General features: G+C 41.9%; 1 protein-coding gene across 1 annotated transcript; it reads right to left on the bottom strand.

Annotated features, from left to right (window-relative positions):
* Positions 1-59,677: 59,677 nt before the first annotated feature.
* MAN2A1 (mannosidase alpha class 2A member 1) lies at positions 59,678-274,995 on the bottom strand. Its single transcript, XM_065406341.1, has 22 exons — positions 274,861-274,995; positions 262,696-262,956; positions 244,944-245,088; positions 213,974-214,145; positions 205,731-205,858; positions 204,124-204,297; positions 199,541-199,727; positions 197,108-197,285; positions 186,559-186,761; positions 163,452-163,637; positions 159,256-159,370; positions 153,237-153,304; positions 125,450-125,615; positions 121,788-122,024; positions 121,558-121,680; positions 115,084-115,198; positions 99,665-99,798; positions 97,467-97,608; positions 94,505-94,638; positions 78,977-79,175; positions 61,311-61,417; positions 59,678-59,880 (listed from the first exon to the last, which is right to left on the bottom strand). Exons 1-22 carry the CDS (start codon positions 274,993-274,995, stop codon positions 59,728-59,730), a joined length of 3,462 nt encoding a protein of 1,153 aa, XP_065262413.1. The 3' UTR covers positions 59,678-59,727.
* Positions 274,996-288,358: the final 13,363 nt, after the last annotated feature.

Raw genomic sequence — 288,358 nt, 5'->3', positions numbered from 1 at the left:
CATGATTTATCCTGCCAAAAAGGTAGATGCATGTGTGAAATGTGATTTTTCAAAGACTTATAACTTGGCCGCATTTGGGCAGATTTTCATAGACTGAAAAAGGACATCCCTGACACTAAGGCTACCCCTCGGCCAAATTTCAAGTCCCTGCTTCAAAGCATGAGATCGCTAGAGCCTCTCAGAGAAAAGGTTGCCAGATATATATTTTTTTTTTTTTAAAACACGGATGAACCATTTTGGCTGCAATTAAAAAAAAAATCAGCCTGAGGCAGACATCTGACATGGTTATAAGCAACTTAAAACAAGGTCTTATAATGGGAAGTGTTGGGCAACATTAATAATAGGCAGTGCTACCAGACCCATATATAATGTATTATTTTTTTTAAAAGACATCCATCACCTCAAGCATCTTTTGGTTCTCTCCATTGCAACACACTGCTATTGGACAGCACATTTTAATGCATCTTTTCATTGTGAAGAAGAAGAAGAAGAAGATCTATCTCAACATATCCAAAAAAATCCTTTCTTCTAGCAGGAATGTTCACAGAACCAACCCACCCAGCACAAGGATTCTGATTTCGAGGGGGACTTTTAGGCTGCACTAACTGTCTGTGGGGCCCTGAGAAGAATAGGAGTTATGGGCACCTTTCATGACCACAACACCCTTCCAAGTGGACTTTCAGCTGCTAAAGTTCTGTATTCTGGGTTACACAAGTAGAAGCCATCAAAAACACAGTGTTGAATCCAACCTATCAAATGAGTTAGTAAATTACAGTTTCTTCATATATAAGCAGCACCGGGTGAAATCCCAGGTATTTACAGGGGAATTCAATACATAACTCACTAAAATCCACTTTCTTAAAACTCAAATGACTAATTTAAAATGTACTTTACACATGATCTTTAAACATCTGAAAGGATAAAATAGTCACTGAAATAGCATAGCAGCAGATTGTCAAGTAGTCACCTCTCTCTCCTCCTTACATATCACACACTCAGCACTACCTGTAGCCTAATAAATCTCTCAGTTCACAGAAAAAATGACTTCGAATTCACCTAAACAAATTCACTTCAAACGTTGGTCACAAAAACCACTTTTTTATTGAACTTTCCTCATAACAAAAGATACCTTGACTTCTGCAACAAATTTTGTTGTACTTTTCTAGCATTAATCTCCGTTACAAGCTCTCACAACCAGCAGATCAGCACACCCATAATCATTCAACTCCAGCAAGTTTCTGATCAAGCAGGAAATCCCATCTTTCTGTCAACATAGAGAGAGAGGACTTGAAAATGTCCTACAAAATCACCATGAAGGTTGTTGCTCACTTTGTAGCATTATTTGGGTGGAATCATAAGCAGTATAATAACCCGTACAATATGACGTATTATCACCTTACCAACAGCAGAGTGGAGACTAGGCTTCAGTGCACAAAGAAACAGAGGTCAAGGATCCAAGACATCTGTCTAAAGAATAGTTAGTGTATTGGTGATGTGGTAGCCAATACAGCATAGGGAATAGGGAGCAGTGTTGGAGCCACTCCAGTGGACAGGAGCATTTGAAGAAAGACAGCTATGAAGGGCACAGTAATAGTCAAGATTGTTTATGGTCAATGCATGGCTGAGGGTCAATAGCATTTGACTAGAATATTTATCTTGGCAATAAATCTAAAGTGGTAACATAAAATGTGCTACAGAGGATTACAACTGTCAGTCAAACCTGCAGAACGGAGCAGTGGATAGAACACTGGGATTCAAAAGACGTGGGTTCTATTTCTGGCTCTGCTAATGGCTTTGTGTGCGACTGTGGGCAAGTCACTTCACCTCTCAGCACTTTTGCATACCCTCCCTCCCACCTTTGGTCTGTCTTATCTATTTAACATGTAAACTCTTCAGGGGAGGAGCAGGCCCTTACTATGTATTTGCAGTGCCTGGAACAACAGGACCATGATTTTAGTTGAAGCCTCTAGATTCTACTGCAATATAAACAATATAACAATAATAAATGATTGCTTGCTTGTTTGTTTGAAAAGTGTGAATTGGGAGTGCTTTGTTCCAGGTGGGCCTTGAGTGGGCCTGACTGGTATATAAGGGCAGTCAGCAGCGAACCAGCTGAGCGGCGAACAGCAGAGGCTAACAGAGAGGGAGTTTGCCTGGGAGTTCGCCTGGGGAGAGCTCACTGAGGCTTTCATCTGCAGGTTTCTCTGAGTAGTTCTTGCAACAGCTGAGGAAGCTCTTAAGAGGAAGGTGATATGGAAGGTGAGCGATCAGCTGTTGTAACCTGCACAGGTTGTGCCATGTTTGTCTTTCTTCCACAGGACAGAAGCGACTTTGTCTGTACAAAGTGCAAGCTGGTCTCCATATTGGAAGAGAAGGTTCGAGGTCTGGAGAAACGAGTATCGACTCTGCGTTGCATAAGGGAAAATGAAGATTTCCTGGACAGACGTCAGGAGATGCTTCTACGGCCACAATGTTCTGAAGATTCAGAGCAGGCGCAGCAGGGACAGATGGATGATGAAGAAGTTTGGCAGCATGTGACCTCCAGAAGGAGAAAGAGGAGCGTCCATGTACCAGCAATGGAGATACAGGTGAGCAATCGTTTCCATGTTCTCTCTACAGGTATTAATGCGGAGAGTGGAGTAGATGACCCATCTGAGGGAAGGGAGCAGAAGGAGACTCCACCAATTGGAAGGCAAAAGATGCACTGTCCTAGGGATGGGGGTTCCACGACCACCACTCCCAAGAGGAGGAGGAGGGTGGTGGTGGTCGGGGACTCCCTCCTCAGGGGGACTGAGTCATCTATCTGCCGCCCCGACCGGGAAAACCGAGAGGTCTGCTGCTTGCCAGGAGCTAGGATACACGATGTGATGGAGAGACTGCCGAGACTCATCAAGCCCTCGGATCGCTACCCCTTCCTGCTTCTCCACGTGGGCACCAATGATACTGCCAAGAATGACTTTGAGCGGATCACTGCAGACTACGTGGCTCTGGGAAGAAGGATAAAGGAGTTTGAGGCGCAAGTGGTGTTCTCGTCCATCCTCCCTGTGCAAGGAAAAGGCCTGGGTAGAGACCGTCGAATCGTGGAAGTCAACGAATGGCTACGCAGGTGGTGTCGGAGAGAAGGCTTTGGATTCTCCGACCATGGGATGGTGTTCCAAGAAGGAGGAGTGCTGGGCAGGGACAGGCTCCACCTAACGAAGAGAGGGAAGAGCATCTTCGCCAGCAGGCTGGCTAACCTAGTGAGGAGGGCTTTAAACTAGGTTCACCGGGGGAAGGAGACCAAAGCCCTGAGGTAAGTGGGGAAATGGGATCCTGAGAGGAAGCACGAGCAGGAGAGCGCAAGAGGGGAGGACTCCTGTCTCATACTGAGAAAGAGGGACGATCAATGAGTTATCTTAAGTGCCTATACACAAATGCAAGAAGCCTGGGAAACAAGCAGGGAGAACTGGAAGTCCTGGCACAGTCAGAGAACTATGATGCGATTGGAATAACAGAGACTTGGTGGGATAACTCACATGACTGGAGTACTATCATGGATGGATATAAACTGTTCAGGAAGGACAGGCAGGGCAGAAAAGGTGGGGGAGTTGCGTTGTATGTAAGAGAGGAGTATGACTGCTCAGAGCTCCGGTATGAAACTGCAGAAAAACCTGAGTGTCTCTGGATAAAGTTGAGAAGTGTGAGCAACAAGGGTGATGTCGTGGTCGGAGTCTGCTATAGACCACCAGACCAGGGGGATGAGGTGGACGAGGCTTTCTTCTGGCAACTAGCAGAAGTTGCTAGATCGCAGGCCCTGGTTCTCATGGGAGACTTTAATCACCCTGATATCTGCTGGGAGAGCAATACAGCGGTGCACAGACAATCCAGGAAGTTTTTGGAAAGTGTAGGGGACAATTTCCTGGTGCAAGTGCTGGAGGAACCAACTAGGGGCAGAGCTTTTCTTGACCTGCTGCTCACAAACAGGGAAGAATTAGTAGGGGAGGCAAAAGTGGATGGGAACCTGGGAGGCAGTGACCATGAGATGGTCGAGTTCAGGATCCTGACACAAGGAAGAAAGGAGAGCAGCAGAATACGGACCCTGGACTTCAGAAAAGCAGACTTTGACTCCCTCAGGGAACAGATGGGCAGGATCCCCTGGGAGAATAACATGAAGGGCAAAGGGGTCCAGGAGAGCTGGCTGTATTTTAAAGAATCCTTATTGCGGTTGCAAGAACAAACCATCCCGATGTGTAGAAAGAATAGTAAATAGGGCAGGCGACCAGCTTGGCTAAACAGTGAAATCCTTGCTGATCTTAAACGCAAAAAAGAAGCTTACAAGAAGTGGAAGATTGGACAAATGACCAGGGAGGAGTATAAAAATATTGCTCAGGCATGCAGGAGTGAAATCAGGAAGGCCAAATCACACTTGGAGTTGCAGCTAGCAAGAGATGTTAAGAGTAACAAGAAGGGTTTCTTCAGGTATGTTAGCAACAAGAAGAAAGTCAAGGAAAGTGTGGGCCCCTTACTGAATGAGGGAGGCAACCTAGTGACTGAGGATGTGGAAAAAGCTAATGTACTCAATGATTTTTTTGCCTCTGTCTTCACAAACAAGGTCAGCTCCCAGACTGCTGCACTGGGCAGCACAATATGGGGAGAAGGTGACCAGCCCTCTGTGGAGAAAGAAGTGGTTTGGGACTATTTAGAAAAACTGGACGTGCACAAGTCCATGGGGCCGGATGCGCTGCATCCGAGGGTGCTAAAGGAGTTGGCGGATGAGATTGCAGAGCCATTAGCCATTATTTTTGAAAACTCATGGCGATCGGGGGAGGTCCCGGATGACTGGAAAAAGGCTAATGTAGTGCCCATCTTTAAAAAAGGGAAGAAGGAGGATCCGGGGAACTACAGGCCAGTCAGCCTCACCTCAGTCCCTGGAAAAATCATGGAGCAGGTCCTCAAGGAATCAATTATGAAACACTTAGAGGAGAGGAAAGTGATCAGGAACAGTCAGCATGGATTCACCAAGGGGAAGTCGTGCCTGACTAACCTAATTGCCTTTTATGATGAGATAACTGGCTCTGTGGATGAGGGGAAAGCAGTGGATGTGTTATTCCTTGACTTTAGCAAAGCTTTTGATATGGTCTCCCACAGTATTCTTGCTGCCAAGTTAAAGAAGTATGGGCTGGATGAATAGACTGTAAGGTGGATAGAAAGCTGGCTAGATCGTCGGGCTCAACGGGTAGTGATCAATGGCTCCATGTCTAGTTGGCAGCCAGTTTCAAGCGGAGTGCCCCAAGGGTCGGTCCTGGGGCCGGTTTTGTTTAATATCTTTATTAATGATCTGGAGGATGGAGTGGACTGCACTCTCAGCAAGTTTGCCGATGACACTAAACTAGGAGGCGTGGTAGATACACTAGAGGGTAGGGATCGGATACAGAGGGACCTAGACAAATTAGAGGATTGGGCCAAAAGAAACCTGATGAGGTTCAATAAGGACAAGTGCAGAGTCCTGCACTTAGGACGGAAGAATCCCATGCACAGCTACAGACTAGGGACCGAATGGCTAGGTAGCAGTTCTGCAGAAAAGGACCTAGGGGTCACAGTGGACGAGAAGCTGGATATGAGTCAACAGTGTGCTCTTGTTGCCAAGAAGGCTAACGACATTTTAGGCTGTATAAGTAGGGGCATTGCCAGCAGATCGAGGGACGTGATCGTTCCCCTTTATTCGACATTGGTGAGGCCTCATCTGGAGTACTGTGTCCAGTTTTGGGCCCCACACTACAAGAAGGATGTGGAAAAATTGGAAAGAGTCCAGCGGAGGGCAACAAAAATGATTAGGGGGCTGGAGTGCATGACTTATGAGGAGAGGCTGAGGGAACTGGGATTGTTTAGTCTCCAGAAGAGAAGAATGAGGGGGGATTTGATAGCAGCCTACAACTACCTGAAGGGGGGTTCCAAAGAGGATGGAACTCGGCTGTTCTCAATGGTGGCAGATGACAGAACAAGGAGCAATGGTCTCAAGTTGCAGTGGGGTGGTGAAGCACTGGAATGCGTTACCTAGGGAGGTGGTGGAGTCTCCTTCCTTGGAGGTTTTTAAGGCCCGGCTTGACAAAGCCCTGGCTGGGATGATTTAGTTGGGAATTGGTCCTGCTTTGAGCAGGGGGTTGGACTAGATGACCTCCTGAGGTCCCTTCCAACCCTGATATTCTATGATTCTATGAAAGGTCACTTATAACATTTGTCAAACTGGGGCACTTATCAAAAAAGAAAGAACAATACACCAGCCCTTTAAAACAGCTGTAGCTAACCTGCCAAAATGATAGGGGGGAGGAGGCAGGAACCCTAATTCATGTTTCTGTCCCTTCCCTATGAATGATTGAATTAAGTCAATTAAAACGTCTCTGAGATGCATAAAAAGCTATATTCTGAAATAGTTGTCAATTTTCTTTCCCAAAACAAGATGATGAAAGGGCTGTCTAATGGGTTTTCGGTCTAGAAAATCTAATTTATACAAACAGTACCTATATTTTTTTTTATAAAATACTCCTAATGAGAATTGTCTGAGCCAAGAAGTCTATTTTTATTTGGGAAATCCATGAAGGAAACTGGATAATAAGTGGGGGTGGGGAGGAAGAGTTTCTGATTTGGGTGTTTTGTACTTTTTGTCTGAAGCAAATTAATTCACCTGAAAATTCCTAGATTCAAGTACCCCAAAGCTTCTAGGAATTATTCATTTACTCTTTTGAATACTTATTTTCTAGTCACTCTCTGAACACCAAAGCACAATTCCAGAAAAGCTAGTTATCTGTTAGTAATAAAAATAATAGTACTATATAGCTGAATACATTTACATGGTGATTTACTACAATAACAGAGAAAGCTGTTGTCCCTCCCACAAACAGATTGTAATTAAACAGAAAAGATGTGGAACAATAGGTCAGATAAAGGAAAATGTGGAGAAATTGGCAAGTAAAATAAGATATCCCTGGAACAAGTAGGTCAAAGGAGCGGTTTTTTTGTCCTAGGAAATCAAAGATTCTGAATACCCACCCACCGTGATCCAACACGTAAAGACTTTCATTCCAAACATCAAGAGCACAGGAAGAGACACTATTGACTAGTGCTTTAAGTATTGTATGTGAAAGCTTCTTTATTTCATTTACTGTACTCCAGGATATTGTATTGGTGTTTCATATGTTTTCATTTGTCAGTAGTTTTTTCATCCCTTTGCATAGTGCATCTATTTGTTTATAAAGCACCTAGCACACATTGAGCACTATATAAATAATAATATGTATGTAAATAAGGGGAATGGTGTTATCTGATTTTCAGTTTGAACTTTTCACACTACCAGTTGCAATCTTGGAAATTAATTTGTTCCTTGAATCTTGGAATACCCCATTCACTGTATTAAAATATTATTATGAGGAAAAGAAATTTCTGCCAAGGCACAACTAATTTCTAACCATCCAGGATTCTATTTCCAGCTACCACATTCCAGCACAAAGACAGCTCTCTTTCAGGGTCAGAGGGAAGAAATGTGTAAATCTAGATATTTGTGGCACAGTGACAACATAGATAAAACTGCTTAATAGCAGCTCAGAATGGTGACATATGGATGCTAAATATGGTGAGTTACAAAACAGAGTCCTGAAGGATTACAAATACAATTTGAGCATTAAAAGATTTTCTTTTTCTAAGGGTTACAAATGAGCACCCCTGAAAACAAATTTCACCCCGAACAGCTAACACCATAACAGCAGATCAACAAAATATATTCAAGAATGTTGCAGACAGCTCATGGTAGAGCTCTTAAAAAAAAAGTTTTGGCTCTGTTATTGTAAGTGTCTTAATCAGGCAAAACCCAACTGCCCGGTGTTACACCCTTTTAAGGAGAACGATTTTTTTTCTGTAATAGGATTAGTTTTAGGGAGAATTGTGTCTAGTAGTCAGAGGACAGGAGTGGAAGCCAAAACGCCTGGGTTCTATTGCTGGTCCTGCCGCTGACTCACTTTGAAAAGTCATTTAATCTTCAGATACCCCACTTTGCTATCTGTGAAATGGGTATAATATGTACCTATTTTACAGAGGTGTTGTGAGGTGTAATTATAAGGAAAGGGCTTCGATATCCTCAGATGAAAGATGTTCTAACGGAAAATTATTCAATTTTATTATAGAACTGTATACAGAACTCTCTGGGACACCGGCTGACCTCGCCAAGAATCTGTGTAGATCTGTTCTCTCAGAACTGGAGGATGGGAAATGTTTAGGGGGCATTGTACAAGAGTTTCTTGTGGGTTTATTTTAATAGACATCTTCTAAGCATACATTTTGTGTTTCATTACAACTGAGGCCTGATTACAAGTCAAAAGGCTAACTTTTTTCATTTCCCCACACCTTCATTCTGGAGTTAGTATTAGCCCTTTAGAAAATGCAAACGTGCTAAAAACATTAAGCAATTGAAATCTCTTCCCATTCACACACATCCACCACTGAGGGCGCTTACATACCTCAGGTTGGAATGACAGAATGGTCACTGAGGCCACTCTGCAAATACCTAGGGGAATCATAGAATATCAGGGTTGGTAGGGACCTCAGGAGGTCATCTAGTCCAACCCCCTGCTCAAAGCAGGACCAATCCCCAATCATGTAAAGCTGTGGGTGATACTCTTTCCTCCTACACCTATCACTTTTTCAGATGTATTGGTTTAGGGCTCAATGTAAAAATCACCCTAAATCTGAGTTTCCACCTAGTGGAAAGGTATTTTCAGGTGCCCAATAGTGGGTAAGCATAGCACTATTGTAGGAGAAATATGAAGTTTCATAATACCTTTTTCTTCCCAAATGCTATCTTGTCAGAATGCTACTAAAATCATACACTAACAATAGTTGTTTGTTGGGGTAAAAAGGTGCATGTGAGTACAGATGTACCTGATATGGTCATGCCCTACACCAGTTTCATTTGAGAGTAAAGCATTAGTACACAGGACGCAGTGGGCATACAGTTGCCTGCAGTGCCATGGGGTTTGCCTGCTGCACTTTTTTTTTTTTTTTTTAAACAGGTGTGGGGTTTGGTGCCCTGTCTGCAAAGTTGAGTCATGACAGCTGGGATGCATGTAGAGCTGATATTTTTGAGACATTAACCTGACAGTGTTACACCTAGGGTGCAGGTAGATCAGAGCAAAAATGGACTCATGATGTTATGCTCATACAAAGCACACGAGATCTTTATAGAGGAAGGTAAATACACAGCATTTATTGAGAAATTACCACAATAGTTAGCATATGCTTTAGACACACACACACACACACACACACACACACACACAGTCCTGCAGTGATGTTTATAGTTACCAGTCCAGAGTCTGGATCAATCTAGTGGCCAGCCAGATTGGTCGCAGAAGGGAGCGGGGTTCTATCGGTCGCGATCCGATGCTCCTGGAGTGTGGCAAGACGAACCCAAAGTCCCATGGCCAAGCACCCTGTTCTTATGGATTTTTTCTCTGTTGAAGCCTATGGATTTTGCTGTGTCAGTTTGTGACCAGTTACTTCTTAATTGGTGTAAACATTCCAATACACCTCCGAGAGGGTCATCCTGTCCTTTGTTCCGATTTAATTAATTGTCCTTAGGGGTGCCACCCTTCACCTCAGGGTCGTCAATCTGCCCTTCATTATGGATGCGCATTGATGATTCTTTGATGTTCTTTAAGTCTCTTCACTCCTTCTTCCTTGACTCTGGCTATAACAATGGCCTTCACACCTTATTTTTTCCTGATGCATACATTCCTCATTCACACAAACAGATTGAGAATACAAACCGTAGTATTTTATATCGAGCAAAAAGGCATTGCAAATTAAACCTTGCTAAGTTTTACAATCAATAACCAAGACAATTCACATTGAGACCCAGGCCTTCAATGTTCCTCTAATCTACTTAACATAGACAATAGAGAATCCTGTCTCTTACTAACTAAACCTTAAAACAAAGAAATGTATATTTAACTAAAGTGCCTAATTTGTAATACATATAGGAAACCATAGTAGACATAACTTATCCTAAAACAAAAGGGTGACCATAATCAGTCATAAGGATTGTTCTGGTCTGTCATTTCTTTCTGCTATTCAAAAAGGGTGGCTGACAGGATGAAATCAAATTATATATTAATTCTCATAGTACATTATAAAATCCAGCTCCTACAATGAGAGACGAACAAACTGTAAATTTAAGTTGCTCCAGTGGCTACAAGATGTGGAATTTGCTAACACTCATACATGTGCATGAGTAATTCTGCACTTGCAGCAAGGCTCTTGCCAGAAGATTTATTGTTGCTTATTTCAGTTTAAGAAATACATCAATGAAAACTCATGATACATGGGAAAGCACATTAATTACAGGACACGTTTTATCAGTTAACAACTTGGCCAAACTTACCTGGGAGGGCAATGGAGAAGGCATTTAATAACTACTGAATAGATAATAGAAGACAAAAGATTATAATGTTCCACCAGGCTACCAGTACAGATTTTCCCTTTCAGTGCTTTGAAGATCCACTGGAACCATTAATCATAAATGTAACAGTTTGAACCAAATTTTCCTTTCAGTTATAACTGAGAGGAGAGTTTGATCCTGTGTGCATAGCACCTTTCCACTGTCTTCTTTATACTAGGAGTTGGTCCTCATCTCTTTCTTTTTCCTCTGTTTGGGTTTCTTTTCTCAGTTTTTTTCTCACCATTCCTGCTTCCCACAGCTTGTATTCCCAGATCTTCTTTAATTAGAATTTCAATTTTGTTCCTGTTTATGCAGAAATATCCGTGCTCTGTAGACAATTGTTCTTAGAACTGTGACAAGGAGTTTAGTGCTTTTTGCCCTTATTCATGCACTTCTATTTCTTGCTCTGTCATCCTTTCACATTTCCCCCTTTGTTATGCTATTTTAACTATGGACGTGTCAGTGTTTCCTAGTATGTAATTTGTATTTATGACCCAAATCAATAAAAACTCCTGCCAAAATAGCATGCAGCCCATTCCATCTGGATATTTGATATGCTGATTATAATAACCTCTGCCATAATAGGTTTGATTGAATAATATAGTGCAATGAACACTAAAGACAGGAAGAAATAAACATGAAATGGTTTTAATTTCATATTTTCAGGCTTCCTAGACCACTGAAATATCACAGTTAATGAGCATACTCATTAATATGCTTAAACATTGTTAAGAGGATTGTCACTGCTTATCCACATTCTGGTGTGCACATCAATATGGTGAAGAGGAAAAGACCTCCCAGAATCTCTGAGCACACCTGAAAGATGATGCATCTGGGAGTGAACACTGGGTATAAAGTAGAAAGCGAGTGATAGGGTCATTCCCATTCCTCTTCCTTTGTTTTTGGTCACAGCAAACATCCTGTATTTGATCTGCATTTTGTAAAGCTTCTTTGACATCTTGGATGTGAATACTTGCTGTGACTGTCACAGCTGCACTAAAGACAGAAATGGACACCCTCAAGGTCATGCAGCTGTGAGGAAGGATCACATTTTTCTGTCACCACTAACCTGCCCTGTAGCCCAGCAAAAACTCTATTCTCCACATACTGTATGTAGGCAAGTCATTTTAATTTTCCTTCCTAGCTAGCATTTTGAATGCTCTTTCCTATACAAGATCGCAGCCTAAAAACTGCCTTGATCAGTGAAGGATTTTCAGTCACTCTGGCCATGCTCTGAACCAAGTCCCCAGGCTGAACAGCTGCAGAACTTAATCTAGCTTCCCAATAATGAATTCATTCAGCTCATTCATATGCAAGTCATGTATAAGATCACAACTTTAAAGTAAGACCAATCTTTTTAAATGGAGTGAATGTACAGTAGACCTAGACTGCAGAGGCTTGTATAGAATTCATAAAGTATTTGCTGTGTTAATCAGGGAAGCAGCACACTTTGCTGCTGGATACCTTTCTCTCTGTGGTACCATTTAATTTTTTCTCTTACCTACAAATGATGCCAGCCATTGCTACATCTTAACGCCATCTGAGAGACAGGAACATGAGACCAGCTTGCACCCAAGAGGATGGACGAGCAACGTTACAGACCAAGTACACCTTATCTCTGATGTGCCTGGTGCACACTAGTCTGGGTGTGGAAGCAAACAGGCCAGCTCCTCAGCAGGATTCTCCCAAATGCCAGCTTAGATCATCATTGTCTCATATTTGTTCTAGTTAGTATAAATTCCCCCTGCTTCACCCCAGCCCCCATTTCCGATACAGCATCTGATACAGGTTTCTACTGGAAACCAGGGCTGGATTAAGGCAGTGGCTTTAGGAGCTGCAGCCCAGGGTCCCGGCTCAAGGAGGCCCCCCCAAAATAAATCACAGGCAGCGATCTCCAATTCCAGGCCGCTAAAAGTCCCATGGCGCAGCAGGGTGCTCAGGCAGGCTGCCTGCATGCCGTGGCCCCACGCTGCTCCCGGAAGTGGTCGCCTGCTAGCACATCTCTTTGTTCCCTGGCTGGGGGGTGAGGGGGGGGGAGGTGGCTCCGCACACTGCCCCCACCCCCAGCACTGTCCCCACAGCTCCCATTGGCCAGGAACCGGCCAATGGGAGCTATGGTGGTGTCGCTTGCGGACATGGGCCGCGCACAGAGACACAATGTCCTCCTCCCCTGAGGGGCCGCAGAGACATGCTAGCAGCCAGCCACTTCCGGGAGAAGCCTGGGGCTATGGCAGGCAGGCAGGCAGCCTGTCTGAGCCCTGCTGCATGGCTGGCCGGCTGGGAGCTGCCTGTTGTAAGCACCTCCCAACTGGAGCATGCACCTCGCACCCCCTCCTGCACTCCAACCCCCTCCCCCAGATCAGAATCCCCCTCCTGCACCCAAACTCCCTCCCAAACCCTGCACCCCCAGCCCCTGCCCCAGCCCCCTCCTGCACCAAACTCCCTCCCAGGAAAAGACTTGTATACAGGGGCCCCACAAAATCTAATAGCCCCGGGCCCACAGGAGTTAATCTGGCCCAGCTGGAAACGAAACAATATGACAGTAATATGGTAGTAATACCAGGCCCCAGTCATAACTCCTCAATGTCGCCTATCTATGGCTGTTGCCTCGCAAAGCACTTACATATGAGCTTAATTTTAAACACATGGGTAGTCCCATGGACTTTAAAGGGACGACTCATATGCTTAATAGAAAATGCATACTTAAGTGCTTTGCTGGATCAGGGCATTTATGTCAAGTTGTAATCTGGTCATTTCAGAGCAACTTCCACAGCATGCGATAATTTAAAACTCCCAGTGTTAGTGAGGGAAAGCATGTTATTTGCCACAAGTGAAAACAGAAGTCTTCATGGGAGAGGAGAAAGAAGAGCAGGGAATGGAATATGAAGGAGAAAATTTTGTGTTAGAATTGAAGAGCAGGGAAAAGGATACAGAAAGGCTGCGTTATCTGAAGTAGGCATGGAAGTAGGAGTCAAGAACCCACATTCTAATCCCAGTTCTGACAGTGACACAGTCTGTGGCCTTGGGCTATTTCCTTATCCTCTGTGACTCAATTTCCCCATACACTAAATGCAGATAGTATCATAGTACTTGCCTAACTCACAGGGGTTTTGTGTGGATTAATATTTGTATAGTGCTTTCACGATATTAAGCAGTATTATATAAAATTATGTGCACTAAATTTTGCTTTGCTAGGGATTCCATTTGAATCCTTTCTACGTGGTTATATCTACTTTAGGCTTATCTACACTACAGAGACTACATTGGCACAGCTAGGTGCTGCTGCAGCTGTAGTTCCATAGTGTAGACACTAGCTACAGTGATGGAAGGTTTTTTTCCCCATCACTCTACTAATCCACCCCCTCATGTGGCAGTTGCTAGGTCGATGGAAGAATTCTTCTGTCAATCTAGCAGTGCCTTTACTGGAGCATCCCCAATGGTGTGAATTTTTCGCACACAAGCAACATAGCTTGGTTGACCTAAGTTTTAGGTCTAGACTAGGCTTTAGTACCACTATGATGGGATCCCCAGGGTGCAGCCTGAGTCTGAGACCACTGTGCCCCCTTAACTGTCCAGCCTGGGCTGTCTCTCACAATGCTTTGCTAGCGACAAGCAACAAACCCCTCCAGGTGCTGTTATCACCCAGTACAACACATGTGGAGCCCCACACCCAGCTAGATTGCATGAATGCTCCCAGAGCCACTCATGAATCACACAGAGAAAGGCCAAGCATGGGTCCACTGTGTTCTGTTTTATATCCTTAGTCCATGTGCTTGGAGAACACAAGTCCAGGCATGTCTGGAGGGCATTGCTGAGTCACCAGGCAAAGGTGAGCAATTACCCTGGTGTGGCTTTATGCAAGTGAGTTATTGCATTGTAGCTCCCTTGCTGGACAATGGCTGTTGATGGTTGTTCAACACGCGCCCGGGCATTGGTTAGCTCCCTTGCCCCTGGGGATCTAATATCTGGGTGATTTCCCAACTCACAGCATATTCTCGTGACAACCATACAACATATTCTCATAACTTCATATGCATTAATGATCTACATATTTAGATGGAACAGTGGGTTTCAGTAGATCATAACCTTTCCCACGATACCTCACATAGCATGCTTTATATGAAATATCACAATTATATCCAAATGAGGAATATGGGGCTACAGGGTGCTCCTCCGAGATACAGCATGTCACAAACACATTAGGTCCAAGTATATCTCCAAATGCCCAAGATGAAGAGGTGCTTGTTTCCTAAAAATGCATCTCAGAGGCCCAGCTTTAGCTGTGGTGCTAGATCCTTCTCCCAGGGCAATCAAACCAGGTTGCTGATAGTAAGAAGGAGAAAAGGAGTCCACTGCTAAGGTTTTGGCTACACTAGGAATTGTTTTCTGTCTGCTACTGTGCTATTAGTGCCCCTCCTCTGTGGTAGGAGTGCTAGTGTTGACCCAGCATTGGTGGCCACCAGTATTTTAAGCACCATGTTGTGCTGGAACCCTGTCTACACTAGTGGTCTCACCATTGTGAACTTTGGTGAAGTTGACCCAGTGATAAAGCCTGTGGGAAATTTCAGTGAAACAAGGCTACAGAAAAAAGCCCAATTCCAGTAGTGCTGGCCTTTGTTTCTGCTGCTGGGGTGTATGCTATTATTGCAACATCTTATACTATGAGCATGTGCTAAGCAACCTGTAGATCAATCAAAGATACATTAGTTAGGCTTATTTTAAACATTCCTTTCAAATGCCACTCTTCAAAGGGTACGTCTACACTTACCGGAGGGTCCGGCGGCAGGCAATCGATGTTCTGGGATCGATTTATCGCGTCTGGTTTAGACGCGATAAATCGATCCCGGAAGTGCTCGCCGTCGACGCCGGTACTCCAGCTCGGCGAGAGGAGTACGCAGCATCGACGGGGGAGCCTGCCTGCCGCGTCTGGACCCGCGGTAAGTTCGGACTAAGGTACTTCGAATTCAGCTACGTTATTAACGTAGCTGAATTTGCGTACCTTAGTCCGAAGTGGGGGCTTAGTGGGGACCAGGCCTTAGTCCCAGGGTTACTTCTGTTCCTCACAAACTTGTGTCCTTTCCCTTTTTTTGTTGCAAATTATTTACATCAGAAATAACTGACACTGAAGATATTGCTGTAGCTGTGTTAGTCCAAGGATATTAGAGAGACAAGGTGCGTTAGATAATGTATTTTATTGGATCAACTTCTGCTGGTGAAAGAGAGAAACTTTTGAGCCATAGAGCTCTTCTTCAGGTGCAAGCTGGGAAGCTTGTCTTTTTCACTACCAGAAGTTGGTCCAATAAAAGGTATTAGATATTAAAAGATATGACCTCGTCCACCTTATCTCTGAAACTGAAGAGTTAGTAACTTGCATCCCAGACCATTTTACATTTCCTGCGTGAATAATTTTTGTCCCCCTCAGTTTCAGCCTGTGTTACACTTAGCACCTCACAGTGGGCCAGGCTGAGAGGTATGAGGTTTCAATCTCATTTGCCTGGCCTGTGTAGTAGACTAGGTATAACCATTCTATAATAACATTTAAAACCCATGTTCAAGTCTGAAAAGGGTTCAGCTAACAGGGTTTCATCCCCAGTGTATTACTGAAGAGTGGATTATTTTTCTTTAAATGTCTCTTTTCTGAAAGCTGTACCCTCTTGACCTCATAAGAATCTCATTCTGCAATTAGGATTCTGTGCTTGGCTGAAGCACTTTTTTATCCAATTCTTAACACATGGCCAAAGCTACCCAGTTCAGAGATCCCTGAACTACAGTCACTAACCTGCAATAAGGAAAAACACATTCATCTAGTCCATTAGTCATTTGTAAGTACTGAGCTCTTGTATGTTGCCAATTGCTCAAAATTGACATGGCTAAACACCATCCTTTCATTAGGGTTTGCCCTATTTTCAGCCAAACCTTTAGCATTTCACTTTTTTAAAACAACACTTTACGCAAATTCTTCGACAGAACTGTCATAATTCTGATGGGATTCAGCAGGCAGTGTGCCTGTAGGGATTTGTTTGTCTGAAATACTACTGTTGCCAGGATACTGTGGTGGCAGATGTCAAAAGACGACAAACTGAAAGGACAGACGCTAGAGACTAGCCTGAAATCTGCCCCTCGCATACTGATAAACATAGGGCCTGATCCTGTCCCCATTGACATCAGTGAGAACAAGATCAGGCTGTTAGTTTCACTCAGAGATGTGCTACAGGGGGTCTTGGAAGCTCTCCTGAGCCTTTGTTAAATTTCTAATACCAAATTGAAGAGGGGGGAGTGAGGTGATTTCCCTGCTGCTGATGAAGTTCACCTTCTCTCTGGATACTAAATCATTCCTGCCAGAAAGCTCTTATCCCTGGAGCTCCTAAAACTGCTTCTGGAGAGCAAACTATATGCGTTTGGAGAGAACCACATAGCACAAAGCAAAACAAGACCCTGGGGAAAGTATCTCTTAATAGTTCTTGTAGGTGATCAGATACTATGGTTATGAGCTCAATATAAAAACCGTACACTTTGATCATGTAATCTAACCTGCCTGGGCAGATCCATTGAAGTCAGTGGGGCTCCATACATGTGCAGGAGTCTGCCCAACATCCAGTGGCTGGAAGATGAAGTTAGACAAATTCAGACTGGAAACATGGCTCACTTTTCTAATAGTGAGGGCAATTCACCATTGGAACAACTTACCAAGGGATGTGAAGGATTCTCCATCACTTGAAGTCTTCAGATCAATATTGGAGGCCTCTCTAGAAGATGTGCCCCAGCTCAGCCAGAAGTCACGAGCCTGATGCAGGACTCACTTTCTGAAATTCCATGGCCTGTGTTATGCAGGAGGTCAGATTAGATTATCATATTGTTCCCTTCTATTCTTAAAATCTATGCATCTATGTGGAACAGATAGCAAAATGAGGGAGTCTAGGTTCTTTTCACTGCACTCATCCCCAAGCTTACTGAACCACTTACATGGTCTCCCTCTCTAGACTCGCTTTAATTTATAGGCATGAACACTGTGCTATACTATCAAGATATTCAGAATAGTTTTCAAATATTTATACAAAATACAAAACATTACCAAGTGCATTTAAGATGTGTTTGTTTAGCTGCAAGAGAAAACAGATACATTACCCCGTCCTTCATCCATCTTCATCTTTTATGCAGCACATGCACCCTGGGACACAGAGTTTATCACAGACTGCATGCAAACATTTTTGGGGAGCCCATTGTTAAAATATTTCCAGCACAACTATACTTTCACTTTGTGCTGTTTATAGCCAGTATAATAAACATACTTCATTTAAACTCTCTTCAGGGATCCACAATCAATCATTAAGGAAGGCAATAAATAGTTAACCCTCCCCCTTTATTTTAATATAACACTAACATGCAAAAGGGGATTCATTAATACATGACTCTGATTCATTAAAAAGCACAAATTCTCAGGTCACTAAAATACATTTTGTCACAGAACCACATCCAAACCCCTTTGAAGACAGGGGCAGAATATGGCTTTTTAGATTGCATGATTTAATAAATCTTGCCTTTTTCTTTTGTTTTGCTATTTTATGGACCATCCCTTTTCACCATGAAAGAGAGTATGTATGTTGTACAAGACAGACGGTATTTGCCCCAGGCTCTCTTCACTCTGAAATTCACCGGGGTTTTTTACCAGCTACATTTATGAAAAGTTTGAGTGTTTCAGTTGCTGAACAAGTGGTTGTGATACATGCTTAATGTGATGCAATGTACCGAGGTCTACAGAATGTATTGTGTAGTATGTTTAAAAAGATCCCCCTTCTCATATTTTATTTAGCTTCATAAAAACATGTGCCTATTGCTTAAGTCTGAGTCTATACATAATATATACGACTAAATAATAAATGATACTAAAAATATATTGCCACCAACGCTTATCAAAAATACTGTAGTGATTGCCAAAAATACTGTAGAATCACCAGAATCAAATGCAGCATTTGGGACCAGTACTGTAGTACTTTTTATAAAGGAAATGACATCATCAGACCAGTCCCCAAAATTATTTCAGCTTTGCTATAAAACTTAAAACAACCGCTCTCCTAGATTCCTAAACCAATACATTAAATGATCATTCTTAATATCTACATTGCTTCACGACAATGGCCTGAGCAAACAGATGGACCTTTTGCTGTGGCCTGAATGCAGGTTGAACAAATTTGGGAGCCACCGCTGGAGCCCCAGAGTCGAAGGCCAGTGACTATCTCATTATATGACTGGTACATAGACATCCATTATGTAAATGAAACCATCTGGCTAAAGAGTCACTCTTCTATTTTGTGAGGGCTCTCAATAAGGGTATGACATTACCATACTGTTTAAACTTGCCCATCAGAGCACTGCATGGATTAATCACTGTCCAAAGCCAAAACTATACAGTGAAGTCTGTCTTACATGACCATTCAACAGACGTGGCCTCCTAATGACGGTAGAGGAGAACTGTAGTCAGGACATTTGCAGTTGCCTAATTAGGGTGCTGTCTTGTACAGGTTTCACTGTACTCTTTCACATCTTGTTACATTTGTTACAAGGTTATCTGCCCCTTGCCAAGCTAAATGTCAGCATTTGTGGAAGCAGAAGCTGCAGGAGACAGCACTGTTGTTATAAATGCCAACTTAGGAAGACAACAAAGACAGGAAGAACTTTGAAATCAACAATCTTGAAATGTCTTGAAGAGACTGCAAAAAATAAAATAAAATCATAGTCCAGCCATTGTACTCTGGAAATTATTGTAGTTAGAACTAATGAGTGACAACCTTATTTCCTGCTGTGTTTATAAATGAAAAATGGAAATAAAAGGTTTTTTGTGCTTGTGTTAAGTTTACTAAAAGCAATAATTCCCTTATAGCACCTGAAATGGAAAATATAAAATCTGACTCTTTTGTGAAAATGTTAGTTTATGAAGAGGAGTACTGTGCTAATTCTTGCAAAGCCAGACAACATTATTAGCTTGCTAAATGTACAGCATGTTTATTGTTCAGTGAATTGATGATGATATCCCATGGAAAATGATAAATAGCAGGTGACTGCAACAGAAAAGAACAAGGAAAAATGGGCACAATTAACAGAATGTCTTTTATGCAACTCTATTTCTTTATTTTATTTATTTTTGAAAGTTACAGTGAAATTGTACCTTGTCACATGGAGTGCATCAAACATAAAAGCAAACACCAATTTCTAACTACCTACAATGGGAAGCAATCCTACAGCCATGTCCACCAACCAGAAAAAAAAATCAGAAGAGCAGGAAAACAAAGTATCTTAGTTTAAAGCCTTCCAGCAAAGGCTTGATCTGAAAGCAAATCCCATGCTGGGCTCTGAAGGTTAACGAAATTGGTTTTGGATAGACTGGCAGTAGAAGAATGTTCCAGTGTTTGGCACCCTCCACCAAGATCACCCTTCCCTCAACCTCAAGAGCATACATTAACACTCTACTAAATTCACTATATCCATCCCTGAGTGAGAGATTTCTAAAGAGAGAAAATAAGCAGAGAACAAGAGTGCGATTTTTTGTTTAATTTTTGTTTATCTGTATTTAAAATCCAGACCAGGAGAAAATTCCATGTAGCATGTAAAGGATGGCTAAGTATCATGTTCTGTACTAAATATCAGGAAGACCAAAGGGATTTTTTGGAATATAGTAAAACACCAAGAAAGAATAGATATGATATTTTGAGAAAGAGGATATTTTAAATGGTGTAGAACAGACCATCAGGAAAAAAGCCCACTCACAACTGACATCCACTTCTAATTGTATTTTCTCTTTATGGTGAATTTGATTAATTTTTTTTTAGTTTATGTATTTCCAAAGCATTATATTGTTTCCCCATGTGGGATATAGAATCGTAGGTAAGAGGCAATTAATAAGCTTAGCAGGTATGGATGAAGGATCATTAATAGCTGTTAGGTGATTTGTTGCCAGTTCCAATAGCACCTAAATCTTGAGATAAATATATTCCAAGGCTTAGTTATCTCAAGAGAGAACATGCATCATTTTTCTTTTATTAACAATGGAGCAGCAACATATTTATTTATATGCACATTTCCAGGCCTAAAAGCTTGTCCCTTTAAAATTGCTAGCACTAAATTCTGATCAGCCCTTGATGAAAGGAAGAATTATGAATCAGCAGCAACCCTGCTAACATCTGTGCACAATGCATATTAAAAAGAAACACAAAAATCAAAGAAGGTCCTGTAGAATATATTAGTTTCTACTCCAAGAGGATTATGGAATAAAATGTGCAAAATTACTTACTGTTCTTAATCATACTAATCACAAGTATTAGTAAAGAACTGGACCTAGATCTTAGTAGTGTTGGGATACCAATATATTTAGTAATGTGCAGTTGACCCCTTAATGATGAACACCAGCAAATCAATGCTTCAACATCATGTAACACATTAGCAACCTCCACCTTATATATCTGTAAAGGTAAGCCTAGTTCTGAATGTGTCCATCCCTTATTCAGTACTTCATTTTCAATCTATCGGTCTAGATATTTATTTACAATGTATGGTTTAAAAGTTAATTACTTAATCCTCTAAATTATTGCAGTCCTTGTAGTTGTAGAAACTTAACTTCTTTGAGTACATCAGTGCAGATCTGTAGATGTGCATGCATCACAGACATTGAGCTCAGAATCTGTATAGCCAAGCCCATCGGGGCCACATATTTGCCCTGTGCTTCCTTATGCTCCCCGACAAGGTTGTAGCAGCCTTAACCTTCCCTCAGTTCCCTTTTACCCATCACAATAAAGCAACAGAACCTGGACTGTGTCTGACTCACTTTGGTGTTTTGTCTGAGCCTCAAAACCTACATTGTGTGAAGAGATATTCTTCACCTGCTTAGTTCTAGTTGGGGGGAGGGGGAGAGAGATCGCTCAAGAGGGAGGCCCCAGGGACCATGAAGTGAAATTGCATAACCTTTGGAAATGGTGGAGCCTAAGAGCTGAGGATTTAAACCCCATGCCTGGTGCAATAGTTTGCTGACCCTGATAGACAAGCATAGCAGATGTCTTCTGCCTCAGAGAAAGACACATCTCTGATAAATGCTCTATTTCACACGCCTCCTCCTGCACCTGGACGGATGCAAGGTTCAAACCGCACCTCTTGCAGCAATCCATGAAAGTAGCCTCAAACCCTGGGGAGGAGATGACATCTAAATGAAGCCAAGGAGGCATTCCTCAGCAGGTGCTTCAGCAATCAGCCCCACCACTGCTTCCAGCAGTGAAACAGGGTCAAAAAGAATGCCTACATCAGCACCGGGATCCCCTGCACCACCAGGCATCTCCTCACAACCAAAGACATCAGTACCAATGTTCTTGGTGCTGACTTAATCCAGAATACTCCATGTCAGATGCAGAGCAGCGCACACACAAACACAGATCTGAGTGGGCATCCCATCCATCCTGGAAGGAGGACTCTAAGGACAAGACATTGATGGCCCCAGTTTGAAGGATGGTAGCAAGGCACTGCTGATGAAGGTGGCCAGGGAGGCTATAGTACTAATACCGACATAGACACCAAGAGCCTTACTGGTACCAACCTTGGAAGCAACCTTGGAGCCTCTGGACCAGGGGCCAAGGTTCACATTGAAGATCCACCCTCACCTTCCTTCCAGCATAGATCATGGCACCAGCTCTGACATCAGCACTAGAACCACTCTTGACAATGCCACCGTTCCCAGAGGAATTCTTCTCCTCCACTTCCTCAGATTCCAGCAGGTAGCCAGCCCTCAGCTACGAGGCTGGAACACTAAGTGGTTATCCTAGGAGTACCCAATACCAAGGTCTGCTACAGGAGTGTCAATGGGCAGGTCACCCATACTCCGGCCAATACAATCTCCCACAATCACCCTACTGGAAGCACCATCCTGCCAGTCCTACAGTGATGCCCCATTACATGTCTCCACAAATTGGAGGAGGTCCTGATTGCCTACAGTGTCCTTAGCTAGAGCATTGGAACCAGAAGAGCTTCTGTGTAAGTTGGTGGAACAGGCCGAGAGATGCTCCACCTACCTTCCCCACCTAAGGAATCCTCTTCCTCCCCGACAGGGCTGCACCAGCTGAGGATGACTTTTGTTTTGGCTGAGAAATAGGTGCTTGAAACTGTTGCCACGGCTACTCCATCCAATTCCTTTCCTTACCCCCCACCTGCCCTCTTTCTCCATCCACCTTCAGGGACCCTTCTCACAAGAACCTTTTACAAGAAGTGGCTTTATTGCTCCATTTGGGAGCTACAGACATTCCTCAAGAATTCAGGTGCAAGGGTTTCTACTCCCTTTATCATTCCAAAGCAGAAAGGGGGTCTTTGGCCTATCCTAGAACTGAGGAGGCTGAAGAAATACATATGGCATAACGTTTGCCTTCATCATTCCATAGCTTCAGGCTCAAGACTGCTTTGTGGGATGCATACTTGCAGGATGCATGCTTCCACCCACATTTCCATCCATCCAGGGCACGGGAAGTATATCAGATTTACACTAAGGCCAAACCATTATCAATACAAGATACTTTCCTTTGGACTCCTCACAGCATCAAGAATCTTCACCAATTGCCCAGCCTTTGTAGCTATAGAAAAAAAAGGTTTTCATGTCTACCCTTATCTGGAAGATCGGCTGTTATCAGGTAACTCTGACACACATCAAATGAGCTTGTTCTCTTGCTCAGCTGGACCTCATGGTAAACCAATATAAATCATCTCTGAGTCCAGTGTGGACAATAAGAGTTAAGGAGAGACTCTGTGATGTCCTGAGGTAAATATACCCTTGCCATGTTCCTCTGAGTGCCATCATTGATAAATGGGGCACTCCCAAGCATGACAGTGCAGACTTGCCTCAATGAATTATGAGGCCAGATGTAATTAATATACAGAAATGCCTATCAGTGACTAATTCTAAATCAAAACCTTAAATCCTGAGTACTACTGGCTGCCTAGGCTTTTCAGGAAGCTTTATCAGAAAGTGAGGGTGGAAGTGAAAGATCAGAGCAAACCCAACTTTTCTAGATTGAATTTTTCAATCACCAGTATAACAGAATTACTGGTCTAGCCACTATCCAGTCACTGTGGCCTGGGCATTTATTATGGGAAGACAAGGGTGCCAATAACATTCCAAAGAGACATCCTTATCATCCATGAATGCATGGGCAGGAGCAAGGAAAACAGTTCAAATGGTGAACATGGAAAAAATAAATGATCTGGTTGCATGTCTATAGAGTGGCTGTGACCAATAGCAGCATAAGTTGCTAGTGCAATATTTACATTTTGTTCTTTTGACTGCAAGTATAAAATAACTTTTTTTTGTTCTTTGCTGTGCTCTAAGATACCAGATAAATCAATTTTTCAGAATTAAAGAAAGGTGCACTTAATAAAATGAATATCCCAACAAAGAACAATAAATCATGTTTAAACATAAGGCCTTCTATTCAGGCAAAACTCTCATTGATTTCAGTGGCACTCCATACCCTGAATAACTGTTTGCAGGAACAGGCTCAATCTCCAAATGTAGCTCAAGAGTTAGCAGAGGCAGAAGAAGTCTCTTTGTGCAGCTTGTGACATTCTATCCTTGTAGCTTTAAACGAGTTAAAATTCCTGTTACTTTTCGGAACTCTAATCATAGACTAATTCCTCTGATACAGCCACTCTAGTCTTCCATTCATAGAATCATAGAATATCAGGGTTGGAGCCCAAACACTTGGCACACAGCCCTGGATCTGCTTTAGGAACTTGCTGCCACTGAATCTCCTGTGACTGGAGCTCAGGCAATGACTGCATCACTCTTTGTTGAACCTTTTTAACCTATTTATTAGGACTATTTTAAAAAGCTTGCCAAAACAATTAGGGCTAAAGCTCAACTAGAAACTACAAAGCCATTTAAGTATTAGGCACCGTATAATGACTTTTGACAGAGAGAATCCTAGCAATTCCTTGTCAAATAGACAGGACACTGAATCTAATGAGTGCCTTGTTTTGGAAAGGTAACAACAACAATACAGCCTGCTGGATGTTCTTGCAGCAACATATTTATGAATTTCCATTACATTATTGCCAGCTGAGCCCTCCACTAATCCCTGACAAGTATATTGTTTGATATGTCTAGTTTATTACACATGTAATATGCATTTCAGAAGGTCTTCTGAAACCCTTGTATATTAATCCATTCTTTGCATCTTCCATTTGATTTTCTCAAAATACTTATAAACACAAATTAAGACTCCGTATCCAGTAAGGTAGGGAAAAACTTACAATTGAGGAGACTGATGCAGGGAAAGGTTAAATGACTTCACCAAGGCCACACAGGAAGTCAGTGGCAGAGTCAGGACTAGAATCCATATCTTCTGACTCCCAGTACTGTGCCTTGATAGCTCGATCATCCTTTTTTCAAGGGAAATGTGATTAATGGTAGTTCTGAATCCCCCGAGATTTCAAATTCTGCTCTCTTTCACTGATTAGATCTTACTCTAATTCCATCTGAACAATTTCATTATTGGCAGAATCTCACAGAAAGCAAAGAATATGCAGATATTTTCAAACACTGATTAATTCAGATGAAATTCATTCCTTAAAAATAGGCAGAGAATACTAGGAACAAAGAAGAAGAAAGAAAGAACAAAATGCTAAAAAAACTCTCCTGAGACACCAGAAAGGTCATTGCTATCAGTCTGGAGATACTAGCCGTTACTTTGTTTCATCATCTTCTTGCAAGAAAGAGAGAATCCAGTTTCAAAGAACATTTTGGGCATGGCTACACTTACAGATATAGAGCGCTGGGAGTTAAACCAGCCTTCGGAGACCACAGCAGGGAAAAGACTGCCGAGTGTTTACACTCTCAGCTGGAAGTGCAGTGGTGTGGCCACATTAGCAGCTCTTGCAACGCCACAAAGAGCAGTGCATTGTGGTAGCTATCCCAGATTTCAAGTGGCTGCAACGTGCTTTTCAAATGCGGGGGCTTGGGGTGAAGTGTGACAGGGAGTGTGATGTGTGTATGTGGGGGGAGAGAGTGTGTGTCAGCATGCGGTCTTGTAAATTCAGACCCCCTTCCCCACCGCCTCTCTCTCACACACTCACAGCAAGCAACATTCCACACTAATGGCTTGCTTTTCCCGGAGCAGATAAGCATGCCGACTGTCAGAAACGGAGCTTTGAAAGGGGATAGCCGCATTCCTACAGCCGATTCCAAAACAATGACAAGAGTGGCCATTTAACTTAAGGGGATTATGGGACGTTTCCGGAGGCCAGTTACAGTGCAGTAATGCAACACCTCGTTCACACTGATGCTGGGGCATTTCAGCCGGGGCGCAACAAGCATTATGCTTCTCATGGAGGTGGATTACCAGGAGCGCTCCAGCTGCAGAATCCAGGCGCTCTAAGTGCCTTACTAGTGTGGACGGGTTGGGAGTTAGGGCTCCGGGGGCTGCTTTAATGCGCTCTAACTTGCAAGTGTAGCCAAGCCCTTTGTTTCCCACAATTCTTCTTTCCCTTTGAAATAGCATCATCCCCAACCCAAACGTAATAGGGCAGTTATTTTCACTTTAGAACGATATCCTAACGTAAGACATTTTCAGAGTATCCTGTTCTCTGTGTGCAAATCCATAACTTTGCAATGGTAAGACTATTGCAAGATAAATGCCTGTTATCAGGTTTATGTGAGATCAAATTTGGTCATTATCTTGGAAAAGAATTATCTCATGTTGACAAAAATCCCTTCGAGTTCACCATGGAAAACTTCTAATTTCCACATTGAAATGAGCTTTGAATTTGATCAAGCATCAATTAAATGCTGTGCATTCTGACAATGACCTGAGATTGAGATGATAGGTTTACATAGCACTGCATCACTATGCATGCTCACTTTAGGGGTTTTGTTTCCTTCCAGAATTAGACTCAAAAGTCTTAGGCCTTGGAAAGATGGCCCTGGTTCAGTTAGAATAGCTAATACACCCATGTAACTTAGCTGCAAAGCCTTTTCATAGAGAAGTCAGTCTTGAACACTGGTCCAGTCTGCTTGTTTGCCCAGTTAGTGGCCAACACCAGCTGCTTTAAAAGAAAAGAAAGAAAGAAAATCATCATAATGAGCTTCATCAAGTGTGAAGTGCTCCCCATAAGATAAAGGGAGAAAAATTCCACTACTGTCCCTTGTGATAACCAGCTTACACCCTGAAGCGAGAAGCTTGATTACTTTTACATAATTGTGTTAACTATAGCTACAAATGTAATTAATGGTCATAATATTATCTGGTCCTTAAGAAGAAGTAGTAACATTGTGATTCAATGACTGCCACAGTATATTCTGGATAACACATTTTCTTTTAAATGTACAGCAATGCATCCTTATTCTTATATTGGGGTAAAAAGACCCATCTTGTTTTCATAACCACCTTTATCATTATGTATAGCAAAGAGTATAACTCAATGATAAGCCAGAGCAAGCTTGCCCCTGCCAGCCTCCACAATGGTCTGAGTGCCTAGTAATGTACTGTTGTTCTATTTTGATCCAAGCTGTGATTGTCCCTCTCTCTCCCTCCCAGTTTTTTGTCTGCTCTGCCTTGCCCTTCCCCCCCCCCTCCCATTCACATACACCTGATCACAGTACCCAGTCAAACCCCATGCTAGTTTCTGGGCAGACTCTATTAAGCCTTCTTTTAGAAGTGGCCCCTTAATTATTTCTTACAATTACATTGAGTGAATGATGCATTCACACATCAGTTTTAATAAGGCTTTAATTCAACCCATAACAAGGTTTCACCCAGCTCATAACAATACAAAGGGTTCTCTCTTTTTTTTTTTTTTAACCCTTAGACTAACCCGGTTATTTCCAAGTGAACATATGGATATATCCAAGTGGATGTATAAACCTGGGTGTGTTATAAGAGTTAGAAGGTTGAAATTTGGCTTTTCAGGAAGGGAGTGGTATCAGATGAGTACTTCAGCTGAGAAAGGACGGTTGTCAGGACAGATAACTTGGGGAAAGAGCAGGGCTGCCTGGGGGGGGGGGGCAAGTGGGGCAATTTGCCCCAGGCCCCACAGGGGCCCCCCACGAGAATATAGTATTCGATAGTATTGCAACCTTTTTTTTATGGAAGGGGCCCCCGAAATTGCTTTGCCCCAGGCCCCCTGAATCCTCTGGGTGGCCCTGGGAAAGAGTGTTAAATGAGGATTTGGTCAGATAGGTTGTCTGCAGTAATCGATGTAGAAGGGTTTGACAAATGGGAGGGGACTTTTGTCTAGGAAGGGAGTTAGCTGAAGGTTCCGCATGTGCCAGGGATGGGGTCAACACTAGGCATTTCTGAGAATCAGAATCAGGCACTTATGAGGTAAGTTTGACAGCTTGAAGTGAGTTTGGGATGAGGCATTTATGGCAGTGGGCAGCAGATGGGGGTAAAAGATCAACAAGTAGGAGGGAGGATCTGAGTGGAGAGGTTAGCGATGGAAGGTTTTGCCAGTTAAAAATTAAGAGAAAAGTTTGGAACTGTATGTTTGTCATATGTGGTAAGGGTTAGCGGAAGGACAAGTGTACATATTGGCAAGGACAAGTATACATGTTATCAAAAGCAAGGGGCTGAGAATTAGGAGATCTAAGTTTTGTTCCCAGCTCTGCCATAGACCTTGCAACTATGCATTTGTACCATGCTTATTGTTATGTTCACAGCATACACACTGAAGTTAAATAAGAACATGAATACTTTTGCTGGACTGTTGCAACTAGTTTATTTCTTAGAACTCAGAATGATAACAAATGAGAACCCAAAAAAATCTAGACACACAAATCAGGCTGCTCCCAAAAATAGAGAGGCACAATTCCCCACCCTCCTTACTTTACGCTGTTTTTCTGCAGACTGACTGCTGCTAGGCCCAGATTACATGCTTCCTTACAGAGTCCCCAAGACTGCAAGTGGGAAATAGAAAACTCCCTAAACTGTAAAGTGACAGCCTACAATTTTAACATAGTTTTCAACACACCACCAATTATCACTGTAGTATCTGATTGCTGTGTGACTTTGGATAGCTCAGGCAACCTTGTGTGTCCCTCTTTTATAATACTTCCTTACCTCACAAACATTTTGTAAGGCCTTTGAAAACTTTGGATGGAAGGCACTATAGAAATGAATATTTATCATTACTACTACCCCAGTACAATTTCCAGACAATCAGTATACCAGTTCTTGATGGCCTAAAGGTTCAATGTAAATTTTTGCTATCTTTTTGTAGATATGCAAAGCACATGGCCATATAAAGAAAATTCAGTATAATAAAGATAATAATAATAAATCATACTTAAGTGCTTTGTATCTTCAAAGTACCCTACAAACACCAACTGATTAATCAAATAAACACAATCAGACAAGTATGCTTATTTTCCAGGATAACAACCCTGCTGTTACTGATTTTATAGTTAGCAATTCAAAGAGCCTAAAAAAGCAATTAGATCACATTTGTGTCCTACACCTAGATCTGTCATAGTCAAAAATTAAGATCTGGGGAAAAGCTGCCTGCCCTGGGAATACAGGATAGCATTACAACACTAATTACTGGCAATGGGGGGTGGTGTGGTGTGAGATACAGGAATATACTGTGCACAATTCTAAATATTTATTACATAATATTACCTCTAATGGAATCCCATGTGCTGTGTTTTCAGATTTCTCAAGAGAGGGGCAGTTTGGATGTTGATTCTGTATGCTTAATGTTGTTTTATTCTCAAAATTTTGCTGTGAAGAAGATTCTGAACATGTATTAAACTGAATTAAAAGCAGCAACATTGGTTCTTAACTAGCTTTTAATTTTGTCTTTTTTTCCTGACCTTCAATATCAATGAGAAAAAAGTAACTTGTACAGACATTTCTGAGCACCATTTATGCCTGTTTAGTCTTCACATGTACATTTCAGTTTAAACTATCCCAAGATTTAACAGATCTGGAATGATCTTCTGAAACTTGTATTTTCCATCTTGGTATCTCCACTGCCATTTTTACAGATACATAGCTTACTCATTTCCCCTCTATGCTACCAGCACATAGCTGTGTGTGCGTGCTATTATTCTAAGGTATTTTTCTAATCTCCTCTTTGTTTATTTAGATAGGATATTACTTCATGAATATTTTTAAACTATACAATAACTAGATAAATCATTTGGAATTTCTAGTGTTTGACATGTTTACAGTTTTAGCTCTATTTGTCTAAGATATCAGCAGTGTCTCATGCAGAATGCCCATCTAAACAAATAGGTAGATAGCCAGTGGCCCATGAAATAAAGGGTTAGTTTGCCACCTGTTCCATCAAATGGCAGCTGAGGCAATGTCATGTAGTACAACTCACTGTTGTACGGATATTCATCTCCTGAAATAGTGCCTCAGCGGTGGTATTTTTGGAAATGAGATTGCAGAATGGCAGGTTAGTGGGTAAGTACAAGTACAGTACCTACACGGAGGGGTATCTTACTACCTGTATTGCCCGCCAAGCTCTGTTCCATGTAGGGTAGTAGGTGGGAAAGGGACATCAGAAAACAGCTATGACTCCCTGATCCTGTGACAGACAGGTTGCTGCACCAGTTTGAGCCACCTAGGGAACCAACCAACATCTGAAGGAAGGACCAAGTTCCAGATCTGAGAGATTGGCCACTGAGGGGAGGGAACCAATAACAGCTAAAGAATTGTCAGACCCACAAAGCTTACCTGTTAGGCAGATTTGTCCCTTCCTGTATTAAAACCTTTTGACTGGTGTATAGGGTTATTGACAACTGGGACTGATTAAGTTCTCCTATCAAAAGTTTTAACAAAAGGGGGATGACCTCTCAGGTCATTTTAGAGATAGGATTCACATTAGGATTATTTTTGTTCATTTAACATTAATCTGATTATTTGATAACTGGTTGAATTTATTCTTTTTGATGGCTTTATTTTTGATCAAACAGGAATGAGAGTGGTAGCTAGTGGAAGATATAGTTTGTAATTTTTTTATTTTATTAAATGGTAGGAGGGACTAACAAAGCTCATAAAGTGGGAAAATCATCTCAAATCCATTTCTTTAGTTTAAACAAGGAGATTCCACTCAAACCATCATGTGGAGGTAAAATAGAACCTTGACTATTGAGTATGGCTTTGTCTATTCTACAAATACCTTGCTGGTATAGCTATAATGGTATAGCTATAGTGCCAGGATCCATCTGTATAGATTCAGTGGATACCGATAGAAGGAGTTTTTCCATCAGCATAGTAACACATCTACGCAAACGTTAGCTATGCCGATAGAAGCGGTCTTTTATCAGAATAGTTGTGCCTATGTTGGAGTTTTTGCTGGTATAGCTATGTTGACTGGGGGGTGTAATTTTTCATATAAATGACTGACATAACTATAAGGACACAACTTTGTAATGTAGTCCTGGCCTCTTTTCTCTAACTGTTCTCCCAAAATAAATTACTTGTAAAAACTGAGCTTTGCCCAACTCCTGATGCTTGGCAAAAAAACAAACAAACAAACAAACACCTGTTTAAAAACAAATTATGTGTTAACTCAATAATTGAAAACATTATTCAAAACATATTCTTGAGTTTTAACTTAAACAGTTTACACTACTAGCAAAATAAATTTTTCTGTATGCTGAGGAATTGTAAAACAACTCTCATTTTGAGCTATCTTGAAACAATTGAATAAAACTCACCCTGAAATATGAGAGCAAGCTTAACTCATCTTTAACTACTTGTTTCATTAGCAAAGAGTGAAGCTGAATGCAGGTTAAGTTAGACAAGTGGAACTTTATTAAACCCCATTCACAGCTCTGTCCATGTGACTGTGTTGCTTCCAGTCCAGCTCCTTACATTTATTGTTTTCTGGGGTCCCGTCAATAACAGTCCCTCCAGGGAACATGTTCCCATTGACTCCAGTTCCACTGATCATGATACATTACTGATGTTATTTTACTGCTGCACTTTATCTTTGACAAGGCACCTGAGGTATATGAAACAAAATGAGAAGACTGCTATGTGCTGTAGAAATTTAACATTTTCTCCCCCCCCCCCACCCCCAAACTTCCTCAAGTAAATATCCTTAATATGTAGGAGAAACAACATGTTGAAGTTTAGGTTGCTTGTAGCTTATCAGTATTTAATAGTTTTTTGCTTCACTACCCTGAATTAATTTCTAAAAAGTGCAGGGCTTTACAGATATGGTTAACTGCTTATCCTGGGCAAATTAAATTAAGCCTCTGGCGTATGATGAAAAGTTTGCTTCACCTAATTGAGCATCTAATGGGTATGGATGAATTTGAGCTACACATAGAAATAGTGTTTTTCAAATCTTTTTTGATTAACATCCATTCAAATGGGTTAAGAAACACATCACATTTATTCTTATGTTTTTGCAAGAAAGCTTAAAATAAGTTGTTGAGCTCTCCAGAAGGCTTCACACCACTCTATGTCGCGTCCTGTATCAATATCTGTGATATTCACGTATTACTACAGACATTCCCCATACCCCACTTTTCCTGTTGAATATACAATTGCCTCTTGGTTCTTTCACTGAGCTTTTCCATAGAACAAAGGGCACTATAATTAAAATAGTTTGCTATTCAGAAGCTTTTAATTATCCTGATCAAATTCAGAATCTTAACTTTTTCCTCTATAGATTATGCACCTGGCAACCAGATGCAACTTCCTTGCCTCAATACAAAATAATGGGTAGGTGGGTGAGTGAAGTGCTGGTGATGAATCAACCTGAGGGTTCTTTTGAGATTTCAGAAAGGTTTATACTCTTGAACTTGTAACTCTTCTCTGAATTCATCTTAACAGTATGGAATGTGTACAAAAAATAGAATTGGGCTCTTGATTCCTTTGCTCATCATTGCACATCAGTAAAACTCAAGAATATGTTTGTCTTCGGGTCCTGGATAAACAAATAAACAATCTCTAATTGACAAAAGCCACATTTAGATTTTATCCCAGAAATGTCTTCTCATTTTAAGGAAATCCACATGCTTTTAGTGTGGATTTTAAATGAAGTGTGTGTGAAAAAAGTTCAGTCATTTTTCTGTACAGCTTGGTTACCAGTCCCTTTACTAAGAACTCTCATGGTAAGCTACAATTGTTTTCTTAGGTTTCAGTTTAAAAACCTCCCTTACAAATCATTCCTGATTTGACCACATAGCTTCCCTTTCTGAAGGTTAGCACTAACTTTCCCCCTCATATACATTTTGTTCTAGCTTCACCTCGCTTTCAAATTATTTAATTATTGTGCTCCTGCCTACATCTCTGCCTTAATCTCCTCCTATAACCATTCTGCCCTGCCCCATTTTTTATTTAATCTTCCTTTCTTATTGTGTCCTTCATTTCTTTTTCTTACCCTTGACTAGGTGCCTCCATTCATGCCTTTCCTTGGGCCTGGAACACTTTCTCATTCAATATGTATCATGCATTCTCCTTTTCTTTCTTCAAAAAGCTTCCATAAAAAGAACATAACACTGTGGGCTTGGCTACATGGTGGAATAATGCACACTATGGGTGTGGTTTGTCTAAAGCACATTAAGTTAAAGTGCACTCGGGAACATTTAGTGCACACCAGCAGGGTCTACATGGACCAATTAATTCACAACAGGCTAGTGCACTTTAGAAGTCCCCCTAGGAGCACATTACCTCACCATGTAGACAAGCCCTGTATTTGACTGGCTTGTTACTTTATTTCTCTCTCACATCATTTAACACAGCTGTTCAAATAAGAAAATTGTTAACAATTCTCCCCTGGACATAAAGAGCTTATATTCAAACACGAAAAGAGATCCCAAGAAGATTATCTCCTTAAATTAAATGCTAAGCGATGAAAGTGGGTCTCACTCCCAAAGAACTTTAAAAATGTAAATGAAAAGTCAGTGAAATTTGGCCAAGAATACCACAATTCCTCATTATATATATATATATATACACCTTTTTGGAGTTCTTGATACCTTTCATATAATCTCTGTATGTGACAGAACAGAACTCGATCACAGATGTCCTTAGTAAATCATTTACCTGGTATTAAAAACAATCACCTTTGTGAAATGGGAATGATTTAGATTTTTCAGTAAGTTTATGTGTTGATAATCCATAGAAAAGTTGCCACAGTCTCTAGCCCTTGTTTATACTTACAATTTTCTTGTGCAGTACCTACTCTCCATTTTTTGGTCAAATTATCTGCTTTAATTTTTGCTGCTAGTATGTTAACTATGAAAATAAACAGGCAAAAGCATTATCAAAGTTTTCAATTTTGCCAGCTATCCTGGATACTGCAATCATATTTGCTTTTGAAAAGCAAATTTTAATATAATAGTTGGGCAGAGTCTTTATTTAGACCTAGATCATATGTGATCATTAAATTACAGTGCTTTTCCTCACAAAATAATGGGTAAGACTTTTTTTTAAATGGGTTGACATCAAGATTTTATTGTCTGAATAGGAGCAGAACCTAAAGTGCTTTTGCTATTGAACTCTTGGAAGAACAAATTCAAAAAGCTTTTATAAGTTAGTCCTCTCTCTAGTTGTTGGGCTATGTAAGCTTGTACAAAACTGACATCTTAGATTTGATGAAAAATGTATCAAGGTCATCTGCTATTAAATTCTATCGGCCTCCAGATGAACTGCAGTTTGTCTACCAGGGTAGCCAGTGCTGATTTTTGCTTTCTACGAACTAGATTAAGATTGCATACAATCCATATAGGTTTTAGCATCCTCCAAGACATTCTTTTCACCAGATTTCCAATTCAAGACAACTGCATTTTACACTCTGATGGAATCTATGTCCCCTTCAATCCAATACTGAAAGGTTACCCCACTCCCAAGTTTCACTGCACTACTTTTAGAACAAAAAGTAAAACTGCAGATCTCATTTTAGGTGGCTTTAAAAAGACAATACACAGTAGAGCTATTTTTCAACTATATCTCTATATATTTACAAATATTTATCATTTCATTTTTATTAGAAAACCATTCATTATTACAACTGCATGAATCTTGATTTGCTTCTACTCACTCTTTATTAAACTAATGACAAAAACATGAATGCCAGTGGATAGAAAAGTCAATATAAAGACTAATCAGCTTCCTTTTTTTGTATAACTTCCATTTCAAGATCTTCCTTTCTCCAATTAGTTTCCCCAAATGGATTGTTTAATGCATAACTAATCTTGAACTTGCTCTCTCTCTTGCTGATGGAAAAATTACAGTTCATTTTGTTCAAGCCATGGTGCTTATGTTGCACATTTATCAAATGGTGGTATTTTAAAAAGCTGCATGGCAGCTGTTTTGCTTTTCCTCAATGGAAATATTAGAGTCAATTGCATTGATAAATATGCAAAGCTCTCCTTTGGTATATATAAGAAAAACAAAATTACTTTTTTCTATCAGTTCAGAATCTTCCCTGCATGATCCTGGGAGTTATATGCCCATGTACCGTGTTATTGGAAACATATTATGGCTTGAGGTGGGAAGTGTGGCCAGTTGGCAGAAAGGGATAAACGTTACTTTCTCCAGGCTAGCCAAAAAAGTAGACACGGAAGTTTGTATTACATCTATTATTTCTGCCACACTAGATAGATCTGAACTACAGTGAAACAATACTTATAAGTCATACATTTTCACTGAAAATGAGTCTGAATCAAAGTCCCAACTCCAAAGCCCCTTGGGCCCTTCAGAGCTCATGACCAAATCCAACATCTTTGCATGGGCCCTTTTTAGGTTGTACTGTTCCAAGGTTGTTGTCCCCCCCCCCCCCCCAAGTGGTTGTTTCATATAGTACTGGTAAAGCACTAATATGGTCAGCACATTTTATTCAGAAGGAAATTGCAGCACTTGTTTTCACTCTTTTTTGCCACTGAAGCAAATCATTTTGTAAATTCTCTTTGCAACACAAAGTTCAGAGTGCAGCGTAAGGGTAAGTCTGCTGGAACTGTAAAGTAAAATGCATTACAAAGGAATACAGTGAAGGTAAAATATACATAGGACTAAAGCCTCATTATTGGAAAACCACAGAAGCTAGGAGGTGGAACAGAATCTCTCCCCATCAACATGGATGTAAGGTGTAGGGCACTTGCACAGCCCGATCATGGCTGCTACTACTGTCTGTAGGAAGTAGAATCAGCAATCTACTGAGAGGGAGTAGTTCTGTATTGTGCATGAACCCCACTGTCCAGACCCTTTCATCGTTCCCACAGTCCACCTACAATCATAGGCGCCAACTTCTACTCGCGCCGGTGGGTGCTCGACCCTCCTCTGCCCCCAGCCCCCATTCCAACCCCTTCCCCAAAGTCCCTGCCCCAACTCCGCCCCTCCCTGCGCCTATTCAGGCTCCTTCCCCAAATCCTGGCCCCGCCTCCTCCCCTGAGCGCGCCGCGTCCCCGCTCCTCCCTCCCAGAGCTTGCTACACCACCAAACAGCTGTTTGGCGGCGGCAAGCGCTAGGAGGTAGGTGGAGGAGCGGGGATGCGGCGCGCTCAGGGGAGGAGGCGGAGGAGATGGTGGGGTGGGGTGGCAGGGAAGGGAGCTTGGCTGCCAATGGGTGCAGAGCACCCACCAATTTTTCCCCATGGGTGCTCCAGCCCCAGAGCACCCACGGAGTCCCCGCCTATGCCTACAATCCATCTGACAATACTTCTGCACAGAGAGTGGCTATGGATTTTGGTTTCACAGGCCACAGAAGGGGCTGGAGTCTCTGTTTCATGCCCCTGATGCAGAAGAAATTTTTGCCTTGTGTGCTGGCAGAACAGGCCAGAGGATTTGATCATAAGAGCCCAACTACAAATGTTTACTAAGTCCCTAGAGACTGAAGAAAACTTGTTTCTCTGCACTTGCCAGAATCTCTTTTCCCTCACACTAGGGATGCTGATCTCTTTTCTCTTCTGGAAGCTTCTCTGCCTTCTTTTGCCAGAGGATATTGGATTGATTAATTAGCTTGACCCTGACAATCAAAGCTACACACAGCAGTCATTTACTCCATCGCACTTCTGTTAAACATGAGGAAATAAATGCTTTTGAATCTACTAACATGCAAAATTTCACACAGGAAGAAATCTGACAGCTTTGAGTTCTAGGAATGAGCAATATTTTCTGTTAGGTTTTCATTAAATCTAAAACATCTACTAAAGCCTTTTTAAAGTACTGTTACAAAAAATGAGTGTATGATGTTCACACACTTTTAAGTAAAAAAGTAAAGTGTCACAGACATATTTATTTTTAAATGCATGTAATTGAATCAGGCAAGATCTCTATAGAAACATCACTTCAGAAGTTTCCACATAAAGACACATGTAATGCCCTCTGCATAACTAGATCATGCTTAATTGGGAATTACTCTTACGGTGGATGAAACTGTCCACTGAGGATCACTATTAAGAGGATTCTATTGTTTGTATTGTATATTATTTATATGTACTGTAACACACAGAGTGCTGAATCACCAAAGAAGCTGTGCCGAACAAGTAACAGAGTCCCTACACTGAAGTGTTACAAAGGCAGGGGAATAATATATAAAAAAAATACATACATCACTCAAAACTACTAAAAATAAAGAAACATATCTCTAATTAAGGGTATGGACCCACCCACTAGGGCAGACAGACAGAATACTTTTTAAAAGTATACTACAGTAAGTGCCCAAGTAACTCTTGTTCAACATTTTATTAGAACTTAACTCTAGTAGGGCTGTTGTAAGCTGTACTGTGTCAAACTGTTACTAACTCACATTGACTTCAGTGGGTCCAGGATGTAACAGGATTGTGGTCTTCTATTTCCTACACAAATATTTGTCCCACTGCAGGTATTTCTACAGTAGAATTTTCTATAATGTCTCCTATAGATGTCTGTAGGAAGTAAATAGCAGGTTAATTAACGAGTCTGAATAAAGGCACTGCTGTATCAAATGTTAAATTATTAAGCATTTAAATTTGGAAGACTTCAGAGAACAATGAACTATGAAAATGTTAAAGAGCAGCTCAATCTCTCACAGGAAAAGACAAGTCTGGTGGTGTAGTGCACAGAAACAAGAACTACAGGTAAGATCTCCTCCCCACATTCTTTCCATAGCTTCAGGAGAGTCAGTCCAGAAGGATTTGACCAGCAATCACCAAAAGAACTCGCACCAAACTGGGCAGGTGAGAGAAAGGATATTTTGCAACAGTCACTGATGCCATGTATCAGCCATGAAAAACTAATGAAAAAAACCTACAATGGAAGTAATGAACAAATCCATAAGGCTATTACTCTCTCTCCTCAAAATCCACTTCTGCCAAGATGCTCACCAAAAAAAAAAAAAAAAAAAAAAAAAAAAAGGCCAGCACATGTTGGTTAAATGATGGGACAGTCGAAGACAGCTGATGTTTATTTATAGGTAAAAAGAAAACTTGCCAAGAATTCAGAAATCCTAGGTCATCCCTATGATGGAATGGAGCTACTCTGTAGTAATACTGTAGGCTGTCCTGATTATTGGGATGTTTAGTGTATGAATATATTGGGTTAGTTTGGAGGGTGGGGGATTAAGAAAAACAAGCAAGAAAGAAGGGGATACCTGAAAATAAGCCACTCTGGATAAACACTTAAGGGTTGTTACGAGACAGTGTCATTCACAGGAAAAGACATGGGAACCAGAAGATCAAAAAGACCATGGACATTTCAGACGACACTCTCTCAGGCAAAGAGGGCTGCTGTTCAGGTTGTAGTTCAGGGAGACCAGGATGACAAATAGGCACCTGCTAGGGATATCTGAAGATGGGATGCCTGTCTAAATGGTAAGCCCCTAGGTAAGTTAGATATGAACTTTGACTTATTTTAAATCCCCTTTCCTCTATATCCTTTGTTCCTCATAGACTTTAAAGTCAGAGGGGACCATCACGATCATCTAGTCTCATCTCCTGCACATTGCAGGCCATAGAACCTCATCCACCCACTCCTGTAACAGACCCCTAACCTCTGGCTGAGTTACTGAAGTCCTCAAATCATGGTTTAAAGACTTTAAGTTACAGAGAATTCATCATTTACTCTAGTTTAAACATGCAAGTGACCCATACCCTATGCTGCAGAGGAAGGTGAAAAAACCCCTAGCATCTTTGCCAATCTGACCTGGGGAAAATTCCTTCCTGACCCCAAATATTGGAATGTGGGCAAGACCCACTAGGCAGATACCCGGGAAAGAATTCCCTGTAGTAACTTTGAGCCCTTCCCATTTAGTGTCCCATCACCAGCTGTTGGGGACTTTTGCTATTGGTAATTGCTGATGGGCTCCGTGCAATTGTAGGCAGTCCCATCGTACCATCCCCTCCATAAACTTATCAAACTCAGTCAAGCTTTTCCCCCACTGTTAAAAAAAACAACACATTGGTTTTAAGAAAGCTGTTTGGTCAATACATACACCTCTCCTTTGTCAGACACCTCACAGAAAGAATTGCAGCCTCCAAACCCAGTCAGACCTACTGGGCGAGCACAGTTGATACACAGGGCACCATAGATCATGGCCCGGTCTGTGTGGGGAAAAGGAAAGGAAAAGGACTGAGACCTGTGGGGGAGGGTGCATGTGATGCTTCCCAGCAGTGCCCAGCGTTGTGAGGTACCTTGGTATCACCTGCCTTTAGCATGAGGAAGTCTTGTCTGTGCCTGCTGTGGGTCAGTTTCCTGACTCCACCACTCTGGCAACACAAGCACTGCCTTCCAGGCCTTCACAGACCTCACTTTCTCTTTACAGGTTAGTGATAGGCACACACCAACCCCAGTCCTCCAAGCATCTGTCTGGAGTGCTCAGCTCCTGTTCCAGTGAAAACTCTCAGAGTCACTACTCCCAAAGGAATAGTACACATCAGCTTACAGGGATTCCACTCAGTATCACCACTCCGCTTAACACAGAGCACTGAGAGAGAGAGAAGAAGAAGAAGTTTATTATCAATAACAGAGATTCAAACAGGGCCGGCTCTAGCATTTTTGCTGCCCTAAGCAGCGCCAAAAAAAAAAAAAAAAAAAAGCCGCAATCGCAAGCGGCGGCAGCTCTACCGCCACTTCATTCTACCGCGGCAATTTGGCGGCAGGTCCTTCGCTCCGAGAGGGAGTGATGGCCCCGCCACCGAATTGTCGCCAAAGAGCCGGACATGCCGCCCCCCTCTTCATTGGCCGCCCCAGGCACCTGCTTGCTACGCTGGTGCCTGGAGCTGGCCCTGGATTCAAATGATAGTAAGAAAGACTATTGGAAACAAATGGTTACATACAAAACAAAATCATAACACATTTTCTAGATGCTAAACTTAACTGACAGGACATTCCCCTGTCTTCTACAGGTAGCTTACCTCAAGTCCTTTTCCCCAGTGTTTTCAACCAAAAAGGCTGAGAACCCCTTTCATAAAATGAAGTCCACTGGTAACTTGTATTCTCAGACTGAATGATGCCAGGGTGTCTCTTTGCACCCTCAGTTATACCAGCCCAGGCCTTTGATGCTCACCTGAAAATTGGATCCCCCTCCCCTTGCTGTTTACCTTTTGTTAATTTCCTTCTGAAGTCTCTGCAAGCTCTTCATTAGCATTTGACTAATAGACTTCTATTGTAAGACACTCAATACACAATGGTCCACCAGAAGATAAGTGTCTCCCACCTCCTGACTGGAGAAATTTGTCTGTTTGAGTGACCTGCCTTTACCCACAAGGCCTAGAGAACATATTTTTCAGAATGTGTACGTAACTCCTGACGTGTTTGCTGTACATACATGATTATGATGACCAGTGAGACACAGGCATTCATTAGAGACTTTACATGACATTCTTTTGCTGAACCCTCTGTGCCCTCTGCCAGTTGGCTTCAGGTGGTCCTTGGGTCCCACTGCACTCAGAGAGACTAGGAAGAAAACAGAGGTGCAGCTAGTTCTGCAACTGTGATAATATATATAAGCTGGCCTCCATCACTGTGGGACCTTATTACTGTCACAAATGGCATGGGGGAAGACCCTCACTTGTATGTTGTTTCAAAATACACTGCAAACTTTTTAGAGCAGGGAGTGTGTCTGCACTGGGCTTAGCACAATGGGGTCTGTACGTGCTACCACAACATAAATTATATAATAAACAACAACAACAACAGAAGATAGTTGAGACAGCACATCTGCATCTACAGGAAAAGAAATCCCAAACCTTTCAAATTAACAGGTCTCCATGATCTGTGGAAAAGTTGCTATCAGTTCAGAAGAAAAACTTGTCAGACTTAGCCTTTAAGACGCTACGTGGTCAGCAACAGATGTTCTAAAATGTTGTAGAGTATTAGGACTTGGTGACGGTGAAGAGAAGGAAGGCAAAAGGAACAGGAGATATATTTTTACTTTGCTGAACTCATCAAGCAGAGGTACTAAAGGTGGGAGGCGAAATTCTGATTGAGCAGCTACAAAATTAAAAAAATATGGGTGAAAGAACAAGCAACACAAGAAGAAATCACAATTGGATGACAATGGCATGTTACCAACACCACTGCTAGCTTCTCTTGCCTGCACCTCTGGGGGTCCCCGCCAAACAGGTATTCTGACCCTGGAGGCTTCAACTCAGGCCCTGGTCTTGACTTGCTGGAAATGTGGCCTGTCCATGCTGATGAAAGCCAGGAATGGGAAACCACCTGACATGAGAGGCATCTGTTGGTGGAGTCCCTTAGGAAGCAGGTAAGTGAGGTGCTGGAGGAGGTTGCTTGTCTGTGTAGCATCCAGGAGCACAAGAACTTCATTGGCAGGATGTACATGGAACCATTTGGGATGGAGGACATTAGCTGACTACAGATGCCTGCAGTGACACCAGAGGAGGAAGGAGACCTGGCTGCTGGCCACCTAAGGTAGTAGAATGTTTTCCATACCCCACCCAGGTCCTCTGTCCATCACAGTCATGAACTGGTACACTATACTGGCAACAGGAGGTGAGGAACAGACACCAATGGCGGAGGAGGAGAAGCCACCTGCCTCCAAGGCTTGGAGACTCATGACATAAGGTGCTGGTGATTGTCTCCCTCAGAAGCGAGTCCCAGAGGCATCCATCTGCTAACATGACATGATGTTCCGAGTTGTGCACTGCCTGCTGAAAGCCCACATCTGAGATGTTACAAAAAGGTTGCTGAGGTGCATCCGTCCCTTTGACCACTGTCCCGTGCTGCTCATCCATGTGGGCACTAATGATACTGCCAGGTCTGACCCTGAGCAGATCAACAGTGACCACAGGGCTCGGGGAACAAGGGTGAAGTAGTAAAGGACACAGGTGTTCTCATCCATCCTCCTGGTTGAGGGTAAGGCATTCATTAGACAGGAACATGTGCATTCTGGAGATGAATGCATAGCTGCACAGATGGTGTTGATGGGAGGGCTTCAGCTTCCTCAACTATGGGATGCTGTTCTGGGAAGGACGACTGCTAGGAAGAGATGGACAAGAAAGGGAAGAGCATCTTCACACACTGACTTGCCAACCAAGTAAGAAGAGCTTTAAACTAAATTCAAAGAAGGCAGGTGACAGAAGGCACAGGTAAGCATAAAAAGGCAACCTTAACAGAGAGCTAGATTTGGGGGAGGGCTATTGAAAATTATAATAAGGTAATAGAAGCCACAAGAGTGAAATAGGTGGGGAAATCAGCTCATCATCTCAGGTGTCTATACACAAATGGAAGAACTATTGGGAATAAACAGGAAGAACTGGAAGTATTAGTCCAGAAGCTAATTTATGGATTTAATTGGCATCACAGAGACTTGGTGGGATAAACCTCATGACTGGAATATTGGTTTACAGGGATATGGCTTGTTAAGGGAGGACAGGAAAGAAACAAAGGGAGGAGGTGTAGCATCAAAAATATATACACTTGTTCTGAGGTCCAGAAAGAAGTGAGAGTCAAACCAGTTGAAAGTCTCTGGGTAAAGATAAAGGGGGTGGGGGGGGAGAGATAGGGATGATGTCATGGTAGCAGTCCACCAAATCAGGAAGAGGAGGTGGATGAGGCATTTCTAGAACAAACAACAGAAATATCCACAACACAAGACCTGGTAGTAATGGGGGACTTTAAAGTACCTCATGATTGTCCACACACCCAAATGGACAGTATAGAAGGAGGGCCAAGCTCCATGACAGGGAGGGTGAAAACAGGAGAGAATAGGGACCAAACTTTCCTATAATCAGAGCAGGAGGCTACAGGCAGGTGGGACTGTGGATCCTCCCACAGTGTAGGGGAAGTCTCTGCTCAGAAGCTACCACAAGGCAGAGGGCCCCAGTCAGAACCCACATTTTTTTGTTTGGGAAGACAATAATCAAAGCCCCAAAGAAAGGTACAGAAACTAAGCTGAACTTGATTATTTGTTCCCAGCTGGCATTTAGGACCAGCCTACACCAACCTAATTTCCTTATTTGATAGTGTTTACTGGCCTAGTGGATGGAGGGAAGCAGTTGACATGATATATCTTGATTTTAGTGAGGCTTTTGACACAGTCCCACATGACATTCACATCTGCAAACTAGGAAAATGTCATCTAGATGAAATAACTATAAGATGGGGTGCCCAACTAGTTGAAAGACCATAATCAAGGAGTAATTATCAAAGGTTTGCTCTCAAACTGGGAGGGTGTATCTAGTGAGGTTCTACTAGAGGGTGTATCTACAGGGTTCAGTACTATTCAATATTTTCCTGAATGACTTGGATGAGACCAAGGTGGGTGAGGTTGTAAACATTGTGAAGGACAGGATTAGAATTCAAAACAACCTTGACCAATTACAGAAATGGTCTGAAATCGACAAGATGAAATTCAAGTGCCATGTACTACACTTATGAAGGAAAAATCAAATGCACAAATACATAATGGTGAATAACTGGCTAGGTAGTAGTACTGGGGGTTAGAGTGGATCACAAATTGAATGAGTCAATGATGTGATGCAAACAGACAAAATAATTAAAATAGTGAAGTAAATGACAAGCCATGATCATATGGATACTTTCACCCGACAAATCTATTTTTGGAAGACCCCATATCTCAACTAGTCGGAATGAACATCTCAAAACTTTAGGCCTTATTTTCCCAGATGCAGGTTTTTGTGATTTAGCCAGGCCATTTGTAATTCATCTCCACCATTCTGATATATACATACACATACATTTCTTCATAGGACAATTTCCCCTGAGCAGCTCCACAAAACAGATATGCACCCCAACCTCAGAGACCGTTATTTCTGGTTATTGTGATCCATTTAGATTTCTGAGTGGCATACTATGGTGCAAAGGTGAGTCAGGCTTCCTTAAGCAATGGCATCCATGAGTGAAGCAAGACACATTGCTTCTGACATAAGGGGTGAAAATCCAGGCACCACTAAAATAAATGGGAATTTTGCCATTGACTTCAAAGGTCCAGGATTTTAACCAAGGTTATTTACTCCTTTCTGACTCTTTAAAACATTCTCTGAGGAAAGAAACATCACGGCTGACTTGCCATTAAAGTGAGAACCTAAATGAACTATTGTAGCTTTCACACACAATTCCCCAACCCACCCCCACCCCCTTTCCCCAACCTAAATACTGGCCTGAGGCATTGAACAGTCAATATTCTGACCTGCACTATGGAAAATTTAAGGTCTACTAGCTAGCAATCCAGCATGACTAGACATGGATCATTTAACCAGTAGGAAGAGGAGGCACCAGGCTTTCCAATGGCTACATTTGCTTGTAGTTCTGGAGAGTCCCAAGTGAACGAACTTTTGAAATTGTGACTTTTTAAAATGGAAAAGCTGATGGAAGTGGAAGTTCTAAAAATGTATTACTTAGATTTTCCCCTCTCCCTCTGAGGTCTGCATATGTGAACTCTTGGTAAAGTATTCTGACTGTACAGGTGAATTGATATAAAAATAACCCCAATAAATTTTTGGAAAATGTCTCTAAAATATGCCGAAAATAGCTTTTCTGTAAACGATATAACATATACAGTCCAATACATGATGTGACAAAGATTTTATTAGCATTCATAGAATCATAGGGTTAGAAGGGACAGCAAAGGTCATCTAGTCTAACTCCCTCCCAAGAGGCATGATTTGTTGCGTCTAAATCATCCAAGACAGATGGCTATCCAGCCTTCTTTTGAAAACCTCCAGTGAAGGAGATTCCACACTCTCCCAGGGTAGTCTGTTCCATTGTCGTGCTGTTCTTACAGTTAGGAAGTTCATTTATTAGCATTCATTTCATGCTACAGTGCCCCCCTGTTCAGGGGACAAGATGGCAGAACTCTTTGGAAGTAACCCGAGGAACATTGGGGAAAACATCCAAACATACCTCCCACTCTCTCTTTTGGGCAGATTCCCTCTTGGCCATCATCATAATGATGTAACATTTCCCCATAGCATGGCAAAGCTGCTTGAAGTGGATTGAGAGGTGGATTTTGGGCTTGTGCTAAGAGACCCCTAGTTGGATGGATTTGCAGAGGGACCCAGTTTTGTTTGAACCAGCTTTACTTTATTTTAGTGGAAATGTTTATGATACTAATATATATCTAAATCTCTCTCTCTATATATATCTGTTATCTGTACAGCCAAAGAGTGAGATCCACTAACACTAACAATCTAGGAGCCAGAGTCTGCTCCACGTAACATTTTTATCAGGCGTGAGTAGAAGAATTAGGAACTTTGCTTTTCTAATATGTATTCCATGCACATTGATACAGATCAAGCAGGGCATATTGTGTTTGTGATAGCCACAAGCTGTAAGGAAAACAAATACTGTTTTAGAGAGTCCTATACACTTTTTGGCCAGGAAGCATTTATATGAGAATTTACACCGGGAATTTTTGACATAGGTAGCCAACTCTGGACAATGTTCTCAGGAAAGCTTATCAAGTAATAGTGAAAGGCTGCAAGGGGCGATAAGTCCTCCTCTAGGCCCATTTGGTGAAAACCATGATGAGGTACCCAAGGCAGATTGCATAAATTTAAATAAAATAAGGGACCAACATGATGAGTTGTTTGGACTGCATCTACACAGGGAAATTTAGAACCTGTAATTCACCACCTGTAATTCTTGGAATTGCAAGAGTGGTAGAGGATATTCAGAAGGCCCAGAAATTGTTTACCAGTGTAATCTAAGGGCAGGTCTACACTAACCCCCCAATTCGAACTAAGGTACGCAACTTCAGCTACGTGAATAACCTAGCTGAAGTTCGAAGTACCTTAGTTCGAACTTACCTCGGTCCACACGCGGCAGGCAGGCTCCCCCGTCGACTCCGCGGTACTCCTCTCGCCGAGCAGGAGTACCGCAGTCGACGGCGAGCACTTCTGGGTTCGACTTATCGCGTCCAGACAAGACGCGATAAGTCGAACCCAGAAGTTCGATCGCTCGCCGCCGAACTACCGGGTAAGTGTAGACCTACCCTAAGTCTGCTTAGAGCTAAATGAGACAGTGGTAAAAATGCAAAGTCCTGCCTATACTACAACCTCCATCACTACCATGAGTGCAGCTGCAATGATGGTTCACTACAAGTCCTAAATTTGCCATTGGGAGTGGCTGGAAGTGGGGATCAGAGCCACAGCTTTGGTTGATTGGCTCACTCCATTGAACAGAAGTATTGAAATAATGTACAAAATACAAGTTGAGTTGGCACAGAAGTGAAGAACACCTTGCAGTCTTTGTTGTCCGAGGATTCATCAACACTCATCAGTGGGACACTGTCTTATAGAGGTCCACGGGTATAAAATGAGAGCAGAACTTGACAGAGCTGAAACACATCTTATTTCAAAGTACAAAGAAATCATCATGACCCTTGCTAATTTATACCACTCTTTCTATGAAAGCGGAAATGTCCTGACAGGCCTGGTCACTTGCAGACCTAAAGTTTAAGCTATTCTGCATTCACATGTCATCATTTTTATTTGAAGACTTAGTTATCAGTCATGTTTCTTATCTTGTTTGCTGTTAGTCTTCTATTAACTTTATCTTATCTTTTCTTTTGGTAAGGTATTTGGAGCAGGAACAAGCTGAGCATCAAGCTCTGAGGAAGAAGAGCAAGCGCAGAATAAATGCTAAGCATGAAACAGAGACCAGAGCCATTGTCATGGCAACGAGGATCAGATGTGAATGGTTCAGCTGCCACTGTGCCAGTGGGTGGGTGAAAATCCTTACTTCCGGACTCATTGCCGAAATCTTTGATTAAACATTTCAGCTCTCTAAAATCTGCAACCTAATTCACAGAAATTCCAAATTAAAAGATCTGGAAAAAGAACATTTGGATACAAACTAAGTCAAAAACAGCTTATTATTGTAGAACATGGATTGCTATATTATATAGGGCAAAATTCTCCGAGGTGCTGAGCACCTTTCAAGATTTGTCCCTTAGCATTTTATAGGAATTGTTACAGTTTTCCAAACATATAAATAGCTCCTAATGGAATATCCTTAAACATTTGTTTCCCCAAAGTCCAAATACAAACAGAATTTATATAGTGAGTACAGCGTGCATGGGCCTGTACACTACATAGAAAAAGGACATGATCACTGTCACATGGGGTAAACAATATAAAAAAATAAATGATTTCTAGAAAGTATTCTATTTACCTTTCTTTTTTTGCTGAAAAGATCATGTGTGTTTGAAACAGCTTCTCAAATAGCATGGATCTATTCTCCCTATACCAGCCAACAAACAGCTTGCCTGCATTCCCAAAGTTCAGTACATTAACTATTTAAAAAGAAGTAGTGGACACACTGATGGAGTCTCGATGAAAGACCTGTGAATCCAGCCCATGCTTTTTTGGCTAGTAAAAGAATGTCATGAGAAACTGCCACTCATGGCTGAAATAGACAATACCTCATTCAAGGAAGTAATCTTTTCCTTCCTCCTTTAAACGTGCAAAAGTCCAACCAACACAGAATAAGCCAACCTTAGATACATTGATTCTAGCCAATTATTGCCCAGTATCAAACCTGCTGTTCCTGAGCAAGCTCAGAGAAACCAAAGACCAACTACAAACACATGTAATACAATAGTGACGATATAGAAAATATGGAGCTTAATAACAATAATGCCAGACATCCACATTACACCAGAATCTTGGCATAACTTAGGCCTAAGCCTTCAAAACATGTCGAACAACAGATGCTGTTTTTCTATGTTTCACACAGAGGAGATGTAGGCTGAATCACTACAACAGCTAACTAGCTAAGATTAACCACAAACTCTTGCTAAGTTGTGAAGTAACTTCCTTTTTTATGCCTTTTCTTCTATTTTCTAGATTTTATGCCTATAAATTTATAACATACTATATCAAATATAACTTTATCTACTGTATCCTAAGTTATATGGTTTTATTACCAGATAAAATAATTTTTTTAAATGTTAAGATTTAAGAAACAATATCAGACTATTAAAGCTACCTACAGGCATTCTGAAACAGACCCCCTTCAGTTTGAGGTTGTTTCATTGCTTAGGCAATCTGATCATGAAGTATGGCAAATAGTTTGGACCATGCTATCTATTTTAAATAGAAATGGATCAGTAAGAAATATATGACTGATCCTTAAAGTGATATATACAAGATATTTTTTTAATTAAAGAAGCTGATACATTAAAATGGTATGCTGAGAAGCCAATGTGAAGGGAAAATCTTTAAGGTGAACCAACCAAAATGGTATAAGACCTAAATGACCAAAAGGCCTGATCAACTGTGATTGGCAGTTGCACAGAAAGACTTTCACATATGAAGTAAACCTACTAACTTTATCACTAAGGTGTAGGGAATTGTCAATCACTGGTATAGAAGGGTACACGGTTGTTTTGTATTATTTCATTGACTATAATATCCTACTGGTGATAGAACAAGCAAAAGGGTTATATAACTTTATATTGCTGCATCATGAACTACTTAAAGCCAGAAACATCAAGGAGTGTGAAGAGAAAGACTTTGTTCTGACTTCAAAATGAACTTTCCTGCAGCCAGCAGAGTGCTGGAGGAAAGAGCATGGAGTCATGCAAAGTTGGCCAAAGGATCACAGTTCAAAGGGCCCACCCCAAGTAGGTTAAAGATGGGAATTAGGCCAGCAGGTGCTCAGTGTGTGGTCTAACATGTCTTACACAAATTGGTATGACAAGATGTTTTACATGAAGACAACAGAATTTTCCAGACAACACTGCAAGAAACCATAAAGGAGACAACTTGTTTTCTCACTGGACGATAAGAACAGGACCGGCTCTAGCTTCGGCAGTTTCACTTCCGGAGGTGTTTGGGGTTTTTTCCGCTTGGGGCAGCAAAAAACCTAGAGCCGGCCCTGCATAAGAAGAGACATAGCTTGTTGGACATTTCAGATCTTTGCCAGAAACATGGGTCACTCTGATTGTCCCACATCACCTTTGTCAAGCAGAGGAACCAGGTCATGCCACCCAGGAGAACACATATAAAATGCCCTGTGTTGTTCAACACATTACTCCTTGAAGCTGAAACATCTGGACGAGGGAGCAGGAGAGGACTAATGTGAGCAGGACAGTTATCACCTGGCCAGTGAGAGCACCCCCAGCTTGGTAACAACTCAAGTCTTGTCTCTGATAAGCATCCTGTTGACTCTTTTTTACAGTCCTATCTAGGAACACCACTGTGAAATCCAGAAAGTGAATAGGAATACAACTGTCATGGCAGTGAATTCTATCTTGAAAAACCAGTCATTGCAACTGTAAAACTGAACTCGAAAACCAACCTTCATTCCAGTTCTGATAAGTAGAAAAATGACATATGTGTATTGTTTACCCAAGTGACAACATGGTTACATTAAGCTAAATGCTACTTCGAAAGTATGTGCGTTAGTTAAAATTCTCTGAATGATTAAAATGTATGATGTGTATTTGTCTTTTACTAACAAGTTTAGCCTTAGTTGTCTAGAATTTATGCTAAATCAAGAAGTAATTGAGAACATTGAGGCTGGAGAAACTCATTACACTAGCTAAACTTAGCATTGATTGTAATAGGTAACTGTGCTTCCCTACAGCAAAACTTAGCTCTGAATACAACTGAGTGTTTCAAAGAGTTCAACCCAAAAATCACACAATTTGTGGTCAAGACCTTCTTAGACAAAAGCAGCAGCTTTGGCTTTTAAGCTTTTACCACTATTTGAAACTTTAGTTAAAGTGGCATACGAGCTTACAGCAGTAGTGAAATTCCCGAGAAGTTAGAATAGCTGCAAAATAATTACTTAATTATGTTTTGGGTTTAATGTGTGATAGGCTTGTGTGTGTACAAGTGGCAAAGCTTGGTTATGAGTAACACCTGGTAAGGTAATGTTGATATTAACATTTTTTGATAAAAAATAGCTTGTCTAAATTTGTATATCTGCTTTAGAATGGTTTGGGTTGAACTGACATGAGCAGACTCTTAATTACATTGGCATATAAACTTGAAGATAAATAAGGATCAATATTGAAGGATCCATAGTTCCACCATGATATCAAAATCACCTGCCCAGACTAGTACAGAACTAGGAACTCGCCTTTATAATGAGTATAAGAAGTCCTTGAATTGATTGAACAGATTTATTATCTCTTACAAACGGTAACATCCCATGTTGAATTTAATTTTGACATTGTAAACACTATCATATAACCATCTTTATTTTTCTTTCTGTAATTCTTTTTTAATTAAAAGCTATTTTGGCTAATAAAACTCAAATTTATTATAATCTGAGTCTCTACTTTAACTAAGGAACACAAATCTAAAGAACAAAATGCAGCAGGGTAACTGGTTAATTAAATTATTTAACCAATGTGTGTTTTATAACTAAAGCACTTCATTTTCAGTTTTTATTTTTTTTTAAATTTCCCAGGAATTTAACAATTTGTATAAAAAATTTAGAAACAGGTGAAAACCACTGCAAAAAATTAACTTCAGTTTTCGGAGTAAATATCACTTAAAAAAAAAAACCAACAACCTTTATGTTCTGAAACAGTCAGATACAGTTTTTTGGTTTTTGAATCATATTAGTTCACTAATTTTAATTTGCCTTGAATGTTGATAATTATCCACACTATCTGTAAAAGCTGGTAATGCGTATGTCATAGACATGGGATTGTCTACAATATGGACACCAGCGCTCGAGTCATTCTGGCCCAGCTTTTGGCCCCACACCCTGTTTTGGAAGAAAGATAGCGGCTTGGTAATCTGGGCTACCCCAGTTACCGAGGCACCATCTCTTCCTGAAGGGAGCCTGGAAGTAGAACAGGTGGAGGAGACAGCATGAGGAGATGGCAGCTTTGCCTTCTCCAGCCTCTTCCACTTCTGGGTCTGCTCTGGAAGGAGAGATGGTGGCTCAGTGACTTGGGCATCCCAGGGTAACCAAGATTTTGTCACTGTTATTTTTAGTAAAAGTCACGGACATGTCGAGGACAACAAACAAAAAATTCATGGAAGCCTGCAACCTGCCTGACGTTTACTAAAAATTATTGGGGGGTGGAGGACTTGAAGGGGAGGCGACTGAAGCCAGAGCCCCGCTGGGGGGGGGGGGAATGCCACCACCCACCATTGCTGACAGCTCTGGGGCCCTCACTGCACCTCCGGCAGCTCAGAGCTCCAGGGTCCACCAGCTGAGAGCTCCAGCTCACTGCCCTGGGGCATGGGGCTGAAGCTTTCACAGAAGTCTCAAAATCATGGAATCCGTGACCTCAGTGACAAAATCTTATCCTTACTCATGAACCTGAAGCTCTGAAATGTGTGATCATGAAACATTAGTATAACTTTTACTTTTTTGGGTAGCACAAGCTATAGAGGTCATATTCAGTAGAGAAATAGTTGTTTGTTCTGTTATATTCTCATTAACCTCAGTGTTATTAAATAATTCATATGGAGAAGAGAAAGTACAATAATCTAAATAATATATTATTGATACACTAATCTAACCTTTTGTATTTCAAACACCAAATCCAATAGTACATGATAAATACTAATTAGTTCATAAAATGTAGATATTAAAGAGAATGACAATTAGACCCAGAATCTAAGAATATAATCTGTATAATGTTTAAAGTGTTGCTGTGGAAAGTTCCTAAAAAGGAAGAGGGACGGGAAACAATAAAGCAAACACCTTTACACCTCAAGAGTTCCCCAATATGAACTATGTCTAGGGTCCTCTGTTCAGTTTATGTTTTTTATATATCTTTTCAAGGAGATAAATTGATACCATTTATCAAAACTTTTATGCTACACCTCTACCCCGATATAACGCGACCCGATATAACACGAATTCAGATATAACGCGGTAAAGCAGCACTCCGGGGGGGCGGGGCTGCGTGCTCCAGCAGATCAAAGCAAGTTTGATATAACGCGGTTTCACCTATAACGTGGTAAGATTTTTTGGCTCCCGAGGACAGCGTTATATCAGGGTAGAGGTGTATTTGTTTCTTAATTCTGTATAGCCAAATACCATGAGGATAAAGGAATTGTGCCAAATTATGTAACAGACTGAGTTTGAGCTATATAATTTCTCTTACCATATGCAGTTAGCTGCCTCTCAAAGCCATTCGCCATAAGTCAGGGGAATTTGTTTACGCCCCTTTACAAGGCTGCATATTTTAGAGTATGACAACAGAAATCAAAGCAGTTATCTAAAGAGAGCTATTTCTTTGGAAATTACACCAGCAGACCAAGTGTGAAATATACTGGACAGTACTTTCACAGTATCTTTAAAAATATGTACACACCTTTTTCACATACATATCTCCAATATGGAGATATGAAGCACCCATATTTGCAGATTTAGATGGATTCTAAAATATAATATGTTGACTTTACTGTCAACCCTGATGTTTCAGAAAGGGAACACTCACCCACTTCAGAGGCGTGTTCCCCTTTGTTTTGTAGATGGTTGAGCTCTGAGGTTTTTTATTGGCATACCCCCTTACATAAGAACAGCCCTACTGGGTCAGACCAAAGGTCCATCTAGTCCAGTATCCTGTCTTCTGATAGTGGCCAATGCCAGGTGCCCCAGAGGGAATGAACAGAACAGGTAATTATCAAGTAATCCAACCCTGGTCGCTCATTCCCAGCTTCTAGCAAACAGAGGCTAGGGACACCATTCCTGCCCATCCTGACTAATAGCCATTGATGGACCTATCCTCCATGAATTTATCTAGTTCTTTTTTGAACCCTGTTATGGTTTTGGCCTTCACAACATCCTGTGGCAAGGAGTTCCACATGTTGACTGTGCGTTGTGTGAAGAAATACTTCTTTTTATTTGTTTGAAATTAATAGGCGGCAGGTTTAATTTGGAGACCCCTAGTTCTTGTGTTATGAGAAGTAGTAAACACCACTTCCTTATCTACTTTCTCTACACCAGTCATGATTTTATAGACCTCTATCATATCCCCCCTTAGTCATCTCTTTTCCAAGCAGAAAAGTCTCATTCTTCTTTCTCTCTCCTCATATGGAAGCTTTCCCACACCCCTTATCATTTTTGTTTCTCTGTACCTTTTCCAATTCCAATATATCTTTTTTGAGATGGGGTGACCACATCTGCACACAGTATTCAAGATGTGGGTGTATCATGGATTTATATAGAGGCAACATGATCTTTTCTGTCCTATTATCTATCCCTTTCTTAATTATTCCCAGCATTCTGTTTGCTTTTTTGACTAGATGTTTTCAGAGAACTATCCACAGTGATTCCAAGATTTCTTTCTTGAGTGGTAACAGCTAATTTAGACACCATCATTTTATATGTATAATTGGGATTATGCTTTCCAATGTGCATTACTTTGCATTTATCAACATTAAATTTCATCTGACATTTTGTTGCCCAGTCACCCAAGTTTTGAGAGATCCTTTTGCAGCTCTTCGCAGTCTGCCTGGGTCTTAACTATCTTTAGTAATTTTGTATCATCTGCAAATTTTGCCACCTCACTGTTTACCCCCTTTTCCAGATCATTTAAGAATATGTTGAATAGGACTGGTCCCAGAACAGACCCCTGGGGGACACCGCTATTTACCTCTCAGAAGTTTGACATGACGCTATAAAGAGATCCAGCTATCTAATCTGCTGTCCAGTCCTGCAAGCTACTAATTTAGAGCTAATGAAACAAATGTCCCCTTGGAGATGCTGCTCCTCCTTATATTGCTCTTCTCCATTATAGTGTCAGGAAGGACCTCTACTACCCTCTTAAAATCCTGCTTCTTTTTGAGTTCAGCTCATATTCCTAACTAAACAGGAGATGCTCTCTCAGACCATGAACTGAATCAAGTAATCCAATTGATCAAGATGGGATTCTAAAAAACGGACCCACTGCAACCAGCTGTTGTGATAGGTTTCTAGAGATGTGCTCTGAGCACCATAAGCTTGAATGCAAGCACTTGCACACTAGGCTGAACAGGCTCTATACTGGGTGGCTCACCATTAATAGAGTCCAGATAACAAAGGATTTACTTTACTAGGGCTCCCAGAAAATAAAAGGTGCAAGCAACCTAGGTATAATTACTTTTACTGCTACAATACTCATCAGCTTAAAATTACTATGCTAGCTCCTGGGGCAGTCCAGTACCTGGGTATAAAGGTAACTGTATTCCATGGGGATCTTCAGGCTTAGTGCCAGGGATACTTCCTGTCTTTTCCTCTCACAGAGGAATGAAACAATGGCCCGCAGACCAGTGGCTAGAGCTCAATTCTTCTGTCCAGTCTTGTTGGGCCCATCTGCATGGTCCTGGTGTCCACACGTGCAGTTAACACCTTCTGCTTGCAGGCCACTGTGCTATATCCTGTTGCTATGACTCCTGCCAACAACAGGCTGGTTTACTGTTCAGCTCTCAGTTTCTCAGTCACAGCTCTAAGGCTCTTGACTGCCCAGCCTTCTTTCTGACAGCTAACACCTAGGCTAGAGTTCATGTGCAGCTTCTTGCTCTCTGCCAAGCCTGATCCCTTGTGATCTCTTTTCTATTCTCTCGGCACTGTGGAGGTCTCTACTGACCAGGTTTTGAAATAGGTAACAGTCCTTTCCCTTCAGTTCACTCTGGATGGTTAGAAAGCATCCAGTAATGAGCCAGCAAGATCAATATGCTATAATCCTCACCAAAAGAAGAGATTAGTTTAACATGGTTTAGAGGTCTGCAGCTTAAAACTGACAAGAAAGGAAGGATGGGTGGAAGTATGATCCCTTTCTTGTTTCATGGTCACGCTGTGTCACAGCACCAGCACAAGACCAGCCAGATCTCCATGAATCAATAGCAAGTGGTCCATGACCACATTTTGGAGACCATTGCTTTAAATCCTACTACTGAATGCTTTGTTTGTAAGTGGCGTCCATGTGAGCTCCCACATTACTTTCCTGATGGCGCTGAACAAAAACAAGTAATTCTGAAAGGAGAAAACATTATTTGCTCCATCACCTGTAAACTACCTGTAACCAATTATGATTCCACAGTAAGGTGATCTTAAAAAAGGTCCTTTGGTACTCCAGAAACGATCAGCATGTGCCCAGTGTAGTGCATGCCACACACTGCAGCATACACAGTTAATTTTGTTCTTTATTCTCTAACTTCTGGTTTAAAATCCTGGAGCTTGGAATTTTATATTTTCTTACCACCTGGTTAAACATCAGTTAACCTCTTGGCTCTAGCTGAATGTGTCCCCCATTAAACCAACTTTATGCTAATTCTGTCTCAAATAAACAGCAGCCATTGCTATTCACTATCATTAAGCTAAATCAGCTCCTTGGGAGACGTCCTAATAAAGCAAGCATCTGTCCCAATTAAAGGTGTCACAAATAAGTGGCTTATGCTGTAGTTAGTTTTAAAAAAATGCAAGACATTCATAATCATTTTAATGAAAAAATATAATTCAGTTAGCGTACTGTCATTTTGACTGCATTTTCCAACAGTCTGCACTTGTTAATTTACTTAATGAAGTTGCTGAAGTAAATTGGGAGTAGTCTCCACTTTATCACTCTCGAATGCATAAAAACCGAACTGAGCTGAATTCTTTTTTTAAATCTTATTAGAAAACAGCTCTAAAATATTTTAAAGCCACTCTCATTCTCTGTTACTTGGTACAACATTTTCCTTTTTGATATTACAGAGCATCTCCTTTTGAATTAAGTATTTTTCTCATTTTCTTTGGTCAGAAGTCGCATATATTTAGTTTTCTGAAGTTAGTATCTATCCTTTATCTACTTGGCACCAGAGAATAATGAATGAGACCTCCTCCTCAAGGCCCTTCATTTTCAGTTTTTATTTATTTTTACCAATTTTATTCCCAGTTTTCACAAAAGCCATTATGTTTTTTTTAAAAAACTGATTTTCATCATATTTTGGAAGTGCCAGAACTCCCCAGACCCATCTCCCTGCTCCAGGAGACATAGATGCTTGGCAGCCTGGGCCACTCAGCGTACTGAGCCACCATCTCTCCCCCAGAGTGGACCCCGAAGGAGAAGAGGTGAGGGAGATAAGAGCACCATCTCCTCATGCTGCCTCCTCCACCTCTTCCACTTCCAGGCCTGCCCCAAGAGAGATGAAGACTCTGTAACCAAGTTACTGACATACCATTTCTCCTTCCAAAAGAGGGTGTTGGCTCACAAGTCCCAGAAAGACTCGAGTGTTGGTGTCCATGCTGCTGTTAATCCCATGTCCACCACATACATATTACCAGCTTTATAGATAGCAAGGATAGTTATCAGCATGCAAAGCGAATCTAAGGCTAGGTCTACACTACCCGCCTGAATCGGCGGGTAGAAATCGATCTCTCGGGGATCGAATTATCGCGTCTCGTCGGGACGCGACAATCGATCCCCGAATCGACGCTCTTACTCCACCAGCGGAGGTGGGAGTAAGCGCCGTCGACTGGGAGCCGCGAAGGTCGATTTTGCCGCCATCCTCACAGCGGGGTAAGTCGGCTCCGATACGTCGAATTCAGCTACGCGAATTTGCGTATCTTAAATCGACCCCCCCCCCCGTAGTGAAGACCTGCCCTAAGTTAGTGAATTACTTTTCATGTCAAAATGGGTCAACAACAAAAAATCATCTGATGTTTTACAACAAAAGGATTTTTTCAAAAGTTTAAAAAAAAAAAAAATCAGAAGAGAGTGATATTTACCCAGAAAACTGTAAAGTTAGTTTTCGCACTAATTTTCACGTGTTTAATGTTTGTAACAAACACTGATATATTCCTGGGAAATTTTAAACAAAATAAAAAACGAAAATGAAAGGCCCCAGGTGTCCTTCACTAGCAGTGCATTTCACAACAGAAAATCCTTATACCCATCAAATGTTACTGGAGCTTCAACCTTTTTGAAGCACTTATATTTTCTGTTTTTAATCAATTGTGGTCAAGGCATTGATGACACAGACAGCATATCACCATAAGGTTATCTTTTATTAGAGATCTTATATTCCATTTCCCCAAAAAGATATAAAACCTTCCAAGAGAAAATATTAAAAACCTTCCATTGAAATCAGTTGTTTCAGAGACACAATGAACAAGAAAAATCAAGGACATTTAAGATAAGGGAATGTAAAAAAATCTCAATACAGGTACAACTCTGGTCTGGAAAATAAGTACAATGTTTGAAACCATATCTTGAACAGCATTTTCTTTAAATCCATATTTGTGGAAAATAAGAATGCTTGGATCTCTTAACCACCAGTGCAGCTATGAAAATTAGAAAAAATGTAAAAGAACATGATTAATTGGTGTATATATAGTGAATGCACAGAAAACCAAAAATGTCACCAAAACTTCAATAATACAATTAAAGTATTGGGTAACCATTCACAGGAGGCATGGAAAACCAGCAAAAGCCCAATCTTGAATTGATCACCTAGGCAAAATCTCTGTTTGCTGACTTTGGTGGAAGTTTTGACTGAGATTAGGAGTTCAACATTGGGCCCCAAATTGACTCAAAGTCATAATTTACCATAACTTATAACTTAAACAGAATGCATTTAAGTTTTTCTCTCTGATAAAAAAATTTAAATTACTAGAACAAAGCAGAAGTCTGCTGGTTAAGGAGTATTCAGGCATTATAATTGTACAGCTGGTGACAAATGAAAAACTGATACAATACATTGTTTAATTATATTGAAACAGATCCTTTGGAAACAAGTCCAACAGGCAAGAATACTTTAAAATTTATTGCATCAAAATTTTAAATTTTCTGCTTAACAGAATTTAAGATATTATTTTGAATATCCTCTTTGCACAGAATGCATAGAGTGCTCTGAAGATTTCTCATCTACATATTCAACAAAAATAGAAAATGTTACCACAATTTTCTGCTGGTAAGCCTAAAGACTGTAAATTTCAACTAAAAAGGGAGAAAAATTCAAATACTGTAACGAAGAAAACTCACAGTACATGTTTATTGCATGAAAACATCAATGTACTGTTCTATATACTCTCAAATATAATTCTCACTTTTCATAAATGGTTAGTGGTCAATATATCCTTGACATAATTCACACCAGATTCTGCTAAATATTCTACTCTTAAGTACAAAATATTTAGCAGATTGAACGAAATTATGAATTATGCAATCATGATAAAGAGAGATCCAAACCATGACAGTACATACCAAAAAAAAAAAAAAGTAGGTAATTTAATTTTATGTTTGAACTTGGATGTATGGCTACAAGATATAAATTGATATACCACAGCACCAAAATTACCTAATTAAAATAGTACAGCGGTCAATTTTAGAGTTAGCAGACAGTACGTCTTTTTCAGTTAAGAGGATTTATCATCTGTTAATATTAAAGAAAATCACTGATGAATGCATAAATAACGCCTAAGCAAAATGAAGTCAGAGGTACAAAGCTTAAGGAAGATCAGTAAAGGGAATAATACTCAGACACAAATTAGTATATTTTAATTGTAAACAGTAGCTGTATTCAGGGAAATAGAATTTTCATACTCACATGGCTTCAGCACTCAATGCAAAATACTTGATATGGTGAAAATGAAGTGAGAGGAGCAAGATGCTATTCCTCAATAAGGTAAACATTGACAACATATGTAAGCATGATTATTAGATTTGAAGAGTGGCATTTTTAAAATATAGGCACGTGATTCTCAATGTACAGTTTACTACAATCTGTGAAATGCAAATACATTGTATGATGGGTTTTGCAAACTATGTCTTATACACTATCAATTCTCTGCATCAAGTTGCAGTTTCCTTGACAGTGGCTGAATTTGAATATTACAATATTCCTTATTCTTCTAATATTTTGTTTTATGACATTGTTTCAGTACATTCAAATAGTCAAAATGTTCAGAACAACACAGCACAAATTTGGTGCCTGAGGACATAGATCAGAGTGTGGCCAGCATGGTCAAATAGAAGAGACACAGTTTAAGTATTATATAAACTACCCTTTCCCCCAAAACAGTGATGTGGACAGTAAAATAGTAACGGGACACATTAAAAAATAAGGCACATTTATCTTGATATGGTAATCTTGATATAGAAAACCCATTTCAGAGAACATCAGTATCCAAATGAGTTTTGTAAAAAATCTTGTATTCATGATTATTACAGATTTACTTTTTTATTGTATATGATAATGGAATAATTGCACATATCCCAATGTGTCAAGTAACAAAATGGGACTTTTATTAAATATTTCTATAATTTCCCATTGCAGGATTAATTTGAAAATCTCTCTTTTCTTAAACTATGACATTCACAAAGTGATGGTAGGGCAAAAAGTGTTAAAAACTACCATTACTTACAAGACAAAGTCTCCGGTCTTTCACTTTACCACAGAATTCAAATCTCCATCCCATAGAATAAATTGAAATTCAATATGGAATAAACTGAGATTACTGTCACTTATATAAATGGTTTCAATTATTTGGACATTAGCTATTACACAAGAGCTTTTTATTCCATTTAAGTTCCAAGCTTTATTAGGGATTTCAACATTGCAATTATTTGTATATAAATTAATCAAGGCTCAGCAAAACAAGTCATTTAATCCCACTCCCTCTCCCTTCAAAAACAAAAAACCCCAGAAACCATTAATTATCATTTAACCTGAGATTCAATTTGTTGTCGAGAGGTTAACATCCTTAGAAATTTCTTCATGTGTTGCGTTAACTTATACTAATGTTGGTATTTTATGTAAAAACAAAAAAGTTGTTTGCAACATGGCTATTCACTGTGTTGGTCAAAAAAATAATTATAGAATGCATGTTTTCTCACAGTATCCAGAAGCTGGAATAACAATGTGCTTCTTTATTGCACGTCAAACTTAGAGGAAATATAACTGCAGATTCTTCTTCACTATATGAATATTAAAGCCAGGTTTCATCTCAGTCGAATCCGGAACGTATTTATCTCCATAGAACTCATATTGATCTCACTAATATTTCTGGCATCTGGAGGCGAATGCATCAAAGATAAAGATGTAGGTATAAGACTTTCAACGATTAGCTTATTAAAGAGTTTGTGCACCTTTATCTGAAAAATACAAAATTAAATAAAAGTCAATGATATTTAGAAAATGTAATACAAGTTTGAAAGCCAATTTTAAAGTAACTAACGGCTTGTCTACATGATATAGCAATGCGCACTATGGCTGTATAAATTCTAATGCACATTAGAGTATTGCACACTAACTGGCCCGTGTTGACCCTGCTGGTGTGCATTACAAGTTCCCCACTATGCATTAATGTAGTGATGTTTGAAACAGTACTACATGAATGTGCACTAAGGAACTTTTAGTATGCACCATCAAGGTCAACAGAGGCCAGTTAGTGTGTGACACATAGTGTTCATTGCTGCATCATGTAGATAAGCCCTTAGTTACTGTAAAATTGGCTTTCAAACTTGTATTGCAATTGCAATTACTGCACACTGCAGAACAGTGTAGACAAGCCCTAAGTTAACTTAATTTTAAACCTTTATAATGATCATTATGTCACATCTCATTACAGGTAACAGCATGCATGACAGAGAATCATAACACCAAAGTCATTGAAAATTCCTAACTGACCATATTTAAAATGTTATAAATTATGCTAGAAAGAACCCATTAGACACTAGTCACTTTGTGTCACATTTGAAAGCAACTAATTAAAATGTATCAATAAATAGGAGGTTTTATTATAGGCATTATGTTTGGCAATATTATAATGAAAAATTTAACCAAGAAAACATTTCATCTTGCCCTACTAACCTGCCAGACAACCCTTCAGTAAACTACTTCCAGGTTGGATTAAACCTACTCTGTGAATTTTATGGATTCATTAACACCAGACAAAATTCTATGACCCACCCCCCCAAATCTGATTACATAATCAAAGAATCAGAGATGGTAAATTCATTAATGTTTGTGAAGTGTTCAGATACCACAGAGATGTGGGTCATACAAGTACCCAGATACACAGAGAAGTTGATAGAAATGCTTGGGTTGCTATGCTGTTTGCTGCAACCTTCAAGGCAGCATTCACATGAAAGAATTCATATTTATGTTAACTAATCATATGTGCAGAGGACAAATACCTTTAAAACTGCATAATATAAGTATTTCTGTAGTAAAATCATTTTAAACAAAAAGCTACTATTTGAAATCATATTTACAGAAAGTTAATAAGACTGAACTCCAACCCGGAAGTTTATGGCAATGTTTTACTAGGGGTATTTTTACTTGCCAATACCAAATTAATCTACACACATCAGAATCTTCATATAGTTGTCAAATATAGACCATGTTACTTGGCTTTCAAAAACATTAAATCACAAGCATCCTGAAAATACGGCATTTTAAAAAATTAAATAAATAATTGTTCAACCAGAATTCATACCATAACTATTTTAAAGCATTTTAAATTAAGCATGTATGCAAAAATTACCTTATAAGCTAAAAATCCTTTAATATTTCAACATACCTTTCCCTGAGTAGTAGAGCATAATAGCCCTGTGTCTTTGTTTGAAAATTTACAGTCAAATCCTTTTCTGTGAAGGATCAAGGCTGCTTCATCAGATGGCCCAGAATCTGCCTGCAAACACACAAAATGTAAGTGTACCTTGGAAACTAAATGCTACAAACAGGAGACTTTTAGAACCTCAGACTAATCATTAGCATTTGACCTCTGCGCCACTTATGTTATGAATACCATTCTCCCTAAGCCGACAGAAGACATTTCATGTAACAGTTGTAAAAGGACTGAATGTGCAAGAATTTTCTTTATTTTTAAAGTATCTTAAAAACCTGGTCCTAAATTTAAATGCACTGGTAATAGTTGTATTAACAGGCTTCCCAGAATAAGCAAGGAAGTAAAGGCTTCATAATTATGCAAGCACACCTCCAGGTTTAATTACTGACCATGACTTTGGTCCCTGCCAACCTTTAATACTTTAGGCTTAGAAACCTAGCTACTAATCAGTTACAAAACTTACTAGAGACTATGACCAATAATGTAAACTATGAGATTAACTGTGCAGGTTGGTACATGGGCCTAGAACCCACAAGAGGGAATATGCGAGAGTTCAGGTACTCATTGAAACTCAGTTGTGTCTGATAAGCCCCTTCCATTTCTTGCCATTTGAACACAAAATGTGGTAGCATTTGGCCTTCGAGTATGAGATTAATATCTGGACTGCAACAGTTACTGAGCAGTTGGTCTGCAACTGATTGCCAAATTGCTAGGTGGCACAAATACTTCCTGCCTCTGATAACTGAGAAGAAGGCTGCTCGTAATAGGAGCCAAGAGTTCTAACAAGTTTGCTTCTATGCTGACTTCCTTGATGAGCTCAGCCTGGGGCTGTAAGACCCACAGATGGGCTTCTCAGCATAGGTTTGAAGCTTTTTCATTATGGTGGGTACATCAAGTCCAGAATACTAAGAAACTATTATTACAGAATATACACAGGGCCTCACCAAATAGGCAAAGCTATGGATTAGCTGCAGGAGAGACCTCTGAGGCGAAGTCCAGAGAAGCAAAGAAAGTGGAAACTATCTTCACTACCTTCCTATCAAAATTTTTCACATTGTCGGGTGCTAGACTGGTCTACTAGGGGCTGTGGAACAGAAAAAAGAGGAGTTTGGGTGATCTGTGGAAAAATAACTCCAGATCCAGTCCAACCGCTCAATGCACATGAATTACTGTGACTACAGCAGAGGGTAGCTTCTGCTTCATATCTAGCTTTTTTCCTTGACTTTAGTATGGCTTTTGATACTGTCCCACATGATCTCCTCATAAACAAATGGTAGAAATATAGCCAAGATGGAGCTGCTATAAGGTAGCTAGATAATTAGTTGAAAAACCATTCCCAGAGAGTATTTATCAGTAGTTCAAAGTCAAACTGGAAGAGCATACCTAGTGTGGTCCCGCAAGGACGGGTCCAGGTTCTGATTCCATTCAATATCTTCATCAATGATATAGATAATGGCAGAGAGAGAAAACTTATAATGTTTGAGGATTATAACATTATGGTAGGGGTTGGAAGTGCTTTAGAGGACAGGATTAAAATTCAAAATGATCTGGACAAACTGGAGAAATGGTCTGAAGTACATAGAATGAAATTCAATAAAGATAAATACAAAGCACTCCACTTAGGAAGGAACAATCAATTGCACACATACAAAATGGGAAATGACTGCCTTGGAAGAAGAAATGTGGAAAGGGATCTGGGGGTTATATGGATCACAAGCTAAATATGAGTCTGTTGCAAAAAAAGCTAACAGCATTCTGGGATGTATAAGTCGTAGTGTTGTAAGCAAGACAAGAAGTAATTCTTCCATTCTACTCCATGCTGACAAGGCCTCAACTGGAGTATTGTATCCAGTTCTGGGCACCACATTTCAGCAAAGATGTGGATAAACTGGAGAAAGTTCTGAGGAGAGCAACAAAAATTATTAAAGACGTAGAAAGCATGACCTATGAGGAAAGACTGAAAAAATTGGGTTTGTTTAGTCTGGAGAACAGAAGACTGGGGAGAGGGGGGACAAGGTAACAGTTTTCAAGTACATAAAACATTGTTACAAGGAGGAGGGTGAAAAATTGTTCTCCGTAACCTCCGAGGATAGGACAAAAAGCAAGGGGCTTAAATTGTAACAAGGGAGGTTTAGGTTGGACAATAAGAAAAATTCCTGTCAGAGTAGTTAAGCACTGGACCAAATTGCCCAGGGAGGTTGTGGAATCTCTGTCACTAGAGTTTTTAAGAACAGGTTAGACAAACACCTGTCAGGAATGGTCTAGTTATTACTTAGTCCTGCCCTGAGTGCAGGGGACTGGACTAGATGACCTATTGAGGTCCCTTCCAGTTCTACACTTCTATAATTCTATGATTCCTGTGCTCCTGGAGCAATCCCTTATACAGCTGGCCACAGAAACAGCTCACACAGAAGGGCTACAGGCTCAGAAACTGTTCAACAGCCCAAACTCTGCGTCTCTGTTTTCACAACAGAGTTCAGCAGTCAGATTACAGGTTCCGGGAGCTATACAATGATTCCCCCCCACTTTGAGCAACTTAAAGCCTTCTGGCAAGTAAGATTTCTGGCTGAGGAGCAGCCAATGGCAAGGCACAAAGAATTTGACAACACAAATAAAAACAGAAAATGAAAAACAGAACAATATATAAGACAAGAAGAGCAAATAAGAAAAAGCAGTCATACAGCAACAGTGCTAGATGTAAGGGGTACCATGAGTGTGCGGAAGGGGGTGGGGAAACGTAGTAAATGACATTTATCCATCAAAAGGAAACTCCAACAAAAGATTGGAAACGACTGATCCAAGACACTTTCAAATTCAACCATCACTGTACTGACAAAACCCACTGTGAATGTGGATCACCTGGAATAATGAAGATGAGGTTGAGCCTAAATCAACTCATTGTCATGTTTTGGGTACACCTGAAGATTCAGTTATTGAATAGAAGTTGCCACTACATCCAGAGATTCTGTCAATATCCTTGATGCAAATACCCTTTGCTGGGTGGAAAGACAATATCATGTCCCAACTGACTTCCTTGCTCAGTTAAGACTAAATGCATTTTCTATGAGACTCCTGTTATCAAGATCTTGAGGATGGAGAGCACTAAACCAAGTACTACAAGAAAACAACTATGGCATTCTGGATCACCTTATTGGTAAAACATCACCTCCCATAGCACAGTGTCTGATGATAGAATAAAATCCCAAGCATTCATTACTGACTGAAAAGATAGAAAAAATAGTGTAACTGATACCACTAAGTAGAACTTGAGCTTTACTTGAAAGTTCCTCATTGAAAATAAGATTCTTAATTACTGAATTGTGTGTACATTGTAGAATAGTATTAAACAGGTATACTGTGTTTAGTACATTTGTGAGTCAAGAATTTTTCTCTATATTGTTTATTAGAATAATAACTCATTAATATATTATTGACCAAAATAATAAGAATGGGATAAAAATAATCAATATTGAGTTTCTAACTATGAAATACCACACTTAGTTCAAAACATAATTTCAAAGTTAATTAAGTTACACTCAGAAAACTAGATAAAACATTGTTGTTTTGCACACAAAATAACAACGTCTGTGTAAAGAACAGGTTAGAGAAACATCATTGAAAATTCATAGTGCAGAAGCCTGACTTCCTATAGGGGTGAAGTGATGCTAGAAATGACAAGCCAGTCATCCAGTGGACTTAGCTTGTAGTCATCTGCATAACAAATGATGGTATGAATATTTCAGCTCAGTTTTAAATTAAAAATTATTCTAATTAAGAATTTGAATCTATTAAAATATAAATGTATTAATAAAAACAATTACATGTTAATGAATGGACTTCAAGTAAAGTATAGGCATGTCTATGATTTAGTAATCATATAAGCTATGCCTACGCTGCAGAACACTTGCTTCAGCATGTAGGGAACGTGTAGCTAAGACACCACAGCGAAATGCAAGCTACATCCACACTGCAGTGTATAGCTACATAATTCAGTGAAAGTCTCTCACAGGAGGGACGCAGCAGGAAAAGGTCCTGGCAACAGGTAGCTGCCAGAGCCTTTCCCTAAAGCCTCCATCCTAACAGAGTCTTGCACTGCAGTGGGAGACAGGGACAGGCATCGCTTGGGCATATAGAGAGCTGTGATACGTGTCTTTCCTCGCTTAAACAGTGCTTCACCATCTACATGACTATTTATACCTGTGCTGGGGGATTAGGGGGTGTGCAGTGTATGAACTCTACATGCTGCTGCAAGGACTGTGCAATGTAGACATACCCTTGCCTAGAACTATTTGTATATATCCATCCGACCAATGTGTAAAGGAGTGTAAGTAGGTCTAATTTATACAATGTGGTGGTGTAAAAGTCGCCTTCCCTCTACTTTAATCTATACCTCCTTACACCACCTCAGCATGTAAATTAGACTGAGCGTAATTAGGTCTAGGGGAGTGACTGAGTGTAAGGGAATCAAACTTACAACATCTCATACCTCACTTATGAATCTGGCTTGCTATGATTAATGTATGAAAATCTACTTTACTCTTCTCAGCTGTCAATAAAAATTAAATATTCTCAGTCCTGTAAAATTTTACACATTACTATGGGACAAAAATTGCTAAGCTACTGCACTATCAAATCTCCCAACTTTTCTGTACAGCTGTCAACCCCTTCAACACTGATTTAATTTTGAACCCTCGACAGTTTAACACTCTCAGGTTCTTGGCTGATAAAAACAAAAACAAAAAAGCCCCGTGCCATGAATTCTCATAAGCAGTATCCCAGGGCAACACTGCTAAGATTTTGATCTGAGTGAGGGAGAAGGGCCATTTAAACAATTTTTAAGTGATTACCATAAGACTTATAGTCATTTATTGGGAAGTTTAAGCAACACTATAAAGATACACATTTGCTATAAAAGAATATTTAAAAAACAGTTTTAAATGTCAAAAACTAATTTATTTATAGTACATCATTTTACATCAATCCACTTTTTTTTAAAGAAATGTTCCATATCCCTGAGGCACTACGACAGGAAGGTTGATGTTTTACAATATTAGGAATTACCATTTTTTCCTTAGAGGAACAAAATTTAAAATTGAAACAACATTTTATCATAGGATTTCTCTCACTTGCTCTTTCATGGACTCATTTTGATTTCTGCTGTCTTAAATCTAAATAATGCTTTCCTTGTAATTTTGTAGTTGAAGGTTCTTTTTAATATGTAAAATGGTAACACACTAACGTCTCTAAAATATGCATCAACAGCTAGAGTGGTGCAAAGAATTTATAATTGCAGGTAAGAAATATGTTTTGTAGGTTAGCAAATAAGTCATGACATTTATCATTTTCACTTTGAATTTTCTGACAAAAATGAAAGGTTGTTTCTTTGTACAAGAAATTCATTTCACTGTGTAATGCAGTTTTTGCTGTGGAAAAGAAAGGTTTCATACCTACAACTGTTATTCACTTTGCATACTGCCTCTGCAGATTTACACTTTGCAAGTGCACATATCAGTACTATAAAGCACTGATTGAACACATGCACCTTTGTGGTTACATAAAGGATCACAACCCCAACCAACCCATCCAAGCTCTGGATCAGCAGTGGCACTTGGAGACCAGTTACAGATAGGAAAATAGAGAATTCCCTCTGCAGATGTTCACAGATGGGAGTAAAAACCTCTTGAAGGAGGGCTGTAGCACACAAATGAGGCTAGCAATTTGCTCTCCTGAAAGAAGCATCTGCTTTGGCCTCTAAGGGTATGTCTACACTGCAATTAAAAACCCGTGGCAGGCCTGTGCCAGCTGGCTCGGGCTATGGAGCTGTTTAATTGTAGTGTAGACATTCAGCCTTGGCTGGATCCCGGGCTTTAGGATCCTGCGAGATGTGAGGGTCCCAGAGCTCAGGCTGCAGCCTGAGCCCCAACATCTACACCACAATTAAACAGCCCCTCAGCCTAAGCACCAAGAGCCAAAGTCAGCTGGCACAGGCCAGTCACAAGTCCCAGAATCACAAAATTAATGGTAAGTAAATTTATGAATTGAGCTGTTGTAAATGACATTGTAAAAATAAATCTGAGGGAACAGTGGCTTGAAAGAGTAGATCCTGGAGTTGTCAGTTATAAATTTACCTCCAAAGAAGGTGGTGGGTCCTGCAAAGGACTGATGTGGACTGGGCTCGTGTATCCGCCTCACATTCTGGTGAACACTTACCCCCACATCCTAAGTGCTTGAGGCTCATGTGAGGGGAACAAAGTCTTTGAACTAGAAGATAACGGGTTGCTATTGATGCCACATATCCTGTTGAACATCATGGTAGCTCGTTAATATTAAAATCACTGAATAACCCTATGTAGGAAAGGATGTGGGCAGAAGGGGAAGACATGGGCCCCTCGCATTAAAGATAGTATTACCTGTTCTAGAGTTATTGATAGTTCAGAAAGACAGGACCTATAATGCTTATGTATCAATGTACTGTCTGATACATCACAAACAGGGGCACAGGTGCGGTTTGCTGTGCAAATCAGATGAGGAAACAGGACGAGCTGCACATTCAACATCTATCTAGAATGTGTGGAAAAAATTATGGGAGATTTCAATCAGGGACACATGCTGGAGGTCTCATGCTGGTGTAAAACATCCTAGGAATTTCTAAAAAGTATAGATAACGTAACTTAAAAAACACTGCAACCACTCCAGGTAATTCTATATTAGATTTCATTCTGCTGGATAAAGATGTAAGATCATTGAATTAAAACTGATGGCTGCCTAGATTTAAGTGATCATGATCTAATTTCATTTGCTATGTGCAAACACAATGTAGTCCTGACCAGTAATATATACACTTGTTGCTTTAAAAAAGGGAAAATTTCCCAAAGCTAAAAACTATTATGAACAAAACTGAGTTGGAGGAAATATTAAAGCATAAAATATGAAGGATAATTGGGAATTGTTTACAAAGGCTTTATTAGATGCCAATCTCCACCCACCCATTCCGCAGTCAGGAAAGAGGTCTTCTTTGGTTAAAAATAATCATGGTTAGAGGGTAGGTGAAAGCAGCAATACAAAAACAAAAACAACAAAAACCCAATATGTAACTAATGGAAAAAGAAGCAAGTCGATAGTAAATAGTACACATCAGCAGTTAGGAATTACAGACCATCATAAACAAAGCTAAAAGTATCAGTGAAAAATCTATGGCAAGTAGGGTGAAAAACAATTATATTTTTAAAAATATATCAGGAACAAATTAAATTCTTACAATAGTACAGATCTGACACTAAACAATGACAGTAAAATTATCAATCATGATGCAGAAACAGGAGACATACAAGAATATTTCTGTTCTGTATTCAGAGGCCTGGTCTACACTACCCGCCTGAATCGGCGGGTAGAAATCGATCTCTTGGGGATCGACTTATCGCGTCTTGTCAGGACGCGACAATCGATCCCCGAATCGACGCGCTTACTCCACCAGCGGAGGTGGGAGTAAGCGCCGTCGACTGGGAGCCGCGGCAGTCGATTTTGCCGCCGTCCTCACAACAGGGTAAGTCGGATCTGATACGTCGAATTCAGCTACGCTATTCGCGTAGCTGAATTTGCGTATCTTAAATCGACCCCCCCCTGTAGTGTAGATGTAGCCAGAAAGAAGCAGAATGGCTGTATCCATATCTTACAGGAGTAAGAAAATACTTCCCCCCCCCCCATCAGTAACTAGGGAGGCTGTTAAACAGCAACTATAAAAAATTAGTGGGACCAGATAACTTGCATAGAAAAGTATTAAAATAATTGGCTGAGGAGCTATCTGAACCATTAATATTGACTTTTAACAAAACTTGGAACACGGTTAAAGTTTTAGAGGACTAGAGAAAAAGCCAATATTTTGCCAGTGTTTAAACACATGGACAAACAGGATGACACAGGAAACTATTGGCTGATTAGCCTAACATCAATTCCAACTATATCATGGAAAAGCTGATATAGGATGCAATCAGTAAAGATTTAAAGCTTGAAACATAATTAATGCCAACCAATTTGTTTTTAATGGGAAATAGGTAAAAAACAACAACACTGTTTCTTTTTATTTAAATCACAAGTTTGGTTGATAAAGATAACTGTATTGACATAATATACATATTTCTGTAAAGCATCTGATTTAGAATAATAGAAAATTAGGGTTGGAAGAGACCTCAGGAGGTCATCTAGTCCAACCCCCTACTCAAAGCAGGACTTAATCCTGCGTGACGTTCTAATAAAAAAATTGCGCTATAAAAAGTCAATGCAGCCATTTTAAATTAATTAAAAACTGGCTAACTGATAGATCTCAAGAAGTAATTGTAAATGCAAATTGTTGTCCAATAGTCTAGTGGGATCCTGCAGGAATCTGCGGTTAGCTCAACATTCTTCAAAAATCTTCAAATGACAAAAAATTTGGTGGAGTGGCAAATAACGACAGGATCAGGTGGCCAGTTATATAGACCACCCTAGATCTCTTGGTATGGTCGTATCATTTAAATACCATGTGTTTTAACACAGCCAAATGCAAGATCATGCATCTAGCAATAAAGAATGAAGGAAACTAAGAGGGAGTGTGTGATTGTATCCTGGAAAGCAGTGACTGTGAAAAAGGGCTAAAGAGTTCTTGGGCATTAGGAAATAGTGGGGTCAGAAACTCTTTCTTCAGTGTGCTTGTGGCACCTCTTCTATGGCCCCCTATAGATGGAGGAAATCTTCCTCCAATAGGCCTCTCTCATGAGATGGGTCCCCAAAGAGGAAGGAAGAAAGGAGAGGAAAGTGAAGTGGCCTGGTGCAGAACTGTATGGAACAACCTTTGCAGGTATGTTTAGTACTCAACAGTTGGAAGTAATCCTGCACCAGGTACTGATAAAGGAGAAGACATAAGGTCCGAAGGATGGAGGCAAAGGTGCGTAGTTTTCAACCATCCCACCAAAAAGCTGTTGATTGGAAGCCAAAGTTCAGCTGATGAGCAGTGAGGAATCCTCCTTCTATATGGACATCTTTTATTAGAAGCAGGCTTAGTCAAGGAAGCAGACTGGCCACCATCTCGGAGGCTGCATCCCCTTGTTCCTGCAGAAAGGGAGACTTTTGGAAGCCGAATGTTGGATTCAAATGTTTCCTTCTTATAGCGGACAGACTTAGTAAGCTCTAAGGATCGGGCACCGACCTGTGTTGTTCTGATCTTTTCCAAAGGCCTCGGCCTTCAAAGGATGGTCTTTGATGTTCTTTTGTGACTCACTCAGAGGACCTTAACCAGAAGTACCTTCCCTAAGGCTATATACACTGTGACGTTTTGTGGTCCCTGAGTCACATATATCTTTGGTTATAGCTCTCACATTAGTATCTGAGGCATTACAGGCTCCTCTCACTGAGTTTTCTCTAGCATTCAACTTTGGTAATCAAAGGCTTCTTAGCCTCTTTTTACTTCTCTGGTAAAGAGTGCAAAATGGGACTCCTGGTGTCCCATAGTGTGTAGTTATATCAAGATGTCATGGCCTGATAATTGGCTACATGAAAACCCAGGGAGTGGAGCAAGCAGGTCTTTCTGTCAAAAGTGCTCAGTTTGTATCCTTTCCTGTCAGAGGGAAAAGAGTGAGATGTCTTGTTACCATTGGCAAGTTCCTGTGCGGTAGATAACACCACGGAGTGTTGCTTAAGAATGTTATAGTGAAAATTGATGACCCTCAGTAGGTACTGGGTACATTCTGCCAGCTCTCTGATACTGGTGGTGAGGAAAACAAGAAAGCCAAATGTCCTTGGATGAATTAAGATGGCCTGGATTAATAGGAATAGTCAATTTATCTTCAATATGCAGCTGCAAAATATCAAAAAGAGGATCAATTCTGTTGCCAAAACACCTGGTTCAAATTGAAGAGTGCTAACCATTAGCTCCAAAAGTTCATGGAATTGCCTTTGTTCATCCAGGAAGAAGCCCGTCTGATCCTCTTTGACGGGTGACTTGTCAACTCCTTCAGAAGGGGGTCTCATCCCACTCATCAGGTACTGACAATTCTTCTTGAGGAGAAGAAATGCCAATGCAGGTGCAGGTTGTGATTTTCAATTCTGAGCTCTGCAGCTCAATACCATATCCCACAAGTGGGAACATATAGAGGTTCTCAAAAAGAAATGTGTCCTATAGTTAGAGACTAAAGAAACTCAATATACTTAGTTTATCCAAAAGAAAGTCAAGAGATGACTTGATCACAGTTTCATAAGCATCAAAATGGGGAAGTGATTTCTAATAGTAGACTTCTCTTTAATCAATCAGAAAAAGTCATAATGAGATCCAGCGCTGGACTGGATGGTTGTCAAGATGAAGGCAACTAATTCAGACTAGAAATGAGGCACAAATTTTTAACAGTGAGGCTAATTAACCATCAGAAGAATTTAGCATAGGGATGTGGAGCATTCTCCATAAAATGAGGACTTTAAATCAAGCTTGGATATCTTTTGTATATGCTATACCTGAAACATAAATGATGGGATTGATGTACACATTATTGGGGGAGGTTCTTTGGCTTGTTTTATGCAGATGACCATAATGATCTTTCTTCTGGCCTGAATCTCTGTGAATATATGATCTGAGGAAGGAAAGAGACAGGTGGGAATGTATACAGGCTGCATGAATCTGATGTAGGAGAAATGAATGGTCAGAGTACCTGCCTGCTCTTGACAATAAAGAAGGTATTTGGCTTTGCAAGGAGTAAAAAAGTTCTAATTAGGGTTGTCCCCATTTTCTGAAGATTCTTTTGATCACTTATGTATTTTAAGGGACTATTTATTCAGATGTCTACCTCTCAAGTTGTCTCTGAACGATTCTCCCTGATCCCAAATGACTCCTTGTAGTTGGGCACCTTAACACTGGAGTTGCCATACCCTTTCCCTTCTCAAGTTCCAAAGGACTCCACAATAGGCACTCTTGCCTCAATAAGACACCTCCTTGGGACAGATTTATTAGAACAACATAGTGTAAATAATCTATAACAAAGTCCCCAAACAGTCCATCTTTCACCCACCATGCATTAGTCCTTAAAATCCCATGACATCTAGTCCATTGATGTAGCACATATCATAGTCCACCACATCTGGGCTCTTCTTCATTCTTGACCCTACAGGTCACTACAGGAACCAAGGAGGATGGCTTCCCTACCTGCTGGAGGCTACTTTAACACTTTCTCTCCTGAGATTTCATGGAAAGACTTAATTAAGCCCTCTGATATTAAGTTTACTCTGCAATATCAAGTATTTTCTTCTTGAAGAAAGGCTCAGGTAGACCAAAGATTTAGTTGCTAACTTGCTCCCTTAAGTTTTAAGAGTTTCATCATCTTCTTGCTAAATAGGTCTGAACCTTCAAAAGACAATTTAAAAATTTGGATTTGAGGGACAGGCTGGAGGTCCCGAACTTAACAGCCATTGTATTGATCTTGTGGCAGCTCCCAATGAATAGCTAAATCATAAAGTAAAAACTGATCTGGTCATCAATGACTGATAATTAGTGGTATGGAGAGTATTAGAAAATTATAACTTTGACCCACATAACCTAACCTCTTGGGACACTCTTCTGAGGTAAATAGAAAGATTTACTCCACTACATTATTGTGATTAATGTGCACAAGCCTTGTCAAGTAGTGTCAGGCTAAGCAGTGTTAGGCCTAAAACTTCCGGAAGTTGTAAAAAGCGGGTACAGTTAAATCCTGCAAGCATAAGCATAATCTATCTAGGAAGCTTCATAGACTAAAAAGAAAACTTTGTAAAGATAGATACAAACTTCTGGTTACTATGCTCTGCAACCAAATACCTCTTTAAGCTAACTCAAGCATTTTTGAGTCTAGCAAATTGACCACAATTAGCCGCATAAAGAAGAGATAAGCTGAGCACAGGTGCACAGTTCATAAGATCAAGACAACCGCAAATACCACACTAAAACATTTGGCCACCTTGATTGGTTAACCTGTTTTAAAACACGGCCAGCAAATACCATATAAAAAAGGTACAAAGACGCAAGTGTGTGTGTGTTGACCTAAAGGAGATCACTCTTTGTCAGGCTCACATGCACCCCCTGAACCAAAGGGACTTACGCTTCACCGACCATCTGTACTTGGCCAATAAAAAAAATGGTCAACTAAAGGCAACTTATCTTTGGAAAAATGCAGGGTAAAATTTTGGACTAAAAAGGTCTGGTTGTGCTCGAGCTAGTTAATCTTAAATCTGTATTAATACTATAGTTTAATTATATTAGTAAATTGTTTAAGTTGTTTAAAGATAGTAGTAGTTAACAGTTAATCAATATATAGAAACTGTATATGTTTTTGTGCCTTGCTGAAAACAGGTACAGCACTGGTAAAGTTAGTAGTTTGTAAACAATAATAGCTTTGCATGTCGCTGTGGCTGTCTTCAGTATAAGTTGTCATTCAGTTTATCATAAAAAAGCCAGTAAAAGTTTATAAGTTGTTAAATAAGTTAATAAAAAGGTTAAAATTAGTAAACTATAGTTAATTAATGTATCAGTATTGCATATAAATTTGTGTTGGTTGGAAATGGTTACAATACATGTAAAGTCACTAGGCACATTCTGTCTGTGTTGCCTTTATGGTTGTAAGTCGTTAAAAACCTTTCTTAAGAAATAATTAGCTGCTTAGTTTCTCTTTTGCGGACACTACTCAACCTCATTACATCTGTGTTGGGTGGTGGGATGTAGCAATCACCCAAAGTCCCCCTAGGGTCCTGATGTATGCCTCCTTCTTCCATTAATCTCCACAATTATGTGTGTCAAACCTATACATCCCATTGAACCATTTACTTCGAGCTGAAGCTCTCTCTTCACTGCAATTCAAAAGGTCCAGAGACATAGATTGGCAGGACTGAACAGGAAGTCACTCATCTTGTGCAGTAATGATGGTTCTTTGAGATGTGTCCCCCATGGGTGCTCCACTGTAGGTATATCTGTGCCCCTGCACCTCTAATTGGAGATTTTAGGTGGCAATGTGCATTCAGCCTTTACATGCGCTCTCCCTCCCTCCTGGCTATCTAGTGCCATGCAGGCGAACCCCCTTCAGTTAGATAGCCCTGAGGCAGACCACAAGAGAGGGAGAATCCATGTATGGGCTGAATGGATACTGTTACCTAAAATCTCTGATTAGAGGTGCAGGGGCGCAGATACATCTACAGTGGAGCACCCATAGGGACACTACTCAAAGAAGAAGTAGGAGCTCATGCTAGACTGGTCAAGAGCAACTGAGCTCCTTCATCCCTATCTGCTGCCTTTCCTGGCCAGCTTTCAAGAGCAGCTCTTTCCCAGACTTTCCCCCCACCTCCCTGTTGGTGCTGTGGCTACTGAGCACTCCAGAAACAGAATGAGGAGAGTGGCTTCTTCTCTCCACCCCTCAATTTCATGTTGGTCCAACAAACCCAGCCTCAGGGAACAGTCGTCTATTCAACTCCCAACCCTCAATGACCACTGCTGAGCCTGCGGCACCAGCTCCCAGAGGTTGTGGTGAATTAAAAGAGGGAGGAGGGGCCAACTGTCCAACGGGGGGATTGAGAGAGGGAAAATTGACAAGAGGGGAGACAGAGGGAGAAATTCATGGACAGTTCATCTATTGGACAAAGAAAAGGAGGTTGCATACAATGTACTTTAAGAAATTATTTTCTTTACATGCATCATTTAACTTCACTGACTAAAGAGGATCATTATGCAGTTGGCCAAGACAGCAACATTTACCTCTTGCCCATGAAATTTTTACTTCCAGCCCACATACTAATAAAGAATAATTTTGCCCTCAATACAGAATGAGTTGGACACTCCTGCATTATATTTTTATGATGTTGAAAACAAAAGTATTCTTAAAACAGATTGACAGAAGAAATAGTCCAAACTTTTCCCCTGAACTCCAGTGATTAAAAAATGACATGTTAGAAAATAGCTGATAGAAATAAGCACAAATTGGAGTTAAAAAACTTATATAAATGTAGTTTGTTTTTGCCAAAATATGATTGGTGAAATGACTTCCAAGGACCTCTACCACAAGTTGGCATAATGATGTATAAGAAATTCTTTGAAATGGAAAAAACACAGCTATGTTTGGGGCATTGAAATTATTTTTATTTGGTTAAAGTGATGAGACACATGACTGACCATGTCCCTTCTGAAAATTTGAGAGCGCTGCACAAAGGCATCTTCGGGACCTTAAAATCCTGAACATCCTAATCTCACTCAAGGGACAATACTTCTGCGTAAGGACTCTGGTGAAGCCCTCGGACACTCCCAAGTCACAAAGATTAGTGAGGATGTCAGGCCATCACCACTGGATTGACTGGAATGTATGATAATAGTTTCAAGCCATACTTTCTCTTAAATGTTATTTCACCTTTATTCTACTCTCTCTTTCCTATCCCCCTTTTTGGCTTCTGTGTAATCAAGATCAAGCTTGACTGGTTTTGTATCAGCTGAAATCCATGATACCATCATATCTAGCATTACAGGTTAAAGCAGCATAAATAACCTTGTTCAATTATCAAGACCTACCAGTGGCTTGAAGTTTCAGAGGGTGAAGGGCACAGACCTGTATATGTAACATATTCTGTCTCCAGCATGTGAATAAAGCAAATATCAGTGAGACAGAAGATATTGTCTTTTCTATTCTCTTATTCCCTCTTGTGTGTTTGTCATGCTTGTTTACGGAGCAGGAATAATTTTAACAATAACTATTTATCTAAGAGAGAATGGACTCTTTGTTTGCCCCAATAAAAACTTAGTATCAGCAAGATTTTTAAGAGACATTTTTCATTCTGAAGGACTTTGCTAAACACAAATTAAAACATTTCCAGAATTAACAGCTATTCGACTTTTAAAGTCAAATATTTTAACGTCTGTTTTCTTTGTTCTCTTTATATGCTTTATAAGTATTAGAATGGACCTGTAGAGCGTGGTTTCTACATTATATGCAGGGCAAAAGCTCATTATACATACCCATGAACCATAAATTAACTCTTATGATAGTAAAACAAGAGTTCTAGTAAAAAACAAACATTTTTAAGGCGGATAACCTTTTATCACATCTTCTTTCATTCCCATCCATCAACACAACAGTAATGAGGAGGCCAAATGAAGCCTTTTTGCCACTTTCTGTCTTGTACCAGCTTCATGGCTTCACTCATCATTAAAAATTTTTGTTCTATGTCATTTTTCACTGTGCCTATCTAATGCATGCTCGGTCTTCCTCTATTTCTAGTTCCTTGCACTCTTGTGTGTATCACCATGTATGGTGTACATTCTGAGTTCTTTCTTGACACGTGTCCAAACCACCACAGTCATCATTTTTTAGTCTTCTGTCATAGAATTATTTCTTGCCCTACCTGTTTTCTTTTCACTTCATTTTTTCCGGCAGTCTTGAAACTCTCAATAGTCTCCTCAGCCAATTCATTTCTGAGGTTGATATCTTTAGTTCGTCAGCTTTCTTCATACTCCAGCATTCCAACCTGGTACAGCAGCATTGGCACAGCAGTTGTTTCATATACACTGATTTTCATTTTTATCAAAATGTCTTTAGCTTTCCAGTACTTGCAGAGTATTATAAGTGCAGTAGCGGCTACTCCGATTCTTCTTTTGATGTCATCTTCACAGTTCCCATTCTTCAATACTAGTCCTCCAAGGAACACAATTTTTTCTCCTTGTCCTGGTTCTTTGTCTCCAACTTTTATCTTTATTTCTTCCTCTTGTCTTTTCTTGTAATTTTCCTGTAATTCTTGTCTTCTCTGTGCCAACCTTCAGTCTGAATCTTCTGCTTCCCTGTCTCCCTTGGCAGTTATTCTCTGTAAATCCTCCAAGTCTATGAGGACAATATAATCAAGTGAATAACTTAAGATCCAAGGAAGGCACATCTGTCCCTCTAAGTGCATGAAGTCTCCTATGGTTATGAAGGGTGCTAGGTAAAGCATTCACCAAGATGCTGTAGAGGAGAACAAAGACGTACGTGGAAGTGGTGCTTGCAGAGGAGTACGCTGGATTTAGATCAGATGAAATGCAACAGATCAGCTATTTGTGATAAGACAGATATTGAAGAATACAGAACACAACCAAACCTGCTTCAATAACTTTATAGACTTCAAAGAGGCCTTTGGCAGAAAGGGTTATGGCAAATTTTGAGAATGTACAATGTCCCCAAATAATTGAGCAAGCTGAAAGAAAACATGTACAGCAAGTCAATGAGTGCAGTGAGAGTAGACAAGAAGCTGACAGAACAGTTCAGGATAACCATAGATCCCCGGGGTGCAACCGCTGTGCCCCCCTAACTCACTAACCTGGGTTGTCTCTCACAATGCCTTACTGATGACAAGCAGCAAACCACTCCAGGTGCTGTTACCACTCAGTATAACCTTAATAGACTAGGCAATATCTAGACTAAGCAGTTTTTCTCATCCCACTGGATACTGCAGTTTGGTTGCAGTCTTTCATACTCAGGCTTTCCCTGTTAACCTGGGGACCAGTCTCCTCAGCTCCAGCATTCTTGTTGCCTTTAGCGTAGGCGGGGGTAGAGACAGGACCAACCATGTGGCCTCTGTCCTCTATTTTATAACCTCATTCCATGTGCTTGGAGAACACAAGTCCAGGCATGTCTGGTGGGCATTGCAGAGTCACCAGGCAAGGGTGAGCAATTCATCTGGTGTGGCCTTGTGCATGTGAATCGTTGAATTGCAACTCCCTTGCTGAACAATAGCTGTTGATGGTTGTTCAACACTCACCCGGGCTTTGGTTACCTCCCTTGGCATTGTCGTAGCGGATCTAATCTCTGGGCAATTCCCCAACTCACAGCATATTTTAGTGACAACCGTACAACACAATCTCATAACTTCCTATGCACTAATGATTTACATATTTAGATAGAACAATGGCTTTCAGCATATCGTAACCTCTCCCATGATACCTTACATGGCATGCTTTACATGAAATATCACAATTATATACAAATGATGAATATGGAGGTTACGGAGCACTCCCCCAAGGTATGACATGTCACACCCCAGATTTGCTCAACTTGGTAATGAAAGCAGTAATGGCTGTAGCACTGAGAGATGAAACACTAGCAATCATATTAAGTGGAAGAACAGTGAATAACCTCACATTCACAGATATATTGACTTCATAGTAGCTATCACAACATGCCCAAAATTAAATTTATTCATCATCAGTAGTAGCAGTTGTATTAATGCAAGATAACAAGAGAAACCAAATCTCATCCGGCAGGGAATAAGCTGATTGCCCGGAGAAGTCAGGAAGAAATTTCTCTACTCCATGTACAACATTGCCCAATTGATTTGATTCACAAGGGTGGGGGGGAAGAGATTGCTTTTCTCCATCTTCTGAATTCTCTGACTACTGCTGGAGGCAGGATGGACTTAATACACATATATGTGATGTGGAAAGTCAAATCCTATGTTTGTATGATGTTTCAAAATTAGTGACTGGTGAGAAGATGGAAATCCTTCAGCTGTTGCAGAAGAAAAAGACCTGGTGGATTCATAACTTACTTTTATAGAATGAAATATTTTCCAGAATACATCACTAGTTATATCATACATTTGTTCATAACATTAATATTTTGAACATACCTTTGATTGTATTGTCCTTAGATTGACCACATGCATGTCACAAGGCATGGATGAAGTGAGTGGAGAAAAGGCATTCAAAATCTGTGGGACACCAGATTCTGCATATGTAGTCATTGGAATTACAGGATGATTTATGAAAGAAGAAGTTATATGGCTCAGAAGAGAGGGGAAACTGACTGATGACTTTTCTTCTTTCTATAAAAAAACAGATAAAACCACTTTGCAGTAAGTTTACATATGGCTGTCTTAATTAAATGCAAGTCTGTAAATTAAGACATATTAATTATTTTTTACAAACAAAGACAAAACTTCTCAATCAGCTACTCACCTGCTTCTCTAATAATAAAAAATGGTTACGTACTGGCTCGGTAACTGTTCAAGATGCGCTGCACATGTCCTTTCCATTTTAGGTGTGTTGAGTGCCCATGCACCGAAGCCAGAGAACTTTTTCCGATAGTGGTACCCGTTCGTGTGGAGCATGTGCCTTCTGCACGTTTGTTCAACTAGCTGAAGTTATGAAGGGGCGGAGCCTCCCTGACCCCACTCAGTTCCTTCGCCCAGGGAGCCAGAGTTTGCTGTGGCTCCAATGTAGAGAGCAAGGAGGATGGGTCATGGAATGGACATGTGCACACATCTTAAAGAACAGTAGTTTCTGAACGGGTAACTAACATTTCTTTAAGTGCTTGCACATGTCCATTCCACTTTAGGTGTCTAACAATTTCAAATGGAGGAGGAAATTGGTGTCTACCTAAACAAGGATGCAACACTACTCTCCCAAACATATTGTCTCTTAGGGCATAGGAGAGAGCATAAAGAGCAGTGAATATATGAACAGAGGACCAAGTCACAGCCCTGCAAATATCACTGATGGGAACGTGACCTAGGAAAGCAGCTGACGCTGCTTATGCTCTCATAGTATGCTAAAACTCTTTGAGGTCATGGAGCATTTTCATAGCACAGATAAATACAAGAGGAGATCCAGGAAGAAATCATCTGACAAGAGACGGGATGCCCTTTCATCCTGTCAGCGGAGATGAACAAGAGTTTAGGGTGGAGATGCCATAAACTCTTTAATTCTGTTCAGATAAAAGGCCACATCTTATAAATGCCCAAAGTATGAAGGTTTTCCCTATCTCTGTGGGTGTGAGGTTTTGAAAAAAGGTAGTAAGTATACAGAATTATTTAGATGAAAATCTGACACCACTTTAGTAAGAAATTTGAGGTGTGAATGCCAACTAACTTTACCTTTATAAAACAATATCTAAGGAGGGTCAGCTACCAAGGCCTAAAGTTCTGCTACCTCCTGGCTAAAATAATGGCCACCAGGAATGCTAACTTCATTGAGAGATGAGAAAGGGGGCGTAGCTATAGGTTCGAATGGCGGCCCTATTAAAACGGAAAGAACCAAACTCAGATCGCAGGATGATGTGGGAACCCTAATAGGAGGCAAGGTCTGTCCAAACCTTTCAAGAACCTAACAGTCATAGGCAACACTGCCGGAACCGTGGCCCCGCCTCTGCTCTTCCTCTTTCCCCATAGCCATGTCCCTGCTCCTTCTCTTCCCCCCGACCCGAGGCTCCACCCTGAGGCCAGCCCAGAACTTGGAGCCGGGCCATGCTAAGAGCCACCCAGGGAGCCCAGGCTGCTGTGGGGCCCGTGTTCCCACCCACCACGGTGCACTGCCCAGGGCAGGTAGAGGGTCCAGGGCTCCCCACAGCGGTCCTGGATCCCTGGGAGGCTCTTATTACAGCCCAGCTCTGACTTCTGGCCTCGCCAGGGGGCAGGGTCTTGGAGGGGAAGAGAGGAGGGGCAGGCCACAGAGAGGATCCAGGCTTCAAGGCAAAGAGACTAAGGTCCCCTTTAGTCCCCGCACTGGAAAGAGGCTGGCACTGCCGGCAGGGGCTGCACTTCATGGTGGGGGAGCTGATCCTCTTATCAGCTCCCCTGCCACAAAGCACAGGTGCTGCTGTCGCCACTCCGCACCCCCAAACTACGCCATGTTAAAAAGTGGGTGGGCAGTACAACTTAAGGTGCCAAAGTCTATAACTCTACATTTCTAGAATGCGGCACTAGGGAGCACCTTGCAGGAGTTATCTTAACTATAACTAACTTCGGTACTGGTCATTTTATGTGAGTGTTTTGAGGACTTAGCCCTCAAAGAAGAAGAGGGCTTCTTCTGGCCCGAAGAGGTCAAAGGGCTGGACTTCTGTTGCCTGCATGGCACCAGAGATGGAGAGTGGGGTCTTCTCTCTTCAACTCTCTTCCAAGTCTGGTGGAGCACTCGGAGATGGAGTTAAGTCCAAATCCCTGCATATTGAGCATCTGGGTTCCGAATGAGAGCACAAAAGCTGCTTCGACCAAGATGTCTTGAAATTGAACTTCCCTCAACTTCCTACTCCTCGTTTTAAATACTTTACAAATAGAGCAGTTATACCTGATGTGGCCTTCTCCCAAATACTTCTATCAGTGGGAGTGAGGATCACTGACTGGCCTAAATTTGTTATAGCCAGAACAGTACCTAAATCTTGGGGACTTGGACATGCCTGGGATCTGAGCCAAAAACAAGTACCACTATCTAAACGACAACTATACTAAACTACTTACAATAAAAGATCTCTAGAAAGTTTTCTTAAAGGGAAATATGGGAAAGACCATAAGACTCACACTCCAACTACCAACCATGGGTGGTCAGAAGGAACTGAAGGGGGGTTGGGATGGTTCCAATCCTTTATGCTTTCAGCTAGCAGCATGTACTGCCCCAACAAGTACCACTATGTGGAAAAGTTCTCCAGCTTCAGTGCATTGGTGTGCACACATCTAAAGTGGAATGGACATGTGCAAGCACTCAAAGAATAATAATTCTTATTCTTAATATAGCTCTTATACAGATAATCAGTAGCTTTCTCAAAAAGTTTGCAAAGGAGGTATCATTAACACTTGTGCTTTTTTTCCATGCCACCTGTCAAATCTCCTGTAAAATCTGTAAAGTCTCTTCATCCTCCTTCAAGTATCTCCTTAAGACTTACTAATGCTGTAATGCCTACAAAGCACTCCAGATGATAATGGCTAGACAGTTAGCAAAAAGACTATGGTCTCCTAGGAAAATGTACCATTTACTGTTATCTTGTCTTGCCATCCCACTTGTCTATTTCATCTACCTACTCGGTCTTGTCATATATCTAGACTGTAAACTGTGGAGCAAGGATTAGGTTGTACAGCATTAATCTCAGTGGAGTCCTGATCATTTACTGTAATACAAATAATTAATAGTGCCAGCAACTTAAAATTAAAGCAAGCTACAGAATTCTATACAATTTAAATGCAAATGTTTTGTATGTTTTGATTAGTTCTCAACAGCTAAGATACATGCTAACTTTTTAAGGAAGAAGTGAGTGTTGCTTTTCCTCCTCCTGGTTAGCAGCACAACACATTTTAAATTTTTTGTGTGTGTGTGGTACAACAAACAGCAAACATCTGATATGTGATGCAGCTGAGAACTAAACAAGTAAACATACATCTAAATTACAAACAGGTTGTTCAATCTTAATTATAGGCAATGGTATAAACATTTCAAGTATATTATTTCATATATTTTACTGAAGATATTGCTGCATGTGTCAAAGAAAGACAGAAGGCAGAGGATTCTGGAAGTGAATCACTGGCTAGGTAAGTGGTGTAGGGCTCTGGTTTTGTGAAATATTGGTCCATCTTCTATGGGGGAGAGGAGGCTATATTGTTTGGATGGTCACCACCTCAGCAGAAGGGGGACCAATCTTCTTGAGGACAGGCTGGCTAGAGTAGTCAGGAGGGTGTTAAATTAATAGCATACGGGGAGGGGAAAAAGAGGAAAGATACGAGCACTCAGCACAAAATCAAGATATCGAGAACAAAATTTATCAAGGAATCAAAGGACATGAACAGGAGAAATTCTTCAATTACCTATACACTAACTGAATTGCTAGGAGCCTGACCAACAAACAAGAGGAAGTGGAATTGGTCATTTAGGAGAATAAATTCAATCTACAGTAGAAGCTCAGAGTTACGAACACCTCAGGAATGGAGGTTATTCGTAACTCTGAAATGTTTGTAACTCTGAACAAAACATTATGGTTGTTCTTTCAAAAGTTTACCTCTTAATACACCTTTGAAACTTTACTATGCACAAGAAAAATGCTACTTTTAACTGTCTTAATTTAAATGAAACAAGCATGGAAACAGTTTCCTTACCTTATCCATTTTTTGTAAACTCCCCCCCCCCCCTTTTTTTTTTTTAAGTTTACGTTTAACACAGTACTATACTGTAGAGTATATGGGATTTTTGGTCTCTGCTGTCTGATTGCATACTTCCAGTTCCAAACATCCTTTGAATTTCTAAACATTATAGATGAGAATTTCCTAACTCAAAAAGTGTTGCAGCCATCATGGGGGAATTCTATATTAGACCTTATTCCAAAAGATAAAGAGGAACTGACCACAAGACTAAAAGTAATATATATACTTGGTGCTTTAATAGGGCCAATTTCACAAAGCTGAAAACAGTATGAGCCAAATAAGCTGGGGAAAAGAATGTAATCAAAAAAATGTGAACGATTATTGGGAATCATTTAAGAACACCTTACTAAATGCCCCAAAAGCCTCAATCCCACAATTGAGGAAGAAGGCTGTGCTGGTTAAAAAAAAACCAAACTGTTTAGAAAGAAAGTGAAGGCAGCTTTAAAATATAAAAGAAATAATATATAACAAATGGAAGAAAGGGGAAGTTAACATTAATGAATAAGTCAGAAGTTAGGAATTGCAGAAAATAGATAAGGGACACAAAAGGAGAAAAATGTATGGCAAGCAGAGTTAAGGACAGTAATAGAGTTTTTTAAACACACTAAGAACAAAAAGAATCCTGACAATGGTATTGGTCCATCACTAAATGGAAATGGTAGAATTATTATTATTATTAATAATAATAATAAATAATACAGAAAAGATGTTCAATAAATATTTGTTCTGTATTTGGGGGGGGGGGACAGATGATGCAGTCTCATCATATGGTGATAATGATGTTTTTTCCATTCCACTAGTGTCTCTGGAGGATGTTAAACAGAAGCTACTAAAAAGTCAAATTTTAAAATCAGCAGATCCAGATAACTTGCATCCAAAGAGTTTCAAAAGACTGGCTGAGGATCTTGCTGATTCTCAATAAGTTTTGGAACACTGGGAAAGTTCCAGAAGACTGGAAGAAAGCTAATATTCTGCCAATTTTTAAAAAGGGTAAGCAGAATGACCCAGGTAATTATAGGCCTGTCAGACTGACATCAATCCCAGGCAAGATAATGGAATGGCTGATACAGGACTCAATTAATAAAGAACTAAAGGAGGATAATGTAACTGACACAAATCAACGTGAGTTTATGGAAAATAGATCCTGTCAAACTAACCTGATATCTTTTTTTCAGTGAGATTACAAGTTTGGTTGATAAAGGTAATAGTGTTGATGTAATACACTTAGACTTCTGGAAGGTGTCTGACTTGGTCCCGCACAACATTTTGATTAAAAAACCAGAATGATATAACATTAACATGGCATACATTAAATGGATTAAAAACTGGCTAACTGATAGGTCTCAAAAAGTAACTATACAGAGAGAATCATTATTGAACTGGTCTGTTTTCAGTGGGGTCCTGCTGTGATTGGTTCTTGGAGCTATACTAGCATCTTTATCAATGACCCGGAAGAAAACAAAATCATCATAGATTAAAGTTTGGAGATGACAAAAATTAGGGGAGTGGTAAATAATGAAGAGGACACTAATTCAGAGAAATCTGAATCGGATGCAATATGCATTTTAAATATGGCTAAATGTAATTTTTTTTCTTCTGGGAACAAAGAGTATAGGCCAAACTTACAGAATGGGAGATTCTATTCTAGGATGCAGTGACTGAAAAAGATTTGAGGTCATGGTGGATAATCAGCTGAACATGAGCTCTCAGCATGACACTGTGGCCAGAAGAGCTAATGTGATCCTGGAATGCATAAACAGGGGAATCTCAAATAGCAGTAGAAAGGTTACTTTATCTCTGTATTTGGCACGATGTGACCACTGCTGGAATAGCGTATGCAGTTCTGGTGCCCACAATTCAAAAAGGTTGTTGATAAATTAGTGTGGGTTCGGCGAAGAGCCACAAGAATGACTGAAGGATTAGAAAACATGCCTAATAAACACGTCTCAAGGAGCTCAATCTATTTAGCTTGACAAAGAAAAGTGTAAAGGGCAAGAAGCTGTAAAACAGTTGACATCAAATGGTCCATCTTGAACCACAGGTGGGCAGGTCCACTCACCCCTATATGCCCTTGTAGAGGAGCACAAAGAGCTTTTCTGTGAAGGTGTGGGCCCACAATCACTGCTTTACAATCTCCAGTTGAGAGTGCACAGGCATATGCACATTTATGGTGGAGCACCCACTGGGCTATATACTCAAAAAATGCAGCAACTCCACTGAATAGTTCTGAACAGTTGTTTCACACAATACTACTGTCTGTATTTGAAACAATTTTTCTAAAAATGTTTTCAATCACATGTAGGACTTTTAAAAACTAATCTAAGTACTCAGTTCTATACTTAAACATTTAGTATAATAGCAAACAGCTCTAGATATTCAACTAAATACCTCCCAGCACAAGCTTAGTTTTCACCTAAATATTTCACCACACTTAAAATCCCTAATCTAGGATCTCCTACATTTATAATCACATGCAGGCAATGTTTATGGTGTTGCTTATCACAGAGTGCTCTGGAATTATCTCCAACATATATTTCATATGACACCAACATAAAACTAAAATAATGAATTCTATCAAACTGAAAAGGTACTTGAAACATTTATTTACTTCTTGTCTTATGCCACTAGCACAACACTATGTTAAAACAAATATCTCTTGATTGTGAAAGTTATCCTATCGTTCCAAACAGCTTTATAAATTATGTTGAATAAACACTCTTGCCAATTCTGTTCTTCAAGACAGACTGGGGATCTCTCTCAACTCTGAAATATTAAATCTTTTCATTATTTAAAGTTTGAAAAAGTCATGACTTGTTAATTGTTATAAAATTATATTTAATATTCTTCCTTTTGTTATCACTCCTTATCCCCCATTTAAACCTTTCCCCTGCATAATGCCATTATTTAGGAGTAAATATGTTCTTTTAAATCACTGAGGAATATACAACATGCAGCTAGAAGTAAGGAAATATACACTACATCCTGTAATGACCAAACAATACTACTGGATAAGAAAGGATTACATGACTAATGACAATTTACCATTATTACCCCCCCTAACTAGTCAATGGCGGAATAGTCACAGCCAACTAGTTAGTCTTGCCTTCTGAACATTTCCCTATTCTTTTTCTGCATAATCTTTCCCATCCCATCTAATTCTCAGTTTCATCTTATTGTCATGTCCCACTTCTCCATTTTTATCTGCCTTGTCCTCAAAATTAAGTTTTCTGGAAGCAACAACAGGTTGCTTTGTTTTGGTCTCAAGTATTTTAGGATTACCTCCACCAGTTGTGTTTTAGGCCATGGCAGTAGCCAGTATCAAATGCTCCAAGATCTATAGTACAGCAGTTGCAATGTTTAAAAGGAGCTGCAGAAGTGGAACCAAAGATCCTGACGTGTCTAAAGACGTATACATTTGCACTGGCTGCTACAGCTCCCTGGAAACCTGCTTTTAAGCATGTGAGTACAGGAGAAGAAGACTAGGACAATCATTATTTTTTTTTTAAAAAAGGCAGAAGGAAAGATGCCATGAGCAAGAGGTTGGAAAAATGTGGGTAGAACTATTTCTGCTTTCCATTTTGTTAGGAGATGTGTGTATATCACTGATTTATTTGTAACAAAAATTATTGCTTTTTGTGTTTAAATACAACCTCTTATGCAAGAGCATTCACAGTCAAATGGCTGAAAGCACAATATCCAGGGTTACACTAGATCTAAATTTGTATTTGATAGTAGGTTGAAAACCACACAGAAATATGAAATAAATGGGAGAGATTCAAAGCAAAGTTTTATTTGATCAGTTCCATAATATTAAAATCAATGAAATTCCAGGTTTTAGTAAACATTTCTATTTACCTCACGCAGTTACAGAAATACCATTTTGTCTGGGAATTTAGCAACTGAAGTCGGAGAAAGGAGGGATCAGGGCAGGTTGATACATGGGGAGAGGAAAAGCTAAAAGCTTCTGTCATTGGGATGTGGACAGGATTTTAAAGTATTGAGCACCACCTCTACCTTCTTCAACTCAATTTTTAAAATAACTTTCCAAGTGGTGACATGGGAATATTTATTAGTAAATACTAATACTCTGCACAGAGGATTTCAAAAATCTTTACAAAAGGTGTGAAAACATCATTTGACTAATGAGGAAAATGAGGAAGAGAGATTTAGTGGCCCTTAGTATACATTTAGTAAAGGTGAGATGAATGATGAAGAGTCCTGAGCTTGCAAATAGAGAATTTGAAACAACAGCTCTGAGAGCTGTAAACTCCCTCTATTCCTCTCAATTGTATATTAACTCTGAAGTCTAACAATAAATATTGAGGGGAGATTTTCCAAATGCACAAGGGACTCCCACATTGACTTTCAACTAGAGCTAGCTGCCTGTTTGTGTTTTTTGTAAATCTCCTCCTTAATAGTACATGTTAACTATTTCATTGCATTTCAACTAATCTGTTTTATCCACTGTTGCTGGATGCAGTGACAACTCCTAAACAAATACTTTGACTCAGTTTTTAATAGGGGTAATGAGGAGCTTAGGGGTAGTGGTACGGTGGTTAATGTCAGTGAGGATATAGAGGTAGAAATTACCACATCTGGATGTCAAACTCAAACAGCTTAATGAGAATAAATCAGGGGCCCCAGATAATCTCTATCCAAGAATAGTAAAGGAACTGGCACATGAAATTGCAAGACCAATAGCTAGGATTTTTAATGAATCTGTTAACTCAGGGAGCATACCCTATGACTGGAGAATTACTAATTTAGTACCTATTTTTAAGAAAGGAGAAAAAGTGATCCAAGAAACTACAGGCCTGTTAGTTTAACCTCAATTACATGCAAGGTCTTAGAACAAATTTTGAAATAGAAAGTTGCTAAAAGATATAGAGGTAAATGGTAATTGGGATAAAATACAACATCGTTTTACAAAAGGTAGATCATGCCAGACCACTTGATCTCTTTCTTTGAGAAGATAACTGATTTTTTAGACAAAGGAAATGTAGTAGATCTAATCTACCTGGATTTCAGTATGGCATTTGACAGAGTTCCATATGGGAAATTAGTTAAATTGGAGAAGATGATGATTAAGGGGAGACAACAACGGGTCATGCTGGAAGGTGAACTGTCAGGCTGGAATGAGGTTACTAGTGGAGCTCCTCAGGGATCGGTCATGGGACTAATCTTATTAACATTTTATTACTGACCTTGTCACAAAAAGTGGGAGTGTGCTAATATCATTTGCAGATTACACGAAGTTAGGTGATATTGCCAATATAGAGGACTAGAATATCATACAAGAAGATCTGGATGACCTTGAAAACTGGAGTAATAGAAATGGGTTGATATTTAATAGTGGAAAGTGCAAGGTCATGCACATAGAGAAGAATTTTTGCTGTAAGTTTGGGGCTTATCAGTTGGAAGCGACACAGGAGCAGAATGACCTGGCGAACCGGATGATGGCAGGATGATTATGAGCCACTAATGTGATGCAGCCATGAAAAAGGTTACTAAAATCCTAAAATGCATCAGGCAAGGTATTTCCAATAGAGATAAGGAAGTGCTAGTACCATTATACAAGGCACTGGTGAGATCTCATCTGGAATACTGTGTGCAATTCTGGTCTCTCATGTTTAAGAAAGATGAATTCACACTGGAATGGATGCAGAGAAGGGCTACCTACCTTATGAGATGAGACTCAAAGAACTTGGCTTGTTTAAAGTAACCAAAAGAAGGCTGAGAAGAGATACAATTACTCTATAAACACATTAGAATGATAAATACCAGGAAGGGAGAGGAGTAAGTTAACTCCCAATGTGGACACAAGACCAAATGGACAAACTGGCCATCAACAAATTTAGGCTTGAAATAAGACAAAGGTTTCTAAATATCAGCCTTCCAAGGGGAGCAGTAGGGGCAAAAAACCTAACTGGCTTCAAGATTGAGCTTGATAAATTTATGGAGGGGACGGTATGCTGAGACTGCCTACAATGTTAAACAGCCTATTTGCGACTGCTAGTAGCAAATATCCCCAATGGCCAGTGATGGGACACTAAATGGGGAGAGCTCTGAGTTACTACACAGAATTCTTTCCTGATGTCTGGCTGTTGGGTCTTGCTGAAATGCTCAGGGTTGGGAAGAATTTTCCCCAGGGTCAGACCGAGGTTTTTTTTGCCTTCCTCTACAGCATGGGGCACAGGTCATTTGCAGGTTTAAAACTAGTGTAAATGGTGGATTCTCTGTAATTTGAAGTCTTTAAATCATGATTTGAGGACTTCAGTAACTCAGCCACAGGTTATGGGTTTATTAGAGGAGTGGGTGGGCAAAGTTTTGTGGCCTGCAACGTGCAGGTCAAACTAGATGACCACGATCATCCCTTCAGGCCTTACAGTCCATGAGTCTATGAGGCTGACATTGAGGCGTAAAACAGTGGGGTGGCCAACTGTTGTCAAGGCTTGTTGAGGTAGAGGAAAACTCATCAAAAAGTTTCAAATGACTGACTATCTTTACTTCCTATTTTGGGCAGAAGTCAGTTATTTAATATTGATTGAATTACTGTCATATTCAATAAAAATCCACCATTTTTTTCATGTACTTGAAACTGCCACATACCCTCCACTTTGGCACATAATTTATGACCAGAACTTTGCAGGGAAAATCTTGCCACAGAATTCTGGTCTAGCTTGCCACAGAGTACAATTTGCTTTGATCGTATCTTCTTGATCAGAGAACTAAGAGGAGAATAAAGACATCTGTATGCCCTCAAAAACACTAGAAAATCTACTTTAAAGGAACCAACATGCACTGAAAGTTTGGACTAGATAACGTAACCGGCATTTTTCTTCCAACATCTATGGTTCTGTGCTCTCTCTCTTTGAATAGGAGATTCCTTTTCTCCCTCATGTTAAAATTGAAACTTAAGAATAATCACAGACAGTGAAGAATTACACTACAATTAACAAAGATGGGTTTAAGCAATATCACATCAGTAACAAGAATTTATTATTTGCACAGATTATGTACTTTATAGTAAAATGCTTTTATTCTTGTAATTCTTGTGGGACTCTTTTTTATCCTGTAGAAGTCCACATCTCTGATTCTAAGATATCCTTGGTGCATTTGACCTGTGTTTACACTGCCTTTGTATATTTCCGAAGTTCTCCCAGGTCTCATGCCTTCCCATAACTTTCTTATACATTTCGAATGAGCACTTAGCATTAAGAAACCCAGGGTCTTAGTGCCATTTGTTAAAGGCAAAACAACTATTCTGGTGGTAAGTAATTCATCAGTTCATTGGATTCTATCAAACCATATGGAAGCTATTTTTTGCCTACCACTGTGCCTAATCTTGAAATTTTGTATTCCGATTACTTCTGCTGCATTCAGATTCCCTCCATAGACCCTTTCCCTGCAACAATCTCACCCCTGCCAGAGCCTTTCACTGCCCCATGTAGCTACACATAACCTACATGTCGCTGCAAGAGGTCTGCACTGTAGACATAGCCTTAATGGCTTCATTCATGCATTTAACAACAGAGTCCCACATATGAAATTTTGCAGACCATTTAACGTGTGCTATTGCATTTAGGCTCTTTGAATACAAAAGTGTAAGAGCAGATTTGCCCCCTTTGTACATTTCCATGATTATACTAGGTAAAGTTTATTATGACAACTTTTTGATTTTTCATTTGATAAACATTTTAATCTAAATTCATTTTTGGTAAGTTTAATTAGTCAATTAAGACCTGAAGTACCACTCAAAGTTGATAAATATCTGCCTCAAATACTGCTAATATAAAATAATTCAAAGAAATGGCAATAAGAAAATATTTAGGTAGATGACAAGTATGACTAGAAAGGCTGTCAGGGCCAAACTAAAATATAATTCACTATGCTTTAAAATGGTCCATCAACATATTTTATCCCCAGATTTTCTTTATTCTCTTGTCTTTCATTTTCTATAAAATGAGTTGATAGCTTGCATCTGACAATGATTTTAAAACAAGCTAATCTTAAACTCAACAGTCATAAAAATATTAGTTGCCGGTAATAGAATATACTCATCCTATTATAAGATTTAAAACCTAAAAAGTGCACTAGCCCTTATGGCTGGTGCCTGATTATAGGAAAGTGTCCCGAGGACCAGAAAAAACCACTCAGCCACTAGAGTGCTGCCTTCTGACAAATGATGCACACTCCTGGCTAGGAGGACTGCCACTGGTCAAACTCGGTGAGCTATAGCTCCTGCAATGACATATGCCACTAAGCCTGCAGTAAGCCTCATTAAAATCTGCCTTCCTCCAATGCATGAAGATTGTAGTGCAGGGAGAGAGTAAGCACGAGTCCAATGATTTCAGCAGCTCCCTCAGCCTGTTTATGTGAATTTTCTCACTTCCTCACTCAGTCCAACTCCAGCTCCTTCCTCTGCCCTTTTGTTGTTACTGTGGTGTGCATGTCAGTTGCTGCCTCATGCAGTATCTGTAGACCACCTACCAGTATAGTTTGCTGTAAAGACAGGTGCGCTTCAGTTAATGCTAGAGTAATGTAGAAATGAGAAAGGTTTAATAACTAATGATTTTTAAGTGAGTGGATGCTGCTCCCTGCTATGCAAAAGAGATATTAAACTTTCATATTCTTGACCTGTGTCATGTGACTGGAGCCAGGAAATGAAGATCACACTCTGACCAGCACTCCTGTGTATCAAATCTATTATGTAGTGTCAGAAGAAAACTGAATCTTTGGCAAAAATAGAGCAAATGAAGACACCTGTATCCCTCAGTCTGCAAAGGAAACTGGAAGAGAATTGGGGGTGGTAGCAGAATTTCCGAATTTTCCTGGAAGCAGGTGTTATTGCAGAGAAACTGGAGATGGTGAAATTCTTTACAATGCTACAAGTGGCAGGCCCAGAGGCTTTGGAGATCTATAATGCAATCCAGTAGAAGCAAGAAAATGATTGTAAACAGCTAACCAAAATTTCAAGAATACTATGAGTCATGCAAAAATGTCACTTATGTAGGCACATTTTCTTTACTAGGAATGAGTTGCCAGGTGTATCATTGAGCCTTATGTTAAAGAGCTATGTATTAGACCTAAATCATATCAATTTGAACTGTTAACTAGATGAAGCAATTAAAGACCAAATTATTTGTGGTATAACTGATAAACAGGTCAAAGCAAAGTTATATTATGAAAAACTGAAATTAGTGATAGAACTGAAGTTCGTCTAATTAAAAATACATACCAAGGCATAAAAAAGTAAACAAACAGCAGAGACCATATATATTTGTAAGAAATGCAGAGGAATCATCACACAAAGATTTCCAGCACAAGGAGTGCAGTGTCATGCATGCAATAAAAAAAATTAAATATGTTACTCTCAAAACAAATTGCAAAGAAATATAAAATACATTCAAGCAAAATATATTAATGAACATATAGCTGAAGGACAAATCACTGTGGTACAAAAAATCAGTTCTTTGTTGGTTCTCAATAAATTTGCAAAGCAATTTTCTACAAAAAGATTGGTGTGTGGCATGAAAAATAAATTAAAAATTTAAAATTAACTTTTAAAGAATGTGGTGAGATGTTTAATGGACTGGGATGCACTACGTATATGACATCACACAGAGAGATCCCCAAAAACGGAAATACTTTCCAGCTTCCAAAGTTACATCTTTAATGCACTTACCATCAACTTGCCTTAATAGTCTGCGCTACATTTTTATTATATCTATATCTATATAAGCTCAAGAATCTCCTTTCTTATGTAACAGTGTTAGCAGATACTCAATGGATAGATGATAGCCTTTTTATTTGGAAGCAGATTGACAGGTTACACTGAATATCTGTGTGACTGATCTGAATGGCACAATGTCATCTGGAAACAGTCCAGGTAAGGCGAATACATCCACTTAGATACATTTATGAAACATTTTACGAGCGGGTGGATAGGTTACAGCCCAAGGATGAGATTTTCAAAGCAGTGAAGATGACTTACACAGGTCTTCCTTTGAAACTGATGGAAGATGCGTGGCTAAGACCCCTGCATTGCTCTGAAAATCTCAACCCTAGTTTTCACTTTTGTTTTTGTGAAGTCAAAATCAGGTTTCTCAGGCTTACCTGTGAAAACGGATTACAAACATATAGTATTTGAAATATGGCTGGATTCAAGTTATTATGGGAACCTTACTTTTTGCACTACCTATCTTTAGTTCTAAGATTCATAACCTTAGTGTTGCATTTAATCTAAATATGTCAAAAGTGTTTGTGCAAAAAGTCTCAACTTATGTTATAGACTTAAGAAGATCACTATTTAGCTTATCAGAGAAGCTGAAGAGGTGACTACATCACAGTCCATAAGTACCTATGCAAGAAGAAGATGTCTGATAGTAGATGCCTCTTTAATCTATCTGACAAAGAGTTAAGATTTGATGGCTGGAAGTTGGAGTTAGAAAATTGAAAATGGAAATAAGGCATAATTTTTATTTTATTTTTTTAAAACACTGAAGTTAATTAATACTTGGAACAACTTACCGAGGGATGCGAAGGATTCTCCACTCTCTGAAGTCTTTAAATCAAGACCTGATATCTTTCTAAAATATATGCTCGTGCTCAACAAGATGTTATGGGCTTAATGCAGGAATTATGGTGTAAAATTTTATGGCCTGTTATATAAAGGAGGATGTCGACTAGAGGATCACAACAACAAAAAATCTATGAATCAAATGAACACTGGAATTTAATTTTAAGTGGTATAGTGTAAGTATCCTCATCACTCCAGTGGTTGCTATCACCCATATAAAAAAAAAAATTAATTCCAGCTCCTTTGTATATTACAAGTTTATACACAATTCCTCATTTTTAGAAACTGCCTTCTGATTTTAAATCCACTCAGCATTGTAGCTGCTGTCACTAGTCTCTACTCTTGCAATATGATACTCGATTGGTCCTCCCCAGGCTTATTTCCCCATAGTGATGAAAAAAGAAAGGAGAGAAGAGAAAAAAAACTGAGGGAATAAGAGGGGACATACAAGGGTAAATGTTTGTAAAAGGAAGAGCAAATCAAACTGACCAATACTATTATTGCATATAACATTCTCATATCTTCCTGGCTTACATAAAGTGAGACAATTTAGATAGGTCAGATACCTACACATCAGGTATTTTTGCTTAAATATTTCTTTACAGAATATCAAATATGTACATCTTCGGTTTTATTGAAAATACAGCAGATAAACCCATGTAATTACTCCTACCTCATCTACTTCATTTCTTCTCTCCAGCAGAAGTCGGAACAGATTAGCTGTGATCTTGTTATCTTGGAGACCCTGTCCAAGGCCACGGTTGTCATCCTGCATAAGTCGACGGTCCATAATGACTTCTAACTGTCCTGAAAAACAAATATTGAGGTTATGTTGATGATAGCAGTATGTGCTGCTTTTATTAACCACATGAACTATAAACAGCAATGGTAAAAATAATCCAGATAATATTTCTTGCAGCTAGAGAGTTTGTGATATTGATGGTATTGGGAGGGTTGAATAAGCATTTTCATAATGCCCTGGCTTTGGTTGCTTATAATAGTCTCCAATTTTTACTTATCAGGCTAACATTTTCAATCAGTGGTCTCTGGATAAGACTGGGTTTTTTTCCAAGTTTGTACAAAAGTTAGTAAGATGTTTGAGCTGCAGGAAAATGACAAATACTTTCCCTATTATAAAAGAAATTCCAGAAATTTCTATTTGAACAGCTCTAGCCCTACAACAGGGGGATGTGAAAGTTGAAATTTTACAGGAAAAGAGGGGTTACTTAGGAGTAACTCTTGTTCTTCAAGAGTTGCCTCTGTGCATTTACACTTATGAGATGTGGCAACAGGCTGATAAACTGGCTTGAAAAGCTTGTGCCCATAGGGGTTGCATGAGAGATGATATGTGAGGGTGAGGTCATTGGCCTATTCCATGTAACAAAGTGCACCTCCAACATTCCTTCTTTCTAACGACAAATGTTACACAGAACTCTGACGTAGAGAAGATGGGCAGATATTCCCTTCTGGTCTCATAGAGTTTATTAGATTGTCTATCCTGACCTATATATTTCACTCCATACTCCCACATTAAGCACAAATACTTTATTTAGACTAAGGCCTAAGCAGCTTTCTGCACTGTAACTCCTGAGGTGCACACACTGCCAGCAACTTAGTGCACAGAAACTGCGCAGTTGTAGTGCTCTAAAAAAAACCCACCCCAACGAGAGGCGTAGAGCTGCTAGATGGTCTAGTGGCAGAACTGGAATGTGCGTGCCATCTATCGTCCCTCCGCAGTTAGGGAAGCCCATTTGTGCAAAACCATCCACAATCTCACGCATGTTGCCCAGAGTCACAGTCTTTCAGAGCAGGATGCAATTAATGGCCCTGCACACTTCCATCAACACGACTCCAACGGTCGACTTTCCCACTCCAAACTGGTTGGCGACTGATTGGTAGCAGTCTGGAGTAGCCAGCTTCCACAGTGCAATCGCCACGCTCTTCTCCAGAGACAGGGCAGCTCTCATTCTCGTGTCCTTGCGCCACAGGGCTGGGGTGAGCTCATCACACAGTCCCATGAATGTGGCTTTCCTCATGCCAAAGTTCTGCAGCCACTGCTCATCATCCCAGACGTGCATCACGATGTGATCCCACCACTCAGTGCTTGTTTCCTGAGCCCAAAAGCAGCGTTCCAATGTGGTCAGACCTCCATGAATGCCACAAGCAATCTCGTGTCGTAGCTACTATGTGTGGCGAAATCAATGTCGCACTCCTCTTGCCTTTGTAGTTTAAGGAATAACTCCACTGCCACTCGTGATGTGTTGGTCAGAGCGAGCAGCATCCTGGTCAGCAGTTCGGGATCCATTCCGGCAACCCGAAAGAGGCAGGGCGTGCAGTACACAAACTGTTGAAAGATGGCGTCAAATGTGGACGGAAGCACAGGGATTGCTATGATGCGAAGCAATGCATCACGGGTCATTGGGACAGGACCCAGGATGCCCCACGACCTCCTCTGCCTTCCCACAAGGCTTAGCGGCAAAAGAGAAAGAGGTGCTCTGTGGGATAGCTGCCCAGAGTGCACCACTCTGAATACCGCTGCAAGTGCCGCAAGTGTGAACATGCTATTGCACAGGCAGCTGTCAGTGTGAACACACAACAAGAGTTTTCCTTCTGCGCTCTCTGAGCGGCACTGTAACTTTGTCGTGTAGACATGCCCTAAAGGGGGTGGGGGGAGATAGTACATAAGGATCTACTGAGATAGCACCTAGAGTACTATACACATCTTTCAGCACCACTTCATATGCTTAAACAGGATTTATTCATGAACACTTTTATGCATAAAAGTAAATACTAAAAACTAGTTTTATGAACTGGGTTGGTAGATAGGAAACTTCTATTCACCTTCTCTTACAATGCAAGAATAAGGGGATATTCAATTAAATCAAAAGGTAGAAAATTCAAAACTGATTAAAGAACATACTTTTTCACACAACACAAAATTAGATGGTGTAACTCACTGCAATAAGGTATCACTGAAGCCAGAAGCTTAGCAGGATTCAAAAAAACACTTTTATAGATAAACAAAACTATCCAGAATTATAAAAGCAAACATTAAAAAAACCCAAGAGCAATGGATTGGACATAATCCCATCTCCTTAAGGACATAAAATAACCTCTAACTAATGGGAGTTAGAAAGAGAGTTTCTGTGGGAGTCAAGTATCAGAGGGGTAGCCGTGTTAGTCTGGATCTGTAAAAAGCAACAGAGAGTCCTGTGGCACCTTTAAGACTAACAGATGTATTGGAGCATCCGACAAAGTGGGCATTCACCCACGAAAGCTTATGCTCCAATACATCTGTTAGTCTTAAAGGTGCCACAGGACTCTGTGGGAGTAAACTTGTATCTGACTACTGCATGGTTCCTCTTAGCAACTAGTGCTCGTCACTGCTGGAGATAGGATACTAGAGTAGCTGGACACTAGTATTCTGATTCAGAATGGCCACTCCCATGCTCCTAATATATTTCTCACACTACAAACTGTAATGTTTTAGATGTAGTAAAAATGTTTCCTTTTTCTTTACATTCTCAAGGAATGGATACTACACAGCATAGTAATCTGTGAAACAATCCTCTGAATACTTGAGATGATTTAATATGTAGGTCAGATTTTGAAAACCTTTCCCATACTGTACTTACCACTTTTCAAGCTTGTAACACCTAGAGACTGAGCAGAATGTAGAGTCAAACGAATGCCATCATCCTGGATATAAGCCATTGTAGTCATTGGATAGATATTTGCTTGAAGAGGCAATTTGTTCATTGCCACTCTGGGCTGAATCTACAATATCAAAATTAACATCAGTACATTCCACTGATATTTAAATATGTAAAAAAATGCAAAATCTTTTTCTAGGCATTTATCTTATATGCTTTGGGAGCAACAATTGATAGACACCAAAGCAAGTCCCTCCACCGTATCATTCAGCTTTGCAGGGACTTATGGCCAACATTACTTCAGAAGTGGTGTAACTTACACATACTTGTAGTTCAAAGTAGTTTTCAAAAAATGGAAGGTTCTTCAATGGAATTTGAATAAAGAATTGTAATGGCTCTTAGCATGAGGAGCAGTATTTTTGAGAGAATTTTTTTTCTTCTTGTTTAGAAAGTAGATTGTGAATAAGCTCAAAGTAGTGTAAGAATTATTCCTAGGATTTCTAGCACCGATATAAATAATAGAAATCTACAGATATTTCTTGCAATCTGTATAGATGAATGTATAGTACTATTAAATGTTCTTTAGTTATTTAAAACTTCACTTGATTTTTTTTTATTTAAGTGCAGTACTACTTTGAAATAATTAAATAAAATGGCAATTTCTTACTTGACAGATCTGGGTCCCTATGTACTCAGAATCATATCTGGTGAGAATAGTGAAACAAAAGTTTTTACTACTTTTTACTTCTACAAACACCACAGAGCCAACATAGCTAAGAAAAATGATCTGCATTCTTTCCCATCAGATGCATCATCAATACTATGGCTTACTATGTTCCAATCAATTATTATATAATTTATTTCAGAGTAGCAGCCGTGTGAGTCATCCTTTGTTGTGGGTTGTAGCCCACGAAAGCTTATGCTCTAATAAATTTGTTAGTCTCTAAGGTGCCACAAGTACTCCTGTTATTTTTGCGTATATAATTTATATGCATCATAGTAGCCGCTAGAGGTCCCAAATAAGATCAGGGCCTGCTAGGCACTGTGCAAACATGTAGTAAGAGCCAGCATCCGCTCCAAATATCTTATAATCTAAATAGACAAGACAGAAAAGGAAAGGAATACAACATATCTATAGGGCGTGTGATGATTCGTTAATGACCTCTTCGTTCAATTTATTTTTATGCTTTGACCTCGAGAACTGTTTTTCAGGTGATCACAATGTGGACTGAGAAAAATATGTGGTTGCCAGAAATGTTCTTGATACAACTGATGTAGCTTTGAAGTCCATTTTAAGGGTGGATTCTACTTTCCTGTTTGCAGGGGTTTGTTCTTTGTTGGGGTTGGTGGGTTGTTTTGCTTTTTTAAGAGAAGGCATCTTCCTCAGGAAATATTATGTCCTTTGCCATGGATGCTATCACTTTATCAATGTTGGGGAGTATTAAAAAGGAATTTTTGGTTTCTTAGATTCTGCAGAATTTCTTGGCCTCTTGACAGAGCAGATGCCAAAATACAAACTCTGAGAAGTTATTTAAATCTTAAATTGCCTTGAAATGGAACATATATTTCTCCTTGAAAGTCTCTGCAATATTTGTAACATGCTAACTTCCAGGACTACTAACATCTACTTTAGTATATTATGTAGACTGAAGTTTCTGAGACAAAAATCTGAGTCTTCTACATATTCTGCAGCACACACAATGCTGATGGCACTCAAAAATAATGAAAAATGAAATACTTAATTTTTAAAAATATCTCCTCCTCCTTCCAATATTCATGCACAGAGGAGATGATTTTTGAAGAAGTCTAAAGCATCATACAAAATAATAATAATAATAGTCTATAAACAAAGGATATATTCGTACCATCATATTGTTATAACCAAACACAGTTTTTGTATACAACAAATGTCTTCTGTCATGACAAACCAGCCTAAAATAAACATTTTTGAATCTTGGAAAAGCCATTCATAGAATTTAAGTGCATCTAAGTCATGTCAGGAAAAATAGTATACATTTAAATCAATGCCTACTTTCAAAATAATTAACATTCTCATACTAAACTATTATTTGCTTGGGTAAATAAGACCAAAAAAAAATCAATTAAAAAACCAAGTATTAAGCCATGATGATTCTAAATTGTCATAGTCACTATATTCAGAATTAACAGATGGTAATTACCTGATATCCATTAAGGTCAGTGTAAAACCTGTTTTGGCTGTTTACGTCAGATGAAATTCTCATTGCAATCTCACGATTGTATTCTCCTCTAATGTCCACAATATTGGACAGCTCAAGAGACTCACCTTCCAATCCTAAATTTAAAAGTATATTTACAATTTCTGATTATTAAAAAATAAAAACCAAGTTCTATAGAGCTCTCCCCATAGCATAACAATGTTCCAATTCCCCTCAATCAATTTTCCTTCCATGTTAATGTCTACCCTTATAGAGAGAAGTACACCTCTACCTCGATATAACGCGACCCGATATAACACAAATTCGGATATAATGCGGTAAAGCAGTGCTCCGGGGGGGTGGGGCTGCACACTCCGGTGGATCAAAGCAAGTTCGATATAACACGGTTTCACCTATAACGCGGTAAGATTTTTTGGCTCCCAAGGACAGCGTTATATCGAGGTAGAGGTGTAAGCTTTGAACCCAGTGCATGTATCAGTATTATAGAATGGGCTAGCAGAGACTCTCTACACCACTGCTACCTACCAGATTAGCCATATAATTTTGAAAGCTTCATTAACATGGAGTAGAAAAATGATGTGGATTATTAAAATCTGCAGATTACTAATAGCCAAAACCAATATAGAAGTAAGCACATCTCCCGCAGGCAACGGAGTGTGCAACATCGTTGCTGGGTCCTGCCCCTGAGCACTAGCTAATGCTCTGGAACAGAGCCGGGCTATTTATTGTCTACAGTTGCTGCTGCTGCTCCTCCACCTTAAATTGTTGGTGCCTGCTGCTGCTGCTCCTTTTTGGGTGTAGGTGTGCTGTTGCTAGTCTCCTACCACTCCTATGGCAACTCTGATACAATCATAGGAGTGAAGAGAAAGTACAGAGTCATTTGAATATGAGTAAATAGGGCTTTCAAAGGGCAGAGAATTTGAAGACTTCATTTTGATGTGACTGGGAACACAAAGTATGTCTATTGGGCGATGGAGGGGGGAGGGATGAGAGCCAGATTTTAAAAGTTAATTAGGTACACACAACCTATGAGGAGTTTCAAAATGGAGCATACATGTTAATTTTTGATAAGATAGTATGCCACATCTCGGCCAAAACAAGAAAAGAAAATTATGAAATGTTTGTAAGCTATAAGCTTCAGACTTAAATTCTGGAGTAAGATTGTGTGCAGCCTTGATCTCATCAAAACATCAAGAAAATCCTCAACTTAATTTCATAGTAAATGGATTACCTCTACCCTGGTTGACCATCTTGTCATGGTTTGGCTTTCTAATGTAATTCTAATATGTTTTTCAACATATTTCAACAACTAGTAAAAGAGGAAAACAGGGTATACAATCTTTGAACAATTCCAAAATTTAGAATAACTTGTGGAAAAAACATTACAGCTGGTTCTCCAAGAAGATTTAGTGAGTCAGCAGCACAGGGGACAAAAGATGTGTACTGATTTACCTGCTGAATTTTATTTTGAACACCTTTGTATGCTGGAGCCATGTTAGCTCTCTTGTCATAACTTTGTCCCCTCCAATTAGCCATATCTAAACAGTCTTTTTTCAGCATCTCTAAAATAACCTGTCATACCCTTCCCTGTTTTGGTGTGAATATCAATGAAATCTACAAAGCAGTCACCAACCTTTTCTCCATTTTTTGATACCTCAATATACCTTAACACTTGAGACATTTGTTCCATTTGGAAGTGTTTGGAATGCAAATACAATAGAGAAGTATTTAAACTTTCCTAAATCTGTCAAAAAAAAGTCTACCATGCTTTTTATAGGACTGGCCTTAATAGTGTCTACATGATCTCACAACATGATACCATGCCTTGCAAGCAATTCAAATAAACACCAAAAATTATCATGACAACTTTCTAATTTCTCATCTGAACCTCTCAAAACCAAATCTCTCACATAAGCACAGCAAAATATCCAAGAAATAACGCAAAATATTGTATCTTGTGATCGCAGATTTGCATATCTTTGTCAATTGCGCAGTCCTTTACCAACCATTCTGCAATTTCCATCCAGCGAGCGATTGCCTCCACCTGTTCTTTGAACGTTCATGTAGGCATAATCAATTGCTAAAGTGGAAAAAGTTTGTGAACCCAGTTTTACAGTTTGCAAAGGAAGACAAAGAGTTTCGCTGGAAAAGCAAACAAGTGAAACAGAACAACAAGGCAAGAGTCAAACTGCATATCAACCAAGATCACTGGTGCAACTCCCCATTAGAAATTTTGACAAAGAACCACGATTTTAATATTTGCCTTTATTTGCATTCGCTAAGTAAACAGGCTCATTCTAATTGAACAACGGGACCATTTTCTACCAAAAAAAGGTAAACAGAATCTGTCACTTTTGTGGCCAAGCAGCCAGATCTCACCTGAAAACAAAATTCTGCCCCATGTTTCCAATAACCAAACCGCTTTCAGAATCCACATCTATAACAGTTGTGCTAGTAACCAATGTGCAACGTTCTGCTGAAAATCAGATTCTGGGACCCAACAATTCAATGTCAGTTTTTTGCCAGAATCAGATACTCCAGAACTGAACAAGCCTGACAAACCCAAATCAACATCCTCACTAGCTAAGGGTAAGGGTAAGAAATGCAAGTAGCAGAACTGTCTGCAGATTGTTTACCAGCAACATGGTCAAATATTTCAAGATATTTTGTAGACCACTCTCACTTTTCTGATCAGCTTTTTCATGGGCCTGCTACAGCTTGCATTTTTGAGCACCACTCTTGTGCTTATAGGTATTCATGACGGAAATCACAACTGACCATAAGAATTCACCCACCATTCTCTTTATGAATGAATTGCTACGTTTGGAATGACTGCGCTAGAAGGTGAAAGATCTAACGAAACATAAGGAAATCAGGTAAGAGATCATAATATCTCTGTGAAACTCAGAGCTACATCAGGTAAAACTAATGAAAAAGAGCTCAGGAATGCGGATAAGTTTAATTGAAGTCTAGTGAAGGGAACAGTTACAGAGAAGGTTAGGGCCCCATAATGGAAGAAAAGAGAAAAAAGTTAAAGAAAGGGGAGCAAGGCCTGGTTTCACTGAAACCATTGAACTGCCTTTCACATGGCCATTTGGAGCAGGTGGTCCTGAGCTCTATTTCCTACTTATAAACCATGAGGTTCAAACAGTTTAAAATTTTTATAGTGGACATAGATCATCATTTGTATTCCCAAATCACAACTAATTAACAGGTTTAAAATCCAACCTTGAGTGGCAAGTAATGATGGGAACAGGTCAGATGTACAGACCAATCTGGACTACTTGGTAAGATGCCATTGTGTGTTTTAACAAAGCCAATTGTGAGGTCATACATAAAAAACAAAGAATGTAGGTCACACTTACAATATACATGGCTGAATCCTGGAATGCAGTGACATTGAAAAGAACTTAAAGTCATGGTAGTGTGATAAAGTTCCTCCTCTGCCTTGGTGGGTTCTGTGCTTTCTGGAGGATTTGCTTGCCTCAGAGGTTCATGGCAGTCCTCAGTTTGGCTTCTTTTGTTAGTGGCACAAACCTGCCGTTCACTTGGCTAACCTCTTCATTGGCCAGCATTGGGAAAAGGAGGAGAACAATCCTTGCAGTCTCTGCTGGCCCACCTAATGGGTCAGGGGACAGGCCAGAGACCTTTCCCTCTGATGGACCCACAGTCCAGGTCAACTCCTCTTATATCAAATAGGGAGTTGAGGGGATGGGGGGAACCCGGGCCCGCCCTCTACTCTGGTTTCCAGCCCAGGGCCCTGTGGATTGCAGCTGTCTATAGTGTCTCCTGTAACAGCTGAGTGACAGCTACAACTCCCTGGGCTACTTCCCCATGGCCTCCTCCCAACACCTTCTTTATCCTCACCACAGGACCTTCCTCCTGATGTCTGGTAACGCTTGTACTTCGCAGTCTTCCAGCAGTACACCTACTCACTCTCAGCTTCTTGTGCCTCTTACTTCCAGCTCCTCACACACGCCTCACTGACTGAAGTGAGGTCCTTTTTAAACCAGGTGCCCCGATTAGGATGCCTGTCTTAATTGATTCTAGCAGCTTCTTAATTGGCTCCAGGTGTCCTAATTAGCCTGTCTGCCTTAATTTGTTCCAACAAGTTCCTGATTGTTCTGGAACTGCCCCTGTTACCTTACCCAGGGAAAAGGGACCTGCTTGACCTGGGGCTAATTTATCTGCCTTCTATCACTCTCCTGTAGCCATCTGGCCCAACCCTGTCACAGTAGGTAACCAGTTGAACATGAGCTTCCTGTGCAATATTGTAGCTAAGAGGCAGGGCCGGCTCCAGGCACCAGCTGAGCAAGCTGGTGCTTGGGGCGGCAGATTGTTCGAGGCGGCATTCTGCCCAATCCTAGGGCGGCACTCTGCCCAATCCTAGGGCGGCATGGCCGCCTTTCCCCCCCCCCCCCCCGCTCCGGCCGCCCTGTAGGGGGCGGCGACGCGGAGAACCAGAGCGCCCTGCAGGGCAGTCCTCTTCCTTCCCTCCTCGCCGACCGGAACAGAGCCCTTGCGGCAGGCGGCGGCACAGTGGGAGGGGCCGCATGGCAGCGCCCCTGCTGTAGCCCTGGCCGCCCCCTTCTCTCTCTCTCCCGCCCGCTCCCTCCCCCCCCCCCAGCCGGTCCCCCTGCACACGCGCTCCGGCTGCGCCGCAAGTGTGTTTTGTTTTGTTTTTGCGCGCTTGGGGCGGCCAAAAAGCCAGAGCCGGCCCTGCTAAGAGGGTAGGTGCAATCCTTGGATGCAATATCAAGGAGGAGTAGAGAAGTGGCATTACCTCTAGTGAAACCATTATGGAATGTGTGTCCCCACTTAAAAAGGGATGGTGGAAAAACTGGAAAGGGATCAGAAAAAATACAAGAATGATTCAAGGTTTTGAAAGTACATAATGAGAGACTCAAGCTATCTAGTTTATCCCAGAGGAGATTTAAAGATGCCTTGATCAGAGTCTGCAAGTACTTACATAGGTGTGATCGAATATGCCCCTGTATCCACAACCTACACACTATTGTAATAAATCTTTGTAACAAAGTATGCCTTGGAAGGTCTGCCTTGAAAACTCAATTTTCTGATCAGTATTGTCCTGGCAAAATTTGTATGGCAACACTGTATGTAAAGTTATAAGATTTTCCTATATGAGGTTATTAACACATGTTCCAAACGCCGCAGCCCTGCCCAAACAGTCAGCGAACAGATCTCTCCTAGACAAAGGAATGTGTGTGTGCCTTTATTTGCATTTAAGCAGTAAACAGAATCATCAAGTAGGAAGGGAAACAAAGAAAGCTCAAACAGTTGAGAAAAAGCCAGCAAGAACATCCTTCCATATGGACTCTGTCTCCTCATTCCCAGCTGGAAATGTTTTTCAAGAGGGGGACTGAAACTATAAAAAGGAGGAACAAATACCCCAAGGCACGTCTCACTTCCCCTGAGCATCCACTGTACCTGAAGTGACAATTCTGGGCTTTGTGCATATATTACTGGGTGAGGTTCTCTGGCCTATGTTATGCTGGAGGTCAAACTAGATGATCATAATGGTCCCTCTTCTAGCTTTTGAATCTATGAATCTCTAGAATCATGACAATTCCACCTGGTCCAATATCTAGGTGGAATTCTGATGATTTTCCTGGTATTTAATTTATATTCCTCTGCTCAAATGCTTCAACTTAAACCTATTATTTCTTATGTGTCTTGTTGACATGTGAGACTAACTTATCACAATCCTCCTTAAAGGAAACAGTTATTTGTAGAGTTATGTCTCCTCTCAGTCTTCTTTTCTCCAGACTGACCATACATTCCTCTGTCAACCTTTCCACACCGGTCTTGTTTTCCAAATGTTTAATTACTTTTATTGGTCTTATGTGTCTGTGGCATTTTAACAAGGTTGTTCTCAAAGCTGAAATTTTAAATATTTAAATAAACATTGACTACTCTAAACAATAACGGATTGCCCTTGACTATCTCTTAAAATACACATCTAAATAATCAATTCCCTCCAGACACAATACATGGGGTAACAACAAGTATAATTACTTAGAAAAAAACTGTATTTGAAGAAATGTATTCAGGATGCAAACCCTTAAAAAGTTACAAACTGCCAGGTTGATGGTTGCCTATGCCACTAAAAGTTCTGATGTGACAATAAGTGGATTCCCAACATTTCTGTCTTGATGTTCCCAACCAACTTCAAATAGACAAATCTTTGCATGCTATGCTACTCCAGAGGCAATTCCATGAAGAAAACACAAATTAATAAAATTGGTTAAGCAAGTTGAGCAATATGGCTGGATATGAGCTCTGGCTGTCAGAAGCAATTAACCCAATCAACATAATTTACATTTAAAAATCAAAACACTGTGATAAATACATTGAAAAAAAAAGTAGGGAATAAAATATGTTCTCTGCACTCTCCCAAACACTATACTTCTGTTTTACTGAGCTACAAAAAAGACAACGTCCATAGGGAGGAGGTAGTGATGGAACAGATTTGGGAAATTCTCAAAATATTACAATTCTCCCTCATTTTAGCAATTATTACTTAACTATTTATTATTTCTATAGTATAGTAGCCAAAGACCCTAGTCAGGACTGCGGACCCATTAAATGCTGCACGAAGCTGAGAGAGATGTAGGGAGGCACAAAGGAGCCATTTATACTTCTCGTTCCTGGGGCTGGTCCTACAATGGCCTGGTCCTCAGCACAGGCGCAGCCTCAAGGCCAGTCTAATCTAAAATAGCTGCACAATGCCAGAGCAACAGGATGTCCCAGCCACACCATTGCTACATCCCTTATCTCAGGAATGCCACCTGTGCTGGGTGTTGAGTGGTGTAGGGATAAAGTGAGAAAGGCCAAAAGCCATGTAGAGTTGGACCTTGCAAAGGGAATTAAAGCCAATAGTAAAAGGTTCTATAGCCATATAAATAAGAAGAAAACAAAGAAAGAAGAAGTGGGACCGCTAAACACTGAGGATGGAGTGGAGGTTAAGGATAATCTAGGCATGGCCCAATATCTAAACAAATACTTTGCCTCAGTCTTTAATGAGGCTAATGAGGAGTTTAGGGATAATGGTAGGATGACAAATGGGAATGAGGATATGGAGGTAGATATTACCACATCCGAGGTAGAAGTCAAACTCGAACAGTTTAATGGGACTAAATCGGGGGGCCCAGATAATCTTCATCCAAGAATATTAAAGGAAATTGCAAGCCCCTTAGCAAAAAATGTTAATGAATCTGTAAAGTCAGGGCTTGTACTGTATGACTGGAGAATTGCTAACATAGTCCCTATTTGTAAGAAAGGAAAAAAAAGTGATCCGGGTAAATACAGGCCTTTTAGTTTGACATCTGTAGTATGCAAGGTCTTGGAAAAAATTGTGAAGGAGAAAGTAGTTAAGGACATTGAGGTCAATGGTAATTGGGACAAAAGTAGATTTGGGGGGGAAGGGATAGCTCAGTGGTTTGAGCATTGGCCTGCTAAACCCAGGGTTGTGAGTTCAATCCTTGAGGGGGCCACTTAGGGATCTGGGGCAAAAACAGTACTTGGTCCTGCTAGTGAAGGCAGGGGGCTGGACTTGATGACCTTCCAGTTCTAGGAGATAGGATATCTCATTAATTTATTTATTTAGATCGTGCCAAACCAACCTGATCTCCTTCTTTGAGAAGGTAACAGATTTTTTAGACAAAGGAAATGCAGTGGATCTAATTTACCTCAATTTCAGTAAGGCATTTGATACAGTTCCACATGGGGAATTATTAGCTAAATTGGAAAAGATGGGGATCAATATGAAAACTGAAAGGTGAATATGACAACTGGTTGTACTGAAAGGTGAACTATCAGGCTGGAGGGAGGTTACTAGTGGAGTTCCTCAGGGATCGGTTTGGGGACCAATCTTATTTAATCTTTTTATTACTGATCTTGGCACAAAGAATAGGAATGTGCTAATAAAGTTTGTGGATGAGACAAAGCTGGGAGGTATTGCCAATACAGAGAAGGACTGGAATATCATACAGGAAGATCTGGATGATCTTGTAAACTGGAGTAATAGTAATAGGATGAAATTTAATAGTGAAAAGTGCAAGGTCATGCATTCAGGGATTAATAAAGGACAGTTACCTGTTCCGTAACTGGAGTTCTTCGAGATGTGTTGCTCAGGTGTATTCCACTATAGGTGCGTGCTCGCCACATGCACCGGTGCCGGAAGTTTTTCCCTTAGCAGTATCCGTAGTGGGGGAGCACCGCTGCGACCCCTGGAGTGGCACCGATATATCGCGCCATAAAGGGGGCTGTGTGCTCCCTCCACCCTCAGTTCCTTCTTGCCAGACAACTCCGACAGAGGGGAAGAAGGGCGGAACAGGTAACTGTCCTTTCTTCTTCGAGTGATTGCTCATGTGTATTCCACTATCGGTGACTCCAAGCTATACCTGATGGAGGCGGGTAGGAGTTTAAGTGTAAAGCTTTAAGGGTTACCTGGGCGGAGCACCGCCCTACCAAACCCAGCGTCCTCCCTCGTTTGGGAGACGATCACAGTGCGATGAAAAAGTGTGGACAGAGGACCACGTAGCAGCCCTACAGATGTCCTGAATAGGGACATGAGCCACATAGGCCGCTGACGAGGCCTGGGCTCTCATCGAGTGAGCCTTCACAATAGGAGGCGGGGGAATCCCTGCCAGGTCGTAACAGGTGCGAATGCACGAGGTGATCCAGCGGGAAATCCACTGGGTGGACACCGGTTGTCCCCTCATGCGCTCGGCCAATGCAATGAACAGCTGGGGAGACTTCCTAAATGGCCTGGTTCTGTCCAGGTAAAAAGCCAGCGCTCTGCGCACGTCTAACGTGTGCAGGCAGCGTTCCTCATTGGAGGAATGGGGCTTAGGGCAGAAGATCGGGAGGAAAATGTCCTGATCCATATGAAAAGCCGAGACTACCTTCGGCAAAAAGGCAGGGTGAGGGCGGAGCTGCACCTTGTCCTTATGGAAGACCGTATACAGCAGCTCAGAGGTCAGGGCCCTGAGCTCCGAAACCCGATGGGCTGAGGTGATAGCCACTAAGAACGCCACCTTCCACGACAAGTGGGACCACGAACACGTGGCTAATGGCTCAAAGGGAAGCCCTGTGAGGCGGGAGAGCACTAGGTTCAGGTCTCAGAGCGGGACCGGGGGCCTGGCGTAAGGGAATGCCCGATCTAAACCCTTTCAGAAACCGGGCCGTCATGTGATGTGAAAACACAGACAGGCCCTGCAGCAGGGGATTGAAAGCCGAAATGGCCGCCAGGTGCACCCTGATGGAGGAGGGTGCCAGTCCTTGGGTCCTAAGGGACAGGAGGTAATCGAGGACAAGCTGGATAGATGCGGAAGAGGGAGAGGAACCTCGATCCCTCACCCACCTAGAGAACCTATACCACTTAGCCAGGTAGGTTCGATGCGTGGAGGACTTTCTACTTTCCAGCAGGACCCTTCTCACATCCTTAGAACACCTCCCTTCCTCCTCATTTAACCATGGAGCAGCTGTCAGGTGGAGCGCGGCTAGGTTGGGATGGAGGAGACGACCGTCCTCCTGGGAGAGGAGGTCCGGACGGAGCGGCAGTCTGTGAGGGGGGACCCGCTAAGAGTTGCAGTAGGGTCCCGTACCAATGTTGATGGGCCCAATCCGGGGCTATGAAGAGAACCCTCGCCCCGTCTGACTTCACCTTCTGTAGGACCCTGCCAATTAGAGGGAAGGGCGGGAAGGCGTAAAACAGGGGCCCCGACCATGGGATCAGGAACGCGTCCGATATCGCCCCATCCCGCCCTGGAGCAGAATCGTGGGCACAGGCGATTCTGGGCGGTGGCGAACAGGTCTACCTGGGGAGTGCCCCACTGTAGGAAGATCCACCTGGCCACCTCCTTGTGCAGGGACCACTCGTGATGTTGGGAGAACACCCTGCTCAGGCGGTCCGCGAGCGTGTTGCTCTTGCCGGGCAGGAGTATGTCATGGGCTATACAGAACTCCCACAGGAGCTGGGCTTCCTGGCATAAAGCCCGGGAACGCGTGCCCCCCTGCTTGTTGACATAATACATGGCAGTCGTGTTGTCTGTGAGGACTCTGACCACCCTGCCCTATATGTGCTGGCAAAAGGCCACGCATGCCAGACGTACGGCCCTGAGCTCCCTGACGTTTATGTGCAGGGTTAGTTCCCCTGGTGACCACATACCCTGGGTCCTGAAGTCCCCCACATGGGCTCCCCAATCCAGGTCCGAGGCATCGGACCCTAGATCTAGTGAGGGAGGGGACTCTCAGAAGGGGATACCCCGGAGCATGTTGCTCGGGAGGGACCACCATTGGAGGTCTGTCACCACCGTTGGCGGCACCGTGATGACCTTGTCCAGGCTGTCCCTGGCCTGGGAGTACCGGGAGGCCAGCCAAAGCTGAAGGGGCCTCATCCGGAGCCTGACATGTCGCACCACATAGGTGCATGCTGCCATGTGGCCTAGGATTTGAAGGCACACCCGTGCCGTGGTTACCGGGAAGGCCGTGACCGAGGCGATGAGAGCCCTGAGCGTCTCGAATCTGTCCTGTGGGAGAGAGACCGTGGCCACCCGGGAATCTAACAGAGCCCCTATAAAGCTTATGCGCTGAACTGGGATTAACGTGGATTTCTGCTCGTTTACCAGTAGGCCTAGAGCTGCGCAGGTGTCCAGCAGGAAATTCATCTGCTGCTGCACCAGAGACCGAGACCGACCCTTGAGCAGCCAGTCGTCGAGGTAGGGGAAGATCTGCAGCCCTTTCCTCCTGAGGTGGGCCGCCACCACTGCCATACACTTCGTAAATACCCTGGGGGCAGTAGAGAGGCCAAAGGGGAGGACCGTAAACTGGAAGTGGTCCTGATCCACCAGGAAACGGAGGAAACGCCTGTGACCCTCGAAAATGTGGAAGTACGCATCCTGGAGGTCCAGCGCTGCAAACCAATCCCCCTGGTCTAGGGATGGAATAACAGAGGCTAGGGACACCATGCGGAATTTGCAACGAACCAGGAACTGGTTGAGATTCCGCAGGTCGAGGATGGACCGAAGCGCGCCCTTCGCCTTCAGGATGAGGAAATACCTGGAGTAAAATCCCTTGCCCTGGAATTCCCGAGGTACCCTCTCCCACAGCTCCCAGGGAGAGGAGGCGCTCTACCTCCTGGCGGAGGAGGAGGGTATGCTCCGGGTCCCCAGCCAGCTCCCGAGACGGGGGATGGTTGGGGGGGGGGGGGGGGGGTTTGAAACAAACTGCAACCTGTACCCTTGGGAGATGGTGCTGAGGACCCATTGGTCCGACGTTATACGGGACCATTGCAGTCGGAAAGCCGATAAACAGTTGATAAAACGCAACTTTATTAACTGGGGGGGGGTACACTGGCAACAGGCACGGTGAACCCCCTCAACGAGTCAAAAACGCCGTTTCCCCGGCCTCTTGGCCTTCGAGGGCCCGGGCCTTGGGGCCGAACAGGATTGGCGTTGGGACCGACGCCTTTTGTCTCTCTGCCGCTTAGGCGGGGGTTCGTATCTGCCCCGAGCCGGAGGAGCAGAGGTTTGAGGCCTGGGCTTGTCCTTAGAAGGCGGGACATAGAGGCCCAGCGTCTGCAGGGTGGTGCGGGAGTCCTTCATCCCATGCAGACGGGTATCTGTCTGGTCCGCAAATAACACTTTGCCATCAAACGGCATGTCCTGCATTATCGACTGGGACTCCACAGACAGCCCCGATAGCGAGAGCCACGACGCCCTTTGCATGGAGACCGCCGAAGCCATTGACCGAGCAGCTGTGTCCGCTGCGTCTGAAGCTGCCTGGATAACTGCTTTGGCCGCCGATGCACCCTCTTCACCCAGAGCCCGGAACTCCTCCTTGTCCTTGTCTTGAAGAAGGGGTTCGAACTTGGGGAGGGATCCCCAGAGATTAAACTCATAACAGCTCAGCAGTGCCTGGTGGTTGGCCACTCTGAGCTGGAAACTGGCAAGACGAATAAACCTTTTTCCCAAAGGTGTCAAGTCTCCGAGCATCCTTGTCCTTTGGTGTGGGTGCGGGCTGGCCGTTCCACTCACGGTGGTGGACCGACACTACCACCAAAGAGTTCGGAGCTGGGTGGGTGTATAGGTATTCGTGACCCCTTGCGGAGATGAAATACTTCCTTTTGGCCTTCTTGGAAATGGGGCCAAGAGAGGCCGGGGTCTGCCAGAGGCCGGTGGTGATGTTGGCCACCCCCTGATGGAATGGGAGGGCCACCCACCCCGGTACCGAGAAGGCGAGGACATTAAACAATGTGTCGGAGGGGTCCTCCATCTCCTCGGCCAGGAGCTCGAGATTTGCTACCACCCTCCTAAGCAGCTCTTGGTGCGCCTTGAAGTCCTCTTGAGAAGAGGGAGGTGGTACCGCAACTGAATCGCCCGGCGCCGAACAGGTAGATGGTGCGGTGCCCTCAGCCACTCACGGCATCGTAGGCTCGACGTCCGGGTCGTGTCCCGGGGTCGGTGCCGGTTGTTCGGCGCCTGCGGCCCCATCCCAGTCCCGGGGAGGTGATGCAGGGCGGCCCTGAGAGGCTCCCGCCACGGAGCGAGGTCCCCGCTGTGAGGGTGTCTGAGGCCACGGTGCCCACTGGCACCATTGTCCTTGCCAGGGCACAGCGTGGAACTGGGACGCCTGGGGCGCAGGCAGAGCTGGTTGCTCCTGCGGTGCGGCCTGGGGAGAGATGGCTGCGCGCCGATGCCGAAGTCCTGGAGGAGCGCACGGTGCCATAGGAACGACTGGAGCGGTCTCTGTCGTGACGGCTCCTGCCCCGAGACTTCGACCTGGATGAAGTCGAGAGGTAGATGTCCGAGGAGCTGTCTGTGGATTCCCTGCGGTGCCTGAGGCCACGGCGCCTCGGTGCCGGGGACTCTCGGGACGGACTCGGAGCACGGCCTCTGTGATGGCGGGCACTGGAATACGAGTGCCGGTGCCAACAGCGTCGGGACCTGTTCCTCTCGGAGGGATGGCATCGCCTCTTGTCACCTCCTCTATGGCGCTCAGGACCGGAAGAGTGGGACTCGCTCGCAGAAGAGCCGGCACACGGAGTTGACGTACGATGCGGGCCTCTGCTCGGCACCTCGACCCTGGAAGGTACCTCGACCTCCGATACCTCCGGGGAGGGCTGATGGGCGCCCAAAGGCGGCTTTCCATGGGACCAGGGACCCGACTGAGGCGGCGCTCCCGGCACCAGAAGGGCTAGGATGTCATGCGCGGCTTGAACTGCCTCTGGCGTCGAAGGCATGCGCACTTCAGGCAAGGCTCGCGCGGACAGGACTGCACTACTCCACTCAGCGCGAGTCGGAGGTCTCTGTCCCGACGGGGATCATGGGCTGCCCAACTCGGGTCTGGCCTCACCCCTCTCCTTCTCTCAGCGCCGCTGAGTCTTCCCTTGCTTCTTACTGGGAGAACAGTGCCGAGTCGACGACAGTGCCTCGCTGCGCACCGAAGACGCGGTGCCGGGTCGACGCGCCGGTGCCGGGGCCAGTGCCGACTCCATTAGCAAAGCGTGGAGTCGGATCTCATGCTTCCGCTTTGTCCGAGGCTTGAAGGAGCGGCAAATCTTACAACGCTCACTAATGTGAGCCTCGCCCAGACAGCGAAGACACTGAGTGTGTGGATCGCTTCTGCGCATAGAGTTGCGACAAGAGTCGCACGAATTGAAGCCTGGGCCATGGGGCATGCCCCGAGCCAGGCACTAACGAAAGAAAAGTTCAGCAAAGAAACAGTTCAGTGAGCTAGATACCACTAAGGCTATAAATGCTGCAGCCAAGGCTGGAGCAAGTTCCGACTACCTTCACTGGCGGCAAGAAGGAACTGAGGGTGGGGGAGCACGCAGCCCCCTTTATGGCGCGATATATTGGCGCCACTCCAGGGGTCGCAGCAGTGCTCCCCCACTATGGATACTGCTAAGGGAAAAACTTCTGGCACCGGTGCACGTGGCGAGCACGCACACCTATAGTGGAATACACCTGAGCAATCACTCGAAGAAGAACAAGAATTTTTGTTATAAGCTGGGGACGCATCAGTTGGAAGTAACAGAGAAGGAGAAGGATCTCGGAGTATTGGTTGATCACAGGATGTGATATGGCTATGAAAAAAGCTAATGCGGTCTTGGGAAGCATCAGGCGAGGTATTTCCAGTCGAGATAAGGAGGTGTTAGTACTGTTATACAAGGCACTGGTGAGACCTCATCTGGAATACTGTGTGCAGTTCTGGTCTCCCATGTTTAAGAAGGATGAATTCAAACTGGAACAGGTACAGAGAAGGGCTACTAGAATGATCCGAGGAATGGAAAACCTGTCTTATGAAAGGAGACTCAAAGAGCTTGGCTTGTTTAGCCTAACCAAAGAAGGCTGAGGGGAGATATGATTGCTCTCTATAAATATATCAGAGGGATAAATACCAGGGAGGGAGAGGAATTATTTAAGCTCAGTACCAATGTGGACACAAGAACAAATAGATATAAACCAGCCATCAGAAAGTTTAGACTTGAAATTAGATGAAGGTTTCTAACCATCAGAGGAGTGAAGTTCTGGAACAGCCTTCCAAGGGGAGCAGTGGGGGCAAAAGACATATCTGGCTTCACGACTAAGCTTGATAAGTTTATGGAGGGGATAGTATGATGGGATAGCCTAATTTTGGCAATTAATTGGTCTTTGACTATTAGCGGTAAATATGCCAATGGCCTGTGATGGGATGTTAGATGGGGTGGGATCTGAGTTACTACAGAGAATTCTTTCCTGGGTGTCTGGTTGGTGAGTCTTGCCCATAGGCTCAGGGTTTAGCTGATCGCCATATTTGGGGTGAGAAAGGAATTTTCCTCCAGGGCAGATTGGCAGAGGCCCTGGGGTTTTTTCGCCTTCCTCTGCAGCGTGGGGCACGGGTCACTTGCTGGTGGATTCTCTGCACCTTGAAGTCTTTAAACCATGATTTGAGGACTTCAATAGCTCAGACATAGGTTAGGGGTTTGATACAGGAGTGGGTGGGAGAGATTCCGTGGGCTGCGTTGTGCAGGAGGTCAAACTAGACGATCATAATGGTCCCTTCTGACCTTAAAGTCTATGCTTCTATGGTGTAGGAGCCACTTTGGCAGCCCTACACCATAAGAGGATTTCCCAATGTTGAGGGAGTCCTCCGCCAGTAAGATTTGTTGGATTTAAGTCTGCCTTTAGTTGAGTGACTGCTGCAAGACACAAGAATAAATCATTTGTCCTTAAACCCAGTGAATGCTGCAATCAGAAGGCAATTCCTAGACCAGCACTGTACTAAGCATAAAAAGTTATGAAAGCACTGGAAAGCTAACGTAAGGTCCAAACTGAACAACAAAATTAGCCAGAAAATAAAATGACACGTGTAACTGCAGTTTTAAAACCTCTTACCCTGAACTTTGTAGAGTCGCACTGTGTGTGTCAAATGATGGAAAAAACAAGTAACTTCTGAGAAAATCCTTCCATGAGTAACTCTTATGGTAGGTGGATCCGTGAAAACATAAGGCTGCAAAAAGACAAAAACAAAGTTAAAACAACGGTATGAAAATTGTTTACAGCATAAAAAATCCACAGCATATCAGTTATTAAATAGGTTTAAATCCTAATTTAAAACCCCTCCAAAAATAACTTCATCTATAGTAGATGAGTGTAGGTCTGGTCATCTGAACACAAGACTGGCAGCTGGGAATTCATAACTTCTAATCCCTACTTTGACATTGACTTTCTTTGTAGTCTTGGGCAATTTTCGTAATCCTACCTTGTCTGAAAATGAGGATAATCTTCATTACATACCTCACACGTATGTTGTGAAAATTGAGTTAATATTTGTGAAGCATTTTGGAGATCAGAGCAACGTAAGTGTTAACATATTACTGTGATTACATATATTTTAGCTTCAATTTTCTCTCTCACAAAGTTATACTTGTCAGCTGCTGCTTACATACCTAGGACTTCATACCCAAAGCCCAAGTCACCGTTAGATGATTTCATTTATTTTTAACAGTTGATTTCAACACAGTTTCTGTTCACATTTAACATATCAAATGAATGTACGGATTGAGCAAAGCAGGAAGTGTGAACACAGCTGAAAGAACAGGAAGAATTTTTTGTCTGTTTGGTCCAACCACTGTGGAGTGATCTATACTAGCTCCATAGTTAAAGTTGCAGCAGATTATCTGTTTAAAGCATGATGTTGGTCCCCCTAAAATCCACAAAATAGTCAAATATACCTGGAAATTAGTAGGTCAGTTGTGGGAGCTAAAGTAGAATGTTTCTAAAAAATCTGAAGTCAATTGGACAAGGGATTCCTGATTTCGGATATCCAAAAAAGAAAGGGAATTCCTGAAGTTGTCTAGTACTTTTTTGCCAGTTTGCACACACGCACACGTACGTACACACACAGGGAAAACTACCATCACTGGTCTGCCCTAGCTTAAACTCAATGCACAATTACTTTTGGAAAAACACAGAAGGAGCCACTACAGCATAGACAGCTCAGTGATCGGCAACCTTTCAGAAGTGGTGTGCCGAGTCTTCATTTATTCACTCTAATTTAAGGTTTCACGTGCCAGTAATAGATTTTAACGTTTTTAGAAGGTCTCTTTCTATAAGTCTATAATATATAACTAAACTATTGTTGCATGTAAAGTAAATAAGGTTTTTAAAATGTTTAAGAAGTTTAATTTAATTTTAAATGAAGATGTAGAGCCCCACGGACTGGTGGCCAGGACCCAGACAGTGTGAGTGCCACTGAAAATCAGCTCGCGTGCTGCCTTTGGCACACGTGCCATAGGTTGCCTACCCCTGACTTAGCTGAACCATTAACTGCACTCCTGACAAAGCTTTAGTTCTAGTTCAGCCTTGCCCCATCCCATTCCATCTGAACATTACAGGGGATTAGGAGGAGACAGAAGGACAGCTGAGTCCAGGAGCTGAAGCTGTTTTAGGAGCACAGCGCCTCTCAAACTGCCAACTCCTAGCCTCAGTTTGCTGATCCAGAGTGGGTTTGTCAGATTGGGACTACTGGTAGGAAGGCTGAGGATAGGAGCCAAAGTCCAAGGGTCATAACTGAAGATTAAAGGCACATTTCTATAGGATTAGGAGAGATGAATATTAATTGTGCATGGATATAGAAGATGAGGGTAGAAATGGGTCCCTTGCTTTTTTAACCTCCTTGCTCCCCATCATCCACCCATTAATGACTTCTCTTCCCTCAAATGCTTCCCCAGTCTCTAGTAATAGCCACTGGGCTCCAGCCTCTGAGGTTGGCTTCCTGCAACTTACCTGGGAAACCAGAGGTGGTTCACCCCGTGGAGCTGCTGTTGGAAGAAATGAACAGAGAATTGTTCGTAACAGCTTTTCACCTAACACTCCTCCTTCTGACTGCCCAGTTCATACTCTTTGTGTTGTTTGATGGGGTCAGCACAGGAGGAACTCTTGTGCATGAAAGGCTATTAGTAGTAGAAGATCTCCGAACTCATTGATCTCCAGCAATGACTCCAGCCAATGAATCATCTGTACTTTGCTGACCAAAATTTTCTATGCTGGATGCTCAAGGAATTTGTTTAAAGAAAAAAGGATGACTGTCTGGCTCTTGAGACAGATTCAGGGACAAGTCCTCTCTCCCTCCTCTCGGAAGCAAAAAATGGGGGGAAATTGTCCCTGAGGCTGTCACAGGAGCTGGTTTCCAGTCCCATTTCTCAGACAACTTTCCCCTACTGGTGAGCTCTCTCTTGATTGCCATGAGGGAAAATAAGTCTAATGAGCCAAAGGACTACTTTTTGAAGTTGAAACAGACCATATTTTATATTGAGAACTCAGAGAAGAGTTAGATGGCACAAAGACTTCTTTGGTGTGTCTTTTTGCCATCCAACTCTGCTATGAGCTCTTGCAACCAAATACTAAAGTCTGTTTCAACTTCAAAAAGTAGTCCTTTGGCTCATCAGATTGATACTCCCACTCCTAGCTATCACAGGAACAGAGCCGTTCAAAATGAGCAGTTCATCAGCTTTGTCAGGACATTAACATCCTATACCGCAAAGGGCTTTCTTAATGGTGCACAAATTGGATGACAAGTTGCTACAAAGACACTGGTCTATCTTCAATCAGTTCACAATAAACCACAAGTACTGTCAAATGTATCTGGATGCTGTTACTCTAAATTAAACCCAGGCAGGTAAACAGGATAGTTAAGCAGTTTGTGTATGAGGCAAGTAAGGGAGTCCATGGGGTTTGTTTGTACTGCACTAAAAGCTTTTTCCACTTGGACTTGTATGTCCTTCTGTTAAATGTCCTTCTGGCACCTCAGAAGTCAAGAACCACCTTCTCAGATACACCATGCACATGGATCTTTATGTCAGAAGGCAAGACTCCCATATTGTGATGAAGCAGGTATTGTGGTTCTGAGTGACGATCTGAGACCAGACTCAACAGCATGAATCATACTGACTATGGCCATTTGCAACAGAGTAAAGAACCATACTTGTCTAAGCAATAAGAGCTACTATCTTCAAACCATTGTCTCTTCTGAAATTTGGCAGTACATTTACAACAACAGAGTTTAGTATAAAGCCATGTAACAGCCTCTTACAGAGTATCATGTTACTATGATCTTTTTGATACCATGATGAGAAGCAGAGATTCTTGTTTGGGTGATTTATGACGAGATCCACTGCTGGTGTCCTGTAGTAGAGGAAAATCTGATCTGCCAGTTTGTGAAGATCTGTTTCAGCTCAGCCCTATCTGTGATTGTGTTCCCTTTCCCCCTCGGATACATGGTGATGGGGCTCATCTTGTAGGACACGAAATACTCCACACCTGCACTGTTTCACAAAAGAGGGATTCACAACCTGGTGTCTCCCTCTATGTTTATGTAAAACATGGTGGCCTAGCTGTCCATTTTAAACAGGACAATTTTTTGGGATACTGAGTCTCTGAAGGTCCTTCATACATACAAGAACTAACCTCAGCTCCAGAACACTGAGCTAAAAATGCTATTGCGACCAAAGTCTTTCGATGGAACAGCAAAGCAGACCAACAGGCTTCCAAACTTGGGGCAAAGATTCTTTCATTGGGTACCTGCAAAGGTTGCCCAAACCTGAAGCCAGGCCAGGTCTACACTCTTATAGACTTTAAGCATCTAGGGTGGAGGCCTTTTTCCATAGTTCCACCTGACCATTGGGTCATAGTTCACAATGTGAAATGTAGCAGTCATGATCTGGTAAACTTTTTGCTCAATTCATTATCAACATCACTGCTTAATTTTTGGGAAGGCAGTACCATAATTGTGTTTAATCTTCCCTCTAGTTATGGCTCTGTCCCCACCTCCCCGCAAGCTCCCATGGGGAGCTGAGAGACCATACATCCTTGGGGAGAATATATTTTTTCCTCACTGCCTTGAAGGTTGGTATAGTGAGGTGAGGTTTTTCATAGAATCATAGAACTGGAAAGGACCTCGAGAGGTCATCTAGTCCAGTCCGCTGCACTCAAGGCAGGACTAAGTATTATCTAGACCATCCCTGACAGGTGTTTGTCCAACCTGCTCTTAAAAATCCCCAATGATGGAGATTCCACAACCCCCCTAGGCAATTTATTCCAATGCTTAACCACTCTGACAGTTAGGAAGTTTTTCCTAATGTCCAACCTAAACTGCCTTTGCTGCAATTTAAGCCCACTGCTTCTTGTCCTATCCTCAGAGGTTAAGAACAACATTTTTTCTCCTTCCTCCTTGTAACAACCTTTTATGTCCTTGCCACACTTTCTTCAGCAGCTGGTTCACAGTGGAGTGCAAGGGTGTGGCATCTCTATCTGATAGGGGTTCCTGACCCACGTTACTAACTATTGTAGCTCCTTTAAAGTCCTGTATTAATTGTCTTTCAAAATCAGGAGTTCTTGGTACTCCTGAAAGAACTATCAGGCATCAGAAGAGTTCCCTGTCAAAGAATGCCATTAAATTGGTTTGGCATGATTTGTTCTTGACAAATCCATGTTGGCTATTACTTATGACTATTATTCTCTAGGTACTAACAAGCTTATTGTTCAATAATTTGCTCCAGTATCTTTCCAGATATTGAAGTTAGGCTGATTGGTCTAAAATTCTCTAGGGCCTCTTTGCTTCTCCTTTTAAAGAGAGGTAGTATGCTTGCCCTTCTCCAGTCCTCTGGAACCTCACCCTTCCTCCAGGAATTCTCAAAGATAATTGCTAACCGAGATTGCTTCAGCTAGTTCCTAAAGTACTCTAAGATAAATTTCATCAGGCTCTGCCAACTTGAATACATCTTATCTAAATATTCTTTAACTCGTTCTTTCCCTATTTTGGGTTGCATTCCTACCCCCTGTTGTTAATATTAATTGTGTTAAATATTGGGTCACAATTTACCTTTTTAGAGAAGACTGAAGCAAAATAGTCATTAAATACCTCAGCCCCCTTTTTGTCATACATTATTAGCTCTCCTTCCCTGCTAAGTAAAGAGCCTACATTTTCCTTCATCTTTCTCTTGCTCCTAATATATTTAAAAAACGTCTTCTTCTTACCTCCTTTGCTCATTATAACTCATTTTGTGCCTTAGCTTTCTGATTTTGTCCCTACATGCTTGTGCTATTATTTGTACTCCTCAGAAATCTGTCCATGTTTCCACTGGGGCTCGTAAGAATACTGAGATGTGTAGTTATGTCAACCTGACTGATGCATTGTTTAGAGTTCAATGATGGCTTTACCAGGAGCCTTGTGTACGAGGCAGCATGCTGGTTCACTGCCCCAGGAAACTGACTATGACTCAGTCACAGTCTGCCTTTCCCACTACAGAAGGGAGGGAGGAACTGAGTGGAGGGGAGGTGGGATATACCCTATGTGAGCCCTACATATCCCCAAAGCTAAGGTGGTGGGAAGCAGCAAGAATATAAAAGTTGCTCCACCCACAGTATGGCTAGCCAGTACAAGGGACAATAAACATGTTATATGCCCTTTCTTCTTTGAGCAAACACACAGGAAGGGCTTCAATCTGACCCTACATTAGCAATTAAAGTTCCTCCAAGGGAAAACTGAAACGAAGAATGAAGAGAAATATTAAGCTGCATGCTATCATTTACTTTTATAAAACTGTTTTCTACACCATATTCAGTTTATAGCATCTCTCTGGAAAAATATTTTTGAATTCTGAGAAATATTTCATTAATATGAATATACATGGTAACAAGTACAGACACACTGCATGTTTCTGAATTTCCAAGGAAGTTGAAAATAAACACAAGAGTTAACTGAAAAGAGTATGTGATTTTTAAAAAAATAATTGCTGAACTAAAATGATGCCTGTTTGTAGTAGATGATAGCTGAATTAGACAGTCACTTGCTCTTCCTTTTATGTTTATCATCATCATTTATGTTGCAGTAGTGCTGAACATCTCAATGAAAGTTGGGCTGCATCATGCTAGGCACTGTATAAACACATCATAAGTAACAGCCAATCCCACAAAGAGCTTACAATCTTAAAAAAGTTTAGCATATTCACTATGTTATTCCATGTATAAATTTAGTATATCCAATCTCAGACTAAAGGGAGAAAAAGAGAAATAGGGAGAAAGGAATGCTAGGAAAAATTAATGAATATCTGCAATACACTTTTACCATAAGATATGAAAATGAGGTCTTGGCCACTTGTGGTCATTGAAAATCCCATGGCACCTTCTGTTAGGACTTTCAGTGTCCTGTTAAAATTCCAATGTGCATAATTTGAATGCGGTGCTTCACAAAAGATGTAGCTATATTTCAATGGTGGGTCAACTACTGCTTCTATACATAGTTTGCAAAGTGTTTGGGGATTTCAGGATGAAAGCCTTTATTTACAAATATAATATGAGTACTATTACCTTGGCCTCTCCATCTGGTAAGAAGAGATAAGCCCCGCTCTTATCTCTGTTACTTGTGGTTCCATACCAAGCAAACTCCACTTTTATTTGATGATTTTTGCCATCTTCTTTTGTGTTAATTTTCTAAAGATAAATAATTACAATTTGAGAGGGTGACACATTTATAGTTTTTATGCATCAATATTCTTATGAATAAGAAGTACAATATTTCAAATTGTGAGCCAACACACCTTCAGAAGCCCTGAGATCCCAGAAAACCATAGTTTCATGTAGGAGTTCTCTAAAGTAATGTCATCTGCAGAATTTTGCATCTCCTTGATCTTGAAAACCTTATCTGGGTTCACCTGCACATTATTTCCTCCACTAGTATATATATTATAATCAGCCAAGACCATTTCTGAACTCAGAACCTCCAAAAGCTGATAAACTCCCAGACCTAAAGGCGGTAGGTGCACCATAAAAGAGATCTGTTGGAGCAAGAAGAAAACGTATTAAAAATGTACTACCATTAAAATAAAATTCTGAACATACTGCACCAAATTCATGCCTGCTGCATTTCTATTCATCTCAACAGTTACACCAGCACTGAATTTTGCCCAAATTTCCAAGAACGCAAATTAGTATTAGATTATTAATAAGAATATTTCAAATTATTAAATCAAATGTTCTAACATTTCATCACAAATAAAAATTTTCCTGCTATTCATCTGATTAGTAATATTTCAGAAGGGCATGATCATTGTTTACTAAGATGAACAACAGTTACAATTTTTAATCTATTGCTATAAAGAAATATGATCTGTAATCTTGAGTTGAGCATATTGCCACACATTAAGGAGATGAACATAAAATTGATGCTAAGGGTCAGAAATATTCTAGAAAGCAGAGAATGTTGGAGCACAACACTAACATACCATTATGGATCAGAACTGGAGGATATAATGGAATGGGGCCCAAACTGCCACTGATTCTTTGCTGCTTACTTAGAAGCCATATAAAGATTTTCACAGCAGAGAAACAGGGTGGGTGGGTCTCTGGAAACAATGTGCCCAGAACTCCGTATGTAAACTTTCCTTTCTCCTTCTAGAACAGCCTCTACAGAGCCCCACACTTGAGATTTATTAGCAGTAATTAGCCCCTTAGAAGAGGGCTGAAAAGAATATACATTGTAGGAAAATGATTCTGAAATAGGAATTCAATCTGGCTTCCAGATCAAAAGAGTAATGCTAAGTAAACATCTGAACAGAGCTCCATGTAACATTGTTTTTTTGACAAATCTCAGTGCGAAGTTCATAGTAAAATACAACTACTGGCACATGATGATTGAGAAGAATCTCTGTGATGCAATACGGTTTGAAATTTCCCAGAATTATCAGACAGAACCAAAAGCAGGCGTTGGCTCCAAGGCAAGGATCAAGCTTGAGTACAGAGAAATGTAGACTACATCAGAGTCCAGACCCAGGGGACTAGGGATCCAAGACCCTACAGCTCAAGTCTTTGGATCTGAAGGTCCACTTAGCTCAAATGTCATCTCAGATCCTCCTCTGATAATGCTTTTATAGCCAAACACCCCCTCCACTTAGTCAATAGAGTGGTGGAAACTATGCTTTTTCTTCCACTTCAGGACAGCAGATAGTGGATCTGACTGTACCTGAACTTTACCTCTACATTACTCTTTGAAGTCCACATTACCCAGAGCTTTTTCCATCTGAGATGAAGAAAAGACAGAAGAGCCACATTTGGAACTCTTAAACTTTTCAATTTTGCTTTTTGCTACTGGATACCATTACCACTATATTTGTGGCATTCCTTAAACTTCCTTACACTAAGGGATATTGTGATAACGTTGTTCATTTACAAAGACAATCGAAATTATTTTAAATAAATTTTTATTTACAGAATTTTTAACAATCCTAATTCTGAAGTACAGTATTTATGAATCAAAATCAATATGTCTACAAGAACCCAACAATCCAAACTAATGTGTTAAAGTCCTATAGCATACAAATTTTAGCCTTCCAGTTTAACATTCTTGTAAGTATAAAGTGTCCCTATTTTCTTAGGATTCAGCTGTACCTTTATATTGCATATATCCTGCCAGTATGAGACCTTCTAAGAATATAACGACTAGTATCAACATTTCTTTCAATAACAAGTATTTTAAAAAAAATTTAGTCTTAGTACACGAATATACTATTATATCCATATATTACTATTAGTATATTTCTTTGTACACCCTGTTAGGTATGAATTTGCTGTGTTGACTTCTCTGCTACAATCATTCCCCCATCCCCTTTTTTTCCCCCCCTACCAAGAAAGAGTAAGGGGAGTGTTTTTCTCTCTTCTGAACTTCTCATAACAGAAGTTATGATATTAAGGCTGTGTACTCCAAAAAGCTGATTAATTAAAATGGTAATCCAAGAAAGATTAACAATGGATTCTTAAAATGTACACCTTATGTTACTTTTTTTTAAAAATGTGTTCTAATACTTTAGTTCAACAGTTCTGATATACTCACTTTCACACAAAGTGTAAATGTTCACATCTCTCAACACTCCCTCCAACAGTAAGCATTGCATATTTTGGGGGGAAAAAACATTTTTTGTTTGTTGGAATGATAGTACTATCACCACCACTGTAGACTTTTTTTTTTTTTTTTTTTTTTTAAAGAGGTCTTCATATCTGAGCCTCTCAGTAAGAAAGGGGCCCTATTTCCTTGGCTTGAGTCTTTAATCCTCGCATAAGGAGGAGCTAAATTCTATTTTTAATAGAAACAGTTTCCCTTAAGCAAAATACATTTAATAGTGTGGCCTGATACACTGCACACTATAAAAAACATAGCCTTCCAAAGGATGGGAGTTTTCATTCCACTGCTCTGTGAAGTTCTAAGAGACTAAGATTTGAATCTGTGATATTGTTGTTATTTTGGGGTAAAAGAAAAATCCTTGTATGTGTAAGACTATTTATTAAAAAGGAAAAGTTACAAAAATCATTACTTGAAACACTTCAAAATTGGCCTCAGGGCTCTACTTGTAACCAGGGCATCGAATTCAAGTACATACAGCCCCTCAGAAATGCAGTGAAATGGCTATAACATCCCTGTGATGTCTAATTGCCATTTAAATTAATGGGGATAAAGAAATGAAGTATCTAACACATGTACACAGCAGCTGCTATTCAAACAATTTTCAACAACTTTAAAACAAATATTTCAACATATCCACTTTTTTGACTCAAACATGGATAAACAGAAATGTAAACAAGATACAGAGATCAATGCACTTGTAGAAAAAAGAACAGGAGTACTTGTGGCACCTTAGAGACTAACAAATTTATTAGAGCATAAGCTTTCGTGGGCTACAGCCCACTTCTATATGCATCCGAAGAAGTGGGCTGTAGTCCACGAAAGCTTATGCTCTAATAAATTTGTTAGTCTCTAAGGTGTCACAAGTACTCCTGTTCTTTTTGCAGATACAGACTAACACGGCTGCTACTCTGGCACTTGTAGAAAAGTTAGGGGAAAAAATTCTAGTTAAACACATACACTCTAAGTTTCAACCCAAAGCAATTTTAAATGATACCAAATAATAAATTCCTCAAAATGAGGCTCATTACTGAAACACTTAATCCAGTATTAAGCTTTAGTAATATCACAAAAAGTAATGAAGTTCAGAAAGTTGGTGCTACTGTATTTCTTAGGCCTAAATGAAGACCAAAATGATTTAATTATTCCTTCTCTCTCACACACACAGAACCTTCTTTATAAAATTGATATGATTCATATATTTGAAGTCTAGTTCTCTTTATTTTATTTTCTCCTCTAATGTGAAGCTATAATACATATCTAAGTGCAAATCAGTATAACTTACACTTTTTATTTCAAGTGACATACCTGATATGCTTCATGTGATACTGTAGTTGTTCCATCCCATACTCCACTAATCTGGACCATAACAGGTTTCCCCGAAGGAGATAATACTTTAACTTTGGGTGAATTCACATAGATTGAAACCACAGAGAATCGCTCCTGTTCTGTAGGATTATAAACCAAAAGGTACCTGCAAAAATATTTTTGCCATATTATCTTTATGAAAATATTTTTTTCTTTTCAAGTTATTGTATTATTTCACACTAATTATATAAGTGGAATAAGAAAATACATGAAAACTGTAAACAGGAAAAACAGTGGACACCTTTCTTAATGCTATTCTTTCTCATAGGCTTTAGACAGAAAGACGTATCTTATGGTACTCACAAAAATTCTATATACGTTTAGAAAATGAGATACTTAGGAATTTTTTTTAGCCAAATACAGTCTTAATGCAAAGATTGCCCTCAATGGAAATATTTTTTAAAAGACTGAATTATTGAACACCAAGAGTAAAAGTTTGTTCACTGTTCAATTCTGCATTGTTTATTTGTAAATTACGTAAAATAAGGAGGATAGCTTCCTATTGGGTTCAGTGTAAATGGCAAAAGAATCAAAAGACAAAGATTTTAAAACATTTTAGTAAGAATTTGTTAAGACCTTTGTTTTTGAAATAACTTTCAGCCTCAGCAGTGGGTTTGAGGGGGAAAAAAAACAGTGATAGGAAAAATAATAGCCTTTATTGAAATCTGGTTATAACTAGATTGGATATACATTCTGGTTATAACTAGATTGGTTATACATTCTTTTTCCATTTGAATCATATGAAATCTGGTTATAAAGAGATTGTATATACATTCTTTTTCCATAGGATCATATGCAGTTTAAAGTATCAATACTCATTTATGTCTTAAAAGTTACATGCTTAACTATTATCATAAATACTGCATGGAAATATTTCCAGGAACTTTGTGTCTATTTGTAAAACATGTTTGTGTGTATGTAATCTTTCCACATAACATATTTATTATGAAAAGTGCAAAATACCATACATTGGATTGATAAACGTATTCACCAGAAAATACAGACCTGACAATTTACAAATTGACTGGCTACAAGCCCAAGTTATAGGAGGATTTCCTTGCTATATGGACATAGACAACATGGCATGTGAAGTTAAGTATATGGAATACTAAAATCTCCAAGGCATGGTTTAACAGCATAACTCCGATTATTTTCCTCAATATGTGATTGTGTGTGGGGGAAGGGGAAGAAGGAATAAGTTTAGAGTTACAGAATAAGAAGATGAAGGTAGTAATAACTGCTGGGCAAGTTCCTAAGCACAGGAGAGAGTTCGATGACAACAAGGAGTTGTGGTAAGCCAGAAAGATGAGGCAGAAAGGACAGCTGGGAAAAAGTGATGAACTAGAAAGGCAAGGAAGATGAGAAGAGAAGGAGTGAGAGGGAGCATGGAGAAGAACAGGAGCAACAGAGTAATCATAAATGGCCACTGGCCAGCTAGTCAGTTTACAACCTCTGGCTTTGCTAACTAGTTTAGAAAAAGTACAGCTTCATACCAGGCACCATGGAACATGCCACTTGCCAGCTGACAGTAGGGGAAAGATTAACTTAAGTAATAAAGTTTCAGAGACCAGCTGAAGAAGTCCCACTCAATAAATAAAGGGTTTCACCACTCTAGGTATATACTAACTTTTATTCCCAGACCGATGTTCCATATGCAACATGGTTTTAAAGGTTAAGAATTTAGTATTAGCTTTATTAAATACTTGTTTTATATTTCACATTTAGATTCTCCTTTTGAATAGAAAGGTGGGAAACTAAAATCACAATTCAGAATGTAGACAATTCATTGGATGGAGCTACAGTTAATTATGGAAGAGTTAACTTATTGGGGAAAAGTTGTCTCAGAAGAAAAACACAATTACACCAATATATGTTGTATTTTCTTGTGCCTGGATGTTTGTTTAATATTTTTTCAAATTCTACTTCAGTAGAGCTGAAGAATTTATTCTCAGTATATATGACATAATTAAGTTATGCACATACTACAACAGTGACTAATAATAATTGCATACCATTTTAGAATGCCACTTAACTCCAACCCTCAAATCACATACCCAGTATCATTAACTGCAAAAAAAAATTCTAGATTAATTACGAGACATCACATTTACACAGGACTTACTTCACCTATACAATATCATCATGCAGAATGACATCCACCAGTGTGGAACACAACTGCTGGGTATATCCTGCCTACATGAAACATGGAGGTAGTTTGGCACCATCTAAAGGTCTTATAATCTGAATTTAAAGGTAAAAACTTGTAATAACTACCTCCATTTAAGAAGCAATTCGCAGTTATCCTACTCTCATCATTCAGAGCACTTCTTTGTGGCACTGCCTCAGGGTAAACTAAGTCATATCTCCCTTCTTATAAATTCTTAGTATACTGTTGGGCTAAGTTCTTTAAGGAACATTGTAAAATAAAAACAAACAATAAAACATTGCATCAGGCAGTCATAAAAACATAGATCAATACCCAACAGGTAACAAGCTAACAAGAATCTATTTTTTCTATACAAGGGAAAGAATGAGGCCTCCAAACAAACATGACTCGAACAAAGAGCACCTCTAGGATATATCCTCATAAAAAGAAACCTTTCAAAATTTTGGCCAGTTCAAGTAAGGATAATCTCAAAACAGGGGTCAGGAAAATGCAGGCACCCCTTCTTTAGAAGCAGCTCTATGGAACAGAGAGAAGTAAGATTCTAAGTTGGAAGGCAAATACAAGAAATAGTTCCTTGAAAAAAATATGTAGTGAACACTGTCGTAAAACCATGACTGAAACATTCTTGAGGCTTGCAAGAAGCTGCTTTGCCTCAGATAGCATGATCCAATGAGACCCAACTGCTGGCTAGCCAAGAAATGGCAATCAGAGATACAAGCCAATAATCATTTAATCTATTGAGATTGTTGGCAAGAATGTTTACCAAATGAAAAAAAAAAATCAGTTGAGAGGACCCTGAGATCTTTACTTCATTTCAAATAAAGCCACGTGGACCATACTATGGCAAACTTGTGACGAACCACCTCACTGGAATGGGCAGGCACATATGGCAAGAATATTGACAAAATAATAGGCTCATTAAGGTGTTATTCCATCACCAACTTGGAAAGGAATCTTGGGCCTGGTCTACACTAGGCGTTTATGTCGAATTTAGCGCCGTTACATCGAATTAACCCTGCACCCGTCCACACCACGAAGCTATTTAGTTCGACATAGAGGTCTCTTAAATTCGACTTCTGTACTCCTCCCCAACGAGGGGAGTAGCGGTAAATTCGAAATGGCCATATCGAATTAGGCTAGGTGTGGATGGAAATCGACGCTAATAGCTCCGGGAGCTATCCCACAGTGCACCACTCTGTTGACGCTCTGGACAGCAGTCCGAGCTCGGATGCTCTGACCAGCCACACAGGAAAAGCCCCAGGAAAATTTGAATTCCTTTTCCTGTCTGGGCAGTTTGAATCTCATTTCCTGTTTGGACAGCGTGGCGAGCTCAGCAGCACTGGCAACGATGCAGAGCTCTCCAGCAGAGATGGCCGTGCAATCTAATAGAAAGAGGGCCCCAGCATGGACTGATCGGGAAGTCTTGGATCTGATCGCTGTGTGTGGGGCGATGAGTCCGTGCTTTCCGAGCTGCGCTCCAAAAGACGGAATGCAAAGATCTACGAGAAGATCTCTAAAGCCATGGTAGAGAGAGGATACAGCCGGGATGCAACGCAGTGCCGCGTGAAAATCAAGGAGCTGAGACAAGGCTACCAGAAGACCAAAGAGGCAAACGGACGATCCGGATCCCAGCCCCAGACATCCCGTTTCTACGAGGCACTGCATTCCATCCTAGGTGCGGACGCCACCACTACCCCACCACTGACCGTGGACTCTGAGGATGGGATATTGTCGACGGCCGGTTCCTCGGACATGTTAGCGGACGGGGAAGATGAGGAAGGAGATGAGGAGGACGAGGCAGTCGACAGCGCTTACAACGCTGATTTCCCCGACAGCCAGGATCTCTTCATCACCCTTACAGAGATCCCCTACCAACCGTCCCCAGCCGTTAACCCGGACACAGAATCAGGGGAAGGATCAACCAGTAAGTGTTTTAAACATCTAAACATTTATTTTTAACAGAACTGGAATATTAACAATAACAACAATGGGTTTTTCATGATTAGTTTGCCCTAGGCGCTTAACGTTTCAGTCCTGGGCAGTGCAACTATTGAAAAAAAATCTAACAATGTCCGGTTTTGCATGATTGTTCTGCCCAAGCCGCTCTACTGTTTAGTCCCTGCCAGTGCAGCTACAGTAAAATGCGGTCTACATGTCCGGGGATAGAGCAGTAATCCTCCTGGGACATCTCCACGAAGCTCTCCTGGAAGTAATTGGAAAGCCTTTGCATCAGGTTCCTGGGGAGAGCGGCCTTATTGGGTCCTCCGTGGTAGGAAACGTTTCCGCGCCAGGAGACAATCAAGTACTCCGGGATCATTGCCCTGCAGAGCATGGCGGCATACGGCCCTGGTCTTTGCAGGCTTTCCCGAAGCATTATTTCTTTATCACTGAGATCCTCATCAGGGTGATGTCGCTCATGGTGACCTGCTTTGAATTAGGTAGGGGAATGTTAGTATTGGGACTGCTTTCCCGTTCCTTTACAGAACTGTAACCGCCGGTTTACAGCCACGCGGTGGAGGCGGGAGAGGGGCAGCATACAGGGATCTTTCCCTGGGACAGCCGCGAGGGGGTGGGACAGGGGCAGAGTTCATGCTTGCCGGATTGCTGGCAGCAGAGACTGGCATTGCTTTCAATGTGAAAGGAGGCCAGTGCTACTATTAAAGTTTTAAGCAGCCACAAGTCTACGGCTTACCATGTCTGCCTGCTACACAAATTCCGGTGTCCTGCCCCGCTTCTCAGATCGGCAGTGCAAGACCCCAGGCACTGAATGCGAGGGCCGAAAATTCGACCTTGTCCTGAGTGCGCATGTGATAGGTGCAGTGCATGGTCTTGTTCACAGAGAAAGACTATGTTCTTTGTTCACAACTACATTTATCTTTCTGAGGAATTCACTCCCTTTTTCCCATTCCCACAGCCACATCTGCGACTGTCTCCCAACCCAGCCTGGCATCACACTCCCAGAGGCTAGCGCAGATTAGGCGGAGGAAGAAGAGGACACGGGAAGACATGTTCTCGGAACTCATGGGCTGCTCCCGAGCCCAGACAGCCCAGCAGACCCAGTGGAGGGAGAACTTGTCACAAATGCACCGTTCACACATGGAACGGGAGGAGAGGTGGCGGCAGGAAGACCAGCAGGCGACTCAAACGCTGCTTGGACTAATGAGGGAGCAAACGGACACGCTCCGGCGCCTTGTGGATGCTCTGCAGGAACGGAGGCAGGAGGACAGAGCCCAGCTGCAGTCTCTCTCTAATCGCCCTCCCCCGCCACCAAGTCCCATACCCCCCTCACCCAAAGTCCAAAGAAGGAGGGGCGGCAGAGTCCGTGAAAACTCTCACTCCACCCCTGCAGACTGCTCTACTACTAGAAGGCTCTCATTCCCCAAAATTTGACAAGTCCTTTCCTTCCCGCCTCACACAAGTCCCCGTCCAAGTTTCACCCCCCCGTTTCATGTGTAGTTGCTAATAAAATATACGTTTCTGTTAATCACTGTTTCCATCATGTTCTTTTGGAGGAGAGTCTGTCTGAAGGGAGGGAAGGGGGTTGGTAATTGGACAAGACAGTCACCTTTAGCAGGGTACAGAGGCGGGGGCAGGTCCAGCAGCAGGGCACATACACAGTGCAGTGACTAGTTACCCTGGTCAGTCTGGGAGGTGGTTTTCATGTTTTGGGGGGGGGGGGGGGTTGCTCTGTGACTTTGTGGCAGGGGAGGGCAGTTACAGATCTTATGCAGCGGTCCTTATCCTGGATCACAGAGCCACGCAGCAGGGGATCTGTAACCCTCCTCCCCCTGCCACAAAGTCACATAGCCCCCACATACACGCAGTCCCGATCAGGAGGGCTGGCAGGCTCCGTTGAAACAACCAGTCCACCACTGCGGAACCTGTCATTCCTGGAGTTTAGAAGCGTCATTTGCATCAGTACACTACACCCGCTCCCCACCATAGTCTGCGTCCCAGGTTTAAAACATTCCCGCGAAAACAGTAATAAAGACAACGGTGTTCATTAACAAAATAGAACTGATTTTATTTTTTTTGGAAGGGGGTATGTAACTGGAGAGGATAGTCAACATTAACTGGGTAAAGAAACGGAGGCAGGTTCAGCTTCTCTGTACAGAAACTTAAAAGTCACTGGTTACCCTGCTCACTCTGGAACCTAGCTTTCAAAGCCTCCCGGATGCACAGCGCGTCCCGCTGGGCTCTTCTAATCGCCCGGCTGTCTGGCTGGGCGTAATCAGCAGCCAGGCTATTTGCCTCAACCTCCCACCCCGCCATAAAGGTCTCCCCCTTGCTCTCACAGAGATTGTGGAGCACACAGCAAGCTGCTATAACAATGGGGATATTGGTTTCGCTGAGATCACAGTGAGTCAGTAAGCTTCTCCATCTCCCCTTGAGACGGCCAAAAGCACACTCCACCACCATTCTGCACTTGCTCAGCCGGTAGTTGAACAGTTCTTTTTCAGGATCACAGAGCCACGCAGGGACAAGGTCCCTCACCAAAGGCTCTTACGTAAATTAAGCTGTCATGGGATAAAAGGGAAGGTCCTTTCATGGATTGAGAACTGGTTAAAGGACAGGGAACAAAGGGTAGGAATTAATGGTAAATTCTCAGAATGGAGAGGGGTAACTAGTGGTGTTCCCCAAGGGTCAGTCCTAGGACCAATCCTATTCAATTTATTCATAAATGATCTGGAGAAAGGGGTAAACAGTGAGGTGGCAAAGTTTGCAGATGATACTAAACTACTCAAGATAGTTAAGACCAAAGCAGATTGTGAAGAACTTCAAAAAGATCTCACAAAACTAAGTGATTGGGCAGCAAAATGGCAAATGAAATTTAATGTGGATAAATGTAAAGTAATGCACATTGGAAAAAATAACCCCAACTATACATACAACATGATGGGGGCTAATTTAGCTACAACGAGTCAGGAAAAAGATCTTGGCGTCATCGTGGATAGTTCTCTAAAGATGTCCACACAGTGTGCAGAGGCGGTCAAAAAAGCAAACAGGATGTTAGGAATCATTAAAAAGGGGATAGAGAATAAGACTGAGAATATATTATTGCCCTTATATAAATCCATGGTACGCCCACATCTCGAATACTGTGTACAGATGTGGTCTCCTCACCTCAAAAAAGATATTCTAGCACTAGAAAAGGTTCAGAAAAGAGCAACTAAAATGATTAAGGGTTTAGAGAGGGTCCCATATGAGGAAAGATTAAAGAGGCTAGGACTCTTCAGTTTGGAAAAGAGAAGACTAAGGGGGGACATGATAGAGGTATATAAAATCATGAGTGATATTGAGAAAGTGGATAAGGAAAAGTTATTTACTTATTCCCATAATACAAGAACTAGGGGTCACCAAATGAAATTAATAGGCAGCAGGTTTAAAACAAATAAAAGGAAGTTCTTCTTCACGCAGTGCACAGTCAACTTGTGGAACTCCTTACCTGAGGAGGTTGTGAAGGCTAGGACTATAACAATGTTTAAAAGGGGACTGGATAAATTCATGGTGGCTAAGTCCATAAATGGCTATTAGCCAGGATGGGTAAGAATGGTGTCCCTAGCCTCTGTTCGTCAGAGGATGGAGATGGATGGCAGGAGAGAGATCACTTGATCATTGCCTGTTAGGTTCACTCCCTCTGGGGCACCTGGCATTGGCCACTGTCGGTAGACAGATACTGGGCTAGATGGACCTTTGGTCTGACCCAGTACGGCCTCTCTTATGTTCTTATGTTCAGTGTCCAGGGCGCCAGTATAGGGCTTCATGAGCCAGGGCATTAGCGGGTAGGCTGGGTCCCCGAGGATCACTGTAGGTATCTCCACATCCCCAACAGTTATTTTGTGGTCCGGGAAGTAAATACCTTCCTGCAGCCGTCTAAACAGACCAGAGTTTCTGAAAACGCGAGCGTCATGAACCTTGCCCAGCCATCCGACGTTGATGTTTGTAAAACGTCCCCGATGGTCCACCAGTGCTTGCAGCACCATTGAAAAGTAGCCCTTTCTGTTAATGTACTGGCTGGCCTGGTGGTCCGGTCCCAGGATAGGGATGTGAGTTCCATCTATAGCCCCACCGCAGTTTGGGAATCCCATCGCGGCGAAGCCATCTATGATGGCCTGCGCGTTTCCCAGGGTCACTACCTTTGAGAGCAGTACCTCAACGATTGCGTTGGCTACTTGCATCACAACAACCCCCATGGTAGATTTGCCCACGCCAAAGTGGTTTGCGACTGACCGGTAGCTGTCCGGCGTTGCAAGCTTCCAGAGGGCTATGGCCACTCACTTCTGGACAGTCAGGGCTGCTCGCATCCGGGTGTCATTGCGCTTCAGGGCAGGGGACAGCAACTCACAAAGTTCAAGGAAAGTCCCCTTCCGCATGCGAAAGTTTCGCAGCCACTGGGATTCATCCCAGACCTGCAGCACTATGCGGTCCCACCAGTCCGTGCTTGTTTCCCGGGCCCAGAATCGCCGTTCCACAACATCCACATGACCCATTGTCACCGTGATGTCCTCGGCGCTGGGTCCCGTGCTTTCTGGCAGGCCTGTGCTACTCTCAGACTTCAGGCCCTCACCGCGGTGCCGTAGCCTCCTCGCCTGATTTATCTGCATCTGCCTCTGGGAAAGGTGGATGATAAGCTGCGAGGCGTTGACAACGGCCACAACTGCAGCGATGGTAGCAGCGGGCTCCATGCTCGCAGTGCTGTGGCGTCTGTGCTGTCACTGACCAGAAAAGTGCGCGAACTGATTTCCCGCCGGCGCTTTCAGGGAGGGAGGGAGGGCGGTAGTGACGGACGGATGACGACAGTTACCCAAAAGCACCCTCGACACATTTTTTTACCCAGAAGGCATTGGCGGCTCCACCCAGAATTCCAACGGCCAGCGGGGACTGCGGGAACTGTGGGATAGCTGCTCACAGTGCACTGCTTCCAATGTCGACGCTTTCCCCGTTAGTGTGGACTCACAAAGTCGAATTACTGTCCTTAGTGTGGACACACACGTTCGACTTTGCAATATCGATTCCACATATTCGATTTAAGTGAAATCGAACTACTCTCGTAGTGTAGACATACCCTTGGATTAGCTTGCAGATCCACCTTGCAGATTCTCCTTGCTCCTGGAAAATATGCCATGTAGGGGCTGGAAAAAAATTTCTACTGCATTTGGAGATCTGATAAGCCATATACACTTTCATCATTAACTCACCAAGAACAGGCCACTGAAACCTCTGTATCTTCAATGCCATCTACCATAGGATTGCCATTTGCACTCAAGGAGTTTACTACGGTTCACTAAGATGTAGGACCATTAGCACTGACTTGACAAATGATGCTTCTGACTGCTCCTAGACGCTCAGCATCAAGACCAGCGATCCTACTGATACAGCCAACTCTCAGAGTCAGGCATCAACATTAGTGAAAAGAGCACAACTCTTGCACAAGAATTCGACAGACTTTGATGAAGGATCTTCCAGCTATGCGCTGAGGATAAGACTGTTGCTGAGGCAGCCTTAAAAACAAACCTGATGAACCTAACTAGGTCTGAGATCATACACTGCCCCAGAAGTTCCCTGAATCTGTTTCCAAGTCCTGTCTTGTGCTTCAACAGTGGCACAGTGAAAGGCAATTGGCTCTCAATCCAAGCCAGCTGTTGAGATTTCTTCTCAAGAACCAGAGCTAATTTACCACCAATTTGAGGCAGCATCAATGCCACCTCTTCAAGACACCTGAATTTATGATGCTGTTAGTGCACATTGCTTTGAGGCAACCTGGGAGGTTGGATCTGTATCAACAGTAAGTCCTGGTGCTCAGTGGAAGAGCTTGATTTGGGTTTTTGTATCAGGGATTGATCCTTTGAAGCAATACAAGTCCGATACTTAACAGTCCCTGGAGTCCCTCTGGGGAGCTTCCAGGAGGAATTTCTTATTTCCCACAAAACGTGACTACTCAATGACATTTCCAGACAGATCTGCTCAATTCCAATGCAGCGGACACAGTCGTAATGCTCATCCATGACTAAATCTTTTCTACCACAGGCACATTGTTTGAAGCCGCTGAACTTCTTTCCTGGAGATGCAGGAAGAAAACCTAAAAAAAGAAAGCATCAATGAAAGAGATGCATCCAAGGCTAACAAGAGATGCAGCCAAGAATCTAGAGTATGCACCAAAGCAACAAATAATCCTGTGCAGAAAGGAAAAAAAGCGATGACAGAAAAAGAGCCAATAAGGTGTGAACACAGAAAAAAGCACTGAAAGAGCAGTGTACATACATATTTTAGTGACTTTCTCTTCTTTATTATATTTCATTATAAACCCAGTTGTAATGGATCATAGAGCAGCAAGTGCTTATGAGAGAGAAAATTATTGTATACCAGAGGAGAGCTATGAGTCTAGAGAAATCTAACTTCTAAGCTTTGAAAAATAATTAGATTACATACAGATTTGTGGTAATCTTGGAAAACAGCATCTTAATCTGTACATCATGTTACACAGCGAACTAATGTGCTATAAGTAGTTTATCAATATTTCTTCTGTAGTCTCAACATATAATAACTGGGACAAGGTTAAACATCCTTATTAAATGCTAGATGCTACAGTATGCTTTTCAGCTTGGAAAAGAGGAGACTAAGGGGGGATATGACAGAGGTATATAAAATCAAGAGTGATGTAGAGAAAGTAAATAAGGAAAAGTTATTTACTTGTTCCCATAATACAAGAACTAGGGGCCACCAAATGAAATTAATGGGCAGCAGGTTTAAAACAAATAAAAGGAAGTTCTTCTTCACACAGCGCACAGTCAACTTGTGGAACTCCTTGCCTGAGGAGGTTGTGGAGGCTAGGACTATAACAGTGTTTAAAAGAGAACTGGATAAATGCATGGAGGTTAAGTCCGTTAATGGATATTAGCCAGGAGGGGTAAGGAAGGGTGTCCCTAGCCTCTGTTTGTCAGAGGGTGGAGATGGATGGCAGGAGAGAGATCACTTGATCATTGCCTGTTGGGTTCACTCCCTCTGGGGCACCTGGCCTTGACCACTGTCAGTAGACAGGATACCGGGCTAGATGGACCTTTGGTCTGACCCAGTATGGCCATTCTTATGTTCTTATATGATGCATACAGGCCAAATAAATCAGTCAGCTTGCTGAGTGGCAGATGCTTATGGAGAAAATGTGGAGATAAGGAATTTTTACCATCTCATATAGAAATGCATTGCACAGAATATCCATTTGTCCACTCGAGGCCAGAAACTAGAATTTCCTGTGTGAAATGCCTTGCCCATGGTACAATAAAACAAATTTACATTCCAAGTTCACAGACAAACGTATTAATAAGAATCTATCATGGATAATATTAACATTCAAGTCAAATATTTATCAAATAAACAATTCTTAGTCATTTAAATCCCAGTGCCACCTACGCAGATTTTTCAGGTCATGGCTGAATTCTAACTACAATGCAAAAGGTGTATGTGGATTTTTTTTTTTATTGCATTACAAGCTATACTGTACTTGTGACAAAGATGTGTGAAAAGTTCTCACACTATGTTTTCTTAAATAAAAATATGTGAGGAAGATAAGCCTACATAGGAAAACTGAACTCAATCATGATTTTTAAAAGTACATAGATTTACTCTGAAAGTGCTAATCCAATGATTTACTCAGATTTTGTTCATCACAAATCCTGTTCAAAAATGAAATATTCATGGCTAATGAGTTCCAAAATATAAAGAAGTGACGTTAACTACCTGTCTATGGAACAGATGAACAATTGCTTAGTCTTAAGAACAAGGGACTTTGTGTGCACGACTGAGTGTGAATGACTATTATTTTGCTTCAAACCTTTCGCTAGCTTTTTTCTGTGCTCTCCCCCAAAATTGGGAGTTGGAGTTAGAATTTTTATAGGATGGTTGGTATACTTCGTGATCAATAGAAGCTGACATCAACTTCGCCAATCAGTGGACTCGGAATGTCAAACCCCTGAAGCATCTTGAAGACTTTCCAGAATTGAAGGGAAGGATCTTTGTTTGCGTACATTGACCTAATCAAGCCCCACTAGATGATGCCAATGACTTTTAAAGGGAGAGTGCCCTTGTCCGATTCACCAAGAAACTCTTGAGGAGAATTACAAGGAATAGGAACCAATCAGGCCATCATCTTCATAACCTGATGCATGAGAAGAAAGCAACTGCTTGCTTCTGGCTTTGGCTTCCAGATGCCACCATGCTCTGGACAAGAAGGCCTGTGTTTCCCTCACCCTTGCAGCTGGGCACCAAGCAGTAGGAATCCAGCAAGATGCGGCATTTAAGATCTGGCATCTACAGGCAAGTAACCTCTAGCCAGCCAGCAAGCCTGTCAGCATTAACCAACTGAGCCAAGAAATCCACTGACCAATCTTTTCAATCACATACTATCTTCTAGAAATTGAATGAAAAATACAAGAGTTGCATTCTGTCGAATATCATCCCTTTTGTTTTTGTTTTTCAATTTTTATTAGTAGAAGGATGTTTCTACTTCAGCATTCTAGCACTTTAAAAAAATCGTCAGCAGGTGACTGGTGGTAAAAATGCGTGCACACGTGTGAGTGCACATGCATGCAGGATCCATAGTCTGCACATGGGGAGTGGGTAGAAGTTGGGCACCCTTTCCACACTTATGCACACATGCACTCACACACACTTTCACTACCAGTCACCTACTGAAGGGTTTTTTCTTTTTTTAAATAAAATATGCACATCTGATCTTTTAGACAATGAGATTATTTAACGTAAGGCTGTTTTAGCTGTTTGAGAAGCTAAGTGCAATTCTCAAGTTCTGCTTTAATAAGGTATACCATATAGACCACGGCACCAGAATCTATGATCCAAAGACCATAAATTCTCTGTTATAAAAACCAAATTACCACACAAGAAAAAAAAATTCCATCCATAAACAGTAATTGGGATAACAAGAATTCAGTCTTCTTCTTAGCATATGCGCAACATGCTCAGGTGTCACGTGACCAGGATTCATCACCGAATTTGGACCGCTGGTTGGTTCATTAGCTTTCCTGGCTTAGGCCACGTACTGAAAGGGAGTGAGAGGTGAATGCTGATCCATTCCCCCCAAGAATTCAGAAGGACTCAAATTGAAGCAGGAAGAAGCTGACATTTTGTGATTAAACTGATTTTTTTTAAAAATCAGTAAAGAAGGAGAAGAATGATTAATTGAGAAGTAGATCTAAATATTAAAGGTTAAGAAATAAAGTTGCCATTACCTCCAAAAGCGGTACTGGTTGTCAGAATTCTGTTTAATGTATAACAAGGGTGCTTAAAAACAGTGATTTTGTGGACAAGAGAATCTTTCATTGACATTTTAAATTTCATGCCATTCAAGCAAAGCGCTTCCTAACAAGGTCTCAGATCATGCCCCCTAGATCTGTGCACAGCAGGAAGTGGGGTTCAGTCACCTCCACATCAGTCTTCTCCCCCAGACTCTATAAGATCTGAGATGTGTGTGTGTTGCATGGGTGGAGACTGGGCAGGCAACAGGCACACTGTTTCCCAATTAGCCTTATGGAGACTCTCTGGTGACAATACCACCACCTTGGGTAGTTCTCGCCAGAGCAAGCAGCTGGCAGGAGGAATTCAACAGCACTGCACTATCAGGGAACAGAGCCAGTTAAGAGATACGGGACCTCTGAAGAGAGAGCCCTAACCTTCTGCTGATGCTATAGAATCTGCACAGATCCTCATAGATCTGCCAAGTTTGGAGGTGGATCCGATGGGCTTCTCTTAGGATGACAAATATGAGGACATCTCCATGAGGGAACAGTTTGAGACTTCCTCCCCTCAGAGTCCCCTCCCAAGAGTTAATCATCAGGGCCAAGAAGAAGAGACATTTTCAAAGAGCGAACTATTCACTTTCGCATTTCAGAAATCCTGCTGTTAGTGATTTGTTGAAAGAACAGAGATGTAGCATAGATTGAAAAATATAAATATCAGAGGAGAGTCTTATTTACTCACTTTAAAAGTATTAACTATTTGCCCTTTGACACATGCCATGGAAACAAATAGATTTGGGCCATGTGATTCAACAATGTTATGTGACCTTACTTGAGCAATATCACTCTATACAAGCAAGATGACATTATAAGAAGAGATTTAGAAAATGTATTAGATATAACAAATTCTCATTCTTCTGTTGAGGCCTACCCTCCACATTAGTCAACTACTTCAGCCAATTATTAGATATGGAACACCTTCAAGAAAACAGCACTCACAGTGAACACAGACACAATGGCACAATAAATAAGAATGATAATTTTTCAGAGAAAATACAAAAAGCCAACACCAACCTAAGACAACACTTTCTATAAATGTTATGCATCTACTAGATATTCCAAATACAGGTACTTCCTGTGATTCAGATGCATTCCTAGCAGCATTTATATCCTATTCTAGAGCACAAAACTACTCTCTCATTAAGGATAAAAGGATTAAATCCAAAGGCACTATTTTAAATTTTTCTTTTACCACAAAGTTGTGAAGTGTTCTGAAGTCCAAGATGGGCTTGAAGCCCCCTGACTTTTTCAGGATCAGGAAGTACCTTCACTAAAATCCTTTCCTTGTTCCTCTTGTAGTGCAGGCTTTATTAATCTGTATTTAGAAGGGAAAAAAAATCTGGTTCAGAAGAACAGAAGATTTGAAATATGCCATATCACTTCAGTCTGTGCCCTGACAGCCCTGGACTAACTACAATGTTGCTTTAAGCAACACGAGAAGAAAGGCTGAAGGAGAAGACCAGACACTGCAGCTAAGTAATAGTATACAGACATCCTGATATACTGAAAGGAAATATTCTCTACTTCCAAAAAAAGACTTTAAAATACATGCATATGGTCCACAAGGTTCCATTTTTCGTAACTCTTGGCTAGAATAGTTATTTTAATCAACGAAGAGGATTCTCTGCTTTGTGAAAACACTTTACAGAAAGACATCTTTCAAGTTAAAGTAGTGGTACTGCAGTTCACAAGCCATTTCCATAATAAACCCAACGCAACTTATTTGTAATGGGTACCAAGAAGTTGTTCCTAAGAAGATGCAGCATTCCTCATTGATATTATGGTCTTTGCCATGGCAAGAGAGAGATCATTTGTGAGTGTCAGAAAATGACACCTTCATAATGCAATGACTGCACTACTGTTGCAATCAGAAATAAGATAAGCTACAAAATTGTCAAAATCATAGAATCATAGAAGTGTAGGACTGCAAGGGACCTCAAGAAGTCATCAAGTCCAGCCCCCTGCAATGTGGCAGGACCAAGTTAACCCAGATCCTCCCTGACAGGTTTGTCCATCCAACCTGTTCTCAAAACCCTCCTATGATAAGGATTCCATAACCTCCCTTGGAAGTCTATTCCAGAGTTTAACTATCCTTATAGGTAGAAAGATATTCCTAATATTTAACCTAAACCTCCCTTGCTGCAGATTAAGCCGGTTACCTTCTTGTCCTACCTTCAGTGGAACACCATTCTCTTTATAATAGCCCTTAACATATTTGAAGACTTATTAGGTCTCCCCTCAGTTTTCTTTTGTCAAGATTAAACATGCCCCATTTTTTTAATCTGTCCTCATAGGTCAGGTTTTCAAAATCTTTCTTCAATTTTGTTGCTCTCTTCTGGACTCTCTCCAATTTGTCCACATCTCCCCTAACATGTGTGGCCCTGAACTGGATATATAGTACTCAAGCTGAGGCCTCATCAGTGCTAAGTACAGCAGGACAATTACCTCCTATATCTTATATACAACACTCCTGTTAATACACTCCAGAATGACATTACCCTTTTCCACCCCTTCGTAACATTGTTGACTCATGTTCAATTTGTGTTCCACTATAATGCCCAAATCCATTCAGCAGTACTATGACCTAGCCAGTAATTCCCAATTGTGGAGTTTTGCATTCAATTTTTCCTTTCCAAGTGAAGTATTTTGCACTTGTCTTTATTGAATTTCATTTTGTTGAATTCAGACCAATTCTCCAATTTGTCAAGGTCGTTTTGAATTCAAAACACTACATAGAAAATCTTAAATTTCAATTCAATTGTGAAAAGTTGCAAAGTTAAACAATTTAAAACAATGCATAAACTAGTTTCTACAGTGTAATTTTGAAATTGTAACCACAGCAGAAAGTCTATTGAAAGAAACTAAGCAAATTAAGTATTCAGAACAGACTATCACTACTTCATCAAAAATAATGAGAAACCAATAACTAGAGGACAAGGATAATTATATACAACCATTTCATGTAATAATGGTTTATGATAAAGGTTTGAAAACTTTCAGAATGTATTACAGTACTTGTACTCAGAAGCAAAGGGATGCACAGTCAAAATTGGATATTCATAGAGAAATACGTTAATTTCTTAGAACACTTTGGAGTGCAATGAGTCACTAAAGAAGAGATACATTTTCCTGTGGAAAAACCAATATCAACTCTGTTTCTCAACAATGAACCAAAAGCAAGTCTTCATAGTGATTATCTTTCTTGTCTTTATAGGTCAAATACATAATTTTCTTCTGTTTTCTGATTTTTAATTTTGGTTGGTTTCAACAAACAAGATTGCCCCTCACAACGAAATGCACACACATACCCTGATCTTATTTATCACTTAGTTTTCAGTATTCCAAATAAGCTGTTGTTAAAATACCAGTTACTTATGCAAATTACACAGAACCAACATGGAAGTCATGGGGTACTTAGAGTTTATTTAAAAAAATAGCAGATATGTTCATACAGTAAAAAATACTTTTCTTATCTAAGACTTAAAAAAAAAAAAAAAAACACTGAAGACAGCCACCTTTGCTTTTGTTCATTTTCAACTACCATTTCTGAGAGAGCTTTTGGTGTAAGAAAAAAAAAAGCCCAATTTCACTTATGTGCTTGATGATAAACTATCAAAATCAATACTCAACATGAGCTGTTCATCAATTTCAATGTTATATGAAGTAGGTAAGTTGATTATATCAGAGAAATTAAAAATGCAACTATTTAATCACGATAATTATGCTCATAAAATTCCATGATTATCTTAATCCCTAAAATATTTGAACTATTCTGATGTGATGAAGTGATCATTCAGTCCAAACCTATAACTAAATTGTCATAAAAATGCAAATACTTTCTTTTGAAACACATACTTCTAATGGTCCCTCTCTCTCGCTTGTCTGAGAATAAAATAAAAGCAATAAAAGTCAGTGAGAAGTTCTACTTTAAAACAGCTGGCAGAATATAACCCTTTTTGCAAATGTTACTGCAATTTTATCCAAGGCAAAACTCCAGCAATATTTCTATCAAAATTCAATTCCAAACCAGTTTGTTATGCTAAGGAAGAAAATTATAATATTTTAATTATAAAATTAGTTTGCAAAAAAATATTTGCAAACTCATAGATGACAGGTGAGGTCCCAGAAGACTGGAGAAGGGCTAATGTAGTGCCCATCTTTAAAAAAAGAGAAAAAAAGGAGGAGCTGGGGAACTATAGACCAGTCAGCCTGACTTTGATACCAGGAAGCTATTAGAGCAATGTATAAAACATTCAATTTGGAATACCTGGAGGATGAAGGGGTAAACACTAGCAACCAGCACGGATTTATCATGAACAAATCATGCCAAACCAGCTTGATTTCCTTCTTTGACAGGGTAACTAGTTTGGTGCATAGGGGGAATGCAATGGACATAATATACCTGGACTTCAACAAGGTTTTTGACATAGTCCCACATGACATTCTAATAAGTAAGATGGAGAAATGTGGGCTCAACAAAACTAACATTAAGTGGCTACATAATTGGTTAAACAACCCCAAACAAAGAGTAACAATTAATGGAATGATGTCAGTTTGGAGGGAGGTCTCAAATAGGGTTCCACGGGGATCTCTGTTCTAGGTCCAGTGTTGTTCGATATCTTTCTTAATGATCTGGATGTAGAAATAGAGAGCATACTGAACAAATTTGCAGATGACACAAAGCTAGGGAGGGTTGCCAACACTTTGGAGGATAGAGCTAAGATTCAGAGGAATGTTGATAAATTGGAGAAATGGACTATAGACAACAAAATGAAATTCAACAAAGACAAATGTAAGGTGCTACACTTAGGAGAAAAAAAACAATTGCACAAAAACAGAATAGGGGATAAATGGCTTGGCAGCAGCACTGCTGAGAAGGATCTGGGAGTTGTGGTGGATCACAACCTCAACATGAGTTAGCAATGCAATGCTGTTGCAAATAAGAAAGTAAATAAAAAAAATAAATAACCAAATGCCATTTTAGGTTGCATTAACAGAGGCATAGCATGCAAGTCACAGGATGTGATAGTACTGCTTTACTTGATGCTGGTTAGGCCTCAGCTGGAGTAGTAGGTCCAATTTTGGTCACCAATGAAAGGATGTGGAGAAACTGGAAAGATCCAGTGTTGAGTGACAAAGATGATCAGAAGAATGGAATGCAAGCCATACAAGCAAAATTTAAAGGAACTGGATACAGTTAGTTTGCAAAAGAAGAGATTGATGGGGTCTTCAAATACTTGAAAGGCTGCCTTAAAAAAGACGGGAAAAGTTGTTCTCTCTTGTCACAAACGACAAGACAAGAAGCAATGAGTTCAAACTACAGCATAGCAGATTTAGATTAAATCTCAGAAAAAACTTCCTAACTGTAAGAACAGTAGGACAATGGAACAGACTGCCTAGAGCGCTTGTGGAAGTTCCTTCCCTGGAGGTTTTCAAAAGGAGGCTGGATAACCATCTGTTTTGGAAGGCTTAGACACAACAAATCCTGCATCTTGACCGGGGGTTAGACTAGATGACCCTTGTGGTCCCTTCTGACCCTGTGATTCTTTGCAATTTATTAACTCTGTATAGTTTATATACAACACTAGTATTCTTTTTTAATGCTCATATTTTACATGCTAGAATATCACAATATTTAAGAAAGTCAAATGTTATTTTTATTATGCTAGTCAAAGAATTTATTCCTATACAGTTTATTTTATTCGTATGTAGTTATAAGTATCATTTTATCACTTATCTCAGGGTCCATGTACAAATGTAACAAAATCTATATGGTGATCAAAATACACTCTTATTCAGAACTCTATATCCTTATGGAGACTCATGTAAACTCATCCTATACCTGGAAGACGGGCAACACAAACAGGACTTGAAATTAGACTTGCCAGATTCTAAGGTTATTATGCCTCTGGGTGATGTTTTAATCTTTGTAGTTCAGCAAGACACCTAATTTTCCTATAGCACTTCCCACTGCAGCTTTCTCAACCTTGGCTCAAGTCCTCAGCACAGGCTTTTCTTTCCATCATTTCACACTATAAGTCTCCTTTACAACCAAGTTACACTTCTTGTGCATATATTCCTTACCACATATTACATGGATAATGTATCCTTAGCATGCATTACAATTCTGTATTCTGACAATAGTAGCAACAAAATCTTGTCAAGTGCTTTCTTGAAAAAGTAAAAGCAACTGTACACTGACATTTTTTTCAGAGGTAATCAGTGAGGTTGATTGACTGACCTACTGTCCAAATGAGATCAGAATAGAGATGAGAACTGATTGGCTGAGTATCATTGTGAAAGATGACTGATGTAATATTTGAGGGCTGGGGAGAACAAAGATAATCAATTTCATCAAATAAAAGTATGCCCACTATTTGTTACTCAGGTTTGGAAACTGAACTTCTGTTGTGTCTATCTGCTGCTAGATATTGAGATAGGAGCCATAACTAAGGATGTTTTTTTTCAATTTGGTCTTAGCAAGACAACTGACCTTGTATTTCAAGAAACAGACCTGAGTGTAGTTATGCATGGCTTTGTCACCTTGAGTCTTGTCTAATACAATGTGTTCTACATAGGGCTAAACCTTAAGACAACTTGAAAAATTCAGCTAGCACAAAATGTTTGACTGCTTATTAAGAAATAGGTCTCAAAAATATTACATCTGTGCTCTATGACTTGCAGTGAATCATTTCATTTCTGGATAAATTTTAAGAAGTTTGGTTCGACCCTAGAAAACCTTATGTTATTTGAGAGCTAGATATGTTAGAGACTACCTCTCTCTTCCTGTGATATTCTGACAACTTCAATGAGATGGGATGCCTGAGCTAACAGCCCTTTGATTTCAATTCGATGGAGAGAGGTTCCAACCTACCTGAAGACCAATGATGGTTGACCTCCTACCATCCTAGTAGCAGTCTCCTACATGAGAGTCCCCTGTTACCACCTCCACAGGCAGGGGTTGCACTGTGGGACAGGGTTTCCACCTGTGGGTTGTGGCTCAGGCTGCAATAGCCCAGTCCTGTTTTTCTCCATTGTTAAGAAGCCCTGTGATAAAGGTCAGATGATGCAGATCCTCATTCACCAGGCCTTGTGAATCCTGGAACTACTTCAGAACATTTTACGATTGGTCCTACATGTACTTTGATATACGCACATGAGATTGTTACTTTAGTATATATCGCATTACATGAATGCCTGGCAGTTATGAGAGCTGAATTGACCTCTGTTTTTCCCAGAGTTCTTATTACTCACACTAAGCTACATCCCACAATACCCTACAGTAGCACAACTGAGCATTTGGCTTAAGCCAACAGGAAACTAGTCAATCAAAATACCTTTGTTCTATGTCTTAGTACAAGCCAGGGAGGTACCTTCAAAGGCCAATACCTGGAATGCTAGTATCCAAAATAAAGATAAGGAAAGGAAGAGAACAAAAAGGAAAAGAATTAAGACAAACTAATGGCTTGGGATGTGGTCACAATGTGACATTATCCTTAAAGATTGTGAACCCCTATCTCTCAAACTCTTTGAGCATAAGTAATGGCTAAGAGAAAGGCTGTTTTCATAGACAAATGTAGAAGGGAGCAGGTAACCACAGGTTCAAAGGGGGGCCTCATAAGGCATATAAGTACCAAGTGGAGGTCGCAAGTGAGTGTAGGGCATCTGACTTGTGGAAAGATTCCCCAGTCCCTTGAGAAACCTCATCATTGTAGCATAAGCAAAGATGGAAAAACCCTCTACTGTATGATGGAAGGTTGTAATAGCTTTCAAGTGTACTCTAATTCTTCTTAGAGACAATCTTGTCATTTTTGGCTTTAGGATGTAATCTAATATATCGGCTAATGGAGAGGATGTAGGTCAAAGATGTCTTAGGCCACACCAGTGACTGAATCTCCCCATTTTTACAGGTAGGTACACCTCTACCCCGATATAATGCGACCCGATATAACACAAATTTGGATTTAACGCGGTAAAGCAGTGCTCGGGGGGGGGGGGGGGAGGCGCACTCCGGCGGATCAAAGCAAGTTCGATATAACACGGTTTCACCTATAACACAGTAAGATTTTTTGGCTCCCGAGGACAGCGTTATATCGGGGTAGAGGTGTATTAGGAATGGATTTTCTTCTTCTATGCAAAAGCACTCTCTATGTCCTCAGAACAAGTTGTTTTCAACCCTGCAAACCATCCATCTGCCATGCCTTGAGTCGAAGAATCTTGAGGTTGAAGGATCTGAACTCCAACAAAAGTGAAAGGCATCTCCCATGGAGTAATGATCCAGACTGCCTCTAGAGCAGAACTGGGAGCTTTTCTTGTTCTTGGCTATGGCAAACAAGCCTATCTGCAGGACACCCCAATAATGAAATAGGTGGTGGAGCGTAATGGGATCTAACTCACGGCTTCAGTGCAGAGGGAGGGTGATCTCGCTCCCCCTGGATGGTTGATATAAATATGCATGACATGTTGTTAGTCATGATCTTCACGTATTTTCCCCTGATTAGTGGAAGAAAATGGAGACAAGCATTTCAGACTGCTCTGAGTTCCATTAAGGTGATGTGCAGCGTGGACCCAAGACCTATGAGCAGTGTGCATGTCTATATGAGCTCCCCATCCCAGTAGGGATGCATCTGTTATTACTGACATTGGAGATGGCTGTGCAAAGACAAACCTTATGCAAACATTGTGAGGGTCCTTCCACCAGTTGAGGGACTTCCATGATTGAAGGCATTGAGAGTAATTTGTTCAAAATAAACAGTTCTGAATCACCCCTGAAGGCAGTACATGTGAAGTCTTGTGTGTTTTATTGAGAAGGCAATCACTGAAATATGAGAATATCAGAATTCCTTTTCTGTGAAGATGAGCAGAACTCTGTATTGAAAATGCTCTTGACCCAGAGTGAAATATAGGAATCTTCTGCAGGAGGGGTGGATTGCTACATGAAAGTAAGTCTCTTGCAGGTCAAGGGCCAAGAACCAATCCCATTGGTCCAATGATAGAATTGTTGCTGCAAGAGTTAACTCCAAAACCCACTTGTCCATAGAGATATGGTCCCATTCCTGACAGAAATGAGAAAGGTGGTTGCCAAAACAAGGGAGACATGTAGATTGTTGCAGCAGATATGAGTGAGGATGGTAACTCAGCACCTTGACCACCCCATAAAAATTCATGCTTCAAAGTTGTAGGTTATGAGCTTGATGCCCCAGAGGTAGATGGTCTTCTCTTCTGGAACCGTTGTCTCTTATGCTAGGAATTCGTAATGTCTCTGGGAGAAAGGAAGCTGAGTGGGATCTCTGCGCCGTCTGGGACTCACTAAAGTTTTTTTTTTTTTATGTGCAGGGGTGTAAATTCCAAGTGAAAAGAAGACGGTCCTAGAGTCTTAAGTTATGCAGGAACTCATCAGTTTTTTCAGCAAATAGCTTCGATCTGTCAAAAGGAAGGTAATCAACTGTATTTTGGACTTCCCTCAGAAACCCAGAGAGCTAAAGCCCTCCTTATGACTGGGATCGCCTCACAGCATGAAAGGCAGTGTTTAAAATTTGGAGGACTGGGCATGCCCTCCCAGCATTTAAGTTCTCCTAAGAGGAGAAAATAAAGGGGAAAGGACAACAGTCCTTACACTAAAACTATAACAAAATATATGTATATATATGAATAAAAAAATTAAATATTTTAATTTTGTTTTAAGTTATAGAATTGCTACAACTAATACAAAACCAACACTAAAGTACTAACACTAAACTAGCTAATTAGATAAGAGAAAAAAATACAGTTGAGGTAAACTCAACTCAGACACTGCTGAGGCTCCATCTCAGGGCAAGGCGGTTGAGAGGAAAGGTAGGGCAGTTTGCCCACACAGCTCTTTATAGCCACAGTACAGAGCAAAAGGCTCCATGGGGTGTATGCGTGGGCTGAACAGGCACTGCTACCTAAAATCTCCAATCAGAGGCACATAGGGCGCATGCGCACCTAGAGTGGAGCACCCATAGGGACACTCATCTTGAAGAACAACAAGACATTCCTAACCAAGTTTACGTGGCATGTGGTCCCAACTACTTTATTTCCTTTCTCTCCTGCCTGCACAGTAGATCTCTTGCCATTGTTCACTGTCAGCAGACTTTTAGATAATGTAACACTATTTACAAAAATTACATTTTATAATTTTAGTTTTTCATTTAGATCATTATTTATTGTTAGTATTATTGTTGAGAAAATAGTATTTGTTCTCTCCTCAAGTATCTGCATTTTGGCTGACCTGGAGAGGAAGCCAAGATGTTAGCTACAGATAAATGTTGTTAGGTGTTCGTTTTAAATGGATGTTCTGCTGAAGAGTGGACACCCTCTGCTGCTTACTGAAAACCAGTTCCTTTGAGAACTGTTCCTCATCTCTTTCAAAGGAAGTAAAATAAAATCTTTGCACACAAGCCATGTCACTAATTATACAATGTCAGGTGTTTATTTAAATTATTTTAATAGATTATAGTAAGTTTAGGCCTTAACATAGGTTATCATAATTTCAAATTCAAGTTTAAATAGGTTTATTTTTAAAAATAAAAAAGTACCTAATTTAAATTTTAAAAATCTTATATTTTTTCTTAATCCTTGATTTTTATCCACCCTGCCTGGCACCATCAGTGTCCACTTCCTGAACACTATAGTGCAAATAAGTGATGATCACATAAACACCACCCTATACTGGAAACCTACTGACTGCTATACTTATCTACATGCCTCCAGCTTCCATCCAGGACACATCACATGATCTATTGTCTATAGCCAAGCCCTAAGGTACAACCAAATTTGCTCCAATCCCTCAGACAGAGACAAACACCTACAAGATCTTTATCAAGCATTCTTAAAACTACAATACCCACCTGGGGAAGTGAGGAAACAGATTGACAGAGCAAGACGGGTACCCAGAAATCACCTACTACAGGACAGGCCCAACAAGGAAAATAACAGAACACCCTGGCCATCACGTACAGCCCCCAGCTAAAACTTCTCCAGCACATCAACAACGATCTACAACCTATCCTGGAAAACAATCCCTCACTCTCACAGACCTTGGGAGGCAGGCCAGTCCTTGGTTACAGACAGCCCCCAAACCTGAAGCAAATACTCACCAGCAACTACACACCACACCACAGAAACACTAACCCAGGAACCAATTCCTGTAGCAAACCTCGTTGCCTACTCTGTCCCCTACTCTAGCGACACGATCATAGGACCCAACCACATCAGCCACACCATCAGGGGCTCATTCACCTGCACGTCTACTAATGTTATATATGCCATCATGTGCCAGCAATGCCCCTCTGCCATGTACACTGGCCAAACCGGACAGTCCCTACGTAAAAGAATAAATGGACACAAATCAGACATCAGGAATGGTAACATACAAAAGCCAGTAGGAGAACACTTCAATCTTCCTGGACGTTCTATAACAGATTTAAAAGTAGCTATACTTGAACGAAAAAACTTCAGAAACAGACTTCAAAGAGAAACAGCAGAACTAAAATTCATTTGCAAATTTAACACCATTAATTTGGGCTTGAATAGGGACCGGGAGTGGCTGGCTCATTACAAAAAGCAGCTTTGCCTCTCCTGGAATTGACACCTCCTCATCTATTATTGGGGGTGGACTACATCCACCCTGATCGAATTGGCCCTGTCAACACTGGTTCTCCACTTGTGAGGTAACTCCCATCTCTTCATGTGTCATTATATAATGCCTGCATCTGTAATTTTCACTCCATGCATCTGAAGAAGTGTTTTTTACCCACGAAAGCTTATGCCCAAATAAATCTGTTAGTCTTTAAGGTGCCACCGGACTCCTTGTTGTTTTTGTGGATACAGACTAACATGGCTACCTCCTGATACTTGACACTATTCTATAAAAGAAATCAGAAAGGCTTCACAGTGTGACCTCAAGTTTAGACCCTGACTCTGGAAAAGGGAGTGAAGTCCAGAGCTGAGTTATATACTAGACTACACTTTCATACAACTTTCCTTAAACAACAGGAAACCTTTTTTGTATAGAAGAAAAATAAATCTCTTCTGGAAATTAGGTCTGACTATTTATTTTAGAGTGCCAGTACAAAGCAAAGTATCTTCAAAGGCCCTCAGCTCCTGTATCTGCTTTCTAAAAAATGAGTTCACACCACCAAAAAAGCAAGCAAAAGTACATACATTTGAAGTATTCCTTCGGGGAATGGAGAGTAGTTTTCTCTGTGCAGCAGCAGCCGCCCCCTTCCTAGAAGATTGTACTCTTTATATGTTCTTTCAGAAAATTGGATGCCACAATCCCGCCTCATTCCCTTGAGCTCCTGTGGGTCCTAGCTTTCCAAGCCACATGTAAATGGCTTCTTAAGAACAGGGGACAACATAACTACAAAGGCATCCTCTTGGACTCTATAGAATCTGTGCAATCAGTCACAAGCCTTTCAGTGCCAACAGCCTGCTACCGGCCGCATTCTATTGAAGTCTGGGTGTGTCATTCCAACCGCTGTGGCATCACAGAATAAGAGAGATGACCTTTTACAAATTACTGATATACAGAAATAGCTATGGAAGGAAAGTACAAAAAGGTAGGTTCATTGAAAAATGGGAGAGAACTAACTAATGATTCAAATTACAAATTTTGAATTATTTTTAAAGAATTCTAGCTGAATTATAATCTTAGGTATTATCTGTAACTATGACAATGATTAGAGAAAAATTCTATTTTTCAATATGCCAGTTTTGTGTATAGTCAGCTTCCCTGGCTCTCCCAATTAGTTTTCCTTGTTGCTTGTGTGCATCTTTTACAGGCGATAAGGATGAGAAAACATATTTTTAAAAATCAGTTTTAATACCTGAAATTACATTTAGCTCATTTTAGAAAATGACTAGTCTTCTAGTTAACACTTATATCTGTATTAAATAAGAAAAATAATAAGTTGGTAAGGAATGAAGAATCAGTATCAATCATTCATTACAAGCAGATTCAAGAATGCTTTGAAATTTTGAACATATAAATTTATTAGCTCGTCTGGATGAATCCCGAGGTTTAAAAAAATTACACTAAATGCTGACTATATTTAAAATAATCATGGTCCACACAGAGGCACTGGAAGACCAGAGAAAACCAAATATAATGCCAGTTTTCAATTAGGGAAAAGAACAATGACTTCTATCCTTGCTAAAATATTGGAACACACATGAACAGAAAAAAATTTACTAAACATCTACAGGATAACAGACCATGAATAAACAGCACATATTTATAATTAATACATTATTGATAAATTATAAGGCATCTGGTAACAGTCAAGAGATGTAACACAACTGAATTTTAGTAAACCTCTGATACCAAGTCTTGTGATAGAGGACATCATATTATACATGACTTTGAAACTGATATGGAAACAAAAAAGGCCACCAGAGATTTAGCTTGTCAAACAGCAGGATGGCAACACTCCTCTTTATACTCTTCTCCTTCACTTCTACACCTCTATTGTCTTGCTTCTTCATTGCTTCATGAGTAATTTAGACTGCATGCTCTTTGGAGCAGGGGGCATGTCTTGTGTCTCTATGACATCTAGCACATTTCTGAATGGCCAATGAAAAACTAACATTAACAACATACAGCTATGTTGTAGGAGTCTGAGGCACATGACTTACGAGGAGGGGCTGAGGGTACTGGGGTTATTTAGTCTGGAGAAGAGAAGAGTGAGGGGGGATTTGATAGCAGCCTTCAACTATCTGAAGGGGGGTTCAAAGGAGGATGGAGGTAGGCTGTTCTCAGTGGTGACAGATGATAGAACAAGAAGCAATGGTCTCAAGTTGCAGTGGGGGAGGTCTAGGTTGGATATTAGGAAACACTTTCACTAGGAGGGTGGTGAAGCACTGGAATGGGTTACCTAGGGAGGTGGTGGAATCTACATCCTTAGAGGTTTTTAAGGCCTGGCTTGACAAAGCCTTGGCTGGGATGATTTAGTTGGTAATACTATTTTCAACTTGAGTGCCTTATTTTGCAATCTTAGCATTCCATTTATGCTAATTTTTAGCATGAATAAAGTGGGAAACTTCCATTGTGCAATTAAAAATGGGAAATATTTTTAATTTTGGAAAATTCAACATGAACTAAAATTTTACCAAAACTAATTATTTTAGAACAAAATAAAGTTAAAAACACTAAAGAAATTAAGTGATTAGCAGAAGAGACGTTGCTATATGGAAACTTTCAAATATTGCGTATTAATGCGTTATTTACCTTGGCTGTATACTCAGCTTTATAACTGTCTTGCGTGGCAGAGAATCTTGTGAGGATTGATCATCATCCTACAGGGGAAAAAACTTTAAATTTACATTTCAATGAATATAGAGCAAACTAAAAATCATACATTTCAGTGTTGGAAGAACCAAGACATAAAAATGCACTATCCACATGACACCAATAGTGAGTTCCAATGAAATCTAATTTACCACAATATGCAGGAAGACACTAGTCCCCACCTCACCAGATAAACATCGCCAACTCCATAGTTAAGGCAAGAAGATTATGAACATACCTGTCTAAATAGATTTTGATAGAAAGGAAAAATGTATACTTATTCATCCAATTTGAAATCATTGTTCCCATTAAGTCATTTATTGTTATTCCCAACCTTCACACTCATTGACACCTATACAGGTTTCTACAAGTGTGTACTAGACATTCTAATCACTAATAAAGCTGGTGTGGTTTACAAACAGCTTCAGTACATTGAAATTAACTTTCTATTGCTGGAGGTTTACCCTTTCCAGCACTATAGTCCTACAGTTTAGTTGCAGAAGCCATAGGTTTACTCTTTGTTAGAATTCAACAAACTATTCTCTCCCTGCTCCACCACCCAAGTTTACACACACACAAAAGAACGGGAGGGAGGATTGTGGGGGCCTCCAGATAAATTAAGGTTTGAGGGTTTTTTTTAAACGAGGTGTTGGTTCATCAGCAGGCCAGTATACATCAGTAACAGTGTAAGTTTATGCACTAAGCACTTTCAAAAACAGATTTATTGCCTAAACTCCAGAATCTCTCTACAAAATGCTGAGACTGTTTGCCTGTCCTTGCACAAGGAGTCTTTATATAGCTCCCCCTTATGATCATGTCACTCTCTAGTAGTCACAGCCTAAAGAAGGTAAGTTTTTTTATACTACATAAGCAGTAACATTTGTGTTACTGCTAGTAAATCATTAAGGGTTGTGGCCTACAGCGCTCCATTTTGTCTTAAAAATGTGAATGAATATAATAAAATAAACAAAACACACCTTCTAACACTGACTTGATAAGTTCACACCTATAGGTTATTTATACTGGGAGTAGCAGCCATTATACTTAAAAATAGTAAAATGGCTTTCATTAGAACTCTCTAATTTCAATTACTCAGACTATTCTCAAAAGTTCACCTCTATGGCTGAAATTTTCCATGTTTGGTTTCTACCCAAAGTTATGTTCTTAAAGGTCTGAGTAAAACTGCCTGGAAGAGATGCTCAGCTAGGATCTGTGACAACCTCTTTCTTTGCATCCCTCCACTGGCTCCCCCTTCTCTATCACACCAAATGTAAACTATTTGTCTTCATTTTGAAAGCTCTTCATGGCGTATCCCCACCCTACCTATCATTGCTCATTTACTATCAAAATGTTGACTCCACCTCCATAACTCACCCTGGTTACATTTTCAAACAAGCACCCTTGTACTTTTTGCCATGCTGCCCCTCATGCTTCAGAGAAGCTCCCCATAGACATTCACACAGCTACCTTATTATTCTCCTTCAAATCACTCCTTAAAACTCTCGATTTCCGTGATATCTACAAAAAAAAACTCGACAATGGTTATACCATCGGTGTGGAGAGACTATGGCCTACCATGCTGACCAATATGGTCTCATTGTTTCCTTGTACTCCTTGTGTCTCTGTATCCATCAGTTGTCCCTTGTCTGATAAGATTGTAAAGGGGAAGGACCATCTTTCTGTGCTATGTTTGTACAGTGCCTAGTACAATGGGGTTCTGGTCCATGACTAGGACTCTTACATGCTATGGTAATAACCATACTCCTATAGTACACTACTATAAAAAGCAACAGAGGGTCCTGTGGCACCTTTAAGACTAACAGAAGTATTGGGAGCATAAGCTTTCGTGGGTAAGAACCTCACTTCTTCAGATGCAAGTAATGGAAATCTCCAGAGGCAGGTATAAATCAGTATGGAGATAACGAGGTTAGTTCAATCAGGGAGGGTGAGGTGCTCTGCTAGGAGTTGAGGTGTGAACACCAAGGGAGGAGAAACTGCTTCTGTAGTTGGATAGCCATTCACAGTCTTTGTTTAATCCTGATCTGATGGTGTCAAATTTGCAAATGAACTGGAGCTCAGCAATTTCTCTTTGGAGTCTGGTCCTGAAGTTTTTTTGCTGTAAGATGGCTACCTTTACATCTGCTATTGTGTGGCCAGGGAGGTTGAAGTGTTCTCCTACAGGTTTTTGTATATTGCCATTCCTGATATCTGACTTGTGTCCATTTATCCTCTTGCGTAGTGACTGTCCAGTTTGGCCAATGTACATAGCAGAGGGGCATTGCTGGCACATGATGGTATATATAACATTGGTGGACGTGCAGGTGAATGAGCCGGTGATGTTGTAGCTGATCTGGTTAGGTCCTGTGATGGTGTTGCTGGTGTAGATATGTGGACAGAGTTGGCATCGAGGTTTGTTGCATGGGTTGGTTCCTGAGTTAGAGTTGTTATGGTGCGGTGCGTGGTTGCTGGTGAGAATATGCTTAAGGTTGGCAGGTTGTCTGTGGGCAAGGACTGGCCTGCCTCCCAAGGTCTGTGAAAGTGAGGGATTATTGTCCAGGATGGGTTGTAGATCACTGATGATGCGTTGGAGAGGTTTAAGCTGAGGACTGTAGGTGATGGCCAGTGGAGTTCTGTTGGTTTCTTTTTTGGGCCTGTCTTGTAGCAGGAGGCTTCTGGGTACACGTCTGGCTCTGTTGATTTGTTTCTTTATTTCCTTGTGTGGGTATCGTAGTTTTGAGAATGCTTGGTGAAGATCTTGTAGGTGTTGGTCTCTGTCTGAGGGGTTGGAGCAGATGCAGTTGTACCTCAGCGCTTGGCTGTAGACGATGGATCATGTGGTGTGTCCGAGGTGGAAGCTGGAGGCATAAAGGTAGGCATAGCGGTCGGTGGGTTTTCGTTATAGGGTGGTGTTAATGTGGCCATCGCTTATTTGTACTGTGGTGTCTAGGAAGTGGACCTCCCGTGTAGATTGGTCCAGGCTGAGGTTGATGGTGGGGTGGAAGCTGTTGAAATCATGGTGGAATTCTTCCAGGGTCTCCTTCCCATGGGTCCAGATGATGAAGATGTCATCAATGTAGCGTAGGTAGAGAAGGGACGTGAGTGGACGAGAGCTGAGGAAGCGTTGTTCCAGGTCAGCCATAAAAATGTTGGCATATTGTGGGGCCATGCGGGTGCCCATAGCAGTGCCACTGGTCTGGAGGTATATATTGTCACCAAATTTGAAATAATTGTGCGTGAGGATAAAGTCACAGAGCTCAGCAATAAGTTGTGCTGTGTCATCATCAGGGATACTGTTCCTGACAGCTTGTATTCCATCTGTGTGTGGGATGTTTGTGTAGAGAGCCTCTACATCCATGGTGGCTACGATGGTGTTTTCTGGGAGGTGGTCAATGCATTGTAGTTTTCTCAGGAAATCTGTGGTGTCACGGAGATAGCTGGGAGTGCTGCTGGCGTAGGGTCTGAGTAGGGAGTCCACATATCCAGACAGTCCTTCAGTGAGAGTGCCAATGCCTGAGATGATGGGGCGTCCAGGATTTCCAGGTTTGTGGATCTTGGGTAGTAGATAGAATAACCCCGGTCGGGGCTCTAAGGGTATGTTGATTTGTTCCTGTGTTAGTGTAGGGAGTGTCCTGAGTAGATGGTGCAGTTTCTTAGTGTATTCCTCAGTGGGATCTGAGGAAAGTGGCCTGTAGAATTTGGTATTGGAGAGTTGTCTGGCAGCCTCCTTCTGGTAGTCAGACCTGTTCATGATGACAACAGCACCTCCTTTATCAGCCTCTTTGATGATAATGTCAGGGTGGTTTCTGAGGCTGTGGATGGCATTGCGTTTGCACGACTTAGGTTATGAGGCAAGCGATGTGCACAGGCAGAAACTGTGGAAAAACAACATCACTTGCCTCATAACCTAAGTCGTGCAGAACGCAATGCCACAATAGCAGATGTAAAGGTAGCCATCTTACAGCAAAAAAACTTCAGGACCAGACTCCAAAGAGAAACTGCTGAGCTCCAGTTCATTTGCAAATTTGACACCATCAGATCAGGATTAAACAAAGACTGTGAATGGCTATCCAACTACAGAAGCAGTTTCTCCTCCCTTGGTGTTCACACCTCAACTCCTAGCAGAGCACCTCACCCTCCCTGATTGAACTAACCTCGTTATCTCCATACTGATTTATACCTGCCTCTGGAGATTTCCATTACTTGCATCTGAAGAAGTGAGGTTCTTACCCACGAAAGCTTATGCTCCCAATACTTCTGTTAGTCTTAAAGGTGCCACAGGACCCTCTGTTGCTTTTTACAGATTCAGACTAACACGGCTACCCCTCGGATACTATAGAAGAGTAATACTGAAAACTCGGCATGAGGCATGACCACAGCACAACTGCCCTGAAATATATTTCAGGGGAGGAAGCAATTGCCTGAAGTAAATGTAACAGTTAACTGTTTAAATCCCTGAATGCACTTCCAGATTACATTTTCTTTCCAGACAGTAAAAAAGCTTAATACATATGTAATGATTTGGGGAAATCTGTGCGCACAATTTGTGAATGCTGGGTGAGATTATAAAGTCTCTGTACGTATCTTTACCAAGCTGCAAACTTCATTTCAAATGAAAATGAAGTTTGCAGCTTTGCCTTCTCTGTGGTCTGTTTGCCCCCATCTTGGACTAGAATTCCACAGGTGGATGGCAAAGGTCTAGTAAAAGAGAGTTGTTACGTGCACAAGCATTGAAATGTAATCGCTCTTGAGAAAAGACTGGCTCCCAACCAGGAGAGCTGGTTTATTAAGGGAGAGGTTTCCTAGCTCCAGCCCAAGCCCAGATGTTTACACTGAAATTTTAAAGCCCTGCAGCCCAAGCCCTCCAAGCCCAAGTCAGTTGACAAGGGCCAGCTGTGTTTTATTGCACTCTGGACATGCCCTCAGGGATCTAGAAGCAGGATTCCTCTCGCAGCAGAGTAATGAGTGCCCATGAGGGTGCTCTTGATTGGATCTGTGACAACACAGATGCTGACCAAATTAACATGTGCCTTAAAAAGTTCAAGTAATTAAAGATATGTAAAAATAAAACTGTGTAAATATATATGAATGAAAAAATATTTCAAGAGGTTACTTATGCACGTTGCTGATTGTAGAAACATTTTCATGTATTATATTAAATTATTTAAGTGTCATATGACAATGTACCTAGAGACTGCACTGTCTCACTTATGTGCAAAGGCACAGAGTTAAGAGGTGTATAACCTTAACTATGTTATTTTCTGTCTTTACAGTGTTTAACCAGGCAATTTTAAAATATTTCTAACAATAACAAAGGATTTTGGTATGGAATAATATAGTTTGTTAAAAGATGATGGACACTATTCCTTTAGTATGTTTCTCTTCTGAAAAGTGACTCTTCAAAAGTGACCTGCAGGAATTTTGAGGTCATTTTTTCTCAGTGGATTCCCATATCAAATTCTCTCAATTTACAAATAAAAGTATGTCTGTTCTATAGTCCAATTCTGCAAATTCAGCCTGGGCTCAGATTCAAGATGGGCTCTTTCTTCCTCCTTCATTATCATAAGTAATTATGACCTACAAGTCAAGTTAGGCCCACAGTTACACTTGTGCAACCTCACTACCATCAATTTTCACAAGCAGCAGGTATAGATAATTGGATAATAGACAAAAAATTATGTTGATAATGCACAACATGAAATAGAGTCCAATATGTTCACTTTCAGCCATGTAGGTTCTGCAGGGCTAACTGCAAAAAGTAGTAAAATCTATTTTTGCTGTCAACACCACCTGTAATTCAAACTACATACAGAGACCAAATCAGTTGAGTAAGAAGGGACCATCTTTACATAGATAATTTTCGAAGTAGAAGTCGAACTTCTTCACACCATTCATAATCAGTCTTAAAATATTATTCATATAACTTTTAAAAAATACCAAAAAGGTAAATAGGAGAACTCACCATCTTAAGGAACGGAGCTGATGGGTTGTAGCTGTAGGTATCTTTGTCTTTTAGGATAAGAATATGAGCAGAGTCAATGATCACTCTCTTCAAATTCATTAATGAGTGGAAAAGCCTGTCGATTGAATTTTCAATTGTTACTAGTTTTGAGATGATATGTTTATAAAAAGCCATTATAAGACCCTTGGAAAAAAGGATATAGAAATATTATTAACTATTAAAAGTATTGCTTTAGCTGAGTCTAATTTTTTATTCTGACCTAAATTTCCAAAAATGACTAGTTATTTTGGGTGCCCAACTTGAGATACCTTGAAAGACCCTAATTTGGCAGAAGCACTAAGCACTTGTCTCCTGAAAATTAAACCCTCACTTTACCCTGTCTCAATTTGGGCACCCAGAAATCATCACCATCCTTGCCACACTATCAGAAGCGTATGGAAGAAGGCAAATGGCTCTAATCATCCCTACCCTGGGCTCCTGTGTCTAGTGCTTTCATATTTAGCTGAAATAATGCTGCTACAGCCATTATTGTACTACAGAGCGTGCCTCTAGGTCAACTTCTCCATCTCCATCAAAGCAATTTTAGTTTATGTAGCATATTACTGGGCATTCTTAAAAGATGTCCAAAATATGTTCAACTTTCTTAGGTACTACTTGCCTTGTATGTAGGTGTGTCCATTCTAAGCCCTCCTTCATTACTTTATATAATCAGTTCATTTTACTTTGGGTAGTCTATGCAGACAACTGCACTGAAAGCTGTTTCAAATTTGCATGGGATAGAATTACTTTTCCAGGACTCTGCTCCACAGAAGATGATACTTAAGGTCTTTATAAGCAGTCAGTGTGATGTTTTTGCTACTCACACTGGACTTCCATACAGCATAAAGTTTTTTAAATACAGCACTTGTGTTACCTATTCTGGGCTTCATATCAGACACGTAATCAGCAATATTGTGAATGACGCTACCCAGATAAGCTTATTGTTGGTTTTCCCAGCTTCACCTTCCCTATGGGTGCTCCACTGTAGGTGACTCCACAGCAGTACCACTGATGGAGGAATAGGGCTTCGGATTCGAATCTATAACTGATGCTAATACTGTGGAGCCAAATATAGCATGGGATGATGAGCATGGATAATTGCATAATGTTTTGAAAACGTATGGGCAGACGCCCAAGTTTCTGCCCTGCATATTTCTGATGAAGGCTACAGAAGTGGAAAGAGATCTCATGAAATGAGTTCAGACTCCAGATAGGGATTGAAGATTGCGGGCATGAGAGCAGTAGTTAATACAGTTCGATATCCACCTGAAGAGTCTCTGATTTGATATTGCGGATCCCTTGGATCTCTCTGCAATTGAGAGGAATAGTTTAGGATAGTGGTTTTCAACCTGTGGATTGCGGACCACTGGGAAACCGCAGACTATATCTAAGATTTTTCAAAGGGGTCTAACATCTCCATTCTAAATTTTTTAGGGGTCCTCAAATGAAAAAAGGTTGAAAACCACTGTTTTAGGAGATTCCTGGAGTCTTTCGTTCTATCCAAATAAAACGCCAAAGCTCTCCTGACATTGAGTGTATGCAATACTGCTTCTCTGTTGTCACGGTGCGGCTTTGGGAAGAAAATATAAGCCTCAATTTGCTCTTTTAATGTTTTTTTGATAGAAGTAACGGTTTGTCCTTATCCAATGAATACTCAGTCATCATATTCTAAGGCTCCTCAGGCACTTTGACTCTTGAATATTTTGATGTGACTATTGTTTAGCCTGGGTATCCAATTTTCAGTACCTCATGATCTTGCATTATGTTAGATGTCATAGCTCGTACTGTAAAGCAGAGGGAATGCAGAATAGCACAGATACAAATATGATGCTGGAGTTGATTTTTTTTTGTAGAGTTCATTTAATCCTCTTCTCCTTTGCACTGAAGAACTTCAGAATTTATCATTCCATGATAGGATGGCTTGGGAAAAGTCTGTAGAAGCTGGAAAAGTCTTTAATGCTGCAGACAAATCATCATCACACAGTCATGCTGGAGGACTACTTCTTTATGCTATCCATTCATTAAGCAGGAAGCATGCTCCCAAAAGATGTCAATGCTGCATTTATTATGGAGACTCAAGATGCCTCCATTTTGGGGAACCATACAAAATCTTAGCTCTTTGGACTGTGTAAAAAGTTACTGAATTTGCCTATTTTGGTATCAATTTCTCTTGGCACTTATTTCCTCTCTATCATCTTCCACAGTGAAGGGGAAGGCATACTTCCTACCTGCAATATAACACAAAATATTTGTATGGTCTTACTGTCCCCTCAGTCTTGTCTGTGTAGTTCTAGCTTTATCTTCTTCTGGTTATCTCACTGAAGTGTTGAGGTCCCCTTTTGATTATGTTCTGGAGGAAACAGTCTTTCTTGGGTTTATTCTTTGTATCAGAAGGGTAGGAGTCAGAGCCCTCCCTGTGTCTCAATCAATTACATGCTGGAAGCAGAATCTCTCTTTCTAGCCTTGTTAGATTTTCTTTTTTATTTGAGATTTCTACTGTGTTTATCTTTTCCTCATCTCATGGGATAAAGAGCTATTTTCATTTTGATTTCTTATTTTTCATTACTAGGGCAATAACCATTTATTTTAGTCTGTCTTAGAGTAACCCCATAATTGATGGGCCAAGATTATCCAAGCTTGTTGATCAGACTTTTTTGCTTTGCCTTTTTCTAGTAGACCTACATATGTGAGAAATACATGAAGCCAAGATTTTCAAGCATAGGTACCTCAAGTAAAATTTCTAAATCTTCATTAAGGCATCTAAAAGAACTGACCTGATTTACACAAGTGCTGAATACCCAGCAGCTCCCATTGACTTGAATGCAATTACAAGAAATGCCAGTACCTAGTTATAGCCTAAAGGAACAAGTGATGTTCTAATCAGAATGCCCTTAGTCCCTTTGACAATCAGTGAAGAATTAATTTATAGACATCCATAGGGGAGGGATAGCTCAATGGTTTGAGCATTGGCCTACTAAACCCAGGGTTGTGAGTTCAATCCTTGAGGGGGCCATTTACGGATCTGGGGCAAAAATCTGTTCTGGGGATTGGTCCTGCTTTGAGCGGGGTGTTGGACTAGATGACCTCCTGAGGTCCCTTCTATAGCAAATCAAGTGATACCGATAACACCAAGAGTTTGAATTTAAGTGCTCTTTTAGAAGGGTGCCTCATTTTCCTTATATTATAAACAGAGATAAAAGGAAGTGAATAATTTATAGAATATTGAACTCTTTCACATTCCATGCTTTAGAGAATTAATGGTAAATTGGGACTGATCCAGCTTTCCCTACCTTCCATGGCACAGATACACGTGGAGAGCAAATAGGAAAGATTGGGGGATTTTTTTTTTTTTTTAATATACTCTCTGAATGTAATAGTCAGAAACAGAAGAGAGAGTGTTTTAAGGGCATTATTTCAAACATTGGCTTATTTAATATAGTACTCTATCTCTACCAATAAGACATCATTCAGCAAGTTCACCAGTACCTACTTTTCATATTTTCTATACATAAAAATGTTCTAAATGAATCATTCGTTCAGATAGCTATAGGTGTGGGGGGGGGGGAGGGGGGGAGGGGCGTTTAAAAGCAGTATCTCTACTTCGTAACTACTTATGAGAATATTACAAATTATTCTATCAAAATATAGAGAAAGCAATTCACCTCCCAAACTTGACAAAGAATCAATCTACAAATGAGCTAATAAGCATAATAACAAGAAAATGATGTCCCAGGTTGAAGATAGGAAGTTATATAGTGGGAAAGACTAAGATAATCACATAATACCTAGTCAACATATATTTCTTGATCAGTTCGTAACAGTGGCAGAGATTTAATGCAGCAGTACCTAGTTTTGCTTTGAATGATAGCCCTGTGGTTAAGGTACAAGCTGCAGACTTTATCTTCAACCTTCCTTTGCAACCCCCTGCACACTGTAGCCTCTATGTGCCTCAATTTCTTACTCTACAAATTGGGGAAATAATTCCCTACTTCATACGGCTATACTGAGATAGAAGAGAATATATAAAATAGTAGTAGTAATATTTTCTCAGTGGTATATATTTTGGTTGCTATATTAAAAATACAGTATATTCATAACACAAAAATACAAGAGAAAATAAATGTAAATATTTAAATGTAATTTAATGAGTACATTACCTAGTTCCATAATCCACAACTACCCAATCTTTAGATGTTCCTGTGATGGCATCATGGTGCTGAAAGAGTCCTAGGTTCCTCCTAGCCTCAGTCAGCAATTTATAATGGTCCACTGAAGGAAATGCATTCATCTTGTCAGATTTTTTAGACTCTACTAGTGCCAAAGAATAAAGGATCTCAGCAGCTCTGGAAAAAATCAAAGAAAAAAATGAATGTAGCTACTTGTTTACACACAAACACGCACACACAAAGACAAACACACACTTTAAGAGCTCAACTACAGTGCTTTCATAGCTTCCCCCAAAAGTGGTCCTCTAGGTTCTTTAAACTAAAAGTTAAATTTTGTCAATTACAATATAATTCACTATTTACAAATAAAGCAACAAAAATTTTATTTGCACAAATTTGTAATGATCAGTGATCAAATCTTAGTTGGATGCATTCAGGATAGCTTCTGTCTCAGAAGGAAAATTAAACTTTCAAGAACACACAACTTGTTTAACCAACAGAATTATCCCTCTCAAAAGGTACATACTGTATATATTGCATGCAGTATTCATGAAGTCTTATTTAATTTTTTAAGACATCCGTTTGGGTCTTAGTTTGGTCATTGAGAACCCAAACTTATTTTTTCCTAAATACCATAACAGTCAAAGTAAAAGATTATAATGACATATTCAAACTGTCTGAGGAAGGGATCCACCGACTGATCACCAGTACCAGACAAGATCAGATACCTCAAGACCCTGTACCTTAGACAAAGTAGACATACTACAGCTGGGTGCTCTCCTGGACCCTGAGTACAAAGTCCATATACACTCTGGACAGTTCAGGGGCACCTGGGGAAACTTTGTGGGCACCAACCACATAGGACATTGAGAATGACCCAGAGTGAGTGCCATCCACAGCCACAGTGTCCTCAAGTGGAGCAGAGCAGATGCTCTCCATAGGGGGCCGCAGCCACTTGGACCAGGACTCCAAGGAGGAATGAGAAAAGAAGGAAGTGGCAGCTGAAACAGCATCACTTCAGCCATGTAAAGACTTGATTCATGATTGTTATGGTTAGGGTAGACATGACATAAGGAGCTCATCAGTGCCTCTGTAGACTCAATCTATACAGGCTTTAAAAATGTCACTTTGTATCATCCCTTCAGGGCATGGAAAACACTATTCTCCACTCCCTTCCAGCATCCTGAAGGCAGGTTTCAGCTACTGCCTCATCTACAGTCATTGCTGGGCATGGGAAACAGCCATATCTCCACCCCTCCCCATTTATGCTGTTTGTATGCTCCCTTCTGAGTGTGAACCATCTTCCGCCCTCCCCCCACCCCCACCCCCTTTTGGCACCCAGAGGGCAGGATTTGGGAATGATGTTTGCTGTTTCAATATTTCCTGCTGGACGCGGGAATCGGCATTACGCCATCACCCTTAGTCTCCACTATCGGTCCCCTCCCTGGCATCCACATGGGATCCAAGATGGATTCCAAGGGGGGCGGGGGATTTAAACACTGTAACTGAGATTTATTGTAAAACACACTGCTGCACACATGGTCACCCACTCAAAAGGTCACTGACAGTCAGGACTAAGACCCAGAACCAGAGAAGAAGAAAGAGGAGGGCACCGGGACGTCCTTCTGATGAAAATGCATGGTGATTGGCAGACAGCATGACCACCTCTTTGAACTTGAAAGGGAGAAACTGAAGCAGGAACAGCAACAGAGAGAGGATGCAGGAGAGGGGATGAGTATATGGTGGCTATGTACATCCGCCATGACCCTACCAGGAGAGATCAAGACCTCCAACACCAATGTGAGGTGAGGCAGCAGCAAATGTTTCTGTGAGTGCTGAGACTGCCCTACAGAGAAAAGGATATTTAACACATTCTTTTTCCGGTATCACCATCAAAATAAATGGACTTTCAGAGGCAGCTTTCTTATGCACAAATGCTGATACAGAGCCCACCAGCCATCCCTGCCCCTCCAAGCTGGGAAGGAGGACTGGGGAACCGCATGGAGAATAAAACATTGAGCCACCTGTGCTTCTAGCCTCACAACAGCCACCTCAGCAAGCTGGGCAGGGGGGACTAGGAGATGAGCAGGGAAAAGCAATGGATCCTACTTCATCATTCAGAGCACGATCCATGGCTTTCCACCAGAATGCAGATAACAAACACAAGTCGAAGTGGAATATTGTAGTAAGCTGCTGTTCCACCCATGTGACCAGAACAGAAAAAACAGTTTACCAAAATAAACTGCAAGAGTTTGGAAGGAGTGGCTCAATACTGCAACACTAAGAACTAAGGGAAATGCATGAGATAACCTTTGCAATGTGCCCACTCTCCCTTGAGCTACACTAGCTTGAGTGGAGTACCTAAAGGATACTAACTCAGGCTAATAATGCAATGAAGACAAGCCCTATGGCCACCAAAGAAGGCAAGTTAGAATTGCCTAACTCCCTTCACCTCTCTGCTACACTGAAGTATCTGTGGGGAAAAACAAGAAACAGCAGAGGTACAGGTTTTATAAAACACAGAAGAAAACACAAAAAAGGGAAAAGAAGAAAATAAAATAAATCAGTATGAAGGTAAATAATGATAAAGATGAAAGAGGGACTAGGAACGCCAAAATGGCTGGAATGAAAGGCATAAAACAGGAAAAAGGAGAGAAAAGTATGGAGAGAAGATTAATTTCTTAAGTTTAATAAAGTTATTGCCACAACATACAGTAAAATGCACAAAACATATTTGATTTTCTATTTGTAACCTTTATGTTGAAATGCTCCCAACTAATATTAAGCTGTTAAAGATAAGGATGCTATAAAATCCAACTAAATTTTCAGGTTTGAGCCTCTAGGTTGATTACAGAAAATGTATTAAATAGAAGAGCACTGGCCAACACTTTGAATGATCCAGCCAAACTTTATTAAAAAAGAAAAATGATTAGTTAAGCAAACAGGCATGCAATTACTCCTTACACAAATGCTACTATTATACCCACACTCAAAGATGAAATGGTGTGTCAGTGGGATATCAGTCCACTGACAATAGTGTGAAGTACGGCATTAAAATCCTGGAACCTAACAGTACACTTTTGATGTTAATTGGAGCTATCCCTGAATTTAGCTAAACTATTCCTTCTATACTCTGTTATACTAATAATTAACATTAAATCTACCTTAATCATAATTGTATTTCTGCCACCTTCTTATTCTCTCTTTACATTACACATTATTTAAATTAACATGTGCATCAATGTCCTTCCCACACTCTAGATAGCATTTTAATAAAACATTCACAATTCTCAAAAAACACTCATTAAAAACTTGGCTCAAACGATTATAACCAAAACATAATGGTAACATAACCCTGGGTCATGTCCTTGCTAACTCTTACTTTCTCATAACACACTGTCTACTATTTAGTTTGGACTTCTCACAATAGCAGCTTCAAATCTCATACTTCTCTGCCCTTAGGCTAACTTAGACCCAAAACCTAACTTCTATTTATTTATTAACCCAAACTATTCTATGGACTACGTATTAAAATATCTTATGAGCAGCCCATACAATTATACAAAAACTCCTCTCAATTTACTACAATACACACACACATACACTCTTCTGGTAAAGTGATGGGTGTGTTATGTTTCTATGTTGTGGGTTGCTCAAGAGACAGTGACCAGGGTACTCTTGTCTTTCAATCCCGCCTGGTTTGTTGTGTTGCAGTGGTTTGCTTTTTAGGTTTGTTTGTTTGCAGTGTTGTAGCAACGTTGGTCCCAGGATATTAGAGAGACAAGGTGGGTGAGGTAACAGAAGTTGGTCCAGTAACAGATGTTACCTCACCCACACTGTATCTCTGTTTATTTTTGATGGGGGGAGGGCAATGAGCATAGGAGTCAAGTGATATAGTAAGGTTAATGAGTCCCTGTGTGACACTGAAGAAGGGATTCTTCTTCCTCCATCCTGAATTGTGAGCTCCTTCTTTCCCCATGACCACCAGCATCTTCAGTCACAATAGCTTGTCCCTAAACTCCATGCTTTTCACAACTAATGGGCCACCCGAGTTCATATATCCAGTGGGTCCTTATTCTTAAATCCACTCAAGGTACTATACTAGATCCACATTCTTAGTTCACACTGCTTCTGAAGTATCACAATAGGTGAATTAATTAATCTCTTAGAGCAGTTTAAGGCTTTTGCTTTCCACACCAAAAAAATAGGTGACTGATGTGCGTTTCAGAAGGGTGTATCTGTAATATTGCAATCTCTTAAACCATGATTTCCTTTTAAACCTCAACCCTACTCTAAATTTTTAAGAGGATCAAATCTCTAAGGATAAATGAACTGAATGTATGAAAAACTACATTATTTCTGAGAAATTTAAACTTAAGGAAAGCAATTTTCTTCTCTCTAACTTAATCTCAGTCTAAGGAAAGCTAGCAGAATGTCTCTTTACAGAAGCATGGATCAATATAGCATATCCCCTACCAGTAATGAAACTCCAGTAGTGAGAAAAATATCCGACACAGGGGATCTTAAAAATAAAGAAATAATTAATGTCATAGAAAGACAAATCATATCTAACCAAAATAAAACTCTTCTTGCCTTGTGTATTTCACCGGAGAACTATAAATAATCAATCCATAGTTTATCCCTAAGCACTTTTATAAAATTAGCTAAGAATAGGACTTGAGAAATCCCAAAAGCCATTGAACATTGGGCAACAACTTTGAAATGAGCCACTTTGTTACTTATGCTCACAACTTTTGATCCCTCACTGATACAACCTGTCTCAAGACAGTAATGTTCGGCATGAAGTTATAGCATGGAAAGAAGACTATAGTGCACCTTTGCTAATCTCATTTGACAGATCTGATTTAACTAACACTGTGCAACTGCCCTAATGATCCATGACAACTAACAACTCAGCCCTACAGGTCTTGAAATACAAATATTTTGCATAGTAAATTCAACAACTTTTTGAAAAATAATTAGTTGTAAAATTTTAAAAAATTAAGTGAACAGCCTGAACAATCACATTCATTTTAATTTCAATAATGTACAAGTCAAAAAAAAGAATGTAAAATTCTCTCAGGGCTCCCCATTTGACTTCTGAAATTTTCTAATGGGTATTGGACAAATTATATTTACTCTATTCTAATAAGTACCACACTACACCTCTACCCCGATATAACACGACCCGATATAACACAAATTTGGATATAATGCGGTAAAGCAGTGCTCTGGGGATAGGAGGGGGGGGGGGAGCGGGGCTGAGCATTCCGGCGGATCAAAGCAAGTTCGATATAACCTATAATGCGGTAAGATTATTTGGCTCCCGAGGACAGCATTATATCGGGGTAAAGGTGTATTTTGTTTCTTTGCTTTTAAAGCTTAACTCATTTAACAATATTGCAAATTTTTGTTATAAGTTTTAGCCTGTGCAAGTTGTTTACTTACAATGAGCCAGAGTACGTAGCTACCTTGGTCTTGTTTTCCAGCCTCTAGTAACACAAAACTATTCCTCTGATTATTTTTCAGTTAAATGTAAAGCTCCTGAGTACAGCGGAGCTATATCTGCACTCTGTCTTTCAAGTTCTTGCTACAGCTAATCATACCATTGTCAACAGTTCAATCTACCATCATCAATTGTACAAAGGCTTTTTCCTGGGGAGATGGGCTCTTCCATCTTAAAGGGGAAGGTGACCACTTCAAACCCTTAAAGTTTTACCCTGTGTCTTTTCCTGATACACCAGTATCTTCAGGGTAAACTGTTCAATAGGATGACCCAACTTCATAATTAAATATTTATTTTAGCAAGAGCTGGTAGGATTTAGGTTGCCCAACACTTTGCATCATAAAGTATTCTTGCAACCTTCTGTTTGAGAATTTCACCCCTCTGTTGTTTGCAGCAGACCTTTGATATTTAGCAGGGAAAATAGCCTTAGGCTACAAGTGTCTTTTCTCTGTCCCATTGTTGGTGTCACTAGGCATAGCTACCAGGTAACTCAGGGGAGTGGAAGGCCAAAGCAGCCGATGAAGCTCCTTTGCTCTGGGTCTGTGAACCACAAAACTCCATCTTGTGAACTCTCACCTACTTCTGTGCTAACTGCTTACATGTTGAAGCTGAAATGTAAGGGTCAGCTTTTCTCTAGCATACAGCTGCTGTTTTGCTCAGACTGCTGTAAACAGGCCTTGCAAGGCCAAAAGATAAGCAGACAAATGGGAATTTTTCTAATTGTAACTGCTCGAGGAGGGAGGGGTGGGAGGGGTAAGAGGGAGTAACAGAACAAAGGCTTACACAGAAACAGCTTGGAATATAAAAGGGAAAATTTTATTTGTATGTGCTGCACTGATTTGAGACATGCTGGTCTCCTAGTGCCATTTCAGAGCTCTGAAATAAACTTGGCTTGCTTTCTCCCCTCGGTGTCTTTATTGATGCCAAGCACACCGGGCGACGAACCCCTGTTTGCCATCTCGGGGCCCAGTTCTGGGCAGGCAACACCATGAAATTCTGTTCAGCTTTTGCAGAGAGTGTGACACAGTGTGAATAGCCTAAGGCTGACTCATTCTGTGCACTTTGGAAGCATCTCCACATGCAGTAAATGGACAAGGTAATAATTTTAAGTACTAAGTGATTAACTAATTAAATACGTGATTCAGCTCATCAGCTGGAAACAGTTAAGAGAGGTAGGAAGAGATAGTATAGGGGAAGGCTAGAAGGAAGGGCCAGAGAAGCCCAAAATCTCAGAGAGGTGAGATTACCTAATACCAAGGCATGGGGGGAGTGAAGACTTGGGAGAAAACCTTATGCTGTGGGGAACAAACATTTAGAAAGCACATTGTAAATAAAGCACTTGGTGTTGAACTTGCCATTGGTGTGCATGAGGATGGTTTGCAGAAAAAAATCCAGGGTGAGGGAACCCTGGACTAAATTGAGATACAAGTTATTTAAAATCACTATTTCCCTTCTCTCACTTTCTTTCTTCAACAAAGTTTCGGCAGCATGGCAAAATAAAAAAATATTTTAGAGCCAGACTAATCCTCTGCACTATACTGGAATGCCTTGGAACTATAGGAAGGAGGAAGTGGGAGTAGCTGGGCTTCTCCCTACTCTGAGACAGCACATGGCCCATAACACACTGCCCTCCCAAGACTCAGCACCTAGTCCCAACAATTCATCCTCCCTTTGGGGATCACAGCTTTCTGCTGCCAGAAAACATTGTTAGTCCTCCTGTAGCTCAAGTGGTAATGGTCTGTGCTACAATAATATACATTGACAGTTTTTAGTTGCACATATCATAATTTGTTTTTACCTTTTCCTTTTTAAAAAAACTAGGAAGTTGCATACAGAAAAGTTTATGTTAAAAATACTATTTAGGCTGCAAGTCAAGCACTCAAAAGTTAGGAAATGCCAGATTACAGTTGTTCACACAACCTTAACATGGCCCATTGTGCATATGCATTATTATATAGTCTTTAACTTATGATCACATTCCCCCCCCCACACACAAACCCTGATTTATTCATTGCACAGGATGGGAGTACAAGGGGCAGGATTACGGTCACATGACCAAACAAATCACAGCACTGCTCTATACTTTCAATGGACGGATGTGCTCTCTCAAATGATGGAGGCTCACCAGCCCTTCTCCCCCCTAACTGCACTCTATGGCTCTGCATGGAAGAGACTACAATCTATCAGCCCCCCTTTCTCTCATTCCCACCCCTTGCTACTCTCTCCACTGTAGTGCTGGCAAAACAGAAGCACCAGTCAACTATCACAAAGGACTGTCCGTTAAAAGAACCAACTAATGGGATTTAACAGGCAATACATGTGTATTCCACGTAGTCCCCCATTACCAAAAGCACAAAGTTCCTGGGCACATGCAAATGAGTGACAGATTGCCCTGCCTCTCAGTCTATAACCCTTGATATCATTAAGCCATTGTTGCAAGGCTGACTTATCCCTGTATCTTAAAAATGTTTCTGAAAAGCAATTTAATTATATATATTTAATTATATATATTAAATTGTGCTTTGGAATGCACCAGGCTATACTAAATAGCAAGCACTTTTATTATAAACTCAGAGACTGGATAGCCCCTGAATCAGAGTGGATAAAAATCAATGATTTTAAAAAAAAATAAAAAAATAAAAAAATCAGATTTTTTTTAATTTAAATCAGATATTTTTGATAAAATGCTTGTTGAGGAAAAAACCTATCTAAAGATAGTTTTAATTAAGATACATTATAGCTCAAAGATATCTCATCACGGAATAGGGATTATAAATTCTAATTGGGCTTAAGAGAAATATTGTACACATGCTGAATACCCTGAAGTCAATTTCTGTAGCCTTGAACAAAATTCAGGGAAATAGCTGTTTTATTCTTACGCTGTTGAAATTTGGAAGGAACTGAGTGAGATCTTTAAAAGAGAAATATGCAATGACAGAGTTAAATTACAAGCATTAAAAACACAAATGGGACAAGCACTATCTTCAGCTCATTTTCTTGCAAATATTCTCAATACTCGGTACCAGGGTCAAACCTTAACTGCTGAAGAAGAGGAGTTGGCTATGACATGGACATCCAGCAATCATCCTTCCATAATGCCAACTATAATAAACATCAGAGCTAAGGGTGAACCATTCAAGAAATGTACGTTTGCTGATGATGCTTTAAAGAAACTCACACCAGTGAACTGGTGGAAGTCACTTAAGCATTTGGATTCAAAGACTGCTGAAGTGATAATCTCACTTTTAACAGCAGTAGCTTCTTCTGCAGGTGTAGAAAGAATTTTTTTTTCCCCTTTGGACTAATTAATTCCAAATTGAGAAATCGTTTGGGACCTGAAAAAAGCAGGAAAGCTTGTTTTTCTTTTCCAGATTATGAACAGGAAAATGAAGGTGAAGATGACTGAGTTAGCTGCAGAAGCCAATATTTTAAGTTTCTCATGTTGACCTGGCTGACATAGTCGATTTATTTTTTAAATATTTCATTTAACTATTTTAGTTAAAAACAATTTTAACAAAAAACAAACAAACCTCATTTTAAAAAACTTGAATGTTTAACTAAATTCAAAATTTTATATGCTTGTTTTGTTAAAATATTATATGTTTGCTGTTGAAGAAAAAAATCCACAATACATAACGTTGTTATTTTAGTTAAATAAAATAATTTAAATGTCTGTCTGGTCATGTTCTCCTCCTAATACAGCATGGCAAGAAAATCCTCCAAATATTCATGAATAACCTGTTGAATTGGAGACAGTTCACCTCCCAATGACTTCATAAATATCTGTTTCAATTACCTTTGGTAAATGAAATAACCAAACAATCATTCATTTTTTGATATAGCTGTAAAACTAATCTGAAAAGTTTTCAAAATAAATCATTTTTTAAAATGTATAGTGTGTACCTTCTAACAATGAAACCTACATCTATATCTGAGTTGTGAATACGTATTAAGGTTATAACAACCAACAAGAATGCACTTTTATGTAGAAATCCATGATTAAATCGAGTCTTCCTGACTAATGATTTAAATCAAATTGATTTAAATCAAATCTACCCTGCCCTGAATCCCATCTAAAATATTCTTTCCCTGCTGCAAAGTAGTTATCTCAGAGGTTTTTCATAAGCCTTATCTATTTTGCAGCTGCCAACACTATGTTCCCTTCAAAAATAAAAAAAAGGCCTGCCATACAACAAATTGTCACATCAACACCAGAAACATACAGGGTTTATTATAACTGTTTACAAATCTAAATAAATTAAACACACACAAAAGAAATCTATTCCAGGTTCTGAGGGCAAAGGTGTACTAATTCAAAATTGAACCAAACAGGAAAGACTAAAGCAGCTACTACTCATCCCAAAATCATAAGAGAATTAAACCAACTGTTAAAATCAACTCAACCAACATCCCCTTTGCTTCAAAACACTAGCCCTTGTTGTGGTCCTTTATCCCCAAAAGCCTATGTAAATGAGATAGAACTTTCAGCACATTCTGAAGGTGAACAGTTTCAGACTACTTTGGACCAAGTGGTAGAACACTACAAATTCCAAAATTAAGGTCCTTCTTGCACTCAGTGAAGGTGCTTAAACTAGAACAACCTAGACATAAGGAGGAGGCCTCTTGGTGAATTTACTGCAGACAGCCCCCTCTCATACCCAGATGGTTCCATCTTAAGCATCTCTAACACCACAACCATTGTTGAGGGAGAAATATAGACTCTCAAGGAGACAGTTCTCAAATCATTTACATACAGCTTTATTGGTCAAAACCAATACCTTAAACCTCTGCCCCGAAACAATAAGCAGTCAGTGTCAAACCCTGATCATTTGTGGCATGTACTCTCAGTGAGATAATCACATAATATGCAGACTGCCACATTCTATGAAGAATTCTGTTTTGGGGGTTTTATTTAAAATGTAGCTTGATGTAGAGCACATTGCAGTAATCTAACATGACAGATATGGATGGCAGTAACAGCTCCACATCCAAAAGAAATAGTTTTAATCTCTTTGCCAGATAGAAAAAAAGCCTTCCTAGAAACTGCTACTATGTGATTGTGTTACATAGGAACCAATAAAACCTTCAGACTGCAAACAAAAAGATATAGTCCTGGCTGAATATCTTCTGGCTGCCTCCCAACAACATTCTAGCATTCCTTTAATCTAACCTAGATTGATTTTCAGACAGCTGGCACTTATCCATGCCACAATCTCAGACACCTTGAGTAAGGTTTTCAACAGCACATACAGGGTCAGATGAGACAGAAAGCTGCATGTCATTGTAACGCTTTGGGGTTTCACCCAGATCAGTAAGGAGGCTGTGTCACTGCCGGCCCTGTAATCCTGGGTGCTTCTGTGCAGTGCAGAGCCCTAACAGCATCAGCTTGCTTACAACACAATATCCCAGGGGTTCTCAAACTGGGGGTTGGGACCCTTCGGGGGTCACGAGGTTACTACATGGGGGATCGTCAGCTGTCAGCCCCCACCCCAGAACCCACTTTGCATCCAGCATTTATAATGGTGTTAAATATACACCTCTACCCCGATATAACACGAATTCGGATAGAATGCGGTAAAGCAGTGCTCCAGGGGGGTGGGGCTGTGCACTCCGGCGGATCAAAGCAAGTTCGATATAACGCGGTTTCACCTATAACACGGTACGATTTTTTGGCTCCCGAGGACAGCGTTATATCGGGGTAGAGGTGTATTAAAAAGTGTTTTTAATTTATAAGGGGGGGGGGTCACACTCAGAGGCTTGCTATGTGAAAGGGGTCACCAGTACAAAAGTTTGAGAATCACTGCAATATCCCCACCCTGGGTTTCACCAGCCTGGTTACTCCTTGCTGGGTGACACCAACAGCCCTTCCAGTCTGTACTCTCCCCAAAACCATCTCCCCTGCAGTGTCCAGTCCTTTTCAGTCAATATTCACAGAAGTTATCAAGTTAACTGCCTCCAAAGAGACAGAGCACACACCAGTTTGTTAATTTAGGTAAGGACTTCACTCTTCAGTTTAATACACAACACTGAGCTGATTTTGTAATACAACAAAAATAAGTTTATTAACAAAAACAGATATTTACATGATAAGAAGAAAACAGAATGCACAGATATAGTTACAAGTAAACATGCTTTCTAGTGACCAACAATTTCAGCAAGTTAGAACCTTTGTCTAAGCAGGTTTCTCACTTATAGTCAGTTCCAGCTACTATTGGTTTTCAAGCCAAGAGGATCCACTTTTCATAAGCTGAAAAGGCTCTGCTCTCCCTTTGTCCCCTAGCTGATAGCGATGACTGATATCAGTTTTTAACCTTACAGTGATTTAAAAGTCCAGACATAACTCAGCAGCTCAGAAAGATTAGTAGTATGTATACCAGAATTGAGCTCCAAATGTTCACTTTAAAGCTCAGGACTAATTATTAATGCAATCTTACTTTCAAATTTTGAAGGCATGTTTTTTAATTCTAAATTCAGATAGATATTGCATCACCTGTGCAATGGACAAAAAGTTCTGTATCTCGTGAACCTCTGCTTTTTAATAAATATTTTCTACACTAATTCCTACTACATTACTAAGGAATGGTGACTACTAATATTTTCACAAATAAGGACTGGCTTCAATATATTCTGCATGATTTATATATTATATTTGCATATAATGATAATTATACTTTTAATTTGCATAAAACTATGCTAAAAGAACATTAACATCACAAAGTAAAGAACTCAAGTTAAAAAATGTTAATGTTACAAAGTCAAGACCACAAAAGAATTTAAAATTAGGATTAACACTGCCTGTAGCAGCAGCAGCAGGACTCCATTCTATCTGTGACCCATCCAGAGTTCTGTTTTGTGTTGCATCCAAATAAGATAGCTGGGGAACATTCAGCAATATTAGCACCAAATCTCTAGCAAGCTCTACTGAGCATAACACAGATTGTAAATGGTGTTTATAATTCCTTATAACTTGGCCAATCCTGAAAAGATTTTCATAGCAACTGCAAAAGGTACCTCCCAGGCCTATGTATTCTCCCCTTCTCCCCCCCCCCCCACAAACTAATTACAGAATCCTGCTACAAACCAGGGAGGCATTGGGTGAGGGGAAGGTTTCATTAACTATCTTAAAAGAACAGTTGAAAAAGTTTCTACAGTAGGAACCACACCTCTACCCAGATATAACGCTGTCCTCAGGAGCCAAAAAACCTTACCGTGTTATAGGTGATAAGATATAAGTTTTATATCGAACTTGCTTTGATCCACTGGAGTGTGCAGTCCTGCCCCCCCGGAGCGCTGCTTTACCGCGTTATATCCGAATTCATGTTATATCTGGGTAGAGGTGTATTAGCATAGGAGTTGCTACCACTCCCTCTATATTTCTTTAAAGAGTATCCTAATTCTCTTGTTTACCCAAAATATGTGTCTATGATTCAAAATGTATTTAGTAACTATTTGTTTTTAGAATTTGACTGCTGAATGGTCATTTAAATGAAAAGGTATTTTTCTCTCACGAGGACTAAGGTCCAACACCCTATATTTTAATTACCAAATTCTTAGGAATATCCTATACTTATAAGGGATTACTTTAAGGAGCAGGACAGCCTTTCCCAATCTGTTCTAATGAAAACATCAAGAAGATAAACATGGTTTTTGTCCAGTTTGTAGAGGCTGGTAGGGGGCAGTGTCCTGTGAGAGAAGCTGAGTCCTGATTAGGGGGCCTATAAAGGCAGCCAAACAGTCAGCCAGCGGCACAGGAGCAGCAAGCAGAACTGTAAACAGGAGAGTTTGAGTGAGAATTCATAAACGGAATTTGGAGTAGGGGGTACGGTGTGGTGTTCTGGTTTTGTTTTGGTGTTTGTTTGGGTCTTTGTTTTCCACTTGACGGGAATTTAGGTGGGAAGGCTATGACTGGTTCAGTAATTCCTCGCTTAACGTTGTAGTTATGTTCCTGAAAAATGCGACATTAAGCTAAGCGATGTTAAGTGAATCCAATTTCCCCATAAGAATTAATGTAAATGGGGGGGTTAGATTCCAGGGAAATGTTTTTCGCCAAACAAAAGACTCTCTTTCTCTCTCTCTATATATATATCTATATCTCTATACACACACACACACACACACACAGTATAAGTTTTAAACAAACAATTTAATACTGTACACAGCAATGATGATTGTGAAGCTTGGTTGGAGTGGTGAAGTCAGATGGTGGGATATTTCCCAGGGAATGCCTTACTGCTAATGATGAACTAGCGCTCGGCTGAGCCCTCAAGGGTTAACACACTGTTGTTAATGTAGCCTCACACTCTACAAGGCAGCACGAATGGAGGGAGGGGAGACAGCATGGTAGAGAGAGACAAAGTCACACACCGCATGTATGAGAGAGAGATGTGCATTGCCCCTTTAAGTACACTGACCCCACTCTAAGTACATTGCCCTTTTAAGTATATCAGCAAGTTGAGACAGCAGCTGCTGCCAGCAAGCTCCCTCCATCCTGAGTCCTATTGTCCCCCCACACACACAAACACACTCACACTCTGTGGAGATAAGGTACAGGAGCAGGGGGAGGGGAACACCCTGACATTAGCACCCCTCCTCCTCCACACCTCTGCACAGCAAGCAGGAGGCTCCCGGGAGCAGCTCCAAGGCAGAGGGCAGGAGCAGCACATGGCAGTGGAGGGAGGGACAGTTGAACTGCCCGGCAATTGATAGCCTGCTGGGCAGCTGCTGCACAGGGAACTTAGGGGAGCGGGGAGCTAATAGGGGGGCTGCTGGTCTACCCTGGTCCCATGCCCCCACTACCTAGCTCCAACGGGCTACTCTTTCTGCAAGCAGTGGACAAAGCAGACGGCTGCCAAACAACGTTATAAGGGAGCACTGCGCAACTTTAAAAGAGCATGTTCTCTAATTGATCAGCAACATAACAAAACAACATTAACCAGGAAGACTTTAAGCCCTGGTCTACACTACAAGTTTAGGTTGAATTTAGCAGCATTAGATCGATTTAACCCTGCACCCGTCCACATGACAAAGCCATTTTTGTCGACTTAAAGGGCTCTTAAAATCGATTTCTGTACTCCTCCCCGACAAGGGGATTAGCTCTGAAATCGACCTTGCTGGGTAGAATTTGGAGTAGTGTGGACGCAATTCGACGGTATTAGCTTCCGGGAGCTATCCCAGAGTGCTCCATTGTGACCGCTCTGGACAGCACTCTCAACTCAGATGCACTCGCCAAGTAGACAGGAAAAGCCCTGCAAACTTTTGAATTTCATTTCCTGTTTGACCAGCGTGGCGAGCTGATCAGCACAGGTGACTATGCAGCGCTCATCAGCACAGGTGATCATGCAGTCCCAGAATCGCAAAAAGAGCTCCAGCATGGACCAACCCGGAGGTACTGGAGCTGATTGCTGTATGGGGAGAGGAATCCGTGATATCAGAACTCTGTTCCAAAAGATGAAATGCTCAAATATTTGAAAAAAAATCTCCAAGGGCATGAAGGACAGAGGCTATAACAGGGACCTGAAGCAGTGCTGCGTGAAACTTATGGAGCTCAGGCAAGCCTACCAAAGAATCAGAGAGGCAAACGGCTGCTCCGGGTCAGAGCCCCAGACATGCCGCTTCTATGATGAGCGGCATGCCATTCTAGGGGGTGTCTCTACAACTACCCCACCCCTGTGCGTGGACTCCATCAATGGATTCTCATGCAACAGGGATGCGGATTTTGGGGAGGAGGAGGTTGAAGATAGCGCACAGCAAGCAAGCGGAGAAACTGTTTTCCCTGACAGCCAGGAACTGTTTATCACCCTGGAGCCAGTACCCTCCCAACCCACCTAAGGCGGGCTCACGGACCTTGAAGGCGGAGAAGGGACCTCTGGTGAGTGTACCTTTGTAAATATAATACATGGTTTAAAAGCAAGCCTGTTTAATGATTAATTTGCCCTGAGGACTTGGGATGCATTCGCGGCCAGTACAGCTACTGGAAAAGTCTGTAAACGTGTATGCGGATGGAACGGAAATCCTCCTGGGACTTCTCAGTGAAACTCTCCTGGATGTACTCCCAAAGCCTTTGCAAAACGTTTCTGGGGAGGGCAGCCTTATTCCGTCCTCCATGGTAGGACACTTTACCACGCCAGGCCAGTAGCACGTAGTCTGGAATGATTGCATAACAAAGCATGGCAGCGTATGGTCCCGGTGTTTGCTGGCATTCAAGCAGCATCCGTTCTTTATCTCTCTGTGTTATCCTCAGGAGAGTGATATCGTTCATGGTCACCTGGTTGAAATAGGGGAATTTTATTAAGGGGACATTCAGAGGTGGCCGTTCCTGCTGCGCTGTTTGCCTGTGGCTGAACAGAAATCATCCCCGCTGTTAGCTGGGGTGAAGCAATCATCCCAGAGAATTGGGTGTGTGTGGGGGGGGGGGCTTAGTTGGGTTTGTGCTGCACATTAACCCAAAAACCGCAGCCTCTCCTTTTAAATGGCCAACCCATTTTAAATGGCCAAGCCAATGGGTGCTTGGTATGGGAAATGAGGGCACTGCTGTTTGAAACCATTCCCACATGTTATGAAGGTTAAAGAAGCCAAAAGACTGTGGCTTACCATGTCTGCCTGCAAGCCGAATTCTGTTGCCCGCCGGCCCTGCGTGTGTGATCTCTCACACCAAACCGGCAGGTCCTCAATATAAGAGGCTATGTAATGTTAACAGCTTGGTTCACCATGAAAGAGTCTACCCATTGTTCTCTAAAATGTGTCTTTTTAAATACTACTCTCCCTTTTTTTCCTCCTCAACGCTCCCCCTATCATCTCCATCCCAGAGGCTAGCGAAGATGAGAAGGCGAAAAAAACGCACTAGCGATGAAACGTTCTCTGAGCTCGTGCAGTCCTCCCAAACTGAAAGAGCCCAGCAGAATGCGTGGAGGCAGACAATGTTAAAGTGCAGGAAAGCACAAAATGAACGCGAGGACAGGAGGGACGCATGAGAGGACAGGTGGCGGGAGCAAGAGGAGAGGTGGCGTCACCGTGATGAGAGGAGGCAGGAAGCAATGCTGAGGCTACTGGAGGATCAAACTGATATGCTCCGGCGTATGGTTGAGGTGCAGGAAAGGCAGCAGGAGCACAGATCGCCACTGCAGCCCCTGTGTAACCAACCGCCCTCCTCCCCAAGTTCCATAGCCTGCTCACCCAGACGCCCAAGAATGCAGTGGGGGGGCCTCCGGGCACCCAACCACTCCACCCCAGAGGACTGTCCAAGCAACAGAACGTGGGCATTCAATAAGTTTTGAAGTGCAGTGTGGCCTTGTCCTTCCCTCCTCCCCCACCCCGCCCAGGCTACCTTGGCAGTTATCCCCCCATTTGTGTGACAAATTAATAAAGAATGCATGAATTTGAAACAACAATGACTTTATTGCCTCTGCAAGCAGTGATCAAAGGGGGGAGGGCGGTTGGCTTACAGGGAAGTAGAGTGAACCCAGGGGGCTGGTTTTCATCAAGGAGACAAACAGAACTTTCACACCGTAGCCTGGCCAGTCATGAAACCGGTTTTCAAAGCTTCTCTGATGCGCAGCGTGCCCTGCTGTGCTCTTCTAACCGCCCTGGCGTCTGGCTGCGCATAATCAGTGGCCAGGCGATTTGCCTCAACCTCCCACCCCGCCATAAATGTCTCCCCCTTACTCTCACAGATATTGTGGAGCACACAGCAAGCAGTAATAACAATGGGAATATTGGTTTCGCTGAGGTCTATCCGAGTCAGTAAACTGCGCCAGCGCGCATTTAAACGTCCAAATGCACATTCTACCACCATTCTGCTCTTGCTCAGCCTATAGTTGAACAGGCTGTGTATGGCTTCATGAGCCATGGCATTAAGGGGTAGGCTGGGTCCCCAAGGATAACTATAGGCATTTCAACATCCCCAATGGTTATTTTCTGGTCTGGAAAGTAAGTCCCTTGCTGCAGCCGTTCACACCGACCAGAATTCCTAGAGATGCAAGCGTCACGTACCTTTCCCGGCCATCCCACATTGATGTTGGTGAAACGTCCCTTGTGATCCACTAGTGCTTGCAGCACCATTGAAAAGTACCCCTTTCAGTTTATGTACTCGCTGCCTTGGTGCTCCGGTCCCAAGATAGGGATATGGGTTCCGTCTATTGCCCCACCACAGTTAGGGAATCCCATTGCAGCAAAGCCATCCACTATGGCCTGCACATTTCCCAGAGTCACTACCCTTGATAGCAGCAAGTCAAAGATCGCTTTGGCTACTTGGATCACAGCAGCCCCCACAGTAGATTTGCTCACTCCAAATTGATTCCCGACTGACCGGTAGCTGTCTGGCGTTGCAAGCTTCCACAGGGCTATTGCCACTCGCTTCTCAACTGAGAAGGCTGCTCTCATCTTGGTATTCTTGCATGTCAGGGCAGGGGAAAGCAAGTCACAAAGTTCCATGAAAGTGCCCTTATGCATGCGAAAGTTTCGCAGCCACTGGGAATCATCCCAGACCTGCAACACTATGCAGTCCCACCAGTCTGTGCTTGTTTCCCGGGCCCAGAATCGGCGTTCCACGGCAAGCACTTGCCCCATTACCACCATGATGTCCAAATTGCCAGGGCCCGTGCTTTGAGAGAAGTCTGTGTCCATGTCCTCATCACTCTTGTCACCACGCTGCCTTCGCCTCCTCGCCTGCTTTTGAAGGTTCTGGTGCTGCATATACTGCAGGATAATGTGCGTGGCTGTTTACAGTGCTCATAACTGCCGTGGTGATCTGAGCGGGCTCCATGCTTGCCGTGGTATGGCGTCTGCAGGCGAGCAGGAGAGCAGAGTGGCAGCGGAAGCAGTCTTTTGATGGTGACAGTTTGCAGTCCTACTGCACCGTCTGCTGCCAGCAGCACCCAGGACACAACAGCGGTGGCTGAGCTGAGCGGGCTGCACGCTTGCCATGGTATGGCATCTTCGCGGGAAGAAAAGGTGCCAAACGATTGTCTGCCGTTGCTATCATGGAGCGAGCGGCGACTGACGACATGGCTTACAGAGTTGGCTTACAGGGAATTAAAATCAACGAAGGGGGCGGGTTTGCATCAAGGAGAAACACACACAACTGTTACACCGAAGCCTGGCCAGTCATGAAACTGGTTTTCAAAGCCTCTGTGATACACAGCGCACCATGCTGTTCTCTTCTAATCACAAACAGCCTAGTCAGCAAACAGTGCCAGCGAGCTTTTAAACGACCAAACGCACATTCTACCACCATTCTGCACTTGCTCAGCCGATAGTTGAACTGCTCCTTACTACTGTCCAGGCTTCATGAGCCATGGGAACAAGGGGTAGGCTGGGGTAGGTGCGACTGCATGGTGCTGCCGGCTGGGAGAGCAGCCTGAGGCAGAAGCCTCCAGCTCGGATGATATTCCAGGCAGGACTGAATCTCCATGAGACGAAACTTAAAGAGTCACTCCCATTTATGTCCAGGCGCCCCGACAGACCTCACCGAGATCTGCCAGGACCACCCATGTCTGCCCAGGCGCCCTTGACAGACCCTACCGAGATCAGCCAGGAGCACCCAGGAGACGACGATGACGGCTAGCAGTCGTACTGCACCGTCTGCTGCCGCGAAGGCCAGGAGCTGCTGTTGTGTAGCAATGCAGTACCACATCTGCCAGCAGCACCCAGGAGACATACGGTGACGGTGAGCTGAGTGTGCTCCATGCTTGCCGTGGCATGTCGTCTGCACGGGTATCCCAGGCAAAAAGGTGAGAAATTATTGTTTGCCGTTGCTTTCACGGAGGGAGGGAGGAGGGCCTGATGGCATGTACCCAAAACCACCCACGACAATGTTTTTGCCCCATCAGGTATTGGGAGCTCAACCCAGAATTCTAATGGGTGGCGGAGACTGCGGGAACTGTGGGATAGCTACCCACAGTGCAATGCTTCAAAAGTCAACGTTAGCTTCGGTACTGTGGACGCACTCCGCCGACTTAATGCGCTTAGTGGGGACACACACAATCTACTGTATAAAATCGATTTCTAAAAAATCAACTTCTATAAAATCGACCTAATTTCGTCGTGTAGACATACCCTAAGTGAGGAGTTACTGTACAGAGGCAGCAGTGGTACTGGCCAAAGCCATGGAAGAGGCAATGAAGATGACCGGATGTGGAAGCTGAGGGATGTACATGACCCTACAGCGGGTACCTAACAGGAGCTTCATTTGTATGAAATGCTGCTTGATAGAGCTGATGGAAGAGAAGATCCAAGGGTTGGAGATGCAGGTGGAAACTATGGTTGAGCTTTGAAGGGGGGTCGAGCAGATGATGGAGCAAAGGCAAGAGAAGGCTGAAGGGAAAAGTCAAGACTTGCAGATGCAAGCTGGACTGAAGAATTTGGTTGGGTACGGAAAGTGGTCAGTGGAAGCATGTGACTACAAGAACCAGGCAGAGAAAAAGACCAGCTAGTGAAGGAGAAATAGAGCTCAGGAACAGATTTGGTGAGTTGGAAAATGAAGGGGCACAGCAGACTGTAACTGAAGGAGGGAGGGCAAGGAAGAAGAGAAGAGCAGCTAGTCCTGTAAGAAGAGGAGAAGAGCCAATGGAGATACCGAGTTCAGAGCCCCAGGAGGCTACAGAATGACTTGCAGAAGATTGCAAGGGAGAATAAAAGACAAGAGGACTCACAGCCAAAAAGAACAGGAGGAAGGCCAGAGAATCACACCATCATCAGGAAAAGGCAGGTCTACATGACTGGGGACTCCCTACTAAGAACAAGAGACAGGCCTGTCACCAGAGCTGACTCAGAGAACAGAAGGGTGTGTTGTCTTCTGGGAGCTAAGATACGGGATGTGGATCTGAGGCTGAAGAGGATCCTAATGGGAGCAGAAAAGAATTCACTGATTATCATTCACATGGGAACAAATGACACAGCTAGATTCTCGATGGAACATATCTAGGGAGACCATGCCAGGCTGGGAAACGTGTAAGGAAATGGAGGCTCAAGTGATCTTCAGTGGGATTCTGCCTGTCCCTAGAGGAGGAGAAAGAAGGCAAGACAAGATTATGATGATCAACAGATGGCTCAGGCAATGGTGCTATAAGGAGGGCTTTGGGATGTTTGTCCACTGGGAAACATTCATGGACAGAGGACAGTCCTCATGGGATGGACTCCACCTGAGTAGGGAGGGAAATAGACTTCTGGGATGGAGGTTGGCAGAACTTATTAAAAGAGCTTTAAACTAGGAACTCAGGTGAAACTGTTGGGAGATACTCATGTAATCTCTATGCCTGATTTTAACATTAAGAGGCAGGAAAATCAAGTAAGAAAGGATACAGCAATGGAGAAAGGAACAGTACTGGTTAGAAGAATGGACATTAAGAGGAAGGATAGTGCTGATGCCCATCAGAGAGGGGACACTGGCAGTAGAATGACTGTAGCCAATCAAGTGAGGAATGTGGATGAAGCCAAGCAGGAACAATTATGATGATTATACACCAATGCAAGGAGCCTGGGTAACAAAATGGAGGAACTAAAACTACTGGTGCAGGAAGTGAAACCAGATATTATAGGGATAACAAACATGATGGAATAGTAGTCATGACTGGAGTATAGGTATTGAAGGGTAAGTTCTGTTCAGGAAAGACAGAAATAAAGGCAAAGGTGGTGGAGTAGCATTGTATATTAATGATGAGGTAGACTGTAAAGAAATGGAGTGGGTGAGGTTCTGTGGCCTGCAATGTGCAGGACATCAGCCTGGATGATCACGATGATCCCTTCTGGCCTTAAAGTCTGAGTCTACTAGTTCAAACCTTATCAAGCCAGGTTGCTTCCAGGGTTCCTGCATCAGGACTGTCGAACCAAACATTCTAGACTGCAAAGGCTTGGTTCCTGAGAATTCTACCTTTGAACAAATGGCACCCCTTCTGGAAGAGAATCACACTTTCCTCTGCAATACTATTTACATCATCATCAAGATGTTCCTTCTGAATGTGGCAGCAGCCATTACAACCTGCAAAGCCCTGTGAGATGCTTCCTTCAAGATGGCCAAGGTCACCCCCCATTATGCAAGTTCTTCTCTATTCAGAAGCGGTGTAATTGAGATCCTGAAACCCCTGAAAGATAACCCCCAAAATGGCCCTTCTAGAAGCCAAGATGTCTTCTGAGCAGTAGTCTTTTTGGAAGCAGGGTTCAGGTAAAAGCCAACAGGATTCAGAAGGTATGTGCCAATCCAAAAATCAATCCTTTCAGAGCCTGCGATGGGGTCCACAGGTGGCTCTTCCCCCTACTCACTCTGGAGATTAGCTCTTTTAAGGTGCTGAGCCCTCCTCTCACAGTCTCTTCACCAGTCCTCACCCCGGAGGCCCCTCTCACCCCAGGAGCTGCAGCTTCCTCTTCATGACTTGGCTCTTCAGCCAGGTCACTATGATCCTCCCTCCCAGGGTACCAACGTTTTTCAAAGTCTCTCTCCACACTAGCAGTCTCAGCCAGTTTTCAGCCCATGGTGCCACTCTCTCAGTGGCTGGCAGAAGAACCTGAGCCCACCCTCTACTCAGGGACCATCTAAGTCAGCAGCCAAGGTCTGTTCCCTTCTAGACTTTACTGCCTTTCCCTGAGCTCTTTCCTTACTATCTAGCACTCCCCCCACAAACCCTGAGTTTGTCAGCCCCCCAACTGCCTCCTACCAGGGAGTAACTGTAGGGTACCTGTCTCTGCAGCCTCTCAACACTCCTCCCTTCTCCCAGGGAGCAACTGCAGACTTTCCCAGCAGTCCCCCTCTGCTTCCAATTTCTTGGCTTCATAAATCCAGCCAAGCTCCTTGCTCCTCAGCTGGGCTCCCCTCATTCAGTCATGGGATTACTTAGCCACCTCATTTCCCCTCAGCACTGGTCTATCATACTAATTAGCCATCTTCTCAATCTGCATTAACTTTTTCAGGGCAAGTGTGGGGTAAACACCCCATCACAGAGCCCTAATTGCAACTAGTTCTGCTTTCAGTGCCCCTTGTAGCTATTGGGAACAGCCAAGTAACTGCCAAAGAGAAGTACCTGAATAATGATACAGGTCCTCAAGTACTCCCTGCCTCATTTTAAGGAGATTCCAAAGAGCTCTCATAACTTCACTGGGCACACAAATACCCTTGACTACTTCAGATTTGAATGTCCTGGCAAAATTCATTCCTTTCATCTCCCTGCCCAAAAAGCCAAGCATTCCAGAAAATGATAGATCATCTGACAGCAATCAACATAATTATTCAAGTCCCATCTACAGAGACAAGGATCAAGAATACATTTGCTAGTTTCATGGTATCCAAAGTGACTGGTAACTTCCATGGTATCTTAAAACAATTAAGTTATAGGTGGAACTTTTTACAAAAAACTGTTTAGATTGACAAATATCCCATATATTTGTGAGTCCATTAAAATGCCACAGCCATATTTCTTCTTCTACACAGATTATGACAAAGTCTAAATGTTGATGTCAGTTATATTTTTCCTAGTGAAATATGAACCTTAACTATAGTATAATGAAAATAAGCTTCAGAGTTTATTTGAAAAGGACATTTGATATCTCTGCAGTATTAGACAAACAAACATTTACACGATACATGTATCAGATGACTATACCTACCTTAAATAGGATTCCAGAACTCTATCTAGTCTTTTGTAGAAGGGTCGTGATGTAAAGTATCCACTCCAATAATGATTATCTCTGTCTGCATATGTGAAGAAATCTCCACTCAGAACAGGAAAAACCGAATTGCTGTTCTTTTCCTCCAAATTACCTGCTTTGCGCAGAGCCTCAAAATAATCTGATAGAGTCCCAAACTGGGCCTGAAACAAAATTATAAGAACTGTTCACGTGACTGACAGATTTCCATTTTCTTAGTTTAGAAATTTAGGGTTGAAGTGTCTGAACATGGTGGCTTTAAATAGGTACTTCAGTATGCCTTCTGCAAGTAAGGTCATCACAGAAATATTGTTTTAAATAAAGAAGCTTAAAAATTTCCCTTGACACCTTTGATTCGGGGTTGACATATATATCCCATCAGTAACTATTTCCAACTCTCAAAATGAAAACTACCTTTTGTGTTTCCAAGTATAAAAACATTCTCTGTAAAGCAGCAACAGTTTAATCAAGAGTCAGATGAACAAAATAAGTTTTTCATTTCTCTTATAGGCACATATCAGGGACTTGAGCAAATCTAGGCTTTAGCTGTAAGAAAACTGCCCTACATTTCTCGTCTCTCTAAAAGCTGCCTATTGGAGTTTAGTAATCCAGCATCCAGTAATCCAGTTTATGTAGATGTCTGAAGAGATTACCTCTCATATAATGAAACAAAAGCACCATTTTTTCCTTGATTCATTATTTTCAGTTTTATTAGCTCTACTGTGTCACAGCACAAAGTTTCTGTTATGCTTTCAAAGCTATTTATAGATCGTGAATAAAACCAACTAACATTTGCATTCAAAGGCCTTCTGCATTTTTCTTCAAAAGTATGCTTACACAAAACAGTTACATTTTTATTCAAATTTAGTGTTGGAAACAGGAAACTGAAAATAAGTTTAAAACCCTTATGTTTAGTTTTAAGTGTAGTTGTTTTAAAGAGATGATAGTTGAGCAAACTGGAGTTTGAATCACACACAAAAAATTATGATAAATGGAGAGGGAACAGCATGGAGACATAAGACAAGCAACCTTCTTATGATCAACTGAGAATTTATACACTTGAAATAACACAGTAATTAAAAAGGCAGTACTACACAAATAAGGAGCTTTATAAATCAATCCTTTCATAATGTTTATATTAAAATATGGAAACAAGACTTTTTCACAACCTTACGTTAACTGGCAATTAAGGTGTACTATTGTGAAAATAATGGTGTCCAGTTTGGGCATTTTGAAAAAGGTATTTGCAAATGAGTGATTTTGAATTAGTCTTCTTACACTAACGTCTTTTATTTTCTAAGCTTGCTTGTTTTATGGTATGTACTTCAGTAAATTCACACTGGAAAAAGATAAAATCTCTTAGAAGTACAGTAGTTCCATGTGGACTTTTTGGTGACTCAGGCCTTTTACTTTTAATTTCTTTGTTATTCAACTCAACTAACAAACACCTAAAAATCTTTCATTGTGTGAATTACACATCCAGTATCCTTCCTTTCATTTATGATTTACATTTATTTTTGTTTAGGTTTAGGAATGACAATACAGTTATAAAATTAGGCTAAATCAATATTCATTGTCAACTCCCAGAACCAGGGCCGGCTCTAGGCACCAGCTGAGCAAGCAGGTGCTTGGGGTGGCCAAGGGGAAGGGGTGGCACGTCGGGCTCTTCGGCGGCAATTCGGCGGAGGGTCCCTGTCCCTCTCGGAGGGAAGGACCTGCCGCCGAAGAAGAAAGCGGCGCGGTGGAGCTGCCACCGACCGCGGCTGTTTTTTTTTTTTTTCTTCCCCTCGCCGCTTGGGGCGGCAAAAACCCTGGAGCCGGCCCTGCCCAGAACCCAGTATATGCCTGATCCTGCACCACTAAAAGCAACAGGAGTTTTACTATTGACACCAATGGTCACAAGATCAAGCACATTGCATGTAAGCAAATAAACAGTCTAACTATAGGGAGGATCAGCCACCTCGGACACTTTCATGTGCATTGATAGTGCTTCTACCACACCACAGGATTTACAGATCTCATAGCTCAGTGTGATTTTGCTATGTTGCCCACTACGAAAGAGATGGTAAGGATTACTAATTAATGTTTATTTTAGTATGTGTACTTGCCTGAGAATTATGCTAGTACAATTTATCTTTCTGCAGGCATATCACTTGTTCACAAATCTATTACATGTTTAAGTTTTAGCCTGCTCAACTATTAGTATCAAAGATATAAAATCTCAGTTTAAAAAAAAAATCAATACTTAAAGGAAAGCGGGACCACCAAATATTTTCAAATCATTAAACACCTATACTCACTTTCAAAGTGCCATACACAGCTTTTATTTGAGAAACCATAAAGAACTTACATTAACAGACAAAGAATAGCTGAAAATTACTATATAGCAAAGTCTTTCATATAGAAGGTAGTTTAGCATCTCTCAAACAAGGAAATTGTTGCTGAACTGCATGGGAATGAGTGAGACACAAAAAGCGCACATTCCAAGAAGTCAGGAAGCAAGAATTTACTCACCTTGTGCAGTAACGATGGTTCTTCGAGATATGTCCCCCTATGGGTGCTCCACTATAGGTATGCTTGGGTCCCTGCACTGCTGATCAAAGAACTTTGGTAGCAGCGTCTGTTAGTCCCGCACGTGCGCTGTCCCTCCTTGCGCCCCGCCAACGGAGGTGGGTGGGTTGTGGAGCACCCATAGGGACACACATCTTGAAGAATCATCATTACTGCACAAGGTCAGTAGCTTCTTTGAGTAGTGTCCCAATGGGTGCTCCACTGTAGGTGACTCCCAAGCAGTATCCCCACTGAAGGGCTGGAGGTTCAGAGTTGGGTCAGTTACAGATGACAATTCTCTGGAGCAAAAGACTGAATCAGAGGCAGAGTCCCCATTGATCGCATAATGTTCTGCGAAGGTATAGACTGACACCCAAGTCATCGTTCAACAGATTTCTGAGATAAGGACATTCTTGAGGAAGATGACGGATATGGAGATTGACCTTATGGAGTGTGCACGAATACCAGCTGGAGATGTTATGTTGCAAACCTGATAACATTGCTTAATGCTGTTCGAGACCCATTTGGAGAGCCTCTGGGCTGATACTGCTGAGCCCTTGGATCTTTTTGAAATAGAAAGGAAAAGCTTGGGAGACTTCCTAAGAGCCTTCGTCCTATCCAGATAAAGGCCAGAGCTCACCTAAGGCCTAACACATGTAGCATAGCCTCCCTGTAATCACGGTGAAGCTTAGGGTAAAAACTAAAAAGGTGGATCAGTTGGTTTACATGAAAAGGGGAAGTCAGCTAGGGTTTGAACTTCGGGTGTGGTCTGAGTGTGAACTTGTCCCAAAAGAATACTGTGTAGGGGGGATATGCCATCAGAACTGCTATTTGCCCTATTCTCCTAGCTGAGATGATTGCCACCAGCAAGGCAGTTTTCATTGACACGTACGTAAGCAAACAGGTCACCACGGGTTCGAAGGGAGGTCTAATCAGGCTTTTCAACACTAGATTTAGATCCCACGTAAGGGTGGTATGTTGGGGTTGTGGAAAAAGGTTTACTATACCCCAAGGGAAACATTTTGTGGTTAGGTTTGATAGCACTGAGTACCCGCCTACTTGTAGGCGAAAGGCTGCTATAGCCAGTAGGTGAACCCTGAGTGAACTGAAAGATTGTCCGGATTTTTAAGAGTCCATACATAGTCTAGGATCTTTGGAAGAGTAGCGGATGTAAGAGAAATTTGTTGGGAACTACATCAAGTCTGAAACCTGGAATACTTTTACAGGTACATACGGCGTGTCGTGGATTTTCTACTGTGTAGTAATTCCTCTTGTACCTCCTCCGAGCAGGAGCTTTCTATGCGTTGGAACCATGAAGGAGACAAGCTTTGAGGTGGAGAATCCCCAGGTTGGGATGAGTGCGTCCTTTGTTCTTAAAGAGGAGGTATGGAGTGGATTGGAGAGAGATCGTCGAGCACATCACGAGTTGTGACAGATAAGGGTACTGTAGTGGGGCGGCTGCCCCACTCCCTGAGAATTTAGGCTGCAGCAGGCCAGTGGGCCTGCGCAGACGGACAGCCAATCAGAGAAGGGCTTATTGGGAGCCAATCAGAGCCCAGATTGGAGGCAGCCAATCAGGGCCAGGCTCAGCCCTATAAAAAGGCTGCTCAGGGAGGGAGCAGGCAGCCTGCCCCCAGCCTTTGAGAGGGGAAGGTCTGTCTCCAGAGTGGAGAGACCAGCACCAGGGACAACACAGTGCTGGGCAGGCCTGGGGGAGCAGAAGGGAACTCCAGCCCGGTGGGTGTCAGGCTGCAGGCCTTGAGGGGAAAGGCCTAGCCGGTGCGAGGGGCCGAAGGGGAAGCGGCCCAGGAACGTGGACAGATGGAGGGAGAGAAGGAGGGCAGGACGGCTGCCACTAGAGGGTCCCTGGGTTGGGACCCAGAGTAGTGGGCGGGCCTGGGTCCCCCCCTTCCCTTACACCTGGCCGACGGGAGTGGCTGTCTTGGGCTGCACCAACCCCCTGCCAAGAGGGGTGTGACTTTGGAGGTGCAGTTGCCCACATTGGCTGGGGCGCAGAGACACAGCTGATTGACCCCCACCCCACCCTCCGGAAGGGGGCAAGGATGGACTAAGGGGCACTGCCGGAGGGCAGTGGTTCGAAGAGGACGCCGCAAGTTGGGAGCAACGCGGGCCCACATGCCAACCGAGGGCGAGACGACAGACTGAGCTAATTCCCGGAGTCACCAGCAGGAGGCACTGTGGTGGTGAGTCCCAACCTTGTCACAGGTACCAAGTCTGTCTTGGCCAGGTGGGAGCAATCAGTATGACATGTGCTCCTTCTCTTTTTATTTTCAATAGGACTTTTGACAGTAGGGGAAATGGGGAAAAAGCATAGAGAAGGTCCTTGTCCCACGGAAGGAGGAGAGAGTCACCCAGAGAGTGCTGTATTATCCCTGCTTTGGAGAAGTAGTGTGGACATTTCCTGCTCAGGGAAGTGGTGAACAGGTTTGTGGTCTGTGTACCCCACTGCCTGAATAGGTCATGAAGCACCACTGGGTTTATCTCCCATTCATGGTCATGTGGGAACTTATGACAGAGACTGTCTGCATCGAGTTTTGTATGCCAGGAAGGTAGGCTGTTGACCGTGTCATATTATGGGAGATGCATCTGTTCCATAACTTTAGTGCTTCTGCACAGAGGGACAGTGACCTGGCTCCTCCTCATTGTTTTATGTAATACATACAAGCTATGTTGTCTGTTAGGACTCTCATGTGTTCCCTTGATCAGCAAGAGAAATAGGTGAAGGCACTCCTGACAGCCTTGAGCAAGAGGAGGTCAATGTGGAGAGATGTCTCCACGGATGACCTTTTGCCTTGTGTTGTAAGGTCGTTTAGATGTGCGCCCCATCCTCTGAGGGATGCATCGGCAGTGAGAAGTAACAATGGGGAAGTTTGCAAAAAGGGGTTCCCTTTGCAAACATTTGCTGGGTTTTTCCACCAGTCCGGGGAGCTTTTGACCTTGGTGGGCAGCAACAGAGATTTGTCTGGTCTCTCTCTGGTCAGTACATCAAGCTGAACCACATCTGGAGACACCGCATGTGAAGCCTGGCATGAGGTATCCCCGCTGCACCAGCTGCCATATGCCCCAAGAGTTGGAGGCAGTGGCTGGCTGATATTTGGGGGCTCTTTTGTACTGTCTCTAAGTATGGTCAAGGAGAGGAACTTGTGGTGGGGTAGGAGCGCTTTGGCCTGTAACAAGTCAAAGTCGGCCCCTATGAATTCCAGGCACTGTACTAGGGTGAGAGTAGATTTCTGGCTGTTGATCTATAAGCCCAGTTCTGTGAACAAATCTATTGTGGTTTTGATAACCCAGCGAGCCTCATTGAAGTAGCGGGCTCTGAGGAGGAAATCATCCAAGTACGGGTAGACCATGAACCCTGGGATGGTATGTGAGTGGCCACTATTGACAGAACCTTGGAGAATACCCTCAGAGTCGATAGCCCAGTTTCCTATTCCAATGCTGGAATAAACATTGCTAGAGTGACCTTCTTGAATTTTTGAGCTGTGACAAACGTTTTGAGTGCTCAGAGATCTAGCATGGGTCTCCGAACTCCCTTCTCCTAGAGCATTAGTAAATAGTGACAGTAAAAAAAACTTTGCCTCATAGATGTTGAGGTACTGGATCCATGGCTCCTAACTGGAGTAGGCAATCTCTTGTCACAGTAAACTCTCGTGAGAAGAGTTCCTAAAGAGGGATGAGGAAGGATGTTGAGGTGGCGGGGGGGGGGGGGGAAGGAGGGAGGATAAAGTTAAAAATAATCTCCAAGACCCATCAGTCTGATGTTGTGTGTTCCCAAGTGCTGCAGAACGTGACAAGGCAGTAGCCAAATGGATGGGATAGAATGGTCAACATTAGTGATTGAGGGGAGTGGTCTGTCAACACCTCGACCAACATGTCAAACTTGGTGTTTTGAGGTGGAAGGTTGCGACATGGAAGACTGTAGACCTGATAGTTTGCATCTGGACAACCTAGATTTCTTTCTTTGAGGTTCATAAAAGCATTGAGTCAGGTAGTGAGAGGTACGGGATTTATGTTGACCCGGCTGACTAAAATTTCTCTTTTGTCCGGGTGTATACATCCCTAATGAATCCCTAACACAGTGGTTCCCAAACTTGTTCCGCCGCTTGTACAGGGAAAGCCCCTGGCGGGCCAGGCCAGTTTGTTTACCTGCCGCATCCGCAGGTTCAGCCGATCGCAGCTCCCAGTGGCCGCGGTTCGCTGCTCCAGGCCAATGGGAGCTGCTGGAAGCGGCGGCCAGTACGTCCCTCGGCCCGCGCCGCTTCCAGCGGCTCCCATTGGCCTGGAGCAGCAAACTGCGGCCACTGGGAGCCGCGATCGGCCGAACCTGCGGATGCGGCAGGTAAACAAACCGGCCCGGCCTGCCAGGGGCTTTCCCTGCACAAGCAGTGGAACAAGTTTGGGAACCACTGCCCTAACAGCATGGAGGGATGCGTCAGTCTTTTCAGCAAACAACTTGGTGCCTTCAAAAGAAAGGTCTTCAACAGTTGTCTGCATCTCTTTAGGGAAGCCCAAAAGGTGTAACCATGATGCATGTCACAACCACCGCCGTGGAGATGGACTGGGATGCTTTATCAGTTGCATCAAGGGCTGACTGGAGCATTGTTTTGACTACTAGTTGTCCTTCCTGGACAATAGTTTGGAACTGATCATGCTGTGACTGGGAGCTGATCAATAAAGCTGTTGACTTTCGAATAGTTAACGTTGTCATAATTTGTCATTAAGACTTGATCATTTGTTATTCAAAACTGCAAAGTGGCAGAGGAGTAGGCCTTTCTCCCGAAGCGGTCCAAGCATTTCCAATCCTTATCATAGGGGGATGGATCTCATTCGGTGCTGCCGGCCGCGGGATTTTACCATGTCCACAACGATGGAGGCGGGGGGGGGGGGGGTGTCAGAAAGAAGATATTCCTAGGCAGGATGTAATATTTTTTATAGACCCATTTACAAGTAGGCATCGCCAATGCTGGGATTTGACACAGTTTTTGTGGGGTCAAGGAGAGCCTCATTGATGGGGAGGACTATTCTGGAAGAGGGGGAGGAGTATAAGAGGTTCAAGGAGTTTGTGGTGAGTGTCCTTGACATCCTCCAGGGGTATCTGCAACCCTTTTGCCAAGACCTGGAAGAGCCAGAAATCATCAGCTAAGAATGACTGCCTTATCTGGAGGAAGATATATTGGTTCTTGGAGTAACCTCTTCCTCCATTCCACCCTCCTGTTCCTCTATAATCTCCTCTGGAGGTTCTGGATACCATAGCCAAGGGAGAATGTCTCAGGGGCTCATGGGTGAGGCTGAAAGCCCAAGAAGTGTGGGGGCAATATGCCCCCCAGGGATCCCAGTAGGGCCACCAGAGCGGTGGGATAGAGCCCAGTGGTGGTACCCATGGCTGGCCGTATCATGTCAGTGGTGGGGCAGGCTGAGGGTATGCCCGAGGAGCCCCTTGATAACAGGCATCATAGGGATCTTTGGAGGAGTGGTAGGAGATGACTTCCTCTGGCTCGCTCTCTGATTTGCTACTAGAAAGTGGAGGTGCATGGCAGGGTACCGGAGAAAACTCCCACACTTGGAGAAGACTTCGTACTGAAGTCCCAATGCCAAGAAGAGGAGACTCTGGTATATCAGATAGCCTGAGTTCTCGAGTGCCAGAATTCTGGCGGTGCCATTGGTGGTATGGAGAGAGTCAGGGATGCTGGATGGGGCACTGATGGCAGTGCCAAAAGTACAGCATGTACTGGAAGTGTCTTCTTACTGGAGCGCTCTCTGCTCCAATCTTTTTCCACTGGATACTGTTGGCTTGGTGCATGTGCCCATCAGGTCCTTAGGTGTATCGACAATACCTGCCACTCTAGATCTTCGTAAGCCATGGGTACCAGGCTTTGATTGTCTCAGTGCCAATGATACCAAGCATGCAGGAGATCTTTTACGGCTAGCTCGGGGCTCACTCTGGGGGACTCAATGCTCTCTTTTTTGATAACTTATGAGAGGGATCTGCAGCTGGTTTCTTCAACCCACAGTCCTAGGATTTTGCGGGCTGTGGAGAAAACTTGCACTTTTGGGTGATGCCTGGCATGGATCCAGAGAAGGCTGGAGGGCTGCCTTCATGAAGATGATCTTCTGTCTTAACTCCCTGTCCTTTCAAGACCTCTGAGTTGTTGGAAGAGACCACACTTCTGTGTTATATGGCCTTCCCCAAGGCAGCATATGCAGCAAGAAGGTTTGTCTGGCACAGGGACGGCCCCTTTGCAAGACAGGCACTTATTGGGCTTCAAGAAGCCAGGCATACCCCATTGGGAGAAGGGGTCCCCGATTAAAAAAAAAAGGGGGGGGGGAGTCACGTTTTTTTGTTTGTTTTTTTGAAGAGAAAATAAAGAGAAAAAACTACACCTAAGACTAAGATGACTAACTACTAATAAATAAATATCGAGATATACCTATCTCATAGAACTGGAAGGGACCTTGAAAGGTCATTGAGTCCAGTCCCCTGCCTTCACTAGCAGGACCAAGTACCAATTTTGCCCCAGATCCCTAAATGGCCCCCTCCAGGATTGAACTCACAACCCTGGGTTTAGCAGGCCAATGCTCAAACCACTGAGCTATCCCTCCCCCCCATAAATGCTAAAGCAAGCTAACTATCGCACTACTAAGGGCTTTGTCTCTAGCCGTGGCAGTTGAGAAGGAACTGTGGGGGGTTAGCCCACCATTGCTGGCTAGCCTCGTGGCAGGACACAAGGAGGGATAGCGCCTGTGCAGGCCTAATGGACACTGCTACAAAAGCTCTCCAATCAGCAACGCAGAGATGGAAGCACACCTACAGTGGAGCACCCATAGAGACACGACTCAAAGAAGAACTGGAAGCTACTCAAAGCAACAAGAGAAGTAAGAAACTCCCTTAAACGTAAAGGCTATTGTTTAAAGTAAACCACTGTGGCCATTGTTTATATTTCTTACCAGGTGCTATATATAGAATAATTTCAAGCCTTGGAAGGAAAAAAATAAAGTTAGTCTGGCTTGTCATTAACCTCAAGTACATTCAAACTCATCTATCAGCTGAACTATACATTTTTATTTTAAGGACTTTTCTTCTATTTTTAATTTTATTTTTACAGTTGTGGGATGAGTGGGGTTGGGGTAGTGCTGACAGCGGGTCTGCCGGGGCCCAAGATACCAAGGCACAAGGTGCAGGGGAGGCAGTGATCATCCTGGTTCGCGAAGCAAAGCTGCTGGCCAGGACTGTAAGAAAGAGGATGAGCCCCGAGCTGTATGGGAGGCCAACCCACTGTTGAACAGTTCCTGCCCAGGGACAGCTCCCACATGCCTGGCTGTGGTGAGTGAGCGAGCAGAGCCGTGACAGCAGAGTTGCGGAAGTCTCCCTGCACTGCCACAAGAGCCACTCAGCAATATTGTGGTCTCCCCATGGCAGGGAGCTCACCCTCTTCCTCCTGCAAGTCATGACCAGGGGTCTCTGCGCTGCCTCACCAGGATTGCAGCCTTCCCCTGAAGCTTGAGCCTGCAAGGATTGAGTGTCACCGACCCTGAAGCAGAGCAATTAATCTGTAGAACCACTATCATGGACCTGCTTACTCTCTGCCCTGAGAGGAGAGCTGCAGAGGGCTGCTAAGGCCAGTGACAATCATCCATGCAGGCATGCCGACTGTTGGAAAAAATAATCTCTATTTACTGACAGTTATCGATTAAAATCAAATCCTGCCAAGCCTAGCTATAAAACTTGATCAGTACTACCTTCCTTATTCACCAAGAGTTTCAGTTAAGCTATAGTAGCATTTAACTAGCTTTCTCCATGATGCACAACAAATTCATACAAAATCTCAGTATATCAGAAGGTGCTAACAAATGAAATAGGAGTACACAAAAAGTTTAAATTAGGGCTCATTGATGTTAGTGCAGGACTACAACTATTTAAAAAAATAAATATGCAGTTTACCTTAACATGTAACTCAGGATGAGAGTTCATAAAATCAAAAAGCTTTTGATAATTCTGGTACTGCTGATCCCATTCTGAGCTCTCACTGTAGCGGAAATCATCCCCTAATGGAGCCAACAGAACTTTAGTACGGAAAAGCTTTGACTTCTTTCTGTACTGATCTAAAATCATCCAAGCCCTTGGAAGAAGAAAATTATAAAATTTAGAATATAGAAAAGTAATCACTTGACAAGACAACAAATGTCAAATATATTCTATAACACACCCTACAACTAGCCTTGCAAAATTCTACTTGTCTTCTTACTTGTGATAAAAAAAAAAAAAAAAAAAGTTTTTTTCCTCCCTAATAGCAACATATTAAATAGTGGATAAATAAGTTTAGCACCTGAGCTAGTGAAAGTGTTCATAAAATTTGTAAGTCTTCTTTAAATAACGATGATTGCCATTAAAATCTTTTCAGTACTGCTTTTTTTCTAATTAAAGTTACCTAGGTACATTTAATATAAGAAATACTGTCAATACTGCAGTTACGTTAATTACATGATTACAGCCAAAGATTTTAGAGAAACTATAAATCTAAAGATTTTTAAAACAACAACAACTTACCTACTTTTAATGCACGTTCTCAAAGAGGTTGCAGCATGTACACATTTAGAATGGTTTCCAAACCATTAACACTTAAAATTTGGGGAGTGGGGGGTTAAATGTTATATGTGAAAGTTTCTATGAGTTACAAATATTTTTCCAATATATCCAAAATCTGTAAAAATTTTAATAAGTTGTTTCTTTATTTAGCTATATAAACTGCTTTTACTTAGAATAAGTTTTCTGTTAGTGTTCTCATTAATAGGTAGTTTTAAATCATGAATTAATAAACTGCAGTCATTGAGTTACGTGGTCTGCGGAGACTAACATAACCCACCTAGTATCATCAACATTTTCTTGCCTGCGGCCCATTTTATAGTTTGTCATTAGCCAGACTGAAAATGTTGAACTGCCTTGCCTGAACCAACACCTCTTGTGAGGTCAGACAGAGTACTCTGAATCTAGGGTACGCAAGGTCCTCTCCTCAGAGAAATAGGTATCCTATCACTTACAAACTACAGCAACTGGCAGTATAGAAGAAAAGGAATTCCAAAAGAAGCTCATTTGTGGTTCAAATTTTACATGTGCACTCTGAGGCCAGACAACAGTTTGTCCATATTTGTGATCATTTGTCCAAAGCTACTTGTGTGATATGGAAAAAAATAGGTTAATAAGCGAGGGATTTTCCCTTGGCCCCTCTTCTTTTCTGTCTTCCCTCTCCAATTTCTTTCTCAATCAGTTGCACAGATTGTCAATGGGTTTCTATAGCATAGGGAGGATGGAATACCCATACACTGAAGAATAATCAGGGCAAAACCCACCAAATCTCAGATCTGTTGGCCACGAGCAATATCTGTGTAATGGAACCATACTTCACTCCACCTCTGAGGCCCCCCGCCTCCATCCCTTCTTGCTCCCTGGCAGCACAGTACCAAATGTGCACTTCCATACATTCAAGAGTTGATTTCTGTTATATTTGCCTAAACTCTGAATTCTGTTTTTTCTAATCTTTTGATTTTATAAACATTCAATTTTTTTCAGCTTACATTATTGATATGTACTATCAGCATAACTATTTAAACATTTTTTTCCTCTTATCGGAATATTTAGTTTTGTTTTAAATTAATTGGATTAGATGTGGGAGTTATATGCAAAGATACACTGTATGCTCCCACTGCTCTCCCTCAGAGGGTGTATCTACACTGCAAAGAAAAACCCATGGCGCTGAATCTCAGAACCCAGGTCATTTGACTCAGGCTCACATGGCTAAAAGTAGCAGTGTAGACATATGGACTTGGGCTCCAGCCTGAAGTGCGAGACCCTCCTCTCTCAGTTTCTGAGCCCGAACAGCAACCCTGTTGTTTTAGCCCCACAAGCCTGAGTCAATTGACCCAGGCTCTGAGACTCAGTGTCACTGGTCTTTTGGTGGAGTGTAGACAAACCCAGAGAGATCCTGATGTCATTCTGGTGCCTGACAGTACAGAATTTGAAAAACAGATATGACCAAACAGTGTGACAAGCAAATTGTTTGTACCTCTTCCTGGTACTCATAGAATGTAACTGACCCAAAAGTTGTAGACTTGTTTATCAGGAACTGCAGAATTAACACACTAGCTCAGTGTATTAATTTTAATTTCTCTTACAGTTACCATTTTCATAAATTGTACTAGCAACTGTTTGGGGAATTGACACACATACAGTGCATATGTAATAAAAATTATTTCTCCTATGACAATCGTCTTTTTTAAACACTAAATCAAGCAAGTTGTGATGTTAATAAGCATCGCCTTCAACAAGTACAAAAACACTTTCAAATTACTGAATTCCACAATACTTTCAGTACTGTACCTGTGCTGAACATTCCCACTATGAATGGCCTCAGGAGGAACTCTCCAGGGACAACTTACTCTTCCTCCAGGAAGACGCTTAAAATCAAACTGGCAACAGATTTTAGGATCTGGACCACAAGTATGAGGAATGTCATAGCTGTAGAAAGGCATCATGTGGCAAAGGATATCTGTACTGGATCCCAAATCTAAAAGTACATTAACAGAATACATCTATAAAATAAAGCCATATTTCATTGTCTAAACTAAATTAACTGTCTGGGCCTAATCCAGGAGTGCTTTTAATATGCCAGTTTAAAATACAGTGCCATTTTGGAGATCTGGACCCTGACTCTGCATCATTTAAGTCACCGGGAGTTTTGCCATTGACTTTAATTAATGTAGGATCAAGTCTCTAATGATTAAGTTATCTTAAAGACAATACCTCAATGAATAATTAATTGTAATTGAATTTTCCTAAATTCTGTAACAGACAAAATCCATTCTTCTATATGTTTTTATCATTCAATTTTTCAGTGATGCTTACCCAAAAGAATTCCCATTGTTATTAATTTGCATGGAGAAATCATTTATTTAGCTCAAAGAAGACAGAAGTACATTTTTCAACAGGTCAGATTCTCTTTTAAAATACGAATTTAAAATTTTAGTGGGCATCTCAGGGTTTTCTCTTGAAGAGGTTTTAAGTAAAATAGCATCAGGAAATTACTGTAAGAAGATACTGATAAAAAGTCAATTAAGCAAGAATTACTATCATGATTTTCTTAAACTGTCAACATTTACAATCCTTTGATTAGATATTAAATACTAGGATTGCGTTTGGTAGTTGGGTATAATGTAAGTCAACTAGAAATTTTGACATCTGCAGAATCTGGATGCAATGTGAGCTTAGTCATAGGAAGCAACAGGTAGAGCAGATTGCTGACTGTAAAGCCCATCTATCTTTGTGTACCATCTATTTACATCCTATGCTTTCAATATACCTGAAAACTTCCAAACACAAGAACTCACCAGATGATTTTGCACCAGAGTTTGGAGCTTCCCACTCATTTGCACTTTAAATATATGAATAATTCAGTAGAGAGGACAGGAAGAGGGGTGTGGTCCTGCAGCTAAGAATAAAGGTTGCTGTGACATGAACTGCTGTACTGTAGGAAGAGGGACACTGTAGAGGGTGGAGACAATGAGTGAAGAGTGAGGGGAAGCCAACCAATCAGCAACCCGGTTGGGGCCTGGTTTTCAATATAACCTGACAAGAGAAAGACACTCTTATCCACTCAGAACTGACTCTAGTAAATCAAAACATCAGATCACCATGCATATGGGAAGTGGAATTGGAGGAGTTCTACACTGAAACCCAAAAAGAAAAAATGTCTGAAAGGAGTGTTAAATTATTTGAATTAAAGTGTACAGCCTCAAGGTCCTTACCTTGCAAAGACATATACGTGTGCTTAAAGCAACACGAGACTACTGCCAAGCAAATGAACAGGAACATTCACTTCAATGGGTCTACTTCCACATACCTCTTAAATGCTGCACATTCTGCTTAGAACATCCTCCCCAAATCTATTTGCCTAACCACCTCCCTCACCTCATTCAAGCTCTCCTAAATATTCAGTTCTGCCATTTTGTCTATTAAAAGCAAGGGAAAAGAAACAAATATAAATATCAAAAAATTCAAGATTTTTGGGGAGGGAGGGAGGAATAAAAATCGTAATTGTCACCCTTCTTTCAATTTTCCCCTTTATTACACTTTACACTTGCCAGACATGCAGAATTTAATTTGTAAACTTTTCTGGACAGGGACCATGTCTCCACTTGTTTTGAGACACCTCTCTTTTTTAAAATCATCATTCAAAACATCCTAATTGAAGGAGCAAACCACAACGCAGTTGGCTCTCCCATGGCCCTTTACCCATCTACCAAATAAGCAATATCCGCTTGGCTGGGATTACGAGAATGGTATAAAAATCAATGCTGATGATAGTCATCTAAAGTAGGGACACATTACAGATTTAGATTTCTATTTATTATCAGGTGGAAGGCGACATAATTATATTACATACTAATGTTATGCTTTTAATACTTCTGCGTTATTAGACTGTAAACTGATTGGGGCTGAGTCATATTTCTCAGCATACTACTACATTGGAGTCCCAATCTTGATCAATAAATAAACACTAACACCCTAGGTCCTCTGCCAACTTTTGGTAGTCAATTTATGTAAAACTAATACAAGCTTTAAAGTTAGCATGTAAATAATTTTTAACAACATTTAATATTTCATAGGATTTTACCAAGAAATATGCTTAATAGATTATGTACTAGATTGTTGAGAGTTAGCTACTTTTTCATGGTGAATTTGTTCGGTCTTAATTTCAGATTTGTCAAGACCTTACGATCTCTTATCCACTCAAATCTTATTTCCCACTCTCCATGCGACTCATATCCATTCAGGATATCTAATATTAGGCAAAGGGTGCTCAATTAATATTTTTAAGTCTGCAGGCGATCAGCTTTTTAGGTGAGCTGAAAAATGGGGGTGGGAATCGGCTTTTTACTTCTTTATGGATGTGAAAAAAAGACCTGAAAGTTTTGTCAAAAAAGTGTTTGATTTTTACCTTCAGGTCTTGGTTACACTTGAAAACTACTGGAGAGTTAATGAAGTTACGACAACACAAGAGACTGAAAACTGAGCAAGTGAGATAAGAGATTTTGATTTTTGCAGCAGGGGTCTTCTTAGTACCTATTTAACTCCAATGCCTGACAAAAAGATATGACACCTTCAATTGAGGTCCTGGTATTCACAATACATATACTCAGATATCCCCAAGAAATCCTTTGCAATTCTAGGGAAGAAAATATGCAACATTCCTGATGTTTTTAAGATAAAACAGCAAAAATAAGACAAAAAAAAAAAGAAGCCAGAAAAGTGTTTTGTTATCTATCAAACAAAAAGGGCCAAAACCATTTTTTAAAAAATAATTTACAGGAAGAATTAAAGGTGACTTCAGTTCTGAAAGACTAGAATACTCTGATGCGAACCCAAACCCTAGGACACTAACCATATCATCGGTGTTTATTTTGACTACCATTTAGAAAAGCTATGTCAAGTTAGAAATTGAGTAGCATACACAAAAAATAAGTTTAACAACAAAAATTACTCCAGGATGAAGACTGTTTAACTTCACTCCTCTGACACAATGGAACTTTCAACAATAAGGGTAAAGTTAGCTCATGCAGTACACGGAACTTTCTCTGGAGCCAAGCCAAACCAAAACTGTGGAATAAACTCCCACAGGAACTAATGACCATTACAAACCTCACCAGCCTCCGTTTTACGTGAAAGGCGCATGTTTTTGACGAGGTCTACTCTAAATCCGACAAATAGCAATGTTAATTATTTTTTAAAATTCTGAAACAAAAACATCCCACTACACACACTTCTCCCCCTGGGGAAAGAATGAATGAACTAATACATGACAGATTTTAGTCATGCTGCTTAATGCACTACTGGAAAGCACTCACACTATGTAACGAGCATGGTGTAAAAACATATACAAAAACAGAATATACATTTCTAGCCAATATCCATCTGCTGACATTTACTTACTATACTGGATACTTAACCTTTAAACCTGATCTATATCCTGCTTGAATTTTTGAATAGGGTTTGTTTGGCTAGAGCTGTTAATGAGACTAAAGTTTTTTGTGTGTTTTTTTGGTTATTAAAGGGGACCTGAATACTCACTTAACAATTCTGATGTACTAGATTAAACTTTATCCTTTGCATTCTAATTCTACCACCCCAACTGTCTGAGAAGATTAATTACTCTGAAGAATCCTGCTTAGTAAAATTCTGTTTGAGAAGATTAATTATTCTTAAGTCCTGCTTGACAAAATTAAAAACAAATGGAAGAATCATATCCCTCTACACCTTTAAATCTCAGCAAAATACCTGAAAAATTTTGTTGAAATTTTTGTTGTAAGAAAAAAGTCTCTCTCTCTCTCTCTGCACCCTTACTCTACTCTTCCCTCTTTTCCCCCTTTTTTTTTTCCTTCCCCAACTGAAAAAAGTAAGAAGAGAAAGCAAAAGAGAGAGAGAAGGGGAAGAAAAAAAGTTTCCCGCTTTTTACTTCTTCCCGCCCTCTGAAAACAAGGGGAAAACATTTGCTTTGTTTTAAAATGTGAGAGAAAGTAACTTTAAAAAACCCACTTTTCTCCACCCATTTTTCCAGAGGGAAAGAATGTAGAAAAATAAGACAGGAGAAAAAACAAAATTAATATTTTAAATTCAAAATTAAATGACATTTGTCTTTTTCTCATTTTTGTCAGAAAAGAAGAAAATTCTGAAAAAAATCAAAATTTTGAACACAATGAAATGTGTTCCTTTCTTTAAAAATGTTCTTTGCACCAGTAAAATATTAAAATTTTGACTAGCCCTACTTTTAATTACTTAATACATTCTGCACTAGGTAATCTGTTTGCTGTAGATGTTTTCACAACTGTTTATTCAATGCCTATTTCCAATTCTCAGGAGGTACAAAGCAACAAATGACAGAGTGATACCAAGAAAACAATACATACCCCAGTTCTGTCTCCAAAAAAATTCTAGTGTCTTCTGGGTTGCAAAATATTTTTTAACCGAGTAATGAACTCTCTGTATAAGCATGTTGGAAAATCCTGAGCGTTTCAGAAGGTAAGTCATTGTTGGCGAATGCCCAAAGGGATCGATGGCCCAACCAGACTTCGGTTTTACTCCTGTTGAGCAGCAGAATATGTCAGAAGTTTGTGTCTTTCTTACTTATTTCTCATTTCAAAGAAAGCTACACTCATATTATTCAACCCAGTGTTCAGAAAAGTCAAGTGGTGAAAAGCACTTAGTTTAAGAACACAAGAACGGCCATACTGGGGGTCAGACCACAGGTCCATCTAGCCCAGTATCCTGTCTTTGAACAGTGGCCAATGCCAGGTGCTTCACAGAGAATGAACAAAACAGGTAATCATCACGTGATCCATCCTCTGTTGACCATTCCCAGCTTCTGGCAAACAGAGGCTGTGGACACATCAGAGCTTGGTTTTGCATCCCTGTCCATCCTGGCTAATAGCCATTGATGAACCTATCCTCCATGAACTTACTTATCTAGTTCTTTTTTGAACCCTGTTATAGTCTTGGCCTTCACAACATCCTCTAACAAACAGTTTAAGTAGATAAATGAAAGAAAGAAAGAAAACAAGTCTGCTTAAGACACTTTATCATTACAAAGTCCAAATTAAAAAAAAAAAAAAAGTATAAATATAAATGAAGCATATACATATATAATTACAAGTAGGCCAATCTCTTGCCCTTAATAAAAACCTGTACAATAGAGTCTATAGTATTTCCACTATTGCTGTCTCTTGCATTTTTGTTGTGTCACAATATTTCATATTTACTTAAAACCCCATTAATCAATTAGAATTATAAAAAAATCTCAGCTTTCATTGAAAAAGTAGTAGTAAGCATCTGGCCCCTACTTCTAGAGAGAAAAGGTGGAAAATGTGAATGCTGTAAGCTCAAAAACGAGATAGCAAATAAAAAGGACCCACACTTATTATTTTGAAAATCTCATGATATTTTGGACCTGATTCATGAATTTTGAAAAGTTGGCAGAGACAATACTGGTGATTCCCAATTCCTTCATGAAACCATGGGTTCACAGGTGCTATATTAAAGCAAATTTTATTCCTCATTTATTATGCTTAAGTAATAAGTTTCTTCCACAGATCAAGACAGAAAAAATAATAGAATGGAAAATAGTTTAACTGCTCTTACCCTGGGAACCTATATTTGCAAACGAGCATCACAAATACAGGTGCCAATCCTGCAATTTACAAGGTATAGGCAGACCACTGCACCCACGCAATGTCACTGACTGCCAATTCAGAAATTGTGAATCAGGTCTGAAGTCACTTTTCAGAATTATGGCTGTCTTAACAGAGTAGACATGAACAATATTCCTCACATTTAGGCTTTCAGAATCATAAACTCAGCAAAAATGTAACTATCTTTGCACAGATTTGTCTGAAAATAGTTTAGCTTGCACTGATGCCTACTTATAGTCAAAACATTGTACAACACTTGCTGACTTAGTTCTTTGTCAGTTTTTAAGTTTAAAACATCAAGTTGGGGGACAAAAATTACATATATATACCTAGAGTCTTCTCCAGCCACTGATGTCCTTCTATCAGCTGGTCAATTAAAGCAAAGTAATGAGGAGAAGCTTCATCAGGCATGACCCATCCTCCTGTTACTATTTCAAACTGGCCATCTTCTATTAATCTGGGAGAAAAATATTTAGTAAACTTGTGTCCAGAAGTACTAGGAAACATTTCATCTTTATTTTTCTTGTAATCATTTCTGATCTTAATGACTTAATACTTGTATTCACTTAAAAATCTCTCTTTGTAGTTAAATAAACTTTTTTTGTTCTTTAAATCAAAATTCATCCAGTGTTGTGAACTGTTTTGGGTAGCTCTCTTTAAGGAGGCAAGTTATTGTATATTGTATATTGTTCCCTTATAGAAACAACGGAGCTAAATCATCTGAACAGTCCAGGAGAAAGCTGAGAAGTACAGAACACATATTTTTAGGGGAAAATTCGGGACTGGGAGTGTGTTGGGGTCACCCTGCAAGTAACAACCAAGGCTGGTGGAAGCCAGAGTGCGGCTGGTGTTTGCTGACAGGCTGCTGGGATCATAGTTCCTGAACAAGAACTGTGGCCATTCACGGACACTCAGGGTGTGACAGGCATGCTGTTTGTGGAGTGGCACAGGTGGTAGCTACAGCAGCAAGGCATTGTGAAGCATCCAACATTGCAGGGCAGAGGTGACATAGCCCCTCATTGGTCTGAATTGCACCCCAAAATGTCATAGCTATCAGAGAAGGCTGTCTTTGAGATAAACCGTTGCACAACAGAGACCAACACAGAGACCCCTAGATAGTTGTTAGCAATCTAACAAACAATCTTAGTATAGACTGACTTTACTATAGATCAAGTACAATAAAAGTGACTCTGCACTTTACAAGCACTAGAAAAATATTTTTAAACACTATATACACATATATAAATAGCAAGACCTAAAAAAGTAGATGGTCTCAAAGCACTCTGACCATTTTTAACTTTCATAGCTAATTCACGCTACTTTTAAGCCATGAAGATCAGTGCTTAACAATTCATACATAACAACATGGGTACTGAGTTCCACTAGAAATATAGTACAATTCCTTTCAAAGAGTAAATTAATTGTACATCAAATTGTGTTGTTTTTTTTAATCAGAACAAGACAAGGTTAATTTGTTCCTCTTTGCGGAGATACAGTAATAGATATTTCACACAGTAATTTTGTTTTTGCTTGCCATCCTGTTTTTTATATATTTTTTCTTGTCAAGATTTAGTGAGGCTGATAATATAACAGACCTCTAAAGAAGCTTGAAAGCTTGTTTCTTTCACCTAAAGAAGTTGGTCCAATAAAAGGTATTTCACCAACCTTGTCTAACATCCCAGGACCAACACGGCTAAAATGCTGCAAAAACAAATGTAACTGACCAATGTGACTGGTTTATAAAACTATTAAAACCATTCTTCCCCCCAAAATGATCTCAGTGACAACTACTGTAATAAATATTTGAGAGACAGATTAAGAGAGAAAACATCAAAACAAGTCCTAGAAAAATGTGATTTCTGTAAGTATTAAATATCAACAAGGATCTTTCTAAACACAGCCAGAAAGAAAGAAGCTTGATTCAAAGGATAATACCTCTGCAACCCACTGCCGAACAGCTATTAGTCAGGCAAGAATTTGGCTACCAGGAGGTCTACTCTAATAAGTCAGCAAGTTCAGCAATACTTTAAAATTTCCCATTAGCTTGTTTTACCATGCAAAGCAAAGGGAAAGATATGTAATTATGCACATATTCTAGGACTAACCCCCTTACTTCAGACTTTTGTAGATGAAAAAATCTAAAAGGAGCCTATGGAATCTTGGACACAAGCTTTTCTTCTCTCCTTGTAAACATAAATGTTGAATTTTTTAGTATGCTACATTATTCCAAATGGCTTTATCAGAGGGGATTTTAGATCACTTGGTGAATGGACTTTAAATTGTAGGGCCAAATTTTGCCACCCTTATTCACATGGAATAGTACTGTATTCTGTAAAAAAAATCTCATTGATTCAGAATCAGAGGGGTAGCCGTGTTAGTCTGAATCTGTAAAAAGCAACAGAGGGTCCTGTGGCACCACTTGCATAGTAAGGTACTAGAGCCAGATTTTAAAAGGTATTTAGGAATCTAAAAATGCAGATAATTGAAATCAACCTATTTCACCTAGGTGTTTTTGAAAATTCCACTAAATGCCTATCTGCATTGTTAGATACTTAAAATACATTTTAAAAATTTGGTCCCTAGTCACTAGGAATAGAGGTGGCAGAACTGGGTAGTTTCTGAGCTTCTGCATATTGAGTATCATGGCAGTGGAGGCCACAACCATGGCAAAGTCTTGGACAAGTGGAGAGTCCAGGCCTCATGGCCTGCTCAGAAAGGTGCTGCTTCAAGCGTAATTCACTGACCACCTGGGTTCTTTTGGTGAACAACTTAAATATAAGAGCACCACTCCTTAGTACGCCCCTTGCCTGAACACTGCAAGCACCTCATGTAGGGATGACTATTAGGAATCGCTACACTCACACTCACTCTACAGGTAGTATTTGAACCCTAGTGAGGGCATCACACAGGGCAATAAGTATCCTAACACTATCTAGAATACTACTAACTACATAAAAACTATATACAGTACATGGAAGGGTAATTCTCAGAAAACAGATAAGTGAATGTGAAGTGATAACCACTGAGCTCCAACTCCAGTTATGGGCGGTGAGAAGGAACCATGGGGGGGTTGGAGTGGCACCGCCTCATATAGCCAGAGGGTGGGCTACACCCACAAGGCATGAATACTGTCCCTATGTGTACTGCTAGGCAAAATTCTCCAGCTCTTATGTGGAATACACAGCTGCATCTACTTGAAGAAGAAACAGTATTAACTAAGCTGATTGGCAATGGTCTCAGCACACAAATGGCCTAACAGTTAACCTTCTAGAGGTTTTACAGAAGAGTTTTAAAAGAGGGGTTTTGAAGGAGGATACCAAAGTAGTTGTGCAGATGTTTATAAGATGCTCTTCCCAAGCATGAAGGTCAGCATGGGTGAAATCACAAAGGTGCTTATTTGAAAATTTAACAAGTGGCCGATGAAGGCAGGAGTCAACGTATCAATAGAGAATGTGAGATGATAGGTAGGGTGGAGATAGGCTGTGAAGGGCCTTGAAAGTGAAGACAAGTAGCTTACATTTGATATGATAGAGGGGGCAAGCCGGTAGAGGGATGAGAAGAGAATGACATGGTCAAAGCAAAAAGCTAGGAAAATCATCTTTGCAGCAGCATTCTAAATGGATATGAGAGGGTCAAGATTGCATTTGTCAAGGCCAAAGAAAAGGATACTGCAGTAACAGACATGAGATGATGAGAACTGGGACAACAGTTTTAGTTCAATAGTTGGATAAGAAAGGCGGTATCTTAGAAATATTATGCAGAAAGAATCAGCAAGATTTAGACAGTCTGAACATGAGAAGCCAAAGGAGAGGTCCAAGTCATAAACAACACCCAAGTTAAGGCCCTGAGTAGCAGGCAGAATGTTGGTGCCGTCCAGCAATTGAGAGAGGACTTGCAGGGGAAGATTAAGAGCTCTGTTTTAGACTTATTGAGCTTAAGATGAGTACTAGAAATCCACTAGGATATGTCAGAAATACAGGTCAAGATTTTAGTTTGAACAGAAGAACACAGGTTTGGAGTAGAGCGGTAGCACTCTGAGTTGTCAGCAACAGATGGCAGTTGAATTTGTGTTTGTAAATGAGATTACTTAAAAATAAGGTGTAGAGGAAGAAGAGAAGGGGGCAAATGACAGAGGCCTGTGGAAACCCCACAGAAAGTTGTGGGGGGAAATGAGGATCATTTAAAGAACATGTTTAAGGAGTGATTAGAGAATTAGGAAGAGAACCAGGAAAGGATAGTCATGGAAATCAAGAGGACAAGATTTCAAAAAGAGCATGGTCAATGTTATTGAAGTCAGCTGACAGGTGAAGGAGGCTGAGGATGGAGTAGTGGTGAGTTTTGACTAGGAAGAGATCATTGAGGATTTTGGCAAGAGTGGTTTCAGTGGAGCACAAGAGTGGAAGCCAGACTGAAAAAAGGTCTAGAATAGAATTGGAGGAGAGGAACTTCAGACAGCATCTGTAAGCAGCTCATTCAACAATCTCAGAAATCAAAGGGAGAAGGGGCGGTAGCCAGAGAAGCAAGTGAGATCAAGGATGGGTTGTTTTATTTATTTTTTTAAGATGGACAATACAAAGCATGATTTTATTGTGAGAGGAAAGATCCAGAGCAAAGAGAGATTAAGAAAGAGAAAAGTAAAGGAGGAGATTTAATTTAGCTACAACGAGTAAAGGAGGAGAATCTAATTTAGCTACAAAAGTAAAGGAGGAGAATCTAATTTAGCTACAACGAGTCAGGAAAAAGATCTTGGCGTCATCGTGGATAGTTCTCTAAAGATGTCCACGCAGTGTGCAGAGGCGGTCAAAAAAGCAAACAGGATGTTAGGAATCATTAAAAAGGGGATAGAGAATAAGACTGAGAATATATTATTGCCCTTATATAAATCCATGGTACGCCCACATCTCGAATACTGTGTACAGATGTGGTCTCCTCACCTCAAAAAAGATATTCTAGCACTAGAAAAGGTTCAGAAAAGAGCAACTAAATTGATTAAGGGTTTAGAGAGGGTCCCATATGAGGAAAGATTAAAGAGGCTAGGACTCTTCAGTTTGGAAAAGAGAAGACTAAGGGGGGACATGATAGAGGTATATAAAATCATGAGTGATGTTGAGAAAGTGGATAAGGAAAAGTTATTTACTTATTCCCATAATACAAGAACTAGGGGTCACCAAATGAAATTAATAGGCAGCAGGTTTAAAACAAATAAAAGGAAGTTCTTCTTCACGCAGCGCACAGTCAACTTGTGGAACTCCTTACCTGAGGAGGTTGTGAAGGCTAGGACTATAACAATGTTTAAAAGGGGACTGGATAAATTCATGGTGGCTAAGTCCATAAATGGCTATTAGCCAGGTAAGAATGGTGTCCCTAGCCTCTGTTCGTCAGAGGATGGAGATGGATGGCAGGAGAGAGATCACTTGATCATTGCCTGTTAGGTTCACTCCCTCTGGGGCACCTGGCATTGGCCGCTGTCGGTAGACAGATACTGGGCTAGATGGACCTTTGGTCTGACCCAGTACGGCCTTTCTTATGTTCTTATGTTCTTATGAGATATGAGTGGGCATGAGGGAGATCAAAAGATGGGATGGGGTGAAGTTACTGGGGGGGGGGGGGGAGAAGAGGATGGATTAGAGATAGAGAAAAGGTGAGAAACTTATGTGCTAAGAGAAGCAGGAGACAATTGTAGGAGGGAAAGGAAAGGCAAGCTGAGGGGGAAGGTCATTTAATAGTTTGTGTTTTCTCTTGCAGGCAATCAGTGAGATCCTGTATGAAGGGAGAAGTGACGGCAGGAAGAGGAGAGGGAGTGGCGAGTGCGTAAAGGGTTCAGAAAAGATGGCTGGGATTGAGGACATGGGATTCACTCAAGTTAGAAACAGTGTTGTTCAGCTCAGAAGATGGCTTAACTGAAATAAGAGTGAATGAATTTCTAGCGGAGGAAGCCAGCCTGGTCACAGGATTTCCATCAGAGAAGCAACATGGAGCAAGAGCAGGAGCAGAAGAGAGGCCCAAAAAAGTCAAGGGTGGAGGATAGTGAAGCATGGAGAGAATCAACAACCATATCAATAGAAGAAAGGACAGAGGGTGGGGAGGATAGGACTGAGAGCGGATTAGAAGTCTACAATGCTGAGGGACTGGAAGTCATGGACAGGCTGAGTGACAGGTCCGGGGGTGGGTGGGAGTTGATGGGAGAGGGTGAAAGATCCAACGATGGTCAAAGATGGAGCATTCAGCAATAGAGAAATTGGAGAGAGTGCTGTGTTTGGTGAAGACCAAATAAATGGAATGGCCCTTTTGGTGAGTGGAAGAGTTGAATCAGGGCTTCAGGTCAAATGGTCAAATGAAGAAGTGAGGACAAGGAAATATGAATCTAAGGGGTCAGATGGGCCATCAGCATGGAAGCTGAAGGATTAATGTAGGGGACTGAGGACAGGAAGAGAGCCAGGAGTCTAAATCAAAGACGAAGACTGATGGGGGAGGAGTTGGGTGGACAGTAGATAACAGGAACATGGAGGAAGAAAGGAGAGGAGAGTCGGAGGCAGTACTGTTCAAAAGAGGAGAAAGTCTGGTCCAGAGAAGAGAATGTAAGAGAAGGTGATGCCTCCATAAAAGAGGGTAGTTGCATAGGCGAGGTCAGATAGAGGGATCCAGGTCTCTCATAGCCAAGAGCTGGAAAGAGAGAGATATGAAGCGGTCATGAACAGCTTTGGGTGGTTTTTTGTTTGTTTGTTTGTTTAAACAGATATAGAATGGGCATTCCAGACACAACAAGAGAAGGGAAGGAAGGAATGAGGCGTGAGCTTAGGAATGGCACAAGAGGGGTGGAAATGGGTCACCCATCACTATCGCTCCCTGAATTTCACTTTCAATCAAGAGTTTTTAATCAACTTTCAGAATTTCCAAAGGCAGTAATGTCTGAATTATAAATTAATTCCATAAAAACCCAGTCAAGTCAGAAATTGCCCAAGTAAAATTGCCTGGGCAAATTCAGTACTAACATTAAACCAGATGCAGTGACTAAGGCAAGAATATGCAGTGAATGGATATAGAAAAAATATTTGTAATGCTAATTTAAGAGACTACTATAATACTGAAAGAAGTAGACCTCTTACTTCTGCAGCTCCTATTGCTATTTTACTCACTTTCCTCTCTTTCTCCACTGCCCCTCACCACATAATCTGCCATCACCATTCACACCCCCTACTAAGTTCCACAAGACAAATCCTAACAATATGTGCAATTCTCACAGACCTAATAAGATCCATAGGAAGTCAGCATCTTAAGAGCTCTACATAAGGGGAATACTGGGTTTATCTGGAGACTGGGGACAGGAAACACAGCAGTGTGAGGTGGCATCTTCCAGCCCATCCCCTGGTTCACATCCCACCATGAAATACATAAATAATGTTGCCAACTCTTGTGATTTTAATGAGAGTCTTGATATTTGTTCTTTTTATCAGAGTCCCAGCTCTTGGAGTTTTATGATTACATGAGAATATCAGATTTATTTATTTAAGTTTCTAGCCCACATCTTTGTAAAGAAGTTTGAAAATGTGAAAAATGCACCTTTTCAGGTTAAAAAACAGAAGACAAATACTTCCCCCCCCCCTTTTTTTAGTCTCATGATTTTTAAACCAATCATAATTTTGGAGGAGAACCTGACTCATGCTTTTTGATCACTTTGGGTTGGCAATAATGGGGAAATCTCTTAAACTTAATCTTCTACTCTACATTCTCAAGATAGATGGAGCAAACCAACTCATTTGAGAACTTTAATTTTGGTGGAAAGTTCTTATTCTATTTAGAAGCCCCTCAAGTGATCAGTTTACATTTTCAGGACTATCCCCACAAATTAAATGGAGAGAGGCTTGCTTCCCTCCCCCGCTTTTCTTTTTTTAAGGGTAGCTTAAGAACACTGTAAGAGATTACCCTATTGTCATTAATAAAAATGTTGATACTTTCTCTAAATTTGATTGTTCTCAAATAAAAAAGTAGTCCTTGCACTAGAGTTCATCTAAGGAGGACAATATTTTTTATTGCTACAGAGTGTTGTCAAAAACATCAAGGATTTATTTTTTTTTTAAATCTGATGAACACCTCAATTACTAGATGTCCTAATCAAGGAACCCATTCTCATATGCACATAGTTTACAGAAAGATTCTACCTTAGCTTCAGGCCCAACTTATCAATGTTGAGGCCAACGTAACTTTTTTATGTGCTGGGGATGGGAAGTATAAATTAGGCTTAAAATGAAGACTGAATTGCAACTTGAACTATGGAGCAGCTACTATTTGATCCTAATATATGTACACAGATATTTTTATTTGGTTCTTTGCCAAATGCAGTTGTCTTATATGCAGCCTGCCTCCAATTCCCTGAAAAAAACCTTATTAAAAATTATGAAAAAATGTAAGTATAACCACCATCATCCAGCATAATATTAAAAATAAGGTAACTTTAAGAAATGTATACTTCTAGCAATGAAGCTCCAAGTTTACATATATTTAAGCGCATCATTAAGAGTTACAAAACTTTACAAATATAGTATATATCAGCAAATAATACAGATGTTCAAACCTTTTAACAGCATCCTTTTTTTGGCTATCTATTCCATCCCACCACTTTGAAAAGTAAGAGATTTCAGACCACATGAACTTCCTCTTGTTGTCTTCTTGCAGTTTTACCACCATGTTGTTTAAGATATGTTGTGTCTGATCCCTGAAGTAGTCATCAAAAGTCTTCAACCAACCTAAGTTAAAAATAAGAATACATGGCATAAATCTAAGTTTAAATGGTCCTATCTAAAGATTTCACCCCATCAGAAAAAGGGTTAGTTTTAAACATTATTGTGTAGCACACATTTAAATGCTCAAACCTATCATACTGTGGGCTATTTTGCAGTGCTAGACTTTAATAAGCATTAGGAATCCTCCTAAGCTGTTTTAAAGTCTGTGTCAATTTTTTGGTTTTGGTTTTACAATTTTTATACCTTGGTTTTTCTTTAAAAAAACATGCTCACCTTAAAAACCTAACATTCCAGCCTGTAGTACCATATTTACATGAAGATAAATTGTCAAACGGCTCAGTTACAAAAGAGTCTTGTAGTTTTAGCATAATCCATGATGAAGTAATTGCTAGGGTAAGGAGTTTGGTTATAGTGGCAGGGGAACACAGAAAAAAATAAGAAGGAAACACAAAAAGAAAAAAGGTTTAAACAGAGAAGGCCTGAAGCTTAATATTTGAAGCAGAAATGACCACTTTAAATTCTCTTTGTGGTGCTTACATTTTTTTTTAACTACTGACCCCTGTAGCCTCCTCTGCCTAGAAACCTTCAGCTACTGCCTCTTTTTGGTGGGACACCATCACCAAGGAAACACACCAAAATGCACTGCAGGCATTGATTCTGGGAAAGGAAATAAGTTGCCTGGGCCCTAGGTAGTGTGATTCCTCCCACCAGCTCAATGTTCAAGCCCTCTCTGACCACTCCCCCCATCAAGGCTTAAAGGACAGGGAAGAAGTTTCCAATAGCTCACCCATCAGGTTTGCAGAGAGGGGATCTGAAAAAACCCAGCAAGCCACACTCCCTCCCTCCCTCCCCCTCCACCTACACCTACACACACACACCTAACGCTTAAGAAGGGAGGAGAAGTACACTCAAATCCTCCTCTTCTCTAAAAGATGTGAGGGGGGGCTGGATTAAAGATGCCCCAGCTTCACCCTACATCCATGGCTGGAGAGGAAGGTGAAGAGCCGTGTGTTTTCCCCTAGAAAAAGGGTGAAGAGGAACATAGCCAAGTACCAGTGATGCTATATGGCTTTTAAGAGAAGCTAAACACAGATACTGAGGGAAAGGATTTATTGCTAAAGGTAATTGGGGATGGAAGATGTGCTTTGTGGATGCATATCAATTCTACCGGCATAAAACACGAAGTGGAGAGTGAGGAAAAAGGATGCTCTGCAGGAGGAGCTTAACCACCTGCTTAGGCCTCAAGTAGGGCTGTGAACAGTCAGGACGGGCATTATTTAAATAGAAAATTGCCTGTCCCATACTAAATAAGTACGGGACACCTTTTATCCCATATTTCAACATAATAAAAACTGGTTTGCATAATGATATTTTTAATATTACCTTACCTTCCAGTGATACAAAGTTTGCAAAATTAGACAATTTAGTAATGCAGAATCAGTCCCATGATTTACTGAACCGATGTACCTACAGTGCAGAGGTTCCCAAACTATGGGGCGTGGCCCCCTGGGGGGGTGGAGGCAATTAGGTTATTGGGGGGCACAAAGACCTGATGGAGCGGCACTGAGAGGCTGGAGTCAGGAGGGAGCTCTGTCCAGCCGGAAAAGCAGACAGGGCTCTGTGCAGATGGCCTTAGCTGCCAGAACCAGGCTCCCTGCCCGCCTTGCTCTTCCACTGCTGCAGCTGCCACCAACCAGCAATTATGTTCCCCTCCTGGGGGCGTTGGCAGAAACTCTGTGAGCGGGAAATGGAAAGTTACATCCCGCAAGTACTGACCCCCCTGCCAGACAGAGCCCCTTCCTGACCCTGGCCCTTCAGCACAGCTCCAGGGCACACAGCCCCATCCACTTGCCCTGCTAGACAGAGCCAGCAGTGACAGCAGACAGGGAGACACTCAAGGGCTGGAGTCAGCAGGGAGCCCTGTCCAGCAGGGGGCCATTACTCACAAATGCATCTTCTGCTCCCCTCCCAATCTTGCCCCTTCAGTGCTCCCTTGTTCAATTCCGGAGCTGGACCCCAGCAGCCAAGACAGTCTGACTGCTTCAGGGCACAGAAGGGTTCCTCAACTGCCACATGGTTAGTTCTCCCCACCTTCTGTGGTTCTGGGCATCCCACCCCTGGCCCCCGTGGGTACAGGGTACTCCTCCCCCATAGGCGTACTAAGAAAACAGTCCTGTATTTTTGAAATACAATGTTGGTAATCCTAGAAGGGAGGGCATCTTGCCATGAGATTCTTAACCCCCTCCCCAAAGACCCTATGAAAGTGCACAGGGAAATACTTCATATTGCTCCCTTTCACAGGCCCTGCTGGGAGCATGGTTTCTTCACCCCCTTTCCCAGGGTGAACAAGGAAGGGAGATGATCTCTATCTACCTAGAACACACGTAGTCTCTTCCTTTTCCTGATGTCTGTAGCTGCAATGTATATTGCTGTACAGTGATGACAAAGGAAGGTAACAGGTGGCTTTGGAGTGAAAACAGCAGCTGCAGAGCACCCCTCAAGAGTAAGCAACAGATGAGAAACTTGTCTCTGTAACATTTAAACACTAAAGGGGATTTTTCATCAAAAACCCCACTAGTTTTCATCAAAAACTCAACACACTAGTCCAATACAGCTCTGGCAATACTAGCATTAAATATTGCTTCAAGGCCAGCAAATTAATACAAAAGAATATTTTAGTGTGTGACATCAAACAGAAAACCAACTATCCAAAAAAAGCTTCCTTTTTACTAAACAGATCTTCTCTGTCCAGGTATTCAGATCCTATGTACTTATCTTAATGACTCAAATTTTTTTTTTAAATAAAGTTTTACTTCTGTTAGTATTGCAGAGCCAATACATTTTGGCAAAAATAAGCTAATTCTTTTCCAGTTCACACATCCAAATTGTTGACTAAGTTTCATATGCAAAACTTTTATTATTGGTGATGATAATGATGATGATAGCCACAAAGACTAAAGCTTGACTTTCAGGTTTCAGATAAAGTTTGCAGAGCTGGCAGTTGGGGGGGTGGGGGTGGGGAAGACATCTTTTTACTCATAAATTGAGTAAAGTAAAATAGATTTTTTTTTTTAGGTCACAGAGGAAAAAGAGAACCACCCTCAGTGCCAGTTTTCAGAGTGTAATAGCACTTTTGTGGTTTCCTTACGCAGCAGCATCTCTTTAAAGCCTCAACTAGGATTATAGCTAAGCTTTTTTTAATCATATTTAAAATCTAAAGGAATCACCCCACAATTCTAAATTTTAATAGATTTAGTAGTAGGGGCCTAAGCTGTTTGACAGGGTCACTTAGTGGAGGGAAAATACATCTTACAAGAAAAAAGTAATTAAAATAAGATTGCTTAAAAACTAAATATAAAACATACAAATTGTTTGAGATTGCAACAGGTTAACAAAAGTAGACAGTGAATTATTATGTGCAATACTTGCAAGGAGACTGAAAAAGGAAAAGCAACAAACCAGAAAAATTTCTTATTTTCTCTAACTTGCTATTTTTATCAGAGCTATAATTTGCTGTGAACTACATCCATTCCAGAGAATGTTTTGTTGTGGATTTTTCCATGCAGTAGGAAGTGGGTTCAGAATTATTAATTCATTTTCCTTTCACATTTCAACAATCAAAGACAAATATTTCAAAGATATTTATGTGAACCAGCACACCACTCGAGGACTATGAATTAAGAACTGTTTACACCATGAAGTTCTTCTGGAATAGTTACAAATATTACCAAGATCCCTTCTAGTCCGATGATTACGATATCACACAATTAATAGAGAATGGATTGAAAGATAGCTTGTTACACTTTTTCCTATACACAGTAAAACTGGCACAATATAACAGTAAATTAGCTTTTACAGATGCTATACAATAGAGTAATCAAGAAGTTTTTTTATGTTGAATTATATTTTATACATTAATGCAAAACTTAATACATTAGTATGAGACCAACTAAAAAAACGAACAAGTGGTGTGTATTCAGCAAAAGAAGCTGCATGTCAGGTATTACAGTGGAACAGCAGCAACCCTGAAAGCATTGTGTAAAACGTCTGGCTTTTACTAGCCCTTAAACCCTCTCCGTAGCTCACAAAACTAAACATTCAAAAGCCCCTAAAAATAGAATTAGAAATACTCCCCTTGAATTTTTGATAGTACCGGGAATACTGACAAGCACTCCTAGACTTCGTTACAAACCCTCATAACTGTCCCTTTTCTGAAATTTTGAAAACACGTCTTACACTTTTTGGTATCCTGTAACTAATCTTGGCCCCTACAATGTCCCCCCACCACTAGGCCCTATGGGTAACATAGGGGATGCATACAAAATTTAGTACTATTTTAACCTGTTCACTTTCCCATCATAAAGTGAGATTACTCAGCCTGTGCAGTAACTAGGGTTGCCAACCCTCCAGTATTGTCCTGGAGTCTCAAGGAATTAAAGATTAATCTTTAATTAAAAATGTCATGTGATGAAATCTCCAGGAATACATCCAACCAAAAACTGGCAATCTTAGCAGTAACTGCAGTTCTTCGAGATGTGTATCTCTATGGGTACTCCAGGTCAGGTATGCATGTGCCCCACCCATCTTTGATCAAAGATTTTCATTAGCAGTGTCAGTTTGGTCCGTGCACGCACTGCTGATATCCTCGTGTTCCGCACTGAGGCTACACCAGGCTGTGCGGGTAAACTGCCCTCAGTTCCTTCTCCATCGCCAAGTCTCAGAAGGAAACTTCAAATCAGAAGGAAAAGAGGGCTGGTAGAGGTGTCTCCCCCTATGGGAAATCCACTAAGAACTACAATTACTGCACAGGATAAGTAACCGTTTTTCTTCGAGTAGTGTCCCTATGGATGCTCCACCTCAGGTGACTCCTGAGCAAGATCCCCATAAGGAAAACAGAGCTTTGGAATAAAGTCCAAAACATAGCAAAAGAACTGCATTGCCAACTCCCCCACTTCAAATCTAGAGGAATCAACTAAGGCATAGTGCCTGGAGACGATATGTACTGAGGACCTGTAGCAGCTCTGCAGATCTCAGATACTGGGACATTTTTAATTAGAGCTATAGATGTAGACAATGGAGTGAGCTGACACACCAGAAGACGGTGGAACACTAGCAGCACTGTAACAATCAATAATACACGCAGTAATCCATTTAGATAGTCTTTGTGTAAGAATAGCACAACCTTTACATCTGTCGGCAAAAGAACAGTTTAGTAGACATTCAAAATGATTTAGCCCTATCTGGATAGAAGGCCAACACCCTTCCAACATCTAGAGTATGAAACGATATCTTCAGACTGGAATTACATGATTTTGCAAAGAAAACTGGTAGGTAAAGGATCTGATCCAGGTGAAACTCAGGAGACATTTTAGGAAGAAACCTGGAGTGTAGCCTTAAGGAAAACTTGTCCTTATAGAATATTGTGAAAGGAGGTGTGACGGGTTCCCCACCCTTCAGGGTGCTGCCTGGAACTGTATTATCACTAAGCCCGCCTGAGCCACCAGTCTGGGCTCCCCTTTCACCCTGTAATGCTGTGACAAGCTGCAGAAACACTCCCGGTCTCACACTTTCACCAGCACACAGGTAGGGACACACCCAGCTGCAGAAACACAGAGACAATGAAATCAGCTCTGCATGGAAAGGCTCAGCTAAGGAATTGCCCAGTACTCAAGTGCACATTCCCCCCCAGAGGGTAAACCCAAAATTGTACTGTCTTGCACTGTACAGAGAATTGTACAGCATAAGCTCATGAAATTCGGCCCCTCCCTCAATGTGGGGAGGAATATACAAAGCTTTCTGCCCCAAGTTATGATTTACACACACACTGGTTTTAGACAAAAGAAAAACAAGTTTAATCACTTAAAATCTATCTTTTGTAGTTAATATAAGGGATAGCAAACAGACCAAAGCAGATTACCTAGCAAATAAAACAAAAACGACATCTAAGCTTAACGTACTAACAAAATCGATATGAGCAGCAATTCTCACTCTAAACGTTGTTCTAGGCAGTTTGCAGAGAGTCTTGAAGGCAAGCTGCACTTGCTTCCAGCTTAAAACTCCAGATATTCCATTCACAGGCTAGACCACCCTCTACCCTGCGTTCAGTCCTTTTGTTTCTCAGGTGTTTCCAGCAGTCTTCTTTCTTGGGGGGTAGGGGGAGTCAGAGAAGAATGAACCACGATGTCACTCCCCTGCCTTAAATAGTTTTTGCATATGGCGGGAATCCTTTGTCTCCCAGTTTGATTCCCAACACCGGTCAGTGGAAAAACACTAGTATTATCATGGAGTCCAGTACCAGGTGACTTGGTCACACATCCCTGTAGGGTCAGGCAGCCATAACTCAGAGGCTATTTGCAGTGTCCCCAGGAAGGCTTCTGAGGAAGGCTACCCGGTGGGTGATTAGCATCTTTTAAGACCTATTGTTCTCCCTAACGGCCCTTCCCAGCGAGCCATCTAGACTGATTTCACTCTGTCTAGTGGGAGTTCCCCAGATGTAAACACATTTGTAGTAGAGGCATAGACAATATTCCTAACTTCAGATATGAAAATAATACATGCATACAAATAGGATAATCATATTCAGTAAATCATAACCTTTTCAATGATACCTCACATGATCTATCTTGTATAAAATACATCATAGTTAGGCTATAATCATATTATGACAATATTTCCATGAAGAATATGGGGCATCAATATAATAGCCACTAAGAAGGCTCTTCTCAAACAAATACAGTAAGGAGCAGATCACCATCAGTTCAAAAGGAGATTCCATGAGATTTTTAAGAACCAAATTAAGATCCCAAACTGGGATGGGGACTTTCACCTGAGAGAAAAGATTTTTTCAGACCTTTCATGAACCTTACAGTTGTAGGATGAACAAATAGTGAGAGCCCTCAATCGTATGCAAAGCTATTAATTAAGGCAGCCAAAAGAACCTTGAGAGAACTAAGTGGCCCGTTTTCTTTAGTTGCAGCAGCTAATCTAGAACAAAAGGAAGTGAGGCAGATTCAGAAACAGCTTTCCGGAATTCACACCAGTGTCTAAATTTTCTCCACTTTTGAAAGTGAATATTTCTGACAGACTCTTTTCTGTTATTTAATAATGTCTGCTGTACCTCTGCAGAACAGGACAATTCTAACCCCACAAACCATGGAGGAGCCACAACTTGAGGCAGTGATTACTCAGATTGTGATGAAGCAGTCAACCGGTGTACTGGGAGAGGAGCTGAGGAGTGATTGGAAGATTTATCACTGGACAAAGAGCTAGGTGAAACAGATAAGGAAACCATGCCTGCCTTGACCACATCTGGGTTATTAAGATAACTCTGGCCTTATCCTATGATTTTGTTCACCACTCTGAGAATCAGAAGCTTTGGGGAAAATGCACAGAACAGCTACTTTGTCCAAATGAAGAGGAAAGTATCCCCCAAGTAACGCAATCTTAACCCCCCCCCCGAACAGAATAGATGGCAATTTGTTTGTAGCTGTGGCAAAGAGGTTCACTTTTGGTAATCCCCACGTTTGAAATACGCTGACAAGAAGCTGGGAATCCAACTCCCATTTATAGTCTCGGGAAAAAACACCTGCTGAGAGCATTGGCTGTGACATTTTGACTGCCCAGGAGATATTGCATGGAATTTCAGCAGTGTATTTTATGCACTAGTTCCATAACCTTATTGCTTTGGCAGAAGGGGAAGAGAATCTCGCTCCTCCCTGCCAACTAATATAAAACACGCCGGCCATGTTCTCTGTCATAACTCTGATAGACATAAAACAAAGGCAAGTATTTCTGACCACTCTGAGATCCAATAGGTTGATGTGGAGGGTGGGTTCTTGGGGGTGACCTTCTGCTCTGTACTGTTAGAGCATTGAGGTGCATTCCCCATCCTAACAAAGATGCATTCATGCTTACAATTACCACTGGTGTTGGTTGGAGGAAGGGGAGTTGTAACAGGAGAAGCAGCACCCTAATGAGTAAAAGGGGCTGCACCTCAATACATCAGGAGGGATGAGTAATCTGTTCTGCACCTGTATAAGAATAGGTCTGGAAGTGCACATCGTCGTCCAGCCTAGAGGGCAGTGGAGTGTCCCGCCACTGACTGAGCTGTGTCCATTGCCAGGGGGCACATATTCGTAGTATGTCCTGTAGAGTCTATAGGAAACTATTACTGTGCTTCGTTTGACAATAAACCTGGTCGGGTGCCTTAGTACCTTATTAGAGTCTGTGGTCTTTGGGAGTTCTCAGGGGGTCTGAGGTGTCAGCTATCTGCACAGAGCTGGGGCAGCACACAGAGGGAACATGTACACAGCCGACTGTTATCATCAAACAAGAGCACAGCACCACACCGGTAGCTACTGACAACAACACCTAAAGTGCAGCACCCATTGGGACACTAATCAAACAACAACATTAGGGAACTATGCCAAGACAAGACCAGGTTTACACCAGAAAAGGTTTGCTAGTATTCCTCCTACTGTAGATTGGAGTTATGCCAGCAAAAAAAAAAAAAGTGCTTTTGTGGATTGAGCTTATGCCAGTTACCAGAGCGAAAAAAGCTATACCAGCAAAAACACTTTTTTGCCAGTATAATTGTGTTTACATTTGGGCTTTTGACAGTATAAAAATGTAGCAAAAAAGAGTAACACCTCTAAGCAACATTACTATCCCAGTAAAAGTTTCTAGTGTAGACCTGGTCTTAGCCTGTATTGCTGTACCAGCTACTTCCCATTTGTATCCAAATGGGAATGTGGGTCTGCACTGTTAAATTGCTTAACTTGTAATTGGTGCTGCTTTTGTGGTTTTGTGTCAGGTGAAGTATGTGGTAACCTTAAACTTTTTAAACAATACAAACATTTTTTTCTGGAAGTACCCTCAACATACCCCTGCACAGGCCTGCACCTCCCAACTTGCCCCAACTTTCAATCAAATCCATGCCTGTAGGATATTCAGCAGAGATAGCCCAAGCATCAGGTTAAAGTGCGCTTCATAAGGAATATAAAGTTTTAACACAGCAGATACTGTTTCTACTATTCCAGTTTCCCTATTCCTGCTCTCTTGTCAGCTCTTCTCAAGATCGTAACCCAGTCTCCATCCCCTACTTCAAGTCAGAGATAGTAAACAAGAGAAAAAAATTGCCTAACATCCACTGCTCTGCCCATTTTTCATCTTATAAACGAAGTTCCAGGCCAAAATCTAAGCATAGGTTACTTTCTCATTTTCATGATGTTTATTACCATTGGTAGTCAATACTGTTTCTAGCTACATCACAAGCAACATGAAATATTTTTGTCTTATAATATTTTTGATGATGAATTGATGGTTCAGAACCTAAGCTTTCATTTTAAAATAATGCAGTGTTCCTAACCTTCTAAATGTGAATCTACCATGTGGTGCTGTCTGCGAGAGTCTGCACACAGCCTTTAAAAAAAAAAAAAAAAAAAAAAATAGTGTTCACTGCCTCCTACATTCAATGAATGGTTAATATGAAACCAAAATATGGCCATTTAAAACATCAACAATGTTAACTTTTTCATTATTGATTGTTTTAGCAGAAACATCCAACTGCATTGTGTGGGCAGCATGCATAGGGTAAGGGAAAAGGCAGTCATAAAAGAGGCTTGTCGTTCCTAATCCTAATAATAAAACTTGCTTCAAAGAGAAGGTTGACATTATGCATAACTTAGTACTTTATCATTTATCAGACTAATGCACTCAAGACACTTTTCTTCTATCTAGTGGGTTGCCCATTTTTCCTTTTTTTAGATCTTTAAAGTCATTCAAATTCAATTTCAGTGAACCTTCGAGTTCAAACATAACAGTACTAACAGCTTGCATTGATCAAAGTAATTTGTACAAGTAATTTTTTTATAATCTTGTACTTCTATCTGAATTAAATGAATAAAAAAAAGCATACTTTTGAATTTCACTTAGAGGACAACAACTTCCCAAAAAGCAAGACAGATTACCTCCTCAGAAATGTGGCACTTTTCTCTGTCAAATACGTCAAACTAAAAAGTGTACCACTAAATTTATCAACAATCCACAGCATGTAATCATTTTGTAAAGTTATCTTTATAGTCCATTGGATAAGACTAAAATACCACCAACTCTTAGCAGAATACATAACCATTAAATATACACCTCTACCCAGATATAACGCTGTTCTCAGGAGCCAAAAAAAATCTTATCGCGTTATAGGTGAAACTGCGTTATATCGAACTTGCTTTGATCCGCCGGAGTGCGCAGCCCCGTCCCCCCGGAGCACTGCTTTACCGCATTATATCCGAATTCGTGTTATATCAGGTCGCATTATATCGGGGTAGAGGTGTACTTGACAGTCGGAAAAGCCAAAGAGGCCAAGATTAGGGACTAAAAGGAAGAGGTCTCAGTTTCTGGTAACTACATTAATGCTTCAAGATGAATGTGAAAGCCTCAAGATACAAATGTCCTCAAAAAAAGGACTAATAATGAGTTCTTGTCAGTCTACCCATGAAATGCCCAACACTAGGTCCTTGTCCATACTCCCATATAAACCATCTGGAGCATGGTTGCCTAGCTGATCAGATTTCGTATACACAAATGAGAATGATCACCATAAATGTAGTAAGCAGTTCAAGTAAGATGACCTCCTAAAGGTGGAAAAATATCTACATTATCACAGAACAAAGTTTAATGTTTTAGTTTGCATAGCTAAAATGACAAGACTGGACGATTCAACATCAGCACTTGTGTGATTTAATCAATGGGAAAAGTCCCACTTTTCTGAACGTTTCAAAATTGGGCACAAATGTTCTGCCTTACTTTTGAAGTCCCATAACATTGTCATCTTTGCATTTCATATAAACTTGCAGCAACATAGTCAAAGTAGGTAAAACCGGGTCAGATAAAACAAACTAGCTACTATTTTACAAATAGTTTCTGATAGCATCAAACATTTGTTTATTTTGTAAAGGATGGGTGTTGGCCCTTATTTTATGAGTCAACAGAATCAAGAAATTCAGTGGACAGGAATCAGGATTTCACTGTTGCATCTGAAGAACCACTGGCTGCGATGACACAACCTAGAGAAAACAGTAAGATTACCACTCATGAGGAGGCTAGCCTATGGTAAAATAAATAAATAAAAATTAAAAGATTCTGGCAAGAGTTTTACCTTCCAGTTTATACTCAGTCAGTGAGGAAAATGGAAGCAAAGGAGAAAATTAATTGGAACATCACTGCGTTCCAGTATTAGTTGTAGTAAGCTGGAAACTGGATGTTTTGATAGATCACTTAAAGCTCCTCTAGAAAATATCTTGGAAGTAATGCCCACTAGCTAGGGGGGAAAACACTCCTGTTGAAAGAGTATGACATCAACTTTAACTTTCTGGACAGGTGGTATGCCCTAACTTGAGAATCATTCCATAGTCACCTGCTATGGTTGTGTGTTCTGCTAAGAGTTGGTGGTACTTTAGTCTTACCCAATGAACTATAAAGATAACATTACAAAAAGATTACATGCCACAGATTATTGATAAATTTAGTGGTACACTTTTTAGTTTGAAGTATTTGACAAAGAAAAGTGCCACATTTCTGAGGATGTAAGCTGTATTCCGCTTCAAATGTGTATCTAGGCATTCAGTGACCAGATATTTAACTAAGAGCAAAATCTCTGTTGTAAAGTGTGAAAGGTCAGAGAGATTTCTTCTCCAGAATTTTTATGTGGTAGATTTATGGGCCTTTGGTCATGACAAATGAAAACCCCCCAGAATTACAGATTTGTATTTCCAAGAAGAAACAGCTTGTCTAGTTTCCAAACAGATTCTCACCCTTGTTCCACTGAAGAAATATTGTCACTGATAAGAGAATTCTGATCCTGAGTATTATAGATTTTAAAGAAAAGAACGCTTTTGAAGGATTCATTCAGCAGCCATTTCACACTACTGAGTCTAGAACTGTAAGCAGAAGCTTTGTCCCGCTCCCTCCAGCCCAGTTCAGTGGAGCTCGGGCGGGCTCAGGCATCAGTCCCCCCTCTTGGAGTCATGTAGTAATTTTTATTGTCAGAAGTGGGTTGTGGTGCAATGAAATTTGAGAACCCCTGGTCTAGAAAACATTACCTATGAGGAAAGATTGAAAAAATTGGGTTTGTTTAAAGGGAAGACTAAGGGGGGGACATGATAACAGTATTCAAGTACATAAAAGGTTGTCACAAGGAGATGGGAGGAAATTGTTCTCGTTCACCTCTGAGGATAGGACAAGAAGCAATGAGCTAAAATTGCAGCAGGAGACAGTTAGGTTGGACAATAGGAAAAACTTCCTGTCAGGGTAGTTAAGCACTGCACCACGTTACCTAGGGAGGTTGTGGAATCTCCGTCACTAGAGGTTTTTAAGAGCAAGTTAGACAAACATCTATCAAGGATGGCCTAGAATCTGATAATACTTAGTCTTATCTTGAGTGCAGGGGACTGGACTAGAAGACCTCTCAAGGTCCCTTCCAGTCCTACACTTATGTTTCTAAGTTTTGTACCTTGGTAAATTGCCTTGAGCTCTATTGATGTATAGCTAGGTATTCTTATCAATACCTGTTCACAGTAATGTTTCAACTGCAAACTTACAACTGCCTAAGTGACAATTAACTCCTATCCACATTTATCTTTCTGTTAAAAACAACTAGGAAATTCACTGACAAAAAAATGCATATTGTCCCTTTCCAAAATGCTGAGTGCAGAAAAACTCAAACTTCTGAAAACCAGGAAATACAGATTAGTGTATGCAGGGTTGGGCAACTGACAAGCCAAATAACATCAAAAATGGTCAAATATTTTAAAGCAGTAATTTATTAGAACAACAACAAAAAGAAGACAGACTAGGGTCTCAAATAGCCTTAGTTAGGTACTTATGCCTAATTACAAAAACAAAGTTACTCAACAGTTATTTTAACTCAAAAAAATGCAAGACAATTAAATGAAGTTTTTAAAAGTGGAAGAATAATTACTTTTTAGCAATGTTAAGTCAGCATTTAAATGCGTTATTCAAGACTGAACAGTTACAAAAGAAAGAAAATTACACAGAAAAAAAACATGTAGCCATTATAAAAGAAAAGGTCATTTTTAAATGCACTTAATGCTAAGCACACAGAAAGCCAACTCTTCAAACAGCTTAATGGTTGTGAACCCTCCTCTCCACCCCTCCACATTCGCACCCCTCTGAGTTAATATCAGTGTTTGTCTAGGTCAGTTTAGACTGTAAACTCTTTCAGGCAGGAACTGTGTCTTTTAAACTTGTTTAATGTGTTTTGTAAGCCACTGTGTATATAGATGACCTGGTATACAAATAAAGATATAAATACATAATGTTGATTCTAGAAATTTCCACCCAATCAAGATGCTCAGCTTTCAATTAGTTGAACATTTTCCCAAAAGGTGCCATTAGCATATTGAAAAGTGAGCGATCAAGACATTTAGGTAGGCTTACTAACACATGGCACCATGATGCAATTAAAACACAGGCCACCACCTAAATTTGAGCTTTCTTGCTGGAATATTTGCCAGTACTGGACAGTGGTCAAAAATAGGTGTGAACTGACATATTTGGCTGGTCACATTGGCAAGCCTACATACATGCCCACAGAACATTAACTCTGCCTTCTGAACCATGTCCCAGTATACCCATAACACACAGTCACATTCTGCCTTCACACTGTGCTGAACAGGAACTACCTATAGATGCCTTCTATTCAAACACTTAGTCTATTCCACATCTGCTAAATTTTTATAATCTCTTTCCCCACTTTACAATCCCTTTACCTAGGTTGCTAGGTGTCCTGTTTTCGACCGGAGAGTCCGATTTTACAGTCTCCAGTCAGAAGTATGGACCGGACACCAAAAGTCCAGTTACCACAGGACTTAACTGGTGTGGAGCGAGAGGAACAGCTTCCCCAGGTGTAGAGCCGGTGGAGTGCGGCATCAGTACCCAGCCCCCTGCAGCTCTGGGCCCAGCAGCATCAGCCAGAGCCCACGGCAGACCAGCGAGCACTGGGAGGGGCCAGTCTGCCCCCGGTCAGAGGCCCTTTTGGTTCTGCTCTACCCTGGCCCCTGAGCAGGGCTGGCTTGGCTGCTGCAATGGACCTGGAGGAGCCACCCACGAGGTAAGAGAGCAGGGCCTGGCCCTTTGCCAGCAGCTGGCCAGGGAAGGATTCCTGGGGGGAGCTGAGCGGTCCACGCAATTTTGACCATAGCTGTAGTGCTGGGGCACAGGGGGGAAGGAACCAGGGTCCCAGCCCTTTCTACTTGCCTTAAGGGAAAGCAGGCAGGGGGGAGGTGAGGCGCCGGTCATCAACCTGCACCAACCCCTGCTCAGCCGAGGCCACCTCCTACCTGCATCTCATGGGCAGGCAGGCAGGCTCCGCGTCAGATTGCAGCTCCCAGCCCTGGCTCCGTGGTGGCAGATGAGTAGTCCCCTTCCAAGCAGAGGCAGCCCAGCTGGGGGAGGATGGGAATGGGAGAGGATCGAGCAATGGAGAAGGGGGAGGAGAGAGAGGGGGGAGAGAAGTGAGTGGGAACAGGGCCTCAGGGGAAAGAGGCGGAGCAGGGGAGGTTCCGGTGCTCCTGCTGGAGTGTCCAGTTTTGAGAAATTGAAAAGTTGGAAACTCTACCTTTACCCTTATGTACACAAAGCCAACTAACAGTATACTTTCACTTGCCCTTCATTATACTCCCAGTGCACACTCACCTCCCACCTAGTGTTGACAATTCCCATAGCAAGACCACTCCTATACCCAGATACTGACACAACCTACATCAGAGGTGAGCAAACTACAGCCCACGGGACCATCCTGCCCGGCCCCCGAGCTCCTGGCCCGGGAGGCTAGCCCCCGGCCCCTCCCCTGCTATCCCCCCTCCCCCGCAGCCTCAGCTCGCTCGCTCCGCCGCTGGCGCAATGCTCTGGGCGGCTGGGCTGAGTGCTCCTGGGGCAGTGCAGCTGCAGAGCCCGGCCCAGTCTCTGTGCTGGTGGTGGCGGCGTGGCACGGCTCCAGCCAGGCGGCGCAGCTGTAGCGCTGCCAGCCACCGGTGCTCCAGGCAGTGCGGTAAGGGGGCAGGGAGCAGGGTAGGTTGGATAGAGGGCAGGGGAGTTCGGGGTGGTGATCAGGGGGTGAGGGGAACAGGGGGTTGAATAGGGGCAGGAGTCCAGGGGGGCAGTCAGGAAGGAGGGGGTGTTGGATAGGGTGGCAGGGGGCAGTCAGGGGACAGGGAGAAGGGGTGGTTGGATGGGGCAGGGGTCCCGGAAAGGCCGTCAGGAATGAGAGGAGGGGTTGAATGGGGCGGCAGGGGTCCGGGGGCAGTCAGGGGACAGGGAGCGGGAGTGTGTGGATGGGGAAGGGGTCCCAGGGGGCCATCAGGGAACGGGGGGGGGTTGGATGGGGCAGGAGTCCGGGGGGGGGGAGGCAGATAGGAGGTGGGCGTCTGGCCTCGACCCGCTCCCCTACCCAGCCCTCCATACAATTTACAAAACCCGATGCGGCCCTCAGGCCAAAAAGTTTGCCCGCCTCTGACCTACATAATACAGTACCGAAATGAGGCATAATGAATCTCTCAAGGTACACATGCATTTCTTTCCTTTGATCACATACATGGGGGTGGGGTCACACAGAAGGACTCACATATTCCTAAAAAGGGCAGAACCCCCCAGATCACCTCATAACACAGTCATAGCTCTGCCAAATTTGCTCTATACAACCCTTCCATTCAATACAGCTACACATAACACTGTGAATGCAGCTGGAGTGCATGCAGATAATTGCCAATTGCTGTTGCCCGCTCTAGGAGTGCAGAGTTAAGGTTGCATGGCTGTGTACCTTAATTCTGTATTTCCTGGTTCTCAGATGTTTGTTTTGCTGAATTCGACACTATGGATGTGCACGAGATATCACCAGGCAACCTTAACTCTGTGTTAATGAAGTGTTCTTTGTCAGTGAATAGCTAGGTATATGCATGTACTAAAGCAAAAATATTTTTATGGAAAAACTGAAGGCTAATTTTTCATTTGAATTTAATCTAATTTCTACATTAATAATCGTCATGGGCTTGGTTCTTCACAACTACTATATACACAATAAATTACACAGCTCTTAAAGATTCGAATCTACTATCTATTGATAGTAGAAAACAAACTTGCAAGTCAAGCTGCTAGTGGAGAAAAATGAAATTGGAATTATCAAGATCCTGGGGGCCAGTTGAGAAACATTAGATGTGTTGATATTTAATATAGGCCAAATAATATTTTAAGGTTTGCCTGGTAGCAAGACTCCCAAGATGTTTTGCCATTAAGATGAAGCTAACTTTAGAGAGTGGAATTTTATCAAGCAGTAACCCTTAGCATGTGTTGAAAGCTGTTGTAGGAGAAATCTCAGCATTGTACTAACCACAAGATATGAAACAAATAAATGTCTAAAAAAAGACTTATGTGACTAACCAACAGGTGTTGAAATGGTTGGAAACTTGCAATGGAACAGAGAACCCTGGAAATAGCCTGTTTTAACAACTGTGTACCAAAACGAAGGAATAGATACGGACCAGAATGATACAGAGGAAGAGTAACAAGGACATAACTGCCCCTAAATCATAGGAAAAGTAAGACCATCTGCAGACTGGATACAGGCTGTCACAGAATTACAGGGAACATCTTCCATAGCTGTTGGTAACTGTATGCCTCTCTGTGTATGTGCTGCTTTTTCTAATTGTTAAATCAATAAATCCAATCAAAGCTGAGGTTTGTTTTTATTAAACTAATCCATACTTAAAATAACTCCTCTCATTAAACATATAATCACAGTTAACAAGATTAACCATTACTGGTTATCAATTAATTGGTTCTTGATTACTGACAAATTACTGATCATTAATCACAAACAGATGCTCTTCAGGTTCACCCAGGAGGTGAAGGGGAGATGGAGAAAGGTGACTTAAAGCTATCTTTGCACTCCTCCAGTCCTGGGGCATGTCAGCATTGAGCCAGTCCCCAGGCCCAAATTAAAGCAGCTTGAGGACTGCTATAATTGCCACCAGTTGCCAACACCACAAAAGTACCATTATGACAACTAGTGATTATTAGTGATTAATCTATGAAAGGGATCCCTGGCCACACCTTTTTCCCCAGCCATGCCCCATGTTCCAGTCAGAGGGAGAAGGGGCAACACAGGCACCCCACATTCCTCCTAAGTAGTAGAATTCAGTTAGGGGTAGTTAACCTGGATTTAGAACAGCTTTGTAACAGACCAGCACAAAGCTGCCCCAATGTACCAGAGGACTTGGCCCCAAAATTTCTAACAATGTTAAAATGGAGCAATACTGAAGATATGAAAGTGACAGAACCTTATTTACCTTCTTCAGTGGGGAATGTTTCCAGAAACAAGGTCTGTTTTTTAAACAGGACAGTTTTACTGTTACTGAAGAATGTTTTTACAACAATCAAACATTATACTACAGTGCTGTATACCCTTTATAACTAGTTAAGAGTCTTGTTACAGGATTGCATATCAAGATATTCCAAGACCTGTAACTCAAACACAGTTTGACCAATTCTCAAACTCTGCAGAAAATGTATTCCTCACTTTCAGAGCAATCCAATTTTACTAACCAAAGTTATAAGAGGGTTAAAAATAAGCCGTAAAATGAAACCTAGCTGTAACATTAAATATGGAGACTATGGCCAAGAGCTTCAAAAATGGATGCCCAAAGTTAGACTCCTAAATCCTTAGGAACTTTTTTTTGTTTATTTAAATTGGGGCCTTTTAAAAGAAATTAAATACATGTCTGAAGGTAATAGCCACACAATAATTTGAAGATTCATGTGATAACTTGCATTTAATCCCACATTTTCAAATGCCTCTATCACATTCTCCCCCACTAAACCATCTTCTTTAGGACTACTAAAATTCTATACTTTCTAAACATCTTCAACAGCCACCCAAAAACAAAAAATCTTTTTCCCACCATATGGAACTTTCACTCTCATGGCACTTCCCTAAGACAGGCAACATTCAAGTTCTAGGTCATTCACAGGTTGAAGATCTGCTATTTCACGATCCTTCAAGACTAAAAATGCAGGGTTTGTACCACTGAAAAGAGGAGATTCTCAGCTTTCCAACAGATCCCCAGCATTTGTTTCTAGTCCTGGAAAATCGGTACATATGAAACAAAGTAAACAGATACAAATGTAATGATTTCTCTCTCTCTCAGAAGTCTATACATTTAGATTCATAGTGCTAACAAAGTCAGGTTTATAGATAGAAGAATTTAAAGAAAATATTACGACAATTTTTTAAAACAAATCAACTTTTCTTAACTAATTTTCTTGTAAAATATGTGGTGTATATGGACTATATAATTGTGCGGTCTAAAAGTCTCATCAGCACTCATTTACCTTTACCTGCATAGACAAAATAAACTCAGGAGAGAGAAACTAGGATGAGAATTTAAGGCTTCTGCAAGTAAAACTGAGTATACCTTCTTTAGCCACACCCTATTTCTACTAGTTCCAGCAGAGAAAGTCAGTTGCAGGATCTTGCCACTGGACAAATCTACGTTTTGTAATGGCCCAGCTAGTGCTGTCAAGTCAACTGCAGACAGGGATCGATGAGCCACCTCTTTCCCTCTCCGCAAATTATTGGGGGAGGGGGTAGGAAGTATGACAGCTGGAATTTGAAGGTCACTCAAATGCAGACATAATTTTGTGATGTTTCCCATCTGGCTCCTCAGTTCTCTCAGAGTCTGAAACATGATGAAATGGCTCCAAGTTTCCTTTATGCACTCAAACCTACCAATTTCCAAGCAATCTGAATTAATACTTTGACCTTGTTGTGTATGGTACAACATTCATACTCCACCTTTAGAATGAAGTCTTCAGTTTATGTGCCCGAAGACCTCAGGAAGGTAAGCTAAGTATACCACCAAGATCAATTATTGAAGGTATAAGCAAAAGGCAATCACTAACCATTAATGAAAACCTGCATTTCTGCTCTTAATTAAATGAGTCACGATAGCACTTTACTTCATGCATAATCTAATTTCAGCATAAAAAATAGTTGATAGTTACAGAAACCCACATAATCACAAATCAATTCAGAAGTGTCATGAATGTACAGCACCAGACATTGATTGCTCTTGAACATCTTTAGAACCTTTGAAGCCATTTCTATTATGCAGGGAAGAATATGATTTTTCTGTGGTAAATGTGCTGTACATTGTGCAAAATAAGACATCTGAAAAAGTTCATGTTGACATTGCCACTTTGAGTAACCAAATCTTGATCAGTTTTGGAGGCTTAAGTTTTCACTGAAAAATGTCTTCCGGTTTACCTTTCACTGATGTCCAGTTTCTAGATCAGAGGTGGGCAAATTACAGCCCACGGGCCACATCCGGCCCACGGGACTGTCCTGCCAGGCCCTTGAGCTCCCGGCCGGGGAGGCTCGCCCCCAGCCCTTCCCCTGCTGACCCCCTCCCCCGCAGCCTCAGCGTGACACGACGCCAGCGCGGGAGGGGGGCTGCACTGTGGGGAGCAGGAGAGCAGGGAGGGAGGCTCACCTGCAGCCTCAGGAAAGCAGGCGGGAGGTGCGGGTGGCGGGAACGCTGCGAACGCAGGCAGAGGACTCAGGAGGAGCACCGGGAAGCTGCGCAGCCGGCCGGAGAAAAGCAGTGCTTTGAAGGGGAAACCGCCGCTTCTCTCTGGCTGCGCAGCTGTCCCTGTTCCTCCTATGTTCGCAGGGCCACATTCTAAAAGGGGCTTTGGGGGGGGTTGGATAGGGGATGGGGCTCCAGGGGGGCTGTCAGGGAGCAGGGGTGTGGATAGGGGTCGGGGCAGTCAGGGAGCAGGGGGGGTTGGATAGGGGGTGGGGTCCCAAGAGGGCGGTTAGGGGCAAGAGGTCCCAGGAGGGGGTGGTCAGGGACAAGGAGTGGGGGGGGGGTTGGATGGATCGCGGGGTCTGAGGGGGGCAGTCAGGGGGCGGGAAGTGGGACGGGGCGGATAGGGTTAGGGTTTGGGGAGGCACAGCCTTCCCTACCCGGCCCTCCATACAGTTTTGGAACCCCGATGTGGCCCTCGGGCCAAAAAGTTTGCCCATCCCTGTTCTAGATGCTGAAATAACATAGAAGACTTCATACTTTTGGCATGCAGCACTTTAGGATGCCCTATATTTTAAACAATCAATATGAAAATGCTTTCCCCACCTTCTCTTTCAGCCATTGTTGGAGCAAATTGACACTGTCCTTTTCCACAAAAGGATCTCTTTCCAAATCAATGAGCTCCAGCAAAAATGAGCATATGCAATGCGTTTGTGTAAGGCTCAGTGGTGCCCTCAGGCCCCTTAAAGCATATAGATTGTGGCAAAATGTGTCCCTGAATCAGAACATCAGATATGCCTGCTGTAAACTTTGTGTTGTACATAATAAGCAACATTTGAATAGGACATGTTCTCTTACATAAGGCAGATCTTGCGGGGCATGTACATCTTTTTGCAGGGTGCTTACACAGAGCCTAGCACAATGGGGTCTGGTCCATGACTAGGGTTCCTCCGCATTACCCCAATAAATAAATACTGTTTTATTAGCAGAAGTGTTATCAGCCTGCTGCACACACTCATATCCTTTACTGAACCACTAGCAGGGGGTCTCAGAATACAATAATTTGGTGCCCTTCTAGTGAAACACTATTAGGGTGCTATATGCATTTTCCCCTCCATTTTACTTTTTTGTATGAACTCCCACAAAACCCTATAAACCCTCTTTGACCTGAAATCCATAATGTGGGAAAGCTCTGAGACCTACAGATATAAACACACTATAAGAACCAATAATTTTTATTATTCTTATAATACAGTGTAAAGCTTATCTCGTCACCAAGAGGCCAATTAGTTTACAGTATTATATGAAAAGTTAATATAAACTCAGACTGTGTGACAATAGCTCACAGTATCTTATTTTTTTAGTAACAGTTACCATAGCTTGTTTTCACTGCTAAAAAAGGGTGGATTTTCAGCAAGATAACTAAAGCATGTTCGCTATTGCGCTATAAAATCCTAGTGAAGACAAAACATTGTAATTTTACCACAAGGTAGCCAAGCCAGGTTAACCATAGTTGGGGTAACATAGGGTTAACCTCTTTCAGCAACCCATGGTAAAATTATTGTCTTGTCCCCACTGGGATTTTACAAAGCAATAGCTAACACACATTTACCTATCCCACTGGGAAAAAAGAAACCACATCTTTTTTGCAATAAAGACATAGCCTAGGATTTATGGCACAAACTGAAATGTTATAGTGAGAAATGAGCAGTAGGACATTTAGTCTGGTGAAAAGCCTGGGCTAAGATAAAAAGGACACATGGCTGATAGATGGCCTGTTAATGACTCAGTGCTTCATTCCCTATGGAGCAGTCCAAACAAACTCCTTTCTAGACAACAAATCCCAAATATTGAAAAGCCAGAAAACTGCTTTAATTGTTCTGTACACTTGGACAGTTCTAAGTATTAATAATGGCACCTGAGGGAAACCTTTGTTCTGAATGTTTTGATGTAATCTCTTCCAACTCTTTAAATCCTGAACTCTGACAGAAAGTTATGGGCTCAAGCTTTCATTACACACACACACACACACACAATCTCAAATGCACCTATTGTTGACACTAATAGTCAGCAGTGAGCATTTTTGCAGTCTAGACAAAAGTTTATAACCACTGTTAAGACTCAAATGCTATGTTGATGAGAATTATTAAAGATACTTCTTATGCAGGGTTCATGGTGGTCACAGTTACAGCTGACACAGGCAAGAGGTGTAATTATCTAGAGCCTCAAATATTGTTATACCTGGTACAAGCTTGTAGCCTCTTCAAGAACTACAAGTGAAATTGCACATAAGCTCTAACCTCTTAGCATAATTTCTGACTCTTTAGCAGCACAGAGGAAATTCTCAAGTTATAGGCAGCATCCACTAATCTGAGTTATGTGAGCACAATAGGCTTTTTTCTTTAAAGATTTTGGAAGAGGGAAAAGAACAGTCACCCTATTCTAACTATGGCTCTTCAGGATATTGTAGTCAGTGTGGATCCCACCATAGGAACAGGTGTGCATGCACTTCACCTGCATAAGATCAGCTTCTTTTGAATAGCAGTGTCCATCAGGGCTGCATATGCACCCTGTGCCTCTTCTTGCTCCCGTGTGAAGACACAAAAGGGCATATAATAAATGACCCTCCCTCAGTTCTATCACAATTCAAAGCCCACAATAGCAGAGGACTCCAAAAATCAGAAATGGAGGACTACAGGGAAAGTAATGAATCTCTCTGAGTATGTGTCAGCCTGGATCCAATCTGCATGTGACTGGAAAGCAGTATCACCTCTGGATGGGGGGGATGAGGAGTCTCACATCAGTTGAACTGCGATTGCAGTACAGGTCTCCCAACTTTGGCATCTGACTTGGCATCTCTGACCAAGGCTTAGTGTTTGACAAAGGTCAGTGAGTTACTCCATATTGCTGCTCTACAAATTGTTGATGCTAGCACATTTCTGAAGCAGAGAGATGATGTTGCTTGTGCTGTGGTGGAGACAGCTAGACGATGTTCAATGGGAGCAGTATACCAGCTAACTGCTAACACAGCAAAATATGTTGTGTCATCCATTTTGATAGTCAAATGAGATGGCCTGACCTTTAGATTAGTTGCTATAGCAAGAAACAACCAGGGGGACAGCTTGAATAGTTGGGTTCTGTTAAAATAATAAAACAAGGCCCTGAAAACATCAAGAGTGTACAACTGCTTCTTCTCCCAGAGCAGAGTGAGACTTAGGAAAGGAAACTGGCCCTAGTTGTTTGCTGTGGGAGGAAGCAGTAGACATGATATATCTTGATTTTAATAAGGCTTTTGACATTCCCACATGACATTCACATAAGCAAATTAGGGAAATATGGTCTATCTGAAATTACTATAAGGTGAGTGCAAAACTGGTTGTAAGACTGTACTCGAGGAGTAATCATCAATAGTCTGCTTCAAACTGGGAGGGTGTATCTATTGTAGTCCCACAAGACACAGTCCTAGGTTCAGTACTATTCAATATTTTCATTTAGGACTTGGATAGTAGGGTGGAGAGTATGCTTATAAAATTTGTAGATGAGCACCATCACCAAAGTAAATAAATAAATAAATATATATTTATTAAACCAAAACTATTTGGCAAATGTGTCTCAAATTCATCAAGTTTCAGGCATTTACCTACCTTTTTGGCAAATAAATTACACTGCTCTACAGCCAAAATGCTTCTGAAATAAATGTAGTCAAACTTTACTAATTCTGGGTCACTGAGAACGAAAATGATGCTTAAAATTGTTGATTGGCTCTAGTTTTCAAGATATGCTATTGGGTCAGTATATACGACCCTTGACTTGGGAATGGCGGAGGATAAGTGAGTTATAAAGGGAAGGGATCTCAATTTAAACCAGAAATGACTAAAATACATCTTTGACTGGATCTATGAATAAATCTATGACTGGGTTTGGACAGTACTTGCTTTTTAGGCAAAACAATGAACGATGCAATCTGAAGCTGGTATTGCGTCATACAGGATATGAATTGCATCATGTTATTCCTAGAAGTCATGGATGATGCAGTCATAACGAAGCTTACATCACTCTGCTGAACAAATTGCCCTATATCAGCTCTAGAAATCATACAGTGTCGTGCTCTCTTATTTGTCAGTGTTTGATTTTGCAAAGGGACACATTTCTGTTTAGCCAAAGTGAGCAGAGATGCCTCGTACTTGTGTGAACAGTGCAGATAACTTCTGCTATGTTTGTGGTGAAGTGACTTTTGCATCACAAAAGCGCAGTATAACCACTATAGTTAAGAAAGCCTATCACCTTTATTTTGGCTGCAAAATTGGAGATCAGAACAAGAGGTGGGCCCCACACATATGCTGCAACACTTGTGCAACAAATCTTCGCCAGTGGTTGAACAGGAAAAGGAAATCTATGCCTTTTGCAGTGCCAATGATTTGGAGAGAGCCAACAGATCATACCAGCAATTGTTACTTCTGCATGGTGCCTCCAGTTGGGAAAGGTGTGTCAAAGAAGAAAAAGTGGACTGTGCATTATCCAAACATTCCATCAGCTATACGCCCAGTACCCCACGGAGAAGGACTGCCGGTTCCTGATGCACCAGAATCATTCTCACTTGAGTCAGATAAGGAAGAGGAAGAGGATGAAACTTCTGGTCCTGAACCATCAATGTCACAGGACCCACATTTTCTCCCATCCTCCTCCTCTGAACCACACCTCATAACACAAGGTGAACTGAATGACCTTGTCAGGGATTTGGAACTACCCAAGAGTAAGGCAGAGCTGTTGGGCTCCAGACTACAGCAGTGGAATCTCCTGGCAGGTGATGTTAGGGTTTCCATGTTCCGTGACCGTCAAAAGGATCTTGTCCCATTCTTCTTCATGGAAGGTGATCTTGTAGCCTGCAACAACATCGATGGTGTGATGGCAGCCCTCAACATCGTTCACGATCCAGATCACTGGAGACTGTTCACTGATTCATCGAAGACGAGTCTTAAAGCTGTTTTACTGCATAATGGCAATGTTTTGCCATCAATTCCAGTTGGTCATGCAGTCCATATGAAGGAAACCTATGACAACATGAAACAACTTTTGAGGTGCATAAACTATGACCAACATCAGTGGCAGCTTTGTGGCGATTTGAAGGTTGTTGCTCTCTTGCTTGGTCTGCAGACTGGATACACAAAGTACTGCTGTTTTCTCTGCGAATGGGATAGTCGTGCAAGAGATTCCCACTACATCAAGAAAGATTGGCCACTCCGACAGTCATTGGAGCCTGGGAGGAAAAGTGTTCAGCATCCACCACTTGTTGAATCAAGGAAGATTTTGTTACCACCCTTACACATCAAGCTGGGTCTGATGAAGAACTTTGTCAAGGCCATTGACAAAACACAAGCAGCTTTCAAGTGCCTCCGTGGAAAATTTCCAAGGTTAAGTGAAGCTAAGATAAAGGAAGGTGTCTTTGTTGGTCCTCAGATTCGTGAACTTCTTCGAGATGATGCATTTGACCATGCACTGCGTGGCAAGGAAAAGACGGCATGGAAAGCCTTCCAGTTAGTGGCAATAAATTTTCTCGGAAACAACAAAGCAGACAACTACAGGTTGTTGGTGGAAAACCTCCTCAAGGCATACAAAAGCCTTGGTTGCAACATGTCACTAAAGATACATTTTTTGCACTCTCATTTAGATTTTTTCCCACCGAACTGCGGAGCAGTGAGCGACGAGCACGGCGAGCGATTTCACCAGGACATTGCAACAATGGAGAAACGCTATCAGGGCAAATGGAGCCCATCAATGCTTGCAGACTATTGCTGGACAGTGACAAGAGATGCTCCATTTAATGAATACAAGAGACAAGCCAAGAACCGCCGAGTAGACACTGAATAGGACTAAACTATGTATATAATAGTTTTTTGCCTTTTGTTTCATAATACATTTTATTTATATAACCCTTTTGCTGATATTTAAAGTGTTACATAAACAGGACAGGTGAAATACTATCATGTAAAGCAACCATAAACACATGAAAAGACCTAGGTTTACAATTTATGATTAAAACTCTACTATCTACACAATATACATAGACATAAAATGTAAAAACTTAAATATCTTAGAAACAGTAGCCAATCAGTTGTTTTAATTGTCATATTTGAATTCAGCACATCAAAATACATAATAAATAGCACATTTTATCTCTGAAGCAGACGACTTCTCAAAAATTGTAGACCAGTGTTATTTGTCTGAAAAATTTCAGCCCGCTCTTGTTATAGATGCTGGCTTTATTGCTTGGCGTGCTGGCTTCAGGCTGTTCGTGCCAAAGGATTTCATTAATGCCAAAGTTTTCAGTGTCAGTTGCTAGTGCCAGCTTCATCAGCATCCTCTTAGCCTTCCTTTCATTGCCCAATCCCGGGGGCCTGGAATGTGCTCGAGAGAGTGCTAGCCAATGTTGTCTTTTCCAGACTCACACTGGAATTTATCACCTCAGGGTCTGAAGTGACCCACATGCACTGCTCTAGCAGAAACATGAGCCAAGCATCCTTGGTTTTGCAGGTCCTTGAGAAGAAGGACTTTTACATAGAGCACCTATCAGGTATGTGGATCTCTTGTAGGTAGAAGTGGTATCAATTACATCCATCTTTGGTGGGATTCAGTCCGTCGCAAGACAGGCATTGTTTGAATCCTAATGATTTAGAGTCTGCCAAGAGGCGTGGCCACTGGCATGGAGCATTTTACAGCATTGTAAAGAGGGATGCACAAAGCAATAGCTGATAGGACCTTCCAAAGAAAAGAAAACTGAGGAAAACAGAAGTGTGAAAATGAAGTTTGTTTCACACAGAAGGGTTGAAAAACTGAAATGAAGTCTTTCAGGTCAGATATTCACTAAGTTTCAGATCGTTGCCATGGGTGGTAAGAAAAAAGCAAGGGAGGGTCACAGCCACTCTACCCTTTATGCCTTTGCACTGAAGTATGAGGCAGTGCCAACAGAGACAATTATTCAAAAGATTCTTATCTTACACGAATGTGCATCACATTGGGATCCACACTGACACATACGCAAAGCAATAAGGCTTTTCCAGACTAAAACTTCATTAAGACGAAGTTAAGGATGAAAATATATTCTCTTTTAAAACAAAGTAAAACATTGCTGAATCAGGACATCTGCTGTTAAGTTACCAGCCCACACACAAGGTTTACACTTAACTTTGTTTAATTCCTAGCATTTCATTTGGGTTTTGTTGTGAGTTTTATTGTTTTGTCGTTTTTTCTTTAAAATATATATGCTATTAGCTTTGTTTTCAAAAAGGGCAGAAATCAACTGATTCTTGATTAATCTATGTCTAGAATCTAAGAATAGATAGTCAGTCTTGTGAGAATTGTTAATGTACCAAAGCTAGGGATCTCTTAATTATCTAGGACATGCTCCCCATAAGAAGGTCTAACACAGCTCATTTTTGGGCAACAGAGCCCAGAACTTGGAAAAAGAAAGGAAATCTGTTTTAGAATTGAACTAAAAGTTGAACTAAATTTTTTCAAAACTGTGGCTAATTAACTGCATGTAGGTGAAAGATTAAATTAAATCATTTCCCCAAGAATGTGATAACTCAAATCTGTGTACTGAACACCTTCTTTTAAAAAAGTCCTTTTAGGTATGAATTTGATGATCAAGGAAATGAAACACCTTTATTTAACTTCAAAGAATACAGAAAGATATTTTTAAAACTCAGAAACCAAGTACTGGCAAGGAGCCATCAAGCATACGGCTCAAACAGGCAGCTCCAGAAATATTCATTAGTAGCAAAAAAAAAAAAAAAAAGACAGAGGCTTTTGACCAGAAACAACTTCAGTTCCTTTTTTTTTTAGCTTTTGAATATTGTACCTTTTTCAAAACTAAATTCTAGAAATAGTCAGAATAGCAATAGGTTAAGAAATGCAAATAGAGCAGTTAAGTTTTAAAATCATTTCTCTTTCTTGTAATCTTTAAACTGCAATTAATTTTTATTCCTGTGTATCATTTTGTTATTTAAACAGACTATAAAAGGAATGCGTTATTTATGTCTTCTGACAATTTTTGAAAAAAAAATTGTACCAAATTACATTTTGCCTGTCCTCTTAGGGCTTTTCTACATGGTGCGTCAGTGCTCACTACGTGGGATGTGATTTCTAAAGCACATTAACTTGCTGAGCATTAATTGGTCCATGTAGACCCTACTGATGCATACTACAGGTGTGCTTTCATGTAGTGCAGGCTACTCTTTACTCCAGTATGTTTGGGAAAGTTTATGAAAGCACGGTGGGGTACTGAGCAAAAAGACAGACAAGAAGGGGCAGCTCATAATATATCGGATAATTTATATCACATACAGTGTGCTTAGTGTTTGTTTTTTGTGACACTTCTATCACAAATGTATTATGCAATGCCAAATAAAGATTTTTTTTTTTTATTATCTGCTATTTCTTGGTGTCTGGTACTTTCAAAACGAGTCATGCTGTAGACTAGTGATATATATTTCAGTCTGATCCATAGTATTACAAATATTAAAAAGCTGTTTAGAAAGAATTCATCAGTGAAATTATACTTGGAAAGAATCATAGTAGGAAAGGCTTAATTATTTAAATTGTTACAGTCAAATTATTATAATTGGTGCTAAGTAGATTCCCCACCCCCCTCATCAACTGAAGTCTTGTGTGTGTGTACAAACCAATGAGCAGGGCTAACCTTCTCAGGATTTGTCTACATAGGAAAGTGTTACACAGTTGTACTGGTATAGCCTCCCTGTATGGGCATATTCTGGAGTAAAAGTAGCTTTTTGTTCCCTCCCCACTACTTATTTTTGAAACATTAATTCACACCCCTTCCAAAGCAACATAAGCAAAACTGAAAAACTCTTATTCCAGAATAACTATTCACACAGGGGGTTATACTGGTAGAACTATATTGGTTTAAATTCACATTTTAGTTTATGCCAGTATAAAAAATTTTCCATGTAGACAATTATAAAATAAATCAATTTGAATATCAATAGCGTACTTACATTTCAGTGTAGAGTATATAGAGCAGTATAAACAAGTCATTGTCTGTATGAAACTTTAGTTTGTACTGACTTCCCTAGTGATTTTATGTCAGGGGCCTCAAACACGCGGCCAGTGGGCCGCGGTGATTTTCTGCGGCCTGCGAACCCCTCGCAGCCCCCCTCCCCCGCCCCGCCCTCTCCCAGTGTTTACCAGAGCGGCCGGACGAGCACCGGGAGCAGGGAAGGCTCCCTGCCTGCCTGCCCTGCCCTGCGCAGCTCCGGGAAGAGGCTGGAACGTGGGGAAGGGGGGGGCAGAGGGGCTGTGTGTGGCTGTTACTTTAGGCAGCGCCCCCAGCAGCTCCCATTGGCCGGGAACGGGGAACCGCGGCCAATGGGAGCTGCTGGAGGCGGTGCCTCAAGCTACAGAAACGCACAGCCCCTCCGCCCCCCCCTTCCCCATGTTCCAGCCTCTTGCGGATCCTGCCCCCCGAAAACCTCCTGCAGCCGAACCCCCTGCCCTGAGCCCCCTGCCGCACCTTGCACCCCGACCCCCTGCCATACCCTGCACCCCTCCTGCACCCCGCACCCCTCCTGCATCCCAACCCACTGCCCTGAGCCCCATGCCGCACCCCTCCTGTACCCCAAACCCCTGCCGTACCCTGCACCCCTCCTGCACCCTGACCCCTGCCCTGAGCCCCCTGCCACACCCTGCACCCCGACCCCCTGCCCTGAACCCCCTGCCACACCCCGCACTCCTCTTGCACCGCAACCCACTGCCCTGATCCCCCTGCTGCACCCTGCACCCCAACCCCCTGCCCTGAGCCCCCTGCCGCACGCTGACCCCTTGCTGTACCCCTCATCCCTCCTACACCCCAACTCCCTGCCCTGAGCCCCCACCATACCCCACACCCCTCCTGCACCCCCTGGGGGCAGGGAGGGGGCAGAGTTGGGGTGGGGATTTCAGGGAAGGGGTTGGAATGGGGGCGGGGCGGGCCTCATGGAAGGGGGGGGGGCCGAGGGCGGCGGGGAGGGGAGGTGTCAGTAATGCGGCCCTCGGGCCAATGTACTAGTCCTCATGTGGCCCTCATGGTCATTTGAGTTTGAGACCCCTGTTTTATGTAGTCTGATGTAAAACTAGGCAAATAACTAGAGAAATTGATGTACTCCCTGGAAGACCTCTGCATACTCCCAGGGGTACACGTACACCTGTTTGAGAACCACCTGCCTAATATGCTTAGTTGATACAATGTTTAAAATGGTAGTGGCAGATGGTGGGGATTTTACACTAAAGTCATCCCTAGATGTTGCAGACACTGAGGGCTGGAGCTGGGTTCTCTCCAAATTCACCAAGAAACAGTGTTCTTGAAAACAGACCTTTGTTCCCTCAGTCCTAGCTCATCTAAAAATGGTGACATACATCCCTTTCTCCTTCAGAGGAACACTAGGTATCTGACTTTAAGCTACTTCTTCCCTCCTCTCCCCTCAGGTGCATGGAATGTAGATTTGCTGAAAAGAAATCTGAATTGTGGCAGGCAACTTACCTGAATTTTAGTTTTATGTACCAAACAGGTTGCCTTTTGCATTTATTGCTCTGTTATATAAACTTTATAGGTCTCTGGCACTTTTAACTTCACATAGTCATTAGAAACGTTAACTCATCTCGGGGAGGGGGGAGATTACATTTGCTAACCACTTTAAGTATGAGCAATGAAGACGAAAACCACAGAAATTTAGATTCCCCAGTATCACATCTTCCAAAGATACAAGACTATTAATAATTACTGGCAGCTTGCACTAAAAATAGTTAAACAATTATCAAAGTTGAAAGTTTTCTTATTCTACATGCCGGTAAAAAAAAATATTAAAATGAACTTACATAATGCAGTAGTGTGTAGTTCCATTTGACTTAACGGTGGTGAGCATCTAGAAATTCCATACTACACACCAATGCAAAATGCCACCACTAAGGCTCTGATCCAGCTAATAATTAATTAATCATATGCACAGATTTAAGCATTTGAGTAGTTCCAATGAAGTCAATGGGCTAAACTAACACATGCTCAATCGCTTTGGTGAATCAACACCTAATACACTAGGCAGCATGAGTCAGGAAAGCCCAAACCCTAACACCAAAAGAAGGCTGCAGTCCTACATATCTTAACTCAAGTTGCTAAATACCCAGATTTCAAATCCATATGGCAGTGTATTACCTGGATCATTATGTGAGTGAGGCAGAACAAACACTTGAAGAGGTTCATCATCCCATTCATTTTCATTGTACGTGATATCAAATCCTTGTTTCCAAACTCCACCATCTGGATTATCGAAAGGAAGAATATCATAGACATCCAACATCTAAAAAGAGGAATGTACAGCATGAATTCACAAAACAGATATAGTGCACAATTCCATATTAAAAAAAAAATTGTGTTCATTAAAATCCAGCATTAAATTCTGCCTGTTGCTCTTAAAAAAATATATTTTTTAATGGGTAACTGAAGACCAATCTGACATACAGCAGCACAAATCATGCTTAGTATGCACTGCTCTACAGCCAAAATGCTTCTGAAATAAATGTAGTCAAACTTTACTAATTCTGGGTCACTGAGAACGAAAATGATGCTTAAAATTGTTGATTGGCTCTAGTTTTCAAGATATGCTATTGGGTCAGTATATACGACCCTTGACTTGGGAATGGCGGAGGATAAGTGAGTTATAAAGGGAAGGGATCTCAATTTAAACCAGAAATGACTAAAATACATCTTTGACTGGATCTATGAATAAATCTATGACTGGGTTTGGACAGTACTTGCTTTTTAGGCAAAACAATGAACGATGCAATCTGAAGCTGGTATTGCGTCATACATGATATGAATTGCATCATGTTATTCCTAGAAGTCATGGATGATGCAATCATAACGAAGCTTACATCACTCTGCTGAACAAATTGCCCTATATCAGCTCTAGAAATCATACAGTGTCGTGCTCTCTTATTTGTCAGTGTTTGATTTTGCAAAGGGACACATTTCTGTTTAGCCAAATTGAGCAGAGATGCCTCGTACTTGTGTGAACAGTGCAGATAACTTCTGCTATGTTTGTGGTGAAGTGACTTTTGCATCACAAAAGTGCAGTATAACCACTATGGTTAAGAAAGCCTATCACCTTTATTTTGGCTGCAAAATTGGAGATCACGACAAGAGGTGGGCCCCACACATATGCTGCAACACTTGTGCAACAAATCTTCGCCAGTGGTTGAACAGGAAAAGGAAATCTATGCCTTTTGCAGTGCCAATGATTTGGAGAGAGCCAACAGATCATACCAGCAATTGTTACTTCTGCATGGTGCCTCCAGTTGGGAAAGGTGTGTCAAAGAAGAAAAAGTGGACTGTGCATTATCCAAACATTCCATCAGCTATACGCCCAGTACCCCACGGAGAAGGACTGCCGGTTCCTGATGCACCAGAATCATTCTCACTTGAGTCAGACGAGGAAGAGGAAGAGGATGAAACTTCTGGTCCTGAACCATCAATGTCACAGGACCCACATTTTCTCCCATCCTCCTCCTCTGAACCACACCTCATAACACAAGGTGAACTGAATGACCTTGTCAGGGATTTGGAACTACCCAAGAGTAAGGCAGAGCTGTTGGGCTCCAGACTACAGCAGTGGAATCTCCTGGCAGGTGATGTTAGGGTTTCCATGTTCCGTGACCGTCAAAAGGATCTTGTCCCATTCTTCTTCATGGAAGGTGATCTTGTAGCCTGCAACAACATCGATGGTGTGATGGCAGCCCTCAACATCGTTCACGATCCAGATGAGTGGAGACTGTTCATTGATTCATCGAAGACGAGTCTTAAAGCTGTTTCACTGTATAATGGCAATGTTTTGCCATCAATTCCAGTTGGTCATGCAGTCCATATGAAGGAAACCTATGACAACATGAAACAACTTTTGAGGTGCATAAACTATGACCAACATCAGTGGCAGCTTTGTGGCGATTTGAAGGTTGTTGCTCTCTTGCTTGGTCTGCAGACTGGATACACAAAGTACTGCTGTTTTCTCTGCGAATGGGATAGTCGTGCAAGAGATTCCCACTACATCAAGAAAGATTGGCCACTCCGACAGTCATTGGAGCCTGGGAGGAAAAGTGTTCAGCATCCACCACTTGTTGAATCAAGGAAGATTTTGTTACCACCCTTACACATCAAGCTGGGTCTGATGAAGAACTTTGTCAAGGCCATTGACAAAACACAAGCAGCTTTCAAGTGCCTCCGTGGAAAATTTCCAAGGTTAAGTGAAGCTAAGATAAAGGAAGGTGTCTTTGTTGGTCCTCAGATTCGTGAACTTCTTCGAGATGATGCACTTGACCATGCACTGCGTGGCAAGGAAAAGACGGCATGGAAAGCCTTCCAGTTAGTGGCAATAAATTTTCTCGGAAACAACAAGGCAGACAACTACAGGTTGTTGGTGGAAAACCTCCTCAAGGCATACAAAAGCCTTGGTGGCAACATGTCACTGAAGATACATTTTTTGCACTCTCATCTAGATTTTTTTCCACCGAACTGCAGAGCAGTGAGCTACGAGCACGGCGAGCGATTTCACCAGGACATTGCAACAATGGAGAAACGCTATCAGGGCAAATGGAGCCCATCAATGCTTGCAGACTATTGCTGGACAGTGACAAAAGATGCTCCATTTAATGAATACAAGAGACAAACCAAGAAGCGCCGAGTAGACACTGAATAGGACTAAACTATGTACAGAATAGCTTTTTGCCTTTTGTTTCATAATAAATTTTATTTATATAACCCTTTAGCTGATTTTTAAAGTGTTACATAAACAGGACAGGTGAAATATTATCATGTAAAGCAACCATAAACACATGAAAAGACCTAGGTTTACAATTTATGATTAAAACTCTACTATCTACACAATATACATAGACATAAAATGTAAAAACTTAAATATCTTAGAAACAGTAGCCAATCAGTTGTTTTAATTGTCATATTTGAATTCGGCACATCAAAATACATAATAAATAGCACATTTTATCTCTGAAGCAGACGACTTCTCAAAAATTGTAGACCAGTGTAATGACTGGGGACCAACCAAGATCAAGGGTTAATTGTATTGAGCACTGTTCATATACACAGCAGTAGATAGTCCCTGCTCCGAAGAACTTACTGCAGACAACCATTTCTCGCCTTTTTTCCTGGGTGAACTGTGCAGACGCCATACCACAGCAAGCATGGAGCCCGCTCCGCTCAAGACAGCAGTCATGAACATTGTAAACACCTCATGCATTATCATGTAGTTTATGCTGAACCAGGACCTGAAAAACTAGGCGAGGAGGCAGCGGCTACGGCAGCTCGGCGACGAGAGTGATGAGGACATGGACACAGAATTCTCTCAAACCGCAGGCCCCGGCACTTTGGAGATCATGCTGCTAATGGGGCAGGTTATAGCCGTGGAACGCAGATTCTGGGCCTGGGAAACAAGCACAGATTGGTGGGACCGCACAGTGTTGCGGGTCTGGGACGATTCCCCGTGGCTGCATAACTTTCGCATGCATAAGGCCAATTTCATGGAACTTTGTGAGTTGCTTTCCCCTGCCCTGAAGCGCCAGAATACCAAGATGAGAGCAGCCCTCTCAGTTGAGAAGCGAGTGGCGATAGCCCTGTGGAAGCTTGCAACGCCAGATAGCTACCGGTCAGTCGGGAATCAATTTGGAGTGAGCAAATCTACTGTGAGGGCTGCTGTGATGCAAGTAGCCAAAGCAATCACTGAGCTGCTGCTACCAAAAGTAGTGACTCTGGGAAACGTGCCGGTCATAGTGGATGGCTTTGCTGCAATGGGATTCCCTAACTGTGGTGGGGCGATAGATGGAACCCATATCCCTATCTTGGCACCGGAGCACCAGGGCAGCCAGTACATAAACCGCAAGGGGTACTTTTCAATGGTGCTGCAAGCACTGGTGGATCACAAGGGACGTTTCACCAACATCGATGTGGGATGGCCGGGAAGGGTTCATGACGCTCGTGTCTTCAGGAACACTAATCTGTTTAAACGGCTGCAGCAAGGGATTTACTTCCCAGACCAGAAAATAACCATTGGGGATGTTGAAATGCCTATAGTTATCATTGGGGACCCAGCCTACCCCTTAATGCCATGGATCATGAAGCCATACTGTCCACAGGCAGCCTGGACAGTAGTCAGGACCTGTTCAACTACAGGCTGAGCAAATGCAGAATGGTGGTAGAATGTGCTTTTGGACGTTTAAAGGGTCACTGGCACATTTTACTGACTCGCTCAGATCTCAGCCAAACCAATATTCCCATTGTTATTGCTGCTTGCTGTGTGCTCCACAATCTCTGAGAGAGTAAGGGGGAGACCTTTATGGCAGGGTGGGAGGTTGAGGCAAATCACCTGGCCGCTGATTACGCACAGCCAGACACCAGGGTGATTAGAAGAGCACACCAGGAAGTACTGCGCATCAGAGAAGCTTTGAAAACCAGTTTCATGACTGGCCAGGCTATGGTGTGAAAGTTCTGTTTGTTTCTCCTTGATGAAAACCCGCCCCCTTGATTGACTCATTCCCTGTAAGCAACCCACCCTCCCACTTCGATCACAGCTTGCTTTCAAAGGAAATAAAGTCACTATCATTTAAAAATCATGTATTATTTATTAATTGATTATAAAAAGAGGGAGAGAACTGAGACAAGGTAGCCCAGGTGGGGTTTGGGAGGAGGGGAGGAAAAGGCCATTCCAGAAGTTCAAAATAATGACAGCCTTTTGCTTGGGCTGTCCACTGGGGTGGAGTGGCAGGGTGCACGGAGCCCCTCCCACCCCCCACCCCCCGCATTCTTATACGTCTGGGTGAGGAGGTATGGAACTTGGGGAGGGGGGAGAGAGTGGTTATACAGGAGCTGCAGCGGCACTCTGATCCTGTTGCTGTTTCTGAAGCTCCACCAGACACCGGAGCATGTCCATTTGATCCCGCAGTAGCCCCAGAGTTGCATCCTGCCTCCTCTGATCTTCCTGCCGCCACCTCTGATCTCAAGTGTTCCTCTTCTCTTCATGTTGAGAGAAGTATTTAAAAAGATACATTTTACAGAACAGTGCTTATACTCTTTCACGGTAAACAACACTATTCACATTACATAGCACATGTGATTTCGGTAAAAGGTCACATTTTGCATCTTATATTGAGTGCCTGCGGCTTTGGTGTTAGGGATCACAGACACAGGGCCGGGCAACAGAATTCGACTTGCATGCAGCCATGGTAAGCCATTGTCTTTCGGCTTCTGCAACCTTCATTAAAGTAGCGCCCTCCTTTCCCATACCAAGCAAAGCCCATTGAGTGCTGCGGTTTTCCTGTTAACGTGCAGCAGCAGAAACCAAACTAAACCCCACCACCACCCATCCAATTCTCTGGGATGATCGCTTTACCCCTCCCCACACCGCGTGGCTGGTATCAGGGAAGATCCCTGCTAGCCAAACGCAAAAAGTTCAATGCCCCCCCCCCACCGCTTGGCTAACTGCAGAGAAGGATTTCTTTTCAGCCACAGGCAAACAGCCCAGTAGGAACGGCCACCTCTGTCCCCTTAATTAAATTCCCGTATTTCAACCAGGTTACCATGAACAATATCACTCTCCTGAGGATAACACAGCGAGATAAAGAACGGATGTTGCTTGAATGCCAGCAAACACCGGGACCATACGCTGCCAGGCTTTGTCATGCAAGGATACCAGATTACTTGCTACTAGCATGGCATAGTCAAGTGTCCTACCATGGAGGACGGAATAAGGCTGCACTGCCCAGAAACCGTCTGCAAAGGCTTTTGGAGTACCTCCAGGAGAGCTTCATGGAGATGTCCCTGGAGGATTTCCGCTCCATCCCCAGACACGTTAACAGACTTTTCCAGTAGCTGCACTGGCCGCGAATGCATCCCAAGTCCTCAGGGCAAATTAATCATTAAAAAACGCTTGCATTTAAACCATGTTTTATATTTACAAAGGTACACTCACCAGAGTTCCCGTCCATGGCTTCATGGTCTGGGATACCTCCTTGGGAGGGTTGGGAGGGTACTTCAGTCAGGCTGAGAAAAAGATCCTGGCTATTGGAGAGAACGGAGTGCTGTGTGCTCTCCGCAAGCTCCTCCTCCTCCTCCTCCTCCTCATCTTCCCCGTCCGCAGAATCCTCAGTCATGGCTGAGAGTACCCCCTCCTCGGAATCCACAGTCAGGGGTGGGGTAGTGGTGGCGGCCTCCCCTAGAATTGCATGCAGCTCAGCATAGAAGTGGCATGTCTGCGGCTCTGACCCGGAGCGACCGTTTGCCTCCTTTGTTTTTTGATAGGCTTGTCTGAGCTCCTTAACTTTCACACGGCACTGTAGTAAGTCCCTATTGTGGCCTCTCTCCATCATGCCTTTGGAGATTTTTTCAAACGTTTTGGCATTTCGTCTTTTGGAACGTAGTTCTGCTAGCACGGAATCCTCTCTCCATATAGCGATCAGATCCAATACCTCCCGTACGGTCCATGCTGGTGCTCTTTTTCGATTCTTGGACTGCATGGTTACCTGTGCTGATGAGCTCTGTGTGGTCACCTGTGCTCTCCACGCTGGGCAAACAGGAAATGAAATTCAAACGTTCGCGGGGCTTTTCCTGTCTACCTAGCCAGTGCATCCGAGTTCAGATTGCGGTCCAGAGCGATCACAGTGGTGCACTGTGGGATAGCTCCCGGAGGCCAATACCGTCGAATTTCGTCCACACTCTACCCTAATTCGAACCGGCAATGTCGATTTCAGCGCTACTCCCCTCAGAGAGGAGTACAGAAATCAATTTTAAGAGCCCTTTATGTTGAAGTAAATGGCTTCATTGTATGAACGGGTGCAGGGTTAATTCAATTTAACGCTGCTAAATTCGACCTAAACTCATAGTGCAGACCAGGCCAAAGAGTCTACAAAGACAGCAGACACGAGGGGGATGGAACAAAAAGAAAGTCCAGTTAAAACTATAGGAAACATCCTTGTTGGTTGATATGATTCAGGCTAATTCTGTAGCTGCTCTCTTCCTTAGTAAAATACTTGCTCAAGTCAAACAAGAGATATGAAGTTTATTCAAATAGCTGAGGTCACAGTAACTGAAGCTCTCCAAAATGAGGTGCCTGCAGAACTTAGACACTAATGGACAATTTTCTATGGAGAAAATCTTGTGTTGAGGTCATACTACAGGTATTATATCTGACTTTGCTAGTTAGGACTTGGAGAACCATGTTTCTATCTTTTTACTCTCTAACCAATTTTAAAATCACAGAGCTGTTACCCACTTATTTTGTTAGAAATTAACTTTATATCCTCCATATTACTGAAGGAAAAAGATCATCTAGGAAAAGCAAATATCACATTGTCTGAACATATAACTTTATGGTTTCAAATTCTGAAAAAAGTAAGTTATTTCCATTTCCAAAGAGAGCTCAGTTGGATCCCCATATTTCGCAATGAAATCAAAAAGTTTTTAAATATTTTATGTAGTTAATTCAGGTCTATATCAGTAATGCACTCTGTGAAAGCATTATTATCCGTAAAACCTCAAATGGTTTTATATTGTGGCCAGAGTACCAAAACAGTTAACAGAACATTAAAAGGCTGATTCAAAAATCATATCCAAAAGATTAACCTTCTGTTAAGTTTGGGCCAAGTCTCCAGGTCCTTTGGTTAGGCAAAATGCCATTAAAGCATAGGCAGTCACCAGATAATCTTATCCTTAGGCAACCTAAAAAGTAATGAACAAAAACCAAGCAAGGATCTCAGGTTTTGGCACTAACACCAATCTACAGAGATCAAACTTCTTTAAACCCTCTTTATAACAATATGCTAGTGTGTCTAAGGGCACATTGAGTCAACTTTCTTTTTCTAGCTGACAGATTTAACTTTCTTTACAGACCCAAAATTAGAGAACCAAACCACAATGGAATGTTGCAATTATATTTTCTGATCCGTGTCATATCCCATCTCAGAAAAAGTTTATAGAGTGAATGTTTACATAGCACAATAAGAATTTATCTGACTAAACAGCAACACTCATGGAAAGAGGGTATCAATTTAGAGAAAACTGACTTGTCACTAACGAATCAGAGATAGCACACAATTTCATAAGTCTGACATCTACATGGGGCCAGGATTTCATCTGTAGAGATCTGTTGACAGTAAGATCTTGATCATTCAAAAAGGTATATTATTTTGTTTTAAGATAAAATAAAATAAAGATAGCTGTGATCAGCCCAAACTGAGCTAATTTCTCATTTTATATGCTATGGTATATTATAATTTATGGACAACAGCAAGAGTACAGAGACCAGTCAAGTGGCTTGGTTTAGACTGCCACAAAGCTTTGTCGGCACTGGACTCACCTTTCCTAAAACTTCACAATATTGATACTAGAGATGCAATTCAACTAGTAATTGTTGCTTGTTATTCCTAGATATCTCAAGGAGCAACAAACAGCATTTTAACAATAGTGTATTGTCTACATCTCTTTTGAGCAGTTAGACAAATTTATGGTTGAAATGCTGATCTATATTTAGTAGTAGAAACAGCAGGAATTTTTTAGGGAAAAAAGGCTAATGTAGACACTCCCTAAGTAGTCTACAGGAATTCATCTAAAAAAATTTTCTACTAAGAGAAACTGATTCAGGTCTCTGGAATTCCAAATAGACCTAAACCCTTCCAACTCTGATTCAAAACACAGTGCTTCTATGACAAACAAAAGGACTACTCTGAGGTACTAACAAACTATGCCCCAACAGGGGCAAAGAATCAAGACTCAAAAGCAGCATTAGGACCATGGTAGGGTTCACCGTTCAGGTACAATTGCACTAAGGACAACTCTGTACTGTGAATGAACAAACACCCTAAAAGCTACTGAGGGTAGGACCAAGACATGGGGGTCCAATGCACCTGGGTGCTGATGCACTCAGCTGGCCTCTATTTTACAAGGGCATTGTGCGAATAAAATTCACAGATTGTGAGGCACTCAATATACCGTTGAGGACCACATAAGCACTGAGAGACTGAACATTCCTCTGCATAAAGCAAAGACCACGTAGCCTCACATCTACAGCTTACAACGTTTATACTGATCATTCAGTCCCTTCTCACAAAAACAAATACAGCCTGACCTAATCTAAAACAGAAGCTCACTTATCTATAGTAACTTATTTTCCAACTGGTCTGCATCCAGGCATACGCTGCAGGAGTCACTTGCCTAAAGACATGCAGGCACAGGCATAAATACCACATACCCCATAAGAGATCTTCTAAGCTCTCTACAACCAGAAGCCCTTCTGGTAAGATGAGCCCCTAAATAAGAAGGGAAGACAGTAAGTGTCGCTTCAGGTGGCAATACAGTTCCAGAACAAGTCTCCCCACAGGTAAGTAACCACTTGTTCCTCCTACATGGAGTTTCCCCCACAAAGCCTCAGGGTAGCAATGACATCCTTGAGAAGGTGGGCTGAGGAGCTCCAATAACTCGGACTAAATCACCGTCTTCCCAAAACTCATATCTGCTCTTCATGCATTGTCAAGAAGATACAATTAAGATAGGTGTTACTCAAATGCCACACAGAATCCTAAAGATTTCAGTTAAGGGTACACAGCAACTACATTATTTTAAGTCTGTCATCCCTTTAGATGAATAAGCCCTAAGGCATTCAGGCACAGAAGGATCAATAATTTGTAACAGGACTAGATGCTGAGTCTTCGCCACTTACACAGACTGAGCCAAGATCGCTTGACCATTACATTTTTCTATGAAGGCCACAAATAGTCTGATTGGCTTTCTAAATGTCCTTGTACTAAGTAAAAGCTAAAGTTGTTCTGACATAAAGGGTGAGAAATTTTGCCTTTCCAGGACAGTATGGGGCTATGGGGTGGAGAGACAGGCTTTGATATTAGCTTAGTCACATGAAAGTCAAATATCACTTTTGTCAGATACTGGTGTAAGGGGCAAGTACCACCTTCTCTTTGTGAAATATGGTTTAAAATTCATGAGGCTGTCTGGGACTATATCTCTAAGACCCTCCTGTCAAAGGTAATGGCCACCAATTTTAGTGAGGAGGAGGATGAAAGTCTAAGATTCATTAAATATTGTTTCGCCAAGAACTCTGTCTGTCCTTCACAGAAATATGGTAGGCAAAAATAGCGCCTAAATAAATCTCTACAATTGCCAGGGATAGCAGAATAGAAGGATGGTCCAGCAGACAGGGTCCTAGCCTAGGACTTGAGAGATGCAGGTTCAATTCCTTACTCTATCACATACTTCCTGTATGACCTTGGTAAGTCACTTAGTCTCTCTTCTCCTCAGTTCCCCATCTGTAAAATGGGGGATAGCTACCTCAGAGTGTTTCAAAGATAAATATTGTGACACACTCCGATATTATGGTAATAGTAGTAGTAGTAGTCATATCTTTTACTTTACTTTAACTTTCTTTTTCTGTTAATGCTAATTGGAACCAAACAGAAAACCAAGTCAAGAGCTCTGCTTTGAACAAATTACACCTCTACCCTGATATAACGTGACCCAATACAACACGAATTCGGATATAACGCGGTAAAGCAGCGCTCCAGGGGGCGGGGCTGCGCACTCCAGCGGATCAAAGCAAGTTCGATATAACCCGGTTTCACCTATAATGCGGTAAGATTTTTTGGCTCCCAAGGACAGCGTTCTATCGGGGTAGAGGTGTACTTAATAATTGCATTTGATCAGCACAGCACTTCTTAGTGAAAAGCCTTCTGCACTACAACAGAACTATCTTGGTTTCCTCACAAGATCAGAACATTTTGCATAGGAACCCAATAACCAAGTTGTTAGAATAAAGGACTTGAGATCCGGACATATGACCCTGCCAGACTACTGGGTCAAGGGAGCTGACTTAAAGGGGAAAAAGAATGGCTGATCTCTGGACAGAGCCAGCAGCTCTGAAAAACAGCCTGCAGTGCTCAAGCAAGTGTGTCTGAGGTCACAAGGGCTTAATCTTGCCTAATTTTCCTCAATATTCTGGTGAAAAGAGGAAATTGAGGAAAGACATAAAAGGAACCCAACACACCTCAACATAAAAGAAAGGTGTTGGTATGCACCAAGGGTCCATACCCACTCTCAAGCAGGACCCCAAACACCTGCTGCTCTAATTCATATCAAACAAGGATATGTATCCAAAGGAGCCCCATTCCAAATATTAGAGCAAACACACTGGGTTTTTGAGCCATCACTCAAACCTATCCAAAATCTTCCAACTCAGAGCATCAGCAATGGTATGTTGAGAGGCGGGCAGGTTTTTGTTCTGCAGACAGCTGCAGAAAGCAAACAAGACACTTCATTTCAGATGCCTCATTCCTGGAGAGATGGCCGAGCATGACATGTGTTCAAGCAATATATTTTAACCATGCTTCTGACAAACTGCACTGGATGTCATATGATCTATGATAAAAAGGTAAGAGGAGCCTGCTGGCCCTAACTCTAGCAAATTTATACGAAGTCTAGACTCCTGAGGTAACTGAAGACCACGAATGGTGGGGGCTCACAGATGCATTCCTGAACACATCTGTGCCTGTCCTTGTCTACTTCTCAGATGAGGAGAAAGTCATTCATTCTTTTCAAAACACACTCTCTAGTTGAGCCCACCACAGTATAGACTCTCAAGCATAGGCGCTAACTGCGGGCTGGAGCACCCACAGAGAAAAATTGATGGGTGCTCTGCACCCACCGGCAGCCAAGCTCCCCGCCCCACCCCAGCTAACCTCCGCCTCCATCTCTGCCTCCTCCCCTGAGCACGCCGTGTCCCCGCTTCTCCTCCCAGCGCTTGCCACTGCGAAACAGCTGTTTTGCAGCGTAACAAGCTCTGGGAGGGAGAGGGAAGGAGCGGGAATGCGGAGCACTCAGGGGAGGAGGCGGGGCCGGGGCGGAGATTTGAGGAAGGGGTTGGAATGGGGACAGGGCAGGAGTGGAGTTGGGGGGGGGGGTCAAGTACCCACCGGCACCAGGAGAAGTTGGCGCCTATGGTCTCAAGCCTATCAGGAGCTAGAGGGGATTCATTAAACAATGAATACTTGATTTGTGCACCACATTTAACCACACCTGAAAGTGTGGTATCAGTAGACCTGCAAAGAAGGTGACAAGGGTGCAACATGCCATCAGACTGAACACCCTCAGGAAAATCTCTTAGGACTTTTAACATGGAACTGATGAAGACCTAAATGAAAAACAGAGGGAAAGCAGCTGAACTCACCAAGCAGAGACAGTGAACTGGAGTTGCAAAGGGCTGGAAGTACAGTGCTCTTTTGCACAGCCTATGTTTACAGTTCATTTCAATGTTAATATGTTCTTTTGATCTCAGAATTAACAGAATACAGCACAGACAGGGACTGTTTGACTACACTGTTGACCATTACCAATATATATGTAAATACACACAAACATTATCTATCCATATGTTTTTAAGGGTTGAATTTGAGTCATTTATCCTGCAGGATGCTTAACCCTTTCTGGTCATGCGTCACACAAGACAACGTCTCGCTAAAAGGTATGATTTAGTTCAGGGATCGGCAGCCTTTGGCACACGGCCCGCCAGGGTAAGCACCCTAACGGGACGGGATGGTTTGTTTACTTGCCACATACGCAGGTTTGGCCAATCGCAGCTCCCACTGGCCGCGGTTCGCCATCCCAGGCCAATGGGGGCTGCGGGAAGCGGCACGGGCCGAGGAATGATCACAGAAAACCAAACATCTTTGCCCTACCCCTGCCCTGAGGCCTCGCATCTGCCCCGCCCCTTCACCGAGGCCCCATTGGCCAATCACTCTGTCGCTCGCTCTTCCCCATCCTCGCTCATTTTCACTGGGCTAGGGCAGGGGATTGGGGTGTGGGAAGGGGTGACAACTCCAACTGGGGATGCGGGCTCCGCGGTGGGGCCAGGGATGAGGGGTTTGGGGTGCATGATGGGGCTCCAGGCTGGGGGTTGGGTGTAAGGGTGGGTTGAGGGCTCCGGCTTGGGGTGCAGGCTCAGGGGTGGGGCTGAGGATGAGGTGTTTGGGGTGTCGGAGGGGGTCTCAAAGTTGGGGAAGGGGGTTGGGTGCAGGAGGGGGTGTGGGCTCTGGGAGGGAGTTTGGATGTGGGAGGGGGCTCAGGGCTGAGGGTTGGGGTGCAGGAAGGGGGGCAGGCTCCAGGCGGCACTTACTTCAGGCGGCTCCTGGAAGTGGCTGGCATGTACCTCCAGCTCCTCAGCGCAGAGGTAGCCAGGAACTCCGCAGGCACCATCCCTGCAGCTCCCATTGGCCGCAGTTCCCAGCCAATGGGAGCTGCAGGCCTGGTGCTCGGGGTGGCACCCGTGCCGCGAGCAGAGGCAGCGCACGGAGCCCCCCAGCTGCCCCTGTGCCTAGGAGCCTGAAGGACATGCCGGCTGCTTCCAAGAGCCACGCAGAGTTGGCCTCTACAGCTACACGGACTTTTAGTGGCCCGGTCAGCTGTGCTGACCAGAGCCACCAGGGTCCCTTTTCGATCAGGCATTCTGGTCGAAAACCGGCAACCTGGCAACCCTATAGAAAACCCCCTTGGTAGGGTTTGAAGGACTGACTCCTGCAAAAGCCCCTGCTGGAGTTGGGGAGGAAGGGTGATCTCTGGGAAGCTTATCTGCATGCTTGGAGGTTCTTTTATTGTTTTTGGTATGTTTTCTCTGTAATGCTTTCACCTTAAGAAGAATGTTCCTGCTTATAAAGAGCTGTGTGGCAGCTTACAACTGTTGGTAATCATAAAAGAGCATTGCCTAAACAGGCCTGCTCCTGCACTTTGCTTTCTCCTCAGAGGCTGTCTGGCCTGCTGGTGAATAACACAGACAGTATAGGAAGGGAACTGTGCAGCCTGGAAAAACCTTGGTTCTGAGGCAGAAGAGGCCTTATCTACACTATGAGTTTAGTTCAAATTTAGCAGCGTTAAATCGAATTAACCCTGCACTCGTCCACACAACGAAGCCATTTACTTCGACATAAAGGGCTCTTAAAATCAATTTCTGTACTCCTCCCCGACGAGGGGAGTAGCGCCGAAATCGACATTGCCATTTCGAATTAGGGTTAGTGTGGCCGCAATTCGACGGTATTGGCCTCCGGGAGCTATCCCACAGTGCACCATTGTGACCGCTCTGGACAGCAATCTGAACTCTGATGCACTGGCCAGGTAGACAGGAAAAGCCCCGCAAACTTTTGAATTTCATTTCCTGTTTGCCCAGCGGGGAGCGCTGATCAGCACAGGTGACCATGCAGAGCTCATCAGCACAGCCAGAATCAAAAAAGAGCTCCAGCATGGATCATACGGGAGATACTGAATCTGATCTCTGTCTGGGGAGATGAATCTGTTCTAGCAGAACTCCGTTCCAAAAGATGAAATGCCAAAACATTTGAAAAAAAATCTCTAAGGCCATGATGGACAGAGGCCACAACACGGACTCAACACAGTGCTGTGTGAAACTTAAGGAGCTGAGACAAACGTACCAGAAAGCCAAAGAATCAAATGGACGCTCACGGAGGGAGGGGCGACTGACGACTGTAGCTATCCCACAGTTCCCGCACTCTCCGAAAACCATTTGAATTCTGGGCTGAGCTCCCAATGCCTAAAGGGTCAAAAACATTGTCACGGGTGGTTCAGGGTACACGTCGTCAGGCTCCCCGCCCTCCCTCCCTCTGTGAAAGCAAAGGGGGAAAAAATCGTTTCTCGCCTTTTTACACTGTCACCGTATGTCTACTGGATGCTGCTGGCAGACGCGGTGCTGTAGCGCTACACAGCAGCATCCCCTTGCCTTGCCTTGCGGACGGCAGACGGTGCAGTATGACTGGTAACCGTCATCGTCGTCCCATGGGTGCTCCTGGCTGGCCTCGGTGAGGTCGCCTGGGCAGACATGGGTGCTCCTGGCTGGCCTTGGTGAGGTTGGTCGGGGGCGCCTGGACAAAAAAGGGAATGACTCCAGGTCATTCTCTTCTTTAAGTTTTGTGTAATGGAGATTCAGTCCTGCCTGGAATATCATGCCAGCTGGAGGCTTCTGACGCAGGCTGCCCTCCCAGTCAGCAGCACCGCGCAGTCGCACCTACCCCAGCCTAACCCTTGCTCCCAGGGCTCACAATCAAACACTTAGACCTCTACATTTTGCTGCAAATAAAAAAAAATAAAGCTGCCATTTAGAACTGTCCCCCAACATACATATCCTGGGACATTTTGTATTTTACCAGTGTCAACCAAAGGCCCACATACAAATGGAGATTCAGTCCTGCCTGTGCTTCTATCCTAGTGCTTATCACAGATTCCCATTTTCAGCTATAGGCTGAGCAAGTGCAGAATGGTAGTTCACTCGACTTCGCTGTAAGCCAACCGCCCTCCCCTCCTCCCTTTGATCTCCGCTTGCAGAGGCAATAAAGTCAGTGTTGTTTCAAATTCATGCATTCTTTATTACTTCATCACACAAATGGAGGGATAACTGCCAAGGTAGCCCAGGAGGGGTGGGGGAGGAGGGAAGCAATGGGTGGGGTTGTTGTAGGGGCACCCCCTAGAATGGCATGCAGCTCATCATTTCTGCGGGATGTCTGGGGCTCGGACCCGGAGCGGCCGTTTGCCGCTCTGGTTCTTTAGTAGGCTTGCCTGATATTCTAGGCAGGACTGACTCTCCACTAGACAAAACTTAAAGACGAGAATGACCTGGGGAGTCATTCCCTTTTTTGTCCAGGCGCCCCCGACCAACCTCACCGAGGCCGGCCAGGAAGATCCATGACAGCAGCAGACGGTACAGTATGACTGGTAACCATCTTTGCCAACTTGCAAAGCAGCAGACGGTATAGTATGGCTGGTAACCGTCTTTGCTAACTTGCAAAGGCAAGGGGATGCTGCTGTGTAGCGCTGCAGTACCGCGTCTGTCAGCAGCATCCAGTAGACATACGGTGACAGTGAAAAAAGGCTGAACGGGCTCCATGGTTGCCATGCTCTGGCATCTGCCCGGGCAATCCAGGGAAAAGGGCGCGAAATGATTGTCTGCCGTTGCTTTCACGGAGGGAGGATTGACTGACGACATTTACCCATAACCACCCGCATGCACTCAACTTTATACAATCGGTTGCCAAAAATCGAATTCTGTAAATTCGGAGTAATCCCGTAGTGTAGACATACCCAGAGAGATGTGGGTCTCTGCCCAATAGAGGTGTGGGAGCCAGAAGCCTAAAAGTGATTGCCCTAAAAGTGATTGCACAGAGTGGAACTGCAAGTGCAGTTGAGCTGAACTGTAACAATTATTATAATGATAGAATTTCAAGGCCAGAAACAATTAATGTTTCCAGCTTTGACACCTTTTCTAAAACTGCAGCGCTCCTAAAACTTTTCCCCCCTACCCTCTGCTACCACTGTTGATGTGTATTTATAACATTATTACTAGTTTTTTATCTGATAACCTTAGAATGCATTATAGAAAGATGACTGACACTTGTGTACATTACTGATTTTAAAAGATGAATCTATCTCTCTCTCTACGTGAAGCATTAATATAGTATAAACTACTACCAGGATCCCTGAGGGGCTTATAAGTATTGTAATAGGTGAAGCAGATTTTACAGATGTTGTTATGCCTACATTTAGTTATCCAGAGTCAACTGTTTCCTGGACATTGTTGCTGTTCAGAGACTTTGACTTCTAGATGCTTCTCTGTGATCCAGACTTCACAAAATTTAATCTTTGCATACAGGATCTATAGCCACACCAGACGTCCAAAATAACACAGAGTTCAGAATTAAATAATACAGAGTACAACTCTGAGGTTCCCCTGCTCTTTAAAAGTAACCACACAATTAAAAAAAAATAGTTAAAGACCCCATTCCTCACTGATAACTGTAAAATAAACTTAACTTGTAGAATACAACTTTAAAAGATGCCGAACACCCAGAGTCCACATTAAAATACATTGAACAAGCATTAATCACTTTTCAAAAGTCAAGCCCAAGTTTCTAGGCCAATTTTTGAGACATTAATATTCCAAAAAACAGAAACAGTTCTCAAAAAAGGAAACAGTACCCAAGATTTTTTTTCTCTCATTCAAAATTCCATCTCTTACACATGCATTGTCTTCCCTCAAAAATAAATTATCACTTCTGCCACTCATCTCTAAAAGCAGCATACAGGAGAAGTTTCCATATTTCCATTCAAGTGGTTCAATTACAGAAAAGTTTGAGTGTAGGATGGAAGGAGAGTCAAAAATCAACCAACCCAAAACACACCTGTAACTATGGAGAGACTACTATATTTCCAAAGTATAATCTGATAGAGTCTTGCAACCCAACCTAACCTGACAGGACCTGACCACACGTATGAGGTTTGGGTCAGGTCATCTAAAAACAACCTAACCCTCTTGGGCTCAGGTCATCTCTGATCATCTCCTGCTGCCTGCATGTTTGGTGCTGCGTGCCTCACTCCTGCCAGCGCCAACTCATAAGTCACAGCACCTCTCATTTCATAGCGCACAGCGCAGCAAGGCAGCAATGGCCATCAGGAGCAGGACACACTGCTGCCACCACACCAACCCCACCATCAGGAGACATCCAGAGATGGATCATGGGCGTGGGGAGTGGAAAGTCCCACCAGGCCAAGCCTGACGACCAAGAGGCAGTGGCAGTATTGACAGGTTCAGGGGGAAGTGTCAGGTTTCGGTCAGGTCTGAAATTGACTTGACACGCTCTAATCAGGTTGGCTGTGCTTGAGTCAGGCTTTAAAAATAGGCCCAAGCAGACCTCTATAATCTGTATTAATGTTTGATAATAAATTATCAGAATTTAAACACCTAGGTGGTAGATTTTGTGACATAGTAGTAGTGCTCTGCAGTGCCAGGTGGTATATCAGGGTTAGATTTCTTGTTAGTAGGAGTGTTAATATTTATTTACATGCTTCTTACCTGTACACTTGAATCTTGACTTCCACTTTTTGAAGCAAATGAGCAATCCTCAGGATCAATTGTGAGGGATACTAGAGCAGATGGCAGAAGCTCAGAAAAAGATCCTTGACTGAAATTTATGGCCTCTGGGTTTCTTTGACCATCCTTCACAGATTCACTCAGATTGATCACAGAATCTCTTATGTTGGAAATAATCTCATTATTTTCTGCCAACAAACGTTCTAAGTGGTCTATTTTCTCTTGTAATATTGAAAGCTGGCCCTGTATTAAAAGAAATTTAAAATTCTATTAGTCCTCAGATCATCTCTTTGCAAATCTAAATATTTGGAATTCCATTTTCAATTCCACTAAAGTGGTATTTCCTGACAAACATTTTATTGAATACACCATTATTTTGTGTTCACTTATAGAAACAGAACTAATTATGGAAAAGGGCTCCTAACCATCTTGTATTGCTACATGGAAACTTCAGCACCTGAAAGAAAAACAAAGTAACAAAACAGGTCTTATACTTTGCTATAAACTTGAACTCATGCTTCAATGTTTAACCAACAATATAAAGGATATTCAACAACGACAAAATAGCTACATTGGGTTTCAAATACCAAATTAATCATGGCAGATAATTACAAGTTAGTCAGGAATTTCAAATTTAAAACTTTCCTTCATGCCTATCAAAATTTTCCAAAAACCTGGCCTTTGCATATACTACTAGCATGTCTTTATCTGAAGAAAAATCTGTTTTTATTACAGAGTTAGTTGCATTCTGAAATGGGCTTGAAAACAAGGCATAACGTTTTATTTTTCCTATATGTGCAGATGGACTTTCAATGTGACATTTCATAGTTTTTATTACCTTTCGATTTTAAAGATATAGCTACATAAAAATTGGTACCTGATTTCACTGTTTAAAAAAAAAAAAAAAACACACACCAGCAGAGGTATGAGGAAGAACAGAAGTGGTACATAATAGGGGGGAAAATATAAATTGCCTGATCCATACTAACTAATCCTTTTACTTAGATTGAGTACGAGCAGTAGGATAATCCTACAGTTATACAAATTAAACAAGTTATTTCTATTTGGCAGCAGCTATGAAAGCTCTCTCAACCTGATGGGGTCTTCAGTCATAGGGTCATACCCAATTTTGCAGTGACCAACAGATCTAGTTCTGGACCTTGCTGGCAGGCGACATAAGGCAAAGAAGCTGACCCTTCCTCCAGGAAGACTGGGGTGAGTGGAAACCAGGCAAAACAGAAGGACAACAGCCGGTGGGAGTTGAAGCAAAAGGTGCTGTGCTTCCTACCAGGATTCTAACCCTTAGGCCTGGTCCACACTAACCCCCCACTTTGAACTAAGGTACGCAAATTCAACTACGTTAATAACGTAGCTGAATTCGAAGTACCTTAGTTCGAACTTACCGCGGGTCCAGACGCGGCAGGCAGGCTCCCCCGTCGATGCCGCGTACTCCTCTCGCCGAGCTGGAGTACCGGCGTCGACGGCGAGCACTTCCGGGATCGATCCGGGATAGATTTATCGCGTCTAGACAAGACGCGATAAATCGATCCCAGAAGATCGATTGCTTACGGCCGGACCAGGAAGTAAGTGTAGACCTGCCCTTAGACCACTCTGCCCCTTCCCTTAATCTCAAATCAGTTCCAGCTAGTGAGTAGGCAGTACATTTACAAGCTCCAATAATTTTTGAAAAAGATGTTTTATACAATCACAAGAGACTAGATGGCATCATTTGGGTTTTTGACATGTGGATATTTTTGCTCACTATTAATTTTTTTCCCCCAAGTTTTATCTCCACCCTAGTATTTTGGGTCCACAGGTTCCACCATCAATAAGAAAGGTTGAGGGACAGAGGGACTTTAAACAAATTCTTAAATAAAGCCTTGACCTATCCCAAAAGTATAGAATTCATGAGTCATTTTTGACCCAAAAAAAAAAAAATCTCTTTCTCCACATCAAAAAAAAAGAATATTACAGGTCAAGATTTCTGCCTAAACTTTGTTCATTATGTTCAACACATAGCTAATACTGTCACAGAGCAACTGCCCTTTAATGAATCCTTTTAGTGATCTGCCTGTTTTAGCAGAGTTTATGACAACACTCAAACTGTTGCTGGTACCTTGCTGTTTCTATTTTATATACAAGTGCTAACAGACATTGTCAAAGGGATTCTTACTTGAATATAAACAAGCATTCATTTTTAAGATGAGTGATGAAGCCTCAATGTCCTATAAACAGCATCAGGGCCTTCAGTGGCAGAAAGGACAGATAATCCTCAAAATCAGTGACAGAACTCCAAACGGAATGTTTTCTCTCACCATTCACCTGAAACATGCTCTTGCACATCCCTTTGAAGGCCCAAATTGTTTCCTTAACATGTAAAAACAGTGCAGAGATCTATACTTCAATTTGAAGCGACTTAGGCTATGTCTACATTGCACACCTTACAAGAGTACGGCTGTGCCGCTGCAGCCACACCATTGTAAGGTGCGCTGTGTAGCCGCTCTTTATCGCTGGGAGAGAGCTCTTCTGGTGACAAAATAAAACCACCTCCAATGAGGGGCAATAGCTTCGTCAGCAGGAGCACAGCTATCCACACCAGCGCTTTTCGTCATTAAAACATCTGTCAACAAGGGGTGCATTTTTTCACACCCCGAGTGACAAAAGTTTTAACAGCGAAAGTGCCAGTGTAGACAAACTCTTAAATTTTTTCCAACTATTCCACTAAGCCATAGGCTTCTTGTTTAAATTCTGAGGCGTAGAGTCTTTTTATTCCCTGAAAAGTGTTTACTTTGAATGAGTTTGTACCATGAGGACCATCCCTCATCCAGATAAGACAAAATGGCCTTTTTGACTACCCTATATAGGCATTTCCATTACTTTTAAACCTTACAATAGCAGTTCTTTGCAATCATATGGAAGACTTGTTTCATGATTTTATAAGCTTTTCCAGTTTGCCTCTTCATTTTTTTCGACTACATAATTTCTTTTGAAATAGAATCTGTGTTCATTCAGCCTGTTTAAGTTAACCTTCTCTAAATACTAAATTTTAAAATGTAACTTTCTTAGCAGAATACTTTGTTTCTACTCACTGCTTCACAAACATATAACATGGCTTTTGCCCTGCCAATATTCCACTTGTTTTATCATGTTTACAAAAGGTATCATGATGATGACTAAATTCCCATCCTTCCATATATTACAGATTGGTTAACCAAACAGGGATACAGGCCTACCCCACCAAAACAATATCCTAGATATCTGTAAAGGTTATGATTCCAAAACAAACAGAAAATTGGTATGTATATGACGGAGTACTGTGGAGAAAAATAAGTGTAGTCCCATGCCCTCTGGTGGTACAAAAGACAAACATCTGAGGCCAAAATCTCTGCCGGGTTACAGCCTGCTTTAAAGCAAAATCCAGACTAATTTATATCTCAAGACAGGAAACATGCCCGGGTTCAAAGCATATATAAACCCGGGCAAAAGGTTTGTGAGCGTGGATGGTAGGAGGGGTTGGGCTAAACCTCTGGTAAGAGCACAGGTTAGCTCTGCAGTGAAGTCATATCCTGAGAACCCCACTCAAGTCAGTCAATTCAGCTCTGTGCAGGCACTTAGATCCACCTGCATGGATCGAATTGCAGAACCAGAATCTTGATTTTTTTCTTTTGTTTCACTTTAAAATGGACATCCATATTTTAAGATAAAGCAGAAGGCAAAAATAAACCTATCAAAAGGTGAAACGCGTAAGAAAGCAACAAATAGAGAAATTATTTTTAATATATTACTCTTTAGAGTTCTAAATTTAACGTAGATTCTATAGCAAAATGTTTCTTATTTTTGCTGTTGACTAGTGCAACACTGCAAGATTCTACTTTGCCTCTCGCCTAATACACTCCGGGAGGGGGGAGAGAGAGAGAGAGAGCAGACAAAAACAATATTATTTGCTCTCTATTAAAAGCAGATATAGCAGCCACCACTATAGATAAGTCTGTATGATTGCTTCCATTCTAATCTTGTTTTTAGTTGCTCATAACTTTCTGAAATTTTCACTTTTCAAGCTATTTTCCAGGCTCAGTTTCTACTTGATAGGTTATTTTTAAGTGTTTGAGCAAATATGGTCCAACCTTTTTTTTTTTTTTTTTTTTTTTTTAGTACAAGTGGAACTTGAGTACTTTTTGCTTTTTAAAAAGCTATCTAGTTGAAATGGCTTGGAGTAGACAGTTGAAGTTTGGCACAGAAATAGGTTTCTTTGGGAATTAAGTGTTCTAGTGATGTTTATTTATTTGATCAAGTTATGACTTTTTAAAAATCACATGTACAAAATGTACTTATGTACATCATTTTTCACTAAGCCCATAAACAGTGTAGCTACTGAAGGCTATGCTACCCATGCTTGGCTAATCTGACTATAATCAAAAAATTTTACTTGAAGTGTGCATGAGCTTGAGACATGAGCTCAGTCCCTGTGGTGAAGGTACTGAGGCATTATATATGGTTGCTTCACTTTACTGAGGTTTGCAATGGACTATGAGTTCCACAACTCCAAAGGTTTGCAAAAGAGAGACTCCTTCCTGTACAGCATTGTAGGCATATGTGCAAACCACTCTTGTGATATTCATTTGAAGAGTTTCAGATTATGGAATTTGTAAGTGCTGTTGCCAATTTTTTTTTGGGGGGGAGGCTGTTTTTTGGTGCAACCCAGCAGAGTTTCAAAGCTCTAGAAAATTAAGATCCTTTTTGTTGTCTTCTTCACTCTTAAAGCCTTTAGAATACCATACCAAGATGTCATTATGCTTGCACATTTCAGCACTCAAAATTCAAGAAATTACAATGTTAAGGTTATATGCACCAACCACCTTAACTCAGCTGTCTTGGGAATACGTTATACACTAAAGTTTGATATTCAAACTGTTTCTCAAATACAGAATCATACAATTTTTCTACATCCTATCACACAGACATGTACCATTTTGTAGCACTGTATAATACTTTGTATGCCAGAAAGCTCATTGAAAATGCACAGTAAACCACACTTAGACAGCATACTACTGTAACAGATTCCAAACTGCTGTGAGGGGACCCAAAAGCTGAATCCTACATGCCCTTAGCTTACTGGAGGCTGGGCAGAGTTTAGGCACTGTCCCTGGCTTTGGACCTCTAGGAAGCACACAGGTGCAGACTTCGTGTCTGACATCTCTTGGCAGTGGGTACCCCATGGTACAATATTATATCTAGGGCCTGAAACAAATACCGTCTCCCCGAACCCTCCCTAAAAGCTATTGTACATTCCTCAGAATCCCACTGAAGACCTAAGCTTTCTGGGTTGCAGTTTACTTCCTCAGGGCTACACAGTAGCAAAAAGAAAACACAGATTTTGCACAGAATTCTAGAGCACCATTACTAATTACTTAGCATGAGAAATATACAGATCTGGACAAAATAATAAACAGACCTATATGCATTTCCCCCACTTCAGTTTCCTAACCACTCCAAATTGTAATTTGGGGATAGGCCAGAGTCCTCTAAGGATCCTTCCTATGGCCCCTGCCCTCCTTCATGTGACTTCTCATCCAGAATATGGAATCTCTGGTCTCTTCTCTCTCTACCATGGCTACTAAGAGATGCTCTTTTACAACCTTCAGCTTCCCTGGTCAGGTGGCTCCTGATGGGCCTCAACCTGTGACTACCCTTAGCAGGTGACTTCATTTCCTGGCAACCTCTCCCCTGGTAAATCAGTTTTAAAGGGTAGGAGCCAGCCTTTTGTATCAAGGTATTTACACCATAATAGAGGTCCAACAACCAATCCATTGTCCCTGGTCTGGTAAGGGTTTTGTATGTGGTCTGCAAATGGCGGATTCCACAGAGAGGCATTCCATGACAACAATTTCATAACTACCACCAAAATTCATAAGTTGTACACAGACTCCCCGGATCGTCACAATCATGATAGTGAACGTGTATTAATTAATATAGGCCATTTAACTTCAAAACTAAGTTAACAGTGAACTTAGGTACAATTCAGTGTTGAGGCAAGCAACATAAGCTGTGCTGATGGTTGAAGAGTATGGTACATGGGTGCTGACAAAATTACTAAAATACATACCTAGAAAAGAATAAGAAGTCTAAGTCAAAAGAGAGATATTAATTTAGTTATGGGCCAGTAATTAAAAAAATTCTGAAAAATGCTACATGTGCATATTTGAGAGTGTACAGGAACATGTAATTAAGTGCATATGCAGGATGGATCAGAATTCAGATTTCTTGTGAAACCTTAGCTCTTGCATTTTCTGACAGGAGTACTTAACTGTGCAGCTTTAATATTTTCTTAGCATGATTATTTTACACAAAAATCTTTAAGAGCAGACTTTGTGTCTGGACTGGTAAACTTTCATGACGACTTTTCAGTAGCCAGTCAGGCACAAGAATATACATTTTAAAGGGATTATATATAGTATTGCAATAAGTATCTCCTCATTTTGTCTTTCCTCTTGCCATAAGTCTTAGGTTTTTGTAGATGAATATATACTCAGAAAATCATGCCTTTGACCAACTTAGTCACTTTAGAGCGCTTCTAATACTGGAAGTCAATGCAGAGTTCATAGGTAAATGCAACAATTGTATAGTTCATGTGTTGTGGCTTACTGATTCCATACTGACTAAGATGAAAGATCCACTGAATGATTTGTTTTCTTCAGATTTTCTGCCACTATACAATTGTGAGCAGAGAGTGTTGGCCTAAATTTGACTAAAACAGCATGATGAACAATTCTCACATAACTATGCCTGTGAGAGGAACCTTGCCCATTATTTAGCAGAGAGAGAGAGAGACAGACAGACAGACAAGTGGATATTCGTCTGACGAAGTGGGTATTCAACCACGAAAGCTTATGCTCCAATACATCTGTTAGTCTATAAGGTGCCACAGGACTCTGTCGCTTTTTACAGATCCAGACTAACACGGCTACCCCTCTGATAAGAACAGATACTACGCTTGATCTCAGGCTAGGTCTACACTGCAGCGGGGGTCCGACCTAAGATACGCAACTTCAGCTACGTGAATACCGTAGCTGAAGTTGCGTATTTTAGGTCGGCTTACCTAGCGGTGAGGACGCGGGAAAGTCGACCGCTGCCGCGCTGCCGCCGACTCCGCTGCCGCCTCCTGCCGAGGTGGATTTCCGGAGTCGACGGCAGAGCGATCAGGGATCGATTTTACCGCGTCTTCACTAGACGCGGTAAATCGATCCCCGAAAAACCGATTACTACCCGCCGGATCGGCGGGTAGTGAAGACAAAGCCTCAGCTCATAGAGAGCCGAGAAGTACTAGACAGACAGACACTCCTTGGATACACACACTACTGCAGCACTCCAGCCTTTGCCTACAGTTTAACAGACTAACCTCAAATCAAGATAGAAACCTGTACAAGAGAGATTAAAATTTAGTCTCTGTAGAGTGAATCCTTAGCTGCATTATCTGGAAAGACACTATAGCAGCCATAAAACAACTTGGAGAGAGGTGAAAGGAGAGAGGCTGGCCATGGAACCCTGCAAGGTGGGAGTGTCCCAGACCCTGGGCTGCAGCCTGAACCTGTTTATCTACACTGCAATTAAACAGCCCCACAGCCCAAGCCCCATGAGCCCAAGTCAGCTGGCCCAGGCCAGATGAAAGTTTTTAATTACCCCTGACTTCAAGCTACCTGGAAATGACAACTAATTGCAGATTAAAGCAGTAAAAGGAAGGAGTTCTGAATCCTAGGACCAGAAAGGCTAAACTTTAGACAGGCCTAGAGAAGAAGAGCCCCCCAAAAATAGTAATATGGTGTAAAAGTAATATGCTGCCTTAAAGCCTGCTGAACAAAACCTAAACTAGTCCACTTGGAGTCAGTATTCTGGGACTGGTGTGTTATGCTTGTGCCACTTTATTTTCTATGGTGATCTAACTGCTTTGGCATGCAATACCAACACTTGGGGCCCAAATTTTGGTTTTCAACTGCCTTTCCATAGTGCTCCAGCAGCATCAGAGGGGTTACAAACCACATAGAAGCACCACCCAGAGAAAGGCTCCAGCATAAAGAGGGCTCACAAGCCAGTAAAAAGCTTCTAGGACAGCTTTACTCCAGCCCTCTCCCCTGCTCCCAGCATAGGGGACATGCCAGAGAGGAGGAGCAGCTTTGCACTCTGGCTATTCTCAGCAGGTGGACAGCCCATGGAAGCAACTGCAACCAAAGTATAACATCTACTAGGAGCCAGGCCAAGAATACCAGGACATGTAAAGATGACAGCCACCTTTGTCATCCTATATTCCTGCAACCAGCTCAGTTTGGTGGAAACAGAACTGAAGCTATCATCTCTAAAAACCCCATTTAATCCAACACACACATCCAATACTCAGGAGCCTGTTACTTACTTCACATTAGTCACTGTAACAGGGCAGTGATTTAAGCATCAGAATGTCATTAGCACCATCTTGTTAACAAGACAATTGTATCTAATTATTATCAGTAATAAATATTTATTTTATAATAGTGCCAAATGACCTCAAATTGGGATTGGGGCTCCATTGTGCTGGGTGCCATACAAACACAGAAAAGAGAATGTCTGCCCTGAAGATTTACAATTTAAATAAACAAAGGCCATGCCTACACTTGGAAAAAAGGGATATTTTAACTTATACTAAAACATATTAACCACTTTTTCCTAGTGAAAACAAAGTCCTTGTCTTCACTAGGAAAAAAGTGTATTTTTAGCATGTGTTGGCTAAGGTGTTAACAAACATTAAAATTTTAGTGTAGACAAGGCAAGTTGAAGTTTTAACAGGTAAACATGCTGAGATAAACATGGGGAAGGGAGCATATGGATACTGAGGGAGCTTCGGGTTTACATGTCAGCCAACCTATTTAGACTTAAAGATGATTTAATATAGGTGAAGAGGTTATATAAAGTTCAAGAAAATACAATGAAAATCTGCTTTATGGTAATTCTAGTCTGATCTAACATGCAGAACACAGAAACAACAAAATCCTTTCAAGAGATTACCTGCAGAGATCTAAGTTTCTCTACCTAGACCACAGCCTCAGCCACACGGGGTTGGAGGAGGAAATGTCACAATTCACATCCCTGAGGGCATGAAACTTGAAGTATCCATACTATTTCTGGCCACTGTGCAGGACTGGACACAGGGTTGGAAAAGTTAATTCACCACAGGTGAATAGAAAGCAAATAGAGAGACCTAAGCCATCAATTTCTGCAGCAGCTTTTGGTTTTTATAAAAATTAACTTTCTAGCATCTATGAAGATAAACTTCCAAATGTTAATAAAATACTATGTTTTGTGTCCCTGAGCCTGGACCTAAACAGTATACTGCTACTCCTTGCTTTTCCAAACTGCAGCAGCAGCATGAAATTGACAAGACACTGGTCAGTTTAACAGATGCTATTCTGAACCGGGACAGCAACAGTGAACTGACAAAATCAAGTCAGTTGAGGTGCCACTGGGATTGTTGCCCTTAAATCTTGCTGATGGCTTTTGCCTCACATCCTCATCTTTCATATCAATCTCAAGCTAACATATCACTGGGATTAACTGGTGCCTGATAAGTGTCATAGCTTTCCCAAATTATAATAAAGTGCAAAACTACTAGTCTTTTCAGCTTTCACTGCTACTATTCAGAACCCTGTGGACAGCACACAAAAAATTGACAAAAATAACATCAGTTTCATCTATAACTGCTTGGGGAAATAAAATATAAGCAGCAGAAACAAGAACTGAAGCTTTTCACTCAGAAGGACCCAAATAGAGGATGGGTATGGATACTATATTAAGAAAGAACCACCCTAGATGCTATTAGCAATAGCCCCCTCACAGCAAACAAGATATTTTGGGGGTAAGTAGGGGGAACAGGAGTACTCTCTCTTTTAGGAACCAGAATGGGTTGGTGGGGGGAGGCAACTGTAAATTTAAATATCTGCTAACCAAATGCTAAAGTAAGTGAGACAGCACACTGGTAGGAATCCCAACACCAAGGTACTGATTGTGGACAATGAGAATCCCCACCAAATCTTACATGTCCTCATTTTTTTTCAGGCCCTGAAATTACTGTATAATGACATAAAAAAAATGAATATGTTCTTTTTCTGACATTTTTTTCTGGACTTTAGCCGTTTACTTTGCAGTATCTGCATCTTTCTCTCCCCTCTCCCTTCCTTCCAGAAAAGTTGGTGGTTAGACTCTGATCCATAACTTAAATTTATTTTAAGAGAGAGACTATAACTAGGTTTGTACCCTTCTTTCACACCCAAGTGGTGTCAATGTTTTGCTTTTTACCCCCCTGTTCTTTTTAGTTTATTACTATTATCATTTTAGCAGTAATTGAACAGTTAATACATTCTACTCAAGAAATAAGGCATTTTATTTTTTTAAAAATAACTCATTTGAAGATTCACCTGTTTACTTCAAGCTTCTTGGGGTCTTAATGGAAATTTTTGGTTTGTTTCTGAAAATAGTGGAAAATATAAAAATGCTGTGACTTTTACTTGACCTTTTGTACTTTATCTTGACAGATTACTGTAAAGGCAACAGGGATATTTATCTTTCCAGAGACACATATGCTGTCAGTATTCTGCTGTTTTACAAAAGAGTGAGGGTAAGTGGTTGTTTTGTTTTAAGTGGCAGTTTGCAAGCACAACATCTTATTTGAAAAGCATTGTTCCTTTTAGTTATATCAAAAAAATATTAATATATATTTCAGGACTCTATACTGGTTGTAACATTTAAGTTTTCCACATTAAAGCAACAGGAATACACAATTTCTCAACCACTCATGTACCAGTTTGGATTCTTTTTGTTGGTTTAGTTTTTTTAACTGAACTGCAAGCCACATTTTTCCTTTCTAGATAAATATCTCCTAGATCAACGTAACACAATGTAAATAGCATTTAAATTTCTCTCCCACACAAACAGCAAGAAAAAGTGAAGGGCTACAAATGCCTTTCTGTACTTTATAATCCTCATGTAACATGCAATGAGGTTATGAATAATAGTCAGTAAACAGGGGCAAAAATGACCAATACAGATCAATTTTTCTTTAGAATAGACCTACCTGTTGATCCAAATAACTGAACTGAAGGATAAAATAAACACATAATAATAATCATGTCTTTAACGATTATTTGAACTTCTGGATTCTGAGAACTAGCACTTAAGAATAAACCTTACATCTTTGGTTCCGCTTACTAACTGCGCTGAACATGAGTTAAGCTGTTAGGTCATAGAAAAGTCTTGTTTGCCCAGTTAAGATGAACAGCACATAATTGAGCACCACACAGCTAATCTCCAAAGTATGACAGATGTTTTACATTACCTCAGTTACATATCTGCTGCAAATAAAAACAACATTTAGAAGACACTATGACATTATGTCCTCCTCTCAAACAGGTGGTTTGCACCTAAACTAACCCCTATAACAACAAAACTTAACAGGTTCATTTTCCTACGGAATGCCACAACAGTTAACAGACAGGACAACATCTCCACTGACAAACTGTTTTAGGTTCATTGATACAGAAAGCCTCTTGGGAATGAAGACTGGGTTTTATATGTTCCGTTGACTCCTTATTTACCAGCTACCCACACCACCATAAACCGACAGTCAACCACATGTCAGACGTGTGCATGCACTCAGCAGGGGCAGCAACAGAGCCACTGTTGGTCCTGCGCCACAACTGCAGTTTCAAATGCACGTTTGTAAAACTAGGGTGGATAGTTCCCATTGCACCGATCTCTTCCTTCCTCCCGCATGAACAACACAAATACGGAAACTCAGCCCAGCCCGCACCCCCGCGGAGCACGCTTGCCCTAACCTGACCGACCGCCAGTCCCAGTACTCAGCTGGCGCTAAGGCGGGGGTAATACCCCAAATGCAGGAGGACGCCCCCCCCCCCCAACAGCGCCCAGGAACCTTGGCAGGAAACTGTTAGACCTTACCTGCACCCGGGCAGCTGGAGGGGGAGGGGGCTGTCCCACCTCCAACCAGCAGCACTGGGGGAAAAGGAAAGTCGAGTAACTCGCCCACGCACCGTTTAAAACCGCTGCCCGGAACTCGCCCCCTTCCGCCGGCAGCAGCGCCCTCCCGGTGCCCTCTGCTCCGCTCACCTTGGGGAAGGTGCCCTCCCGGCGGGGGCTTTTGGGATGGTCGAAGTGGCCCCTGTCCAGCATCAGGTAGAGGGAGAAGATCACGACGCAGAAGATCGCGCTGCCGAACACCGTGAACTGCCTGCTCAGCTTCATGTCCGCGGGCAGCGGGGCCCCGCCGCTCCCAGCCCGCAGCGCGCTCACCCGGCCGGGGCTCTGACAGCCCTAGCTCAACTTCTGGGGGCGCTCGCCGGCTCCGCCGGGCCCGCTGCCTGCCCCGGCTCACAGGGAAAAGTTTCCTCCGGCCGGGCTGTCCGGGAAGCGGCAGCGGGTGTCCTCACGCGACGGCTCCAAGTCCCCGAAGTTTCCCCGCTCCGGCTGCACTCAGCCCCCTGCGCCGCCGCCGCCTTCCCAAGAGACGCCGAGAGTTTCCGGGAGCGGAGCGGGCTCCCCCCGACTAGTTATTGCCGAGTAGAGGAGCGAGGGGCAGCGCTGCGGGACCAACCCTGCTGCACCCCAGCTGCTCCGCTCCCCCGGGCTGCCTCTGAGCGGCGCCGAAGTCCGCCGCCGCCGCCTCCTCCCGGCAAGAGCGCCGCTACCCCGCAGCACAGACCTGGCAACAGGGACGGCGCCGCGCGCACACTGAGCTCTGGGAACGCGGAGCCCCCAACCGGGCAGCACCGGCCCCTGCTGCTGCCGTAGAGCAACGCGCTCCGCCCCCCGCACGCACCGAGTCCGGGCGGGGCCTGCGCGTGACACGCCGCCACCGCTGCAGCAGGGCCGCCCCCAGCGCTCTGAGGCAGGGGACGGGCGCTGAACCGAGCGGTGGGCGGAGGAGCGACTGCCCCTCCGACCGTTGGGGGCGCGGCCGTTACTGCTGCTGCTGCCCCTCGGCTCCGCGGAACGTACTTGAGTGCGTGGCGGTTGCGGGTTCTGTAGGCCGCGCGGGAGCACGAGCCGTTGGTGTTGCGGTCTCTCGCCCCCGCGGGAGCACCTAGCACAAAACTGTTCTCGCAGGTGCTTCCCCGTTGGCCCTACGGAGCGATAGGAACCAGAGCAGCGGCTCGTGCTGCCTCGAGTCAAGCTGCGGCGCTCTCAAAAGGTGGGGCCAGGACAGGGCCTGGGCGGGGCCTGAGCTGCCGTCTCTTGGTAATTTACAGCGTTGAAAGTAAGAAAATGCCTGGCTCTGCCTGGGCTCAGGTGCTGGGACCCCCCTGGGCCTGCTCCAGCGCAACAGGCACCGACCAGGATTTCCCCTGTAGGGACCCCCGTGGCGATGATGGCAGCCAGCCTGGCTCCCTGCGTGCTCAGGGCCCCACTGGGGCAGGCGGTGGGTAGCCGCAGCAGCTGGCACTGTGAGCGGCTTGGGAAGGGAGAAGAGAGGGAACACAGGAGCTGTCATTTTTTCCTAGGGTGACCAGACAGCAAATGTGAAAAAGCAAGACGGGGGTGGGGGGTAATAGGAGCCTATATAAGAAAAAGACCCAAAAATCGGGACTGTCCCTATAAAATCAGGACAAATGGTCACCCTATTTTTTCTGGACCTTGTATCCCCATCTGTTCCCTGCCTTGAGCCCCTGTTCACCTGGATGCATTGGCTGGTCCTGCTGCAGTTTCAATTTAGATCAGTCTTTTCACAATCTGGATAAGCCACCAAAACAAACTCTTCTACCTCATTGAAGTGGGGCCACGGTGCAACTAAGGCTGCCCACTATTAGGTCGCCCCCTTCCCCCATTTCTCCTTATAAGACTTTGGTTTCAGTTGCTTATGACTTTGCCCATCTTAAATTGTGCAGCCTAAATTTTTCCGTAGTAGTAGGCTACCTCATGCTGATATTTTTTAGGAAAGGTTCAGCTATTGGAGTTGAGCCATTTCTGAGAATGTTAAGAAGGGAAAATACACTGATTTGTCCATGTTGAATTTTTTTTATTTTATTTTTTTAAACAGTTTCAGTGAAAAACTCTAATGCCTCCATGCTTTGGAGTAGGGATGTGAAATTTGGCAGAACGGTCACTGTGGCGTCATGCATATGCCTTTTGACATTCTTGTGAAAATTCTCCCTCATTATAAGCCTCTGAAAAACCTCATGTTCACTCATGTTCTGGAGAGCCTTGTTAGAGTTTGGTAGCTAAGTTCTCCAAAGATTCTGTCTACCCTGAGTATGCCCCAGTACCTCACAGTTCCTACATGCCAACTGGAGCACACATACACCATCCTCCCAGAGCATCTGAGCATGCTTCATCCCAGGGCTCAAAGAGTTGTGCAGCCCTTTCCCTGAAATTGCTGCTTCCTAGCTGCTGCAGGCTGCTGTTGTGCTAGAGAGAGTGTCGCTCCTGGGCACTCTGTTTTGCCAGCTGCCCGTGGGCAGAATGGAGGAGAAGGAAAAAGCTGCCTGACTTGAATGCAGAGGACTGAGGAACAGTGGATGGGGTAGAGCAAAGAAATGCTGAGTAAATAGGAGCGTTGGGGTGGGAGGAGAGATTAGGAAGTGGGAGCAGAAGACTGGGGTGAGGAATAGGAAGAAGGAGGGAAGTAAGAAGAGAGAGAGAGGCAGGAGGATAAGAGCAGTGGGAATGGGGAAGAAGCTGGGAGGGACAGCAACAGGGGAGGAGACAAGAGCAGGATGGTTTGTAACCACCATAACACACACACACACCTACAGAACCTGGAATTGAACTCAGGCATCTTGAATGTTTTCCAAATAGCTATGAAACTCTCTGTCAAAGCATGTCTCCATCCCCTTCTAGTCGCAGATTCACATAGAGGATAACAAGCCTACTACTGCTGCCGCTCGCTCTGTTAGCTCAAGCGATAAAGGCAGTTCCTTTGGATTGAGAGATTCAAAGCCTGCTGATGGTGCATGTGGAAGAGGCCACTGTAGTTCCACGTGCTGAAATTTTTGTTCTTTCAATTTTTTTAAAAAACACTTAGGAAATTATATATAACTATGGGCTGGTATACACTACACAGTTAAGTACATGTAAGGCAGATTACCTCACCCTAATTGCCAGTGTCTACACAATAGCCTTGTTCTCGCTGATGTAAGTGCCCTACTACATCAACTTAATAACTCCACCTCAATGAGAGGCATAGGGCTTATGTTGGTGTAGTTAGGATGATGCAGTGTCTGTGTAGATGGTGTGTTACTTACATCTGCTGTTCGCTGTCTTGTCAGTTTCACGGCAGGAGCCATGAAATTCACAAGAAAGCGGGGAGCTAGAGCCCAGCTGCCCTGGCTCCTCTGGAGAGCTGGGTGGCTGGACACCACTCCAGTCTTGGAGCTGCGGCAAGAAGCCTGGGTGGCTTCCCATCCACTTCTGGGAAGGAGCTAGGGTGAAAAGCCCTGCAGGGAGCCGGGCTGAGAAGCCTGGGCTACTTTTCCCTCACCAGGAGCCAGGGCGAGAAACCCGGGTGGCTTCCCCCCCCCCCCCCCGCCCCGGCACACACACACACACACACACACACACACATGCTCTCAGCCAGGAGTAGGGGCAAGAAACCGTGAAATTTACTAGGCTGGCCGGATCTCAGCAGGGGAGGGGGTCCAAGAAGCCCTGGGCAGCTTCCTCCGCCCACGGGATCCCCAGGTGGCTTCCCTCTCCCCTGCTGAGTGGCTACCCCTGTTCCCAGCAGGTAATGAGGAGCAGCAGCCCGCAAGGAGCCCAGGAGGCTGTGGGGCAGCCAGGCTCCCGACAGGGAGCTGCAAGAGAAGATGAGAGCCCAGTCTTAAGTCAGTGGAAGTGCTCCTGGTGAGGACATGCACCACCAACCCAAGGAGAGTAGTGTGGACATGCACTACCTCAGTAATTACTATACCACTATAGTAGGTCGACTTACATTTCTAGTGTAGACATACCCTCAGTTAAAAGACCATTAAAGTTGCAGAATCAAGCACTCAAGATTTGGGAAAGGCCATAATAAAGGTTGCTCATGTAACCTTAATTAACCCTCTTGTGCATGTGCATTATAATACAGTCTTTAATTACACAGTCACATACTACTTTTTCCCCATGTCACCCCTGCCTCATTCAGTGCACAGGACAGTCTGTGCCCTGGGAATAAGTCGGGAATGTGTAATGAATGAGGCTGTTGTCTGTTAGACTTCTGCCTCTTATGTTGAGGAAGTTGGAAAGGTATGTAGTGAATGAGGCCAGAAAGTGCAGGAATTAGACAAGATGGGCTTATACTTAAGGTTGTGAAATGCCACCTTGAAGATTTAGATTCTATTCCTATTTCTATCACTGAGGCCCGGCCACTGTTGCACTGGAACTGCAATTTTCAGATGGCCGCTGTGTATTTGTTTTCTGCACGTCCAACTTGAGAACCTGCCATCTGATTTGCAGAAGTGCTGAGCACTTGTATTTGCAAATTAAGTCAAGGGGAACCTTGTTTTAAACATACAATAGAACATCAGAGTTAGGAATACCTTGGGAATAGAGGATGTTTGTAACTCTGGTATGTTTGTAACTCTGAACAAAATGTTATGGTTGTTCTTTCAAAAGTTTGCAATCGAACATTAACTTAATACAGCTTGGAAACTTGCAGAAGGAAAATGCTAATTTTAACCATCTTAATTTAAATGAAAGAAGCACAGAGACAGTGTCCTTACCTTGTCAACTTTTTTTTAAAATTTCCCTTTATTTTTTTAATAGCATATGTTTAACATAGTACTATACTGTATTTGTCCCCCCCCCCTTTTTTTTTTTGGTCTCTGCTGTTGCCTGATTGCGTACTTCCAGTTCCAAATGAGGTGCGTGGTTGACCAGTACGTTCATAACTCTGGTGTTCGTAACTCTGAGGTTCTACTGTATAAGTACTCTGAGGGCTTGTACACACTAGTGCTTACTTCAGTATAACTTAAGTCATTCAACAGTGTGAAAAAGCCACCTCCCTGAGTGACGTAAATTACATTGACCTATGCGCCGGTGTGGACAACGCTATGTTGGCGGGAGAAGCTCTCCCATCAACATAGCTACTGCTGCTCGGGGAGGTGGAGTAATCATGCTAATGGGAGAGCTCTCTACTGTTGGCACAGAGCGTCTGCACTAGCAGTGTTACAGCAGCGGAGCTACATCAGTACAGATGCGCCGCTGTAGTGCTTCTAGTGTAGATTAGCCCTGAGAAAATCAGGTCCAAGTCTTCCCAAATTGGGCACCCAAAGGTAGTTGACATTCTTGACTTTAATCACTGTGACTCAGTTCTATTTTGTGCAGATAAGGTAATTAAAGTTTGTAAATAAGTAAGATAAGATCATAGAAAAACACATGAGGAAGCTGATAATTCAGTGCGGATTTTGGATAGTGTGCAGTAAATAATGCATGTGATACTAAAAGACATATTAACTAGTCACCCATTCAGTGAGCACCATCTGTCCGGCTCATTGAAGGAGGTACGGGTCCTGTGAAAAAAAGATATATGTGATCATGTAATTAAAGACTGTATCATAATGCTTATACGCAAGTGGGATGAACTAAGATTGAACAGATTGAAGAGACCTGTGAAATGCAGGATTATATGTGCATGTTCAAATCTGTATTATTCTAGAGATTTATTAATAAACAGTGAAAAACAGTTCATCCATAGTTTTCTTACTGGCCAGTGTGATATCTAAAGTTATAGTTTCTAGAGACTAGTGGGAAATGTATCTGTAGCTATTAAGAAACTGTTCAAGGGCTCGTCTGCACTGTACTATATACTCCTGAGAGCATTCAGTGTCAAAAAATTAAAAATTCTGTGCACAATATTTTAAAATTCTGCAGATTTTATTTGTCAGATAAATGTGGAGGCTCTGGCATGGCATTGGGGAGCACGGGCCACTGGTTGCACAAAGGTGGGAGATCACTGTGCAGCTCCCCCCCCCCCCGAAACACAGACTCAGCCGTGAGGCTGCACCCAACCCTGACATAGCAGAAGGACCAGCCCTGCCCCTTTATGCCAGGTGTGAGCAGGCAGGCTCAGCAAGGCAGGATGCAAGTGTGGAGGGATCCAGGTGTGGGTTGAGAGGGTTCTCTGTGGGGCAATCTGGGTGCAGGTGGCTCAGTGGGGGATCCGGGTGCTTGGGCTTGATGGGGTGTTCTGGGTGCAACGGTAATGGGACTCTTCGGGGGGGTCCAGATGAAGGTGGTTGGGGCTCAGCAGGGGGGTCTGGGTGTGGGGGGGATAGAGCTCATCAGGGAGAGTCTGAGTGGGGAGAGATAGAGCTCAGCGGGGGGTCTGAGTGGGGGGGCTAAGTTGGGGGTCCAGATGCTGGGGAGTGGGGCTCAGTGGAGTGGGGATCCAGGTGCAGCTGTTTGGGTCTCAGTGGGGTGGGGATTTGGGTGCGGTGGCTCATGGGGGTGGTGCAGGGTGAGTGGGGTTCATCGGGGGGTTCTGAATGCGGGGGGTGAGGCTTGGCGGAAGGATCTGGGTATGAGAGGTCTCGGGAGGGGTGAGGCTTGGCAGAAGGATCTGGGTATGACGGGGTCTTGGATGCACAGGGGTTGGGCAGACGGGGGAACAGCTCCCTGTACAGGGAACCCTCACCCTGGAGCTGAGGAGCGATGGGTGCAGGAAGAGGGGCAGGGGAGATTTGCAGAGCTTCCTGCAACTGGGGAGATATCTGGAGGTGGGTCTGATCCGGCCTTGGATGCCGTGCAGGGGAAGAGGAAGTCCCAGCCCCGCCAGGACTAGCAGCTAAGCCTGCCACAGGATAGGAGCCACCAGCCAGGTCTTCCCCAGTTCCACCCCCTGCCCCTTGGTGATTTACCTCTTTGCCAGCTTCCCTGGGCACCTGAAACATACTGCTGGAGAGGGCCGCATGACCGCTCTTGTGGCTTCCCTTTGCTTCCCCGTCAAAAAGTCATTTTTCTGCAGGGACGCAAAGAAATCTGCGGGGGACATAAATTCTGTGCATGTGCAGTGATGCAGAATTCCCCCGGGAGTAACTATAGTATGGACTATGGGGGTGTAAACTGCAAAGTGCACCAAAGTGTTTTGCTCTAACTGCCCCCATGTGGAAGCTGTTGGTGCAAACTAAAAGGTAGCTAGTTCATATTAAAACGAACTAGGCACCTTTTAGTTCATGCCAGTAGCATCGACACTGGGCAGTTAGAGCAAAACACTTTGGTGGCTCTGCAATTCACATGCTGTCTGCACTGTAGTGCAGTGTACCCATAGCCTAAATAACTTTCCTCAGGTATGTAGATTATCTTCCAAGCGAGGTAGGGTGGAGGAGAACAAATACACAATAAAATACCTGAGTGGGTATTTTACAAGAGTATATAGCATTGTAAGTATTGTGGATAGTAGCATGGTATAAACAAAAGTTATTAGGAAGCACCTACCACCAAAATTTCAAAAATCTGTTTCCACTGTGCTAATATAACAGTCCCATTAAAGGGTAGCAGTAAAGCAACAGTTTCCATGTGGTAAGATGCATAAGCCTTCTTTTTCAGCAGCTGAGTGGCTATATGAACAGATTGCCTCAGTCTTTAGCCAGGATGCTGTGGTATAAGCATAGGCCATTACTGCCAAGCTACATAAATAATGACCCATGGCTGCTTATCTGAAAACCATAACTGCCTTCAAAGATCTTACATTAACCTGGCAACAGTTCTCATTCATCTTCACTCCTCCTCCTGTTTCTTGTATTAAACATTTATAATTAACACTTACCCTGCCTTCTTAAGACCAATTTTACAATAAGCAGAAGATATAAATGCCACACATTAAGTGTGTTTGACGGTTAATTAAATGCACAACTAGAGGGGTGAGGGACAGAATTTCTAGTTTGCGTAGGATCTGTTCCCAGAGTTGGTACTATACATTATTTTATTGTTTTGGACACACAAACAAAAATCACTGCCTTTCTGAGGTTTCTTTGAATACTGATTTAGTTTTTTTAAATATTTGATAAATGCAAAGGTAACCAAGTGAATGGCAGCACAGAAGATTACATGGCAAAATTCTGAGAGGTGGCATGATTATAGATAGTGACTTCTGTATACTTAAGCAGATAATTACAAAACATTCATTAGAAGAATTCACCTCAGTTATAAAACACTTTCCAGATTGCAGGTCCCTTTGGCCCTAACATGTTTTGATCCTATTTAAGCATGTCTAGTCTTGGAAAGTGGACTTGATATAAGATGGGGTAGGATGGGGTTATTTGAAATAAAATTATTGTAGGCTGTTTTCCCTCAGCAAGTCTTCACATTTCTTGCCAGACTGGTTTATTTTCAATGCATCAATTATTTTTTTTCTGGATACAACTGAATAGTATTTAAGGTGTTTGGCAGCTACTCTTCAACAGTTTACTTGTGGTGGTTTCTGGTGTTACTATGATGTATTCTCAATTAGATTAAATATATAGGCGCATTAGGCTGCTTCACAAAAATTGAGCTACAAGGATTCCTGAGGAGAAACTTTCTAACAGTGTATGAGTCTGGCTCGTTTTCTTTAGCTTGCAATACAAGCTTTACAAATTACATTATCCTCACCCTAATACCAATTTCCAAAAAGTAGTCTTTCCAAAAATACTTAAAACCTATTTCCCGAATGTCAGTCAGATAAATCACTTATTTGAATCCAAATGAAATCTGTGATACTAGTAGACCAGGTGCCAGCTCATGTCAAGGCCCTTAGGCCTCATTGAACACTCACAAATGCATAGCTGGAAACCAGTCTGGCTCACCTGTGTGTTAGCATTGTTAAAATAGATGTTAAGTCTATCAGAACTTGTTTAGTCTTTATGAAATGCTTGTAGCATGCTGCATGTATTGATCTCACTTATAACATGTATCCCATGTATTACATTGAGTATTTGCATTGTAAACCTCTGTAACTGCATAACTCAAAAAGGAAAGAAGCATTAATTAATGTAAAATGCTGATCCTGCAACAAGCAGGGCTACTGAAACCAAATGAGCCTTTGTGAAACATCAAAGGACAAAGATTTTGTTGATTTCCCCCCCAAACATACACCCATGAAGAGGAGATGGGCACAAACTCATTTGAACTGTAGGGGAAGGGAATAAAAATCCCTGACCAGAATGAACTGTATCACTGTGCTGCTTGGAATTTAGAGGGCTATATTTCTAAGCATAAGCAAGGGATCCCCAAGCTGCTCAGCTTGGGTTAGCCCTAAAGGACATAGAAAGCTTGCATATCACAGCAGCTTCTATTACCTTTTGGAACCTAAGACTCTGAGGCTTGGTCTACACTGGGGGGAGGGGGGAATCGATCTAAGATACGCAACTTCAGCTATGAGAATAGTGTAGCTGAAGTCGACGTATCTTAGATCGAATTAAAATTACTTCGCGTCCTCACGGCGCGGGATCAACAGCCGCGGCTCCCCTGTCGACTTTGCTTCCACCTCTCGCACTGCTGGAGTTCAGCAGTCGACGGGAGAGCGATCGGGGATCAATTTATCGCATCTACACTACACACGATAAATCGATCCCCGATAGATCGATTGCTACCCGCCATAGTGTAGACGTACCCTAAGTCATTTGTGTGTGTGTATTTACCTGCCTTAACCTTGTAAATAAATCATTTCTTTTTCTTAATGAATACATCTTTAGTTAGTTTGTTGCAGATTGGCTACAAACATTGTTTTTGGTGTGAGATCTGAGAGTAACCTGATTATTGTTGTGATTTTTTATGTAAGGGACCATCTATCACAAATGTAAGTTTGCCTGGTGCCAAAATAGACTGGAGTACCCAAGGGAGACTGCCTGTGACTCCATGGTTAGGCTGCTATAGTGTATGAGGAGTTCACACTTGTTACTTGGTTGGTGAAATCTAAGTATAGAACTCACAACCAATTTCGGGTTTGTGCCCTGGTTTGTAACAGTCTGTCCTGAGGCTGGAACTCAAGTTTGTGAGCCACTCCAGATGGCTTGACAAAAACAGGCAGACATATATACATATACCTCACACACCCAGAAACAGCTTAAGCAGTGCCGCATTGCCCACTGCTAACATCACATAAAAATACTTAACCTACATTGCATTTGTTGCTAAGTAGATTAAGGAATACAGTTTCAAGCTGGAGCAATTCACTTTCTAAGCATTCAGGTCCGGTCTGCTCTAGAATGTTAGTAATTGGCCAAGCGAAGCAAGATCCTACAGTCAGCTTCATGGCATTTCCCTGTTTGCTTGTATGTAATGAGATACCTTTGAATGCTGCATCCAGGCACTTCCAGAGATGCAGGGAATGTTCAAGGCATCAATAGGCAGAACCTATTGATTTTGCTGGAAACTGGAAATGCCTGAATGAGAGGAAAATCCAAGCCTCCAGACTAATTGGTGCTGGAGGCCGAGAATCTCTCTGGCTCTCCCTGCTGCTGCCTACCCATATCAGAGGGAGCAGAATAACTTGCTGAGTGGGAAGATTTAACTCCAGGCTATAGTCAACAGAAATAAGAAGGTCTTAGAGAAAAGTTTTTTTTTAAAGGAAAGTGGGTTTCAGGGTGGAGGTGGTGGGGAGAAGAGACCTGAAGTGGGGAGGAAGCAGGGGTCCCATGGAAGGAAGGAAAATAGTGGTGATGGGGGAAGTGGAGTTGGAGGGGAATGTAGGGAAGCAGGGACCCAGAGTAGAGATGAAGGCAAAAGCAGGGACCCAGTGTGAGGGAGAGCAGGAACAAACTTTAATTTTTCTGCTCAACCTCTGCAGATATTGAGTCTGAAAGAAGAGTCCCATGTACAGGAAAAGAAAAGAAGGGTTCTATTGGGGGAAAGGGTGTGAACTGGCGTCAGGAGGGAAGGGGATGGGGCTCAGGTTAATGAGTCACTGAAGGATAAAGGACAAAGCAACTCGAGTATAGGAGCTAATGAGTAACTCCACCCAGGCCCCCCATCATCTCCATTTTTCTCCCTCACTCCCGACACATCCTCTCCCCCACTAAGTTGCTGCAGGCAGCAGAATCTCTGTGGTGTCCCTTGCTGATGCCTATACATGTCACAGATGGAAATAGCTCACTTTCGCATAGGTTGTACAGCTAGGCCTAAAGAAGGAACAAAATGTGTGACCGTCAAGTTACACTGTTGTGAAATGGAATGCTATATGGCCATCTCTAGCATTTTTTTGCTGAGCACCAGGTTTTCAGGGGGTGCTGGAGCTAGTGTCATGATTATATTAGAATCTCCGGCCCCCTCACAAAGTTAATTCCTGCCTGAAGGCAGCAAAGTATTTCCCTTTCATTCACTATTCTCACAGCAGGGAAGGGAGGAGGACCCAGCAGAGAGCCCAGCGTAGATCCACTCCCTCCTGAAAGAAAGAATGACAGAACAACACTTCTAGGGTGACCAGATGACAGGAAGAAAATATCGGGACACAAAGGGGGGGGGTCACCGGCGGAGCAAAAAAAACCAAAAACCGAGTGCTGCCGGTGTAACGACACAAACAGCTCCCTCTCCCAATTCCCTACTGTGGCCCAGTGCTGCCAGCAGTGGGGGGGGGGGGGGGGAGCCGAGAACAGACGAGTGCTGCGGGCAGTCAGAGGAGATTATGCACCCTCCCTTAGCTATGCATACCTTCAGCCTCTGGTTTTCAGGAGGGGGGGGGGGGGAACCAACTGAGAACAGCTGAGTGCTGCCAGCAGTCAGAGGAGGGGGGGGGGGGGAAAGCCGAGAACAGCCGAGTGCTGCCGGCGGAGGGGGAAAAAAAAAAAAAGGCGGAGTGCAGCGTCCCGAATCGGGACGCGGGACAAACACCTAAATATCGGGACGGTCACGATTTTATCGGGACATCTGGTCACCCTAAACACTTCTGCTTCTCCCCCTTTCCGTTGTGGCAGACACTCTGAACTTTCCAGTCTCTCCACATTCAAAACATTTGAGCAGATCCTTAATCTGGGTCCCTTCCCTCCCTGTCTTTTCTTATGCTCATACTGCCTCCTGTTGCACTCAAATCTTCTGTGCAACAGAAACACTCAAAACACCACCTCTCCTTTTCTTGTGGCCCAATGTTTCTTCTGCTGCTGCGGCCACTGCTACTCCAGCAAAAAAATTGCCTGTGACCACTTTTGCTGTTAGACCAGCAAAAGAAAACATCCTCCAGTCTCTACTATGCCTTGATGAGAGGGGGTGCACAGGATCCTGCCAACTACACCAATTTCTAACTAGCCAGTCACCACTGCCTCATGGCCAGTCATGGCTATATGGTACCCTGCCTGTTTCCCCTTTTCAGGGCCTTTTAAGAACTCCACACAGTGCCTGGTGCTGGTTTAATAACCAACACACCACTCCTGCCTGGGGCTGGTTTAACAACCAAAACAATTCAAAACAATCCTTAAGGTTGTTGCCGGCACAAATGCCCGAGGACAGCAACAGCGGGGTTCATTGCCCGGCGTGCTTCGCGCCAATAAACATACCGGGGTGAAGAAACAATCAAAGTTTATTTGAGATCTCAAAGTGGTGCAAGGAGACAGGCAAGTCTCAAATCAAGCACACCAGCAAAAAACAGTTTCTCTCTTCTTATACTTTTCACAACTAAGCCCCCCCTCTCTCCCCCTCTACCACCACCCCCCTCTACCACCCCCCCTACTCCCCCTCCCCTCTCTACCGAAGGCATGTTTATATATTTAAGCCGTTAAATCATTCTAGGGCTATAAATCTAGCTTGTTAGTAACATTCCTCTAAACAGTTATTTGGTTCTGTTTACCCTTAGTTTATTACCCCTTCTCCAGCTAAAAACATGCAAACCTCATCATTATTGCTTGGTACCTGGGTATGAGCAAGGTCGTAATTGGTAACTGGCTATTTACACATTCCAATTCCTGTCCTTGGCTCTTGAGGTCGATTAGAGTTAAACATGGAAGGACAGAGTTTAAACATGGAAGAACTCTGGTTCATATAGGCCTAGTAACCCCAACAAGGTCCCAAACTAAAGTACATCACCACAACACAAAAATTCATATTCAGCTCTGGCTTCTTTTAACATACACGGGGCTCTTCTGTCCCAGTATACTCTTCATAAACTCACTACTTTCAGTCCTTCCTAGATGGAGCTCAGCCTTCTGACTTTGTCTTTCAGGCCCAAACCCTTCTCCCAGTCAGTAGTCTCCTGTAGGAACCTCCTATACACCACAGCTCTATACCACAAATTCCTCCCCAGTTTCCTGTTCCCCTCTGATTCTTTAGAAACCAGCTGTCCTCTGTCAGGTCTCATCAAGAGACTGTTAATGGTCCCATTCCATCCTGTGACAGTGAGCAACACTAATTGTCACGTGAGCGTGCGCACACACACAGGATGGGTAGGGGGAATTCAAAAATCAAGAGATCATAACCACAATATCTTTTTTTTTTAATCATCTCAGTTTTCAGGGGCACTCATGATTTTGGGAGGTCCAACGTGATTTTTGAGGTTGGTAATACTGGGAATAGTCTCCAACAATCAGAGCCTTGTGCAGCTACTAACTCACAACTCTGTGATTGTCATTAACCGTACAGCCTGCAGATATCTGCAATAAGATTAGCTGAAGACATTAGTAGCTAGTCAGAGCACAGGGCAGCGAGGCAAGGCGTTGTCCTCTAAGTC

Source organism: Emys orbicularis, chromosome 6 (assembly GCF_028017835.1).
Source record: "Emys orbicularis isolate rEmyOrb1 chromosome 6, rEmyOrb1.hap1, whole genome shotgun sequence".
NCBI lineage: Eukaryota > Metazoa > Chordata > Testudines > Emydidae > Emys > Emys orbicularis.
The sequence above is the reverse complement of the archived record's forward strand: the minus strand, read 5'-3'. Positions and strand labels throughout refer to the sequence as shown.

Excerpts from the sequence above, each read along its gene's own strand:
- MAN2A1 (XM_065406341.1), bottom strand. The coding sequence starts at position 274,995 with ATGAAGCTGAGCAGGCAGTTCACGGTGTTCGGCAGCGCGATCTTCTGC. Across the intron at positions 163,638-186,558 it reads GTTCTGGAATCCTATTTAAG|AGCTGCTGAGATCCTTTATT; the intron begins GTAGGTATAGTC and ends GATTTTTTCCAG. Across the intron at positions 79,176-94,504 it reads GAAGAAATGAAGTAGATGAG|AAAGAAGAAAAGTCATCAGT; the intron begins GTAGGAGTAATT and ends GTTTTTTTATAG.